The following is a 272,526-nucleotide window of genomic DNA, read 5'->3' as shown; positions in this document are numbered from 1 at the left end:
TTAAGCTACAGCACCACTTCTGACTTTTTGGTAGTTAATTGAAGATACCAGTCTCACAGACTGAACCTTGTTCCTTAGACTCACTAGGATTTCCTGAGTCACTAGGATTCCAGGCATGAGCCACTAGCAACCAGCTACAAAGAGATATTTTCTTACTTTCTTTTTTATTTTTTGTTGGTTGAGGAACTTGAACACAGGTCCTGAGAACTGTCTCTGTGATCTTTTGCTCAAGGCTATTGCTCTACCACCCTGAACCATGGTACTACTTCTGGTTTTCTTGCAGATAATTGGGGATAAGAATCTAACAGACTTTCCTGCCTGGCTGGCTTTGAACCTCTATCCTCAGATTGAAGCCAATTGGTGGGTAATGCCACCAGAACTGGCTAATTAGACATTTTAAACATAATTAATCGACAGCTACAAAGTGCTACTCTTGATAGCATTTACCTTTTGAGTGAGTCTCCCAGTCTCCAAAGCATAAAAGCAGAGAGTAGAGTCAGTATAACATATGCACAGAAGCCCACATTGTAAAGAGTATAAAGATTTGAAGCAGAGTGAGAAGAAGACTATGGTTCCTTTACACTGCATACAAATGGTTTGAATTCAGTGGGGTATCTCTGTGTCCACTGTCTGGCTATCCTGTCATATTCTGCTCTGTTGCTCAAATACTGAGTGGCTGTGCTTCCAACCACATGATCTGCAAGGTTGTAGTGTGTCAGAAGGGAACAAGACGCAGCTAACCCTGTATATGTTTGTAAGGATGTTGGGTCTGAGCGCTCCCTGGCTCTTGACTGCTGTTGCAGTGGTAGATTCTGGTGTGGAAAGTAACCTTTGGTGGTTTAAGCAGATAATCTGATGGGGGGAAAATCACCTTCTCATGCAGAACCTGGTGGATCAATATAGCTGATTCATTCACAAATGTCATCTCCTTTTGGGTCAGCAATGCAGTTAGCATGAGGAGCAAGGGTCATTTGGGCTAGCTCCTTCTCACCTCTTTGAGCACTAGTGGATTCCTAAGCAGGGATTTTGCTAGACTTTGGATTTGCCTCTGCTGGGTGGTGCAAGTTTTCTTTCTTCCTGTTCTTCAGGCTGTGGAGCGGTTGGGTCTCGCTGGGGTCTGCATCAGAACTGTCACTGATGGTTGTAGGTTCTGATCATTGGACGTTGGCCCAACACTAAATATTTTGGTGAAGTGATGGCTTTTTAAATTTCTGGACGAGGGCCACACACCGGTTGGTGCCATGCTTGTTTGTGCTCTGCGCCTGCTTTCAGCCAGGGGATGCACACATCCACCCTTTCCTGCTGGACGAGCAGATGGTTCCAGTAGGCTGGCCCTGTGCTCTAGGCTGCAGGTGCTCTTGGCAGGGAGGACATGCAGGTGCCATCTTTTCCATAGTGTTTCTTCTAACAAACTTTCCTCTGACATTTATGATGTTCCTGTCTTGCTGGAATTCTCTTGCCAGACACAAGGACCAAGGCCAACTTATCTATCCTATGCATTGGACTGGAGTAGGGATGAAGTATGTCTTTTTCTGATTTGGATGACCTGAAAGGAAACAGATATTGGTACCAGGAGCACGGCAAGGAGACGCTGCAGCGCACAGGTACCAGGGCCCGGGGGACTCCTCCATCTCCTGTGGAAGTCCCCCTCCACTCCCACAGCTAGAGAGGAAAAGGGACCCAGCCCACCACACCCCTTCCCCTGCCCAGAGGACCATGAGCCCCTGCCTTTCACATGCTGTGTCAGAGAGCAGCTCTGGGCTCCACCTTGACCGCAGGACAGTGAAAGACACACACTTTCTCTCTGTTTCTGTCTCTCTGTCTCTGTTTCTGTCTCTATCTCCCTCTCTCTCCTTCCCACCCTTCCTCCCTCCCTCCACATGGAGGGGAAGACTGTCCCTGAAACAAGTGTGCAGCTGGCCCCTTCCACTCTGGCAGTGGCCCTGGGCAGCACCAGGAAGCTCTCAGCATTTGTCCTCAACCAGGGCCCCGTGTGGCTAGAAGTCTCTTCCAGGTTTTTGGAGAAAGTCTCTCTTTTTTGGGGGGTGAGGGGGTCCGGTCATGGGGCCTGAACTCTGGGCCAGGGCGCTGTCCCTCAGCTCTTCAGCTCAAGGCTAGCGCTCTACCACTTGAGCCACAGCACCACTTCTGGCTTTTTTCTTTTTGCTTATGTGGTGCTGAGGAGTCGAACCCAGGGCCTCTGGCATGCAAGGCATGCGCTCTACCACTGAGTCACCTTCCCAGCCCTGGAGAAAGTCTCCACTCAGGACAGAGTAAAGTGACGCTTCAGGGATGGGGAGCTTCTGGTCATGGTGATCTCAACTGAGTCTAGCACTCTGCAAGGTTTAGGAGATGATTCCAGAAGCCTAGTTCCTGACCGGATCAACTGTCTCTGCCAGCACTGGCTGTGTTGTCCATCCTCAGCATGGTCAAGTGACCTGCACGGTGGTCCATGGGAGGCAAGGAGATGCATCTGAATTTCTGGGTTCTTCTCAGATCCCCCAAAGGCACACACCCTCCACGCCACCTCTGAACATAAGATGACCCTGAGGTGCTGGGCGCTGGGCTTCTACCCTGCGGAGATCACCCTGACCTGGCTGCGGGATGGAGAGGAGCAGACCCAGGAAATGGAGCTGGTGGAGACCAGGCCTGCAGGAGATGGAAGCTTCCAGAAGTGGGCAGCCGTGGTGGTGCCTTCTGGGGAGGAGCAGAGATACACATGCCATGTGCAGCATGAGGGGCTGCCTGAGCCCCTCAGCCTGACATGGGGTAAGCAGGGCTGAGGGCACAGAGCACAGCTGTGCTCAGAGACAGCAGGAGGCATGTGCAGCTCTCAGCAGGTAAGGACTGAGAGCTGGGTTCACAGTGCTCATCCTCCTTTCCCTTCTCTTCCCAGAGCCGCCTGCTCAGCCCACCATTCCCACCACTGGAATTGTCATTGGCGTGGGCATCTTTGCAGTTCTGGTTATTGTAGCTGTGGTGCTTTTTGTGCTGTGGAGGAAGAGGACTGGAGGTAGGAAGGTGGAGGTCTGAGTTCCTGGGCCACTTGTGGGTTTCAGGCCCCAGGCAGAAGTGTGAGCTGCACTCCTAATGGGAAGTTGCAGCACACTCAGGGCCTTCCCCAGCCTGACAGCTCCTCTTCTGTAATTCCCTGCAAAACGAAGGACACAAAATTCCCCCTCCTGAGGGTGGTGATGGGAACTGATTGCAGCACTCAGGCCCACAGGGACTCAGCTGCCCACTGAGCTCACACTCCAGGAGGTCCTGGGGTCTCTCTTCCCAACTGTCGCACTCCTCTCTCCTGTGCTTCCCTGGTTCTAGTCACACTTCTGGAAACTTCTCATATGTTCAAGGCTAGGGATTCTTCCATGACCTCATGGCACTGCTTGTGTCCTGCCTCTAACCTGGTGTTTCTCCCTACAGGTGAGGAGAGAGAAGGCTATAAGGCTACATGGGGGGAGGAGGTGACCTTTGTTGTGGTGCAGACAGGACCTGTGGGAGCTCATGCACCCCGGAATTCCTCCAGTGATGCCTGTGTTCTCTAACCAGTTCCTCTCTTCCACCACAGATGACAGTGACCAGGGTTCTGATGCTTCCCTCAGAGCTGAAAAAGGTGACAACCTGGTGACCCAAAGTGGGGGGCAGGGCTGAGGCACAGGGAAGACTGTTATGGTTGTAGGTCCTATGAATTGGGGTGTTAGGTGGCCTGCTCAGGGTGTGTCCTGATGTGACTGATCTGAATTTCTCCTACAGTGAGAAACAGCTGCTTTGTGCGGCACTGAGAGACACATTTGTTCCTGGAGAAGCCCAGGATGCTGCAACACAGTAATTCTGAGGCTTGAACTCAGACACTGGGCACTGTCCCTGAGCTTCTTTCACTCAAGGCTAGCATTCTACCACTTGAGCCACTGCGCCACTTCTGGCCTTTTCTGTTTATGTGGTACTGAGGAATCAAACCCAGGGCTTCATGCATGCTAGGCAAGCACTCTACCACTCTAAGTGAGAGGCAAGGCTGAGGCACAGGGAAGGCTGTGTCATGGTTGCAGGGTGTAAGGACTGGGGCGTTAGGTGGCCTGCTCAGAATGTGTCCCGGTGACTGATCTCTCCTTCAGTGAGAAATGACTGCTTTGCATGGGACTGAGAGGTATGCTTGTTCCTGCCTCTCCTCCTCCTTTCTGGGACATCAGGTGCTCCTGACTTCTCTTCCTGCACCTGATCTGTTTTCTCAGCCATGGATTGATTCTTCCAACATGAACTTCTTGAGACTCTTTTTTTTTTTTGGTCGGTCGTGGGGCTTGAACTCTGGGCCTGAGCACTGTCCATCAGCTCTTCAGCTCAAGGTGAACGCTCTACCACTTGAGCTACAGCGCCACTTCCCAACATGAACTTCTTGAACAAGCCCAGGAGCAGCTAGATAAAGGGTGACTGGGGACTAACCATCTTTTCCAGCCCCGTGCTTGCCCTCTAGTGGACATTTGGAGAATCATGAATGCATTTGTTCCCACACATTTCCAAGAAATCCTTCCTCCTTCAAGTTTGTTACCCATTTTACAATCTTGATCTTTCCAAGTCACACCTCCCAGGGTGATGTGTTGATCTTCCAATGCCTTGCACCTCCTTCCAAGCCATCACTGTTGATAACTTGGATGTTTTCCATGCTGGGCCCTGCCTGCCATGCTGTAGATTACCAGTGACCCCTATCAACTTCATAGTGATACTACCTGGCTCCTCCTCTCAAGTATGTTTCAGTAACCTAATCCAATGAGGATCTGGTCCAAAATACTGTACCTGTCAAGGTATCAGCAGTAGTCAAATGGCACATCCAGTAGGAAATCCAAGGATAATCCAATAGAATGACTTCTTTTTTTTGTCAGTTGTGGGGCTTGAACTCAGGGCCTGGGCACTGTCCCGAAGCTCTTTTGCTCAAGGCTAGTGATTTACCACTTTGAGTTACAGTGCCACTTCTGGTTTTATGGTGGTTAACTGGAGATAAGACTCACCAAGGACTTTCCTACCAGAGCTGGCTTTTACACAATTCTCAGATCTCAGCCTCCTGAGTAGCTAGGATTACATGTGTGAGCCACCAGCACCTAGCAAATGGAATGATTATTTTACAATTATATGAGCAAAGCTAGAAAAAAGAAAAGATCCTAAGGTACCTTGGGAAAAGCAAAATGTTACCCTCTCAGTAACTGTGGTCTCTGATAATGAATCGGATAGTCTCCACTGGAGACAGCTGAGGGATGCATACTCTTACTCTCCCCCCAAGGATTTTTTTTTTTGGTGGGGCAAGTCCTGGAGTTTAACTCAGCCCTGACGTCTACCCCCAACCCCCATTCCTTTCCCACCAGTATCCCAAACTCTCTCCATATGGAACTACCACTTATGAGGTCTCCACCACTCTCCTCATGGCACTCTGATAATTACCAACTCGTTTTCATTCTCCAATAATGAGCTCCACAAAGGACCCATTCTATCCTTGCCATTTAGCAGTGATTGGCAACAAATGCTCAATGCCCAACATGTTCAATGGGTAAACGAATACTTGATTATAGTATATCCATCTACCTTGGTTACAATAGCGCAATCAGTACATGTACGACAATGTGTAACTTACCTAGGGCTACAGAATCTTTCTCTGTTGCATTTGTAGTATCTGGCTGTTCCAGTCCTTGAGAGTAGGAACTTTGTTCAATTTCTATTGTCCTAGAATTTAACATTTGACATATACTGTTTCCAACAAACTTCTGTTGACCATACTGATTTTAAGAAGAAAACAAAAACAACCACCAGCTGGGTGCTGGCTTCCATCTGTAATCCCAGCTACTCAGGAGGCTGAGATCTGAGGATTACTGTTTGAAGCCAGCCTGGGCAGAAAAATTCCCATGAGGTGCTTATCTATAATTAACCACTCAAAAATCTGGAAGCCCCACAACTGACAAAAAAAAAAAAATCCAGAAGCTTAGATAATTAAACTGCCCTGGAACATTCATAACTACCAGCTCCAGAACCAAGATTGGAACCTAGTCTGCAAAAGGGAATGGGATGGTTTCAATGAAGTTCTAGCATAGGAAGAGAAGCCCTGTCTTCTCTGGGCTGGAGTTCTCCAGACCTCACTGGCTAAGTATCCACATAGTAGACATGACTGACCCAGGCAAGGAAGCTCAGCTGAACCCTGCTTTCTCTTGTCCTTTCAGTTTCAACACAAGCTTCTGGCACTTGTTGCATCATGTCTCCCACCCCTTCCTGATTGTCTCTTCACATGGTCCATTTTCCTCTTTCTCCAGGAATTCAACCTAAATGTCTAGCTTGGGTTGCTTCACAAGGGAGATCTTTGCTGAAATACAGATGCCCCTCTAAGGTGGTGCTACCTGCCAACTTCTGGCTCAGGTTCTACAGTGGGTCATCTTTACTCTAACTCCAGACCAGACTAAATAGGTCATAGGAAGTTGGTTCTGTGCTGTCCACTAGCTCCAAGACCTGTAAATAATGAAACTTAACAGAGCCCTTAAAGGGCTGTTCTGTGCAAATCATAAATGTTCACACAAGTTGTGTGCTATTAAGTCTCTACTCATGCACATTTAACATTCTTACAAGCAGGTGGGTCGTAACTAAAAATTTATATAAATAAGAAGTCCTAGAATTATATTGTATGAGACTCTGGACATAGAAAACATTATACCTCACCTTGGGTGCCCTATGGGGTCTTGACTATAAGCTTTGGCCAAGCCTTGCTTGTGCATCTTTACACATTCAGTGTTTATCACCTTCTAGGCACATAGTAAGAAGACTCTCAATGAATATTCATTGAATTTGAAAATTTCCTACAGAAACTTCATTTGAGCCGGGTACTGGTGGCTCATGCCTGTAATCCTAGCTATTCAGGAGGCTGAGATCTGAGGATCGCGGTTCAAAGCCAGCCTGGACAGGAAAGTCCTGCAGATTCTTATCTCCATTAAACCACTTGAAAACTGGAAGTGGTGCTGTGGCTTAAGCAGTAGAGTGCTCGCCTTCAGCTGAAGAGCGCAGGGACAGCACCCAAGCCCAGAGTTCAAGCCCCACGACCGACCCCCCCCAAAAAAACCAAAAAACTTCATTTGGACACCTCAGCTCTGAAGACTCCTTCCAGAAGATCCTGGTATATCCCAGGTGTGCCAACAGGGGGCACAAAGGGCTACTCTTCAAATCAGAGTGGAGGACACAAACTACACAGGAGGTATGGATTGAGGCCTCCTGTCCTCATGTATGGGGTGCGCAGCAGAGAGTGGCTAAAAACCCAATGAGTTAAGAACTTGCCTTGAAAAGAGAAGGCACGAGAAAAGAAGGGAGAAGAGGAGAGAAACCTCCCATAGCTATCAGCCCAAAACAGCCGCTGTCAAGCTCACGTCACCTTGGGAAGGGGCTACAAAGCAGACAATCTTTATTCACAATCGGGGTGGCAGACGGGAGATGCCTCCAGATCAGTCCAAAAGCAAAGATATTGGGAGGAAAGATGGCTCTAGATGGGGACTCAGCACTCATCCTCACCCAGCAGGGCATAAGGGTTTCGGGCAGCCAGGCAGGACCCTGGAGCTGAGGTTGGGGTGTCTTCATCCCCTTCTCCCTCCTCATCAGCATCTCGGTCCTCCTCTCCTTCCTCCTCACAGGAGCTGCTCAGCTCTTCCTCCTCCTCCTCTTCCTCGTCACCAGCTGGCCCCACCCTGCCCTGTAAAACCACCAGCTCCGTGGTCTCTGGATGAGACTCCCAGGTGCCTGGGGAACATAAAGAAGAGAGAAAATGGAGGAGATTTTTGAGCAAGGGATTAAAACCAGAGAAAGATGAGGAAAAGGCAAAGACTGCAAAAAACAATGATTCTAGTAGCTGGCATTCATTCATTCAATTCATTCATTCATCTAACCTTACATGAAGAGCACTGAGTGGAAGCTTGTTCATACTAAACCTCACAACCACCTTTAGGTAGGAGTGTAAATCTGGAAAACATCTTAGTGATGTTAATAAACACAACTGGCCAGCAGGTACAGACCCACATTTAACCCTCACTTGTCTGGTCACCAAAGCCCACATTCTTTTGCCTATCCTGTAGCAGGGGCTGGGAAGAATATCTGGGTTCTGACCTTTCTGTTCGCTGTAGCCCGGGGGATAGAAACATAAGCTGAGGCGGCCATCCACTGCCAGCCTCAGGAGGCTGTTAGCCGCTCTGTATACATCGTTGCGAGCTGCTTTGGCTGTCTTGTACCCACGTTTCTCTGCCCAGGCTGCAAGGAGAAAGGAGAGAAACATGTGCATCAGGCTCCAGTTACTCCCATAAAAGTCCTACCAGTTTTCCTCAAAACATTCCAGGCCAGTGGCCAGACGCCAGTGGCTCACACCTGTAATCCTAACTACTCAGGAAGCTGAAACCTGAAGATTAAGGTTCAAAACCCACCCAACCAGACAAACTTTGAGACTCAGTTATCTCTAATGAAAACTAGCAAAACAAAAACAAAAACCTGAAAGGAGCAGGGTGCTGGAGGCTCATGCTTATAATCTTAGCTTCTCAGGAAGCTGAGATCTGAGGATCACAGTTCAAAGCCAGACCAGGCAGCAAAGTCCATGAGACTCTTATTTCCAATTAGCTACCAAAAAAGTCAAAAGTAGAGCTGTGGCTCAAGTGGTAGAGCACCAGCTTTGAACGAAAATGCTAAGGGATAGCATCCAGGCCCTGAGTTCAAACCCCAGTACTGGCACACCCCCCAAAAAAACCAAAAATCTAGAAGTGAGTGAACAAAGGCTTCATTAAGTGCAGAATCTGGAGGAGGACACGAGAAAGGGACAGGGAAGCAAGGTCACAGCAGCCAGGCCAGGTGGGGAACTCACCTTCACAGATGTCCCAGGCACACCAGGGGTGCTCAGCGGAGGGATCCTCAGCCTCTGGGTGGCGTAGGTGGAGGATTGCCTGCACAGGGATCCTGGAGGCCAGATAGCCTACAGCAGTGTAGGGCTCTTGAATCTGGGCGATGGGGTAAATCCCAGCAAGAACCTGCGGGAACAGCACTCAGTGCCTTCTATAGTGGACCACCTTCTCAGCCTCCTCCCATCCTTCTGCCACATACCTGCAGCTGCCTAGGCAGCAGAGAGGGGAAGATGAGGCCGGGACAGTCACAGAGCTTCACAGAAGGGGTAAGGAAGTAGGTCTGAAAATATCGGGTATGGCCGGGGGTTCTGGAGACGCTCACGACCTTCCACCCCACCAGTCCATTGATCAGCGAGGACTTCCCAACATTGGGGAAACCTGAGAAAGGAATGGAAAACCAGTGTCTGTCAGGCCCTTGCTCTGGCAAGTAGCGCTGTAGCAAGGCTGGAGATCAGAAGACTGTCCTGACAACTGTGTAAGGCCTGTAAAATCATTTGGTACATGATAGCACAGACACATGCTCTGTTCCTTTTTTTTTGGTTGATTGTGGGGCTTCAACTCTGGGCCTGGGCGCTGTCCCTGAGCTCTTCAGCTCAAGACAAGCGTTCTACCACTTAAGTCACAGCTCCACTTCTGGTTTTCTGGTGGCTAATTGAAGATAAGAGTCTCATGGACTTTCCTGCCCAGGCTGGCTCTGAACTGTGATCCTCAGATCCTCAGATCTCAGCCTCCTGAGTAGCTAGGATTACAGATGTGAGCCACCGGTGCCTGGCAGCTCTGTTCCTTTGTTGCCCAGTCCTATCTGCCTCCAGGTAATTTTGTATCACCTGAAAATCATGTCATAAATGTCTAAATGGTCCTTGGCAGAAAAAAAAAAAGCCCATCCCGGGCTAGGAAGGTGGCTCAGTGGTACAAAGCTTGACTGGCATGCATGAGGCCCTGGGTTCAATTCCTCAGTACCATATAAGCAGAAAAAACTGGAAGTGGCACTGTGGCTCAAGTGGTAGACCACTAGCCTTGAGCTGAAGAGTTGAGAGACAGTGCCCAAGCTCAGAGTTCAGGCCTCACGACCAAAAAAAAAAAAAAAATCCCATCCCTGCTGTAGATGAAGAGGAACCAAGGCTTAGAAAATAAGGAAGTGATGTAACACTGCAAACTATGAATAAGGATTTGGCCGCCAACAATGAATCTCAGCCTTTCACTTACAGCTCTGTGATCTCAAGGCACTATACTGAACTTTTCAAGCCTGTTTCTTCATTTCACAGAACAGATACTTCCTACCTCAGTCCTAGCATCTCATAATAATATCATGACCTGTATAATGAGAAACCTAGCACCCCTTGAGACTCACTACTCCTCTCTCCATCTTTCTAGCCAAGTCCGGGGCCTACCCAGATCTCTAGTCCAGCACTTTGGTCCTCACTGCTTATACTTCACTCTCAAAGATTATTCCCTTCCCTAGTCCTCCCAGTTCAGTTTTGTGGGGTTTTTTTTTGTTTGAACTCGGGACTTGAGCTCAGGACCTAGGCACTGTCCTTGAACTTTTTTGCTCAAGTCTAGTTTTCTACCATTTGAGCCACAGTTCCATTTTCAGCTTTTGTGATGAGTAACTGGAACTAAAAGTCTCATGGACTTTCCTGACCCCACTGGGCTTCAAACCAAAATCCTCGATCTTTAGTCTCCTGAGTAGTCAGGATTACAGATTTGAGCCACCAGTGCCAGGCTGGAAGTTCTTTATTCCTTGCTTTCTCTTATGTATGAAATATAAGCCATCAACAATCTTTTTCTCTCCACCTTCAAAATATGTTTTTGACCTTGTCTACCCATTACCACCTGCTATGAGCAGCTCTCATTTCTGCTCTAGACTAATGAGGAAGTCTCTGACTGCTCTCTCAGCTTCCTTTCTTGCTCATCTTCTACCATTCACACTCCATTTAGTAGGCAAAATGAACTTCTGAAAAAGGAAATCAAATACTGTCACTCCTTGTGCTAAATCTACCATGGGCTTCTCATGATACTGAGACTAAAGTCCACAACCATGAGACCCAAAATGATGTGGCCCCTTGTGACCATCTTCCCTCATTTTCCTGTCTCCATCCTCCATCCTTCACATCCCTCAAGTCTTGCTAACCAGAATCACTAAACTTACTCCCACCTCAAGACCCTGTCACTCACTGGTCTTCTGGCTCTCAAGACCCTTTGCCCAGAACTTCATCTCCTTACCAGGTGTCTACCCTGGGGACCCCTCTTCTCTAAGTACTCTTTCCTTCTTCAGGGCTTTACTTCATTGCTCCTAGTCTGCCTTCAGTTCACACATCTACTTACTCACAAAGAAACATGCTCCATAAGTGTAGGGACCTTTTTGCCATCTTCACAGAGGCATTTTCCATCCCTAGCATGGCATCTGGCACCTGTAGGTGCTTAATAAAGTATTTACTCAATGAATAAATGAATGAGAATTGAGAGAAATCCCAACTCAGGGCTGCCTGTACCATAGCAAACACTCTTCCTTTCACAACACCAAGTTAGCACAGAGGCCACTGAGAGGGACAGCAGAGGCCCCTGGGAAAGACGGTGTATGTCAGAAATGGGAAGATGGAAATCCAGGGTGAAATGGCTGGGAAGAGAAGCAACTGCCCACCAGGCAGGGAGGTTTTCAACAAAACAAAAAAGACAGTGAAAAGGAGGCGTCTACTTGGCATCCCTACTATTTTTCTGGGATGGGCTCTTCTTGGTTCCAAAAGCATCTGATACCACAACTTTGCCAAGGTCTTGTCACCTCTCCCATCCACAATGTAAAGGGACCCTGGAACTAAATCAAACAGCCTCTGCCCACAATGGGAGCTGAGACAAAGCCCTTAGTCAAGGGGAGATTGTCTCTGACCACAGAGTGAAAGGGCTCAGATCCAGAAGGGAACTAATACTTGCTGCGCTCCTGCTATGACTTAGCGATCCCTGCACTAGGAAATAAGAACCACAATGGGACAATGAATATTCACATATCACCTCAGAACAAGGTTGGCATGTGGTTATGTACCACATAAATGGTAAAAATTTAACAATCAGTTAAATTAATAACCATTATTACTGTTATCACTATGTGCCAATCATTGTCACACTCTTTCAATACCATGCCCTTCATTCCTCACATCCATTTTCTTGAACTGGGTATAAACATGTTTGTTTTTGGTTTTGCTTTTTTGCTCAAGGCTAGTGTTCTACCACTTTGAGCCATAGCTCCATTTCTAGCTTTTTTTTTTTTTTTATAGTTAATTGGACATAAGAATCTCACAAACTTTCCTGTCGGGGCTGGCTTTGAACCTTGATCCTCAGATCTCAGCCTCTTGAATAGCTAGGATTACAGCCATGAGCCACTGACACTCAGTATGGCATGTTTGTTTTCATGTATTTATTTCTGGCGGTATTGGGGTCTGAACTCAGGGCCTGGTGCTTGCCAGGCAGGTACTCTATCACTTGAGTTACACCTTCAGCCCAACCTTTTCATTTTTATAATCACAATAACTAGGACTCAGTAGTTAAAGGACTTGTTCACAATCATCCAACTGAGAAAAGGTGGAATTTAACTACATATCACCCCGTAAGCCTTGCGAGGACTACTAGTAGAGGCTACTCTCAAGAGACCAGAAGGCCTTCTTTGTACTCAAACACAGTGCCTCCTGGAGTGGAGACCACTGGACACAGGTTATCCTGTCCTTACCCACACAGCCGATGGTCACCACACCATCCTTGTAGCGTTCCCGAGTTGGGCCAGTGGGCTCCATTGCTGAGTCAGTCTGCTGTTCCACCAGGACTGCAGGCCCATCTTCTTCCTCCTCCTCCTCCCCAGAGCCATTGCCCCAGGTTGCCCCAGCCACATCCCGAGCAATCTTCTCCCGCCAGCTGCTCAAGTCCACTGCTCAGACAAAGAAATAAAAGAGGTCCCACTAAAGTCACTGCGGAGGGTGGGACAAACTGTGTCCTGCACAGCTGACGTCACTAGCATCCTCTGGAATCATAGAGTGCCAACCTGTACAACTTCAAGCCAGAGAATTCCAGCCTTCATTTGACCCCACTCTGGAATCATGTGCATTTTGGTCTGAGTTTCTAAAGAGTTCATGGAAGATGTAAGGTAACAAAGCCAATGTGGCTCCTGCTTACCTTGTGCCTGTCTGCTCCTTATTTCATCCCTCTGCATATCTATAATAGAGACTGACTTCCAGAAAGATGAGCAAAATGACTCCAAGCCTCAGGTCTCGCCTGTGAGCTCCCACCTCTCCCCCTCCCCACTCCAACAAGCACATACCTTTTCCCACAGTGATGGCTTCACAGGCTCTCAGCAATTGCTCTGGCCCCAAGGCTCGAGTCCATCCTCTTCCCCGCCTCCGACTCTTCTTCAAGACTGAGATGAGATGGCACCAGAGGATTAGGAAATGGGCTTCTACAGCCCATCTCTCCCACCACCTTTGGGCCCAAGATCAAGTTACCCCTCGCCAGTAAGCTTCTCTGCTCTTCCCTTTGTCCCCTGCCACCCGTTTCTTCCATGATATATTCCTCCTTGCCCACTCACCACTACTAGGCTCTTGTGGAGTTCGAGGGTCCCGAGGGAAAGAAGTGAAAAGGACGATGTGGAGCTGGGGATAGTGTTGGTGGAAATAATGCTTCCAGGCAACCACGAGAGCTGGTGGGGCCAATCCACCTTGTTCAAGACCAGCACCAAGGCCAACCCAAGTTCTCCAGTCACATACTCATAAAGTGCTGGTGGGAAATTCACAACCTAGGACAAAGTAGTTAAGGGAATGGTGTGAAGAGAGGTCCACTCAGAGATCTCTGCCTCCAGCTCCCCACTCACAAGGCACAGCTCCCAGACAAGACCCTGGCAGTAGCAGATTCTGGAGTAAAAACAGTAAACCAGCCAAACTGAACAAAAAAGACAAAGCAGGGGTTAGTAATACCTGTGCAAGTCTCATGGAGCTTCCTAGAGGTCATGATTAAATATAAAAATCAATGAGAGATATGAAAAGAAAATAGCAACACCTAGCATATTGAGATAAGGGCTAGGATCAAAACAGGAATGGAGGTTGAGGTAGAAAGTAATACCTGTTTTTGTGTGCAAAAATCTGTACAAGTGGGTAGACATGCATAAAAGCATGCATGCAGGTATGTGCACGTGTGATGTGCTCAGTATGAATGACTGTGAACATGAGTGTGTGAATGTGCTTGTGTATATGGATGTACACATGCACATGTGTATTTGTATGTGCGTGTAGGTTCATTTAGAAACTCTAACCTAAAATGTCCTCCACAGACCTTCCTCTTTCTACTGAAGGACAACAGTGAAGTGGCAGAGTCAGGATTCACAGCAGCAGTCTATGGCCTTAACCACTACCCTACATTCCAGGTGGATTCTGTTGCAATTGATGTGGCCGCACTAGAGAAATGAGATAAGGAAGAAAGGGCATCTTTGGGATGGGCAGGGGAAGTCCCCAGCTGCCTCCACAGAATCCCTGGAATTTTCTGTTGGTCTAGGTCTGGTAGGATAGAAGACAGGACATGCAGTTTTTCATCAAGGGAAGTACAAAAGAAAGTCATCGGGACAGGGGAGAAGTGAAAGAATATGACAAGAGATGAATAAAAAACTGAATTCCGGGCTGGGAAGGTGGCTCAGTGGTAGAGCGCTTGCCTTGCATGCATGAGGCCCTGGGTTCGATTCCTCAGCACCACATAAGCAAAAAGAAAAAAGCCGGAAGTGGCGCTGTGGCTCAAGTGGTAGAGCGCTAGCCTTGAGCTGAAGAGCTGAGGGACAGCGCCCAGGCCCAGAGTTCAGGCTCCCCAACCGGACCCAAAAAAACAAACAAAAAAAAGTTAAGGATAGCACCCAGGCCAATTTCAAGCTCCAGTACTGGGACAAAAACAAAAACAAAACAACAAAAACAAAATGAGCACTTTGGAAGTAGAGTTGTGGCTTAAGTGGTAGAATGCCAGCCTTGAGTGGAAAAAGGTAACTGAAAGCATGAATTTAAACCCTGGTACCAGCACAAAACACCTGGGGTTGAGTGGGACTAAATTCCCGATTGTAGACATTAGAGGGAGCTGCAAAAACAAAGGAGGCCCCAGTTTTGCAGGAAGCAGAGATAAGAAGATCACGGACTGAGGCCAGCCTGGACAAAAACAGTGAGACCATATCTCAAAAAACAAGCTGGGGCTAATAATGAGAGAGGTATATGTAGAAGGATCTCAGTCTAAGGCTGACCCAAGACAAAAAATACAAAATCTTATCCGAAACTAAAGCAGAAAGGCTTAGGATGTGGCTTATGTGGTAAAGCACTTGCCTAGCAAGCACCAAGCTGAGTACAAATCCCAGTACTGAAAGAAAACACAAAAATGAATAGGAAAAGGTACCTCTCCATGTTCTGATTCCAGCCGCTCACCTTCCCCTACAAGAACTTTCCTCCCTCTTCCCCTTTGCCCACTCCCAAACCAAGTACTCACTGGATGCCGGATATCAGTGATGAGCAGGACAATGTCAGACATCTCTAACACCAGCCACAGCTGCCTCCATGTCTAAAAAGACAAGACCAATGGAAGAGAATCTAACCCAGAGTCCTGTCCAAACTGACCCCAGACCAATTTTTCCAGGGTCATAATGCCCCAACTGCTGGACCCCACTCCACTGTCACCTCCAGGTTGTGTTCAAAGTAGCTGAGCTTCTCAGAAGTGTAAGCTCCATGTATCTTCCCAAGATATTCCTGGAAGCTCCGTTCCTCTTGGCTCATTAGTTGGTCCTTGGACATCTCATAGTTCCAAGGAGGACGTCGGGGAAAGTCCAAGACTAGGAAATCAGGAAAAAGTCCAAGCAGATATGAGACAGCTCTTACCCTTCCCCAAGAGCACTGCTGATGAGAAACATCCAGATGCCTTGCTCTCACTTACCTGAGCCTGGCTGATAGACTTCTCGGATATCCAGCTCCAGCACTTCCGCACTGACAGGAGTTAGTACTTGTTCTCTGGCTGCTCTCTTTCTTCTCTCCACCTCTTCCCGACTGTCCCGTTCAAAATGCAGCCGGTACCTAAAAGAACAGGGACCACACATCCAGACACACACTCCCAGTTTTCTCCCTTGTCGGGCAACTTCATAAACCTTCCAATCTCAACCTGTTCAAGTCTCTTTCAGTAGGCCTAACACACCGCCTCCCCCCCACTACCCACTACTCTGTCTGTCAAGAAAGATCCTTTCAACTACTTTTAAAAGCAAAACTCTGCAGCCCCTCTAGAAGGGAGGATTATAGGCTGCTCCAGAAAGAACCCCACTGTCTCCTCTTTCGAGTCTCCAGTAGAAGCAGTAGCAGTAGTAGTAGCAGTAACAGCAGCAGTAGCAGAAGCAGCTACCTTTACTGCCCACACTCCGATCTCCAGGTGGGCGCCCCATTCCCTCCCTCACCGATTTGGATCGTAGCCTCTCGACCCCAGGCCCTGGGAAGGCTGCTGGTTGAGCCTACGGATGTGATGGGTCACAGATTCCCCGTCCGAGGTGTCGAGGTGTCGGTCTGCTCCTCCTGCCGCTCCCGGCTCCCGCTGCGGCTGTTGGAACTGGAGCTTAGCCCATCTTGAAGCCCTGCGGGGAGGGGCCGGTGACGCCAGTGCTGGCCCACTCTTCAGGGACTGAAGGACCCCCAACCCGGCCAGCCAGGTCTCCAGCCTACCCAACTTCTCTTGGGCCTCAGACCTCCCAGCTCCCTTCCCGGGCGGACACTCCCGGGATGCTGGGGAGGGGGGGTAGTCACTCCGCCGGGGAACTTGGAGGATGGCGCCCCATTGGAGCTAGGAGGGACCCCCTTCCCCCAACTCCTTCCCCACTCCTTCCCGAGGTGCAGGGGACTGGAGTCGGGGAATCCCCTCTGCGGTCTCCCACGCAGATCCTCTCGGGCCTACCACCCATCCCCCCCCCCTTCCAGAGGTGCGGCGGGCACACCCCTCCTTCCAGAGGTGCGGGAGCCCGGGCCCCGCCCCCTCCTCCCGCACTGACCTTGCTTCTGCTCCCGCTTATCCTGCAACTGCTTCTTCTTCTGCTTCACGCTGAAGAGCTTCTTCCTCGGCATGGCCTGGACCAGTCAACCTGGCCCGCCCTCCGCCGAGCTCCCGCCGCCTGGAATTGTCATTGGCGTGGGCATCTTTGCAGTTCTGGTTGTTGTAGCTGTGCTGGTTTTTGTGCTGTGCAGGAAGAGGACTGGAGATAGGAAGGTGGGGGGGTCTCAGTTCCTGGGCCACTTGTGGGTTTCAGGCCCCAGGCAGAAGTGTGAGCTGCACTCCTAATGGAAGTTGCAGCACACTCAGAGCCTTCCCCAGCCTGACAGCTCCTCTTCTGTAAATCACCTGGAACACGAAGGTCACAAAATTCCCCCTCCTGAGGTGGTGATGGGAACTGATTGCAGCACTCAGGCCCACAGGGACTCAGCTGCCCACTGAGGTCACACTCCAGGAGGTCCTGGGGTCTCTCTTCCCAACTGTTGCACTCCTCTCTCCTGATGCTTCCTTGGTTCTATGGTCACATTTCTAGAAACTTCCCATGAGGTCACGGCTAGGGGTTCATCCAGGCCCTCATGGCACTGCTTGTGACCTGCCTCTCACATGGTGTTTCTCCTACAGGTGACAAGAGAGAAGGCTATGATAAGGCTGCAAGTGAGTGCCATGGGGGAGGAGGTGACCTTTGTTGTGGTGCAGACAGGACCTGTGGGAGCTCATGCACCCCGGAATTCCTCCAGTGACCCCTGTGTTCTCTAACCAGCTCCTCTCTTCCACCACAGGAGACGACAGTGACCAGGGTTCTGATGCTTCCCTCAGAGCTGAAAAAGGTGACAACCTTGAGACCCTAAATGGGGGGCAGGGCTGAGGCCCAGGGAAGGCTGTGTTGTAGTTGAAGGGTCTGTGCATTGGGTGTTAGTGGCCTGCTCAGAGTGTGTCGCTAACAGTGACTGATCTGCATTGTTGTGCTTGTTCTTTTCTCCTGCAGTGTGACATAGCTGCTTTGTGTGGCTCTGAGAGGCACAGCATTTGTTCCTGCCTCTCCTCCTCCCTCCTGGGACATCATGAGCTCCTGACTTCTCTTCCTGTACCTGGGTTCTGACCGTGTGCAGGCTTCTGTGTGCTGTCAGCCTCCTGTGAGGAACTGAGGAGCCAGTCCAGCCCTGAGCACCAGGACCCTCCCCACACTGACCTGGGTCTCTTTCCCCTCCAGCTGCTGCTCCAGCAGAGGCGGGGCCAGGGCTTCCCCAACCCTGACTTCACTTTCCCTTGCTCTGAGCTGCAGCTGCTGCTTCCCCACTGATAAAGAGAATACGGATGTGGGTCTGTGTTTCAAATTGTTGCCATGGAAAAATGTTGAATAAATCAATGAATGATTCCCAAAATTGAATTAGAAAATCAAACATGATTAAATTCCAGAATTGTCATGTTTGCTGAGCTGTGTTGTGGGCGGGGCCAGGGTTAGCCTGAGAACAGGCAGGTGTGGATAGGAGCTCAGTGCATTCTGGACTGTCATGTATTCAGTCCTCACCTGGGTTGTCTTCCCTGCTCCTCAGTTGTGTTGTTTGCCTAGAACCTTCTCCATGAGCACCTATGACCAGAGGGGCTTTTCCTTTGTCTAGGACACAGCACAGACTGTGCAGGTGAGACTAGGCTCAGGCCTGAGTCCTCTACTAAGGCACCATCAGTTCTTCTCCATACTTATGTCCCTTCTTGTCATCCTGCATGAGCTGGTGTCTTGTTGGCCTTCTGGGTGTCCCTGTGACAGCAGCACGGGGTGTGTTCCTGTCACTGCCTCCCAAAGCACCAGGCAGCCTTGCACAGGGTGTGTGTGGTGAGGAGAAAGGCAATGTGAGGCAGCTTGCTTTCCTTCTAGCACTGCTGCCTCCAGTGTGGTTCTGTGCTGTCCCCAGTGCCCTCAAGGGAGCCACCTGTGGGAAGAGCAGAGAGGAGGGATGTCAGGTTTCTCCTGTGAGCTCCCTTCCTGATCCTCTGCATCTTCTCTGCCCACCTTCCCTCCACCTGCCCTCAGCTCTGGTTAATCCCAGCTCTGCTCCCACCCAAATTCCTGGATTGAAGAGCAGAGTCAAGAAGGAATTTTGGTCCCCATCTTGATTGGCTGAGAGGATCTGCAAGTTAGTGGAGTTCATGTCCACATGTGTGTGTCAGGGCATTTCAAGGAGAATGGGTCATGAGAGCTCTGACTTAGGGAGAGTGTCATCAGGTGGAAAATTGAAAACCTGAAGACAGTTCTGGAAGCTGGTGGACTGTGGTAGTTGGGACTCCACTGTGTGTGGGTTCCTTGGGGATTGTGTTTCTCTGCACCCTGTTACTGCCCTGCTCTGCCTCCTGCTGCCACGAGAGGCGCTGTGCTTCCTGCTGTGCCCTGCCTTCCCTCTAAGGCTGACTTGGTCCTTTCAACCCTGACCAAAACACTCCCTTCTGCTCAGCTTCAATCTCAAAAACAAATTAACACAGGAATCTCCTGCCAGACAGCAGGGCCTGTGCTCTGACTACTTAACAATGTGGTTCTTAGGCCTTTGGCTTGGTCTGCAGATTGAATTTGTAATCGCTCAGAAAGTCAAAGGAGGTCAGAACTGTCATGGTTGTGGAGCATGTGTGCTAGCAGAAGAGAAAGGTGGCAGGGTGTGTAAGAGAGCAAGGAAGGACCATGACATGCAGGAGGAAGGCAGTGCTACAGGTCAGGTGACATGGTGTGGGCGTGGGGACAGAGCTGACTGTGGTACTAGGTGTTCATCATGACCTGGGAGGGAACTTTTCTGAGTTGTGAAATTCGCCAGAAGATATCTAGAGAAAGTGTTGGTAAACTGGAAGATCTCCTTGTACAAAGTCCTTATCTCAGGCTGGGAAGGTGGCTCAGTGGTAGAGCGCTTGCCTCGCATGCCTGAGGCCCTGGGTTCGATTCCTCAGCACCACATAAGCAGAAAAAAAATGCTGGAAGTGGCGCTGTGGCTCAAGTGATAGAGCGCTAGCATTGAGCTGAAGAGCTGAGGGACAGCGCCCAGGCCCAGAGTTCAGGCCCCACGACTAGACCCAAAAACAAAACAAAAAAACAAAGTCCTTACCTCTTCTGTGGACTGCCCAGATCTGTTGCTGAGTTGAGCCTTTGAGAAGAGACCTGAAGACAAGATTCTCACTTGAGGGATTTTCCTTTGTGTGTATGTGCTAGTCTTGGGGCTTGAACTCATGGCTTGTGTGCTGTCTCTCAGCGTGTTCTTGGTCAAGGTTACTGTGCTGTTTGAGTCACAGATTCCCTTCCTGCTTTGGGAAATAAGAATTCCCCAGACTTTCCTATCAGTGCTGGTTTCAAGCCATGAATGGGAGAAGTCGGCCTCCTGAGTAGGTAGGAGTATAGCAGGATCCACACTACATGTCTTTAATAGTGATTTTCTTTTTGTGTCATTCCTTGGGGCTTGAACTCAGGGCTTGGGCACTCAAAGCTATTATCACTCAAAGTTAATACTATACCAATTTGAGCCACAACAGCACTTCTGGCATGAGCCACTTGCTCTCAGTTGAGATATATTTATTTATGTTCAGTTCTGGGGCTTGAACTAAGGGCCTGGGCACTGTCCCTGAGCTTCCTTTGTTCAAGACTAGAATTCCACCCGTTTAACCATACTGCCACTTCCAGCCTTTTCCATGTGGTTGGAGGAATCAAAGCCAGGGCTTCATGCATGTTGACAAGCATTCTACCACTAAGCCACATTTTCAATCTCTGATATATATATATATATATATATATACATATATATATATATATATATATATTTAAGTCAAAGAAGATGTTTAATGAAGAAGAAAAAATGGTAGACATATAAATGTCCCAGAGTATAGGTTTAATCTATCTGGACCTGTAGTTTCCAAATGTGACCACACGAGGGCGATATAAGTCCGGCCTTTTTTTTTTTTCTTTCTTTTTTTGTTTGGTCCTGGGGCCTGATTGCTGGGCCTGGGCACTGTCCCTCAGCTCTTCAGCTCAAGGCTAGCGCTCTACCTCTTCAGCCACAGCGCAACTTCCGTCTTTTTTTCTTTTTGCTTATGTGGTGCTGAGGATTCAAAACCAGGGCCTCATGCATACAAAGCAAGCGCTCTACCACTGAGCCAAGTCCAAGTCTTCCCAAACCCAAGTCCAGCTTTTTCATTGTTGGTTTTGTTTTTTTTTTTTAAGCAATGTAGCAACATATAAATAAGTGCTGAAACCTGGCTCTGGTGGATTATGGCCAGTATACTACACACTCAGGAGGCTGAGATCTAAGAATTGCTATTCAAAGCCAACCCAGGCAGAGAAGTCCATGAGACACATCTCCAATGGGCCATAAGAAAACCCAAGGAACTGCTGTGGCTCAAAGTTGTACAACACTAGCCTTGAGCAAAAGAGCTCTGAGTTCAAGACTCAGAATAGATGTAAAAAACACCCCAAAACCAAACAAACACAACCCCTCCCCCATAGTACTGAGTAGGCATGAAGATGTCAACTTTGGTACTTGGAAAACTTTGGGTAAATACAGCCCTTTGGAGGCACAGGCCTCTGTTGCTTTGTACATGGCTGGTATTACACTCAGTTTATCTCATGCATTAAAATCTGTGTTAAGTCTTTGGGTCTGTTGGCCTTATCCCAATTTGGAAGTATAAGGCTGCATTGTGCTTCCCAGAATATTCACACAGCAAGTAACAAATTCATGACCCCTCTTCACTTTTTCTCAGTAAGTGGTTTGGATGCCATTGTGGTCGATTCCAATTTATACTCTCAACAGGTGCAGTGGCACCGTGGGTAGTAAAATCATTATTTATAGCCTTTCTTGACATCTAATTTATGGATAGAACTAAAACATTCATGTCTGAGCTAAGTGCTGGTGGCTCACAGCACTAATTCTAGTTACCTAGGAGGCTGAGATTTGAAGATTGTGGTTTGGCATCAGCCTACATAGGGAAGTCCTGAAGACTTCCATCCCCAGTTAACCCCCCAAAAGCTGAAAGTGATCTTGTGAGTCAAGTGGTAGAGGACTAACCTAGAGTAAAAAGGCTCAGGGACAGGCCCTGAGTTCAAGTCTCAGGATCAGCACACACACACACACACAAACACACACACACACACATGGAGAATGTAATAAATCTCAAGCAGTTCAGAATGTACAAGAGTTCTCAGGGATGCTGAGAAGTGCAAGGAAAGGCAAGAGAAGAATCTGAGCAACTGGAAGGAGAGCTAGAAGCGCTTGGGGTTGTCATTTTCTCCACTTTGCAATGCAGACAACAGGGCTCCTTCCTTCCAGCAACTAACATTCATTAAATGTCCTCTGCCTGCCAACCCCTGGGCTGTACTGCACAGAACACGGGGAACCTCTTCCCTCAAGGAAACCTCTCTGTCCACATCTAGCTGGGCCAGTGTCCAGGGACAGGCCTACCACCTGCAGACTGCTCCCTGCTGTGCTGCAGCCCTGTGCAGGTCAGCTTGTGGTTCATTCTCCCCTGGGAACCCATGAGCAGCTGTGGTCTCTTGGGCTCAGTGCACTCTCCTGCTGTCTGCCTAGTTCTCACTATCCTGGCCACCTGACCCCATCAGCCCCACTTTCTCTGGCTTTGCAAAGTCCTCTGTGATAGGTTGGAACTTCTGCTCTAGAAACATATTTGCAGTGTCACACACAAACTCGGGTAGCTACCCAGGAAAGGAATTTCCAAATGCTTCCCAGCTCTGGGTGAGTGATAAGTCTCAGCATTCCCAGAGTCAACCCGGAACTTGCACTTTTAGCATCATCAAACTCACAACACATTAGCATCATCCATTTCAGCAAAACACATTCTTCTGGAGCCAATATGGTGGAGCCTGCCTATAATACCAGGTGGGAGAAGTATGATCAGAGGCCAGCATGAGCTGCACAGCAAGTTCAAGGCCAGTCTGAGCCACAATGCTGAGTAATTTAAAAACAAACGAACAAACAAATAACTATTTGTGGTTGAGTTGGGTCTTCACCTCAGGGCCTGGGTACCCTCCCTGATTGTTTATTCTCTCTCTCTCTCTCTCTCTCTCTCTCTCTCTCTCTCTCTCTCTCTCTCTCTCTCAAGGCTAACACTCTACCACTAGAGTCACAGTTGAACTTCTGGATTTGTTGGTAGGTAATTGGAGGTAATAGTCACAGACTTTCTTGTTCATGTTAGCCTCAAACTTTACTCCTCAAATCTCAGCCTCCTGAGTAGGTAGGATTACATGTATGAGGCACCAGTGCCTCGGTGAATATCCAACGGCTGTGGATGCAGCACAGTGGAAGAAGACTTGTGCTAGGCTCTGGGCACAAATCCCAGCCCTAGAAAAATGAAAGTAGAAGAAAATCCCCTCTGGAAGTGTATGTTATGAACCCATCAGTCTCTAGGGTTTGGCTCACCTAATGCAATTATTTACACTCAGCCCTGATCTGAAGGAGATTTCCGGTGCTCTAGGGAAATGCTTCCCCATCCTTAAGCAATGAGACAGGAAGAAAGAGCAGAACCTGAGTGCAGCAGCTGAGACAGGAAATCTAATGATGTTCTGTGCTTAACATGCAGATAGAACAAGAAAAGTGCCAGAATGCGTAAACAACAACAACAACAAAGAAACAAAAATCCCCAGCAATGACAGGATACATAATTTTTTGCAAAAGAAAACAGTACTCTGAGAACAGCTTCAGCGCTGCTTTAAGAGGCAGCAAGCAGGACTACCCCAGCAAGGCAGGTGGATGATGATGATCTGCTTCCTTAACAATCCATGCCTGACACCAGCTCATCCTCACATGGGCCCTATGGACACATGACCCTCACCCATGTTCTAGCAGACCCCAAAATGCCATCCCCACTACCATCCCCACCAACACCAACAGCGCCAGCTCCAGAAGCAGAAGCAGGGACCCCGCGCCCAGGAGCACAGGCAGAGTGGAGCTTTGTTGGAGCACTGTTAAGTTCTGTTGGAGCATGGTTCCTGCTAGGCCTTAGCAAGCCCCAACCTGAAAGTTTCCTTCCTCTAAACGTGCTGTGGTGTTGGTAGAGATTTTACTTCCCTGCTGGAGTGCGTCCCCGCCCCATGTCCAGCTTCCTGGAGTGAAGGCCGCCAGCCAGGCAGCTTGGAACCCACAAGGAGCAGCATTGGCTTGGGGTGGTGGACCACAGCTGCGGGCCGGGCAGGAGGCAGAGGGGAAGGCACAGCACAACGCAGCCACAGGAGCGGGCTTGCTCGGTAGGGAGGCGAGGGCGGGTCGTGGGCGGCTGGAGTCAGCGGGAACCGACCTGCAGGCCTGGAGGAGGAGGAAGGCGGCAGTGGCTATAGTGAAAGTGAAGCTGGCATCTGCCCCTCAACAGCACTGCGAAGCTGGCAACCAGAGCTGTGCGGGAGCCGCGACGCTAGAAGGCGCCACCCGCCGTCTTTAGGCCGGGCCGGGGAGGGGCGCTGTTTCTGGAGCTGGAACTCAGGTGTCCAGCTTGCTAGGCTGGTGCTCTCCCCCTTGACACTCAGGTGGATTGCTATTATATATTCGTGTAAGGTTTTACATTTTTTGGGGGGGAGGGAATCCTCTCGTGGGGGCTGAACTCTGGGCCTGGCGCTGTCCCTCAGCTCTGCAGCTCAAGGCTAGCACTCTACCACTTGAGTCACAGCACCACTTCCAGATGTTTTCTTTTTGCTTATTTGGTGCTGAAGAATTGAACCCAGGGCCTCATGCATGCAAGGCAAGCGCTGAGCCACCTTCCCAGCTCCTCATGTAATTTCTGAGAAAAAGTCTCTTCAACTTTTCTGGTCAGGCTGGTCTCAAACCTTGATACTTATGCACTCAGCCTCCTGAGTAGTTAGCTTTATAATCATGACAATCAGCCAGGCACTGGTGGCTCACAGCTGTCATCCTAGGCACTCAGTAGGTTTAGATCTGAGGTTTGTGATTCAAAGTCAGCCCTGAAAAGAAAGGCTATGAGACTCTTATCTCCAATAAAGTACTAGAAAATGTTGAGGTGGACTGTGGTGTAAGTGTAGACTGCTAACTTAGCCTGGAGCCAAAGAAGCTCAGGGACAGTGCCAAGGCCCTCAGTTCAAGACTCAGGAAGGAGAAAATATATAGTAATGTAAATTAAGTAGTACAATTTACATTATATTAATACCTTTTAAATGAAATATAATATGATATATTTTATAATACTCTGAATTAGTTAATGCTGAGAGATTAAAATGGTTGTTTTCTGTGAAGTATATCTTACTGACTTTACTAAGAAAACTATGCACTGGGCATTGCTGGCTCACACTTGTAATCCTAGCTACTGAGGAGGCTGAGATGTGAGGATCATAGTTCAAAGCCAGCCTGGGCAGTAAAATCTGAGAGATTTCATCTTCAGGTAACCAGTAAAAAGGTTGGGCTCAACTTGTGGCTCTAGTGATAAAGTACTAGCTAGGCAAGCAAGCTCAGTTTGTAAAAAGCCGTAGGTTCCAGACAGATGGAGAGAGGAGAGAGGAGGGAGAGAAACTGAGAAAGAGAAAGAGACAGTGACAGAGTGATAGAGAGAGATAAGTAAAACATCTCCTGCTCACCTCCTGTTTTAGTGAAATGTGTCAGCCTTTGCAGCCTTGAGTAGACATCATGCTGTGAGATGTCAGCATGGAAGCAGGGGCAGCATTACTGAGCTGGCTCTGGGCCTGGCAGAACTTTCACCCAGACTCAGGGCAGATCCTGAAGCAGTGTGGGCCAGCAGGTGTGATGGCACATGCCTGTAATCCCAGTACTGGGGAGGTGGAGGCAGGAGGAATGACTTCTAAGCCAGCCTGGGTTTCATACTGACACATTCCTGGCTGGAGGTGGGAGGGGGGAAGTGTAATATAAGCAATGTGGAACAAGGAAGTGCAGGGACTAGACTCCTGCCCTCCCAGAGGCCTGGCCTGCACCAAGCTAACCTTGAAATGTTTGGGTTAGAGTGCTTTAACTGCACTGATACTTTGACTTCAGAACCTAACAAACTAGGCAAGAAATATTCTTCCCAAGGTTAGCAACTAAAAGAACAGCCGGGCACCAGTGGCTCATGGCTGTAATCCTAGCTACTCCTGAGGCTGAGATCTGAGGTTCACGGTTCAAAGCTAGCCTGGGCAAGAAAGTTGGAGAAACTCTTATCTCAAAAAATACACTAGTAAACCCTAAGTGGTGTTGTAGCTCAAGTGGTAGAACCCTGGCCTTGAGCTGAAGAGCTGAGGGACAGCGCCCAAGCCCAGAGTTCAAGCCCTACAAGGACTAAAAGAAAAAAGAAAAAAAGAAAGTAATACAATCTCCAGTGAGCACCTTTGGCATGCAAATTATCCAACCCACCGGATTCAATTGCTGAGACCCTACTTGCCTCAGGGTCAAAGAGCAGCCAACTAAAGGCTCCTTAACCCTGACAGCTACAGAGGATTCACACAGGCTGATTCCAACCGGTTCCTTTCCCTTCTCTTCCTTTTTTTTTCCCTTTCTTTTCTTTCCTTTCTTTCATTCTTTTTTTTCCCCCCATTTTGATGGCTGGAGGTTGTCCTGGACTTGAACTGAGGGCCTGGACGCTGTCTCTGAGCTTTTGTACCGAAGGCTAGCGCTCTATAATTTTGTGTCACAGCGCCCATTCCTGCCCTTCTCTTCCTAAAAACCCACACATTCCATGCAGCTCAACAGTTTTAACTCTGCCCATTCATGAGCATGGGAAGTCTGTCCTATGAATTTCTTTGGTGTTGTGTAAGTTTCATGGTAAAGGTCTTTATTCTTCTTGGTTAGGTTTATTGGTAGGTATTTTAATATTTAAAAAAGTTTGGAAAAAAAATGTTTGGGGCTGTGCATGTTGCTTAGTAGTAGAGTGCTTGCATGAAGCCTTGTCAATACAGTACCACATAAACAGAAAAAGCCAGAAATGCCACTATGGCTGAAGTGGTAGAGTGCTAGCCTTGAATAAAAAAACAGGCTCAGGGACAGAGCCCAAGCCCTGAATTCAAGCCTCAGGTCTAGCAAAGAAAAAAATAATTGGGGGCCAGTGGCTCACATCTATAATCCTAGGTACTCAGGAGGCAAGGTCGGAGCATGACGGTTCAAGGCCAGCTTGGGCAGGAAAGTCCCTGAGACTCTTTTCTCCAATTAACCACCAGAAAACCGAAAATGAAACTATGGCTCAAGTCATAGAGTGCTTGCCTTGAGCTGAAGAGCTCAGAGACAGCACTCAGGCACACATTCAAGCACCACAACCAAACAAAACAGAAAACAAAACAAAACCAGTACTCCCTATTCAACACCAACGCCACAATCTCTATAATCCTGAAGATGGTGCAGTATGGCTGAGATGGGCTGGATTCTGTCCCTGAACTTCTTTTTGCTCAAGGTTAGCATTCTACTACTTGATCCATAGTGCCACTTCTGGCTTTTCCTTTTTATGTAGTACTGAGGAATTGAACCCAGGGCTTCATGCATGCACTCTCCCCCTAATCCACAATCCCCGCCCAAAGTCAAGTACTGTGAAGGCCTCTTGTTGTTTTGGTCAAGGGGGATTGAGCGCAGACCTGGATGCTCTCCCTGAGCTTTTATACTCAAAGCTAGTACTCCAGCACTTAGAACCCAGCACCACTTCTGGGTTTCTGGTAGTTAATTGGAGATAAGAGTCTCAGGGACTTTCCTGTCCTGGCTGGCTTTGAACCTCTATCCTCATATCTTTGATTCCCAAGTAGCTAGGATACAGGACATGAGCCATTACGTTTAAAGACTGTTTCATATCTAGAAGTTATTATTATTATTTTTTGGCTAGTTCTGGGCCTTGAATTCAGGTCCTGGGCAATGTCCCTGAGCTTCTTTTGCTCAGGTAGTTAGCAGTCTACCACTTGAGCCACAGCACCACTTCTGGCATTCTTGTATATGTGGTGCTGAGGAATGGATCCCCAGTTTCAAACATGGGAGGCAAGCACTCTACTACTAAGCACATTCCCAGTCCTAACAGTGAATAGTGACAGAACCCATGTTACTAATACCTTTGGGGTCGACATGAATATGTTCAGAGATCATAGAAGCAAACTCTCTCAGAATCTCTGATTTGGCCCTCAGGCAAAAGCCAGAAGTAGCTGGGACAGAGTGCTGGTGCGGGGGGACAGGGACCAGGTCAAAGTCCCAGGTGTCCAGGCCTAGATCTCAGCGTGTCAGAGCCAGAGCTGCTCTGGGTGGGGAAGCTCAGCACTGCGGATTCCCAGTCTCCCCAGTTTCACTTCTTCTCCAACCTGTGTCGGCCGCTTTTGCCCGGACACTGGTGACGCGGCACCAGCTCTTGCTGCTACTGGCTGTCGGGTTCTAGAGAAGCCAATCAGTGTCACTGGGGTTCCGGGTTCTAAAGTCCGCCCGGGAGCTACTGGCACTCAGAGTCTCCCCGGATTCTGGGGCTGGGCTCATGGCGCCCGGATCCGTCCTGCGGCTGCTGTCGTGGGTGCTGGCGCTGACCGGGACCTGGGCGGGTGAGTCTGGGACCCGTGGAAAACACGAGTCCGCAGGGTAGAGCGAGGGGTGGCGGTGGGGTGAGGCGCCGTCGGGGGGCAGGGCCCGGGCAGCCGCGTCCCCGTCCCCTCCGCCTGACCCGTCCTCGGTGCCCTCGCTGGGCGCCGCCGGGGTCATTCGCACCCCCTTTGCGTCTCCCGCGTGCCGAACCCCTTCTCCGCTCCCGCCGCGCTCCCGGCTCTCACCCGCGCCCGCCCGCAGGCCCCCACTCCCTGCGGTATTTCGAAACCGCCATGTCCCGGCCCGGCCTCGGGGAGCCCCGCTACATCGCCGTCGGCTACGTGGACGACGCGCAGTTCGTGCGCTTCGACAGCGACGCCGCGAACCCCAGGATGGAGCCGCTGGCGCCGTGGGTGGAGCGGGAGCCGCCCGAGTACTGGGAGCGGGAGACGCGGATCCAAAAGGACAACGCACAGACGAACCGAGTGGACCTGCAGACGCTGCTCGGCTACTACAACCAGAGCGCGGACGGTGAGCGACGCCGCCGGGTCGGAGGTCACGACCCCTCCCCGCCTCCCGCTGACCAGCCCGAGCCCCCGGGGTCTCAGGACTGAGGTTCAGCCCAGGCTGCGGGCGCTGCGGGGGGACCGGCACCCCGGGAAAGAGCCGCGGGGTGGGCCCGGTGTCCTCTCCGTGTAGGCCAAAGTCCCCGCGGGGCGCGGGCTGACCGTGGGGGCGGGGCAGCTTCTCACACCATCCAGAGCATGTATGGCTGCGACGTGAGCGCAGATGGCCGTCTCCTCCGCGGGTACTGTCAGCTCGCCTACGATGGCCAGGACTACATCGCCCTGAACGAGGACTTGAGCTCCTGGACCGCGGCCGACATGGCGGCTCAGATCACCAGGCGCAAGTGGGAGGAGGCCGGTGATGCGGAGCACTGGAGGGCCTACCTGGAGCACAGGTGCGTGGAGGGGCTGCGCAGATACCTGGAGCGCGGCAAGGAGACGCTGCAGCGCACAGGTACCAGGGCCCGGGGACTCCTCCATCTCCTGTGAAAGTCCCCCTCCACTCTCACAGCCAGAGAGGAAAAGGGACTCAGCCCACCACACCCCTTCCCCTGCCCAGAGAACCATGAACCCCTCCTGCCTTTCACATGCTGTGTCACACAGTGGCTCTGGAATCCACCTTGACCTCACCACAGTGAAAGACACTCTTTCTCTCTCTCTCTCTCTCTCTCTCTCTCTCTCTCTCTCTCTCTTCCCATCTTCCTCTCTTCCCCTCCCTCCCTCCCTCCACATGGAGGTGAAGACTGTCCTGAAACAAGTGTGGCCCCTTCCACTCTGGCAGTGGCCCTGGGCAGCACCAGGAGGCTCTCAGCATTTGTCCTCAACCAGGACCCCCTGTGGCTAGAAGTCTCATCCACGTTTCTGGAGAAAGTCTCTCTTCTCTCCACCCAGGACAGAGCAAAGTAACTCTTGAGAGATCAGGGGCTTCTGGCCATGGTGGTGTCAACTGAGTCTAGGACTCTGTAAGGTTTAGGAGATGATTCCAGAAGTTTACTTCCAGCCTGGATCATCCACCCCTGCCCCCACTCACTGTGCTGTGTATCCTCAGCATGCTCAAGTGACCTGCACGGTGGTCCATGGGAGGCAAGGAGATGCATCTGAATTTCTGGGTTCTTCTCAGATCCCCCAAAGGCACACATCACCCTCCACCCCACCTCTGAACATAAGATGACCCTGAGGTGCTGGGCGCTGGGCTTCTACCCTGCGGAGATCACCCTGACCTGGCTGCGGGATGGAGAGGAGCAGACCCAGGAAATGGAGCTGGTGGAGACCAGGCCTGCAGGAGATGGAAGCTTCCAGAAGTGGGCAGCCGTGGTGGTGCCTTCTGGGGAGGAGCAGAGATACACATGCCATGTGCAGCATGAGGGGCTGCCTGAGCCCCTCAGCCTGACATGGGGTAAGCAGGGCTGAGGGCACAGAGCACAGCTGTGCTCAGAGACAGCAGGAGGCATGTGCAGCTCTCAGCAGGTAAGGACTGAGAGCTGGGCTCACAGTGCTCATCCTCCTTTCCCTTCTCTTCCCAGAGCCGCCTGCTTGGCCCACCATTCCCCAGACTGGCATTATCATTGGCATGGTCATCTTTGCAGTTCTGGTTATTGTAGCTGTGGTGTTTTTTGTGCTGTGGAGGAAGAGGACTGGAGGTAGGAAGGTGGAGGTCTGAGTTCCTGGACCATTTGTGGGTTTCAGGCCCCAGGCAGAAGTGTGAGCTGCACTCCTAATGGGAAGTTGCAGCACACTCAGGGCCTTCCCCAGCCTGACAGCTCCTCTTCTGTAAATCACCTGCAAAACGAAGGACACAAAATTCCCCCTCCTGAGGGTGGTGATGGGAACTGATTGCAGCACTCAGGCCCACAGGGACTCAGCTGCCCACTGAGCTCACACTCCAGGACGTCCTGGGGTCTCTCTTCCCAAGGGTTGGACTCCTCTGTCCTGATGCTTCCTTGGTTCTATGTTTACATTTCTGGAAACTTCCCACGAGTTCAAGGCTGGGGGTTCATCCAGGTCCTCATGGCACTGCTTGTGTGCTGCCTCTCACATGGTGTTTCTCCCTACAGGTGACAAGAGAGAAGGCTATGATAAGGCTGCAAGTGAGTGCCATGGGGGAGGAGGTGACCTTTGTTGTGGTGCAGACAGGACCTGTGGGAGCTCATGCACCCCGGAATTCCTCCAGTGACCCCTGTGTTCTCTAACCAGCTCCTCTCTTCTACCACAGGAGACGACAGTGACCAGGGTTCTGATGCTTCCCTCAGAGCTGAAAAAGGTGACAAACTGGAGACCCTAGATGGGGGCAGGGCTGAGGCCCAGGGAAGGCTGTGTTGTAGTTGCAGGGTCTATGCATTGGGTGTTAGTGGCCTGCTCAGAGTGTGTCGCTAACAGTGACTGATCTGCATTGTTGTGCTTGTTCTTTTCTCCTGCAGCGTGACACAGCTGCTTTGTGTGGCTCTGAGAGGCACAGCATTTGTTCCTGCCTCTCCTCCTCCCTCCTGGGACATCATGAGCTCCTGACTTCTCTTCCTGTACCTGGGTTCTGACCGTGTGCAGGCTTCTGTGTGCTGTCAGCATCCTGTGAGGAACTGAGGAGCCAGCCCAGCCCTGAGCACCAGGACCCTCCCCACACTGACCTGGGTCTCTTTCCCCTCCAGCTGCTGCTCCAGCAGAGGCGGGGCCAGGGCTTCCCCATCCCTGACTTCACTTTCCCTTGCTCTGAGCTGCAGCTGCTGCTTCCCCACTGATAAAGAGAATGTGGATGTGGGTCTGTGTTTCAAATTGTTGTCATGAAATAAGTTTGAGGGCTGGGAAGGTAGCTCAGTGGTAGAGCACTTGCCTTGCATGCATGAAGCCCTGGGTTCCATTGCTCAACACCACATTAGCAGAAAAAAAAAGTGGAAGTGGCACTGTGGCTCAAGTGGTAGAGCGCTAGCCTTGAGCTGAAGAGCTGAGGGACACAGCCCAGGCCCAGAGTTCAGGCCCCACGACTGGATCAAGAAAAAAGGTTGAATAAATCAATGAATGATTTCCAAAACGAGAAATAGAAAATAAAACATGATTATATTCCAGAATCATGTTTGCTGAGCTGAGTGTGGTGGGCCAAGTCATGGGTAGGCTGTGAGCAGCCAAGTGTGGACAGGGTTGCCTGTTTAGTAGAGCTCAGTCCATCCTGGACAGTTATGTATTCAGTCCTCACCTGGGTTGTCTTCCCTGCTCCTCAGTTGTGTTATTTTCCTAGAATCTTCTCCATGAGAACCTATGATCAGAGACTTTACAGTTTCAAAGGGCTTTTTTTTTGCCCAGGACACAGCACAGACTGTGCAGGTGAGACTAGGCTCAGGCCTGAGTCCTCTACTAAGGCACCATCAGTTCTTCTCCATACTTATGTCCCTTCTTGTCATCCTGCATGAGCTGGTGTCTTGTTGGCCCTCTGGGTGTCCCTGTGACAGCAGCACGGGGTGTGTTGCTGTCACTGCCTCCCAAAGCACCAGGCAGCCTTGCACAGGGTGTGTGTGGTGAGGAGAAAGGCAATGTGAGGCAGCTTGCTTTCCTTCTAGCACTGCTGCCTCCAGTGTGGCTCTGTGCTGTCCCCAGTGCCCTCAAGGGAGCCCCCTGTGGGAGGAGCAGAGAGGAGGGATGTCAGGTTTCTCCTGTGAGCTCCCTTCCTGATCCTCTGCCTCTTCTCTGCCCACCTTCCCTCCACCTGCCCTCAGCTCTGGTTAGCCCCAGCTCTGCTCCCACCCAAATTCCTGGATTGAAGAGCAGAGTCAGGAAGGGATTATGATCGCCATCTTGATTGGCTAAGAGGACCTGGAAGTGGAGTTCATATCCATGTGTGTGTCAGGGCTTTTCAAGGAGAATGGGTCACGAGGGCTCTGACCTAGAGAGTGGTGTCATCCACTGATGGATTCAAAACCTGCAGAGAGTTCTGGAAGTAGGTGGACTGTGGAAGATGGGACCCCACTGTGGGGTTCCTTGAGGGCTGTGTTTTTCTCTGGGCCCTGACTGTTACTGCCCTGCTCTGCTTCCTGTTGCCAGGAGAGGCGCTGTGCTTCTGCTCTGCCCCGCCCTTCCTGCCAGGTGGACTCAGTCCTTTCAAACCCTGACCAAAACACTTCCTTCTTCTCAACTTCATTCTCAGAAACAAATTAAGACGGGAATCTCCTGCCAGACAATAGGGCTGTTGCTCTGATTACTTAACAGTGTGGTTCTTAAGACTTTGGAGTTGGTTTGCAGATTGAATTTGGAATCCCTCAGAAAGTCAAAGGAGGTCAGAACTGGCATCCTGTGGAGCATGTGTGCTATTAGAAGGGGCAGGTGGCAGGGTCTCTAACAGAGCAAGGAAGGGCCGTTTCATGCAGGAGGAGGCAGTGCTAATGGAGAGATGATATGGTGTGCTTCTGGGTGTGGGTGTGGGGACAGATCTACCTGTGGGACTGGTGTTCATCATGACCTGGGAGGGAATTTTTGAGACTTGTGACAAAATTTCCCAAGAGGATATCTAGAGAAAGTGTTGGTAACGTAAAGATCCTCTTGTGCAAAGTCCCTGGGGTTTGATCTTACCTGTGTTCTGTGGACTGCCAGATATCTGGGATTTGCTGAGTTGCATCTTTGAGAAGAGGTCTGAAGAAAAGATTCTCACTTGAGGGATTTCTGTATGCTTCCAGTCCTGGATCTTGAACTCATGGCTGTGTGCTTCCCCTAAGCTTGTTCTAGGTAAGGGCTAGTGTGCCACTTGAGCCACGGTTCAATTCCTACTTTTGGAAAAGGAGAATCCCAGAGAATTTTCTGTCAGTGCTGGTTTCAAACCATGATTCTGAGACTTCAGCCTCCTGAGTAGGTAGGAGTATAGGCAGGATCTACACTACTGACGTTGATAGTGATTTTCTTTGTCACTTGTTGGGCTGGAACTCCGGGCTTTTTCACCCAAAGCTAGTGCTAGAGCACTTTGAGCCACAATTGCACTTTTGGCATAACTCACCAACCCTCAACTGACATTTTCTTTGCGAGTTCTGGGACTTGAACTCAGGGCCTGTCCCTGAGCTTCTTTGTCCAAGGCTAGTACTCCACTCCTTGAGCCACAGGGCAACTTCCAGCTTTTTCTGTGTGGTAGGAGGAATCAAATCCAGGGCTGCATGCATGTTAGCAAGCATTCTACAATTAAGCCAGATTTCAAATCTCTGACATTTTTCTAAGTGGAAGGAGATGTTTAATGAAAATGAACACAGAAGATAAACAGAAATGTCCCAGAGCATAGTTTTAATCTATTCAGGCCTGTAGTTTCCAAATATGACCACATGATGGCGATATAACTCCAGCTTTTTGTTGTAGGTGTTTGTTATCAATTTAGAACTATGTATTTAGAACTATGTAAGTGCTGAAGCCTGGCTCCGGTGGATCATGCCCAGTATCCTAGCTACTCAGCAGGCTGAGATCTGAGAATCACCATTCAAAACCAGTCCAAGAAGAAAAGTCCACGAGACACATCTCGAAGGAACTATAAGAAAATCCAAGTACTGCTGTGGCTCAAAGTGGTAGAACATTAACCTAAGCAAAAGAGCTCAGGGTTGGTCCCCAGACCATGAGTCCAAGCTTCAGACCAGATGGGGAAAAAAAACCCAAAGCAAACAAAAACCTACAATAGTTCTGAGGCAGAAAGATGTCAGCTTTGGTACTTGAAAACCTTTGGATAAATACAGCCCTTTCAAGGCATAGGTATCCATTGCTTTGTATATGGCTGGCATTATGCTCAGTTTTTCTCATCAATTGAAATTTGTGCAATTTTGGGCAGTCTGTGGGCCTTATACCAATTTGGAGGTATAAGGTTGTATTGTGCTTCCCCAGAAAATTCCCACAGGAAATAACAAATAGATGAGACCCCTTTTCAGTAAGTGGGTTTGGATCCCAGTCTGGTCGACTCCAGTTCATACTCTCAATAGGTGCAGTAGCCCCGTGGGTGGTAAAATCATTATTTAAAGCCTTTTATTTGGGGGGTAGTCCAGTCGTGGGCCTGAACTCTGGGCCTGGGCGCTGTCCCTCAGCTCTTCAGCTCAAGGCTAGCACTCTACCACTTGAGCCACAGCGCCACTTCTGGCTTTTTTTTCCTGCTTATGTGGTGCTAAGGAATCGAACGAACCCAGGGCATCATGCATTCAAGGCAAGCTCTCTACCACTAGCCACCTTCCCAGCCCTCAAAGCTTTTCTTGACATCTAATTTATTGATAAGGACTAAAACATTCAGGTCTGAGCTAAGTGCTGGTGGCTCACATCACTAATTCTAGTTACCTAGGAGGCTGAGATCTGAAGATTGTGGTTTGGAATTAGCCCAGTAAGGAAGTCCTGAAGACCTCTATCCCCAGTTAACTCCCAAAAAGCTGGAAGTGTTGGGGAGGCGAGAGCGGGGGCCATGGGCGTCTAAAGTCAGCGGGAACCGACCTGCCAGCTCAGTGGAGAAAGCAGTGGCCATAGTGAAAATGAAGCTGGCATCTGCCCAGCAACTGCACTGCAAAGCTGGCAACCAGGGCTGTGCGGGAGCCGCGACGCTAGAGGGCGTCACCAGCCCTCTGAAGGCCGGGCCGTGGAGGGGCGGTGTTTCTGGAGCTGGAACTCAGGTGTCCAGCTTGCTAGGCTGTTGCTCTCCCCGTTGACACTCACATGGAGTCCTATTATATCTTCGTGTAATTGCTGAGAAAGAGTCTCTTCAACTTTTCTGGTCAGGCTGGTCTCAAACCTTGATACCTCTGCACTCAGCCTCCTGAGTGGTTAGCTTTATAATCATGACAATCAGCCAGGGGCTCACAGCTGTCATCCTAGGCACTCAGGAGGTTCAGATCTGAGGTTTGTGATTCAAAGCCAGCTCTGAAAAGAAAAGCTATGAGACTCTGATCTCCAATAAAGTACTAGAAAAGGCTGAAGTGGACGGTGGTGTAAGTGTAGACTGCTAGCCTAGCCTTGGGCCAAAGAAGCTCAGGGACAGTGCCAAGGCCCTCAGTTCAAGCCCCAGAAAGGAGAAAATATATAGTAATGCAAATAAAATAGTACAATTTATGCTATATTAATACAATTTAAGTGAAATATAATATGATTTATTTTTATAATACTGTGAATTAGTTAATGCTGATGGATTAAAAAGATTTTTTTTTAATTTAATTTAATTTTATTTGTGAACATACTGTACAGAGGAGTTACAGTTACATGGGCAGGATAATGTGTACATTTCTTACCAAGCATTGCAGCCTCCTCCTTTGTTTATCCTTCACATCCCTTCCCAGCCTCCCCCCTCCCCCCCTAATCCCAATCCTTCTCCTTCCTCCCTCCCCCCAGCCCCCCCCCCCCCACCAACATTGTAAAGTTCGTTTTGGACATGACAACTTGTACTTCTCATTGTTGCAACAGGTCCACCTGTATCCTTAAACAACTGGTTTTTCCCCATCTCCTCCACAAGTTATACTGACATCAAATATAGTGAAAGCAAGGGTTATACTGTGGGGGAGGGACATACAAAGCAACAAAGAGATAATCTTATAAATGTGTTAGAAACACATGCATGAAAGAAAAAAACATTAAAATACACATCTAAGGGTTCATTTTCCTGACATCACATTATCTGACCTTTTCCGCTTGACTCATACATATACTAGATATTACAAATAAGGGAAACCATGGGACCTACGTTTCTTTGGGCCTGGCTTACTTCACTTAATATAATTTTTTCCAAGTGGATTAAAAAGATTTTATGTGAAGCATATCTTACTGAGATTACTAAGAAAAATATGCACCAGCTAGGCACTGCTGGCTCACACTTGGAATCCTAGCTACTGAGGAGGCTGAGATGTGAGGATCATAGTTCAAAGCCAGCCTGGGCAGTAAAATCTGAGAGATTTCATCTTCAAGTAACCAGTAAAAAGGCTGGGGTCGACTTGTGGCTCTAGTAGTAGAGTGCCAGTTAGGCAAGCAAGCTCAGTTTGTAAGAAGCCCTAGGTTCAAGACAGATGGAGAGAGAGAGAGGAGGGAGAGATAAAGACACTGACAGAGTCACAGAGAAAGATAAGTAAAAGATCTCCTCTTACCTCCTGTTTTAGGGAAATGTGTCAGCCTTTGCTGCCTGGAGTAGACATCATGCTGTGAGATGTCAGCATGGAAGCAGGGGCAGCATTACTGAGCTGGCTCTGGGCCTGGCAGAACTTTCACCCAGACTCAGGGCAGATCCTGAAGCAGTGTGGGCCAGCAGGTGTGATGGCACATGCCTGTAATCCCAGCACTGGGGATATGCAAATTATCCAAACCACCAGATTCAATTGCTGAGACTCTAATCCTTAACCCTACTCGCCTCATGGCCAAAGAGCACCCAATTGAGAGCTACAGAGGATTCACACAGGCTCATTCAAACCGGTTCCTTGCCCTTCTCTTCCTTTTTTTTTTTTTTTTTTTTTGATGGCTGGAGGTTGTCCTGGAATTGAACTGAGGGTCTGGACGCTGTCTCTGAGTTTTTGTACTCAAGGCTAGCGCTCTATTGTTTTGAGCCACAGCACCACTTCTCTTCCTAAAAACCCACCCATTCCAAGCAGCTCAACAGCTTTAACTCTGCCCATTCATGAACATGGGAGGTCTTTCTCATCAACTCCTTTTGTTTCATGGTAGAGGTCTTTATTCTTCTTGGTTAGGTTTATTGGTAGGTATTTTAATATAAAAAAGAGTTGGGGGCTGTGAATGTTGCTTAGTGGTAGAGTACTTTGCTTAGTGGTAGAGTACTTGCCTAGCATGCATGAAGCTTTGGTACAACACAGTACCACATACACAGAAAAAGCCAGAAGTGTCACTGTGGCTGAAGTAGTAGAGTGCTAGCCTTGAGAAAAAGAAGAAGAAGAAAGAAGGAGAGGAGGAGGAGGAAGAGGAGGAGGAGGAGGAGGACGAGTAGGACGAGGAGGAGGAGGAAGCAGGAGCAGTAGCTCAACGACAGAGCCCAAGCCCTGAATTCAAACCTCAGGTATGAAAAAAAAAAGTCAGGGGCCAGTGACTCACTCCTGTATTCTAGGTACTCAGGAGGCAAGGTCTGAGGATCATGGTTTAAGGCCAGCCAGGGCAGGAAAGTCCCTGAGTCTCTATTCTCCAATTAAGCACCAGAAAACCAGAAATGAACTGTGGCTCAAGTCTTAGAGTGCTTGCCTTGAGCTGAAGAGCTCAGAGACAGTGATCAGGCCCACAGTTCAAGCACCACAACTAACCAAGAAAAAAACAAAAAGACTTCAGTTCTCCAGACTCAACACCAAGGCCACAATCTCTGTAATCCTGAAGGTGGTGCAGGATGGCTGAGATGGGCTGAGCTGCTGTCTGTCTTCACATCTACAACTTGTGTTTCATCAGCAATCATCTCTCTCAAGACTGCAGGAAACGTTAGGACAGGACACTGTGCCTTCAGGAGCAAAGTCATTGTGTTTGACATGATACATCAGTGTTCTCCGAGCTACAAAAAATAAAAGGAAAAAGAAAACAAAAAATAAATAAAAGGAAATTCTCCCATTACAAACTGACAAACGTTAAACACTGTCACTGGCATGAACCAAGGAGTGGAGAAAGAGATCCCGGCTTAATACAAATGCCTTCATTCCCAGTCATCCACAGCTACTTTTGTGACTGCATACAGAGAATGAATTAGCTAAGATACAGCATAATACTTAGTAGGGCCTTTGCTCTGCCTCTGCGTCCCCTCCACTGTGGACAGGGGATTCAGCAGCTGCTGCAGGCTGAGATGCATGCCATGGAGAAGGTGTCCAAGATCCACAAACTAAAGAACCAAAGGGTGAGGCAGGCCAGAGGGAAGCCCAGGCTGAAATGGCACAGCACGGCCTGCAGAGGGAGATAGAGTTCAAGGCCAAGGAAGCTGGGCACTGGGATCCCATGGCAGCTGCAGCAGTGAGGAGGAGACCAAGGAGAAGATGAGCATCCTCTAGAATGACTTCCGGCAGAACAGGGAGGAAGTTCTAGAAACCCTCTTGGCCTTTGTGTGTGACATCCAATCAGAAATCTACAAGCACTGTCACATCCATGGATAGGACAGGAGAAGCTCCTTCTATGGGTGGTGTGTAGACGCCCTCCCCTCTGTTCTGGGAGACATTCCATCATTTCTGGACACTGTTGTAGGTCCCTGAACTTTTTGCAGAGTATTCAGTCTAGGTCCTTTGAATAAATTTGGTATTTGTTCAAAGGGCCATCTATTTACCTCTAATTTTCAGGAATTTAATGAGTGTATATTGTCTGTTTTCAGCTCAAGGAATGTATTAGTGTCACCTTTTTCTTTTCTTTTTTTTTATGTTTATTGTGAAAATACTTTACAGAGGGGTTACAATTACTTGGGGTAGATTTTCTTAGATTTTAATAGGATCAAACAAAAAAGTATAATCCTATGAAGAAAGAAGGGATCAAGCAATGTTTTCCCTCACACTTTCTAAATGGTCAGGGGCTTTTTCTATACAAAAGTAGTAAGTGGTGATTTGTAACTGGTACAAAGCAGCAGCCAGCCTTAAAGAGTCTATTCTGGGTAAGTGTTAGAGCAATGAATACTAATGTACTTGTTTGGCCTACTATTAGTTTACCTTAATCAAAATGACTAGATGGGGCTGGGAAAGTGGCTCAGTGGTAGAGTGCTTGCCTGGCATGCATGAGGCCCTGGGTTCGATTCCTCAGCACCACATAAGCAGAAAAAGCTGGAAGTGGTACTGTGGCTCAAGTGGTAGAGCACTAGCCTTGAGCTAAAGAGCTGAGGGACAGTGCCCAGGCCCAGAGTTCAGGCACCATGACCGGCAAAAAAAAAAAAAAAAAAGACTAGATGCTAGGACTTAAGAACTTATTATATATTACTAAATCATTTAAGAGTAAAACCTATGTCATATGTTTAAAAAAATACTTGATAGGGCTGAGAATGTGGCTTAGTGGTAGAGTGCTTGCCTAGCTAGCATGGGTGAAGCCCTGGATTTAATTCCTCAGTACCATCTAGGCAGAAAAAGCTAGACATGCTGCTGTGGCTCAATTGGTAGAGTGCTACCCTTGAGCAAAACACACTCAGGGACAGTGCTCAGGCGCTGAGTTCCAGCCCCCAATACTGGCTACACCACACACACACACACACACACACACACACACACACACACACACACACACACACATTTTGTAGACTTTAGGACAAGTGTCCTTAGTACATCACAAAATATATATTGAAACCGAGTCCCAATGGGTCATGCAGGAATTCTAGTTACTCAGGAGGTTGAGATCTGAGGATTGTGGCTCCAAGTCAACTAGGGCAGTAAAACCCATGAGATTCTTATCTCTAATTAACCACAAAAAGCTCCAAGTGTAGCTGTGATTCAAGTGGTAGGGTGCTAGCCCTAAAATAAAAAATAAGGCCGGGTGCTGGTGGCTCATGCCTGTAATCCTAGCCACTCTGGAGGCGGAGATCTGAGGATCACGGTTTAAAGCCAGCTCAGGCTGAAAAGACAGTGAGACCCTTATCTCCATTAAAGCACTAGAAAATGGAAAGTGGCACTGTGGCTCAAGTGGTAGAGCTCTTGCCTTGAGCTGAAGAGCACAGGGACAGCCCCCAAGCCCAGAATTCAAGCCCCATGACTGACAAAAATATAAAAATAAAAATAAAGCTCTGAGACAGCACACAAAATCTTAGTTCAAGCACTAGGATCAATGCCAAGATAGATAGATAGCTCCTCAAAAGCAAGACTTGTCAGTAGAATATGGGCCTGGTCTTGAACTTAAACTCAGGGCCTGGGATCTGTCCCTGAGGTTTTTTTCTCTTAAAGCTTGTGAAGTTAGGAGGTTGGGGCTAAGCAATATGCTTGAAGCAATAGGCCTTGTCCTTACAGCCATCTTGGTGCCTTGCTGGGCACAGGGGCTTCCCACACAGCCCTGAAACACTCTAGAGGTGATAGAGGACATTCTTGGGATTACACAGGTGTCCTGAGTTGCTAAGCTCCAGGAAAGTCTTCCTTCCCTTAGATAATTGTCTTTGATTCTTTTTAACACCTTTATTGGGTTTCAGTGTCTTCATCTGGTTATCTTTGCTTCTGTACACTACTTTTGTTAGGATAAATTCCTCACAACTTATGTGGATTTGTTCTACATAAGCTTTGTGGTAGCTGTATTTGCAGCTGCTGGTCTTTGAGAAAGAGTCTATCAGCAGTCTACCTGCTCTCCAAGAAAGACTCCTAATTGGGCCTCTTAAGTGGTGGCTTCTGTGTTTCTTGACCTGAGTTCCCGTACACTAGTACTCTACTACTTAAGCTACAGCACCACTTCTGACTTTTTGGTAGTTTATTGAAGATACCAGTCTCACAGACTGGTAGTCCTTAGACTCACTGGGATTTCCTGAGTCACTAATAATTCCAGGCATGAGCCATTAGCAACAAGTACAAAGAGATATTTTCTTTCTATTTTTTATTTTTTGTTGGTCGAGGGGCTTGAACACAGGGCCTGAGAACTGTCCCTGAGATCTTTTGCTCAAGGCTAATGCTCTACCACTCTGAGCCATAGTACTACTTCCGGTTTTCTGGCAGAGAAATGGGGATAGGAATCTAACAGACTTTCTTGCATGGCTGGCTTTGAACCTTTAGCCTCAGATTTAAGTCAGTTGGTGGATAAAACTACCCGAACCGGCTAATTAGACATTTTAAACATAATTAGTCTACAGCTACAAATTGATACTCTTGATAGCATTTACCTTTTGAGAGAGTCTCCCAGTCTCCAAAGGATAAAAGCAAAGAATAGAGTCAGATAACACATGCACAGAAGCCCACATTGTAAAGGGTATAAAGATTTGCAGCACAGTGAGAAGACGACTTTGGTTCCTTTACACTGCACACAAATGGTTTGAAATCAGTGGGGTATCTCTGTGTCCACTGTCTGGCTATCCTGTCATATTCTGCTCTGTTGCTCAAATACTGAGTGGCTGTGCTTCCAACCACATGATCTGCAAGGTTGTAGTGTGTCAGAAGGGAACAAGACGCAGCTAACCCTGTATATGTGTGTAAGGATGTTGGGTCTGAGCGCTCCCTGGCTCTTGACTGCTGTTGCAGTGGTAGATTCTGGTGTGGAAAGTAACCTTTGGTGGTTTAAGCAGATAATCTGATGAAAAAACAAACAAACATCAGCTTCTAATGCAGAACCTGGTGGATCAATATAGCTGATTCACTCATAAATGTCATCTCCTTTTGGGTCAGCAATGCAGTTAGCATGAGGAGCAAGGGACATTTGGGCTAGATCCTTCTCACTTCTCTGTGCTGTCTTTTCTTCTAACAAGCTTTCCTCTGACCCTTATGATTTTCCTGTCTTGCTGGAATTCTCTTGCCAGACACAAGGACCAAGGCCAACTCATCTACTCTATGCATTGGACTGGAGTAGGGATGAAGTATGTCTTTTCCTGATTTGAATGCCCTGAAAGGTAAAAGATATTGGTACTGTGGTGTACACATTGCTATTTTGTCGGGAGCCAAAGGTTGAGTCTCTCAACATGATAGGCTTGACTATCTCACTGGAACATCTTGAGGCTGAGTTTACAGAATCTGACCCTCATCCTACCCTAAGCAAACATCCTGCAACTGCTAAAGACCACCCTTTCCCCCTGCCCTAAGCAAACATCCTGCAGCTGCTACGGCCCATGAAAAAGCTTCCTTAACGGCCAATGAAAAAGCTTCCTTATTCCAAGCATATAAATACACCTGTGTGAAAAATAAAAATTGGCAGCTTGATCAGAATCCCTGTCTTGCTGTCATTCTTCATGTCTCTTGCTCCTTCATTCCTTCTCGCTTAGGTTCACCGCCCTCGTTGACATCCTGCGGGTCGGGACAAACTGGCACCCAACGTGGGGCACGAGCCTCTGACTAAGGAAGGAACACTGTCCTCCGGGAAAACTTGGCCAAGTACAGTCCGAGATCGCCTCGACAGACCCCGCCGAGAGACAGATCCAGGAGGAGAGTGGGGACGGCCCATGGTGAGTGACCCACCATGGGACAAGCAATGTCGTCACATGATCTATTTCTGTCAGACCTCAAGGAGGCCTTCAAGACACGGGGAACGCGGGTTAAGAAAAGGGATTTACAATTATTTTTCTCATCTTACAGGACTTGTGTCCTTGGCTCCCCTTTGAAGGAATCATAGATGCAAAAAGATGGCAAAGAGTATGAGATTGTTTAAAAGATTATTATGAAACCTTTGGTCCGGAAAAGGTTCCTGCTACCACCTTTTCCTATTGGAATTTGATTAATGACATTTTAAAATGTTCTCTATTTGATAGTGGAATTTTAAAACTTGTAAAAACGGGAGAGGAGGTTCTCCAACATGCCTCTCGGCCCCCCGCGGCTTGCCCATCGGTTGTATTAAATATGCCTTCTGGTCAATTTACTGAAAATCCTGTTCAAAAATCTAAAACCTCCCTAAAATAGCTTGAAACTCCCTCTCAAAAGGTAGATGAACATTTTTATCCTGTACTCCAGGCTGCCCGTTCCCCTCAGGATAATTTAAGTCCTGAGGAGGAGGCCACCCTGGAAGAGGAGGCGGCCCAATATCGCCAGCCTGATTGGCCCCCCTTACTCAGTCACCCTCTACCTCAGACTAAACCCTCTACCCCAAATATTCCGCATCCCTCCTATGCGCCCCCTTCCTTTTGTGGCCCGGCCCTTCAAGGGCCCACTGCCCCTCCAGATGTTTTTTCTCTCCCCCCTTTACCTAACCTGGCCCCTTTACGCGAGACCCTTCAACATAGGCGAGAACACCTTCAACTTTTAAAAGAACTGCGGTCCCTTGATTATGAACTCCACACACTGGCCTTGGCAGATACGCCAAAACCGCCTAATAAAATTAAGGTTAGATCACACCATCAATCAGTTCTCGCCTTTCCAGTAACTCAGAACCAGACAGATAGGACCTCAGAGGGTGAGGAGGACGAATCAGAAGAGGAGGAAAAGGAGGATGAGGAACAGGATACAGGGGATGAAGAGGAACAACCCACCCAGGGAAAAGGCCAACAAGAGTATAAGAGGCTTAGCCTCCGGTTTGTTGAAAAGCTTAAAAAATGCATGTGCCCAATATGGCCCGACTGCCCCTTATACGTTAGCCTTGTTAGAGAACCAAAGTGTGCGCTGGCTCACCCCTAATGTTTGGAAGTTCCTGGCCCGCACCACTCTTAGTGGGGGTGATTTTGTTTTATGGAATGCAGACTTTAAGGAACAATGTAGAGCGACCGCGCAAAAAAATTTGGCTAAAACATCTTCAAAAACCTGGACCTATACTAAACTTTTGGGTAATGCGCCCTTTGATACCAATGCTAAACAGGCGCACTTTCCTACCGGACTTTTGGCACAAATTCAAAATGCTGGCCTTTATGCTTGGAAGCTTCTCCCTCAAAAGGGATCAGCTACTACTTCCCTGGCAAAAGTTAGACAGGGGCCAGATGAACCCTACAGTGACTTTGTCTCACGGCTTAACTTGGCTGTAGAAAGGCCTCTTGGGCCGAGTGAAAGTGAAAGTGCCTTTGTTAAACATCTTGCCTTTGAAAATGCTAACCCGACATGTCAAGATGTCCTCCGGCTACATAAAAACAAGGGTGACCTCTCTGAATTCGTCAGGCTTTGTGCTGGAGTAGGGACCGCTCATGCCATGGGGCTCGCCATAGGTGCTGCCTTTACCAAGGCATTTTAAAGTTCAGTCCCCGGCTCTTGTACTTGTTTTAATTGTAAACAACCTGGCCATTCTGCACGCGAATGTCCCATCGGCAAACAAAGTGAAGGGGCAGTGCCCTCCAAAGCTACAGGTAGACCACTCCCTGCCACTGTTTGTCCCAAATGTGGTAAGAGCTGTCATTGGGCCAACAAATGTAGATCCAAAACAAATGCCCTTGGACAACCCATTCTCTCTCGTTTTTTGGGCTGGCCCCGACTATCCCCAAGACAAGCCCAGGGGCAATAGGGTTTGTCCCCTCCCAAACTCCCGGTCCTACACAAGCCCCCCACCTCTCTCCACGATTGCCTCCCTCCAGCGGGCAACCCCAGGCAGTGCAGGACTGGACCTCTGTGCCGCCACCGACACAGTACTAGACTCTGTGCAAGGACCTCAAATAATACCCACTGGGACCCTGGGACCCCCTCCGCCTCATATGTGTGCCCTTATTCTTGGAAGAGCCTCTGCTACCTTATAAGGTGTCCAAGTTTTTCCTGGTATTATTGATAATGATTATACAGGTGAAATAAAAATTTTGGCCACGGCCATTAATGGGATTGCAGCTATTCCAGCTGGAACTAGGCTTGCACAATTGGTACTGCTCCCATTAAATTCAGGGGGTTCTTCCACTGCTCAGACCACACCATGAGGAACTGCTTCTTTGGGGTCTTCTGATGCGTATTGGGTTCAGCCTATCACTCAAAAAAGACCCACCCTCACCCTGCGAATTGAAGGAAAGGAGTTTCAGGGAATTTTGGACACTGGTGCGGATGCCACAGTTATTTCCCAAAAATATTGACCGCCAAGATGGCCCCTTACCTCATTCCTAACTGACCTTAAAGGCATAGGGCAGTCAAAAAACCCTTTGGTCAGCTCCAGGGATCTTAATTGGACTGACAAAGAGGGCAATAGGGGAACTGTTACTCCTTTTGTTGTTCCTGACCTGTTAACCTATGGGGCCGGGATATCTTGACCCAGATGGAAGTTATTCTTGCTAGTCCCAATTCTGTGGTTATGCATCAAATGCTCCGTATGGATCTTGTCCCTGGTATGGGTCTTAGAAAATCAGGACAAGGAACCGTTGAGCCCATCCAAGCTACCCAAAAAACAGATAAACATGGGCTTGGGTATTCGGATTTTTAGTATTGGCCCCCAGGTGGCTGCCAGAACGCTTGATAAAACAGGTTAATGGCTTACCACAACCCAGGGGAAACCTTCCCCCTGAGGATGATTCCTTTTCTCTTACAGATGCAGCTAGAACTCCAGACGTGGACCCTCCTGTTTGAAGTGTTTCTTTTAAAGGGGTTTTGTATACGGTGGCCTTGGCCCTCCAGCTACAAAAAATCTCATGACCACTCATTTTGGTGTCCCCTGTGAATGCAAAGGGGGATTATATTCGCCCCTCCCCCCCCCCCCCCGTACCTGGAGCCAAACGGTTGACTGTGGAAACAAAGTGGCTTACCTTCATGCAACAGTACAGACCAACATTGGAGGATTGCTTTAAATAGGCTTGTAACTTTTATTAAACAACAGATTGATCTCTTGGCTTCTAAGCCCATACAGGTTCATCACCATCGTCTTGATATGGCAGACCAAAGCATTGAGATCTAGGATTTACCCCAGGCTTTAATTAGTGTTTTGCCATGAGCTTGTTCCAGTGGGAACCCCCCCTTTTTTTTCTTATTTAGAAAACCCTTCTCCTTATTCATAACTCCTGACCATTCAACAGTCAAGACCTATTGCCATAAGGGATAGGTTCGCCCCTCCTCCTATAGGCCCCTCCGCTTGGGGGAGGATGCACCTATGGGAGGAAGAAAAAATGCTCAAATCAAGGGTGCACGTAAGACTGCAGGGGGATGGATCCGCGAGATCCCAAAACCCAAGACCCCTGAGTGGCAAGCTCTGGTGCATGACGGTTGGCATGCATACCCACTAGCCATCTCCTCAAAAAACATGCCAAGGCCTGTAAAACTCCCCTCCCTGAGTGAGGACGCTCGCTCGGGAGCGGAGAAAAACCCTGGGCCCTTAGAAGAACAGAACCTCTGTCACCCCCTTAAAAAGAGCAGCCAACAATTAATAGTCAATTTTCTAAATAAGAAAGGGGGAGATGTCGGGAGCCAAAGGTTGAGTCTCTCAACATGATAGGCTTGACTATCTCACTGGAACATCTTGAGGCTGAGTTTACAGAATCCGACCCTCATCCTGCCCTAAGCAAACATCCTGCAACTGCTAAAGACCACGCTTCCCCCTGCCCTAAGCAAACATCCTGCAGCTGCTACGGCCCATGAAAAAGCTTCCTTAACGGCCAATGAAAAAGCTTCCTTATTCCAAGCATATAAATACCCCTGTGTGAAAAATAAAAATTGGCAGCTTGATCAGAATCCCTGTCTTGCTGTCATTCTTCATGTCTCTTGTCCCTTCATTCCTTCTCGCTTAGGTTCACCGCCCTCGTTGACATCCTGCGGGTCGGGACACTATTTCTGAGATCTCTTCTTTTTTTTTGGGTGGGGGGGGAAGGAAATCTGGTGGTGGGGCCTGAGCTCTGGGCCTGGGCGCTGTCCCTCAGCTCTTCAGCTCAAGGCTAGTGCTCTACCACTTGAGCCACAGCATCACTTCTGGCTTTTTTCTTTTTGCGTATGTGGTGCTGAGGAATCGAACCCAGGGCCTCAGGCATGCAAAGCAAGAGCTCTACCATTGAGCCACCTTCCTAGCCCCTGAGATCTCTTCTTGTGTGTTACTTGCCTTGCATCCAACAAGTTTGTCAGAAAAGGGCTTAAGGTTTGAATGAGCAATGACATTGAGAAACAACAGGTTTAATTAAAAGCAAACCTCAGAGGAACTTAGCCCTGGCTAAGTGACTTGCAGCTGCTAGCTGCAAGTTTTCATGGAGATAAGCAGGTTTGTGTGTGTGTGTATGTGTGTGTGTGTGTGTGTGTGTGTGTGTGTGTGTGTGTGTGTGTGTGCATGCAGCTGATGAAGAGATGGGGCTGTTGCTTGGCTGTGTATGTGTCTGTAAACAGACAGGAAACTGGAATCAATTGGTGACAAGTGACAATTGCTTAGTGGGTTTAGGACAGTGAGGCCTGGTGGCAAAGCTGTTCCTTGTTCCCATCACTGAAGAAGCCTACTCACCGAGAAGCACTCTTCCATGCCATGGACCCAACTTACTTTTTCACACTCCATATTAGATGGCAGAAGTTTTGGAAACAACCCAGATGCCCCACTCCTGAGGAGTGGATCCAAAAATTGGGGTACCTATATACAATGGTATATTATGAAGCCATTTCAAAGGACAAAATAATGGAATTTTCAAGGACATGGATGGAACAAGAGCAAATTATTTTCAGTGAGGGAAGCCAAGAACAAGAGACAAAGGCCACTGGTCTAGTGGAGGGCTTCAACTTCGCATCCCTCAACAGCTGTCTTTTTCTTTCCGTTCTGAGAAAATAACATGGAATCAGCTGAGTGATGGTGGCTCACACCTGTAATCCTCAGGAGGCTGAAATCTGAGGATTGTGGTTTGAAGCCATCCTGGGCAGACAAATCTGAGAGACTTGTCTCCAATTTCCCATTAAAGTCAGAAGCAAGGCTGTACTACTTGTAGCTCCTCAAGAGGCCAAGATCTGAGGATTGAAGCTGTGGTAACTCAGTTTTCCCTTTCTTGTTGACCCCCACTTGTAGCCCCAACTCTAGCCTCCATTACAGATTGCTGCTGTCTGCTTGGCCCTGACCACAGCTGAACAATATCCCAGCCCCTAATGCTCTTGGATTTCTGTAAACCACACCTGCGTGGGGTTCTGACCTACAAAGCCCTGTTCCACTAGAGGGCGATGCTGCTCTTAATCCTCCCAAGACAAGGCATGTGGGTCCGGCCAAAAAAACTCCTTCATCAGCTTCAACCATGCAAAGGAGGAGAAGAAAGATAGTTGGAAACAGTGACTTTGAAAATCTTTCCAAAGCAGTGTGGACAGATAATAAAGACCAAATTGCAGGGCTGAAATTTCTTCAGTAATTGGGAAGTATACACTGAATAAAACTTGGCATGGAAAATACTGTTAAGAAAGGCTAATATTTGTTATTCAGTAAACATTTTTGAACATCAATGATGGGCCAGGTATTATTATAAGTACTTAGATTATCACAAGTGAACAAAACAGACAAAAAATTTCTTCCCAGCTGGGTGCCAATGGCTCAGGTCTGTAATCCTAGCTACTCAGGATGCTGAGATCTGAGGATCACGGTTCAAAGCCAGCCTGAACAGGAAAGTCCGTGAGACTCTTATCTCCACTTCCAGAAAACTACAAGTGGCACTATTGCTTAAGTGGTACAGCACTGGCCTTGTGCTGAAGAGCTGAGGGACAGCACCCAGGCCCAGAGTTCAGGCCCCACGACTAACCCCCCCCCCCCCCCACACACACACTCAAAAAAAAAAATTATACTTCTTTGTAGATCAAACAGTTTTATGGAAAAGCAGAAGACAAACATGAAAACATTATTGAGAGGTTTTTGGTTCTGAGTACTAGAAACTGAATCAAGCTAGCTTAAGGGAAAGGGATTCTCAACACAAAGGGTGAGTGGCTGTGTTGGGGATACCTCCCAGAGATGGTTGCAGGAACAGTTTGGTGTATAAGCAGCCTCCTAGAACCCAGCCCTGGCGAAGATGAGGCAGTGTGAGCTGTGGAATCTCCTGTCTATTACAGAACTTACATCTTTCCAGTTCTACTTTTTTCCTTATGAAGAAGAGATTTTCTTTGCACGTAAGCTCTTCAGATTTTAGAGTGGTATATCTCAAAATATCACAGTACCAACTAGACACTGTGGGCTCACACCGATAATCAGACTGAAGTCTGAGGATCAAGATTTGAAGCTAGTGGGCTGGGAAGTTGTCTCAGTGGTAGAGCGCTTGCCTTGCATGCATGAGGCCCTGGGTTCGATTCCTCAGCACCACATAAGCAAAAAGAAAAAAGCCGGAAGTGGCCCTGTGACTCAAATGGTAGAGCGCTAGCCTTGAGCTGAAGAGCTGAGGGACAGCGCCCAGGCCCAGAGTTCAGGCCCCACGACCGGACCACAAAAAAAAAAAAAAAAAAAGATTTGAAGCTAGGTACTGGGAAGGTGGCTCACTGGTAGAGCAATTGCCTTGCATGCTTGAGTCCCTGGGTTCGATTCCTCAGCAACATATAAGCAGGAGAAAAAAAGCTGGAAGTGGTGCTGGGGCTCAAGTGGTAGAGTGCTAGCCTTGAGCTGAAGAGCTGAAGGACAGCGCCCAGGCTCAGAGTTCGGGCCCCATGACAGGACCCAAAAAATAATTTTTTTAATTAAAAAAAATATTTGAAGCCAGCCCTGGCAGACAAATCTGAGAGACTCTTATCTACAATTAACCAACAAAAATGTGGAACTGGATGTTTGGCTCAAGTGGTAGAGTACCAGCTGTGAGTGAAAAAGCCAAGTGGATTTTGCCCACGTTGGCACCATTACAAAATTCAGAGCCAATCAGAATAGGAAAACCATGATATTCTAGACTGCAAATTAATCAGCAAAATAGTCAAAAGTGCAGCTCTGTCTCAATTGGCAGAGTGGTAGCCTTCAGCAAATAGCTAAGAGACAGCACCCAGGGCCTGAAACTAGCAGCAACACACAAAACCACACAAGACTAATAAAAAATTCTTTCTGTTAACTTGAAAAAACTTATTAGAATTATAAACAATTGAAGATTATATTGTTATGTTAAAGGTGAGCGCACAGCGGTTACAGTTTCAGAAGTCAGGTGAAGAGAACATTTCTTTTTGGACAATGTCAGCCCTTCTCTTACTTTCCCAGTTTTTCCCTTCTGGCCTCACCCACTAGTTGTATAGTTTATTTTTCACATGCACATCTAGTGCATAGCACTGCTGCATTTGTTCACCCTCTGTCCTCCATTTCTGTCAAGTCATGTATTTATTTATCTTTGTTGGTCATTGGACCAGGCATGGTCCATGACCTTCTTTTGCTCAAGGCTAGTGCTCTCTCTAACATTTGAGCCACAGCATCACTTCTGGTTTTTTGAGTAGTTCATTGGAGATAAGAGGGCTGGGAATGTGGCTTACTGGTATGCTTGCCTAGCATGCATGAAGCCCTGGGTTGGATTTGGATTCCTCAGTACCACATACACAGAAAAAGCAAGAGTGCTGCTGTGGCTCAAGTGGTAGAATGCTAGCCTAGAGCAAAAGACACTCAGGTTCAGTGCCCAGGCCCTGAGTCTAAGCCCCAGGACTGGCAAAAAAAAAAAAAAAAAAAAGGAAAAAGAAAAGTATCTCCCAGTTTCCTGACCCAACTGACTGCCAATTGGGATTCTGAGATCTCTGACCCCTGAGTAACTAGGATTAAAATCATGTGCCACTAGGAGCAGGAAAAGTCAAGCTTTTTGTTTGTTTGTTCCAGTCTTGGGGCTTGATGAACTCAGGGTCTGGGCTCTGTCCCTGAACATCTTTTTGTTCAAGGTTAGCATTGTACTTCTTGAGCCATAGTGCTACTTCTGGCTTTTTCTTTTTATGTGGAATGAAGGAATTGAACCCAGGGCTTCATGCATGCTAGGCAAGCACTCTCCCACTAAGCCACATTCCTAGCCCCAAGTCAAGTACTTTGAAGGCCTGTTGTTGTTTTGGTCAAAGGGGATTGAGTTCAGACCTGGGTGCTGTCCCTGAGCATTTATACTCAAAACTAGCAATTCATCATCTAGAATCCCAGTACCACTTCCCAGTTTCTGGTAGTTAATTGGAGATAAGAGTCTCAAGGACCTTGCTGCCCTGGCTGGCTTTGAACCTCTATCCTCGTATCTTTGCTTCAAAAGTAGAGAGGCTTACAGGGCATGAGCCATCAGCTTTAAAGACTGTTTTATGGGCTGGGAGGTGGCTCAGTGGTAGATCGTTTGCCTTGCATGCAGGAGGTCCTGGGTTTGATTCCTCAGCACCACATATGAAGAAAAAGCTGGAAGTGGTGCTGTGGCTCAAGTGGTAGAGTGATAACTTGACTTGAGCTAAAGAAGCTCAGGGGACAGTGCCCAGGCCCAGAGTTCAGGCCTACGACCGGACCCACCCCCCCACCCCCGCAAAAAAAAAAAGAAAAAAATAAAGACTCTCATATCTAGAAGTGATTTTTTTTTTTTTTAGCCAGTCTTGGGCCTAGAATGCTAGGCAAGCATTCTACCACTACACCATATTCCCAGCCCTAACAGTGAATAGTAACAGAACCCATATGATACAAATACCTTTGGGGTCGACATGAATGTGTGAGTGTGCATAGATCATAGAAGCAAAGTCTCTGAGGACCTCTGACTTCGCCCTCAGGCCAAACCCAGAAGAGGCTAGCATAGAGTGCTGGTGCAGGAGGACAGGGATCAGGACAAAGCTCAGGTGTCCTGGCCTAGATCTCAGCTTCTCAGAAACAGAGCTGCTCTGGGTGGGGAAGCTCAGCCGATTCTGCCCGGACACTGGTGACGCGACCACAGTACTCGCGACTATTGGCTGTCGGGTTCTAGAGAAGCCAATCAGTGTCACTGGGGTTCCCGGTTCTAAAGTCCCCCGCGAAGCTATGAGCACTCAGATTCTCCCCAGATTCTGGGGCTGGGCTGATGGCGCCCGGATCCGTCCTGCGGCTGCTGTCGTGGGTGCTGGCGCTGACCGGGACCTGGGCGGGTGAGTCTGGGACCCGTGGGCAACACGAGTCCGCAGGGTAGAGCGAGGGGTGGCGGTGGGGTGAGGCGCCGTCGGGGGGCAGGGCCCGGGCAGCCGCGTCCCCGTCGCCTCCGCCTGACCCGTCCTCGGTGCCCTCGCTGGGCGCCGCCGGGATCATTCGCACCCCCTTTGCGTCTCCCGCGTGCCGAACCCCTTCTCCGCTCCCGCCGCGCTCCCGGCTCTCACCCGCGCCCGCCCGCAGGCCCCCACTCCCTGCGGTATTTCCACACCGCCGTGTCCCGGCCCGGCCTCGGGGAGCCCCGCTTCATCGCCGTCGGCTACGTGGACGACGCGCAGTTCGTGCGCTTCGACAGCGACGCCGCGAACCCCAGGATGGAGCCGCGGGCGCCGTGGGTGGAGCGGGAGCCGCCCGAGTACTGGGAGCGGGAGACGCGGATCAGCAAGGACAGCGCACAGATTGACCGAGTGAACCTGCAGACGCTGCTCCGCTACTACAACCAGAGCGCGGACGGTGAGCGACGCCGCCGGGTCGGAGGTCACGACCCCTCCCCGCCTCCCGCTGACCAGCCCGAGCCCCCGGGGTCTCAGGACTGAGGTTCAGCCCAGGCTGCGGGCGCTGCGGGGGGACCGGCACCCCGGGAAAGAGCCGCGGGGTGGGGCCGGTGTCCTCTCCGTGTAGGACAAAGTCCCCGCGGGGCACAAAATTCCCCCTCCTGAGGGTGGTGATGGGAACTGATTGCAGCACTCAGGCCCACAGGGACTCAGCTGCCCACTGAGGTCACACTCCAGGAGGTCCTGGGTCTCTCTTCCCAACTGTCGCACTCCTCTCTCCTGATGCTTCCTTGGTTCTATGGTCACATTTCTAGAAACTTCCCATGAGGTCAAGGCTAGGGATTCATCCAGGCCCTCATGGCACTGCTTGTGTGCTGCCTCTCACATGGTGTTTCTCCTACAGGTGACAAGAGAGAAGGCTATGATAAGGCTGCAAGTGAGTGTCATGGGGGAGGAGGTGACCTTTGTTGTGGTGCAGACAGGACCTGTGGGAGCTCATGCACCCCGGAATTCCTCCAGTGACGCCTGTGTTCTCTAACCAGTTCCTCTCTTCCACCACAGGAGACGACAGTGACCAGGGTTCTGATGCTTCCCTCAGAGCTGAAAAAGGTGACAACTGGAGACCCTAAATGGGGGCAGGGCTGAGGCCCAGGGAAGGCTGTGTTGTAGTTGCAGGGTCTATGCATTGGGTGTTAGTGGCCTGCTCAGAGTGTGTGGCTAACAGTGACTGATCTGCATTGTTGTGCGTGTTCTTTTCTCCTGCAGTGTGACACAGCTGCTTTGTGTGGTCTGAGAGGCACAGCATTTGTTCCTGCCTCTCCTCCTCACTCCTGGGACATCATGAGCTCCTGACTTCGCTTCCTGTACCTGGGTTCTGAGCGTGTGCAGGCTTCTGTGTGCTGTCAGCCTCCTGTGAGGAACTGAGGAGCCAGCCCAGCCCTGAGCACCAGGACCCTCCCCACACTGACCTGGGTCTCTTTCCCCTCCAGCTGCTGCTCCAGCAGAGGCAGGGCCAGGGCTTCCCCAACCCTGACTTCACTTTCCCTTGCTCTGAGCTGCAGCTGCTGCTTCCCCACTGATAAAGAGAATGTGGATGTGGGTCTGTGTTTCAAATTGTTGCCATGGAAAAATGTTGAATAAATCAATGAATGATTCCCAAAATTAAGATAGAAAATAAAACCTGATTAACTTCCAAAATCATCCTGTTTGCTGAGCTGTGTTGTGGGCGGGGCCAGGGTTAGGCTGAGAACAGGCAGGTGTGGATAGGAGCTCAGTGCATTCTGGACTGTCATGTATTCAGTCCTCACCTGGGTTGTCTTCCCTGCTCCTCAGTTGTGTTGTTTTCCTAGAACCTTCTCCATGAGCACCTATGATCAGAGGAGCTTTTCATTTGTCTAGGACACAGCACAGACTGTGCAGGTGAGACTAGGCTCAGGCCTGAGTCCTCTACTAAGACACCATCAGTTCTTCTCCATACTTGTGTCCCTTCTTGTCATCCTGCATGAGCTGGTGTCTTGTTGGCCTTCTGGGTGTCCCTGTGACAGCAGCAGGGGGTGTGTTGCTGTCACTGCCTCCCAAAGCACCAGGCAGCCTTGCACAGGGTGTGTGTGGTGAGGAGAAAGGCAATGTGAGGCAGCTTGCTTTCCTTCTAGCACTGCTGCCTCCAGTGTGGTTCTGTGCTGTCCCCAGTGCCCTCAAGGGAGCCACCTGTGGGAAGAGCAGAGAGGAGGGATGTCAGGTTTCTCCTGCTAGCTCCCTTCCTGATCCTCTGCATCTTCTCTGCCCACCTTCCCTCCACCTGCCCTCAGCTCTGGTTAGCCCCAGCTCTGCTCCCACCCAAATGCCTGGATTGAAGAGCAGAGTCAGGAAGGGATTATGATACCCAGCTTGATTTTCTGAGAGATTCTGGAAGTTAGTGGACTTCATGTCCACATGTGAGTGTCAGGGCATTTCAAGGAGAATGGGTCATGAGGGCTCTGACCTAGACAGCATGTCATTAGGTGGTAGATTGTAAACCTGAAGAGAGTTCTGGAAGCTGGTGGACTGTGGTAGTGGGACTCCACTGTGTGTGGGTTCCTTGGGGATTGTGTTTTCTCTGCACCCTGTTACTGCCCTGCTCTGCCTCCTGCTGCCACGAGAGGCGCTGTGCTTCCTGCTGTGCCCTGCCTTCCCTCTAAGGCTGACTTGGTCCTTTCAACCCTGACCAAAACACTCCCTTCTGCTCAGCTTCAATCTCAAAAACAAATTAACACAGGAATCTCCTGGCAGACAGCAGGGCCTGTGCTCTGACTACTTAACAATGTGGTTCTTAGGCCTTTGGTTTGGTCTGCAGATTGAATTTGGAATCCCTCAGAAAGTCAAAGGAGGTCAGAACTGTCATGCTTGTGGAGCATGTGTGCTAGCAGAAGAGACAGGTGGCAGGGTGTGTAAGAGAGCAAGGAAGGACCATGACATGCAGGAGGAAGGCAGTGCTACAGGTCAGGTGACATGGTGTGGGTGTGGGGACAGAGCGGACTGTGGTACTAGGTGTTCATCATGACCTGGAGGGAAATTTTCTGAGTTGTGAAATTCGCCAAAAGATATCTAGAGAAAGTGTTGGTAAACTGGAGGATCTCTTGTACAAAGTCTTTACCTCTTCTGTGGACTGCCCAGATCTGTTGCTGAGTTGAGCCTTTGAGAAGAGACCTGAAGACAAGATTCTCACTTGAGGGATTTTTCTTTGTGTGTATGTGCTAGTCCAGGGCTTGAACTCATGGCTTGTGTGCTGTCCCTCAGCTTGTTCTTGGTCAAGGTTACTGTGCTGTTTGAGTCACAGATTCCCTTCCTGCTTTTGGGAAATAAGAATTCCCCAGACTTTCCTATCAGTGCTGGTTTCAAGCCATGAATGGGAGAAGTCTGCCTCCTGAGTAGGCAGGAGTATAGCAGGATCCAAACTACCTGACTTTGATAGTGATTTTCTTTTTGTGTCATTCCTTGGGGCTTGAACTCAGGGCTTGGGCACTCAAAGCTTTTATCACTCTAAGTTAATACTCTACCAATTTGAGCCACAACATCACTTCTGGCATGAGCCACTTGCTTTCAGTTGAAATATATTTATTTATTTTCAGTTCTGGGGCTTGAACTCAGGGCCTGGGCACTGTCCCTGAGCTTCCTTTGTTCAAGACTAGAATTCCACCCGTTTAACCTTACTGCCACTTCCAGCCTTTTCCATGTGGTTGAAGGAATCAAAGCCAGGGCTTCATGCATGTTGACAAGCATTCTACCACTAAGCCACATTTTCAATCTCTGATGTATATATATTTTTTAAGTCGAAGAAGATGTTTAATGAAGAAGAAAAAATAATGGTAGACATACAAATGTCCCAGAGTATAGGTTTAATCTATCCGGGCCTGTAGTTTCCAAATGTGACCACACGATGGCGATATAAGTCCGGCCTTTTTCTTTCTTTCTTTCTTTTTTTTGTCTGGTCCTGGGGCCTGATCTCTGAGCCTGGGCACTGTCCCTCAGCTCTTCAGCTCAAGGCTAGCACTCTACCTCTTCAGCCACAGCGCAACTTCCGGCTTTTTTTCATTTTGCTTATGTGGTGCTGAGGATTCAAAACCAGGGCCTCATGCATACAAAGCAAGCGCTCTACCACTGAGCCAAGTCCAAGTCTTCCCAGACCCAAGTCCAGCTTTTTCGTTGTTGGTTTGTTTTGCTTTTTTTTTTTTTTTTAATCAATGTAGAACCAGATAAATAAGTGCTGAAACCTGGCTCTGGTGGATTATGCCCAGTATCCTAAACACTCAGGAGGCTGAGGTCTAAGAATTGCTATTCAAATCCAACGTAGGCAGAGAAGTCCATGAGACACATCTCCAATGAGCCATAAGAAAACCCAAGGAACTGCTATGGCTCAAAGTAGTGCAACACTAGCCTTGAGCAAAAGAGCTCTGAGTTCAAGACTCAGAACAGATGTAAAAACACCCCAAAAACAAACAAACACAACCCCTCCCCCATAGTACTGAGTAGGCATGAAGATGTCAACTTTGGTACTTGGAAACCTTTGGGTAAATACAGCCCTTTGGAGGCACAGGCCTCTGTTGCTTTGTACATGGCTGGTATTACACTCAGTTTATCTCATGCATTAAAATCTGTGTTAAGTCTTTGGGTCTGTTCCCTTATCCCAATTTGGAGGTATAAGGCTGCATTGTGCTTCCCAGAATACTCACACAGCAAGTAACAAATTCATGACCCCTGTTCACTTTTTCTCAGTAAGTGGTTTGGATGCCATTGTGGTCAATTCCAATTTATACTCTCAACAGGTGCAGTGGCACCGTGGGTGGTAAAATCATTATTTAAAGCCTTTCTTGACATCTAATTTATGGATAGAACTAAAACATTCATGTCTGAGCTAAGTGCTGGTGGCTCACATCACTAATTCTAGTCACCTAGGAGGCTGAGATTTAAAGATTGTGCTTTGGCATCAGCCTAGGTAGGGAAGTCCTGACAACTTCCATCCACAGTTAACCCCCCAAATCCTGAAAGTGATCTTGTGAGTCAAGTGGTAGAGGACTAGCCTAGAGTAAAAAGGCTCAGGGACAGGCCCTGAGTTCAAGTCTCAGCATCAGCACACACACACACACACACACACACACACAGACACACACACACACACACACACAGAATGTAATAAATCTCAAGCAGTTCAGAATGTACAAGAGTTCTCAGGGATGCTGAGAAGTGCAAGGAAAGGCAAGAGAAGAATCTGAGCAACTGGAAGGAGAGCTAGAAGCGCTTGGGGTTGTCATTTTCTCCACTTTGCAATGCAGACAACAGGGCTCCTTCCTTCCAGCAACTAATATTCATTAAATGTCCTCTGCCTGCCAACCCCTGGGCTGTACTGCACAGAACACGGGGAACCTCTTCCCTCAAGGAGACCTCTCTGTCCACATCTAGCTGGGCCAGTGTCCAGGGACAGGCCTGCCACCTGCAGGCTGCTCCCTGCTGTGCTGCAGCCCTGTGCAGGTCAGCTTGTGGTTCATTCTCCCCTGGGAACCCATGAGCAGCTGTGGTCTCTTGGGCTCAGTGCACTCTCCTGCTGTCTCCCTAGTTCTCACTATCCTGGCCACCTGACCCCATCAGCCCCAGTTTCTCTGGCTTTGCAAAGTCCTCTGTGATAGATTGGAACTTCTGTTCTAGAAACATATTTGCAGTGTCACACACAAACTCGGGTAGCTACCCAGGAAAGGAATTTCCAAATGCTTGCCAGCTCTGGGTGAGTAATAAGTCTCAGCGTTCCCAGACTCAACCCAGAATTTGCACTGGTAGCATTATCAAACTCACAACACATTAGCATCATTCATTTCAGCAAAACACATTCTTCTGGGGCCTGCCTGTAATACCAGGTGAGACAAGTATGGTCAGAGGCCAGCATGAGCTGCATAGCAAGTTCAAGCCCAGTCGGTGCCACAAGGCTGAGTCATTTAAAACCAAATGAACAAACAAAACACTTTTTTGTGGCTGACCTGGGTCTTTACCTCAGGGCCTGGGCACTGTCCCTGATTCTTTTTCTCTCTCTCTCTCTCTCAAGGCTAGCACTCTATAACTAGAGTCACAGTTGCACTTCTGGATTTGTTGGTAGGTAATTGAAGGTAATAGTCACAGATTTCTTGTTCAGGTAAGCCTCAAACTTCAATCCTCAAATCTCAGCCTCCTGAGTAGCTAGGAATACAACTATGAGGCACCAGGGCCGCGGTGAATAACCAAGGGCTGTGGATGCAGCTTAGTGGAAGAAGACTTGTGCTAGGCTCTGGGGACAAATCCCAGCCCTATAAAAATGAAAGTAGAAGAAAATCCCCTCTGGAAGTGTATGTTATAACCCCATCAGTCTCTAGGGTTTGGCTCACCTAATGCAGTCATTTACACTCAGCCCAGATCTGAAGGAGATTCCCTGTGCTCTAGGGAAATGCTTCCCAATCCTTAAGCAATGAGACAGGAAGGAAGAGCAGAACCTGAGTGCAGCAGCTGAGACAGGAAATCTAATGATGTTCTGTGCTTAACATGCAGATAGAACAAGAAAAGTGCCAGAATGCGTAAACAACAACAACAACAAAGAAAAAAAAATCCCCAGCAATGACAGGATACATAATTTTTTGCAAAAGAAGACAGAACTCTGAGAACAACTTCAGCGCTGCTTTAAGAGGCAGCAAGCAGGACTACCCCAGCAAGGCAGGTGGATGATGATGATCTGCTTCCTTAACAATCCATGCCTGACACCTGCTCATCCTCACATGGGCCCTATGGACACATGACCCTCACACATGTTCTAGCCAGACCCCAAAATGCCACCCCACTACCATCCCCACCGACACCAGCAGCGCCAGCTCCAGAAGCAGAAGCAGGGACCCCGCGCCCGGGAGCACAGGCAGAGTGGAGCTTTGTTGGAGCACTGTTAAGTTCTGTTGGAGCATGGTTCCTGCTAGGCCTTGGCAAGCACCCCGGTGAAAGTTTCCTTCCTCTAAACGTGCTGTGGTGTTGGTAGAGATTTTCCTTCCCTGCTGGAGTCCGTCCCCGCCCCATGTCCAGCTGCCTGGAGTGAAGGCCGCCAGCCAGGCAGCTTGGAACCCACAAGGAGCAGCATTGGCTTGGGGTGTGGACAGCAGCTGCGGGCGGGGCAGGAGGCAGCGGGGAGGGCACAGCGCATCGCAGCCACAGGAGCGGGCTTGCTCGGCGAGGAAGCTAGGACGGGCCATGGGCGGCTGGAGTCAGCGGGAACCGACCTGCAGGCCTGGAGGAGGAGGAAGGCATCAGAGGCCATAGTGAAAGTGAAGCTGGCATCTGCCCCACAACAGCTCTGCAAAGCTGGCAACCAGGGCTGTGCGCAAGCCGGATCGCTAGAGGGCGCCACACGCCCTTTGAAGGCCGGGCCACGGAGGGGCGCTGTTTCTGGAGCTGGAACTCAGGTGTCCAGCTTGCTAGGCTGGTGCTCTCCCCCTTGACACTCACGTGGAGTCCTATTAAATCTTCGTGTAAGTTTTTACATTTGGGGTGGGGGGGAATCCTGTCGTGGGGGCTGAACTCTGGGCCTGAGTGCTGTCCCTGAGCTCTTCAGCTCAAGGCTAGCACTCTAGCACTTGAGCCACAGCACCACTTCCAGATTTTTTCTTTTTGCTAATTTGGTGCTGAGGAATTGAAACCAGGGCCTCATGCATGCAAGGCAAGCGCTCTACCACTGAGCCACCTTCCCAGCCCCTTCAGGTACTTTCTGAGAAAGAGTCTCTTCAACTTTTCTGGTCAGGCTGGTCTCAAACCTTGATACTTCTGCACTCAGCCTCCTGAGTAGTTAGCTTTATAATCATGACAATCAGCCAGGGGCTGGTGGCTCACATCTGTCATCCTAGGCACTCAGGAGGTTCAGATCTGAGGTTTGTGATTCAAAGCCAGCCCTGAAAAGAAACTCTATGAGACTCTTATCTCCAATAAAGTACTAGAAAAAGCTGAAGTGGACTGTGGTGTAAGTGTAGACTGCTAACCTAGCCTTGAGCCAAAGAAGCTGAGTGACAGTGCCAAGGCCCTCAGTTCAAGACTCAGGAAGGAGAAAATATACAGTAATGTAAATGAAATAGTACAATTTACATTATATTAATACCTTTTAAATAAAATATAATATGATTTATTTTATAATACTGTGAATTAGTTAATGCTGAGGGATTAAAATGGTTGTTTTATGTGAAGTATATCTTACTGAGCTTACTAAGAAAACTATGCACTGGCTAGGCACTGCTGGCTCACTCTTGTAATCCTAGCTACTGAGGAGGCTGAGATGTGAGGATCATAGTTCAAAGCCAGCCAGGGCAGTAAAACCTTAGAGATTTCATCTTCAAGTAACCAGTAAAAAGGCTGGGCTCCACTTGTGGCTCTAGTGCTAGAGTGCCAGCTAGGCAAGCAAGCTCAGTTTGTAAGAAGCCCTAGGTTCCAGACAGATGGAGAGAGGAGGGAGAGAGAGACTGAGAAAGAGAAAGACACAGTGACAGAGTGATAGAGATAAGTAAAAGATCTCCTGCTTACCTCCTGTTTTAGTGAAATGTGTCAGCCTTTGCAGCCTTGAGTAGACATCATGCTGTGAGATGTCAGCATGGAAGCAGGGTCAGCATTACTGAGCTGGCTCTGGGCCTGGCAGAACTTTCACCCAGACTCAGGGCAGATCCTGAAGCAGTGTGGGCCAGCAGGTGTGATGGCACATGCCTGTAATCCCAGCACTGGGGAGGTGGAGGCAGGAGGAATGACTTCTAAGCCAGCCTGGGTTTCATACTGACACATTCCTGGCTGGGGGGTGGGAGGGGAGGAGTGTAATATAAGCAATGTGGAACAAGGAAGTGCAGGGACTAGACCCCTGCCCTCCCAGAGGCCTGGCCTGCACCAAGCTAACCTTGAAATGTTTGGGTCAGAGTGCTTTAACTGCACTGATAGTTTGACTTCAGAACCTAGCAAACTAGGCAAGAAATATTCCTCCCATGTTTAGCAACCAAAGGAATAGCCGGGCACCTGTGGCTCATGGCTGGAATCCTAGCTGCTCCTGAGGTTGAGATCTGAGGTTCATGGTTCAAAGCCATCCTGGGCAAGGAAGTTGGAGAAACTCTTATCGCGAAAAAAACCACTAGTAAACCCTAAGTGGCGTTGTAGCTCAAGTGGTAGAGCCCTAGCCTTGAGCTGAAGAGCTGAGGGACAGCGCCCAAGCCCAGAGTTCAAGCCCCACAAGGACAAAAAAAAAGAAAAAAGAAAAAAAGAAAGTAATACAATCTCCAGTGAGCACATTTGCTATGCAAATTATCCAACCCACCTGATTCAATTGCTGAGACCCTACTTGCCTCAGGGCCAAAGAGCAGCCAACTAAAGGCTCCTTAACCCTGACAGCTACAGAGGATTCACACAGGCTGATTCCAACCGGCTCCTTTCCCTTCTCTTCCTTTTTTTTTTCCTTTCTTTGCTTTTCTTTCATTCATTTTTCCCCCCATTTTGATGGCTGGAGGTTGTCCTGGACTTGAACTGAGGGCCTAGACGCTGTCTCTGAGCTTTTGTACTCAAGGCTAGCTCTCTATCATTTTGAGCCACAGCGCCACTTCCGCCCATTTCTTCCTAAAAACCCACACATTCCAAGCAGCTCAACAGTTTTAACTCTGCCCATTCATGAACATGGGAGGTCTGTCCTATCAATTTCTTTAGTGTTGTGTAAGTTTCATGATAGAGGTCTTTATTCTTCTTGGTTACATTTATTGTTAGGTATTTTAATATTAAAAAAAGTTTGGAAAAAAAAGTTTGGGGCTGTGAATGTTGCTTAGTGGTAGAGTGCTTGCATGAAGCCTTGGTTCAATACAGTACCACATAAACAGAAAAAGCCAGAAGTGGCACTGTGGCTGAAGTGGTAGAACGCTAGCCTTGAGTAAAAAAAGAGGTTCAGGGACAGAGCCCAAGCCCTGAATTCAAGCCTCAGGTCTAGCAAAGAAAAAAAAAAAAATGGCGGCCAGTGGCTCACATCTATAATCCTAGGTACTCAGGAGGCAAGGTCGGAGGATCGTGGTTCAAGGCCAGCCTGGGCAGGAAAGTCCCTGAGACTCTTTTCTCCAATTAACCACCAGAAAACCGGAAATGAAACTATGGCTAAAGTCTTAGCGTGCTTGCCTTGAGCTGAAGAGCTCAGAGACAGCACTCGGGCCCACAGTTGAAGCACCACAGTCAAACAAAACAGAAAACAAAACAAAACAAGACCAGTACTCCCTATTCAACACCAAGGCCACAATCTCTATAATCCTGAAGATGGTGCAGTATGGCAGAGATGGGCTGGATTCTGTCCCTGAACTTCTTTTTGCTCAAGGTTAGCATTCTACTACTTGATCCATAGTGCCACTTCTGGCTTTTCCTTTTTATGTAGTACTGAGGAATTGAACCCAGGGCTTCATGCATGCTAGGCAAGCACTCTCCCCCTAATCCACATTCCCAGCCTCAAGGCTGGGAATAAAGGCCTCTTGTTGTTTTGGTCAAGGGGGATTGAGCGCAGACCTGGATGCTCTCCCTGAGCTTGTATACTCAAAGCTAGTACTCCAGCAGTTAGAACCCAGCACCACTTCTGAGTTTCTGGTAGTTAATTGGAGATATGAGTCTCAGGGACTTTCCTGTCCTGGCTGGCTTTGAACCTCTATCCTCATATCTTTGATTCCCAAGTAGCTAGGATACAGGACATGAGCCATTAGGTTTCATATCTAGAAATTATTATTATTATTTGGCCGGTTCTGGACCTTCAACTCAGGTCCTGGGCAATGTCCCTGAGCTTCTTTTGCTCAAGGTAGTTAGCATTCTACCACTTGAGCCACAGCACCACTTCTGGCATTCTTGTATATGTGGTGCTGAGGAATGGATCCCCAGTTTCAAACATGTGAGGCAAGCACTCTACTACTAAGCACATTCCCAGCCCTAACAGTGAATAGTGACAGAACCCATATGATACAAATACCTTTGGGGTCGAAATGAATGTGTGCAGAGATCATAGAAGCAAACTCTCTCAGAATCTCTGATTTGGCCCTCAGGCAAAAGCTAGAAGTAGCTGGGACAGAGTGCTGGTGCCTGGAGATAGGGACTAGGACAAAGTCCCAAGTGTCCTGGCCCAGATCTCATCATCTCAGAGCCAGAGCTGCTCTGGGTGGGGAAGCTCAGCACTGGGGATTCCCAGTCTCCCCAGTTTCACTTCTTCTCCAACCTGTGTCGGCCGCTTTTGCCCGGACACTGGTGACGCGGCAACAGCTCTCGCTGCTACTGGGTGTCGGGTTCTAGAGAAGCCAATCAGTGTCACTGGGGTTCCGGGTTCTAAAGTCCCCCGCGGAGCTACCGGCACTCAGAGTCTCCCCGGATTCTGGGGCTGGGCTCATGGCGCCCGGATCCGTCCTGCGGCTGCTGTCGTGGGTGCTGGCGCTGGCCGGGACCTGGGCGGGTGAGTCTGGGAGCCGTGGAAAACACGAGTCCGCAGGGTAGAGCGAGGGGTGGCGGTGGGGTGAGGCGCCGTCGGGGGGCAGGGCCCGGGCAGCCGCGTCCCCGTCCCCTCCGCATGACCCGTCCTCGGTGCCCTCGCTGGGCGCCGCCGGGGTCATTCGGACCCCCTTTGCGTCTCCCGCGTGCCGAACCCCTTCTCCGCTCCCGCCGCGCTCCCGGCTCTCACCCGCGCCCGCCCGCAGGCCCCCACTCCCTGCGGTATTTCCACACCGCCGTGTCCCGGCCCGGCCTCGCGGAGCCCCGCTACATCGCCGTCGGCTACGTGGACGACGCGCAGTTCGTGCGCTTCGACAGCGACGCCGCGAACCCCAGGATGGAGCCGCGGGCGCCGTGGGTGGAGCGGGAGCCGCCCGAGTACTGGGAGCGGGAGACGCGGATCCAAAAGGACAACGCACAGACGAACCGAGTGGACCTGCAGACGCTGCTCGGCTACTACAACCAGAGCGCGGACGGTGAGCGACGCCGCCGGGTCGGAGGTCACGACCCCTCCCCGCCTCCCGCTGACCAGCCCGAGCCCCCGGGGTCTCAGGACTGAGGTTCAGCCCAGGCTGCGGGCGCTGCGGGGGACCGGCACCCCGGGAAAGAGCCGCGGGGTGGGGCCGGTGTCCTCTCCGTGTAGGCCAAAGTCCCCGCGGGGCGCGGGCTGACCGTGGGGGCGGGGCAGCTTCTCACACCGTCCAGAGAATGTATGGCTGCGACGTGAGCGCAGACGGCCGTCTCCTCCGCGGGTACGAACAGCACGCCTACGATGGCCAGGACTACATCGCCCTGAACGAGGACTTGAGCTCCTGGACCGCGGCCGACATGGCGGCTCAGATCACCAGGCGCAAGTGGGAGGAGGCCGGTGTGGCAGAGAGTGACAGGGCCTACCTGGAGCACACGTGCGTGGAGTGGCTGCGCAGATACCTGGAGCACGGCAAGGAGACGCTGCAGCGCACAGGTACCAGGGCCCGGGGACTCCTCCATCTCCTGTGGAAGTCCCCCTCCACTCCCACAGCCAGAGAGGAAAAGGGACCCAGCCCACCACACCCCTTCCCCTGCCCAGAGAACCATGAGCCCCTGCCTTTCACATGCTGTGTCACACAGTGGCTCTGGAATCCACCTTCACCTCACCACAGTGAAACACACACACTATCTCTCTCTCTCTCTCTCTCTCTCTCTCTCTCTGTCTTCCCATCTTCCTCTCTTCCCTCTCCCCATCTCTCCACGCATGGAGGGGAAGACTGTCCTGAAACAAGTGTGCAGCTGGCCCCTTCCACTCTGGCAGTGGCCCTGGGCAGCACCAGTATGGCTAGAAGTCTCTTCCAGTACTTTGGAGAAAGTGTCTCTTATCTCCACTCAGGACAGAGCCCAGTGACTCTTGAGAGATCCAGGGATTCTTCGGTGATCTCAACTAAGTCTAGGACTCTGCAAGATTTAGGAGATGATTCCAGAAGCCGAGTTCCAGCCTGGATCATCCATCCCTGATCCCTCTCTGTGTTATGTATCCTCAACACGGTCAACTGACCTGCACAGTGGCCCATGGTAGGCAAGGAGATGCATCTGAATTTCTGGGTTCTTCTCAGATCCCCCAAAGGCACACATCACCCTCCACCCCACCTCTGAACATAAGATGACCCTGAGGTGCTGGGCACTGGGCTTCTACCCTGCGGAGATCACCCTGACCTGGCTGCGGGATGGAGAGGAGCAGACTCAGGAAATGGAGCTGGTGGAGACCAGGCCTGCAGGAGATGGAAGCTTCCAGAAGTGGGCAGCTGTGGTGGTGCTTTCTGGGGAGGAGCAGAGATACACATGCCATGTGCAGCATGAGGGGCTGCCTGAGCCCCTCAGCCTGACATGGGGTAAGCAGGGCTGAGGGCACAGAGCACAGCTGTGCTCAGAGACAGCAGGAGGCATGTGCAGCTCTCAGCAGGTAAGGACTGAGAGCTGGGTTCACAGCCCTCATTCTCCTTTCTCTTCCCTTCCAGAGCCGCCTGCTTGGCCCACCATTCCCAACACTAGAATTTTCATTGGTGTGGGCATCTTTGCAGTTCTGGTTATTGTAGCTGTGGTGGTTTTTGTGCTGTGGAGGAAGAGGACTGGAGGTAGGAAGGTGGAGGTCTGAGTTCCTGGGCCACTTGTGGGTTTCAGGCCCCAGGCAGAAGTGTGAGCTGCACTCCTAATGGGAAGTTGCAGCACACTCAGGGCCTTCCCCAGCCTGACAGCTCCTCTTCTGTAAATCACCTGCAAAACGAAGGACACAAAATTCCCCCTCCTGAGGGTGGTGATGGGAACTGATTGCAGCACTCAGGCCCACAGGGACTCAGCTGCCCACTGAGCTCACACTCCAGGACGTCCTGGGGTCTCTCTTCCCAACTGTTGCACTCCTGTCTCCTGATGCTTCCTTGGTTCTATGGTCACATTTCTAGAAACTTCCCATGAGGTCAAGGCCAGGGATTCATCCAGGCCCTCATGGCACTGCTTGTGTCCTGCCTCTCACATGGTGTTTCTCCCTACAGGTGACAAGAGAGAAGGCTATGATAAGGCTGCAAGTGAGTGCCATGGGGGAGGAGGTGACCTTTGTTGTGGTGCAGACAGGACCTGTGGGAGCTCATGCACCCCGGAATTCCTCCAGTGATGCCTCTGTTCTCTAACCAGTTCCTCTCTTCCACCACAGGAGACGACAGTGACCAGGGTTCTGATGCTTCCCTCAGAGCTGAAAAAGGTGACAACCTGCAGACCCTAAATGGGGGGCAGGGCTGAGGCCCAGGGAAGGCTGTGTTGTAGTTGCAGGGTCTAGGCATTGGGTGTTAGTGGCCTGCTCAGAGCGTGTGGCTAACAGTGACTGATCTGCATTGTTGTGCGTGTTCTTTTCTCCTGCAGTGTGACACAGCTGCTTTGTGTGGTCTGAGAGGCACAGCATTTGTTCCTGCCTCTCCTCCTCCCTCCTGGGACATCATGAGCTCCTGACTTCTATCCTGTACTGGGTTCTGACCATGTGCAGGCTTCTGTGTGCTGTCAGCCTCCTGTGAGGAACTGAGGAGCCAGCCCAGCCCTGAGCACCAGGACCCTCCCCACACTGACCTGGGCCTCTTTCCCCTCCAGCTGCTGCTCCAGCAGAGGCGGGGCCAGGGCTTCCCCATCCCTGACTTCACTTTCCCTTGCTCTGAGCTGCAGCTGCTGCTTCCCCACTGATAAAGAGAATGTGGATGTGGGTCTGTGTTTCAAATTGTTGTCGTGGAAAAAGGTTCAATAAATCAACGAATGATTCCCAAAATTGAGATAGAAAATAAAACATGATTAAATTCCAGAATCATCATGTTTGCTGAGCTGTGTTGTGGGCGGGGCCAGGGTTAGGCTGAGAACAGGCAGGTGTGGATAGGAGCTCAGTGCATTCTGGACTGTCATGTATTCAGTCCTCACCTGGGTTGTCTTCCCTGCTCCTCAGTTTTGTTGTTTTTCTAGAACCTTCTCCATGAGCACCTATGATCAGAGGGGCTTTTCCTTTGTCTAGGACACACTGCACAGACTGTGCAGGTGAGACTAGGCTCAGGCCTGAGTCCTCTACTAAGACACCATCAGTTCTTCTCCATACTTGTGTCCCTTCTTGTCATCCTGCATGAGCTGGTTTCTTGTTGGCCTTCTGGGTGTCTGTGACAGCAGCAGGGGGTGTGTTCCTGTCACTGCCTCCCAAAGCACCAGGCAGCCTTGCACAGGGTGTGTGTGGTGAGGAGAAAGGCAATGTGAGGCAGCTTGCTTTCCTTCTAGCACTGCTGCCTCCAGTGTGGTTCTGTGCTGTCCCCAGTGCCCTCAAGGGAGCCACCTGTGGGAACAGCAGAGAGGAGGGATGTCAGGTTTCTCCTGCGAGCTCCCTTCCTGATCCTCTGCATCTTCTCTGCCCACCTTCCCTCCACCTGCCCTCAGCACTGGTTAGTCCCAGCTCTGCTCCCACCCAAATGCCTGGATTGAAGAGCAGAGTCAGGAAGGGATTATGGTGCCATCTTGATTGGCTGAGAGGATCTGCAAGTTAGTGGAGTTCATGTCCACATGTGTGTGTCAGGGCATTTCAAGGAGAATGGGTCATGAGAGCTCTGACCTAGGGAGAGTGTCATCAGGTGGTAGATTGAAAACCTGAAGAGAGTTCTGGAAGCTGGTGGACTGTGGTAGTTGGGACTCCACTGTGTGTGGGTTCTTGGGGATTGTGTTTCTCTGCACCCTGTTACTGCCCTGCTCTGCCTCCTGCTGCCACGAGAGGCGCTGTGCTTCCTGCTGTGCCCTGCTTTCCCTCTAAGGCTGACTTGGTCCTTTCAACCCTGACCAAAACACTCCCTTCTGCTCAGCTTCATTCTCAGAAACAAATTAACACAGGAATCTCCTGCCAGACAGCAGGGCCTTTGCTCTGACTACTTAACGATGTGGTTCTGAGGCGTTTGACATTGGTCTGCAGATTGAATTTGGAATCGCTCAGAAAGTCAAAGGAGGTCAGAACTGTCATGCTTGTGGAGCATGTGTGCTAGCAGAAGAGACAGGTGGCAGGGTGTTCATCATGACCTGGAGGGAAATTTTCTGAGTTGTGGTGAAATTCTCCAAGAAGATATCTAGGAAAGTATCGGTAAACTGGAAGATCTCCTTGTGCAAAGTCCTTACCTGTGTTCTGTGGACTGCCTGGAATCTGGGATTTCCTGTGTTGAGCCTTTGAGAAGAGACCTGAAGAAAAGATTCTCACTTGAGGGTTTTATTTTTTTGTATATGTGCTAGTCCTGAGGCTTGAACTCATGGCTTGTGTGCTGGCCCTAAGGTTGTTCTAGGTCAAGGTTACTGTATCGTTTGATCCACAGCTTCCCTTCGTGCTTTTGGGAAATAAGAAGCGCCAGACTTTCCTATCAGTGCTTGTTGAAGCCATGAATGGGAGACCTCTGCCTCCTGAGTAGGTAGGAGTGTAGCAGTATCCACACTACCTGACTTTGATAGTGATTTTCTTTTTGTGTCATTTCTAGGGGATTGAACTCAGGGCTTGGGCACTGTCCCAGAGTTTTATCACTCAAAGCTTGTATTCTACCAATTTGAGCCACAACATCACTTCTGGCATGAGCTACTTGCTCTCAGTTGATATATATATATATATATACATATATATATATATATATATATATAGTGAGGTCTGGGGCTTGAACTCAGGGCCTGGGCACTGTCCCTGAGCTTCCTTTATTCAAAGCTAGAACTCTACCCTTTTAATCCATACTGCCACTTTCAGCCTTTTCCATGTGGTTGGGGGAATCAAAGCCAGGGCTTCATCCATGTTGGCAAGCATTCTACTACTAAGCCACATTTTCAATCTCTGATATATATATATATATTTTAAGTCGAAGAAGGTGTTTAATGAAGAAGAAAAAAAGGATAGACATACAAATGTCCCAGAGTATAGGTTTAATCTATCCGGCCTGTAGTTTTCAAATGTGACCACACGATGGCGATATAAGTACAGCCTTTTTTTGTGGGGGGGGGCAGGGGGGGGGAGGGAGGGTGTCTGTTCCAGGGGCCTGAACTCTGGGCCTGGACAGTGTCTCTCAGATCTTCAGCTCAAGGCTAGCACTCTACCAATTGAGCCACAGTGCCACTTCGGGCTTTTTTTCTTTTTGCTTATGTGGTGCTGAGGAATCCAACCCAGGGCCTCATGCATACAAAGCAAGCGCTCTACCACTGAGCCAAGTACAAGTCTTCACAACCCCAAGTCCTGCTTTATTGTTGTCGGGTTTTGTTTTTAATCAATGTAGAACCATATAAATAAGTGCTGAAGCCTGGCTCTGGTGGATCATGCCCAGTATCTTACACACTCAGGAGGCTGAGATCTAAGAATTGCCATTCAAAGCCAACCTAGGCAGAGAAGTCCATGAGACACATCTCCAATGAACCATATGAAAACCCAAGGAACTGCTGTGGCTCAAACTAGTGCAACACTAGCCTTGAGCAAAAGAGCTCTGAGTTCAAGACTCAAGACAGATGAAAAAAACACCCCAAAACCAAACAAACACAACCCCTCCCTAATTGCAGAGTAGGCAGGAAGATGTCAACTTTGGTACTTGGAAACCTTTGGGTAAATACAGCCCTTTGGAGGCACAGGCCTCTATTGCTTTGTACATGGCTGGTAATACACTCAGTTTATCTCATCCATTCAAATTTGTGTTAAGTTTTTGGGTCTGTTGGCCTTATCCCAATTTGGAGGTATAAGGCTGAATTGTGCTTCCCAGAATATTCACACAGCAAGTAACAAATTCCTGATCCCTCTTCACTTATTCTCAGGTAAGTGGTTTGGATGCCATTGTGGTTGATTCCAATTTATACTCTCAATAGGTATAGTGGCCCCATGGGTGGTAAAATCATTATTTAAAGCCTTTCTTGACATCTAATTTATGGATAGGACTAAAACTTTCAGGACTGAGCTAAATGCTGGTGGCTCACATCACTCATTCTAGTTACCTACATGGTTGAGTTCTGAAGATTGTGGTTTGGCATCAGCCCCGATAGGGAAGTCCTGAAGACCTCTATCTGCAGTTAACCCTCAAAAAGCTAGAAGTGAACTTGTGAATCAAGTGGTAGAGGAGTAGCCTAGAGTAAAAAGGTTCAGGGACAGGCCCTGAGTTCAAGTCTCAGGATCAGCATACAAACACACACACACACACACACACACACACATACACACAGAGACTGTTATAAATCTGAAGCAGTTCAGAATGTACAAGAGTTCTCAGGGATGCTGAGAAGTGCAAGGAAAGGCAAGAGAAGAATCTGAGCAACTGGAAGGAGAGCTAGAAGCGCTTGGGGTTGTCATTTTCTCCACTTTGCAATGCAGAGAACAAGGCTCCTTCCTTCCAGCAACTAACATTGATTAAGTGTCCTCTGCCTGCCAACCCCTGGGCTGCACTGCACAGAACACAGAAAACCCCTTCCGTCAAGGAGACCTCTCTGTCCACATCTAGCTGGGCCAGTGTCCAGGGACAGGCCTGCCACCTGCAGGCTGCTCCCTGCTGTGCTGCAGCCCTGTGCAGGTCAGCTTGTGGTTAATTCTCCCCTGGGAACCATGAGCAGCTGTGCTCTCTTGGGCTCAGTGCACTCTCCTGCTGTGTCCCTAGTTCTCACTATCCTGGCCACCTGACCCCATCAGCCCCACTCTCTCTGGCTTTACAATGTCCTCTGTGATAGGTTGGAACTTCTGTTCTAGAAACATATTTGCAGTGTCCATACAAACTTGGGTAGCTACTCTGGAAAGGAATTTCCACATGCTTGCCAGCTCTGGGTGAGTAATAAGTCTCAGCATTCCCAGAGTCAACCCGGAATTTGCACTTGTAGCATCATCAAACTCACAACACATTAGCATCATTCATTTCAGCAAAACACATTCTTCTGGTGCCAGTGTGATGGGAGAAATATGATCAGAGGCCAGCATGTGCTGCATAGCAAGTTCAAGGCCAGCCGGTTCCACTTCAGTGAGTAATTTTAAAAGAAACAAACAAAAAAAACTATTTTGTACCTGTTCTGTGTCTTGACCTCAGGCCCTGGGCACTATCCTTGTTTTTTTTCTCTCCCTCTCTCAAGGCTAGCACTCTACCACTAGAGGCACAGTTGCACTTCTGGATTTGTTGGCAGGTAATTGGAGGTAATAGTCACAGACTTTCTTGTTCAGATTAGCCTCAAACTTTAATCCTCAAATCTCACCTTCCTGAGTAGCTAGGAATACAGGTATTAGGCAGCAATGCCTTGGTGATTAACGAAAGGCTGTGGATGTAGCTCAGTGGAAGAGGACTTGTGCTAGGCTCTGGGCACAAATCCCATCCCCTCTGCAAGTGTATGTTATGACCCCATCAGTCTCTAGGGTTTGGCTCACCTAATGCAGTCATTTACACTCAGCTCTGATCTGAAGGAGATTCCCTTTCTGTGCCCTAGGGAAATGCGTCCCCATCCTTAAGCAATGAGACAGGAAGAAAGGGCACAACCTGAGTGCAGCAGCTGAGACAGGAAATCTAATGATCAGTTCTGTGCTTAACATGCAGATAGAACAAGAAAAGTGCCAGAATGTGTAAACAACAACAACAACAAAACTCCAGCAATGACAGGATACATTATTTTTTGCAAAAGAAGGCAGAACTCTGAGAACAGCTTCAGCGCTGCCTGTGTGGACAACTGCTTTAAGAGGCAGCAAGCAGGACTACCCCAGCAAGGCAGGTGGATGATGATGATCTGCTTCCTTAACAATCCATGCCTGACACCTGCTCATCCTCACATGGGCCCTATGGACACATGACCCTCACCCATGTTCTAGCCAGACCCTGGAATTCCACCCCCACCACCATCCCCACCAACACCAGCAGCGCCAGCTCCAGAAGCAGAAGCAGGGACCCCGCACCCCGGAGCACAGGCAGAGTGGAGCTTTGTTGGAGCACTGTTAAGTTCTGTTGGAGCATGGTTCCTGCTATGCCTTGGCAAGCACCGCGCTGAAAGTTTCCTTTCTCTACACGTGCTGTGGTGTTGGCAGAGATTTTACTTCCCTGCTGGAGTCCGTCCCTGCCCCATGTCCAGCTGCCTGGAGTGAAGGCCGCCAGCCAGGCAGCTTGGAACCCACAAGGAGCAGCATTGGCTTGGGGTGTGGACAGCAGCTGTGGGCGGGGCGGGAGGCAGAGGGGACAGCACAGCGCATAGCAGCCACAGGAGCGGGCTTGCTCTGCGGGGAGGCGAGGGCGGGTCGTGGGCGGCTGAAGTCAGCAGGAACCGACCTGCAGGCCTGGAGGAGGAGGAAGGCAGCAGAGGCCATAGTGAAGGTGAAGCTGGCATCTGCCCCACAACAGCGCTGCAAAGCTGGCAACCAGGGCTGTGCGGGAGCCGCGACGCTAGAGGGCGCCAACCGCCCTTTGAAGGCCGGGCAGGGGAGGGGCGCTGTTTCTGGAGCTGGAACTCAGGTGTCCAGCTTGCTAGGCTGGTGCTCTCCCCCTTGACACTCACGTGGAGTCCTATTATATCTTCGTGTAATTGCTGAGAAAGAGTCTCTTCAACTTTATTGGTCAGGCTGGTCTCAAACCTTGATACCTCTGCACTCAGCCTCCTGAGTAGTTAGCTTTATAATCATGAAAATCAGCCAGGGGCTGGTGGCTCACAGCTGTCATCCTAGGCACTCAGGAGGCTCAGATCTGAGGTTTGTGATTCAAAGCCAGCCCTGAAAAGAAAGGCTATGAGACTTTGACCTCCAATAAAATACTCAGAAAAAGCTGGTGTGTTTTCAATGTAAAAGAATCATCTCTCTCCATCTCTCTTTCCTGATTTGATATCTCATTCTATACACCTTATTTAATAAGACTGCTTGGAATAATTAAAAAAAAAAAAAAGAAAAAGCTGAGTTGGACTGTGGTGCAAGTGTAGACTGCTAGCCTAGCCTTGAGCCAAAGAAGATCAGGGAGTGCCAAGGCCCTCAGTTCAAGCCCCAGGAACGAGAAAATATATAGTAATGTAAATGAAATAGTACAATTTATGCCATATTAATACAATTTGAGTGAAATATGATATGATTTATTTTATAATACTGTGAATTAGTTAATGCTGAGGGATTAAAATGGTTGTTTTATGTGAAGTATATCTTATTGAGATTACTAAGAAAACTATGCACTGGCTAGGCACTGCTGGCTCACACTTGGAATCCTAACTACTGAGGATGCTCAGATGTGAGTTCATAGTTCAAAGCAGCCTGGGCAGTAAAATCTGAAGTGGTGCTGTGGCTCAAGTGGTAGAGTACTAGCCTTGAGCTGAAGAGCTGAGGGACAGTGCCCAGGCCCAGAATTCAGGTACCATGACTGGCAAAAAAAAAAAAAAAAAAAAGAATAAAACCTCTGTCATGTGTAAAAAAAATTTTTTTTTGATAGGGCTGAGGATGTGGCTTAGTGGTAGAGTGCTTGCAGAGCTAGCATGCATGAAGCCCTGGATTTAATTCCTCCGTACCACCTACACAGAAAAAGCTAGATGTGGTGCTGTGGCTCAAGTGGTAGAGTGCTAGCCTTGAGCAAAAGACACTCAGGGACAGTGCTCAGGCCCTGAGTTCCAGTCCCCCGGACTGGCTACACACACACACACACACACACACACACACACACACATTTTGTAGACTTGAGGACAAGTGTCCTTAGTACATCACAAAAAATACATTGAGACCAAGCCCCAGTGGCTCATGCCAGTAATCCTAGCTATTCAGGAGGTTGAGATCTGAGGATTGTGGCTCAAAGTCAACTAGGGCAATAAAGCCCAGGAGATTCTTATCTCTAATTAACCACTAAAAGCTCCAAGTGTAGCTGTGGGTCAAGTTGTAGGGTGCTACCCTTAAAATAAAAAATAAGGCCGAGCACCAGTGGCTCATACATAAAATCCCAGCTACTCAGGAGGCTGAGATAGGAGGATCATGATTCAAAGCCAGCCTGGGGGGGGCTGGAAATGTGACTTAGTGGTAGAGTGCTTGCCTAGCATGCATGAAGCCCTGGGTTCCATTTCTCAGTACCACAGAAACAGAAAAAGCTGGAAGTGGCACTGTGGATCAAGTGGTGGAGTGCTAGCCTTAAGCAAAAGAAGCTGAGGGACAGTGCCCAGGCTCTAAATTCAATCCCCAGGACTGGCAATAAAAGGAACTCATGTATAGGGGATGGGCCGATGGGAGGGCAGGGATGGTAAGGGGAAACAAAGGAGGAAGTAACAATGCTTGATAAGAAATGTACTCATTACACTGCTTATGTAATTGTAACCCCCCTGCATAGTTTTTTCACACAAAAAAAAAACTTAAAAAAAAAGCCAGCTTGGGAAGGAAAGTCCATGAGACTCTTATGTCCAATAAACCACTAGAGAACCAGAAGTGGCTCTATGGGCTCAAGCAGCAGAGTGCTCACCTTGAGCTGAAGAGCTCAGGGACAGCACCCAAGCCCAGAGTTTAAGCCCCATGACTGACAAAAAAAAAAAAAAAACTCTAGACAGCACTCGAAATCTTAGTTTAAGCACCAGGATCAGCATCTAGATAGATAGATAGATAGATAGATAGCTCCTCCAAAACAAGACTTGTCAGTAGAATACGGACCTGGTCTTGAACTTAAACTCAGGGCCTGGGAGCTGTCCCTGAGGTGTTTTTTCTCTTAAAGCCAGTGAAGTTAGGAGGTTGGGAACAAGCAATATGCTTGAAGCAATAGGCCTTGTCCTTACAGCCATCTTGGTGCCTTGCTGGGCACAGGGGCTTTCCACACAGCTCTGAAAATCTCTAGAGGTGATAGAGGACATTCTTTGGATTACACAGGTGTCCTGAGTTGCTAAGCTCCAGGAAAGTCTTCCTTCCCTTAAATAATTGTCTTTTCTTCTTTTCCACAGCTTTATTAGGTTTAAGTGTCTTCATCTGGTTATCTTTGCTTCTGTACACTACTTTTGTTAGGATAAATTCCTCACAACTCATGTGGATTTGGTCATATAAGCTTTTTTTTTTTTTTTAGTCCGGTCGTGGGGCCCGAACTCTGGGCCTGGGTGCTGTCCCTCAGCTCTTCAGCTCAAGGCTAGCGCTCTACCACTTGAGCCACAGTGCCACTTCCAGCTTTTTTCTTATGTGGTGCTGAGGAATCGAACCCAGGGCCTCAGGCATGCAAGGCAAGTACTCTACCACTGAGCCACCTTCCCAGCCCCTGGTCATATAAGCTTTGTGCTAGCTGCATTTGTAGCTGCTGGTCTTTGAGAAAGAGTCTATCAGCAGTCTAACTGCTCTCCAATAAAGACTCCTAATTGGGCCTCTTAAGTGGTGGCTTCTGTGTTTCTTGACCTGAGTTCCCTTACAACACTAGTACTCTACTACTTAAGCTACAGCACCACTTCTGACTTTTTGGTAGTTAATTGAAGATACCAGTCTCACAGACTGAACCTTGTTCCTTAGACTCACTAGGATTTCCTGAGTCACTAGGATTCCAGGCATGAGCCACTAGCAACCAGCTACAAAGAGGTATTTTCTTACTTTCTTTTTTATTTTTTGTTGGTTGAGGAACTTGAACACAGGTCCTGAGAACTGTCTCTGTGATCTTTTGCTCAAGGCTATTGCTCTACCACCCTGAACCATGGTACTACTTCTGGTTTTCTGGCAGATAATTGGGGATAAGAATCTAACAGACTTTCCTGCCTGGCTGGCTTTGAACCTCTATCCTCAGATTGAAGCCAATTGGTGGGAAATGCCACCAGAACTGGCTAATTAGACATTTTAAACATAATTAATCGACAGCTACAAAGTGCTACTCTTGATAGCATTTACCTTTTGAGTGAGTCTCCCAGTCTCCAAAGCATAAAAGCAGAGTGTAGAGTCAGTATAACATATGCACAGAAGCCCACATTGTAAAGAGTATAAAGATTTGAAGCAGAGTGAGAAGAAGACTATCGTTCCTTTACACTGCATTCAAATGGCTTGAATTCAGTGGGGTATCTCTGTGTCCACTGTCTGGCTATCCTGTCATATTCTGCTCTGTTGGTCAAATACTGAGTGGCTGTGCTTCCAACCACATGATCTGCAAGGTTGTAGTGTGTCAGAAGGGAACAAGACGCAGCTAACCCTGTATATGTGTGTAAGGATGTTGGGTCTGAGCGCTCCCTGGCTCTTGACTGCTGTTGCAGTGGTAGATTCTGGTGTGGAAAGTAACCTTTGGTGGTTTAAGCAGATAATCTGATGGGGAAAAAATCACCTTCTCATGCAGAACCTGGTGGATCAATATAGCTGATTCATTCACAAATGTCATCTCCTTTTGGGTCAGCAATGCAGTTAGCATGAGGAGCAAGGGTCATTTGGGCTAGCTCCTTCTCACCTCTTTGAGCACTAGTGGATTCCTAAGCAGGGATTTTGCTAGACTTTGGATTTGCCTCTGCTGGGTGGTGCAAGTTTTCTTTCTTCCTGTTCTTCAGGCTGTGGAGCTGTTGGGTCTCGCTGGGGTCTGCATCAGAACTGTCACTGATGGTTGTGGCTTCTGATCATTGAACGTTGGCCCAACACTAGATATTTTGGTGAAGTGATGGCTTGTTAAATTTCTGGACGAGGGGCACACACCGGTTGGTGCCATGCTTGTTTGTTCTCTGTGCCTGCTTTCAGCCAGGGGATGCACACATCCACCCTTTCCTGCTGGACGAGCAGATGGTTCCAGTAGGCTGGCCCTGTGCTCTAGGCTGCAGGTGCTCTTGGCAGGGAGGACATGCAGGTGCCATCTTTTCCATAGTGTTTCTTCTAACAAACTTTCCTCTGACATTTATGATGTTCCTGTCTTGCTGGAATTCTCTTGCCAGACACAAGGACCAAGGCCAACTTATCTATCCTATGCATTGGACTGGAGTAGGGATGAAGTATGTCTTTTTCTGATTTGGATGACCTGAAAGGAAACAGATATTGGTACCAGGAGCACGGCAAGGAGATGCTGCAGCGCACAGGTACCAGGGCCCGGGGGACTCCTCCATCTCCTGTGGAAGTCCCCCTCGACTCCCACAGCAAGAGAGGAAAAGGGACCCAGCCCACCACACCCCTTCCCCTGCCCAGAGGACCATGAGCCCCTGCCTTTCACATGCTGTGTCAGAGAGCAGCTCTGGGCTCCACCTTGACCGCAGGACAGTGAAACACACACACTTTCTCTCTGTTTCTGTCTCTCTGTCTCTGTTTCTGTCTCTGTCTCTATCTCCCTCTCTCTCCTTCCTACCCTCCCTCCCTCCCTCCACATGGAGGGGAAGACTGTCCTGAAACAAGTGTGCAGCTGGCCCCTTCCACTCTGGCAGTGGCCCTGGGCAGCACCAGGAGGCTCTCAGCATTTGTCCTCAACCAGGACCCATTGTGGCTAGAAGTCTCTTCCAGGTTTTTGGAGAAAGTCTCTCTTTTTTGGGGGGGGGTCCGGTCATGGGGCCTGAACTCTGGGCCTGGGCGCTGTCCCTCAGCTCTTCAGCTCAAGGCTAGCGCTCTACCACTTGAGCCACAGTACCACTTCTGGCTTTTTTCTTTTTGCTTATGTGGTGCTGAGGAATCAAACCCAGGGCCTCTGGCATGCAAGGCAAGCGCTCTACCACTGAACCACCTTCCCAGCCCTGGAGAAAGTCTCTCTTATCTCTACCCAGGACAGAGTAAAGTGACGCTTCAGGGATGGGGAGCTTCTGGTCATGGTGATCTCAACTGAGTCTAGCACTCTGCAAGGTTTAGGAGATGATTCCAGAAGCCTAGTTCCTGACCGGATCCACTGTCTCTGCCAGCACTGGCTGTGTTGTCCATCCTCAGCATGGTCAACTGACCTGCACGGTGGTCCATGGGAGGCAAGGAGATGCATCTGAATTTCTGGGTTCTTCTCAGATCCCCCAAAGGCACACATCACCCTCCACCCCACCTCTGAACATAAGATGACCTTGAGGTGCTGGGCGCTGGGCTTCTACCCTGCGGAGATCACCCTGACCTGGCTGCGGGATGGAGAGGAACAGACCCAGGAAATGGAGCTGGTGGAGACCAGGCCTGCAGGAGATGGAAGCTTCCAGAAGTGGGCAGCTGTGGTGGTGCCATCTGGGGAGGAGCAGAGATACACATGCCATGTGCAGCATGAGGGGCTGCCTGAGCAGTAAGTAGGGTAAGCAGGGCTGAGGGCACAGAGCACAGCTGTGCTCAGAGACAGCAGGAGGCATGTGCAGCTCTCAGCAGGTAAGGACTGAGAGCTGGGTTCACAGCCCTCATCCTCCTTTCCCTTCCCTTCCCAGAGCCGCCTGCTCAGCCCACCATTCCCAACACTGGAATTGTCATTGGCGTGGGCATCTTTGCAGTTCTGGTTATTGTAGCTGTGGTGGTTTATGTGCTGAGGGGGAAGAGGACTGGAGGTAGGAAGGTGGAGGTCTGAGTTCCTGGGCCACTTGTGGGTTTCAGGCCCCAGGCAGAAGTGTGAGCTGCACTCCTAATGGGAAGTTGCAGCACACTCAGGGCCTTCCCCAGCCTGACAGCTCCTCTTCTGTAAATCACCTGCAAAACGAAGGTCACAAAATTCCCCCTCCTGAGGGTGCTGATGGGAACTGATTGCAGCACTCAGGCCCACAGGGACTCAGCTGCCCACTGAGCTCACACTCCAGGAGGTCCTGGGGTCTCTCTTCCCAACTGTTGCACTCCTCTCTCCTGATGCTTCCTTGGTTCTAGTCACACTTCTGGAAACTTCTCATATGTTCAAGGCAAGGGATTCTTCCATGACCTCATGGCACTGCTTGTGTCCTGCCTCTCACCTGGTGTTTCTCCCTACAGGTGACGAGAGAAGGCTATAAGGCTGCATGGGGGGAGGAGGTGACCTTTGTTGTGGTGCAGACAGGACCTGTGGGAGCTCATGCACCCCGGAATTCCTCCAGTGCCGCCTGTGTTCTCTAACCAGTTCCTCTCTTCCACCACAGATGACAGTGACCAGGGTTCTGATGCTTCCCTCAGAGCTGAAAAAGGTGACAACCTGGTGACCCAAAGTGGGGGGCAGGGCTGAGGCCCAGGGAAGACTGTTATGGTTGTAGGTCCTATGAATTGGGGTGTTAGGTGGCCTGCTCTGGGTGTGTCTTTAATTTTTTTTTTTTTTTTTTTCCGGTCATGGGCCTGAACTCAGGGCCTGGGCACTGTCCCGAAGCTCTTTTGCTCAAGGCTAGTGATTTACCACTTTGAGTTACAGTGCCACTTCTGGTTTTATGGTGGTTAACTGGAGATAAGACTCACCAAGGACTTTCCTACCAGAGCTGGCTTTTACACAGTTCTCAGGTCTCAGCCTCCTGAGTAGCTAGGATTACATGTGTGAGCCACCAGCACCTAGCAAATGGAATGATTATTTTACAATTATATGAGCAAAGTTAGAAAAAAGAAAAGATCCTAAGGTACCTTGGGAAAAGCAAAATGTTACCCTCTCAGTAACTGTGGTCTCTGATAAGGAATCGGATAGTCTCCACTGGAGACAGCTGAGGGATGCATACTCTTACTCTCCCCCCAAGGATTTTTTTTTTTGGTGGGGCAAGTCCTGGAGTTTAACTCAGCCCTGACGTCTACCCCCAACCCCCATTCCTTTCCCACCAGTATCCCAAACTCTCTCCATATGGAACTACCACTTATGAGGTCTCCACCACTCTCCTCATGACATTCTGATAATTACCAACTCGTTTTCATTCTCCAATAATGAGCTCCACAAAGGACCCATTCTAAACTTGCCATTTAGCAGTGATTGGCAACAAATGCTCAATGCCCAACATATTCAATGGGTGAACGAATACTTGATTATAGTATATCCATCTACCTTGGTTACAATAGCGCAATCAGTACATGTACGACAATGTGTAACTTACCTAGGGCTACAGAATCTTTCTCTATTGTATTTGTAGTATCTGGCTGTTCCAGTCCTTGAGAGTAGGGACTTTGTTCAATTTCTATTGTCCCAGAATTTAACATTTGACATATACTGTTTCCAACAAACTTGTGTTGACCATACTGATTTTAAAAGGAAAACAAAAACAACCACCAGCTGGGTGCTGGCTCCCATCTGTAATCCCAGCTACTCAGGAGGCTGAGATCTGAGGATTACTGTTCGAAGCCAGCCTGGGCAGAAAAAGTTCCCATGAGGTGCTTATCTATAATTAACCACTCAAAAATCTGGAAGCCCCACAACTGACAAAAAAAAATCCAGAAGCTTAGATAATTAAACTGCCCTGGAACATACCTAACTACCAGCTCCAGAACCAAGACTGGAACCTAATCTGCAAAAGGGAATGGGATGGTTCAAATGAAGTTCTAGCATAGGAAGAGAAGCCCTGTCTTCTCTGGGCTGGAGTTCTCCAGACCTCACTGGCTAAGTATCCACATAGTAGACATGACTGACCCAGGCAAGGAAGCTCAGCTGGCATGGGCAGCTGAACCCTGCTTTCTCTTGTCCTTTCAGTTTCAACACAAGCTTCTGGCACTTGTTGCATCATGTCTCCCACCCCTTCCTGATTGTCTCTTCACATGGTGCTTTTCCTCACATTACTTTCCTATCAAGTCCGAGTCACGGACAGCGCCTGGAAGTACATATGGTGGGACTACCTCTTGTCCTGTCTCTAGCTCCCCATGCCCATCCAGCCCCTGGTCTCTTCATCCTCAGCCTCAGCCCCTCCCATGTCCTCCCCTGACAAAACAACAGCAGAAGATAATAGACAAGTGAGGAGCAGCTGAGGAGGAAGCAGGAGAACCAACAATCCTGCTTTGCCTTTCTTCCCTTGAAGACGTGAACCTAATGTCCATGCCTGCAACAGAGAAATCCCTGAGCACCTCTGAACATCATGAACTCTCAAGGGAAGCTCAGCTGGCCTTCATCTGGGAGGCTAGAGTCCCAATGCAACTCAACTTTTTCCAACTAGAGCTTTTTTTCTAGCACATTCTGAGTAACCTTCAAGCACATTCACAGGCTAGGAGTATTTAAACTTTCCACTAGAGTGTAAATTCCAGTACTTAAGTCCTCACCGGCACTAACAGGATAGGAAGGTGCACGAAGGAATGGCTCAAATCCCTCAGCCTGTCTTTAATGTAGTTTCCTTTGTTCCTTGGTTGGCAAGGTTTCTGCGGCATTAGAGAAACTTCCCAGTGATACAGGTGAAGTGAAAACGGAATCTAGTAGTCCTCCCTCTCCATCTTGCCTCTCCTCAACAGTCAACATGTCAAGCTATGCTTTTGCTACCAGCCAACCTAGACAATGCCGTGGCAGTCAATACTACAAAGTCCATTTTCCTCTTTCTCCAGGAATTCAACCTAAATGTCTAGCTTGGGTTGCTTCACAAGGGAGATCTTTGCTGAAATACAGATGCCCCTCTAAGGTGGTGCTACCTGCCAACTTCTGGCTCAGCTTCTACAGTGGGTCATCTTTACTCTAATTCCAGACCAGACTAAATAGGTCATAGGAAGTTGGTTCTGTGCTGTCCACTAGCTGCAAGACCTGTAAATAATGAAACTTAACAGAGCCCTGAAAGGGCTGTTCTGTGCAAATCATAAATGTTCACACAAGTTGTGTGCTATTAAGTCTCTACTCATGCACATTTAATATTCTTACAAGCAGGTGGGTCGTAACTAAAAATTTATATAAATAAGAAGTCCTAGAATTATATTGTATGAGACTCTGGACATAGAAAACATTATACCTCACCTTGGGTGCCCTATGGGGTCTTGACTATAAGCTTTGGCCAAGCCTTGCTTGTGCATCTTTACACATTCAGTGTTTATCACCTTCTAGGCACATAGTAAGACTCTCAATGAATATTCGTTGAATTTGAAAATTTCCTACAGAAACTTCATTTGAGCCGGGTGCTGGTGGCTCACGCCTGTAATCCTAGCTATTCAGGAGGCTGAGATCTGAGGACCGCGGTTCAAAGCCAGCCTGGACAGGAAAGTCCTGGAGATTCTTATCTCCATTAAACCACTTGAAAACTGGAAGTGGTGCTGTGGCTTAAGCAGTAGAGTGCTCGCCTTCAGCTGAAGAGCGCAGGGACAGCACCCAAGCCCAGAGTTCAAGCCCCACGACCGACCCCCCCCCAAAAAAACAAAAAACTTCATTTGGATACCTCAGCTCTGAAGACTCCTTCCAGAAGATCCTGGTATATCCCAGGTGTGCCAGCAGGGGGCACAAAGGGCTACTCTTCAAATCACAGTGGAGGACACAAACTACACAGGAGGTTTGGATTGAGGCCTCCTGTCCTCATGTATGGGGTGCGCAGCAGAGAGTGGCTAAAAACCCAATGAGTTAAGAACTTGCCTTGAAAAGAGAAGGCACGAGAAAAGAAGGGAGAAGAGGAGAGAAACCTCCCATAGCTGTCAGCCCAAAACAGCCGCTGTCAAGCTCACGTCACCTTGGGAAGGGGCTACAAAGCAGACAATCTTTATTCACAATCGGGGTGGCAGACGGGAGATGCCTCCAGATCAGTCCAAAAGCAAAGATATTGGGAGGAAAGATGGCTCTAGATGGGGACTCAGCACTCATCCTCACCCAGCAGGGCATAAGGGTTTCGGGCAGCCAGGCAGGACCCTGGAGCTGAGGTTGGGGTGTCTTCATCCCCTTCTCCCTCCTCATCAGCATCTCGGTCCTCCTCTCCTTCCTCCTCACAGGAGCTGCTCAGCTCTTCCTCCTCCTCCTCTTCCTCGTCACCAGCTGGCCCCACCCTGCCCTGTAAAACCACCAGCTCTGTGGTCTCTGGATGAGACTCCCAGGTGCCTGGGGAACATAAAGAAGAGAGAAAATGGAGGAGATTTTTGAGCAAGGGATTAAAACCAGAGAAAGATGAGGAAAAGGCAAAGACTGCAAAAAACAATGATTCTAGTAGCTGGCATTCATTCATTCAATTCATTCATTCATCTAACCTTACATGAAGAGCACTGAGTGGAAGCTTGTTCATACTAAACCTCACAACCACCTTTAGGTAGGAGTGTAAATCTGGAAAACATCTTAGCGATGTTAATAAACACAACTGGCCAGCAGGTACAGACCCACATTTAACCCTCACTTGTCTGGTCACCAAAGCCCACATTCTTTTGCCTATCCTGTAGCAGGGGCTGGGAAGAATATCTGGGTTCTGACCTTTCTGTTCGCTGTAGCCCGGGGGATAGAAACATAAGCTGAGGCGGCCATCCACTGCCAGCCTCAGGAGGCTGTTAGCCGCTCTGTATACATCATTGCGAGCTGCTTTGGCTGTCTTGTACCCACGTTTCTCTGCCCAGGCTGCAAGGAGAAAGGAGAGAAACATGTGCATCAGGCTCCAGTTACTCCCATAAAAGTCCTACCAGTTTTCCTCAAAACATTCCAGGCCAGTGGCCAGGCGTCAGTGGCTCACACCTGTAGTCCTAACTACTCAGGAAGCTGAAACCTGAAGATTAAGGTTCAAAACCCACCCAACCAGACAAACTTTGAGACTCAGTTATCTCTAATGAAAACTAGCAAAACAAAACAAAAACCTGAAAGGAGCAGGGTGCTGGAGGCTCATGCTTATAATCTTAGCATGAGATCTGAGGATCACAGTTCAAAGCCAGACCAGGCAGCAAAGTCCATGAGACTCTTATTTCCAATTAGCTACCAAAAAAGTCAAAACTAGAGCTGTGGCTCAAGTGGTAGAGCACCAGCTTTGAACGAAAATGCTAAGGGATAGCATCCAGGCCCTGAGTTCAAACCCCAGTACTGGCACACCCCCCAAAAAAACCAAAAATCTAGAAGTGAGTGAACAAAGGCTTCATTAAGTGCAGAATCTGGAAGAGGACACGAGAAAGGGACAGGGAAGCAAGGTCACAGCAGCCAGGCCAGGTGGGGAACTCACCTTCACAGATGTCCCAGGCACACCAGGGGTGCTCAGCGGAGGGATCCTCAGCCTCTGGGTGGCGTAGGTGGAGGATTGCCTGCACAGGGATCCTGGAGGCCAGATAGCCTACAGCAGTGTAGGGCTCTTGAATCTGGGCGATGGGGTAAATCCCAGCAAGAACCTGCGGGAACAGCACTCAGTACCTTCTATAGTGGACCACCTTCTCAGCCTCCTCCCATCCTTCTGCCACATACCTGCAGCTGCCTAGGCAGCAGAGAGGGGAAGATGAGGCCGGGACAGTCACAGAGCTTCACAGAAGGGGTAAGGAAGTAGGTCTGAAAATATCGGGTATGGCCGGGGGTTCTGGAGACGCTCACGACCTTCCGCCCCACCAGTCCATTGATCAGCGAGGACTTCCCAACATTGGGGAAACCTGAGAAAGGAATGGAAAACCAGTGTCTGTCAGGCCCTTGCTCTGGCAAGTAGCGCTGTAGCAAGGCTGGAGATCAGAAGACTGTCCTGACAACTGTGTAAGGCCTGTAAAATCATTTGGTACATGATAGCACAGACACATGCTCTGTTCCTTTTTTTTTGGTTGATTGTGGGGCTTGAACTCTGGGCCTGGGCGCTGTCCCTGAGCTCTTCAGCTCAAGACAAGCGTTCTACCACTTAAGCCACAGCTCCACTTCTGGTTTTCTGGTGGCTAATTGAAGATAAGAGTCTCATGGACTTTCCTGCCCAGGCTGGCTCTGAACTGTGATCCTCAGATCCTCAGATCTCAGCCTCCTGAGTAGCTAGGATTACAGATGTGAGCCACCGGTGCCTGGCAGCTCTGTTCCTTTGTTGCCCAGTCCTATCTGCCTCCAGGTAATTTTGTATCACCTGAAAATCATGTCATAAATGTCTAAATGGTCCTTGGCAGAAAAAAAAAAAAAGCCCATCCCGGGCTACGAAGGTGGCTCACGCTTGACTGGCATGCATGAGGCCCTGGGTTCAATTCCTCAGTACCATATAAGCAGAAAACACTGGAAGTGGCACTGTGGCTCAAGTGGTAGACCACTAGCCTTGAGCTGAAGAGTTGAGAGACAGTGCCCAAGCTCAGAGTTCAGGCCTCACGACCAAAAAAAAAAAAAAAAATCCCATCCCTGCTGTAGATGAAGAGGAACCAAGGCTTAGAAAATAAGGAAGTGATGTAACACTGCAAACTATGAATAAGGATTTGGCCGCCAACAATGAATCTCAGCCTTTCACTTACAGCTCTGTGATCTCAAGGCAATATACTGAACTTTTCAAGCCTGTTTCTTCATTTCACAGAACAGATCCTTCCTACCTCAGTCCTAGCATCTCATAATAATATCATGACCTGTATAATGAGAAACCTAGCACCCCTTGAGACTCACTACTCCTCTCTCCATCTTTCTAGCCAAGTCCGGGGCCTACCCAGATCTCTAGTCCAGCACTTTGGTCCTCACTGCTTATACTTCACTCTCAAAGATTATTCCCTTCCTTAGTCCTCCCAGTTCAGTTTTGTGGGGGTTTTTTTGTTTGAACTCAGGACTTGAGCTCAGGACCTAGGCACTGTCCCTGAACTTTTTTGCTCAAGTCTAGTTTTCTACCATTTGAGCCACAGTTCCATTTTCAGCTTTTGTGATGAGTAACTGGAACTAAAAGTCTCATGGACTTTCCTGACCCCACTGGGCTTCAAACCAAAATCCTCGATCTTTAGTCTCCTGAGTAGTCAGGATTACAGATTTGAGCCACCAGTGCCAGGCTGGAAGTTCTTTATTCCTTGCTTTCTCTTATGTATGAAATATAAGCCATCAACAATCTTTTTCTCTCCACCTTCAAAATATGTTTTTGACCTTGTCTACCCATTACCACCTGCTATGAGCAGCTCTCATTTCTGCTCTAGACCAATGAGGAGGTCTCTGACTGCTCTCTCAGCTTCCTTTCTTGCTCATCTTCTACCATTCACACTCCATTTAGTAGGCAAAATGAACTTCTGAAAAAGGAAATCAAATACTGTCACTCCTTGTGCTAAATCTACCATGGGCTTCTCATGATACTGAGACTAAAGTCCACAACCATGAGACCCAAAATGATGTGGCCCCTTGTGACCATCTTCCCTCATTTTTCTGTCTCCATCCTCCATCCTCCACATCCCTCAAGTCTTGCAAACCAGAATCACTAAACTTACTCCCACCTCAAGACCCTGTCACTCACTGGCCTTCTGGCTCTCAAGACACTTTTCCCAGAACTTCATCTCCTTACCAGGTGTCTACCCTGGGGAACCCTCCTCTCTAAGTACTCTTTCCTTCTTCAGGGCTTTACTTCATTGCTCCTAGTCTGCCTTCAGTTCACACATCTACTTACTCACAAAGAAACATGCTCCATAAGTGTAGGGACCTTTTTGCCATCTTCACAGAGGCATTTTCCATCCCTAGAATGGCATCTGGCACCTGTAGGTGCTTAATAAAGTGTTTACTCAATGAATAAATGAATGAGAATTGAGAGAAATCCCAACTCAGGACTGCCTGTACCACAGCAAACACTCTTCCTTTCACAACAACAAGTTAGCACAGAGGCCACTGAGAGGGACAGCAGAGGCCCCTGGGAAAGACTGTGTATGTCAGAAATGGGAAGATGGAAAGCCAGGGTGAAATGGCTGGGAAGAGAAGCAACTGCCCACCAGGCAGGGAGGTTTTCAACAAAACAAAAAAGACAGTGAAAAAGAGGCGTCTACTTGGCATCCCTACTATTTTTCTGGGATGGGCTCTTCTTGGTTCCAAAAGCATCTGATACCACAACTTTGCCAAGGTCTTGTCACCTCTCCCATCCACAATGTAAAGGGACCCTGGAACTAAATCAAACAGCCTCTGCCCACAATGGGAGCTGAGACAAAGCCCTTAGTCAAGGGGAGATTGTCTCTGACCACAGAGTGAAAGGGCTCAGATCCAGAAGGGAACTAATACTTGCTGCGCTCCTGCTATGACTTAGCGATCCCTGCACTAGGAAATAAGAACCACAATGGGACAATGAATATTCACATATCACCTCAGAACAAGGTTGGCATGTGGTTATGTACCACATAAATGGTAAAAATTTAACAATCAGTTAAATTAATAACCATTATTACTGTTATCACTATGTGCCAATCATTGTCACACTCTTTCAATACCATGCCCTTCATTCCTCACATCCATTTTCTTGAACTGGGTATAAACATGTTTGTTTTTGGTTTTGCTTTTTTGCTCAAGGCTAGTGTTCTACCATTTTGAGCCATAGCTCCATTTCTAGCTTTTTTTTTTTTTTTATAGTTAATTGGACATAAGAATCTCACAAACTTTCCTGTCTGGGCTGGCTTTGAACCTTGATCCTCAGATCTCAGCCTCTTGAATAGCTAGGATTACAGGCATGAGCCACTGACACTCAGTATGGCATGTTTGTTTTCATGTATTTATTTCTGGCAGTATTGGGGTCTGAACTCAGGGCCTGGTGCTTGCCAGGCAGGTACTCTATCACTTGAGTTACACCTTCAGCCCAACCTTTTCATTTTTATAATCAAAATAACTAGGACTCCGTAGTTAAAGGACTTGTTCACAATCATCCAGCTGAGAAAAGGTGGAATTTAACTCCAACATATCACCCCGTCAGCCTTGCGAGGACTCCTAGTAGAGGCTACTCTCAAGAGACCAGAAGGCCTTCTTTGTACTCAAACACAGTGCCTCCTGGAGGCCACTGGACACAGGTTATCCTGTCCTTACCCACACAGCCGATGGTCACCACACCATCCTTGTAGCGTTCCCGAGTTGGGCCAGTGGGCTCCATTGCTGAGTCAGTCTGCTGTTCCACCAGGACTGCAGGCCCATCTTCTTCCTCCTCCTCCTCCCCAGAGCCATTGCCCCAGGTGGCCCCAGCCACATCCCGAGCAATCTTCTCCCGCCAGCTGCTCAAGTCCACTGCTCAGACAAAGAAATAAAACAGGTCCCACTAAAGTCACTGCGTAGGGTGGGACGAACTGTGCCCTGCACAGCTGATGTCACTAGCATCCTCTGGAATCATAGAGTGCCAACCTGTACAACTTCAAGCCAGAGAATTCCAGCCTTCATTTGACCCCACTCTGGAATCATGTGCATTTTGGTCTGAGTTTCTAAAGAGTTCATGGAAGATGTAAGGTAACAAAGCCAATGTGTCTCCTGCTTACCTTGTGCCTGTCTGCTCCTTATTTCATCCCTCTGCATATCTATAATAGACACTGACTTCCAGAAAGATGAGCAAAATGACTTCAAGCCTCAGGTCTTGCCTGTGAGCTCCCACCTCCCCCCACTCCCCACTCCAACAAGCACATACCTTTTCCCACAGTGATGGCTTCACAGGCTCTCAGCAATTGCTCTGGCCCCAAGGCTCGAGTCCATCCTCTTCCCCGCCTCCGACTCTTCTTCAAGACTGAGATGAGATGGCACCAGAGGATTAGGAAATGGGCTTCTACAGCCCATCTCTCCCACCACCTTTGGGCCCAAGATCAAGTTACCCCTCGCCAGTAAGCTTCTCTGCTCTTCCCTTTGTCCCCTGCCACCCGTTTCTTCCATGATATATTCCTCCTTGCCCACTCACCACTACTAGGCTCTTGCGGAGTTCGAGGGTCCCGAGGGAAAGAAGTGAAAAGGACGATGTGGAGCTGGGGATAGTGTTGGTGGAAATAATGCTTCCAGGCAACCACGAGAGCTGGTGGGGCCAGATCCACCTTGTTCAAGACCAGCACCAAGGCCAACCCAAGTTCTCCAGTCACATACTCATAAAGTGCTGGTGGGAAATTCACAACCTAGGACAAAGTAGTTAAGGGAATAGGGTGAAGAGAGGTCCACCCAGAGATCTCTGCCTCCAGCTCCCCACTCACAAGGCACAGCTCCCAGACAAGACCCTGGCAGTAGCAGATTCTGGAGTAAAAACAGTAAACCAGCCAAACTGAACAAAAAAGACAAAGCAGGGGTTAGTAATACCTGTGCAAGTCTCATGGAGCTTCCTAGAGGTCATGATTAAATATAAAAATCAATGAGAGATATGAAAAGAAAATAGCAACACCTAGCATATTGAGATAAGGGCTAGGATCAAAACAGGAATGGAGGTTGAGGTAGAAAGTAATACCTGATTTTGTGTGCAAAAATCTGTACAAGTGGGTAGACATGCATACAGGCATGCATGCAGGTATGTGCACGTGTGATGTGCTCAGTATGAATGACTGTGAACATGAGTGTGTGAATGTGCTTGTGTATATGGATGTACACATGCACATGTGTATTTGTATGTGCGTGTAGGTTCATTTAGAAACTCCAACCTAAAATGTCCTCCACAGACCTTCCTCTTTCTACTGAAGGACAACAGTGAAGTGGCAGAGTCAGGATTCACAGCAGCAGTCTATGGCCTTAACCACTACCCTACATTCCAGGTGGATTCTGTTGCAATTGATGTGGCCGCACTAGAGAAATGAGATAAGGAAGAAAGGGCATCTTTGGGATGGGCAGGGGAAGTCCCCAGCTGCCTCCACAGAATCCCTGGAATTTTCTGTTGGTCTAGTTCTGGTAGGATAGAAGACAGGACATGCAGTTTTTCATCAAGGGAAGTACAAAAGAAAGTCATCGGGACAGGGGAGAAGTGAAAGGATATGACAAGAGATGAATAAAAAACTGAATTCCGGGCTGGGAAGGTGGCTCAGTGGTAGAGTGCTTGCCTTGCATGGATGAGGCCCTGGGTTCGATTCCTCAGCACCACATAAGCAAAAAGAAAAAACCTGGAAGTGGCACTGTGGCTCAAGTGGTAGAGCGCTAGCCTTGAGCTGAAGAGCTGAGGGACAGCGCCCAGGTCCAGAGTTCAGGCTCCACAACCGGACCCAAAAAAACAAACAAAAAAAAAAAAGTTAAGGATAGCACCCAGGCCAATTTCAAGCTCCAGTACTGGGACAAAAACAAAAACAAAACAACAAAAACAAAATGAGCACTTTGGAAGTAGAGTTGTGGCTTAAGTGGTAGAATGCCAGCCTTGAGTGGAAAAAGGTAACTGAAAGCATGAATTTAAACCCTGGTACCAGCACAAAACACCTGGGGTTGAGTGGGACTAAATTCCCGATTGTAGACATTAGAGGGAGCTGGAAAAACAAAGGAGGCCCCAGTTTTGCAGGAAGCAGAGATAAGAAGATCACGGACTGAGGCCAGCCTGGGCAAAAACAGTGAGACCATATCTCAAAAAACAAGCTGGGGCTAATAATGAGAGAGGTATATGTAGAAGGATCTCAGTCTAAGGCTGACCCAAGACAAAAAATATAAAACCTTATATTATGGATTATGTGGTAAAGCACTTGCCTAGCAAGCACCTAGCTGAGTACAAATCCCAGTACTGAAAGAAAAAACAAAAATGAATAGGAAAAGGTACCTCTCCATGTTCTGATTCCAGCCGCTCACCTTCCCCTACAAGAACTTTCCTCCCTCTTCCCCTTTGCCCACTCTCAAACCAAGTACTCACTGGATGCCGGATATCAGTGATGAGCAGGACAATGTCAGACATCTCTAACACCCGCCACAGCTGCCTCCATGTCTAAAAAGACAAGATCAACGGAAGAGAATCTAACCCAGAGTCCTGTCCAAACTGACCCCAGACCAATTTTTCCAGGGTCATAATGCCCCAACTGCTGGACCCCACTCCACTGTCACCTCCAGGTTGTGTTCAAAGTAGCTGAGCTTCTCAGAAGTGTAAGCTCCATGTATCTTCCCAAGATATTCCTGGAAGCTCCGTTCCTCTTGGCTCATTAGTTGGTCCTTGGACATCTCATAGTTCCAAGGAGGACGTCGGGGAAAGTCCAAGACTAGGAAATCAGGAAAAAGTCCAAGCAAGTATAAGACAGCTCTTACCCTTCCCCAAGAGCACTGCTGATGAGAAACATCCAGATGCCTTGCTCTCACTTACCTGAGCCTGGCTGATAGACTTCTCGGATATCCAGCTCCAGCACTTCCGCACTGACAGGAGTTAGTACTTGTTCTCTGGCTGCTCTCTTTCTTCTCTCCACCTCTTCCCGACTGTCCCGTTCAAAATGCAGCCGGTACCTAAAAGAACAGGGACCACACATCCAGCCACACACTCCCAGTTTTCTCCCTTGTCTGGCAACTTTATAAACCTTCCAATCTCAACCTGTTCAAGTCTCTTTCAGTAGGCCTAACACACCGCCTCCCCCCACTACCCACTACTCTGTCTGTCAAGAAAGATCCTTTCAACCACTTTTAAAAGCAAAACTCTGCAGCCCCTCTAGAAGGGAGGATTATAGGCTGCTCCAGAAAGAACCCCACTGTCTCCTCTTTCGAGCCTCCAGTAGAAGCAGTAGCAGTAGTAGTAGCAGTAACAGCAGCAGTAGCAGAAGCAGCTACCTTTACTGCCCACACTCCGATTTCCAGGTGGGCGCCCCATTCCCTCCCTCACCGATTTGGATCGTAGCCTCTCGACCCCAGGCCCTGGGAAGGCTGCTGGTTGAGCCTACGGATGTGATGGGTCACAGATTCCCCGTCCGAGGTGTCGGTCTGCTCCTCCCGCCGCTCCCGGCTCCCGCTGCGGCTGTTGGAACTGGAGCGTAGCCCATCTTGAAGCCCTGCGGGGAGGGGCCGGTGACGCCAGTGCTGGCCCACTCTTCAGGGACTGAAGGACCCCCAACCCGGCCAGCCAGGTCTCCAGCCTACCCAACTTCTCTTGGGCCTCAGACCTCCCAGCACCCTTCCCGGGCGGACCCTCCCAGGATGCTGGGGGTGGGGGTAGTTACTCCGCCGGGGAACTTGGAGGATGGCGCCCCGTTGGAGCTAGGAGGGACCCCCCTCCCCCAACTCCTTCCCCACTCCTTCCCGAGGTGCAGGGGACTGGAGTCGGGGAATCCCCTCTGCGGTCTCCCACGCAGATCCTCACGGGCCTACCACCCCTCCCACGCCCCCCCTTTCCAGAGGTGCGGCGGGCACACCCCTCCTTCCAGAGGTGCGGGAGCCCGGGCCCCGCCCCCTCCTCCCGCACTGACCTCGCTTCCGCTCCCGCTTATCCTGCAACTGCTTCTTCTTCTGCTTCACGCTGAAGGGCTTCTTCCTCGGCATGGCCCGGACCAGTCAACCTGGCCCGCCCTCCGCCGAGCTCCCGCCGCCTCAACTGACTCCCCCCCGGGGCAGCCCCCGCCGCAAGGGCCCGGGACCCTGGAGGAGGCGGGGCTAGGTGACGTCAGCGGGCGGGCCCGACCGAGGTGCCGCGGCTGCCTGAAAGGAAAAGGCGGACAGGGGTGGGGGTGGGAGGGGAACGGAGTCACTTCCCTCTAGGAACCGGGCGAGGGGGTGATGCGGGGGTGAGCTACCGGCACGGGAGAGCCAGTGGGACCGACAAGCGCGGCGGCTGAGGGGAAGGAGGCGCGCGTGGGAGGAGCGGGCTAACTCCGTCACGGGCGCTACCAACTGGCGCCTGGAGGAGGGGGTTTGCGTGTCATCACTACCTTGCGCTCCCGGGGGAAGCTACCACTCACCTGGAGGGGGCGGTGCGGCGGAGGGCGGGTCCTACCACCTGGACCAGAGCGGGGCGTGGGCCCGCTGTCCAAGCTCAGTGCCAAGCCCCAGCTGCCAGGCCCCGGGGGATGAAGCCGCTCTGCCTGGCTAGGCGGGGGGCACGATCACAGGTCGGAAGAGTCCTGCGTGCCAACCTGCTGTGACCCGATTCCCTCGTGGGAACGACGAGAAGAACCGGGCTTACAGTAGCTCCTAAGTGCAGGCCCGCACGAGAAGAAAAACCCAGGCGGGACAAGGACTTTGGAGAGAGGTCAGGGGGCACCAAGTTGTGCCTGCAGCTGTTACCATAGTAACCAGGGGACCGGATGTGGCGATTTTAGGATGCGACAAGCCTTCTGGTCTCAGGCCTTCAGGCCCCTCGAAAAGCCCGTCGACTCTATGGCACGCCGTAAGTTGCGGGTTGTGGTGCTTTTCCGCATGAGGAGAAAAGCGGAGAAAAAATTAGCCACTTTTAGAAACGCAGCCAAGGGACGGCCCGAGGTTGCCGCCACGCCTGGCAGAGACCGGCGAAGGCAGTTTACATGAGAACGCGGCCGAAGCCAAGATTCCCCGCAGTCTTCCGGAAGTGGGACGGTGGGAGCCTCGGTCTCACGGACCCCCGCCCCCGGAAACGGAAACAGAATCCCAGTGTGCCCCTTCCCCACTGCCCTCCAAATCCCTCTGCAGCCATTGCCGCAGCCACGATGCCGAAACGAAAGAAGCAGAATCAGCAGCAGCAGCAGCCGCCGCCGCCCCAACAGCCTCCACTGTCTGAGCGGGATGAGACTGGAGATGAGGAAGATGAGAGTCCCATCGGTGAGGGGCTGGAGAAGGGTGGGCACACGCTTGTCAGCCTGGTCAGGGCGAGGAGCGAGAAGCTGGTAGTGCGGGGAGAGGGGCTCAGGCGGAAGGAAGAGGGGCCCAGGCGCTGGGGCGAAGGTGGGAGAGGTCTGCTCCGGACGGAACCTTTCAACGAGGAGTTCTCTGACTTAACCCTTCCACCTTATTCTAACCCCCAAAAACCTTTCTAGAGAAGGCGGAGGAGGTGAGGATAAAGAGCTCTTGTGCGCAGCCGCAGAATGGCAGGGGAGAGAGACTGTAAGGGATTTGACAGATTGTGATGGCTGGGATGACAGTTTGTGACCATACTTCACTGCGAAGGTGGACGTGTAGACTTTTCAGAAGTAAGGAGAAAGGGGTGGGAGAGAGAGAGAGAAAGGCCAGCAGTTAAGGTATGGGATTGTGTTAATGGCATCATGAGGGGAAAAAAAGTTGTCAGTATCTTATATCGCCCCTTTGATGGAGTCTCCACTTTCTGTCAAGCCTGAAACAGCTTTGCAGTGGAAAGGGCGGAAAGAGGAAACGAAGACTTATAATAACGCTGAAAATATACTTGACTTCTGGTTGCATCTTAAAAATGAGTAACAGAACAAAATAGCCTGAGAACAGGATTGTCACCCCTTAGTCTATCCTAATGACCATACTTTTGTATCTGTTCTTAGGACCACCCAGCCTTCTGGGCCCTCCCCCCATGGCCAATGGAAAGCCTGGTGAACCCAAGTCAGGTGAGGAGTAAGGACTCTGAATTCTTGGGTTTTTTTTGTCCTAAAGGAGAGAGTAAAACCAATGGAGATTTAAAAATCAGAAGGTTCGGGCTGGGAATGTGGCTTAGCTGTAGAGTGCGTGCCTAGCGTGTATGAAGCCCTGGGTTCTATTCCTCAGTACCACATAAACAGAAAAAGCCGGAAGTGGTACTGTGGCTTAAGTGGTAGAATGCTAGCCTTGAGCAAAAAAGTTCAGGGACAGTGTCCAGGCCCCGAGTTCAAGCCTCAGAACTGGCCAAAAAACAAACAAAAATCAAAAGGTTAGGCATTTGTACCTAAGTAAATGGAGAGAAATTGTATGTTGATAAGTTTGAAAACACAGTGTTACAAAATATTTCCCAAATTGTCCCATATGTTCAATGCATTCCCAATCAATCCCTGTAATGCTTGTGTGAAGAAAGTAAGCATTTTACCTCATTATATAGAAATGCAGAGGCTCTGGGTAGAGACTGGCAAGACATTCTTAAAAAGGGGAGGCTTTATTCTGAACATCAAGACGCTACAACACCACAGTAGTTATGACACTAGTTTGGACACAGATAGAAGTATAAGTCAGCTTAAAGAGTCTAGTAAAAGGCCCACAGATGTAGTGACACTTGAATGTGGAAACAGAACTGAAGAAGTGGTCTTCTTTTCAATGACATTTTTGGGAAAAAAATGAAATTTGACCTCTTATTCTCATTGATAACATCAATTTCACACATGTAAAAAGCAGAAGAATCATTCTCTAAAAAGTATATAAAGAAACACACATGCTTACTCTAAAGTTAAAAGGAAGATTGATATATTGAACTGCATCAGATAGTATAAATTTATGTTAGTCAGATAACACTAGAAAGTTTAACAGGAGCTGAGTGCCAGTGGCTCACACCTCACTCAAAAGAGGATCATGGTTCAAATCCAGCTGGGGCAGGAAAGTCTGTAAAACTCTTGTTTCCTATTAACTACCAAAAAGCTAGAACTAGTGCTGTGGCTCAGGTGGTAGAGTGCTAGTCTTGAGCATAAAAGCACAGAAACAGCTCCTAGGCCCTGAGTTCAAACCCCAGGGCCAACACACATACAATCATAAAGAAATGAACAGGAAACATAGCATAGAAGATATTTACAACAACAATAAACAAGTTCATATCTAGAATTTTTTTTTTTTTTTTGGTCAGTCATGGGGCTTGAACTCGTGGCCTTAGCATTGCCCCTCAGCTTAGGCATGAGCCCCTGGCGCCCGGTGTCATATCTAGAATTATATAAGGAGTTTCTTCAGGGTCAGGTTCCAGTGGCTCAAACTTATAATCCTAGCTACTCGGGAGACTGAGATCTGCCTATCAAGGTATAAAAACATACATATATGAGAGACTCATTTCCAGTTAACCAGCAAAAAGATGGAAGTGGAGGTGTACCAGCCTTGAGCAAAGAAAGCTAAAGGACCCTGAGTTCAAATCTCAGTACCAGCACCCAAATTTAGAAAATGAATAAAATAATTTCTCCAGACAACCCATTAAAAAGACTATGTAACCACTATGTTAAACAGTTTGAAAATTTATCAAAAAAAAAAAAGTGCTATGTGATTCAACAGACCCCAGCTAGGTATATATCCAGAAGAAAACAAGATTTGCACACTCATTCATAGATAGCAGCACATTCACAATATTTAAGAGTTAGATAGAAGGAATCCAATGTCCATTGACAGAAGAATAGTTAAACAAAATGTGTATACATTCAGCAGACTTGCTTGACCTTGTAAAGGAAGAAAAGTGCCCTTAGATTCTATATAACATAGATGAACCTTGAGTACATTATGCTAAGTGACATAAACTGAAATAATTGCTGTAAGTTCCCTTCACATGAACTGTCTAAAATCAAATACATAGCCAACCTCTGGTGGCTCACACCTATAGTCCTTAGCTACTCAGGAGGCTGAGATCTGAGGATTACAGTTCAGAGCTAGCTTGGGCAGGAAAGTCTGTGAGACTGTTACTGCCAATTAACCACCAGAACCTTAGAAGTGGTGCTATGGCTAGACATGGTAGAACTCTAGCCTTGAGTGAAAGAGCTCAGGGACAGCACTCAGGCCCTGAGTTCAAGCCCCATGACTGACCACCCCCTCCCCCCAAAAATAGAGAGAAATAATAGAATGATGATTACTAGTGAAGAAAAGGAAGAAAGAGAGTTTAATGGTTACAGTGTTTCAGTTTTATAAAGTAAAGTTCAGGGGATATATTTCACAGCATGAATATACTTAACGCTCTGTGGACTTAAAACTGATTAAGTGAGGAGGAGGGGGAAGCAGTGGCTTTTGCCTATAATTCTAGCTACTCAGGAGGCTGATACTTGAGACTCACAGTTTGAAGCCACTTCAGGCAAGAAAGTCCATGAGATTGAGGGGTTTTTTTGGTCAGTTGTGGGGCCTGAACTCTTGGCCTAGACACTGTCTCTGAGCATTTCAGCTCAAGGCTAGCACTCTACCATTTGAGCCACAGCACCACTTCCGGCTTTTTCTGCTTATGTGGTGTTGAGGAATTAAACCCATGGCCTCATGTATGCAAGGCAAACACTATACCACTGAGCCACCTTCTAGCCCTCCATGAGATTCTTATCTCCATTTAACCACCAAAAAGCCAGAACTGGAAGCTCTAGCTCAAGTTTTGGAGTTCTAGACTTGAGCTCAAAGAGAGTGCCTAGGCCCTAAGTTCAAGATCCAGAACAAAAGAAACAAGACCCCCAAAAAAAGAAACAAAAGAAAAAATCTGGCTAAATAACAATTTTTTTTGGGGGGGGGGTCCAGTTGTGGGGCCTGAACTCTGGGCCTGGGCACTGTCCCTCAGCCCTTCAGCTCAAGGCTAGTGCTCTACCACTTGAGCCACAGCACCACTTCCGGCTTTTTTCTTTTTGCTTATGTGGTGCTGAGGAATCAAACCCAGGGCCTCATGCATGCAAGGCAAGTGCTCTACCACTGAGTCACCTTCCCAGCCCTAAATGACAAATTTTTCTATGTTTGTTTGTTTTTTTTTTTAACCACAAAAACAAAACCCACCACTCAAAATAATGACAAAGAAAAAGACGGGATAGCAAGTGTTGTTTAGCCAGGGAACAGCTGGCTAGGAGTATAAATTGGTTACAACTTTGAAACAAAACTTAACATTATTAAACTTGAACATACATGGACTCTTTTACCAAGGATCCCTAGACTACATATATACTCAAGAGAAATGCATTCATAAGTGTACTAAAAACATGTATAAAAATGTTCATAGCAGCATTTTTCCTTATAGCCCCAAACTGGAAACCACCCACATGTTCATCATCAGTAGAGTGGATAAATCAGTTATTGCGTGTGCATGCAATGGGATACCACGCTGCAATGAAAATGAACGAACACTGCTACAGGCAACCTGAATGAATCTCGCAAACACGTTGAGCGAAAGGAGGCAAAGTTCAAAAACAGGCAAAGATTAATAATCTATGATGTTAGAAGACAGGCTGATGGTTCTCTTTGGGGAGGAAGGAGGGGCAACTGGAAGGGTCTTTTGAAGTGCGGATAGGCTCTCTCTCTTCACCTAGGTGGTGGAAACACAAATGGTTATTTTGTGGTAATTAAGCACTTAAAATTGATGTGTCTTTATATGTTCTACTTCAATAAAGATGGGGGCAAATAAGGGCTTCTGTTTCAAGACTAGGTTGTCATACTCATTTGGTGACTCTTCTGTGTCTTTCTCCAGCTCTTCACAGAGGCCCTCCAGGATCAAGGGGACCAATGATTCCACCACTGCTGAGCCTCCCTCCTCCTCCCCGGGGCAGAGGCCCAATTCGGGGAGGCCTAGGCCCCAGGTCTGGTCCATATGGTCGTGGATGGTGGGGAATTAATGCTGAACCTCCTTTTCCGGGGCCGGGCCATGGGGGTCCCTCCAGGGAAAGCTTTCACAAAGAGCAGAGAAACCCTCGAAGGCTCAAAAGCTGGTCTCTTATCAAGAATACCTGCCCACCTAAGGATGGCCCCCAGGTTATGGAAGGTGAGGTCCATGTTGTGATGCCTATACACATTTCATACCCATCACTCCCATAGTGGCCTAATTCCCAGGATACCTGTGACCCTGAGCTGCAGTGCAAGGGATTGAACCTAAGGCTAATCTCCCAGCTATCTTATGAAGTAAGACAGCCCTGATTGTTTTTTCCCCCAGAAGAAAGAGTACTATTCCATAATACCTGGAGGTGTTAAAAATAAAGGTCAGTGTGCATTGTATTTAGTATGCCTGAAGCCAGAATACCTGGAAGTGGTAGGGGGTAGGAAATTGGATTTTTATTTCTGCTTTCCACTCCATTTCTGTTTTTTTTTGTTACTCGGATTTTTAAACCACTCAATTATCACTTGTCCACAGACAAATCCAGCCGCCCTGTCTGCCGACACTTTTCCAAAAAGGGTCACTGTCGATATGAAGACCTCTGTGCCTTCTACCATCCAGGCGTCAATGGACCTCCTCTGTGAGACTGTGCCTTCCCATCCAGACTGGAAAGAGTCCTCTAACCTAGTGGCCATGTATTTCCCCGTGGCCTAGTGACAGCTACTCCGAGGCTCTTCCACCCAGCACCCTCAGTCAAGTGACCCATTCATCACCAGCGCACAGTGCGCACTGGCTCTGATACAGGCTCCAGAGACTCACCTTCAGGACCCCATCTTGTTCCCTTCACTCGGATCTTCTCCTTCGCCAAGTGACTGCTTAACAGGAAACCTTTGGTGCTCTTTCTTGTGCATCTGTCCACCTGTTCCCCAGTATTGCCCTCGATTCCTGAGAGCCCTGGAGCAGTTCGCTATCCTCTCTAGCTGGTTGTCCTCTTTACGTGACACCCCAGTGTTTTCAGCTGCTTGGGAAACTTGCCAGGTTATCTGGCCGACACACAGTTACTTCCTGAACAGCCATCCCCCTACTTTTGGATTTTGTAGTTTCTCTGTCAGTAGCATGATCCCCACCACTATGGTCTGTGATCACTGTGCTTTGTGAAACTGTGCATCCCCCTGTAGCCTTTCTCAGTGTCCGTGGCATTTTTGTGACTTCTCAACACTAGAATAAGTTTTTTCTTAGTACCCTCTAGCCTTTCCCTATCTCCCAACATGGAGGAATTGTGAAACTTCCCCCAGCCTGGTCCTCCCCATTTTGGTGTTGGTTGTTCTGAGTCTGACATGGGCCAGTAATGTCTTGTAAGGCCTCAGACAACAAGCCTTCTCCCCAGCCTATTTTAGTTAGGCTCTGTCATTGTGAGGCCACCAGCCTTTTCATTTGAATTCTGTGAATCTCTACCTGGCCTGTCTTTGGGTGGAACCTGTCCCCCTCTTCCCTCACATCCCTGGCACTGGTTGTTTTCTGTGAAAACGGCAGTGAACAGGTTCAGTTCTGAACTGGCCCTGAGGAAATGGGTCAGGAGTTGTGTAGGCAAGAGGGAAGGATGAGTGCTGTTGGAGAACTGAGAATGATTTTTTTTTTCTTTTTAACATTTTTTATATTAGTAATAAACACAGTGGAAACAAGCATTTTCTTTCATCTCTGTATTCCAGCCCTCTGAAAGTGCAGATGTTTTTAGTTCATGCACAATACTGATGTAAAATGTGATGCTTAAGTCCATTCTCATCTTGAGAGAATGAGTCAGGTCTCATTTGTCAATAGAGAAATGTGCTTAAGGCAGGCAGCAGTGGCTCATGCCTGTAATGTTAGCTACTCAGGAGGCTTAGATCTGAGGATCACAGTTCAAAGCCAGCATGGGCAGGAAAGGCCAAGAGACATCTCCAGTGAGCCACCAGAAAAAGCTGGAAGTGGAGCTGTGAGTTGGATATGCAAGCTTTGATATTCATGGACATTTATTTATCTTCATATTAAGTACCTCTCATCCCAGATTGTCAATTTTAAGTAGTCATAACAAAACCAGCTTGTTTTTTATTTTTAAGTAAAAAAGCCTGGGGTTTCAACTTGGGCTGGGCAGTGTCCCTGAACCTCTCTTTGCTCAAGGTTAGCACTACCACTTGAGCCACAGCACCACTTCTGGCTTTTTCTAAGGAGAATATTGGAGATAAAGAGTCACAAGGTTTCCTGCTGGGGCTGGCTTTGAACCTGATCCTCAGATCTCAGCCTCCTGAGTAGCTAGGATTACAAGTGTGAGCCCCTGACACCCTGCTCCCAGCTTTTTGTTGTTGGTTGTGGGGCTTGAACTCGGAGCTTGGGTGCTATCCTTGAGCCTGTTTGTACTCAAGGCTAGTGCTCTACCACTAGAGATACATTTTTTGTGTGTGGTTGTTTTGTTTTTTAACAAGGATTTGTTTTTAGTATATCATACTGTTATAATAAGAAATGAAGAAGAGAAACATTTTCCCACACCAGAAATGAGAGCAAAAGACTTCCCAAAGGTGGGCGCTGGTGGCTCACACCTGTAATCCTAGCTACTCAGGGGGCTGAGATCGGAGGATCTCGGTTCAAAGCCAGCCTGGGCAGGAAAGTCTGTGAGACTTTTTTTTTGGGGGTGGGGGGGCTCCGGTCGTGGGGCCTGCACTCTGGGCCTGGGCGCTGTCCCTCAGCTCTTCAGCTCAAGGCTAGCGCTCTACCACTTGAGCCACAGCACCACTTCCGGCTTTTTTCTTTTTGCTTATGTGGTGCTGAGGAATCAAACCCAGGGCCTCGAGCATGCAAGGCAAGCGCTCTACCACTGAGCCACCTTCCCAGCCCCCATCTGTGATACTTATCTCCAATAAACCACTAGAAAACCAGAAGTGGCACTGTGGCTCAAGCAGTAGAGTGCTGGCCTTGAGCTGAAGAGCACAGGGACAGCGCCCAAGCCCAGAGTTCAAGCCTCACAACCAACCGAAAACAAAAAAAAGACTTCCCAAAATTTTTTTCTTTTCCCAGTCCTGTGCCTTGAACTCGCCTGGGCTCTGTCCCTGAGTTTCTATTGGCTCAAGGCTAGCACTATACCAATTGAGCCACAACACCACTTCTGGCTTTTTCTGCATGGTTTATTGGAGATAAGAGTCTCAGACTTTACTGTCCAGGCTGGCTTCAAACCATAATCCTCAAATTTCAGCCTTTTGAGTAGCTACAATTACAGGCATAGACTACCATTGCCTGGCTCTTAAGACTTTGAAGAAACTGGATGCCAATGGCTCACACCTGTAATCCTAGCTACTCAGGAGGCTGAGATCTGAAAATCACAGTTCGAAGCCAGCCTGGGCAGGAAAGTCCATGAGACTCATCTCCAATTAACCACTAGAACACCGGAAGTAGTGCTGTGACTCAAGCAGTAGAGTGCTAGTCTTGAGTTGAAGAGCTGAGGGACAGAGTTCAAGCCCCATAACCGACAGAAAAAGAAAAAAAAAGAGCCTGGGGAAGCTGGGTGCTGGTGGCTCACACCTGTAATCCTAGCTACTCAGAAGGCTGAGATCTGAAGATCATGGTTTGAAGCTGGCCTGGACAAGAAAGCCTGTGAGACTTAATCTCTAAATAATCACCAGAAGACCAGAAATAGAGCTGTGGCTCAGACTGGTAAGAGTGCCAGCCTTGAGTATAAAAGCTAAGGGAGGGCTGGGAAGGTGGCTCAGTGGTAGAGTGCTTGCCTTGCATGCCTGAGGCCCTGGATTCGATTCCTCAGCACCACATAAGCAAAAAGAAAAAAGCCGTAAGTGGCACTGTGGCTCAAGTGGTAGAGCGCTTGCCTTGAGCTGAAGAGCTGAGGGACAGCGCTCAGGCCCAGAGTTCGGGACCCAAAAAAAAAAAAGCTAAGGGACAATGACTAAGCCCTAAGACCTGTAGGGTACCAGAATTGGTACCCAAAAAAAAAAAGTCTTAACATAGTTACAAGTTAAAAAGTAGGCAGCTGGGCACCGGTGGCTCACTTCTGTAATCCTAGCTACTCATGAGGCTGACATCTGAGGATCATGGTTCAAAGCCAGCCTGGGCAGGAAACTCTGTAAGACTCTTATTTCCAATAAGCCACTAGAAACCGGAAGTGGTGCTGTGGCTCAAGTGGTAGAATGCTCGCCTTGCGCTGAAGAGCACAAGGACAGCGCCCAGGCCTAGAGTTCAAGCCCTGCAACCAACAACAATAAAAAGAAGTAGACAGTCAAGTCCTGTGATAGTCATTACAAGGTCCTCAGGCATTCTAAACACTAACCCCAGCTTTGTGTTTTGTAGTCTATAACCCAGACCATAAACTTATTCATGGTCCAAAGTAAAGCTCTAGTTCCCTCATCTATTTCAAAGACTGGATAAAGGGCAGAAAACAAGTCATCTTTGAGGAACTTTCCTCAAAAGAGCCTATGGCTCTTCTGACTTGTATTTTACTATGGCTAATAACTAGTTCTTTGGGAACCATGTGATTTCAAAAAGCATGCCGTCAAGCATGAGCAACCAGGCATGGTGGAGCATGCTTTAATCCTAGCACTTGGGAGACAAGCAGGATAGTGAGTTCAAGGCCAAATTAGGCTATATAGTGAGATCCTGTCCCAAATAAAATTTAAAAGGCAGAATGATTCTATGATTACCCTTCTTGATCTTATGGAGGAGGAAAGAATATAATAAGGTGAAAGTTACAGGGCTAGGAATGTGGCTTACTGATAGAGTGCTTGCCTAGCATGCATACTGATTCCTCAGTACCACATAAACAGAAAAAGCCAGAAGTGGCACTGTGGCTCAAGGAGAGTGCTAGCCTTGAGCAAAAGAAATTCAAGGACAGGCCCTGAGTTCAAGCCCCAGGGGAAAAAAGTCATCATTCCAAGAGAATTCATTTGCTTTTTTTTTTCTTTTTCTTTTTTGGTCAGTCGTGGGGCTTGAACTCTGGGCCTGGCGCTGTCCCTCAGCTCTTCAGCTCAAGGCAAGTATTCTACCACTTGAGCTGCCATGCCTCTTCCAGTTTTCAGGTGGTTAATTGGAATGAGAGTCTCATGGACTTTCCTGCCTGGGCTGGCTTTGAATCTCAAACCTCAGATCTCAGCCTCCTGAATAGCTAGGATTACAAGGGTGAGCCACCGGCACCCAGCATTCATTTGCTTTTCAAATTGTTTTAATTTTTGCAATAATGGGTTTTGAACTCAAGGGCTCGCACTTACTACACAGGTTTATAACTTGAAACACAATCTGAGTCCTTTATGCCTTAGTTATTGTGTGGTGAAGATCTCAAATTATTTCTAGATTATCACAGACCAAAATCACTGCAGTTACACATCCACTTAGCTGGGACGATTGGCATGTACCACCACCATACCTTGCCCAGCTTTGAATGCTTGCGATGGAATTTGGCAAACTTTTGTCTAGGCTGGTCTCAGACCTTGCTCTTCCCAATCTCTGCCTCACTTATAGTATAGCTAAGATTACATTTGTACTTTTGTAGTTTGCATGGTAACCATTTTTTGTGCTTAGAAAAGATTATAAAAGCTGGGTATTGATGTCTAATGCCTGTAATCTGGTCTACTCAGGAGGCTGAAATCTGAAGGTCAAAGTTCAAAGCCAGCTTGGGCAGGAGTTCATGAGACTTATTTCCAATTAACTATCATTAAACCAGGAGTAGTGCTGTGCTGAAAGTGGTAGTGCGCTAGACTTGAGCAAAAGAGCTCAGGGACAGTGCCCAGGTTCTGAGTTCAATCCCCACAACAAAAAAAAGTTACAAGCTTTGTCTAAACTTCACCATCATAGAATGACTTTATATGACACTTAGTCTTCTATGAGATTATGTTCAACAAGAGTACCATAGACTATCCATATCAGACCAGCTCTTGGCAACACAAAAGCTGTTAATGTAAGACTATGTCCTAGTTGTCAGGAACTGTTTTTCTCAAAAATAAAATGGATTGGGCTGGGAAGGTGGCTCAGTGGTAGAGTCCTTGCCCTATGCATGAGGCTCTGGGTTCGATTCTTCAGCACCACATAAACAGAAAAGGCCAGAAGTAGAACTGTGGCTCAATGTAGCCAGGCACCAGTGGCTCATGCCTGTAATCCTAGCTACACAGGAGGCTGAGATCTGAGGATCATGGTTCAAAGCCAGCCCAGGCAGGAAAGTCAGTGAGACTCTTATCTCCAATAAACCACTAGTGCTATGCCTCAAGCAGTAGAGTGCTCACCTTGAGCTGAAGAGCGCAGGGACAGTGCTCAAGCCCAGAGTTCAAGCCCCACCACCGACAAAAAAAAGAAAAAAGAATTGTGGCTCAAATGGTAAAGCACTAGCCTTGAGCTGAAAGAGCTGAGGGACACCGCCCAGGCCCAAAGTTCAGGCCCCACGATCAACAAAAAATAAAATAAGGGCTGGGAAGGTGGCTCAGTGGCAGAGTGCTTGCTTTACATGCATGAGGCCCTGGGTTCCATTCCTCAGCACCACATAAGCAGAAAAAACCCAGAAGTGGTGCTGTGGCTCAAGTGGTAGAACTAGCCTTGAGCTGAAGAGCTGAGGGACAGAGCCTGGGCCCAGAGTTCAGGCCCCACAACCAGCCAAAAAAATAAATAAATAAAATGAACAAATAAAATGGACAAATACAAGTTGTGATGAGTGATGTGAAAGACATAAATGGCCCAAGGGGCTCCCTAAAACACACTGGCTATAATAGACTTCTCCCAGAAGTCTAACTGGGAATCCTGGGCAGAAAAGCCCAGAACTTGGCCTTGAGGAACTCTGACATTTAGTGGCTTGGTTAAATCAAATGCAATACTGCCACCAACAACAACAAACATTAAAGAGAGACAGCGAGAGATCTCTGAATGGAACTGTCTGCCTGCTCTTTGTGAGTTCCATGCTGACCTCTATAAGCATTGTCTTACTTAAGCCTTGCATTCATTCACTGTGCTTATTACTGCATATTTTACTGCCAACTCAAGGGCAAGCACTGTTTTAGGGACTGGAAATCTATCTGTGAAAGGACAAAAACCTACCATGTGGAGTTTACATTGTTTTCAGCATAAGAGATAAAAGTGTAGTAAAATTTTAAGTAATAAGTATGTGGAAGAAAATGTGAAGGAAGTATGTTTAATTGTAACCCCCTTGTAAAACCTATTGAAGTTCAGAAAATAAAGAGAAGAAAATAGCCAAAAGCTACAGAGTGACAGGTAGAAAAGATAAAACTGACATTAAAATAGGTAACGTCGACAGAGACTTAAATGAAGTAAATTCATTCCATGCATAGGGAATACTTAAGGGCAAAGGTCTTTTGAGGCAGGGATGAGTTTTGAAATAAAAATAGAGAGCCAGTGTGACTAGATTGTAGGAAATGAGATCATGAAGTTCAGCAAATTGGGCCTGGTGGTACATTCCTGTAATACCAGTACTTGAAAAACTGAATCAGGAGGCTATATAGTTCAAAGCAGCCTAACCTGTAATCACCAGTTACTAAGAAGGCAGAAATAGGAGCACACCACTGTCCATGGGCAAAAGAACTGAGATAGGCAGATAAAGCATGGTCATGGTTGTTTTAGCCTCTGGTAAGATTGACCCACTGATCTGCCCTGTCTGAGGACTTCTCCAAGACTACTACTTTCTCACCTAATGACCATCAAAAAGTACCAACACATGTCCCACACAGACCAGCAAAAGAAAATTTCCCTTAATAGCACATGTGCAGTACTGCACTTAGCTGTCCTTAAGTAAACTTGCAGTAGAGACTCCTAATATGCCTATGTTTGTGCCTGGAATAAAATTAATATCATTATGACAGAATGCACTGTGGGAATGGTCATACATAATTTAAAACGGTTATGTAACCACCTTCTGCCACTCCAAACTGTCAATTATGAAGAACCTCAGTTTTGCTCAATTATTTGAGATGCTGAGAACGTGGGATGACACTTAACTGCGCCACCATCCTGTAACAGCACATGATACTGCCTAAAAAATTGAAAACTGTAGGCATGACTCAAGTGGTAGAATAGATGTCTATCAAATACAAGGCTCTAGCCGGGCACCGGTGGCTCATGCCTATAATCCTAGCTACTCAGGAGACTGAGATCTGAGGATCACGGTTCAAAGCCAGCCCAGGTAGGAAACTCCGTGAGACTCATCTCCAATAAATCACTGGAAAACTGGAAGTGGTACCATGGCTCAAGGGGTAGAGCGCTCGCCTTGAGCTAAACAGCTGAGGGATAGCACCCAAGCCCAGAGTTCAAGACCGATGACGAACAAAAAATAAAAATAAATACAAGGTTCTAAGTTCAAATCCCACTGTCAAACAAACCCTGGTACTAACAAAATTAAAATAGGAATCATTTCATTCAGAGCCCTATTTGCTCTGGTAAATGTTTGGGCTTTATTCTGAATATTTTGAGCAAATGATTTTTATTTTGTTGATTTAGGCAAGGTTTTGTGGTGTTTTTTTTTTTTAATATGGCTCAGAGTTAGAGCACCTTCCTAACAGACCACGGGGTCTCAGCACCACCAAAAATAAATCTAATTGGTATTGGGTATTACTTGCTCACATCTGTAATCCTAGTCACTCCGGAGGCTGAGCTCTGAGGATCATGGTTCAAAGCCAGCCCAAGCAAGGAAGTTCAACTCTGATCTTCAATTAACCACCAGAAAACCTGAAGTAGCAGGGCTTCATGCATGCAAGGCAAGCACTCTACCACTGAGACACCTTCCTAGCCCCATGTCCCTGAGCTTTTTTGCTTTGCCTTGAGCAAAACTCTACCACTTTGGCCACAGAGTCACTTCTGGTTTTCTAGTGATTAACTGGAGCTAAGACTGGAGCTAAGAGTCTCACAAACTTTCCTCCCCAACTGGCTTTGAACTGTGATCCTCAGAGCTAAGCTTCCTGAGTAGCTAGAATTACAGGTGTATGCCACCAGTACCCAGAGGCAGCTGCTTCTTCCTCCTCCTCCTCTCCTTTTTCTTCTTCCTCTTCCTCTCCTTTTTCTTCTTCTTCTTCCTCTTCTTTACTACTATCATACTGGTGCCACTATCACCTCCTAATAGGTTTCTACTCTGCCCCTCTTGTGTAATCTCCAGCTCCTATCTACTCTTAGCGCTTCCCCCAAAATCATCCTTTGAATGTGTAGGTTATGTGATGTCACTGCATTTTAGTTCAGAGAAGAAGCTGACCTAAAAGACATGTGAGCACAGACTCTGCTTAACTTCCCTTCTCACCTTTCCAAGAAACTCTTGCTTACTCATACCATTTTCACCACACTGACCCCCTTGCTGTTTGGTCCTTAAAATACACTAGGTAGTCCTTGTTATAGGGCATCACTGTGCTAGGAAGTCTCTTTCCAAGAAATGATTGTGGCCAGAATGCTTCCTGTCTTCAAGGGTTTGCTTAGATTTCACATCACTAAAGCCTATAAGCAGTCTAGTATTACAAGCTACTACTATGATCAGTATAGTATTATACTTTTCAATCATTCTTTATATATATATTTTGTTGGTTTTGGGACCTGATCTCTGGGCCTGGGCACTGTCCCTCAGCTCCTCAGCTCAAGGCTAACACTCTACCACTTGAGCCACAGAGCCACTTCTGGCTTTTTCTGCTTATGTGGTACTGAAGAATCAAACCCCAGACCTTATGCATGCAAGGCAAGCACTTTACCACTGAGCCACCTTCCAAGCCCTCTCTATACTTTAATTTTGGCCAGTCCTGGGGCTTGAACTCAGGGCCTGGGCACTGTCCCTGAGCTGCTTTTGTTCAAGGCTAGTACTCTGCCACTTAAGCCACTGTACCACTTCTGGGTTTTTCTGATTATGTGGTACTAATGAATTGAACCCAAGTGCATGCTAGGCAAGCACTCTACTACTAAGCCACATTCCCAGCCTTTGCTATACTTTTTTTGGGTGAAAGTATCTACGAAGCATTGTACTCACCATCTGATTTAAGAAATTGTAACCCCTTAATAACAATTTAATTAATTAGTTAATTTAAAAATTGAGTATGTAGCCTAGGCTGGCCTTGAACTCATGATCCTTTCCTCTATGCCATCACACCCAGATTGATCTATAGTCTCTAGCGTTAACCAGAAATGTAGGAATCTTTATTTTATTCAATGGTATTCCAAGAGCCTAGAACAATGCCTAAACATACTCAATAAATACATGTTTTGAGTGGATGGGTGAATAAATGAGGCACATATGGATTGCTGATGGATTGTTTAGAGGAGAAAGAACGGAGAAAGGATAACCTTGCATTGTGGGCAGAAGGAACTAGTAATTTCTTGACATGGAAAGAGCTCTATTTTGCATGTGCTATTTAGAGATCTCAGAAATGCTGTCCAGGAAACATTTGGAGTCATTAGCCTGGAGGACAGACATGACAGTTGAGGCTCATAAGGAAAATTTAGAAATCCTCATCAGTTATAGAATGATAGCTAAAGCCATGGGATGTAGGTGATAAGTCTAGAAAAAAGGTCAGACCAGCTGGTAGCTCATGCCTGTAATCCTAGTTACTAGCTGAGATCTGAAGCCAGCCTAGGCAGGAAAGACTGTAAGACTCTGATCTCCATTAACCATTCAAAAGCCAGAAGTGGGGTTGTAGCTCAAGTGGTAGAGCACCAATCGTCCTAGGTCCTTCAAGCCCTGGAGGAGGAGGAGGAGGAAGGAGATGGAGGAGGGGGAGGGGGAGGAGGGGGAGGAGGTGGTGAAGGAGAAAGTTATTCAAAGATTGAGCTTTCAAGCATATAAAGGAGCAGAAACCAGTAAGAGTGGAAAAGGACCAGCCTTTGAAGAAAACATAAAAGAAGTGATCAAATGTATATCAAATATTGGGAAAGTAAAATAAAGTCAAGAGACTTGGTTCCTGATCTGTTGACTTTGGAATGGCTGAAGCAATGGTAGGGACAGAAACAAAAGCATGATTGTGGGCTAAACAGGAATAGGAGATGGCAGGACTATGGGAAAGCCTTGCTTAAGTTTCTACATCTATTGTTAAGTCGTAGAGTTTAAATTGCACCCATGTCTCTAATGAGGCCAACAGGTTTCAACACTTATCAGTTTACATCTTGCAGTTCATTGCCTGTCATTTTATTTTGTGAGTTTATTTGTAAGCCAAACTGCCCACATACACACACCCCAAATAAAGGTTTTAGGCATGGCGGAAGAAGCAGAGCATCTGCTTAACAAGGGTGTGTTCAAATTCTAGTATCGCCAGAAAGAAAGATAAAAGTATGCCTCAATTTACTTCGTACTATCCAAAACTTATTTTCATTCCCTGAGTCCCACGGTACCGTCTTGGAGTCACCGGGTCACGCTTCCCAGACAATAATAAAAGCTACACCAACGCCAAGGGAAAAGTCAGGCCACGCCCCTTCGCTTCAGGCCCCGCCCTCCGGTGGGAACCCACGCCCCCTCCATGATTTGCGAAACGCGCGCACGTGGGAGCCTAGGAGCAAAGACAGTGGCAGAAGCGCCTGCGCCTGCTTGGTGAGCCCGCCCCTTTCAGGACTGCACGCCGCCGGAAGCGGAAATAGCGCCGGGGCGCCGCCAAAGTATCCCTAACTGCCAGCGCGATGCCGAAAGGGCCCAAGCAGCAGCCGCCGGAACCGGAGTGGATTGGGGACGGAGAGAGCACGAGTCCCACGGGTGAGGATGATGGGCAGAGGGGAAACGGGAGAGGAGGAAGAAAGAACAGTGAGAAGCCCTTGAGAGAAGGGCGTGGGGCGCCTGACCGGCCAGGCCCTTACGGGGGTCACTGCGCATGTGTGCTATGGGTGAAGAGTTTGCCCCGGCCGGAGAGAGGTTTAGAGTCAGGAGAGGAAGTGTCCGGGTGTTGCACCCGAGCCTCACTGGTGTGGAAGGAGCGCCTACGAAAGCATATGGTAGCGAGGAGAGCTGGGATGACAGGAGAGTCCTCTTTTCTGTCATTTCGTACGGCGTTCCGGCCACAGTGTCTCACAAGAAGGTTAGCAAAAGTGATATCACTTGTGTCTCAAGAGAAGCTAGCTCTGTATTACATCCCATTCACTCATCTGCAAGTGTAAATGCTGAGGGTTTGAATGAGGGTTTATTTTTATTTTTTTTTGTGGTTCTGGGCGTTGAACTCATGCAAGTCAGACCCCCCCCCCCCCCCCCCCCCCGCCTCCAGTCAAAGTTTATTTGAATGTTTATTGAGCACCCTTTTTAAAATAGATATTGTATTATACTGGGCTTTTGAGAGTGGGAAGAAAAAAAAAGTATGAAGATACCTTCGCAGGCTTGAAGTCACTTGTCATTTCAAGAAGGGGACAAAATAGACACGGAAAACTACCTGTGACATGACTAATTTTACAAGCATTTATTGGATGTCTCCTGTAAGTATTGTGCAAGAGAAACTGGCAGCCTATATTTTCTTTGGCTTTTTTGTTGCGGGAAGCTTAAAAGATGTCCTACAGAGGAGGATCTTAGAAGTACAGAAGAGACTTGAAGAATGTGTGGGCCTGTGCTAGTCCTTGGTGAGAAATCAGTGTATGGAATTAGTCTCAGGGTTGTCAGAGTAAGCTGAACTTTCATTCATCCAAATTTATTTCACCATTAATCTTGTGCATCTTTCCAGTCCCATTACTGGTAGTCACCCAAAAAATACTAGAATCAGATTTTGAAAAGAATTCAGGGTGGACACAGAAAGCATGCCTAGGATTTAATCAGACTCAATCAGAGAGAAGTCAGTGCCTTGAATGTAGTAGGTACGATAGTGCTCTTTTAGACTGAAATCCTAAATTATAGACATTGTTTTTTTTTGTTGTTGTTGTTGGTTGTGGGGCTTGAACTCTGGGCCTGGGCACTATCCCTTCTGCTCTTCAGCTCAAGGCCAGAACTCTTATCATTTGAGCCACAGTGCCATTTCTGGTTTTCTGAGTGGTTTATTGGAGATAAGAGTCTCACGGACTTTCCTGCCCGGACTGGCTTTGTACTGTCATCCTCAGCTCTCAACCTCCTGAGTAGCTAGGATTATAGGCATGAGCCAACAGCATTTGGCTTTTTTTTTTTGGCGTTGGGGCTTGAACTCTGGGCTTCAGCACTGTCCCTCAGCTCTCCAGCTCAAGGCTAGTGCTCTATTCTACCACTTGAGCCACAGCGCCACTTCCAGTTAAGAGTCTCACTGACTTTCCTTCCGAGGCTGCCTTTGAACTGTGATCCTCAGATTTCAGCCTCCTGAGTAGCTAGGATTACAGACATGAGCCACCAACGCCAGGCTAGAGATTGTCTCTTACTATCTCACGCTTTGGCATGATCAATGCTCAGAAAAACTTTTCTAAGTCAATAGTTACTGTGGAATATGTCGATTTCTGGTCTAAGAGTACTTAATATTTTGTTTTTTTGTTTTGTTTTGTTTTTGTCATGGGACTTGAACTCTGTGCCTGAGCGCTGTTCCTCAGCTCTTCAGCTCAAGGCGAGTGCTCTACCACTTGTGCTACAGCACCACTTCCAGTTTTCTGGTGGTTTATTGGAGATAAGAGTCTTATGGACTTTCCTGCCCGTGCTGGCTTTGACCAGCGATCCTCAGATCTCAGGCTCCTGAGTAGCTAGGATTACAGGCATGAGCCACCGGCACACGGCTTCTTTTATGGTTTTTTTTTTTTTTTTTTTTGGGTCTAGTCGTGGGGCCTGAACTCTGGGCCTGGGCGCTGTCCCTCAGCTCTTCAGCTCAAGGCTAGCGCTCTACCACTTGAGCCACAGCGCCACTTCTGGCTTTTTTCTTTTTGTTTATGTGGTGCTGAGGAATCGAACCCAGGGCCTTGAGCATGCAAGGCAAGTGCTCTACCACTAAGCCAACTTCCCAGCCCCTTCTTTTATGTTTTTAAAGTTAAATGCTTATAGGGATCTTTTGTATAGACGTGATGGTTTATATAACACTGGAAAGACTGGATATGAAGAGATAATGAGGTTGCTTCTTCCCACTTTGATGAGTGGAAGGGGAGGGATGGTTTTTGTTGGTTGGTTGGTTGGTCATTGGGCTTGAACTCAGATCCTAGGTGCTGTCCCTGAGATCTTTTGTTTAAGGCTAGTGCTTTATGGAGCTGGGAAGGTGGCTCAGTGGTAGAGCGCTTGCCTTACATACATGAGGCCCTGGGTTCCATTCCTCAATACCACATAAGCAAAAAAGAAAAAAGCCGGAAGTGGCGCTGTGGCTCAAGTGGTAGAGCGCTAGCCTTGAGCTGAAGAGCTGAGGGACAGCGCCCAGGCCCAGAGTTCAGACCCCATGACCGGACCCCCCCCCAAAAAAAAAAAAGAAAAAGAAAAAGGCTAGTGATCTACCACTTTGAGCCACACTACCACTTATGGTTTTCTTGTGGTTGATTGGAGATAAGAGTCTCACTGGGACTTTTTTGCCCAGCCTGTCTTTGAACTGAGATCCTTAGATCTAAGCTTCTTGAGTAGCCAGGATTACAGGCATGCGCCACTGGCATAAGATGTGGAGAGGGGGGCTGGGAAGGTGGCTCAGTGGTAAAGCGCTTGCCTTGTGTGCATGAGGCCCTGGGTTCGATTCCCCAGCACCACATAAGGAAAAAGAAAAAAAGCCGGAAGTGGTGCTGTGGCTCAACTGATAGAGCGCTAGCCTTGAGCTGAAGTGCTGAGGGACAGCTCCCAGACCCAGAGTTCAGGCCCATGACCGGACCCAAAAAAAAAAAAAAAAAGATGTGGAGAGGGATGTTAGACCTGATCCTCTACTTTCAGATAAATGGACAGAAGGAAGAGTTAGAATTAGTTGAGTCAGCAAACTTACTTCTCCCTCTGATCCCCAGAACACAGATGAAATTGTCAAGGTTCTGAGGATGACAGACTGACACACAGATAAAAACAACATATTTTGCTGTAATGTGCTGGTAAGGTAGACCCAGATATCCATGTACTTACAAGCCAACTATGCAGCTTGTAAGTTTCACATACAACATATCCGTAACTGGACTCATGGAAGACAGGGTGACCTTCTCTGCCATTAGTTCCTGAAATAATGAGCGGAATCACTAGCCAACTTAATTTTATTAGCTAAAAAGAAGTGGTCTGTGAGTACCCTCCTTTTTTTTTTTTTTTTTTTTGCCAGTCCTAGGCTTGAATTCAGGGCCTGGGCACTGTCCCTGAGCTTCTTTTTGCTCAAGACTTGCACTCTACCAATTGAGCCACAGTGCCACTTCCTCCTTTTTCTGTTTATGTGGTACTGAGGAGTGGAACCCAGGGCTTCATGCATGCTAGGCAAGCACTCTACCACTAAGCCCCAGTCTCAGTCCTTTGAGTACCCTCTTTTATTTCCTACTTCTTTTCCATCACAAAATTCTGCTTTTCTCACTTTCCTCACCACCACCCTAGAATACTATCATGGTCTCTCAACAGATTTTGCATTATTGTTTCCTTGCCCTTGTTCTATAATGAAGCCAAAAAGTGCAAAAAGTGGTCATACCAATAAAGTCCCCATTCCTTAACCTGAATTGTTTGTGTTTGTGTGTGTGTGTGTGTGTGTGTGTGTGTGTGTGTGTGTGTCTGTCTGTCTGTCTGTTTCTGTGTCTCTATGTCTCTATGTATGCATGTGCCTGCATGCTCCAGTACTAGGCTTGAACTCAGGGCCTGGGGTTCTGTTCCTTAGCTTTTTTTTAAACTCAAGACTGGTACTCTACCACGTGAGCCACAGCTCCACTTCTGGCATTTTGGTGATTAATTACTGAAGGTAAGAGTCTCATGGACTTTACTGCTTCAGTGGGCCTTGAGTTATCCTCAGATCTCAGCCTCCTGTGTATTAAGATTACAGGCGTGAGCCACTGGTATCTACTTCCCTAACCTGATTATACGGTCCTAACTGCAGCCTTCCCTTGTTCCCTTCTACCCTCCAAGATTTGAATTTTAGTCTTTCTCTTTCCTGGTACATACGGCTTCTCATTGCTGGACCTGTGTCAGCACTGGATCCTCACCCTGTGCCTAACAACTCATACTTCAGGTGTTAGCTAAATACCATCTCCACAGGGAGGACAGCATGAGATAAGTTCAGCCCCTTTCCACCAAGTTGCCTTTACCTTCCCTTTTGGAAAGTTCAGCACTTGTGACTACTCTTTAAAGTTGTCTTCAAGCCTGCAAGATAAAGAGAAAAGTAGAGTAATCTTATTTGCTGCTCCACTTGTCTCTGATAGCTGGTAGCCATTTAGTAACTAGATATTTATGGGATGAATGAATGAGGATTGAAATGATTACTTCTGCAGAACTTGTAGAATAGGATAAAGTATGGGCAGTGACAAGTGAGCCAACAAAATAGTACTGTTGTGCCAAAGCCACTGTTAATTCTGCAGGGAAGCTTAGCTTGCCTTGGAATTTGTGAATAAGCACTCATGATGTCTGCTTCACCTTCCAGAAAAGGTGGTAAAGAAAGGGAAGAAGGATAAGAAGACCAAAAAGACGGTGAGAAAATGAGGGAAGAGGAGAAATGACTATGGGTGTTTCCATACAAAATAAATGGCCATGTGAAGGTGGTGGGAAGTGCAGGGAAGGGAGAATGGTCTTGCCATGAGGGGATAGCCAGGCATGGTGGATGTGGCTGTTGTCCCAGTACTTGGAAAATGAAAGCAGGAGGATTGCTTGAGTCTAGAAGTTTGAGGCCAACCTAAGCAACAGACCAAGACCTTGTTCCAAAAAATTAAAACTAAGATACCAACTGATACTAAAAAGAGGGAGAGAGAGGAAACAAGGGGAGAATTGGTTGGAGAACCTGTGTGTACAGAGAGATTGACCTTAGACCCATGCTTGTCCATATCTTAACCCCTTAATAGTTCTTTGAGGAGCTGGCAGTAGAAGATAAACAGGCTGGGGAAGAAGAGAAAGTGCTCAAGGAGAAGGAACAGCACCAGCAGCAACAGGTATAAGTGATAGAGGCCCCAATCCTGGGAACACCTTGAGTCCTTCAGCCTTTCTTCAGCTAACATTGGTTTGCTCAGTTTATGGGGAATCCTCTGAGGCAAAAGTAGAGCAGGAGTCTGGCTTCATCCTTCCACTTTCTTTTGCTTTCAGCAGCAAAAGAAAAAGCGAGACCCCCGAAAAGGCCGGCGGAAGAAAGATGCAGATGATGATGGAGAGGAAAAAGAACTCATGGAGCGTCTCAAGAAGCTCTCCGTGCCAGGCAGTGATGAGGAGGATGATGGTAAGTGACCTGAGAAATGAGTACCTGGGATCCTGAATGAGGAGGAATGATACCTCCTACTTTGGTCTTTGAATTGGAGGAGCCAGATACTGACATTTTCTTGCCTATCTCATCTTTGCCCTTTGTCATTTCAGTACCTGCAACGATACCCCGAGGAGGAAAGAAAACCAAGGTGAATTGTGTATTGGTAAGCAGAGACCCCCAAGGGTATAAACATGGCCACGACCATCTCTGTTGACTTTTGTGGTTCTTTCCTCTAGGGTGGTAATGTTTTTGCAGCTCTGATTCAAGATGAGAGTGAGGAGGAGGAGGAAGAAGAAGAAGAAAAACACTTTTCTAAACCTGCCAAACTAGAGAAGAATCGGATCAACAAGGTGAGAGTGGTTGCTCCTACTCTCTATAGTGCCTTTGGCGAGGGTGTGGCACTTTTAAACTAGCTCTTCTGTCAGGTTCTCCCCAGCTGCACTCATAAGTTAATCAGAATATTTTTCTAAAAATGCTTTTAAGCAATTAAGTGAAAATTAATGTGTGTCTCATGCAGGCTGTATCTGAAGACCAACAGCCTGGCCTTAAGGGCAAAAAGGGAAAGGAAGATAAGTCCAAAGGGAAGGCAAAGGTGAGAGAGTGACTGGCAGGACAAAGAACTAGATTTTTTTTTTTTTTTTTAATTTTTTTTGGGGGGTCTGGTTGTGGGGCCTGAAGTCTGGGCCTGGGCGCTGTCCCTCAGCTCTTCATCTCAAGGCTAGCGCTCTACCACTTGAGCTACAGCGCCACTTCCAGCTTTTTTCTTTTTGCTTATGTGGTGCTGAGGAATCAAACCCAGGGCCTCAAGCATGCAAGGCATGCCTCTACCACTGAGCCACCTTCCCAGCCCAAGAACTAGATCTTGAGAAGTAGAACATTTCATCAGATCTTTCTCTTGTCTGTTAGCCTCAGAATAAATTTGCTGCTTTGGACAATGAAGAGGATGATGAAGAGGAAGAAGAAGTAACTAAAGAAAAGGAGCCTCCTAAACAAGGGAAGGAGAAGGAGAAGGAAAAGGTCAAGAAGACAGAACAGGTGTGTGTATGTGTGAGATAGAGACAGAGAGGGATTTAGGCTCTGCAGCTTTTAGGGGAAATTGAGATTCTAGGGGTTGTTGCTATTCAAAGCAGGAGTCTAAATATTTTTCATAAAGAGCCATATTGTGTTTTCAGCTTTGAAATTTTTTGTTTGTTTTTGTCGGGTGTGGGGCTTGAACTCTAGGCCTGGGCGCTGTCCCTCAGCTCTTCAGCACAAGACTAGCACTCTACCAGTTGAGCCATAACACCACTTCCAGTTTTCTGGTAGTTAATTGGAGATAAGATTTTTTTGACTTTCTTGCCTGGGCTGGCTTTGAACCGTGATCCTCAGATCTCAGCCTCATGAGTAGTTAGGTTTACAGGCTTGAGCCATCTGGTTTGTTTTTGTTGTTGGTTTTTTGTTTTTGTTTTTTTGGTGGGCGTGGGGTCTTGAACTCTGGGCCTGTTGCACTGTTTCTGAACTTTATTGCTTAAGGCTTGTGCTCTGCCACTTGAGCCACAGGCTACTTAGCTTTTCCTGGTTAATTGGAGATAAGAGTCTCACAGACTTCTGCTCAGGCTGGTTTCAAACTAGGATCCTCAGCTCTCAGCCTCCTGAATAGCTAGGATTAGCTATTGTCATTGGTGCCTGGCTTATTTGTTTTATTTAAAAATCATTTTATAGGGCTCAGGGGGAGAAGGAGAAGAGAACGAGGAGGGAGATTCTACTAAGGCAGATGATCCCTATGCCAATCTCAGCAAAAAGGAGAAGAAAAAGCTTAAAAAACAGGTAAGTTACTGGTTCTTTGTAGTCAATGTAAGAGAATTTGATTTTTTTTTTTTTTATGCTCCAGCTAAAAGGGCATGTAAAATTGGGGTGTTTTACTGGAAGTAAAACTTTTGGAATAAGGAACAAAGCATGTTCTCTGAATCTTATCTCAGCATGTGAATACAGTCTTGTTATACAGTGATAGGAGACTGGCATGATGTAGATGGCCTCATACAGTTTTTCTTTCCTTCTCAGATGGATTATGAACGCCAGGTGGCTTCATTAAAAGCAGCTAATGCTGCCGAAAATGACTTCTCTGTATCCCAGGCAGAGGTGTCCTCCCGCCAGGCCATGTTAGAAAATGCATCTGACATAAAGGTGAGGTTGGATGGTGCCCTTGCTTAAACTGTTCACCTAGGGAGGAGCCTGTTGGATTTTCCCTGAGTGGTTGTGGCAACCCAGGCAGCAGGATGTGAAGGAGCTAGTTTATCAGAAAAGCAGGGCAGGGGCATTTGAACAAGGATCTAGAAAGATTGGCTACTATTGGAGGGATATAAGTGAGACAATCTAGCTTGAGGATGGTGAGACTCCCATGAGAGGCAGTGGACCACAGAGGTGTCCACGTGAAGGGTGCGGGATTCTGCTAGAGCTATGGGTCAGAAGCTCCCAAAAGTTACAGCTCCTGTCTCAAAGGTCTCATGTGCTGATCTCTTCTCCCTTTCCTCTCCCCTGCTGGTCACAGTTGGAGAAGTTCAGCATCTCAGCCCATGGCAAGGAGTTATTTGTCAATGCTGACCTGTACATTGTAGCTGGCCGCCGTTATGGGCTCGTGGGACCCAACGGGTGAGGAGATGGGTCTGGAGGGCAGAGAGGGGATTTATCTATGGTGGGCAAGTCCTCATAACTCTTATTCTTCAGCAAAGGCAAGACCACACTCCTCAAGCACATTGCCAATCGTGCCCTGAGCATCCCTCCCAACATTGACGTGTTGCTGTGCGAGCAGGGTGAGGCCAGTAGGGTGGAGGGCCTGGGGCTGAGCAGTTGAGGTAGAAGAACAAGCCCAAACCAGAAGTTGTGGTTGTGGAGTTGGGAGGATAGTGGGAAAGCTGGGAACTGAGAGGGAGACTAAAGAAAGGAGGGGAAGGTAAATAACAGACTTAACAGTTTAATTTTTTTGAGTAGTAGTGGGGCTTTTACTTAAGGCTTTATACTTGCTAGGCAGGTGCTTGAAAATGTCTTATTGAAAAATTCTGGGCAGGGTCAAGCAGAGCAGAGATGGAACTAAGGGAAGAGGAAATAGGTACCTTTGGCTCCTGGGTGCTCTGACTGTTCTTCTCCATTCTGCAGAGGTGGTAGCAGATGAAACACCAGCAGTACAGGCTGTTCTGCGTGCTGACACTAAGCGATTGAAGCTGTTGGAGGAAGAGCGACGGCTTCAGGGACAGCTGGAGCAGGGGGATGACACGGCTGCTGAAAAGCTAGAGAAGGTAGAGGAGATGGCGCAGGGGACACGAGCTAAGACTCAGGGGTCCCCGGGTCCTCAAACATGTGTCCTCTTCTCCCTCCTCCCAGGTATATGAAGAGTTGCGGGCCACCGGGGCAGCAGCTGCAGAAGCCAAAGCACGGAGGATCCTGGCTGGTCTGGGCTTTGACCCTGAGATGCAGAACCGCCCCACACAGAAGTTCTCAGGGGGCTGGCGCATGCGTGTCTCTCTAGCCAGGTGGGCAGTACACCTTACCGCCCTCTTCTGTCCTCAAACTACCAGGACTTTCCCTTCTTCCCACTCTTAAGGCCAGTAGGGAAGTTTGAAGCCACCTTCTCCCTGCCATACTGTGTACATTGTGAGAGATTAGGATCTTTTTTCTACCTTGCCGATAGTATGTGCTCTACCTGTGACCTTCTCTGAGGAGAGATTGAGAAGCTTGTTTATGATGCTAGACTCTGCCTCTCAGAGGCTTCGGGAGCTATTGAGCAAAGGTCTTCCTTCCTTCACCCTACCAATGTGCCATTGTTCTTCCCTCCAGGGCATTGTTCATGGAGCCCACGCTGCTGATGTTGGATGAACCTACTAATCACCTAGATCTCAATGCTGTCATCTGGCTCAATAAGTGCGTTACCCTTGATTATGGCCTTTACATCGGTTCCCATAATGGGCTTCTTTCCCTCCCTTCCTGCCCCATCATCTGCCTCTCCGCAAACCATTGTAACACTTGCACACTCTTCTCTAAATCACAGCTACCTTCAGGGCTGGCGGAAGACATTACTGATTGTCTCCCATGACCAGGGCTTTCTGGATGACGTCTGCACAGATATCATCCATCTTGATGCCCAGCGGCTCCATTACTACAGGGGCAATTATAGTAAGTGGGACATTTTAGGGTGGAAGAAAGAGATGGATCCTGGCAGCAGGGCTATGGTGATAAACTAAATCTCTGCAGACTTCCAGACAGTTGTGCCTTCTCACATCCTCGCTTGTTCTTAATTATTCCTCTTTTGCACCGCAGTGACCTTTAAGAAGATGTACCAACAGAAGCAGAAAGAATTGCTGAAGCAGTATGAAAAGCAGGAGAAAAAGCTGAAGGAGCTGAAGGCTGGTGGCAAGTCCACCAAGCAGGCGGTAAGCCCTGCTCTTTTAACAGCAGGAAACAGGACACACTGCAGCGACTACTGGGCAGTCTTCAGATTCCTCCCTTTTTTCTTTCCCAGGAAAAGCAAACAAAAGAAGCCTTGACTCGAAAGCAGCAGAAATGCCGGCGGAAAAACCAGGATGAGGAATCCCAGGAGGCCCCTGAGCTCCTGAAGCGCCCCAAGGAATACACAGTGCGCTTCACCTTCCCAGACCCACCACCGCTCAGCCCTCCGGTGCTGGGCCTGCATGGTGAGTGACGGGGCACTGCCAGCGGGAAGGCAGGGCATGGGCACTCCATGAGACTGCTCCTCTTCCTTTCTTCCAAGGCCAAGACTTTCGAGGGGCCTGTGGATGACTGAGAATTTAAGTTTGCTTCTTTTCCTGTCTCGCAGGCGTGACATTTGGCTATGAGGGGCAGAAACCACTCTTTAAGAACCTGGATTTTGGCATCGACATGGACTCAAGGAGTAAGTTGGTATTGAGTGGCTTGGTATATGGAGCAAGAACCACAGGGAGAATTTTGGGCACCTCCTTTTTTGACCACCTTTCTTTCTTCTTGCAGTCTGCATTGTGGGCCCTAATGGTGTGGGAAAGAGCACACTGCTTCTGCTGCTGACTGGCAAGCTCACACCGGTGAGTCGGAGGCAAGAATCGAGAGTGTGAGCAGTATGTGGGCCCTGCCACTCACCAGTGGCTGGAGTTAGGGAACATCTCTGCAGGCAGAGTTAATACAGACCTCATCTTAGATGATTGATAAGAGAGGCTGTGGAGAAAGAGTTCAGCTTAATTTTCAGAGGAGAGGTCAAAGGGCAGGGTAGGGATTTGGAGCCACCCTTTCCTGTATATTTTGCTTATACAGAAAATACAAGGATTGGACACTGGTGGCTCACACCTGTAATCCTAGCTACTCTGGAGGCTGAGATGTGAGGATCATAATTCAAATCCAACCTATTCAGGGAAGTCAGACTCTTAACTCCAGTTAACCACCAAAAAACCAGAAGTGGAGCTGTGGCTCAAATGGTAGAACACTAGCTTTGAGGGGAGGAAAAAAAGCCATGAGCTGGTGGCTCACACCTGTAAATCTTCACTACTCAGGAAGCTGAGATCTCTGGATCACAGTTCAAAGCCAGCTGAAACAGGAAAGTCTGTGAGACTTTTTTTTTTTTTGGTCCGGTGGTGGGGCCTGAACTCTGGGCCTGGGTACTGTTCCTCAGCTCTTCAGCTCAAGGCTAGCACGCTACCATTTGAGCCACAGTGCCACTTCCAGCTTTTTTTTTTCCTTTTTGCTTATGTGGTGCTGAGGAATCGAACCCAGAGCCTCATGCATGCAAGGCAAGCGTTCTACCACTGAGCCACCGTCCCAGCCCCTGTGAGACTCTTATCTCCAGCAAACTACTCATAAAAAGCCAGAAGTGGTGTTGTGGCTCCAGTGTTAGAGCACTAGCCTTGAGCACAAAGAGGCTCAGGATGGGGCTGGGAATGTGGCTCAGTGGTAGAGTGTTTGTCTAGCATGCATGAAGCCCTGGGTTCGATTCCTCAGTACCACATAAACAGAGAAAGCCAGAAGTGGTGCTATGGCTCAAGTGATAGAGTGCTAACCCTGAGCAAAAGAAGCTCAGGGACAGTGCCTAGGCCCTGAGTTCAAGCCCTAGGACTGGCCAAAAAAAAAAAAACAAAGAGGCTCAGGAACAGCACCCAGGCTCTGAGTTCAAGTTCCAGGATAGGCGCACACGCACGCACACACACACAAAAGAAAAGAAAAAAAAAAGAAAAGAAAAAGAAAATACTTCACCATTGTAGAATGGCTAGAAATTGTGTAAGCCAGAAGGAAATTACAAAGGTAACTGGTATGAATGTTTTGGGTTTGGTGGATAGCTTTTTCCGTCTATCTTTTGCAGATGTGTATTGTGTTTCTTATGAATGAGATGTCACATGAATTCTTTTTTTTTTTTTTTGTCGGTTGTAAGGCTTGAACTTGGTTTGGGCACTGTCCCTGCGTTCTTCAGCTCCAGGCAGGCGAGTGCTCTACCACTTGAGCCACAGCGCTACTTCCAGTTTTCTGGTGGTTTATTGGAGATAAGAGTCTCACAGACTTTCCTGCCCGGGCTGGCTTTGAACCATGATCCTCAGATCTCAGCCTCCTGAATAGCTAGGATTACAAGCCTGAGCCACCAATGCCTGGCTTACACATGAATTCTTTTATAATCCGCCTTCCCCATATAATGTACATCAAATATTTTTTTTATGTTTTATATGCATACCATATGTTTTATATGGTCTATCATAATGTATTTGATGGCAGTAGTCATTTAGAATTGCTTTTAGGACTTTGCAGTGGGATAAGAAAAGTTGTAGCCATTTTCCCTTACTCCAGCAGAGGTCTATATCCTCATACCTGCAGAGTAGGTCTTTATAAGGTGTTATTTTTTATTTTATTATTTATTTATTTATTTATTTTTGCCAGTTTTGGGGCTTGAACTCTGGGCCGAGGCACTGCCCCTAAGCTTCTTTTGCTCAAGGCTAGCACTCTACCACTTGAGCCACAGTGTTGTTTGGCTTTTTCTGTGTATATGGTACTAAGGAATTGAACCCAGGGCTTCATGTGTGTGAGGCAAGCACTCTACCACTAAGCCACATTCCCAGCCCTATATGGTGTTATTAGGTCCCTGAACCTCATCTGAGGTAGAGAATAGCACTGCTGTTTATGAGTCTCATTGTATGTGGAAGTTCCTTCTTTGTACTTTTTGTCTCCTCTTCTTTATTTTCCTTCTTAAGCTTAAAATTTCCTGGGTATGCCCTTGTGCTATTAGGAAGAATGTCCATAGTCCCTTTCCTGTACTTGGTCCCAGTAGAAATCTGGTATTTGTTTCCCTTCAGAAAAGTTGGGATAGAGTGATGCAGCCCTTTTCTCTTACCAGTTGCTTTTTGCTTTGCAGACCCATGGAGAAATGAGAAAGAACCACCGGCTGGTAAGTTGGCTTTGGAAATTAAGTAATGAAAATCTGGCAAAAGAAACATGACTTTGATCACTTCCATCTCTTGGGCAGAAAATTGGCTTCTTCAATCAGCAGTATGCAGAGCAGCTGCACATGGAGGAGACACCCACTGAGTACCTGCAGCGGAGCTTCAACCTGCCCTATCAGGATGCCCGCAAGTGCCTGGGTCGCTTTGGCCTTGAGAGCCATGCCCATACCATCCAGATCTGCAAACTCTCTGGTATCACTGCAGGGGACTAGGAAGGGTGCCCTCCTCATTTTTTGTACAGATTGTTATTAGAGGCTGAAAGGAGGAGGACCTAGGAACTGGGGGGCTTCAGCAAAGATAAGCACATCTCCGTGGTTTACCTTCAGTAGTGCAAGGTGATAGAAAACCTATTTTCCCTTTTCTTCTGCTTCAGGTGGGCAGAAAGCCCGAGTAGTGTTTGCAGAGCTGGCCTGTCGGGAGCCTGATGTCCTCATCTTGGTGAGTGATCTGGACAGTTGGGGGAGGTAAAGAGGGGAGTGAGGTATATGGGTCACAGCAATGGAAATCAGGCATTATAATGTTCATCTGTGGGTTTGTTGTTTTTTAGCAATAAAAGTTGCTCTTTATATATAGCAGTAAAGTAAGCAGAAATCCTTTTAACAGCTTGTTCCCTAGGAGAAACATTATACATTATTCACAGATAAACGGGGAGAATTTTTTTTTTTCTTTCTGCTTATGTGGTGCTGAGGAATCAAACCCAGGGCCTCATGCATGCAAGGCAAGCGCTCTACCACTGAGCCACTTTCCCAGCCCAACAGGGAGAATTTTTAAAATTTACTTTTTTTCCCTCATAGGATGAACCAACCAATAACTTGGACATAGAGTCTATCGATGCTCTGGGCGAGGCCATCAATGAGTACAAGGGTGGTAAGTGAGCTCTAAGCATGTCCTCCTCCCCCCAAGAGAGCAGGCATTCTTTTGTTTCTAAGTCTCTTCTTTCTCCTCCTAAGCTGTTATTGTTGTCAGCCATGACGCCCGACTCATAACAGAAACCAACTGCCAGCTGTGGGTGGTGGAAGAGCAGAGTGTTAGCCAAATTGATGGTGACTTTGAGGACTACAAGCGGGAGGTGTTGGAGGCTCTGGGTGAAGTCATGGTCAACCGACCACGGGAGTGAGCTTTTCCTCCTGGATGTATCCTGAGAGACAAGTTCGCATGCCCAAGTTATCTGTTGTCACCCTTTCTCCACCTGGAAGCCTGCCTCTGGTCCACAGCTGACTGACTCTTGCAGCCAGCTCAGGCACATGAAAATGGAGTATAGCATTGACGTGACCAGGACACCACTTAGATTGCTTCCTGCCCTCTGAAAGACCTGGATGTTTGGCTTTTCTGCAGATAGCTCCACTGTCTCATCCTTGACATCCCTCTGTACAAGCAGAGGTCACATCAGCTTTGTCGTTTTTGGGTTTGCTCCAGCCAAGCTTGAGTGGCCTCTAGTTTCAAGACTTCTCAGAAGCCTGCCTCTAAAGTTTGAGGCCTAACTACTCCCTGGGTCTTTGAGTGGTGCTGCTCTTTTCTGGTGGGTTTAGTGCTGATTTACTGACTCAAACGACTACTGCACCTCAGAGGTGGAGGTGCATATCTGAGGCCCATGTTCTTCTCTAGCCCAGATCAGATGCCTGTGGTCTCTCGTTGGGGACTTGTGGGCAGGAAAGGAAAGCTGCTGAACTTGAATCTCCTTTTACAAAAGGAAGAAATAAAAAAGCAATTTTTAACTGTCCTGTTACTGTTTGAAGATTCATGGAAGTTGAAACTTTTCTGTATTGATTTGCTGACTTTAGTGTTCTCAGATTTTAATAATCTTCCCCTCCAGTACAGGTAGATCTAGCTCACCATGTCATTGCACTTTAACCAGTGCTTCCTCTTTCAGGAGCCTTTCTCCCTCCCCCAACCCTAGGGCAAGACACGCCTGAGTCTCTAACTGCCCAGGCAAACCTCACAAGTGAATAAGGTGCCCTATAGCTAGGGACCAGGTTGCGGATACTCTTTTAAAAATAATAACTTTAACCAGATGTTGGTAGCTCAAATCTGAAATCCTAGGTACTTAGGCTGAGACCTGGAGGATTGCAATTCAGAGTTAGTCCAAGAAGAAAAGTCTGAAGAGATTCCATCTCTATATAACAGACAAAATGCCAGACTGGAGACTTGGCTCAAGTGATAAGTGCCAGCAGTGAGCAAGAAAGCCATGTAAAATCCAAAGACCAGAGTTAAAACCTTAGTACTAGTGTTTAAAAAAAAAAAAGTATTGCCCAGCACCGATGGCTCACGCCTGTAATCCTAGCTACTCAGGAGGCTGAGATCTGAGGATCGAGGTGCAAAGCCAGCCTGGGCAGGAAAGTCCGTGAGACTCTTATCTCCAATAAACCAAGAGAAAAGCAGAAGTGGCGCTGTGGCTCAAGCAGTAGAGCGCTCACCTTGAGTTGAAGAGCTCAGGGACAGCTCCCAGATCCAGAGTTCAAGCCCCACGACCTACCCAAAAAAAAAAAAGTATTCAGCTACTAACCAGCAAAAAGCTGGGCTTCAGACATGGCTTAAGTATAGAGTGCCAGCTGAGCGAGTGTGAGACCTTTATTCAAATACCTACAACATATCCTAGTTCAAACATCCACAAACAACAAAATAGCCTGCCAACATGTGCAGTACAGGAATATATAAGAAGGTAAAAGAAGCTGGGCGCTGGTGGCTCACAGCTGTAATCCTAGCTACTCAGGAGGCTGAGATCCAAGGATCACAGTTCAAAGCCAGCCAGGAAAGGCCCTGAAATTCTTTTTTTTTTCTTTCCACCCTCTGCACCCCAACATACCCCAAATTCATGGCCTGACCCATGTGAAATTCTTATCTCCAATAAACCACCAGAAAACGAAATGGTGTTATGGCTCAAGCAGTCGAGCGCTAGCCTTGTGCTGAAGAGTTGAAGGACAGCAACGACTGACCAAAAAAAATAAAACAAGGGACAAATGAGTGACAGCCAGATGACATATAATTTCCACAATTTTGTGAAGTAGATCCATTATATATAGACTGGTGAGAAAGAGGCTTCAAGGCCACCATTAAGTGTTGTGACTTTAGAGAAGTTACTTGGACTTGGAACCAGTCTATAAAATGAAGTTGATAATTACTTCATAGGGAAATATGTAATAATTATATGATGCTTTAAGATTTATTTGGGCTATCTGTAGTTCATGTTAGACTTTATACTGAATTTTCAATTCATTAGTCCAAATGAGATAAAAACAATGTAGAGGAATGTTATTTGTAAAGTGAATAACAAATCCTTCCCCCCCCCCCCCCCCCCCTTCCCCCCAGCCCCGTATGAGAGCTCCAACTCGGGTAAGGGGATTTGAACTCAGCTGACATGCTGGCTCACCTTTCTTACTCTTGGCTAGCTTTTTTTTTTTTTTGGTCAGTTGGGGGCTTGAACTCGAACTGGGTGCTATCCCTAAGCTCTTTAGTTCAAGGCAAGAGATCTACCATCTGAGCCACAGCGCCACTTCTGATTTTCTGGTGCTTTATTGGAGATAAGAATCTCATGGAGCTGGGCGCCGGTGGCTCACACCTGTAATCCTAGCTATTCAGGAGGCTGAGATCTGAGGATCCAGGTTCAAAGCCAGCCCTGCAGGAGAGCCCGTGAGACTCCTATCTCCAATAAACCACTAGAAAACTGTAAGTGGTGCTGTGGCTCAAGCAGTAGAGTGCTGGCCTTGAGCTGAAGAGTGCAGGAACAGTGCCCAAGCCCAGAGTTCAAGCCTCACAACCGACCAAAAAAAAAAATCTCTCGGACTTTCCTGCCCAGGCTGGCTTTGAACTGTGATCCTCAGATCTCAGCCTCCTGAGTACCTAGGATTATAGGCCACCAGATTATAAACCACCAGAACCAGCTAGCTTTCTACTTGAGCCACACCTGCAGTCCTGAATATGCTGGTTAATTGGACATGTGGTGTTACAAACTTTTCTGCTTTTGGGCTGACTTCTAATTGCAATCCTGGTCTTAGCCTCCTGAGTGCTAAGATTACAGATATGAGCCACTGGCACCTGATTCATACATGGTATTACCTACAGGTTATGTACAGTATCTTTTTTTTTTTTTTTTCCTGGTTGTGGGGCTTGAACTCAGGGTCTGGGCGCTGTCCTTGAGCTCTTTTGCTCAGGCCTACCACTCTACCACTTTTGAGCCACAACTCTACTTCCAGTTTTCAAGTAAATTGGAGATAAAAGTCAGGGATTTTTCTGCCCTGGCTGGCTTTGAAATGCAATTGTCAGATCTTAGCCTCCTGAGTAGTTAGAATTACAGGTGAGCCACCAGTGCTCCACTCTCTACCATATCTTTTTTTTTTTTGAGTCCAGTCGTGGGGCCTGAACTCTGGGCCTGGGCACTGTCCCTGCACTCTTCAGCTCAAGGCTAGCGCTCTACCACTTGAGCTATAGCGCCATTTCTGGCTTTTTTCTTATGTGGTGCTGGGGAATCGAACCCAGGGCCTCATGCATGGAAGGCAAGTGCTTTACCACTGAGCCATCTTCCCAGCCCCACTATCATATCTTTTAAAAGTAATGATTTTCCACACTTAGAAAACGGAACCCGGGTGCCAGTGGCTTACACCTGTTGAGATCTGAGGATCATGGTTCAAAGTCAGCCCAGGCAGTGGTGCTGTGGCTCAAGTGGTAGTGTGCTTGCCTTGATCTGAAAAGCTCAGGGACAGGGCCCAGGCCCAGAGTTTAAGCCCCACAACTGACAAAAAAGAAAAAAAACCCCAAAAAACACAAGTTTTCCCTATATCCCTCAGCCTAGAAAGAGGTAGTGCTGGGACAGTAGCCCTTGTTTACCTGGATGAGGTTTCCCTCCCTGATCTATAGGTCTTGTGTAGACAGGATGCCGAAAGCACCCCAGTGGGCCATGAAAGCCAGATTAGGAACACAGCATTTTAGAGGAGACTACCAGGGTGAAAGGTGTGAACCAGGAGAGATAATGCCCTAGAGAGATGAAAGGGGGCTGGAAATATAAGGCTGCCCTCTGTAGCCTCTGCTGAATGCAACCATAGGACATATGAGGTGGTTCTCAAGTCTCAGCACAGCAGCATGAGGACCTGATCTTGAGCTTTGTGAGTGCAAAGACTGCCATTAGTGTGTCAAAAGATTGAAGCAAGTATGAGCTGGGTGCCAATGGCTACGCTACTCAAAAGGCTAAGATCTGAGGATTTCAGTTCAAGGCCAGCCAGAAGGGAAAATTCATGAAACTCTTATCTCCAATAAACTACCTCCCTCCCCCCCAAAAAAAGCCACTGGTGGTGCTGTGGCTCAAGTCGTGGAGTGCTAAACCTTGAACACAAACACAGAGGTTCAGGGACAGCAGTCAGGCCGAGCTCAAGCCCTAGTATAGGTAAAAAAAAGTAGAGTGCTCTCTTTGGCAGCACATATACTAAAATTGGAACAATACAACGATTAGCATGGCCCCTGCGCAAGGATGACATGCAAATTCATGAAGCGTTCTATATTTTTTACAACTCTGGCCGGGGTGGGGGAGGGGGGGAAATGGGAAAGGGAAACAAAGGAGGAGGCAACAATGTTTGATAAGAAATGTACTCATTACCTTGCCCATGTAATTGTAACCCCTCTGTATGGTATTTTCACAATTAAAATTATAAATCAAAGTAAAATAAAAAAAAAAAAAGTGGAGCTATGGCTCAAGTGGTAGCCTCAAGCAAGAAAAACTCAGGGCTGGGGCTGGGAAGGTGGCTCAGTGGTAGAGCGCTTGCCTTGCATGCATGAGGCCCTGGGTTCGATTCCTTAGCACCACATAAGCAAAAAGAAAAAAGCCGGAAGTGGTGCTGTGGCTCAAGTTGTAGAGTGCTAGCCTTGAGCTGAAGAGCTGAGGGACAGTGCCCAGGCCCAGAGTTCAAGCCCCACAACCGGGCGAAAAAAAGAAAAACTCAGGACTGCACCCAGGCCCTAAATTCATTCCCCAGGAAAAGTGCTGGAGCTGGGCACTGGTAGCTCAAACCTGTAATCCTAGCTGCTTAGGAGGCTGCCATCTGAGGATAATTCAAAGCTAGCTGGGCAGAAAAGTCCACAAGACTCATCTCCAATTAACCAACAAAAAGTTGGGAGTGGAGTTGTGGCTCAAGTGTCAGCCAGTCTTGAGCAAAAAACTAAAGGGTGACATTGTCCAAAAAGAAATGTACCTGACTCATGGATCAGTAACCCCTCTATAGATACATACATACATATATTTTTTTTTTCTAAAATTTTTTGTTGGCCATGGGACCTGAACTCGGCTTGGGCATTGTCCCTGAGCTCTTCAGCTCAAGGCTAGTGCCCTACCACTTGAGCCACAGCGCCACTTCCGGCTTTTTCTGCTTATGTGGTGCTTAGGAATCAAACCCAGGCCCTCATGCATATAAGGCAGGCATTCTACCACTGAGTCACCTTTCCAGCCCTGTACATCATCTTTATAATAGCAATAAGGAAAAAATAAAATCCAGAATGTGATGCTGTGGTTCAAGTGGTAGAGTGTTCACCTTGACCTGATGAGCTGAGGGACAGCACCAAGGCCCAAAGTTCAAGCCTCACGACTAACAACAAAAAAAACCAGAAAGCCCAAGAGGGCAATGGCTCACACCTATTTTTTTTTTTTTAAGGGAAAGGGGGTGGCAGGGCAGGGGGGGGGGGGGGGGGGAAAGGGGGTAAGGAGGGAAGAGTACTGGGCACCAGTGGCTTATACCTGTAATCCTAGCTACTCAGGAGGCTAAGATCTGAGAATCACAGTTCAAAGCCAGCCTGAGCAGGAGTCTGAGACTCTTATCTCTAGCCACTAGAAAACCAGAAGTGGTGCTGTGGCTCAAAGTAGTAGAACTCTAGCCTTGAGTCAAAAAGCTGAGATAGCACCCAGGCCTTGAGTTCAATCACAAGTACTGGTACACAAAAAAATCCTGGCTGGAGCTACTACTCAAGTGTTAGAGCATGAATTGAGCTAGCAAAAGCTAAGTAAGTTTTGGGCTGGGAAGATGGCTCAGTGGTAGAGCACTTGCCTTGCATGCCTGAGGCCCTGGGTTCGATTCCTCAGCACCACATAAGCAAAAAGAGCAAAAGCCGGAAGTGGCCCTGTGGCTCAAGTGGTAGAACGCTAGCCTTGAGCTGAAGAGCTGAGGGACAGCGCCCCAGCCCAGAGTTTAGGCCCCACGACCAGACCCCCCCCCCCCCAAAAAAAAAAAAAAAAAAAAGTTCAAATCTGCATAGCATCAGCAAAAAAAATTAATGAATGATGGAAGGAGTTGTACTTATACAAAAACCAAATTAAAATGCGTTATACTTCATATAAAGATTTGGAGGATATGTGTAAATTATGCGTCATTTGTAAGAGGGACGTAAGCATCATTGGATTTTGGTACATGTGGGAGGTACAACTGTCTTTAAATCTACTAGCTCTGCGACTAGAAGGGAGAACAAGTGTTTAGTTCCAAAGGACTCAAAAAGATCCCATTCTACTAATGTACCTTAAAAGCAGCTGTTTCTGTTACAGCAAGAGGCCAAACATACCAATGGTTAAATAAGCTGTTTCTCTTTACTGTTTATTATTAATGTACAAAATATACAAAACCAAAAGAAAAAAATACTCATCCCAAATCCATTGTGGTTCTAACCCAAGACCCTGCACAAACCCAACCAATTCACTGTTTTCATAGAAAACAACTGATGCCAAGACAGGTGAAGAGGACTGGGAAGGGGCAAAATCATCTTAAACCCACCCAGGGAGCAACTGGTGGGGATTCAGAGGTGGCTGGCAGGGTGAGGTTGTTGAAAACCTCACACTGACAAGGTTCCAAATGAGGGCAAGGAGCAAGTGAACTCCCAAAGGCAGTGCATGTAGTGTGACTCGTCAGGCCCAGCATGCCAGGCTTAAATAGATGAAAAGCTGGTCTCGAGTGTTTTAGGAAGTCTCTAGAATGGTTGTAAGCAAGGGTAGACCAACACCACTGGCTTTCTGCCAGCATTTTAAAACCTTCACTGGACACAGACATGAATTTGCCATCATTGAACCTAGCAGATCCATAATGCAGATTTGGGTGTTGACAGGTTGCAGTCTTGTACTTGAAAAAGGACTCAAAAGAGCCTGTTGTCATAACAGGAGTGGGGATGATGTATGTTCCAGAACTCAATTCCAGCCCGCTTGAGCCCTCTCAGTGCAGTGGGATGTACAATACCCCTTACCATCTCCCTACCCCATGAGAAATAATGAACTTGGCTGGATGGTTCCTTAAGTGCAGCTGACCCCATGTCTGAATTGTGTGTGCATGTGGAGGACCACAACAGGAGAGCAGAGGTTCTCCAGTATAACCAGCTTTAGGTTCTCAGGCATTAGGGCTAATACTGGAAAGAGGTTGGGGACACAGGGTAAATCTCCTCATAAAGTGAAGCCAACTGGGTCTCCTCTTCAGCAGTCCAGGGTACAGAATGTGTCCAGTCTCTCTCCTCCTCAGACTGGAGGAAAATATGTACACATCGATGCGCACCAGTGATCAAAACCCCCCACGGAACCCAAACAGGTGGGAACTGGGGGCCGGCTCCTCATCAGCTGGGGGAAAGGGGAAATGGGCCTCACAGAAGCCATAACAAGTGGTAGGAGCAAGGCTGTAGTCCACACAAGGGTGTGGGTGGGGGCGGGGAGGCGGTCCCTAGGGCAAGGGGGGCCCGTTGACACCCGGATGGTAGAAGGCACAGTTGTTCTCATAGCGGCAGTTGCCCTTCATCATGAAATGTCGGCAGACAGGGCGGTTTGACATGTCTGTGGGAGTGATGGCAGAATGGTTAGATAGGAAATGGCCAAGAGGCCCGCACTACCCTCACCACCCTGGTGTAGGCCATCCTGACAGCGGCCTCCAGTGATGGATTATCTCGTGTGTAGGATGTAGGAACTGCCATGCACACAGGAGGAGTCAAGGAGACCAGGAAAGCTCAGGTGTTCTGCCTCCCAACTCCCCAGAAACTTCTACAGTACCAAATGTCATCCTCACCTCCTCCATGACTGTGGCCTCCATCATGCCCTCGGTGGCCCCCTCCCCCGTGGCCAGGGCCATCATGGCCACGGTGCTCATGAGGGGGCCCTCGATGATCATGGCCTCGGTGACCAGGGCCATCATGTGGCCTATGGCCATGAGGTCCCCCGTGTCCAGGGCCTTCATGGGGGCGATGTCCACTGCCACCCATGCTCCCACCAGGGCCTTCATGAGAACGATGTCCACTGCCCATTCCCCCGCCAGGGCCTTCATGGGGGCGATGTCCACTGCCCATTCCTCCTCCGGGGCCTTCGTGAGAACGATGTCCACTGCTACCACCCATGCCACCACCAGGGCCTTCATGGGGACGATGTCCACTGCCACCGCTCATGCCACCACCGGGGCCTTCATGGGGGCGATGCCCACCACCTCCAACCATGCCTCCACCAGGGCCTCCTCGTCCGTTTGGGGGTCCTCCTCCAGAGCGACCTCCTCTGGCTCCTCGGAACGGAGGAGGGGGAGGCGGCTCGTTCCCTCCTCGGCCACCTCGGCCTCTATGGTATGGTCCAGGACCAGGTCCTGGACCCCCTCGCATTGGACCACCCCGCATGGGATCACCTGGGCCATCCCAGAAGGGATCACCCCCACGGGGAGGGGGTGGCGGACCCAGGAGACGGGGACCCACTGGTCCACCAGGGCCTCCATGGGGACCTGTTAGGGAGAAAAAGAAAAGACAATCAGTTCTCTTTTACAGTCGTGAGTGCCAGCTTAAACTACCTCTTATCTTTTGCTTCTCCTATACTATTACAGGCTGAAACTGCAGCTAAGCCCGCTCTAAGTGCCCATTCACCACCTACCTGGCATAGGTCCTCCAGGCCCAGGGGGGAAGTGTTGCATGCCTTTGGGGCCCCCAGGGCCTCCTGGTGGAAAGCCATTGGCAATTGGACCGGGACCCAGGAGTCCATGTGGCACTGTTAATGAAAAAAGGAGGTCAGTGAGAGGATTCTACAAGACTGGTATGGCTTCCCATACAGTGTACACAACTGACCCTCTCAGACCAACCTGGCAAAATTAGGTTCCCTCTGTCCAGTCTTCCCTCCCATTTGTTGCCTATGCTGTTCAGCAGCTGTGAAACCCGGCTTCCCCCAACCTCTCAGCTGGCTTCCTCCCCGGGGCCCCTGGGGCCAGCCCTGAAGATTACCCAGCATCTGCTTGATCTTGTCTGAATAGTCTGGTTGTTTCAGCAGTTCCTCCGAAGGGTGGCTGTTTGGGCTGCCCTGTGGAGATAGGAGGACAGAGTGAATAGAGAGTGAGGGTAACAATCAGGAACGAAAGAAAACCAAAATGAGGCAATGGGAAGACTCAAAAGAACTGGGTTAAGCCAAGTGTGGGGCGCACACCTGTAATCCCAGTACTCAGGAGGCTGAGATAGGAGGATTACAAGTTCCAGGCCAGCTCGGTAACACGGCAAGATTCTGTCACGAACAAAACATAGCAACGAAAAACTAAGGTAAAACAAAACATACAAACAAAAAAACTTGGGTAAAACAACAAAACATGCAAATAATAAACTTGAGTAAAACAAGATATACAAACAAATCAAAAGAGAACTCTTAAGGAGATTCCACAGAAAGCAGAAAAGGGAAAGGAAGGAGAGAGCGTACCATGATGGAGGTGAGGATTTCCTGGACATTGATGCCTCCTCCTCCAGGGCCTTGGGGACTCTTCCCAGCACCCATGCTTCCCATAAGATTGGCCAGAACTGGAGGCAGCTTCGAACCCCCTGCCCCATCAGGTGAGCCACCCGACCCGCCAGGCTCCAGGGTCTCAACATATGGAGTCTCATCCATAGAACACTCCTAGGAACAGAAGAAACATCAAGACCAATGAAAAGACTGCAGATATCCTCACATGAAAAATGCACAAAACTTGGCCCATTGGCACCCATCATCACTACACACATTGACTTACCTCATCTAGGGGGATGAGTTTAGGGGGGATGGGCTCATAGGGTTCAGGATCAGGCTCATGAGGACTATCAGGAATATTGCAGGTGACGAGAAAGAGAAAAAGAAAAAAAAAAAGATTTACTCAGGTGGCCCTTAAAGTTCTCTCTTAATTCCCAGTGTCAGGTTCCCCTAGGAGTACAAGGACACAAACGCCTCTGGCTCACCTCTCCTTGTTCAGGAAGAGCTCCTGAAGGATTCCCTTCTCCCGCTCAGCCTGGATGTATCGCTCCTGGCTGTTGCTACCAGGAGTGACGAGAGGGGAGGGGAGAACCAAAGGCCGAGGGCACACCCACGGCACCTTCTCCTCCATGTTGTCATGGCTCAGACGCCGGGCTGTCTCAAATGCATGGCGGTCTGACAGTATCTCTCGTTTAGCTGCCTCACCAAAGTCCTTGATCTTGTTCACATTAACTTGACAGAGGGAAAAAGAGCAAAGGAGGGAAAGTAAGCCTAACCAAGTCCTTCTGGAACTCTTAATACATACCTATTGTGCAGGAAACTTGGCCTCTTACCTCGTTCAGTTTCATCCAGTTCAAAATAGAAATACTCTCTCAGCTTGCCTTCCTCAGGCCATGTCACAGTTTTCCTCTTCCTGCCCTTTCGGGTCAGCTGGCTAGGATCCCCAGGGCTCTCCACTGGCTTTGCATCCAAAGCTCCAGTCTCTGAAGAGGCTGGAAAACAAGAGAGTTTTTAGACCCAGCTCCTGCCTTCCAGAAAAGCTACACAGTCCCTCAGGCTTCAGGTTACCTGTATCCATGAGCTCCGGGACTTCCACAGGCGGCACTGGAGTGCCAGGGCGGTCTGTGTCCATTGACTCAGAAGGTGGTGCTGGCTCTGGGGAAGAAGGTTTGGCTGCGCTTGGTTCAGTGCTTGCTTTCCCTTCAAAAGGGCTGGGCTGTTATGAAAGAGAAAAAAATGAATGAACTATAAGGAAGCCAAGGTCAAGGAAGAGCAATTCAATTCAATGATTGTTAGAAAGGGATGCCTGATTCTAACAGTTGCACCCCCTAGTTTAAACAAAAGACCAAACTCTGCTGTGATGCCCAACAATTCCTTGCCACTTTGCCCTTATTTTTCTTATTCTAAGACCCCATACCTTGGCAGCAGTAGGTGACAGAACTTTCTTCTTCTTCTTAATTTTGATGCCTGGGACAGGGGCTGAATTGAGAGCATCCAGAAAGCCCAGACCTTCCATAGCTACAAAAGCAAAACACACAGAAAGGAATCTCAGAGGTCCTTCTAATCACATTCCTACAAAGTCTAGGTAGAAACTAAACAGTGGACATTGCCTAAACTTAGGACACAGAAAGCCCAAGATGAAAAAAGAGCTCACACAAGATATTCCTATTGATTTTCTATATATATATACACATATATATATATTTTTTTTTTTTGGGGGGGGGGGGGTCCGGTCATGGGGCTTGAACTCTAGGCCTGGGTGCTGTCCCTCAGCTCTTCAGCTCAAGGTGAGCACTCCACCACTTGAGCCACAGCACCACTTCCAGTTTATTGGTAGTTAATTGGAAATAAAGAGTCTCAGGGACTTTCCTGCCTGGGCTGGCTTTGAAACACAATCCTCAGATCTCAGCCTCCTGAGGAGCTGGGATTACAGGCTTGAGCCACTAGTGGCTGGCTATCACTATTTCACTTCTCTTTTAGCAGGCAAACCAACGATTTAGACAGGAATTAAGATGGGGCCATTAAGGCAAAAAACTAAAAGGATGCCAAGAAATCAAGTGAAGGAAAATAATAATAAAAGAAGGAAAACCAATTTTCTCCTCCCAGAAGAGCTTGCTACCAACTTGAAGTACAACCCCATTTTAGACTCACGCTGAGGTGGGATGATCTTCACTTTGATCTCTTTGGTGGCATTGGGTGTTGTGTTGAGGGGCTTATATTTCTTCTCTGCAGGGGGAGCAGTATCTCCTGGAGCAGCCACGGTGCTGAGAAAATAGGAACAGTCAATACCACCTCTGGGTTTGCCCCCTTTTTTCTCCCATGTGCTCACACATCAACAACTTCAGAAACCGACAATGATGTTTATACCTTTGGCGCTTGAGGGGGATGGGCTTAAGATTGTATTTGTCAGACACCATGACTGGAGTGGCATTCTTCTTAACAGGCACCAAAGATGGTGTCTCCAGCTCTAGTCCTAGGAAGAAAATACAGTTTTGTAGTTCAACTCACCCCTAATCATGACTATTCCTCCCTGTTCAGCCCCCCTCCCCCAATACACAGATACAGCTTCTCCATTAGACTCCCTTCCTTTTTTTTTTTTTTGGTCAGTCGTGGGGCCTGAACTCTGGGCCTGGGCGCTATCCCTCAGTTCTTTAGCTCAAGGCTAGTGTTCTACCACTTGAGCCATAGCGACACTTCTGGCTTTTTCTGCTTATGTGGTGTTGAGGAATCAAACCCAAGGCCTCATACATGCAAGGCAAGCACTCTACCACTGAGCTACTTTCCCAGCCCCTAGACTTCTTTCTTTCCCATGGAAATTTGATACTGCAAATCAAAATATTCAGAGCTTGAGGCACTGGCTGCCCATGTGCCTGCCCCCCTTCAAGGCCAGCCAGCAGCCTTACCAGTGGAACGGAATTTGGCATGACTGGGTGCTGTGGTTCGAAGAGACTTGGGCTTCTCTTTCTTTTTCTCTGGAGCTTCCTCAGCCCGGGTCTCAGTTTTCACCTCAATTAAAGGTCGCTCAGGAGGAGTGGTTCGACCCTTACTCTCTTCTTTCCGTTTCTTCTTATCTTTCTCTGTCATAGAAATTCAGAATGGAAAAGGACTTCATTTAGTTGAACTACAGCTAACTAGGGACACCCAAAGAACTAAATACCAGGGATAAAGGACTAAGGAGCTTACCAGCAGGCTGGGTGCTACTCTGGGAGCGGATGACAGCCATCCAATCACTGACAAGGACTGAGGCCAATTTCCGGAGCTCTATAAGTGAGAAAACCAAAGAATAAATAATTTAGTAATAATTTCACAATCTTTCAGGAAACAAAATGGGATGCTTGAAAAATATACTGGGAAATCTGTGTAATAAAAAAAAAAAAAAACACAAAAAGTTTTAAGAACCTGAGACATACTTAAAATCAGACTCTTAGCTGAAAGTGCTGGGTACCAGTGGCTCACACCTGAAATCCTAGCTCCTCATGGGGCTTAGATGAGGCTTGAAGCTCAAACCCAGCATGAGCAGAAAAGTCTGTGAGACTGTTATCTCCAATTAACCACCAAAAAGCCAAAATGGAACTGTGGCTCAAGTGGTAAGAGCACTAGTCTTGAGCAAAAAGGCTCAGGGATAGTCCCTAGGTCTCGAGTTCAAGCTCCAGAATGAGAAGCAGCGCGCGCGCACACGCACACACACGCATGTGCACACACACACACACACACATACACACACACACACACTATGGAGATAAGCCCATAACAGGGAGAAGGACTCCTACCTTCATCCTCACTTGACTTGCTCAGCTGCTTCACCAGTTTGGCTGTGTTGTTCTACGAGAGATGGGAATAACAGAAAGATAAATGCAAGGAGAAAAATAAACCCACTTAGGTTAAGTATACCCACAAACTTACAACCTCTCAGTAATCCCCCATAATGGTGACTAAAACGGACAAAATCTTTGTAGATACATGAGACTTTTTTTTTTGTAGTACTAGGGTTTGAATGGAAGCATCTTGCTAGGCAGGTGTTCTACCACTTGAGCCATGCTTCTAATTCTTACTTAATCCTTAGAATGATCCAGTTAGGTACACATAATTGCTCCCATTTTATAAATGAAAAAAACTGAGGCTCTGTTATAAAAAGTGACCCAAGTCACAAATTTATTAGAGGAGATAAATTCAAACCAAGTCTTCTAAATCTAAATTCTTGTTTGCTTGGGTTTTTTTCCCTAAACATTCTACCTTACAGAGGTAGGCAGACTGCCCCACATTAGAGTTGGTGTGCGTTTTTCATACCAACTAACTCAAAAAAAGAATTAAGGTTGTGCAGGATGCCAAAGGCTCTGGCCTGTAATCCTATCTATCAGAAGGCTGAGATCTGAGGATCATGGTTTGAAGCCAGCCCAGCAAGAAAGTCTGTGAGACTTGTATCTCCGATTAACCACCAAAACAGCTGGGAACAGAACTGTGGTTCAAGTTGTAGAGCAGTAGGCCTTAGGCACTAGAGACAGTATCCAGGCCTTTACAGTTCAAGTTCCAGAACCAGCGCATGCATGCACACAAGCCCGCACACACACAGAATGAAGGTACCTGCTTGAGATGGTCCACAGTGAGGGGTAGGTGTTGCAGGGTCAGTAGAATTTGCTGAAGGAGAGGAATGTTGTTGGTTGTCTTTGAATATGTCAGCCAATTGTTCAAAAGCTTATAGCCACCAACATCAATAAATCTGAAAGAAGATAGGAGCAGAATCTTGGGTTTTGGAAATACTATTTTCTACATGCGTGGTCCCCTACTGACCACCCAGAACCTTGTGCCTTGCCTCCCTCAACTTCTAACTACACTCTCCCATTCCAGCCAATCAGATTCCCACTTACTTGACCAGTATTTCTGATGACTGGGTCTGCAGGAGAATGTTCAAGTATGTACACCGACTCACCATCTTTCGTGCTTCCTTCATCAGACTACAAAAGAGGAGATGGAATTAGAAATATAGCAGTCTCATTCGTTCTTCATTCAAGCAGAGTCTTACTTATGTAGCCCAGACAGGCTTGCGTTCACAATTCTCCTTCCTCAGCCAATCAAGTGTGGGATTACAAAGTATGCACCACCACACTCAGCAAGTTTCCTCCTATAGAGTACCTACATGACAGGGTCTTTACTCCAGAGAGGGGAAGTCACCAGACCTCCAGAAGGGTGACATGGTTCCCTAGGGACATGAAAATCCATGTAGGGAGAAAGGTTACCAATGAGGCAATCGAGTCTTTGATCTGGAAGGGGAGCACTACCCCTTCTCTAAGCGCACTTGACACACCTGATTTGCCCCTTCTCTAATGCACTTGACACACCTGATTTGATTCTGGATAGAGTCCACTTAAGACTAAACTAGCCTCATTTGCTTTTTCTTGGGAAATCTGACAACATTTTGGATAGGTGAGCATGACCCACAAGAACCAAGAATTCAGGCTCTCTTGTTCTCTTTGCAAAGTGTGACTTCTTTGGTATGGTTGCGTGTTCAAATCTGTAGCTTTCATGTGGCTAGAAACCAAGGAATCATCTTTTTCTATTGCTTATTCTAGTATCAATGCATTCTCCTCTATTACTGTATCTCTCCTTCCTCTCCAGAAGAGTCAGTTCTGCTGCCTCGATTGTAGCCGTATCACAACAAAGTATGCTCTACTCACAGTGAATAAATACAAAGTGTATTGGACTCACCTGAAGATCTTAGCAATCCCATCCACACTCTTCACTTCCCCATCTCGGTTAAGGAAGCTATCCAAGCCCTTGAGAAGTTCTTTAGGGTCTATGGGACCCGAACCCATGATTATGATTTCTGAAAGACAAAACAAACCCACAGAATAAATGGGCAGCAAAGGCAGTCCTTTAATAAATCCCATCAGTTTTTGACAAAAATTAGTAACTAATCCACATTAATTGACATTATTTTCTAGATAAGTGAATAGATGATGATCACTGAGGAAACCAGACAAGACTGGGAAGACAATTAGGAGTAAAGGACCAAGCAGCCCAACCTGGCTCTCACTCCCAGCTACATCCTCCTAGGGAAGCTGAACTTCTTATTTATGTCCATTATATCTGTACACTATGACAGTTAAGATCCCAGTACCCATAACAAGATGTTCAGTGCTACTAGATATTTATTTTTGCTTGTTAAGCTCTTCTCCCTTAGTTGCTAACAGATTTACTCTGAAAAAGATCCTGTAGCTTGGATAAGAACTGGGCCAATCTTGGATGTTTGGACTAATGTCTTATAAAAATTCCTTTCCATTGTAGCCTTTAAGAGCCACCATCACTGTTAAGTGGCAGGCTAAGTATAAGCTGAGGCAGAAGCTGATAAAATGCAAACAAGGTCCTCCTCAACCCTGATGTTACTCTTTGACCAAACACTGCATTGTGGTTTTATTTCAGAGTTAAAGAGAAAGTTTGTGTTCTCAGAAGCGGAGAGAGGAGTCTGGCCCCTTCCTTCAAAAAACACACTTGCCCAAGATTCCCAAGAGAAGCCTATACCTAAATATTATAGAACAAAGCTAAAGACCAGAAAAAAAAAAAAAATGCCATGATTTTTTTTTTTTTGGACTGGGTTGGCAAAAGGGGTTAATTAAAAGTTAAAACTCCATTTATAGACAGGATAAAATGAAGCAAATTATTCAGGATCAAGATGGTTGTCACAGGGATTTTTATTCACACAGGCTTCTGGGGACAAAAGCCCCATCAGCAGTATTTGCATTAGGGTGACAGCTAATGCTGAGTAGGAAAGAAGACAACTTTCTGAATCCTAGCACAAGATGACAGATACAACCCTAGCAGAAAGATTAAAAGTATTTTACTAAGATGACTATTTTAGAGTAGAAAAAATTTTTGTAGGATGAAAATTTTGTTTTCTGACAAACCAAAGAGAAAAAAAAAAGTAAAACAATATCAATCTTTCAGGTCTCCCGACGAAAAGGTTAATTTCTAAAACCTAGGCAAGCAGCAGCAGCCAGGAGCCAGCACCCAGCAAGGCAGGGGTTGTCAGACAATCAATCTTGGTTCTTGAAAGTATCAGGTTCCTGCAGGCTGAATATGGAGAGGCAATTCAGTGAGAAATGCTAAGAGATGAGCAAAAATGACTTGACTAAACATGAAGATGTGGTCAGAAATACTAGGAGACTGCTAGGTACACATGGCTCATGCCTATAATCCTAGCTACTCAAGAGGCTTTGATCTGAAGATCCTGATTCAAAGCCAGGCTGGGCAGAAAGTCCATGAGACTCTTAGCTCCAATTAACTATCAAAAAAATCTAGAACTAGAGCTGGTGGTACAGTGGTACAGTTCAAGCCTGGAGTAAAAAAGCTCAGGGACAGCACCCAGGCCCTGAGTTCAGGCCCCAGGATTAGCAACAAAAGTGAAAAAGTAAAAAAAGAAATGTTAAAAAGTGAGCAAAAACGACTTTCTAAACTGTGTTGTCACTGCTGCCCTGGAACTCCCAGAAGTGGAACCTGAGGTCAGAGGGGAAAAAATATTCAAGGAGATTAGAGTTCATGGCTAAATCCACTGAAATAGAATCATTTTTAAAGAGACAAACAGGAATAAAGGAACTTTTTCCTTGTAAAAAGACCCTAGAGAGTGATAATATGGAAACTATAAAGATAGGTAAACAGATTCCCATATGTCGGAAACTGAAAAAGCAATGAATGGGCCGAGTAATAAATCTCATAAGCAATCAAGAAACTAAAAGGAATTAAAAAACTATGTATATGCACATATACCTAGCAGTAGATCCCAAACCAAAATATATCTAATTTTAGACAAAAAGCCTTAATTATTTCAAACTCTGAACACTGTTGACTCCATTGATTCAAACACAGAGGTAAATAAATGACTTGAACTGCCCTTATCACATCCAATTAAGAATGAATAGGCCTTTTACCCTCTGCCAGGAATTCAGATCATCCTTCATTTAAGAGGAAGAAGAGAGAGAAAAGCCATTCTTAGGGAGGAAAACACAAAGACTAGGAAGCTACATTGTGTCCAGTGCCCTCTACTGGAAGTGGGACCCAGGTGCTTTTGAATTCCCATTTGTATAAACAAGCAAGCTACTTAAGCAAGCTAGGAGAGAAAACAGAAGAAATGTTAAGAGTATTTGTTTTCCACTATTATATTTTGGAAAGGCAATTAAATTCCTGTCTTATGAGTACCAATTATGATAAAAATGTCAGGTGGGATTTCTTAGTGGCTTTCTCTCAGGCAGCTTTTTAATCATTTGAAATTAAGAACTCCTAGTCCTCTTTGTAGTAAGTACATATTGAAAGTTCTAAGGTATTTTGAGTAGAAAGAAAGAAACAGCCTAACATTCCTGAACAGGTCGGCAGCAAAGGCAAATGTGTTGACCAGGGAAGCAGAGACCAAATGTCAAAACATCACTAGGTACTCATGATCTGGATCCTGAAATAAAGCGTGGAGAAGCTTCCTAGAACCACAAATAGTCCAAGGCATGGCTATTTTTTCTTTTAATGAGCTGCTAATTTCCTTAAAGACAGCACATCTACAAAAGGGGGTCATAAACAGGCCCTCAGTCTACCACTTTGTTATAAACTAAGCCTCTTGATAGAGGACGTTAAGGTTAGAGCAATGCACTACTGACCCAAGGTACCCGGAAACTTCCTATTGTCCTTACAAAGAGTATTTTTACTCCTGACTCCAAAATGAATTTTACATGAGGGTTATTTGGTTTAAAAATATGAAAAAAATCCATTTTGGCTAGTTATTGTCTACATTTCAAGGAAAATGAACTGGCTCAGAAAAAGAAAAACCCACACAAGCCAGTTTTAATATCTTCAAAGGGGAAAAAAAAACCCACCACATTTATCTTAGCTAAAAAGTCCTTAGCACTTCTGGAAATGAAAATGCTTTGCTTCCTTTCCTCCGTGCTTTTACACATAATAACCCAAGAGTGGGCTTAACTATATTTCTCTGGTGTTATCTTTCTTCTAGATTGTTTTAAGCCCTTGTCAGTTTTGTACATGACATCTCCAAAAGCTTATCTGGATTTCAATAAGGATGTAAAAATCACTTATATCATCCTTATCCATAGGAAAAGAACCCAGAACTTTGTTCAGATTACAAAGATGAAGTTCTCCAAGGTTCTCTGGACGGCTCTGGTTCCCCTAGAAAACCTTCCTTGTAATCTCCCATTACAAAGGAAGATCTTTATTAGGGCCCTTGCTCACTAGCAACCAGGTAGCCCAGTAGGTGGGATGCTCAACTTCCCAGGTATGTTTAAGAATGCTGCAGAGGCTCATGGAAAACCGCTTAAAAAACATTTCCCAAAAGAAAAAAAAAAAAAAAAAGGAAAAAGAATTGTGGTCAATAGAAATGAAGAGGCTTTCCCATCCAATCTAGATATTTGAGAACCTGTACAGAGCAGAACACTAGCCCTGTTGTACCCATAGGAAAGTTGCAGAGAAAGGCTTTCAAATTCTGCCTGGTAACCCGTCTCCCAGCTTTGATGCATGATTTAAAAAAAAGTCTGCTAAAGATCTGATTGAGGAAGCTGGAGGGGAGGAAGGGAAGGGAAGGAAAAGAACCAGACACCCAATACCACCCTCAGGGCATGGCTTTCAACATGCACCAATAGCCACAGCACTAAACAAGTAGAAAAAAAAATGAGGAGGGCATTATTTCTTTCATCAGTACTTTCAAGGAATTTCTTTTAGAGAGGAAAAAGAAATTCAAAAAAGGTGGCTCCTTAGAAAAAAAGAAATGAAGATTGTGAAATGTAATACCAGAAATGTTTTGCTTACCAGAAACCGTAGCTTGATTCCCCCTGCCTCGAGTTTACAACTGCCGCCTCCTTTCCTAAAAGATTCACTTCTCATCCTAGTACCAGTGTACAGGAACTAAGCAATTGGAGAACTTAATATGGCATTGAATAAAAAGTTTATCCCCCAATTCTGAAGTGGGAACATAGGTGACTTAGGCAGTCCTAAAAGTACCCACCCTTCCCCCAGCTTACAAAGCAATTCCCTGAAGGAGGCCCAAGGACTAGATTCTTAGCAGCAATGGTACATTTCAGCCTCATTAGGCCAACTGTCTATTCAAGTTTCAGCCCTCTTTCCTATCTCCCCCAACACACCCACACATACACCTCTCATTCTCAAAGTACAGTTGAGGTTTGACTGTTTTTTCACTGAAGAGGGATAAACTTCCAAGCAGTTGTGGTGAGTGCAGGGTGAAAATAAAACTAGAGCTACCCAAGGAGACGGGCAGCGTTTATATCTAATTCCTATAGGCTTTTTATCCCTGTAAGGTAAATACCTTAAGATAGTAAACTAAAGAATACAGGAACATAAGAAAAATGTCTTCTCCCTAGCAACACCGGGCACAGGGAGTTCAGGATGATTCTGCTAGGGGGTGGAGTTTCCAGAGGGTGGAGAGAGGAAGAAGCAAGCTGATTACATCACCTTCCAGTGCTGCTGCTCCTCCCCCTAAGCCAAGTTTCTAGGGCGGCCCTAAGCGCTGGATGGCAAAAGGGAGAGAAAAACAACAAAGGCGGAGGGAGACGCCATTTTGTAATGCAGAAGAGGACTCAATTAAAAAAGCTACTCCGTCTTTGCCGATAGCTTTGCTTACATTGTTAAACACGTTTTAAAAGGAAAAAAAAAATAAAGCAAAAAAAAAAAAAACCAAAACAGAAGCCAATCCCGATCCTGAATCTTTAACCTAATTTGAATCAGTAAGAACGTAGTGAAAATTAAAAGCAATTAAAATATTTAAAAGAACAATTTCTGCGGGTAAGAATGGAATTTGCAACTGAAGTCCAATTTGTTACCATCGACCACCCCCATCCTCCCTATAAAGGGAAAAGGGGGAGGACTTGGACCCCTCTCAACGAATAGGGTTGAGGTGGGAGGACAGGAGAAAAATGGGTCAAGACACAACCTGCAACGCCGCTTGGAAGACAAAAGGACAAGGAAAGTCGCCATATTGAAGCAGGGAAGAAAAAAATTGCTTTAACGACACAAATCTTTTAGAAAGCTAGCATTCAATTGCACTAAATGGCTTTTAACTTTATACTCCTGAACCCCACACCCCCCAACCTCCCCATTATAACTGTATCCCCCCCACCATAAAGTACCAAGTTAAATTGTTAAATCATTTTTGCTTTTAAATAACCTATGCAATCTGCAACAATTACAAGACATTCTTTACCTCCCCAACTATTTTGTATGTACTGATACTAAGATTATATTGTCCTAAATTTAAGTGTCTTGCAATCTTTATTTCTAGATTGCCACGTATTTTAACCATACAATATACCCCCCAAGCAAATTACTTTAACATAGAGAGGATTTAACAATCAATTCATAGCCAGCTAACACTTCTGCCCATCTCCTTACCCTGCAATCTTTATGTACAGATTGCTTATTAAACTGGCAAATTGAAAGGCACCCTACTTGTCTCACACACAAAGAAGTGGGACTTATGGGCCACAAGATCCACCATCTTTTGTATGTGAGCTCATTAACCCTTTTGTAGACTGCTAACCAGAGGAAGGTAAACTTTCCTCCTTATAAAAAGCAAAACACTTATGCTTTGGCAGTCTGAAAATTTTCTGGATTACCAAGGGTTAACCATCAAAATCCTCACTTACTGGCCCTCCCACCACCCTCTCCTTGCCACCAGCAGGGCAGGGAAGAAGGTGGTAAGGGAGAACTATACTGTTGAGACCCAAAGGCCCTTTTTTAATGGAGATTAAGCGACCTGATTGGTCCTTCTCCAGTTCTATATTTGTTCTATGGTCTCATTTCTTCCTCTCATTAGTTTGGTTTCACAACGGGAAACGTTGATTTCTTGTTGCAAGGCTGGTTTTTGAAAATTCGACACTTACTATCCAATTTTTTTGCGACGTCAGCACCTCGGGCTCAGGGGGGGAGGGGGTAAAATTTTGGAGGAAAAAAAATAAAACAACCAACCAGGACCCAAAACTCAATTATTTGGGGGGTCTCATTGGATCAAAAAGTCTCTTAAAAAGTAAAGACCAACTCAGTATTCATTTTCCCCCCCACCCAACTCCGCATTTAGGGAGGGGGGTCGTAGAAAAAAATGCTGAGTGGATTAAAAAAAAAGGAAACGCTGGATGAGTGAAATTGAGTGGGTTTAGGAAGGGAGGGTGGTTGATTATTTTTGAAGTTATGTGGTGACGGTCCTTCGGCCACAGATTTCAAGTCCCAAGCAGCGTGGGCTGGTGGGGTGGGCAAGATAGGAGGAGGGAAGGGGCAGAAGACACAGTGGTTGGGCTGGTGGCGGCTGTTTTCCCTTTCCCCCCTCTCTCAGGATCCTTTGAAGGGCTTAGATGTTGCTGCGGCTTGTTTCTGTTTTCCTCGTGGCCAACCTCGTGGTCTTTCTCCGAGAAAATTCAACCTGGGATAAAAGGAACACAAGGGAGAAAGATGTGATCAGTACGGGACGCTTTAAAACACCCTCAAATGCCACCTTTGTGGTCCAAAAAGACATCTCTAAGCCCCAAACAGGTCATAGCCGCTTAAGATAAGCTGTGGCCCCCTCCCAGATCCTTCCTAACCCGTTTCCCAGTCCAACACGATCCGCGAAATCTTACGCCCTAAACGGCAAGATGGCAAACTTACCTCTAAACGAACACCAGAATGGCGGCTGCCCTCTCGGGCGGAGTCTTTTATATCCGGACTCCACCCAACGCACTCAAACGTGCTATTGAAACGCCCTTGTCGCGAGACATTGTGCGCGAGGCGTGAACTTATTGGCTAATGTGAAATACACCTCGGCCGCTGATTGGCTATTCTTCCTTTCGCTAAGGGCAACTCCTCGGCACTAACTTCCTCCTTCTTCCCGGCCGCCGCCCGGTTGCGAGCGCATGATCAGAAAATCTAACTCCGCCTTTTCCTCTGTGTCCTCCACTTCCGCCCAGGCAAACATTTCTCACCCTGGATTGGTAGAAATCCGAGGGCGCATGCGCACTGGAAGGATCGTGCTCAAAATCGCTTTCAAAATTTCTTCCAAGGCATACTATATGTATAGACTCTATGACTCGTGGTGACTGGTCCCAAAAAAAGTAATTTTGAAGCCTAATTCGATTGTGACGCAGTTGAAATTAGCTCCCCACCCCCTCTTACGGCTTCCCTTTTACGCTTCCGTACTGACGCAAACACGCAGCCCTCTTCCGCATTGCGGGATTATTCTTGGCCCTCCCCTTGTCATTTTCTTGGCGCATGCGCAATCGCTCTCCCGGGCATTTCTATTCTGGGCGTACGTCAAGATGGCAGCCTCCGTATTGAACACGCTATGGGGGCGGTTTCCTAGGCTTTTACGGTTCCAAAGTGCTTACGGAGTTCAGGTAACTCCTCGGAAGATCTTATTTTCAGAATCCCAATTTAGTGATGCTTTCTCTGTGTCTCTCCACTTCCCTGAATCCACGGGCAGAGACTTTTCCCCCCGAGCTTAGGTTTTAGCTGGACATTTCCTGACCACCACCCCTTGTCCCGTACGGCCCGCGTAATCTCATTCTCTACGCCTGAGAATCAAGGTTATGACTTCCCAAAATGCCACCTCGATAAAATAATTAACAAGGTGGGATTATTAACCCCTTGGATTAAGCAGCTGTAAACCATAATACTATGCAAAATTATGATGCCTGCTCTTGAGTGTTCTTGAATTTAAAGGATCTTAATTTTTACCACCTCTTGCTATCCTCGAGGAATTGTAGCCAAGATATATGTCGCCAGAATATAGGACTTGGGGATCTGTTTCTTATAAGAGCATGCAGGGGGCGATTAATTCTGTCCTTAGGGTTGAGGTTTCCCTCCAGCCTCAGGTACTCACCACCCTGGAGGTTCTTGGCAGTGCTGGGCGAGATAGGAAGGCTTGCTTAGCTGCCATTCCCTAAAGTAGATTTGAAAAGTAATGATCGAAGTCACCACAGAATTAATAACAGGCTTGGTAGCTTTAAAACGAGCGTTAGGACTCAATTTTGTTTTGTTCTATGGAATGTCGACCTTCAACTTTATATAAAACTGAACAACTCAGTGATTAGGGATTGCCCTGTGCCACCATACATCTTAGTTCCAAGAGGATAAATGCCCTATTTTTCCCCTTCCACCAGATTCAGTTCATTCCCCTAAAGCACAATATATTTTTTGTGCCAGGTTTTTTAATTGTCTTCTCTAATAAGATTGTTTTCCAGCCACTTATTCCTGGTTATCCCTTTACCTGTAGCTTATTGCTACTCATTGGAGAATGAGTGTTGATTTGTCAGTTTAACACCCACAAAGTAATACCTTCTATATTTCTGCTAAGTTACATTAATAAACTGGACACACATTCCTCTTCTCCCCAAAGTGCAAACAAAACAATTAAATCCTTTTCTTGAACTCATCCTCTCCTTTCTTCCCCCTTCCTTTGTAGGTTCCCTTCCAGACTCTTTGCACCAAAGCCTCCACTGAAAAAGATTCTTTGCCTTCACTTCCTATTTCTCCCTATGAAAATGAACCCTGGAAATATCTGGAATCAAAAGGTACACCTAATTGGGGAAGGGAGAGGATCAGATGAGGTCTGAAGTAAATGGATAGACACCTCCTTTACTCCCACCCTGATATAACTTGTCTGATTTTTTTTTTTTTTCAGAATATGAGAATCGTTATGGTTCTCACCCTGTCTGGGCTGATTATCGCCGCAATCACAAAGGTGGTGTACCCCCACAGTGGACTCGAAAAACATGTATTGTGAGTTTTTGAGGGTAACACCTGGGTGGGATGTGGAGTAGGGCATAAAGCCCTAGTGACAGTAGCAACAGCACTTTATTTTGGACAAAGTTTTTTGATATCTTTAACTGGTAATTTCTTCTCTACAGCGTAAGAATAAAGTTGCTGGGAATCCTTGCCCCATCTGCCGGGATCACAAATTACACATTGACTTTAGGGTAAGGAGAACCATTTTATCCAGAGAATGGATTTGGACTTAGAGTGTCTTCATAATGTTAAAGATATTATTGTAGGTGCCCCACATGTTTTTATATTCGGGTACCCTAATGGTATTATTATTTTCTTTTTGCTAGTATTGGGGCTTGAACTCTGGGCTTGGGCACTGTCCTTGAACTCCTTTTGCACAAAGTTAGCACTCTACCATTTGAGGCATAACACTACTTCTGGCTTTCCTATGGTTAATTAGAGATAAGAGTCTCATGGACTTTTCTGCCCCTACTGTCTTCAAACTGAGACCCTCAGTCTCCTAAGTAGCTAAGATTACAGGTGTGAGCCACTGGTGCCCCTTTTTCTTTGTGTGTGTGTGTGTGTGTGTGTGTGAGAGAGAGAGAGAGAGAGAGAGAGAGAGAGAGAGAGAATTGGAGCTTGAACTCAGGGCCTAGGCTCTGTCTGAGAGCCATTTTGCCCAAGGCTAGCACTCAATCACTTTGAGTCACAGCTCCACTTCCAGTTTTCTGGTAGTTAATTGAAGATGAGTCACATCCTTTTCCTGCCTGGGCTGGCTTTGAACCATAATCCTTGGTCTACTGAATAGCTAAAATGACAGTTATAAGCCACTAGCACCCAGCTTTTTTTTTTGTCAGTCATGGGGCTTGAACTCTGGGCCTGGGTGCTGTCCATGAACTCTTCAGCTCAAGGCTCGCGCTCTACTACTTGAGTCACAGTGCCACTTCTGGTTTTCTGGTGATTTATTGGAGATAAGAATGTGACAGGCTTTCCTGTCTGGGCTGGCTGTGAACTGCTGGCCTGAGTAATTGGTGTGAGCCACCAGCACCCAGCTTTTATGTCATTTACTATAGTTAAAACTGTAAGGTTTTTAATCATGTATTTATGTATAATATCCATTATGCTGTTATATACCTTGGCTGTTTGTACATATTAGAACATCATTCCTTTGTTGTTGTTGTTTTTTGTTTTTGTGGGTCGGTCCTGGGGCTTGAACTCTGGGCCTGGGCACTGTCCCTCAGCTCTTCAGCTCAAGGCTAGCACTCTACCACTTGAGCCACAGCACTACTTCTGGCCTTTTCTAAAGTTTATGTGGTGCTGAGGAATCAAACCCAGGGCCTTATGCATGCAAGGCAAGTACTCTACCACTGAGCCACCTTCCCAGCCCTAGAACATTATTTTTGGACAGTGCCCAGGCTCAGAGTTCAAGCCTCATGACAGACAAAAAAAGGGGGGGGGAGGGGCTGGGAATGTGGCTTAGCAGTAGAGTGCTTTCCTTTCATGCATGAAGCCCTGGGTTTGATTCCTCAGTAGCGCATAAACAGGAAAAGCCAGAGTAGCGCTGTGGCTCAAGTGATAGAGTACTGCCCTTGAGGAAAAGAAGCTAGGCCTAGGCCCTGAGTTCAAGCCCCAGGACTGGTAAAAACAAAAACAGTGAATTTATGGAATTAAAACTGGGAAATGAAGGAGGGTAGCATCCAGAGGACATAAGGATATCTTTCTGGATGAGTTGGGATTGTGTACTTTTAATCTCCAAAGGTCTTGCTACTTCTCCCTCTGCTTATGTTTTTTCTCCTCCACAGAATGTGAAGCTCTTGGAGCAGTTTGTCTGCGCTCACACGGGTATTATCTTCCATGCCCCATACACAGGTTAGCCTAATAGCACTGTCTGTACCAGAATAGTTTTTCCTTGGAACACTCCTTGCTTATGCAGTTGGACACAGGTATTTGGGAGAAGTCTTTTCTTTTTTCTTTTCTGTTTATGTGGTGCTGAGGAATCGAACCCAGTGTCTCATGCATGCAAGGCAAGCACTCTACCACTGAGCCACCTTTCCAGCCCATGGGGGAAGTCTTAATGGAGATACTTATGTTGAAACATTTATATATAGACAAAAGATGAAGTATCAGCCAGGTGCCAGTGGCTCATGCCTGTAATCCTAGCTACTCAAGAGGCTGAGATCTGAGGATCATGGTTCAAAGCCAGCCTGGGCAGGAAAGTCCATGAGAATCTTTTTTTTTTTTTTTGTCGGTCATGGGGCTTGAACTCTGGGCCTGGGCGCTGTCCCTCAGCTCTTCAGCTCAAGGCGAGCGCTCTACAGCGCCAGTTCCGGTTTTGTGGTGGTTTATTGGAGATAGGAGTCTCACGGTCTCTCCTGCCCGGGCTGGCTTTGAACCGCGATCCTCACATCTCAGCCTCCTGAGTAGCTAGGATTACAGGCGTGAGCCACCAGCGCCCAGCTGTCCATGAGAATCTTATCTCCAATAAAAACCATTAGAAAACTGGAAGTGGCACTGTGGCTCAAGTGGTAGAGCACTTGCCTTGAGATGAATTGTGCAGGGACAGCGCCCAAGCCCAGAGTTCAAGTCCCACAACCAACCAAAAAAGAAAAAAAAAAAAAAAAAAGATCAAGTATCTCTGTAAGAAGACTATCTAAATAGTTCTTCCAAGATAAATGGCAATTACTTTTTATAAGGTCTGTTCACTTTTTTTTTTTTTTTTGGGGGGGGGGGTCTGGTCGGTCATGGGGCCTGAACTCTGGGCCTGGGCGCTGTCCCTCAGCTCTTCAGCTCAAGGCTAGCGTTCTACCACTTGAGCCACAGCGCCACTTCTGGCTTTTTTATTTTATTTTTTATTTTATTTTATTTGTGAACATACTGTACAGAGGGGTTACAATTACATGGGCAGGATAATGCATACATTTCTTACCAAGCATTGCAGCCTCCTCCTTTGTTTACCCTTCACATCCCTTCCCAGCCTCCCCCCTCCCCCCCACCCAACCCTCCCCCCCTGGCTTTTTTCTTTTTGCTTATGTGGTGCTGAGGAATTGAACCCAGGGCCTCAGGCATGCAAGGCAAGCGCTCTACCACTGAGCCACCTTCCCAGCCCCCAGGTCTCTTCACTTTTATAAAAGGCTTTTCTCATAAACTCCTGGGGCTTAAATTTAGGGTCTGGGCACTTGTGGCCTTTTCTGTTTATGTGGAATGGAACCCAGGGCTCTGTGCACGCTAGGCAAGTACTCTACCACTAAGCCACATTCCCAGCCTGTAGGGCTTTTTATTGTTTGGCTTCAAAAGTTAGAAGGAATTGCTTGTAATCCTAGCTACTCAGAAGGCTGACATCTGGTGATCGTAGTTCAAAGTTAGTCTAGGCAAGAAAGTTCATAGGAAAATTTAAGGACAGCACCTAGGCTCTGAGTTCAAGCCCCAGGACCAGCACACACATATAAAAAAGTCAGAAGGTCCAGTTACTGCTATGCTCTCAGATTACTTTTTGTTTACCATTAAATAGCTTCTCTATAGTGATAAGACATAAAATGTTCTCACTCTAACTTTCAGAGGAAGGGGAGGTTACTTTGTCTTTGATGAGGAAACTAAAGCCCACAGAAGGTTTAGGGACATGGGTCTAAGTAATAGCACATGTTTAAATCCAGCCCTCTGTCAGCATATGGGAACAGCTATGTTCTTTTACTTACTATCCCTTATAGAATGAGCACCAAGTTAATTTTTCTTTCCACAGGAGTCTGTATGAAGCAGCACAAGAAGCTGACCCAGGCAATCCACAAAGCCAGGGAGCACGGTGAGCATGAAATAGGAATCCCAGTTTCCCTAGCTCTAGGGAAGGTGATTTAGGCCTTGAAGATATGCTCCTACCTCTCTGAAAAAATGGCAACCTGTTCTAAGAGTCTTTTTGTTTTGTTTTTGTCCCGGTTCTGAGATTTGAACTCTTTTTTGGAGTTCTGTCTCTTTTTTTTGCTCAAGGTTTAGGGCTCTACCACTGGAGCCATAACTCAATTTCCAGCTTGGAAGTTGGTTAATAGGCAATGAGTCTCCTTTTCCTGCACAGCTGGCTTCTGTGATTTCAGTTCTCACCATTTGGAGTAGCTAGGATTCCAGATGTAAGTCACTAGTGCCTATCTTTAAGAATCTATTTCCTGGGGCTGGGAAGGTGGCTCAGTGGTAGAGTGCTTGCCTTGCATGCCTGAGGCCCTGGGTTCGATTCCTCAGCACCACATAAGCAAAATGAAAAAAGCCGGAAGTGGCGCTGTGGCTCAAGTGGTAGAATGCTAGCCTTGAGCTGAAGAGCTGAGGGACAGCGCCCAGGCCCAGACTTCAGGCCCCACAACCGGACCCCCCCCAAAAAAAAAAAACAAGAATCTATTTCCTTTCTCTTTTCCTTTCCCTTTTTTGTTGTTGCTCGTGGGGCTTGAACTCACAGCCTAGTGCTGTTCCTGAGCTCTTTTTTTTTTTTTGTCAGTCGTGGGGCTTGAACTCTGGGCCTAGGCGCTGTCCCTCAGCTCTTCAGCTCAAGGCGAGCGCTCTACCACTTGAGCTACAGCACCAGTTCTGGTTTTGTGGTGGTTTATTGGAGATAGGAGTCTCACGGTCTCTCCTGCCCGGGCTGGCTTTGAACCGCGATCCTCAGATCTCAGCCTCCTGAGTAGCTAGGATTATAGGCGTGAGCCACCAGCGCCCGGCCTGAGCTCTTTTGCTCAAGGCTATCACCATACCTCTTTGAACCATAGCTCCACTTCTGGTTTTTAAGTGGTTAATTGGAGATGAGTTTCAAGGGGACTTTTTGTGACTCACCATTCTACTGTCCCTGTTTCTTCTCTTTATTTATTTACTTTATTTTTATTGTGAAAATACTGTACAGAGGGGTTACAATTACATGGGCAAGATAATAAGTACATTTCTTTTTTTTTTTTTTTTTTTGTCGGTCATGGGGCTTGAACTCTGGGCCTGGGCGCTGTCCCTCAGCTCTTCAGCTCAAGGCGAGCGCTCTACCACTTGAGCTACAGCGCCACTTCCGGTTTTCTGGTGGTTTATTGGAGATAGGAGTCTCACAGTCTCTCCTGCCCGTGCTGGCTTTGAACCGCGATCCTCAGATCTCAGCCTCCTGAGTAGCTAGGATTACAGGCGTGAGCCACCAGCGCCCGGCAATAAGTACATTTCTTATCAAGCATTGTAGCCTCCTCTTTTGTTTCCCCTTCCTATCCCTTCCATTCCTCCCCCCTGACCCCTCAACTAGACTTTTTTTGGGTCCGGTCGTGGGGCCTGAACTGTGGGCCTGGGCGCTGTCCCTCAGCTCTTCAGCTCAAGGCTAGTGCTCTACCACTTGAGCCACAGCGCCACTTCCAGCATTTTTCTTTTTGTTTATGTGGTGCTGAGGAATCGGGGCCTCATGCATGCAAGGCAAGCACTCTACCACTGAGCCACTTTCCCAGCCCCCCTGTTTCTTCTCTTGAATCTTTTTTTTTTTTCCTCCTCATCCTTGAACTCAGGGCCTAGGCACTGTCCCTGAGCTTTTTTGCTCAACGCTAGCTAGTATTCTACCACTGAGCCACAGCTCTACTTCCAGCTTTTTTTGTTGTTGGTTGTGGGCCTGCAGCCCTGTCCCTGAACTCTTCAGCTCAAGGCTAGCACTCTACCACTTGAGCCACAGTGCCACTTCCACTTTTCTGGTGGTTAATTTGGAGATAAGCCTCATATGGACTTTACTGCCTGAACTGGCTCTGAACAGTGATCCTCAGATCTCAGCCTTCTGAGTAGCTAGGGACTGGGCACTGTCCCTGACCTCCATTTTGCTCAAGGCTAGTGCTCTACCACTTGGGCCACAGCGCCACTTCGGCTTCTTCTGTGTATGTGTTGCTGAGGAATTGAACCCAGGACTTCATGGGTGCTAGGTGAGCACTCTACCGCTGAGCCACCTTCCCAGCCCTCTAGCCCTCTTTTTTGTTTTTTATTAATATGTTAATATAGAGGTGATGAACAGAGAGGTTACCATTTCCTCCTCATTCTTCATTTCTCTCTTTTTTGTTGTTGTTGATGGTCATGACACCTGAACCTCAGGGCTTGAACCCTGAGCCCTTTTGCTAAAGACTAATGCTGTGAGCTACAGCGTTACTTCTGGTTTTCTGGTGGTTAATTGGAGATAAGTATCTAATGAACTTTCTTGCCTGAGCTGGCTTTGAACTGCGATCCTCAAATCTCAGCTTGCTGAGTAGCTAGGATTATAGGCATGAGCCACCAGCATCCAACTCATTTCTTTCTCTTTTTTTTTTTTAATTTAGTTTTTTGTTTTGTTTTGTTTTGATTTTTTGGTCTGTACAAAGAGCAGTACTCAGACCCAGTATTCCCCTAGCTTTTTTTTTGCACCTCTGGTAGGTTTTTTTCCTTTTTTTTGCCAGTCCTGGGCCTTGACCACAGGGCCTGGGCGCTGTCACTGAGCTTCTTTTGCTCAAGGCTAAGACTCTACCACTTGAGCCACAGCACCACATCCAGCTTTTTCTGTTTATGTGGTACTAAGGAATCAAACCCAGGGCTTCATGCATGCTGGCAAGCACTCTACCACTGAGTCACCTCCCTAGCCCTGTACCTCTGGTTTTTTATTTTTGTTTTTGTTTTTTTTTGGTCGGTTGTGGGGCTTGAACTCTGGGCCTGAGTGCTGTCCCTCAGCTCTTCAGCTCAAGGCGAGCGCTCTACCACTTGAGCTACAGCGCCACTTCCTGTTTTCTGGTTTCTATTGGAGATAGGAGTCTCACGGACTCTCCTGCCCGGGCTGGCTTTGAACCGAGATCCGCAGATCTCAGCCTCCTGAGTAGCTAGGATTACAGGCGTGGGCCACCAGCGCCCGGCTGTACCTCTGGTTTTTAGCTAGTTAATTCCAGAAGAGTCTCATGTATTTGTCTACTTAGCTGGCTTTAAACCATGATCCTTAGGACAGGATTACAAAGTGTGAGCCACCAGTGCTTAGCTCATTTCTCCTTTTAAATCTCTAGGTCTCCTCAGATATCACATTCCCCAGGTTGAACCCCGGGACCTTGACTTCAGTACATCTCATGGAGCTGTGAGTGCCACGCCACCAGCTCCCACCCTGGTTTCAGGAGAGCCTTGGTATCCATGGTACAACTGGAAGCAGCCACCAGAGAGAGAACTGTCACGCCTTCGCAGGCTCTATCAGGGAAATCTCAAAGAAGAAAGTGGCCCCCCACCTGAATCAATGCCTGAATTGCCTCTCAAACCACAAGCTGAAGCCTCCAAAGAGGACCCTCAGAATGTACCATAGGATTTGTGCACAGGGGAGGTCTGAAGAATTAGGAGATAGCTTCTAGTTTTTTGTTTTGTTTTGTTTTGTTTAGTCAGTCATGGGCCCTGAACTCTGGGCCTGGAGGCTGTTCCTCAGCTCTTCAGCTCAAGGCTAGCACTCTACCACTTGAGCCACAGCGCCACTTCTGGCTTTTTCTGCTTATGTGGTGCTGAGGAATCAAACCGAGGGCCTTGTGCATGCAAGTCAAGCACTCTACCACTGAGCCACCTTCCCAGCCCCCAGTTTCTAGTATTATGCTGTGAGATTTACCTGGAAAATCATGTCGTTTTTGCCAGTGACAGACGGAGAAAGAAAATAATTGTTAAAGAGAACAAATCCGTTTGAAGTTGGGGGAGGGCAGTGTAGATGTGTATGGGAACCCAGATCTCTATGTGTGCTTTCAACTGTCACTTTCAGACTTGCTTAGCATTTCCACAATAAAACTGTTTCTCTGGTCTCTGGCTTTGCTTTGGGTCTTTTCATATTGAATAGTAGCTGGGGCAGGGTTGCTCAATGATGCTAACTTTTCATATAAGAAATCCACTGCCGCAATGGGGAGGGGGAGGGGTCTAACTTAAACTAGCGCTCCTTGTGGCTCTGGATCACACCTGGCAGAGACAGGTGAACCAACCTAGCAGGATGGCTTCTGTGACCCCTCCCTCTACCCCCCCACCCCCTAGCTCTGTTCGTGTTCCCAGCTGCTCACTGGGGACCTAAAGGAGCCTTAGGATTGAAATACTAGTCCCAGGAAACAAGCGTTGCGATGGCATCACTGGAGCAGAATGCAGGGGTAGGGAGCTGCTTGGCGAAGGTACAGCTTGTTTGGAGACACGGCGATCCCTGCCCAGCTGGGCTTGGGGGCGGGGGGCGGAGGGCGGCCCGCCCGGGGGCGGTCCCAGAGCCCCCCCCCACGCGCCTGGAAATAAAGGCGCGTGGGGCGGGGCCTCAGGGCGGAAGTGACATCTCGTGCGGGCGGGTCCGGTCTCGCACAATGGGCCATGGAGTTCCCGTTTGATGTGGACGCGCTGCTCCCGGAGCGGATCACGGTGCTGGACCAGCACCTGCGGCCCCCGGCCCGCCGACCCGGAACCACAACGCCGGCCCGGTGACACCTCAAGCCCGCCCCATGGCCCTTCCCTCCCGGTTTCCCTCTTGAGCCGGGTCCAGGCACCACGCCCCCTTCTCACAGATTACTAGCCTTTCCTTTTGAGGTCCCGGCTCCGCCCTTTTGATGACTTTTGACCTTAAACCTAATGGACTAGATCCGTTCTTAGATCTGCGACCTTTTTTACCCTTTGTGTCCAATCTGGTCGTTAACAGTCTGTGATTGACCTCACTGCTTCATAGTAATCTTAACTAGGGAGGAGGGAGGGGACCATCTTGAAAGCTCTAGCAAATGTTTGGGTTCCAGAGGGTGGGATTGCATTTGGAAGACTCTCAAGCTAAGGCAGAAGGGCCTTAAACGTTGAACCTGTGTTGAAGCTGTAGCCCAGTCCCAGGAATGATTGACCAGGGACCACTAATTCAGTGAATGTCTGACTCTTTGTCTCTACAGTGTTGATCTGCAGCAGCAAATAATGACCATCGTAGATGAATTGGGCAAAGCCTCTGCTAAGGTATTGGGGCATAAAGTAAAGGAGGATTTGGGGGGATGGGCACATAAGGGAGGCCTAGGTCCATTGGTACCTAAGAACTTGCAAAAAATCTCCCTTCTGGGCTGGGAATGTGCTAGCCTAGCGTGCATGAAGTCCTGGGTTTGATTTCTCAGTACCGCATAAACAGAGTGCTAGCCTTGAACAAAAGAAGCTTAGGGGGCTGGGAAGGTGGCTCAGTGGTAGAGTGCTTGCCTTGCATGCATGAGGCCCTGGGTTTGATTCCTCAGCACCACATAAGCAGAAAAAGCCGGAAGTGGCACTGTGGTTCAAGTGGTAGAGCACTAGCCTTGAGCTGAAGAGCTGAGGGACAGCGCCCAGGCTCAGAGTTCAAGCCCCACAACCAGCAAAAAGAAGCTTAGGGACAGTGCTCATGCCCTGAGTTCAAGCCAGGACTGGAAAAATTAAAAAAATCTCCCTGACAGGCCCAGCATCTTCCTGCTCCTATCACCAGTGCATCAAGAATGCAAAGTAACCGCCATGTTATTTATGTGCTCAAAGACACTTCAGCCAGACCGTGAGTGCATAATGCTTTTCCATACCCTCATTCCTTCCTCCCACAGCCCTTCTCCCTTCTTTGACTTTTTTGTCTTTTCTAGACAGCTGCCACTAGCTTGTTCATTATTTTCTCCATCCTACAGGGCTGGGAAGGGAGCCATTATTGGTTTCCTTAAAGTTGGATACAAGAAACTCTTTGTACTGGTGAGTGTTACTGGAGGCTGGGAGTCTATATTGGATTGAGAGAATAAAAATATTAAAGATTGGAAGGCAGCAAAGATGCCTGGATGCTAAAAGATATTTATTGTTCTTTGTGTTTTAGGATGATCGTGAGGCTCACAATGAGGTAGAACCACTTTGTATCCTGGATTTTTACATCCATGAGTCTCTGCAGCGTCATGGCCATGGGCAAGAGCTCTTTCAATATATGTTACAGGTATCATTATCTCTTCACTAGTTCATCTAAGAAGAGAAAAAGCTCTTTTGTCCCTTGTCCTTCCAAGGGCCTTGCTATTCTCCCTTCCCCCAATTTTCCCATTTCCTCCTATTCCCTCCTCAATTCCTGAATTCCTGTTGGCATGCTCTTCTGATACTTCTTCCTACCCTGAATCTCTTATTCTCTGCAGAAGGAGCGAGTGGAACCACACCAACTGGCCATTGACCGACCCTCGCAGAAGCTGCTGAAGTTCCTGAATAAGCACTACAACCTGGAGACTACTGTCCCACAGGTTAGAGGCTCAAAGGATAGAACCTCACTGGACATTTTCATTGAATTCATTTACTTGGGGCAACAAAGTGATGCTTTCCACGAGTTCTTTATTCCCTTCACGTAGAATTTATTTTATACAACTCTTTTTCTTCTGGTACTATTGTGCATCCCACAGCTATTTCACCCTCATATGTTTTGGTTCTTTATCATGGGTTGTTTTGCATACCTCATTTTCATGTCCAGCACACATAGCTCATTTCTACCACCTTGTTTTTATACAAGCCATTACTTAATAAGTCAATATTTATTGAAGGGCTACAATAATATACATTCCTTATCCTCAGGAAACTTTGGTCCATCACGGGAAAGGTGATCTTGTTTGTAAGTAGCTGCAGTAATGTATTACTGATGCTGTCCATTCATTCAGCAAATATTTTTAGTGTCTGTTGTGGGCACGAAGAATACTTCAGTCAGTTAAATAGACAAATATGTCTGCTTTTGTGGAGCTCATATTCTGTTTGGAGAGACACATATAGACAAGAAAAGTATAATATGGTTAATGAGAAGTGCTCTGGAAAAATGAGAACAAGTAAGCAGATTAGGAGTGCCAATGTGGGTAATCCAATGTGGGTGTATATGAATGCAGGTTAATATATTATTAGAAAGTTCTCACTGAACATATCATTTGGGCAGTATCTTAGAGTGTCTGGGATGGACAGCATCCCTAGATAGAAAGAATGGCTAGGGCAAAATCCACAGTGTGGGAATGTGTCTAGAAAAGTGATATGAATCAGGATGAATGTAGTAGATGAGCTGTAGGAGATAATGGGGAGAAAGATCAATCTTGTTTTTGTTGCATTTATTTATTTGTGGTACTGGGGTTTGAACCCAGAACCTCACACTGGCTTTGCTTACTTGTGCTGCTGATGTACTTTACTCTAGCTCTACCACTTGAGCCATACTTCTAGGTCTGCTTTTTGCTTTTTTTGTGCTAGTACTGGGGCTTGAACTCAGGGCCAGGATGCTGTCCCTTAGTTTTTTCCCTCAAGGTTAGTAATCTACCACTTCAGCCATAGATACCCTTCTGGCTTCTTGGAGGCTAAATTGGAGATAATAAATAGTCTCAATGACTTTCCTGCCCAGGCTAACTTTGAATGGTGATGCTCAGATCTAAGCTTCCTGAGTAGCCAGGATTACAGGTGTGAACCACTAGTGCCTAACTTGCCTGGCTTTTTACGAATTACTTTTGGTGATAGAGGTTCCCAGTCTTTTCTGAACATGCTGGTTTCAAACAATGATCTTTTGGATCTTACCCTCCTAAGTATAGGAGTATGGATATGAGCTACCAGCACCTGGAAATTTTTAAATATTTTGAAGGTAAATCAAATGAGAATTCCTGAGAAAAAGTGAGGAGTTAAAGTTGACTCCAAAGCCTCAACAGTTGGAAGGATGAAGATGCACTAAGTAAGACAGTAGTTAGGTTAGCTTTGGGGATAAATATTGAGATAATGGATTTTTGTTTGTTTTGTTTGTCAGCTTGGGTCCTGGGAGCTGTCCCCCAGCTCTTTTTGCTCAAGGCTAGCACTCTACCATTGAGCCTTAGTGCTACTTCCTGTTTTCTGGTGCTTAACTGGAGATAAGAGTCTCCCATGCTGGGGCTGGGATGGTGGCTTAGTGGTAGAATACTTGTCTACATGCATAAAGCCCTGGGTTTGATTCCTCAGTACCACATACACAGAAAAGGCCAGAAGTGGCACTGTGGTAGAGTGTTAGCCTTGAGCAAAAGAAGCTCAAGGCTAGTGCCCAGGCCCTGAGTTTAAGCCCCAGGACTGGAAAAAACAAAAAAAAAGTTTCCCATGAGACTTTTTCCTGCCTGGGCTGGTTTTGAACTGCATTCCTCAGATCTCAACCACCTGAGTGGCTAGTATTAACAGGCATGAGACACTGGCACCTGGCTTTTTTTGTATTATTATTTAAAATTTTTAATAGTATAATAGTAATTGTACAATGTGAGGGGTTTCATTGTGACATTTCCATACAGGCATATGATGTACTTTGATTATTCCCCTGCTCAATTATTCTTATCCCTTTCCCTTGATTCTTCCCTCCTCCTCTCCCCCCCCCCCATTTAACGTGGCAAAATTTTTATTTTATTTACTTTTTAATTTTTTTTTATTTTATTGTATTTAAGTAGGTGTACAAAGAGTTTTTAATTCAACATGTCAGTGTAAGAATACAATGCATGGCTGGGAATGTAGCTTAATGGTAGATTGCTTGCTTGGCATGCATGAAGCCCTGAGTTCGATTCCTTAGTACCACATAACAGAAAAAGCCAGAGGTGGTGCTGTGGCTCAAGTGGTAAAGTGCTAGTCTTGAACAAAAGAAGCTCAGGGACAGCACCCAGGCCCTGAGTTCAAGCCCCAGGACTGTCAAAAAAAGGAATACAATGCATCTTGATTAATGTCACATTTTCATCATTCTCCCCTATCTGGCCCAACCCCACCTATGTCCTCTAGTTACCTGGTTCTGTTTTTAAGTATGTACTACAGATATTATAACTGTATTCACCCACCTTTCTTCTTTCCATCTTTCCCCACCCCTTCTCCATCTCCCCCTCTGACAAAACATGGGTCAGTCTCCTCATATTCATTTTGGTAAAGTATGCTAGTTGTTCAAAGGAATTAATTATACCATTGAAATCCTTCCCTGCATATGCCATACTTTGTTTATATATGCATACGGCCCTGTAGATGTTTTCGTATATGTCTGTGATTTAGATCTGACTTCCTTGGGAAAGAACATGTGCCCTCAGAATTTATATTATTTATTTGCTCTGTGTGTGTGTGTGTGTGTTTGGTGTGTTGCTAGAGAGTGAATCAAATGCTAGACAAGCACTCTGCCATGGAGCTGCACACTCAGCCAAGGAGTCTGTTGGAGAAGACTGTGATAGATAGGTCTAGTTGAGTAGACAATGGGGTATTTCCCCTGGAGATCCCCTGGGGAATAGATTTGAAGTGGAAAGTTTTCAGCATGTACATGGTATTTAAAGCAATCAGATAGGATATTGCCAAAGAAAAAGTATTTGCTTGTGCCCTTGAGCACTCTTAAGAAGTTAGGGAAGAACACTAGATTTGAACTGGCACAGATTGTTCACCCCTATAATCCTAGCTACTCTAGAGGCTGAGATCTGAGGATTGAGGTTTGAAGCCAGCCAGAGTTTAGGAAAGTCCATGAGACTCTTATCTCCAATTAACCAGAAAACTAGAAACAGTGCTGTAGCTCAAAGTGGTAGCACTAGCTCTGGGATAGCATTCAGGGGCAGAGGATCAAGAGTTTGAGGCCCGGCTTGGCTACATAGTGAGGCCCTGTCTCAAAACTATCTCCTTCAAAACAACTAGACCATGGGTTGGGGGTGGGGGGAAAGACCAGAAAGAAGGCCTAGTAAACACAACCAAGGACAGACTTCTGAAGTAAATGGAAGTTTAAAAGTTAGTGACATAGAAGGTTAAAGAAAGTGTTTCCAGGGGGAACAAATGGTTTGCTGAGCCAAATGTTGCTGATCAAGTGAGTTAAGAGCTAAGAACGCCAGGTTCTGGTAGCTCACGCCTGTCATCCTAGCTGCTCAGGAAGCTGAGATCTGAGATTGTGTTTTGAAGCCAGCCTAGGCAGAAAAGTCTCAGCGAGACTCTTTTTTTTTTTCTTCTTTTCTTTTCTTTCTTTTTTTTTTTTTTTTTTGGTCGGTTGTGGGGCTTGAACTCGGGGCCTGGGCGCTGTCCCTCAACTCTTCAGCTCAAGGCTAGCGCTCTACCACTTGAGCAACAGTGCCACTTCCGGGTTTCTGAGTGGTTTATTGGACATAAGAGTCTCATGGACTTTTCCTGACCAAGATATCTTTGAAGAGTGATCCTCAGATCTCAGCCTCCTGAGTAGTTAGGATTACAGGCATGAGCCACCAGCACTCGGCCCAGTGAGACTCTTATCGCCAATTAACCACCAAAAACTGGAAGTGGCACTGTGGCTCAAGTGGTAAAGTGCTAGCCATGAGCACAGAGAACTCAGGAACAGAGCCCAGGCCCTGGGTTCAAGCCAAAGAACCAGCCAAAAAAAAAAGGAGTCTTAGAGTTATTGGAAAGGGCCAGTATGATGGTGTACACCCATAATCTAGCCATTTGGGAGATGGAGGTAAGAGGATTGGGAGTTCAAGGGCTGTCCAGGCAAAGATAGCAAGATCCGGCTGGGAAGGTGGCTCAGTGGTAGAATGCTTGCTTTGCATGCATGAGGCCCTAGGTCCTCAGCACCACATAAGCAGAAAAAGCCGGAAGTGGTGCTGTGGCTCAAGTGTTAGCCTTGAGCTGAAGAGCTGAGGGACAGAGCCCAGGCCCAGAGTTCAAGCCCCGTAACCAAAAAAAAAAAAAAAAGATCCTGTCTCAAAAACAAAATAAAGCTGAGTGCTGGGCCCAACCTACAATCCTAACTACACAGGATGCTGAGATCTGAGTATCACCATTTGGCACCAGCCAGGGCACAGAAAATCAAGAGATTTCTCTCCAGTTAACCAGAAAAGGCTTGATGTGGAGACTTGCTGCAAGTGGCAGAGTGTCAACTTTGAGGGAGAAAAGCCAAGTGAGAAAAAGGGCCCTGAATTCAAGCTCTAGTACTGTCACAATGAGGCAGTATATATATCTAAGTAAATCTAAATAGATGAGCTATCTGTAAACAAATCCAAATACATGTATACATACATACTAAATCTGAGTAGATGAGCCATCTGTAATCCTAGTGTGTTCTATATTTTTAAAACTAAACTAAATAAAAACAAAGATAAGCAGGCACAAGCTAGCAAAAAGAGCTCAGGGACAGCACTCAGGCCTCAAGTTCAACATTAAAAAAAAAAGATGGGCTGGGAATAGGCTGGTAGAGTGCTTGCCTAGCATACATGAAGCCCTGGGTTCGATTCCTCAGTACCACATAAACAGAAAAAGCAGGGAGTAGTCCTGTGGCTCAACTGATAAGAGTGCCTTGGGCAAAAGAAGCTCAGGGACAGTGCCCAGGCCCTGAGTTCAAGCCCCAGGACTGGCACACAAACACAAAAAAGATGGTTAAGGGCATGGCTCAAGTTGTAGAGCACTTGCCTAAGTAGGCCTTGAGTTCAAACTCTAGTACCCCCAAAACAAAGGTGAATTCTTGTTAGGTGGTCAAAGTATGCAGATTAAGGTGTTTTCCACATAGAAAAACCAACAGAAGAAGCTGGGTGCTGGTGGCTCACATCTGTAATCCTAGCTACTCTACCATGAGATATGAGGATCACAGTTCAAAGCTATCCCTGGCCGGAATTAAACCACCTTTCCAAGGCACTCCTAGCTATTCTGGTGACCTGAGTGGTAGGCCAAGATGAGGGTAGACTGGTAGACATGACAGCAAAGTCTAGGCAGGGTATACTGAGAAAGTCCTTCCACAGTGCATTTCTCCATTAGGAGGCAGCAGAGAGCAGGAGAGCAGTATTTGTCACCTATCACGTAGCCACCTTGCAGGAAAGCCAGAGCAGTGAAGATTGTGGATAGTAGATAGCTTTCTGTGAGCTCTGAGTAGCATCTTCCTGCATCATTTTAGTCGATTCTTACACATCTCTTTGAAGTAGGTGTTATTATTAACCTTGCTTTGGGTTTATACATTTGGGAACTTGACCAAATTCACACAGCTAATAAGTGGTAGATTTGATCTACTTTTTTTTTTTTTTTAAGGAGGAAGAGAAGGAAAGGCAGTCCTGGGGCTTGAACTAAGCACTTGGATGCTGTCTCTGAGCTTTTGTGCTCAAGGATAGTGCTCTACCAGTTTGAGCCACAGCTTTATTTTGGATTTTTGGTAGTTAATTGGAGATAAAGAATCTCAGGGGCTTTCCTGCCAGAGCTGTCTTTGAACTGTGTTCCTTAGCTCTTAACCTCCTGAGTAGCCATCAGTACCCATCTACTGACTTTTTGAGACACAGTCTCACTATGTTGTGCAAGCTACCCCTGACCTCCTAGGCTCAATGGATCATCTTACCTTAGCCTCTAGAGCAGCTGGGACTGCAGATGCACAGTGCTAGGGATTGAACCTATGTCCTACTTCATGGAAGGCAAGTGTTCTACCATTCAGCCTACACTCTTTTTTTTTTTTTTTTTTGGCTAGTCCTGGGACTTGAACTCAGGGCCTAGGCACTATCCCCGAGCTTCTTTTACTCACATCTAGCACTCTACCAACTTGAGCCACAGTGCAACTTCCGGCTTTTTGTTTATGTGGTATTAAGGAATTGAACCCAGGGCTTCATGCATGCTAAGCAAGTACTCTACCGATAAGTCACATTCCCAGCTCACTCTTTAATTTCTACACTGTATTCTTAGCTGAAACTTTACAACTTAAAGCAAAAGTCTAGTGGTTGATGCCCAACTCTACCCATCATAGCTACTTGGTTTTGGGTTAGCCATGTCTTCAAGAGTTTCTGCTTTAATTTTTTTTCTTTCTTTTCTTTTTTTTTGCACTGGTCTCAGGTCTTTGGGCTGTCCTAAAGCCTTTTTACTTAAGGCTGGCAGTCTACCACTTGAGCCATATAGCTGTTTTTGGCCTTTTTGCTTATTAATTGGAGATGAGTATCACAGACTTTCCTGCTTGGGCTGGCTTTTATTCCTGATCCTCAGATCTGAGTCTCCTGAGTAGCTAGGATGAAGGTATGAACCACTGACGCCCAGTCCCTTGCTTTTCTTAATTTTGTAGGCTATACATTGAATTCTTGACTGCATTCTCTGTAAAAGTTCTTTACGTGTTCTAGATATAACACCCTTCTATATTCTAGATATGACACACTTACAAATTTCCCCCCACTCTATGGGTTGCCTTTTCACTTCCTTTTTTTCCCCCTTGTCTCTTTTTAGACAGGGTCTTGCTGTGTGGTACAGGCTAACCTTGAACTCAGTATCCTTCTGCCTCAACCAACCAAGTACTGGGATTACATGGAAGAGCCACCATGCCTCACTTTTCTTTTCACTTTGTTGACATTATGGGAGCTTTTTTTTTTTTTTTTTGCCAGTCCTGGAGCTTAGACTCAGGGCCTGGGCACTGTCCTTGAGCATCTCTGTGCTCAAGGCTAGCACCCTACCACTTGAGCCACAGTGCCACTTCTGAATTTTTCTGTGTATATGGTACTGAGGAATTGAACCCAGGGCTTCATGCATGCTAGGCAGGCACTCTACTGCTAAGCCACATTCCCAGGCCCTCCCCCCCCTTTTTTTTTCCGGTCATGGGGCCTGAACTTGGCCTGGTTGCTGTCCCTAAGCTCTTCAGCTCAAGGCTAGCGCTCTACCACTTGAGCCACAGCACCACTTCTGGCTTTTTCTGCTTATGTGGTGCTGAGGAATCAAACCCAGGGCCTCATGCATGCGAGGCAAGCACTCTACCACTGAGCCACCTTCTCAACTGTATCCTAACCCCTTTTGATAGTATGTTTGAGGCATACAAATTTTATTTATTTACTTGATTTTCAGCACTGATGTTGAGCTTGGGTACTTTTACACTTGCTCTGATCTACTCATACTTAACTACTCTCTGGTATTCTGCTTTATATTCAAGGGGGCCTTACCCCTTCGTAGATAGGCAGTCTATTACTTGATTTATCATGCCTCCAGCCTATTTTATCCTTTTAATAAACTGTTTGGGGCCAGGTACGGGTGTCTTATGCCTATGATCCTAGTTATACAGGAGGCTAAGACCTGAGGATCAAGGTTTCAAGCAGACAGATCCTTGAGACTCCAATTAACCAGTAAGTGTGGGTCAACTGGGAGAGTGCCAGCTTTGAGCTAAAAGCCAAGTGAGAGCAAAAGTCCCTGAGTTCAAGCCCCAGTACTAGTGCACACACAAACATGCACGCACTCACCCTATACACAATTTGCTTAAGTACTATTTGAGGTTTTTGGGTTTTTTTTGCTGGACATGAAATTTAGGTTCTGTTTGCTGGGGTCTGGGATTCTGACTGATCTGTTACTAAGGACAATAACTGGCTTTTGTTCCTTGTTTTTCTGGAACAAGTTCTGAAACAAAGTAAGTGCTGAGTGGTTGAATGGGCAATTATATTTATTTGCTTCATCTTCTAGGTGAACAACTTTGTGATCTTTGAAGGGTTCTTTGCCCATCAACACCGTAAGTCTTCTCACCTTTCATTGGTTCCATAATTGGGAAGAGGGGAAGGAAAAAAGTGGGTTCTTGGTACCACTGGCCCCCACTGAGGGCCACCGCCGCTTCCTTCCTCACAGGGCCCCCTGCTCCCTCTCTGAGGGCAACTCGACACTCTCGTGCTGCTGCGCTCGACCCCACACCTGCTGGTAAAGCCTGCATTGAATGGGTAGAACTGTAGTACAGTGATGGCAGATTTCGCTAGAGGCTCCAGCAGTACTATTTGTGGGCAATTTCAGAAAAGCTCAGAGCAACCGAGGTTGCCAGCAGTCATCCTGGTTTGGCTTTGCCCTCATAGGAACACTGTGTATTTTATCCTGGTCAAGAACCTAGGGGCCTCTCACATGCTAAAGAATGAGCTGCACCAATAGATCACACCCTCAGCTCCATATAAGGAGGCCAGGTTTTTAATGAAGCAAGCTCTTCAGAACCTGTTTAAGGCTTGATGGAAATGGAATCCCTTGCTTTGGTCCTCAAAGTAGGCCACAGTCGCTTTCCTTTGTAAATGGCTCAGGTTTCTCTCAGCCAGGCAGGGACTGGCCAATCAAACAGTCCTTCCATTTCCAGACTTGGCATAGGGACATGAATGGTCCACAGTTGAAATATTAGTTTGAGAAGATAACACTCAATATTTGTAACTTTTTTTGTGTGTGACAGTATTTAGGCTTGAATTTAAGGGCTTTCACTTGGCTCTTTTGCTTAAGGCTGGCACTGTACCACTTGGGCCATATCTCCACTTCTGGCTTTTTCTGGTTGGTCGGAGATAAGACTGTCATAGATTTTTCTGCCTAGGTTGGCTTTGAACAATGATTTTCAGATCTCAGCTTCCTGAGTAGGATTACAAGCATGAGCCACCAGTGTTTGCCTTATAACATTTTAAACTATGTAATGAAAATTGACCTGGAGAAATCAAAACTGCAGCACTGTATAGGTTCTCCATCCCATTTCCACACTCACATGTCCATCTACCAGCCTGAGCTGCCCTCCTCTTCCCCTCAATACAGCCTCCAGGAGAGTGGTGCAGCCTTCACTGGCTGTGCAATGCTTGCTGGCAGAGTAGAGGCCCTGCCTGGGCTGGCCTTGCAGCCGGCCCTCACCTTCCTCTGTCCCCAAGGAAGGGAGTAATATTTAACCTAGAGAGAGAACAGTGCGTGGCCTGTGGTTAGCATCTACCGGTATCAGACACTGAAAGGCTCTTTATATCCCTGCCCCAGCTGGTTTCCAGAGTGACACCTGTGTGCTCCTGCGCAGGCAGGGAGGACAGTGAGGCTGCGGGGATGCGGGGAGCGCACTGGTGAAGGCTTCAGCCAATCAGCCCACAGGGCTGTTCCATCTCACGTGGTAGAGAACCTAAGAGGAAGCGGGAGGCTGAGCCTTGGCCAGCACATCAGTCAGCTCCCACATACAGAGAGCAACTTTGCAGATGCCTCTAATTTTCCCTCACCCTTCTTTTTTTCTTAGCTTGATAAAATTTTAGTCTCTCCACATCTTTTTTTGCCCAGGAAGGAGAGGTTTTCCCTGCCCCACCCCCCTCTGACCTCTCCAGAGCATTTCCCAATTAACCAAGGACTTTGTCCATCTCATCTAGAGGAATTCAGGGTCCTCGCTGGCCTAGCTGGGACCATTCCACTGCCCCAGAACCCCAGGGGGGCCTGACAGCACCCACGGACAGTAAGAGCTCACCTCCCCTCGGCCGCCTTTCCCCGCATTTCCCAGGCCCCCAGTCTCCCCTTGGGTTTTTCTCCTGTAACTGTGTTTGGCCTACTCCTTCTGGCTCTCCCCAAAAGTGCTCCAGCATTCCCCTCCCCCAATTCCTTTGGTGTGCTGGCTTTGCCACAGCACGGCTTCTGTGATGGCATTCCCAGAAGGAACTGTGGTGTCAGGGAGCAGAGGTTTGGGGTTGTGTGGGGCGTGGTGGGGAGGAGGGGTGCAAAGAATATTTTCTAATGCTTCCCTTTGTCTGCTCCCCACTCCCCCCAGCTCCAGCAAGGAAGCTGCCACCCAAGAGGGCAGAAGGAGAGATTAAGCCATACTCCTCCAGTGACCGAGAATGTAAGAGGGGCTGGGGTAGGGTAAACAGGCTTGGGATCTTTTTTTTTTTTCTCTTCCCAGTCCTGCAGCTTGAACTAAGGTCCCGACACTGTCCCTGAACTTCTTTTGCTCAAGGTTAGCACTCTACCACTTGAGCTACAATTCCACTTCTGGCCTATTCTGTTTATGTGGTACTGAGGAATCGAACCCAGGACTTCATGCATGCTAGACAAGCACTCTACCACTGAACCACATTCCCAGCCCAGGCTTGGGATCTTTTTTTTTTCCCCCAGTCCGGGGGCTTGAACTCAGTCCTGGGCACTGTCCCTGAGCTGCTTTTGCTTAAGGCTAGCACTCTTAACACTTCAGCCACAGTGCCATTTTTTTCTGGCTTTTTCTGTGTATGTGGTACTGAGGAATGGAACTCAAGGCTTCATGCATGCTAGGCAAGCACTCTACCACTAAGCACATTCCCAGCCCAGGCTTGGGATCTTAACACTGTGAAAGAGGGTGCTTAGAGAAGGATGATGCCTTTTTTGTTTGTTTTTGCTTTTTTTGGTCGTGGGGCCTGAACTCTGGGCCTGGGCGCTGTCCCTCAGCTCTTCAGCTGTAGACTAGTGCTCTACCACTTGAGCCTCAGCCCCACTTCCGGCTTTTTCTGCTTATGTGGTGCTGAGGAATCGAACCCTAGGGCCTCATGCATGCAAAGCAAGCACTCTACCACTGAGCCACCTTCCCAGCCCAGGATGATGCCTTTTAAAAGAACCTATTTGTGAGCTGGGAAGGTGGTTCAGTGGTAGAGTGCTTGCCTCACATGCATGAGGCCCTGGGTTCAATTCCTCAGCACCACATAAGCAGAAAAAGCTGGAAGTGGTGTGGTGGCTCAAGTAGTAGAGTGCTAGCCTTGAACTGAAGAGCTGAGGGACAGGGCCCAAGTCGAATTCACGCCTCAAAACCGAAAAAAAAAAACTGATTTGTTTTCTTCCTAATCCTTACCGTCATGACTTTTCTTTGTTCTTTTTCTTTTGTCCTGCCTTTTATTCCTCTCCTCAGTTCTGAAGGTAGCTGTGGAGCCCCCTTGGCCCCTAAACAGGGCCCCTCGCCGTGCCACACCTCCAACGCACCCACCCCCACGTTCCAGCAGCCTGGGGAACTCACCAGATCGGGGTCCCCTCCGCCCCTTTGTGCCAGAGCAAGAGCTGCTGCGTTCTCTGCGCCTCTGTCCTCCCCACCCTACTGCCCGCCTGCTGCTGGCCACCGACCCTGGGGGCAGCCCAGCTCAGCGTCGCCGCACCAGGTAACAGGAGTTGGAGGGTTCAGTTGGCCAGCCTCAAGCCTGTCAGAGGAGGTTCATTGAAATCTATCAGAAATGTGAAGTATGAAGCAATGATTGGTGGATGGGAAGAGTTTTACAATCTTTTCAAGAAAAATACATTTACATAGATTTGTGGAATTGCTCTGGGGAAAAGAACAAAGGAGATATTGGTGTTGGTGAGAGGGTTGTATGGCGGAATGGGAAGACTTGAGTTCCACTGGGTGCCCCCGCCCCCAGCCTTCAAGGACAAGGGATGTGGGTTTAGCACTTGTGGGGATGGGGACTGTGTCGCACAGATTGGGAGTCCTTGGGTTCCAAGGCCAATGCCTTGTGCCAAGAGCCCTTCCCAGCAAGCAAGAGGTGGGCTTCTTCTTTATTTCTCTGTACTTCTTCAACTCTGACTTCTCTGTTTTTCTCTCTCCCCCATCTTCCCTCTCCCTTCCTCCTGTCCATAACATCCTTCCATAGCTCCCTTCCCCGTTCTGATGAGAGCCGATACTGACCCTCCTCCCCCCTTTTTCCCTCTGTGTCCATGGGAGACCTGGGGTTGGGCAGAGTCCCTTCTCCCTGAGAACCTGACCCACTCTTCTACTGCATCCTTCAGGACCCAGTGGAACCTGACAGAACCCGTCAGAGTCCTTTCCCTTCCTTGGACAACTGGGTTGTCAGGGTCCCAAATAGCCTAATACTTTGTAGCTTTTCTTATCATAGAAGGAACGAACCCTTGTTCTCTCAACCTGGGCTCTGAACACTCCCCCACAGCCCAATCTGTTGCCAGACCCCTACGCCCCGCCTCGGTGGCTCCTACTTAGTTTCTAGAGAAGCACACTTGCTTGCCAGCAGACTCCAGACCACTATGGAAGGTCTAAGCGCCTTCTTTTTCCAGGGAAACCTTTTAAGGAGTTCTGTCCATGTAATAATCCCAATTTCCTCTACAGTGGCCACTGGTGGCTCTAATACTGCTTTATGCCACCTACTGTACTTATTACTCTCTCAGCCTGCTGGTGCCAGCCAATGAGCGAGCTCTTCTTCAGAGCCGCCCAGTCAGGTAGGACAAATAGGACAAGTGGGACTCCCCAAAGGAGTCCACTCAACATTGCCAAACTCCTCATTTCCACGTATTGTGTGTATATGCCAGGGAACCACTAAGCTGATGTTGCTTTGAGGTCTCTAAAGGAGACACCACTGCTTCCCCCAGATCCAGATTCTCTGAAGGACTTTGTTTTTGACAGGAGATCCCAGCAAAAACTCTGGGGTTACTTTTGCCTGGTGGTGGTCGTGAGGCTTGAACTCTGGGCCTGAGCGCTGTCCCTGAGCTCTTCTGCTCAAGGTGAGTGCTCTACCGTTTGAGCCACAGCACAACTTCCAGTTTTCTGGTGGTTAATTGGAGATAAGAGTCTCACGGACTTTCCTGCCCAGGCTGGCAGCCTCCTGAGTAGCTAGGATTACAGGTGTGAGTCACCAGCACTTGGCTCCTTGGGGTTACTTTTAGTTGTGTTTCTGTAGATAGGCCTGGGTCTCAAGGATCTGTTAAATCCTGAAATCCCCTTCATGCCCACCCCTCCCTGGTAGATATACTAATACATTCCTGTGTTGTGAGATTGTCTTGAGATGAGACAGGGGCCACTCTTCACTGGCCTTCCTCTCTTCTTTCCTTCATAGCCAGACTTCCTTCCCTGCTCCATGCCCTGCATATAGACAGATCCTTCCTTCCCCACCCTTGAATGTATGGTAGACCAGGTACCCCAATGTGCCCCTTTAATCCTTGGGAGCAGGATCTCCCTCTCCCTACTCTTCCCTTTTCTTCTCCCTTTTCTGTGTGTTGTCTGAATAAAGTGTGAATTCTTTCATGTTTTCTAAATTGACATTTTCAACGAGGAAAAAAAAAAAAGTACCATAAAGGAAAAGAAAAAAGAATTTAAGGTGTCAGCCTCATTTGTGCCCCACTCCTTGTTTTCCTGGGGTCTCAAGACCTCTGTCCTTCTCATTATGTTTCTTTCTGACCTCTTCAGATCTTCCTCCGTGAAGCCTCAGCACTCCTCTTCCAGGATCTGCTGTCTGCCTCACTCTATTGTCACTCGCTGGTTGTCTCTTGCAGGTTGGGTCTCCTCTCAAGAGAGCGATCAGATAACTCTAGGTAGGCTTCTGTATCCACTCCTCCAGTTATCCCAGTAGCTTCTCCTTTATCCTGGCCAGTCTTTATCCTGAGATGTCAAGAGTTACCAGTATCTTGGGATCCACTAATGTTCTCCGGATTCCTCTTCCTACTCTTTGACTCTCTGATGTCTTGGCTGTCTCTCTCAAGCCAAACCCTTATTTCCACTGATAGTCCATTTGTCATTCTGCAAAAGCTCCTTTTCCTCCTATATTTGGTTTTGTTAGTCGCTACTTCCCTCTACTCTGAGGTATCCTACACTTATGGTAATCATGTTTACCAAACCAAACATCAAGGCAGCAAGTCCCAACAGATTCTCTTTTTGTGTGTATGCTAGTCCTGAAGTCCTGGAGACAGGGCCTGGGCACTGTCCCCAAGCTTTTTGGCTCAAGCTAGTACTCTACCACTTGAGCTACAGATCCGCTTCTTGCTTTTGTGTGTGTGTGGTGTGTGTGGGGGATAACTAATTGGAGATAAGAGCCTCATGGGCTTTCCTGCCCAGGCTGGCTTTGAACTATGATTTTTTTTTTTTTTTTTTTTTTTTTTGCCAGTCCTGGGCTTGAACTCTGGGCTTGGATGCTGTCCCTAAGCTCTTCAGCTCAAGGAAAGCGCTCTACCACTTGAGCCAAAGCGCCACTTCCAGCTTTTTCTGCTTATGTGGTGTTGAGGAATCAAACCAGGGCCTCATGCATGCAAGGCAAGCACTCTACCACTGAGCCACCTTCCCAGCCCTGAACTATGATTCTTAAATCTCAGCCTCCTGAGTAGCTAAGATCACAGACATGAGCCACTAGTGCCTGGCTTCTTTTTTTCTTTTTAAATGACATGGCTTAGATCACATTATGCATTACCTCAGAACAGAGAAACCAGACTACTTCATGAAATCTTGGGATACCTTTCCCCTTTTCTGGGGCAAAGCTTAGATTAGAGCCCCTTAGGAATGATAATTACTCTCCTCTTTATTCCTGTGCTAGTTCTCTTATTCTTTTCCTTCATACCCACCCATCTTTCATCCTGTAGCCTCTTTCCCATCATCTCCCATTTCTTCTACAGGGGGACTTCCCCAGGGCTGGTAGCCCAAAGCTGCTGCTACAGCCGCCATGGGGGACTGAATTCCACATCCCTCAATAAAGGTAAGTATTCATCCCTCCTTATCCTCAAATCAAGTAAGCCAGACACAGTCCACTCCAATCTCCCCATGCACATGCCTGGTATTTCCACAGGCAACCAGGGATCGAAGCAGGGGGAACGGGAAACAGAGAATAGGTGAGGTCTAAAGCCCTCCTGAAACAACTCCCAACACTTTCTGACTAACATTACTCTCAGCTATTTGCATCTCCTAAATCTTACTGTTTAGACAGCAGCTTCTCCCACAGTCCTAACTAACATGGTCCAAGCCTCTCTCTCCATAGGTGGAAGTCTGGTGCTTCGCTTTGCCCTTCTCAAGGGTTAAGTTGGGACACAGTAGTAATTCTTTGGTTGCATATCCACCATGTGTCTTCTACATTAAGATTTGGTACCTAATCTGAATTTCCACATCAGTGCCTCCATAACTCACTCTTCTCCCCGCCCACTAGGTCTGCCAATCAGAAGCAGGTCTTGTCACAGGATGGGTCTGCGGAGGAACCCACGCACACAGTTCCTCCACAGGCCCAGGCTCCACAGGCCCCACAGGCCCCACAAGCCCAGTCTCCTCCAGCCCCGTCCTGGACAGTGGGTAGGGGCATGTTCAACGCCAGGTTCATTCGACACTTGCAGGAATTTCGCGGCACCAGGCCCTGGTGAGCACAGGCGCCCCACTCCCCACACTTTGAAAGTCAGTGTAATTTTTCCTTCACTAAAGGATACAGACAAGCCGAAATCTTCATTATGGATTTATTCGTTCACTCCTTTCACCACTTTCTTATGCACTTTGAACCATGTGTATCTTATTTTTAACCAGAGCAATAAAGAATTTATTTTTTCAATCATGAGTTGTTAAAAAAGGAGATTGTCATTAATTCCGTCACACCCACTTTTCATTCTCACTTCACCGCGTTCAGCCACAGCTTGCGGAAAAAAGCAGGGCGTATTGCGCAAGCGCCCTAGGACAACCTCCGGTCCGACTAGCGCAAGCGCAGTCAGGGCGGACTGAGCGCTCAGCTGCCTGCCTGGAGTCCGCAGTACGCAAGCGCGCAACATCTCCGTTTCCCTCCTCAGGCCCTTGCCCCCCCTCCCACTTTTCCCCTTCACGAAGCCGGGTCCCGGGCGCGCTCACCCCTGTGAGGAGGCCGGAGGCCGGACTCGGGAGGCGCCCACTCCACTCCCGGAAGATCATGTACCATCCCAGTCGGGGGGCGGCCCGGCGTCTTGGCCCCTGCCTCCGCGCCTACCAGGCTCGACCCCAGGTGAGAGCCGAGCAGCGGGAGCGGAGACGAGGGGGCGGGGAGAGACCCTCCACGGAGCCGGTGCGTGGGGCGGAGCGTGCCGGGTCCCGCGCAGGCGCAGTGGCACCCCGCCGCCCCTTCCCACCTGCTCGGGGAGGCGCGTGGACTGGCCCGGGGTCGTGCGGGCGGAGAAGGCGGCGCTGCCCGGCCCGCGCAGAGGCAGGGCTGGCGGCTCTGCCGAGCTGAAGACGGGCAGGCGGGGTAGGGCAGCGGGGCGTGTCCGCCGGCGCCGCGGCTCCGCGGTTACCTGTGCCTGGAGGTGATTTGAAGGGCAGGGGTGGAGAGGTTAACCGCTGGGCCGCCGCGCCGCTCGCAATGGCCCATCTCGGACCAGGACCGCGGGCCTTGGCGTGCAGCCCGCGCAGCCCGCGCCCCATGCACCTAGAGAGCCCGCCTCGGTGGACCCGGTTGGGACCCCGGTCCCCGGCTGTCAAGATTGCCACGCCCCCGGCCGAGAAAGGGCCTCTAGGACGCGGTGTAGTACCCAGGCACCCGCAGGACCCGCCCCCACGGCTTCCTTGGGAGCCGGGTCCCGATTGACTTTGGTTGACCTCCGGTGCTCGCAGTTTGAACGTTGATAAACCAAAGATAAAGTTCACCTTTAACAGTCCTCTCAACGTTTTATATACAGTCATTATCTCTTATAGCCCTTATAATAACCCAGTGAGTCTTTATTGTTCTCCATTATACGAGGACATTTATAGGAAACAGGCATTGCGAATGAGTGTCGAAGGTTACACAAGAGAACTGGAACTCTACCTTCTATACTTGCCTCACAGTTCATGGACTCCGTGTTGTACACGACATCATTTCATCCACAGTGTAATGAAACAGGCATTCTTAGGATTCTTGCTATCAAGAGAGGTGGAACTGGCCCCAAACGGTTGAGAGTTTAGGTGTAAGGGTGCGCCTTAACACTTGGGGGAGATATTTGTGCTTGTGTTTTATGAAACTTATTTCCTCTTGTTTGCAGTAGAGGTAATTAGTCCATCTTTTTCCCCTTTAGTAATTCCATCTTTTATGTCAAGTTATAGATGGAGCCAGACACTAGAGGCTCAGGACTGTAATCCTAGCCACTCAGAAGGCTGAGATCTGAGAATGACTGTTCAAAGCCAGCTGGGGAAGTAAAGTCTGGGAGACTACTATCTACAGTTTAGCAAAATGCCAAAACTGGAGCTGAGGCTCAAGTGGTTGAGCACTAGCTATGAGCAAAAACAGCTAAGGGACAGTGCTGAGGCCCTCAGTTCAAGCCAGAGTACACACACACACACACACACACACACAGAGTAGTAGGTTTAGAGGGGGAAGAATGATGGAAGGGGTGACACTGGTCAAGATACATATGAGGGGCTGGGAATGTGGCTCAGTGATAGAGTGCTTGCCTAACATGCATGAAGCCCTGGTTTCAATTTCAGTACCTCATAAACTAAAAAAGCTGGAAGTGGCACTGTGGCTCAAGTGGCAGAGCACTATCCTTGAGCAAAAGAAGCTCAGGGACAGTGCCCAGGCCCTGATTCAAGCCCCAGGAATGGAAAAACAACAAAAAAGATACACATGATTGCATACATAAGTGGACATTGAAGCTCCCCCCCCCCCCCATTTTTTGGTGGTGGTGGTGGTTGTGGAGCTTGAACTCTGGGCTTGGGTTCTGCCTTTATGCTCTTTGGCTCAAGGTGAGTGCTCTACCACTTGAGTCACAGCACCACTTCTAGTTTTCTACTGGTTTATTGGAGATAAGAGTCTAACAGGCTTTCATGCCCGGGCTGGCTTTGAACCACAATCCTCAAATCTCAGCCTCCCGAGTAGCTAGGACTACAGGCATGACCTACCGACACCCGGCTTGAAGCCCCTTTTTACAATTATTTATGTCAGTTGTGGGGCTTGAACTCAGGGTCTGGGTGCTGTCTCTGAGCTTTTTTTTTTTTTGGGGGGGGGGGGTCTGGTCATGGGGCCTGAACTCTGGGCCTGGGTGCTGTCCTTCAGCTCTTCAGCTCAAGGCTAGCGCTCTACAACTTGAGTCACAGCACCACTTCCGGCTTTTTTCTTTTTTGCTTATGTGGTGCTGAGGAATCGAACCCAGGGCCTCAAGCATGCAAGGCAAGCACTCTACCACTGAGCCACCTTCCCAGCCCCGTCTCTGAGCTTTTTTCACTCAAGGTTAAGCGCTCTATCACTGAGCCACAGCTCCACTTCCAGTTTTAGCTGGTGGCTAATTGGAGATGAGTCACACAGATTTTCTTGCTGGCTTTAAAACGTGATCCTTAGATATCAGTAGCTAGGATTATAGGCATAAACCACCAATGTCTAGCATTGTACAACTATTTAGACATAATAATACTAACGATACTAGTAATGTACATTAAATTGGAAACCTGTTAAGCATAGCTTGAAGAAAGAAGCTTTAAGCATCTGAATTCTCCTTTCCCTTCTGTTTTCTTAGGATCAGCTTTCTCCACGGACTCTACCATTCCCACCCCTTTGGTCCCACTCTACAACAGTCACTTCTCCATCTTCTCCTCTTTTCTGGTCCCCTCCACCCCCACATCCTCCAACCCGGTCTCCTTCCCAGGTTTTCCCTCTTCCTCTCTCTCAGGTCCTGACCCTCAACTCATCATGGATGGTTCTCCCTCCAGAAAAGGGGGAGGAGGGACCAGGACCTGAACTGCACAATGGATGCCTTGATGGGCTTAGGAGCCTTTTTGAGGGACCTCCTGGGGCTTTGATACCTTTCCAAGCCCCTGGAGCTGCCCACCCTTCCCCTGCCACCCCTTCAGGAGATCCTAGCATGGAGGAGCACCTGGCTGTGATGTATGAGAAACTAAGACAAGAGGTAAGTCTGTTCAAAGGTGAGAAAGAATGTAGGCAATCAATCATTGGAGATGGGCTAGGGAAGTGAATTCTTTCTTAGAACCATGAGGCAGATACAACAGTCCCGTAAATTTAGTCCTGAGGAAAAAGATGCTTTTCCATGTGGACTCAGGGAGGTTAAGCATAGGATCAGATGACACTTCAGAAGAAGTTGAGGCCTAAAAATAGAAAACTAAAAAGCCAAACTTGGTAGCACAGGCCATACCACCACTCCAGTGGCTGAGACTGTAGGATCAGGAGTTCAAAGCCAGACTGAGCTACGTAGTGAGGCCCTATCTCAAAAAAACAACCAAAAAACAATAAGCGTAAAACCTAATAGCATGTTTTCTTTCCCACTGAGTTGACACCATCTTCTTCCACCTAGCTTCCCAACCTCTTCCTTCACTCCCACGACTATTCTCTCTATTCATCAGATGTGGAATTCATCAATGGGATCCTCAACATTCGAACCAAGTGAGAATTGGGGCAGGGGTGAGGGAGGAAAGGGTGAAGTGCTATACACTAGACCCTTTTCCCAGAGAAGGTTCTAGGCTGTTTCTCACAAGTTCTCCCCATTCTTTGGACAGAAGCCAGTGTGGTGTTTTGATCCTGCCATTAACAAAATTTTTCTTACTCCTCTTCACAGAGGCCGGGCATGGTATATTCTGTCTCTAACCCTTTGTCGCTTCCTGGCCTGGAACTACTTTGCACAACTTCGGTTGGAGATTCTACAACTAACCCGCCACCCTGAGAATTGGACACTGCAAGCCCGCTGGCGGCTTGTAGGATTACCCATCCACATGCTCTTCCTGCGTTTCTACAAGCGGGATAAAGAGGAGCTTTATAGGTAAAAGAGTAATCTTACCCTTTTGGGAGTTTGGTCTCAGCAGTGCTTCACCTGGACTGTGTGCAGAGGGATAGTTTGACTCCAATTTAATGTAACAAAAGTAATGACCTTGTGTATTAAAACCTTTTAACTTCTTTCTTCACTTACATATATTGTTCTCATATAATTACCGAACAAACGAAAATTCCTAAGTTGAGCTTCACAGTCTTAAAGTACTTAGTAAATTTCTGGCTGGTAGAAGCCCAAGAAGTTACTAGGCTTAGCCTTTAACATTGTATGTAAGCACCTAAACCTGATGTACAGGCTAGAAATGTGGCCTAGTGGTAGAATGCTTGCTTAGCATGCATGAGGCCCAGGGTTCAATTTCCTGGTACCACATAAAGAAAAAAATAACAAAAAAAAAGCTGCTGTACAGTCAACTGATGATCTTTTAAATCTATAAAATTGGGGCCCTTCTGATTTGTTAGAGGCGTCTGAGTGTTGGGATGTTTAAGTTTCCCAGGTGGTCAGACCTGGCAGTACAGGACTGTAACTCAAACTCAGGAGGTTGAGTTAGGAGGATTACAAGTTCAAGGGTAAGCCTTGCTACATTAGTGGGATCTGCCTCAAAAACCATTCTCCAGGTGATCTATTATGTAGAGAAGTTTTCATTTAAAAAATACTTGAAGCCAGGGCACTGGTGGCTCATGCCTGTAATCCTAGCTGTTTAGGAGGCTAGGATCTGAGGGTCCTAGCCCAGGCAGAAAAGTCCCCAAAAGACTCATCTCCAATTAACCACTCAAAAGTGGTTATGTGGCTCAAGTGGTAGAACGCCGGCCTTGAACACCACGAGGCTCAGGAACAGTGCCCAGGCTCAGAGTTCAAGTGCCAGGAAAAAAAAAAAAGTTGAATTAAAGCTCTGGGCCAGGGCTGGGAAGGTGCCTCAGTGGTAGAGTGCTTGCCTTGCATGCATGAGGCCCTGGGTTCGATTCCTCAGCACCATATATGCAGAAAAAGCTGCAAGTGGCGCTGTGACTCAAGTGGTAGAGCGCTAGCCTTGAGCTGAAGAGCTGAGGGACAGTGCCCAGGCCCAGAGTTTAGGTCCCACAACCGGCAAAAAAAAAAAAAAAAAAAAGCTCTGGGCCAGTAGCTTCTTCCTCAGAAAAGTCTCTCCCGTTGCCAGGACCTACGATGCCTATTCCACCTTCTACCTGAATTCCAGTGGCCTCATTTGCCGTCATCACTTAGACAAAGTGAGTTCTGGGGCTGGGTGGGGGTGATCTGAAGGGTAGACAGCTGTGTGCACTTCCTCATCTTCTATTAACTATTTTCTCTGCAGATGATGCCTTCGCATTCACCTCCATCGCCTGTGAAGAAGCTGCTAGTGGGAGCTCTGGTGACTCTAGGGCTGTCAGAGCCAGAGCCCAACCTAAATGTATGTCCCAAGGCCTGAGCCAGAAGTCAGGTGGGGCAGCACTGAAAACGTCGCTACGCACAAGAGGAGGTGGAGGCAGCCAAAGATCTCCAGACCAGTTGCCTCCCCTCTTTCTCTGTCCTTCCTTTCCATCTCATGCTGTTTAAAGCTGCTGTGTAACTTGACTTGTAAATAATAGTGTAAGTGACTGATATGAGATGGAATTTCATGTCACTTTCTGTGCATCCCACAAGTTCCCACAAACTTTATTCAAAAATAATTTTATTTAATAGATATTAAACAGTGTACAGAAAGAAAAGGTGCTGGTATCAAGTTCTTTCCATTTGTCCTTTTCTCTACCCCAGCTCTTCTCGTGTCTTGCCTATTTTTTTGGGCATTTTCTTTGTATGGGGATCTTCTACCTCCTTGGCCTTATAGTAGTGGGGAGCCACTTCCAAAAGCCAACTGCTCTCAATCTCCAACACCTAGAAGAGAGAAAAAAGATCAGTCAGGGCTCCCTTGTTTTTAATCTAGCATCTCAAGTGTATAGGTCAAAAAATATATATATATTTTGCATTGACTGCAGGGCTGGGGGAAAAAAGTACTGGCTGTATTACATACCTAAAGTACAGATATAGTTCTATATTCAAAATATCAAGTTATCCCTAAGAAGGAGCTATGAAAAGACTAAAGTACACTCTAATGATAGACTCCATCTGTTTTACTTACCACTGTAATCCAAGCACCTTAAACACTTGTGTTTAAACACATTTAAGTGTTATTGAATATAAGTTACAGTTCTCAGATCCTGGAAGACACCAAGCCAGCTGTTAGAAATTATGTCTTTTGGAGTTCCCTAGGGCAGCTGAGCCTGAAAACTCAAGTAGTTGAAGAACTGGTAATAGATGGAAAGTGGGTTTGTATGGCCTCTACACAGGGAATGAAGGAATGGCAGGTATGGAGAGAAATGAGCTTTTTGGTTGGTTGTGAGGCTTCAACTCTGGGCCTGGGTGCTGTCCCTGAGTGTTTTGTGCTCAAAGCTTAGGAACTACCAATTGAACCACGGCTATACTTCTGGGTTTTTTTTTTTTTTTTTTTTTTGAGTGGTTAATTGGCGATAAGTCTCATGGGACTTTTCTATCCAGGCCAGCTTTGAAATACCATCCTCAGATCTCAGTCTCCTAAGTAGCTAGGATTACAGGTGTGAGCCATCAGTGCCCAGCTGAGAAGCCAGCTTCAGGGGGCTACTAAATAAAATTAATGGTCGTGCTTGCTTTTCCAGCACATATACTACAATTGGAATGATACAGAGAAGATTACCATAGCCTCTGTGCAAGGATGACAGGCAAATTCATCAAGTGTTCCATATTTTTGGGAAAAAAAAAAAGAGTTAATGGTCTGGGGGAACGAGGAAGACAAGGAAATGAGGAGGGAAAGAGGGAAAGAGGTACCCCTCAGAGTCTTTAGGGTGTTTCCAATGAACAGTGGGTTCACTCTTCCTTACCATAGGCATCAGACCTCACTTCAGGTGTTGCTATGGTTGAATTAATGGTTTTAATGAATACATCAAATACATGTGTTAGAAGATGCAGAAAAAATTTTCTAAAAATCAAGAAAACTTGGGCTGGAGGCCAGAGGTTCAAACTCCAAGTGAAGAAAACAACTGAATCAGATCTTGTTAGGAGACAGTTATTACTCTCTAGTAAAATATCTCCAGCTAGAAAGGATCAATGAAGTAAATTAATCGTATATAAGCTGGAGGCTGGTAGACTCATACCTGTTATACTAGCTACTCAAAAAGTTAAGATCTGAGCATCAAGTTTGAATTGCGCCCAGCAGAAAAGTCTGTGAACCTTACCTCCAATTAACCACCACCAAAAAAAAAAAGCTTGAAATGTTGTGGCTCAAGTGGTATAACACTAGTCTTGAGCAAAAAAATTCAGTACCTAAGCCCTGAGTTCAAGCCCCAGGAATAATATTAAAAAAAAAAAAAAAAAAAAAGTTCTACACTCAGAAGGCTGAGATCTGCAAATCTCAGTTTGAAGGGGCTGGGAAGGTGGCTCAGTGGTAAGAGTGCATGCCTTGCATGCCAGAGGCCCTGGGTTCGATTCCTCAGCACCACATAAGCAAAGAGAAAAAAGCCGGAAGTGGCGCTGTGGCTCAAGTGGTAGAGCGCTAGCCTTGAGCTGAAGAGCTGAGGGACAGCGCCCAGGCCTAGAGTTCAGGTCCCATGACCGGACCCAAAAAAAAAAAAAAAAAAAAAAAAAAAAAAAAAAAATCTCAGTTTGAAGCCAGCCCAAGCAGACAAGTCAGAGAGACTCTAAATCCAGAAGTGGAGGTGTAGCTCAAGTGGTAGAATGAAAAGCCGGGCACTAGTGGCTCATGCCTGTAATCCTAGATACTCAGGAGGCTGAGATCTGAGAATTGAAATTCAAAGCCAGCCCAGGCAGAAAACTTCCAGTGAGACTCTTATCTCCAATTAACCACTCAAAAAAGGAAAATGGCACTGTGGGTCAAGCTGTAGAGCACTAGCCCTGAGCACAAAGAGATTTAGAGACAGCACCCAGGCTCTTGAGTTCAAGCCCCACAACCAACGATAAAAAAAGCAAGAGACCCTGAGGTTAAGCCCCAATAATAGCGTGCGCGCGCGCACGCACACACACACACAAAGTGAAAAAGAAAAGGAAGTCTTTCCATCTAATCCTACATAAAAATAATGTATTTTTCTGTACTAGTCCCAGAAACAAGAAACTTGGTTCTTAGTTTGTCATCATTCTATCTATGCCACACACATTACCTGGGCAGATAATGATCCCTTACCTGTCTCATAAACTCCTTGGTGGTCAAGACCAGTTCATGGTAGAGCAACCAGCGTGGCTGCTGCTCAAAGAGTGAGGAGTTGGGATGGATGAACACTGTCTGCTGCTGTTTCACTGTGCGGTAACCACTACGTGTCAGCCGTGCTATGTGGTAAAAGTAACCAGCAGTGATAGCCTAGGGAGCAGGCAAAAGAAAGTCATTGGGGTCAGACAGACGGGGGAACCCTTGTTTAGGCTTCAGAAAACTAGAAAGGAAAAGAATGTGTGAAAACCCCACTAGATAAGCTTCAGTGGTCTGGGAAAGAGCAAACTCCAGAGAACACATGGTCCACCAGGGGAAGAGCACTGCTGTGTGGCCTCAGGGGAAGAGCTTGCTCCTCAGGGGTTCTGGGCAGACAGCAGCAGACTGAAGAACATTGACTGACCTTGCGGACCCGGATGTAGTCCCCCTGGCAGGAGCTCAGACCAACTTCCACCCGCTCCAGGAGCCCTTCCAGCTGTTCCCGCACATCCCGGGCTCGGCGCATGGATCTGAACTGTACAAAGTTCTCATAGCACCATTGGGAAGAGTAGCCACTCTCAGCCCACTAGATGAAGACAGTTCAAAAGAAAGGTGGAGGGACTTTCAGGATACAACAGGACCATAGTCTCCCACATTTCCCACTTTCCCACTCACTCAAGCCCTGACCTGTGTATACACGTTCAGCAGAACCAGGTGGTCCCCACCAGGGAGGAAGAAGTTGACTCGGGCATTGTCAGCATGGACAACCTTGTCCTTAGGCCGGTAGAAGATGGAGTTGTTGACAGAGAGCATGGCAGCCACTGTCAGGATCTCCTCTGAACAGCTGTACCTGAACAGGAAGACAGTGAGAGTTCACAGCAAGGCACCTAACTATAGGCATACAATCAGAGGAGACTGATCACTGTGGTGGATGTGTCTCACGTGGGAAGAGCTGGTTGGGACAGTGGTGACAAAAGACAGCAAATCTGTTCTGGTGGTGGCAGTACCTTTGTAGGGATGGCGATGGGGGAGGCATATGTAATCATCCTATTACACAGCATAATGGCCACTGAGGCAGGGGTAGGAAGGGAAGTCTGGGGGTGCTTTGTAGAAAGGTGTGTCTGTGTGCCTTGGGGAGAGTTCTAACAGCCACAGCAGAGGAATGGTTTTCAAGGTGGAGTCACACAGCTACATCTATGTGGTCCAGTCTGAAATCTCAGGAATGAGAAAGCATCAAGAGCAGCCCTGTCTCCCACTCTCATAGAAGGAAATCTCCTACCTCCATTCACAGCCCTGGATTTTCTATGTCTGTCAACCTTATCCACTTAATAGTGATCCAGAGCACAGCATGTTTTTTTTGTTTTGTTTTTTTTGTTGGTCGTGGGGCTTGAACTCTGGGCCTGGGCGCTGTCCCTCAGCTCTTCAGCTCAAGGCGAGCGCTCTACTACTTGAGCTACAGCGCCACTTCCGGTTTTCTGGTGGTTTATTAGAGATAGGAGTCTCACAGTCTTTCCTGCCCGGGCTGGCTTTGAACTGTGATCCTCAGATCTCAGCCTCCTGAGTAGCTAGGATTACAGGCGTGAGCCACCGGCACCCCACAGCATGTTTTTGTTTTGTGTTTTTTTGTTTTGCACTGTGGCTTCCACTTGGCCTTGCTCTCTTGACTGGCATGCTTTCTCCTAGCCCACTACCACTTAAGCCACATCTCCAGTCAAGCTTTTTTGCTGGTTAGTTGGAGAAAAAGTATTGCTGACTTTTCTGTCCAGGGATGGCTTGAAACCACAATCCTCAGCCTTCTGAGAAGTTAGGATTACAGGTGCAAGCCACTGGCATGTATCTATGACAGCATTTTACACAATGGGCCTTGAATGGGACAATAAGAGTTCTTAAACACCTTGTTATTTGCTAAAGGACAATATGATCAAGAAAAGGAGGAAGAGATGGCCCCTGCAGCCACAAGTGGAAGACTTACTTCTCAGAGGCCAAAATCATTTTAGACAGCATGGGGTCTACGGGCAGCTCTGCCATCTTTCGACCAGTCTAAGGAGAACAAAGACAGAGTTGAGTCTTCCCTCAGGTTCCCCTCCACAACAGGGGTCTCTTGCTTCATCCAGTCCCAGCCTGTGCCACCCAGCCATCTCACCGTGGTGAGCTCCCCAAGGTGATTAAGGGCTCCTAGAGCATACAGTTGTTCCAAAGCCAGCAGCAGGGTCTCATATGGTGGCGGGTCCAGGAAGTCAAAGTGCACCAGGTCATGGATCCCTGGAGAAAGATATAAAGGATAGAGACGCCACATATGGACCAGTGACCATTCACCTGCCTCTAGGGAGCACTTGTGCAGCCTACTCACCTAAGCTCTTGAGCAGTAACACAACATTGCCCAGGCTGGTCCTCTGGATCTCAGGCACTGTGGTCTCTTCCAGCTCATGCTGATAGGCCCAGGCTGTGTACAGACGGAAGCACTTCCCTGCAGCCACTCGACCCGCTCGCCCAGCCCGCTGATTGGCTGAAGCCTGGAAAGGCAAGCTGGCTGATGATAGGGTCAGGGAACACAGAGGACAAGGCAATATTTATGCAAAAAATCTGGGAGGATGCAAACTGCTCTTCTCCTGTCTAAGTGGGGCCACCCTATAGCTGAATTGTGCTGTTCCTAGAGGCTATTTCTGCCTTTCCCTACCCCATGGTGACCCAGGCTGACCTTGCTGCAGGGTGTGACAGTGAGCGACTCCATGCCTGTGCGGGGATTGTAGCTCTTCTGCTTACAGAACCCTGGATCAAGTACATAAATGATGCCCTCGATGGTGAGTGATGTCTCTGCAATGTTTGTTGCCACAACTACCTGGGGAAAAGCACATGAGACAAATTCAGAACCCGCCCCCCCCAACCTCCATACTCAGGAAGAGTAATCGTGGAAAGCTAGGAATGGACAATCAAGTGGCGGGAGGGGGGGGGGAGGGGGAGAGGGGAGACGGGATGGAGGCTGGGGAAAGGGAGTAAGAGGAATTCACATTTAAGGCTAGGAGATGACAAGACCAGCAAACAGGTAAAAGAAACAGGGGTGATAGTCAGCAGGGACATGATGCAGAAAGAAAACGGAGAGGCAGAGGGTACTTAGGGCTTTTCTTTCAGAGATGGGAGATGGGGGTGTGCAAGTTCTTGCCCCCATCTTCCTTACCTCCATTTCCATATTCATCTTCACACACCTCTTCCTGTAACAGTCTCCCTAGAGCCATCTCCTGGCTTCTATTCCGAGAGTATCACCCAGCATCCAGAATGGTCCCTTTTTCCCTCCCAGTGATGACACTGGGATTTGAACTCAGAACCTTATACTTGCTTGACCAGCACTCTACCACTTGAGCCACACCTCTAACCCTGCTTTTGCTGACTATGGAGAAGGGGTCTAGTGGACTTTTCCGCATGTGCTGGCTTTGGATCTTAGCCCCCTGAGTAGCTAAGATTAGAGGTATGAATTACCAGTGCCTGGCCAGAATAGTCATTTTTAGCATAGAAACATCGCATCATTCCCAGCTCCCTCACTACAGAGCATGATCCAAGTACCTTAAAGCCTAAGGCCCTAGGCCCCAGATGTCTTTCCAACCTCCTCTAGCACCATCTGTACTTCCTTTCTGACCCATCTAGGTGCATGCTTTCCTCACTTTTTCTGTTTTGGTCAGTTGTGGGGCTTGAACTCTGGGCCTGGGTGCTGTCCCTCAGCTCTTCAGCTCAAGGCAAGTGCTCTACCACTTTAAGCCACAGCACCACTTCTGGTTTTCTGGTGGTTAACAGGAAATAGTCTCATGGCCTTTCCTGCCTGGGCTGGCTTTGAACCTCAATCCTCAGATCTCAGCCTCCTGAGTAGCTAGGATTACAGGCGTGAGCCACTGGCACCCAGTTCACCCTTACTTCTATAGCGCTCTCTTCCTTCTTGCTCCCTCATTCCTCTACTTCACCTTCTCCTTATTGGAGAAGCCTTCCCTATATCCCTTCAACCAGCAAAGTCTATGTGCATCCTCCAATGCTGCCCTGCAGTTTTTCAGAGGACTCCTTAGAAACAGGTATTATTATTTGTCTGTCCAATGTCTCCTCCTATTAGGATACAAGTTCTGTGACTAGGCTAGACTTTGTGTTGCTCATCATTTTTTGTTGTTGCAGTGTTATGGATAGGACCCAGGCCCTGAAACATGCTACCCATGCCAGGCAAGTACTCTTCCACTGAGCTACAACCCAACCTCACCTAAAATCCTTTGGTTGTCATTCTGCCAAATGCCTCTACCTGCCATCAAAACCCCCTTTATCTCAGCCCACAATAGATGGCCTTGGTCCTCTGTCACACTACATGAGCCTATTAGGCCCACCTTCTCCACGCTAACCTCAGGCTTTCCTCTGGTATTTTCCCAGTGCTTTTCTCCAAGTTCCATTTCAAACTCCACCTCCCAGCACATCAATCTCTGTCCTACCTACTCCATGGGTTGTGTACTTGGCTTTTTCTCAGTGGACATCACATTCATCCACCTGCAGCCTGGAATGAGGACCTGGTAGCTCCTCAGCTACATCTATAATAGTGCTAACACAGTCCTTTGCTTCACCACCCACCATGTACACTGCAAGATCAAGAGGGGAGGCTTCTTGGAAGTGGCACTGTGGCTCAAAGTGGTAGAGAGCTAGCCTTGAGCAGACGATATCAGGGACAACTCTCAGGCCCTGGGTTTAAGCCCCATGATACAAAAAAAAAAAAAAAAAAGTGGAGGTTTCTCCAACTGACCTTTCGGGCTCCAGGAGGCGTAGGTTGGAAGATGCGAGCCTGCATGTCAGAGGGCAGGTTGGCATAAATGGGCAGCACCAGGAGCTCCCGGATTTTGGAGCCCAGCCGACGGCAGCGATCCTGGAGCATCTCACAAGCAGCCTCGATCTCCTCCTAGGTGTGGGGCAGGAGAGCATCAGTGATCCTGAAGTCATGGAAACCTATACCCCCACCCCTGCCGTGTTTTCCTTAGGGATACACTAGCCCCTTTCCCACTAGAGCACATGCCTGTCCAGTCAGGAACACCAGGATGTCCCCAGGGGGCTGTGTCACGTGGATTTGCAGCACAGACACAACACAGGCTTCCAGGTAGTCAGCCTCTGGAGCCTGGGGAGGAAGAAGACAGAGTTGGGGAGTCACCTGTAGAAACAAGCTTCTCTTCCTCTCCCAGCTCAACGTACACTTTACCGCACTCCCCTGCCCCAAAGGCCCCAGCTTCATTGCATCCCACTTAAATCCACCCTCCCTGAGGGTGCACCTTGGTATAGAAGATGTCAACTGGAAACCTCCGGCCAGGGATTCGAAACACAGGGGCATCATCAAAGAAGGTAGAAAACCGGGCAGTGTCCAATGTGGCAGAAGCTACCAGGACCTTGAGCTCAGGCCGGAAGCGAGCCACATCCTTGATCAGCCCAAAGAGAATGTCTGTGTGCAGGGTCCGTTCATGAGCTTCATCCACCATCACCACACTGGGAAAAGAATGGGAGGAACAGTGAGGGAGGAGATCTGGACCTGGATGCTAGGTCTTCTATAACAAAAGGGAGGGTTAGAAGCAAAGGACAAAAAAAAAAAAAAAAAAAGCCGCCAGGAGGTAGAGGTTGGAAGCTAGAGTTGGGATAACTCTGACATCTCTGGGTCAGAGTCAAGAGTCTGCCTGTGGTGTAGAGTTGATGTGCCACCCTTTAACCTCTCAAGTTCCAGAGCCTTCTGAGTCACATGGCACAAAACCTGGTGCTTCTTCCCATGTGATAGCCCCTGTTAAGATTCTCCTCTGTAAGAAGAACAACTGTGTTCAAATGGTCTCATAGCACTTCCAGTCCTCATAGTACTACTCTGCCATTTTGGTCTTCTAAATTCTGCTGCTCTGCTCTCTAGCCTAGAGACATATAGACCAGTTCGAGGACCATTTCAACAATAGAGTCAAGAACTGGTGGGTTGATCAGAAGACAATGGCAGAATTGGCTGGGTGGGAAGGGGAGAGAAGATTAAAGGATACAGGAGGAGAGGGCAGTTGAGTAGGAGAAGTCCAGATTGGGCCTCTGTGTGTACCTGTAGCTGGCTAGGTCAGGTTCAGAGAGGAACTCCCGGAGAAGCATCCCATCTGTCATGTAGCGGAGGACTGTTCGCTCTGATGTGCAGTCCTCAAAGCGGATGCTGTAGCCAACCTGGTCAAAGGGGGCATTGGCAATTGAGAGTGGACTTATGGCCCCTGAGGGGAACTTGAGGACAGGGGACAAGGGATCAATGCAGTCCCCAGGGCAATGTGGACTGAGTCTCAGATCCTAGCAGATCCCTCCACCCCCGAGTTCCTATAGCTCACCTCATTCCCAAGCTTTACACCCATCTCCCGGGCCACTCTGGCAGCCACACTCATGGCTGCCACTCTGCGGGGCTGGGTGCAGGCAATCTTCATACCCTTCTTCGTGTAGCCCTGAATGACAAAGAAAGAAGTAAATGCAAAATATACCTCCCGGATCCAACCACAGTTCAGAGGAAGTTACAAAACCCAGGAAGGTTAGGGGAAAGGAGAGAACAGAGAAAAGCCGAAAAGGAGAAAGACAGGCAAACAGAACAACAGACTGAGAACTCAAGAAGTGCTCAGCCAGCCCTGCAGTCCTTTGGGTCTGCAGCTAACCATCTGGGTCATCATCAAGGTCTGGGCTTTGCTAACCTTGAGCTAGAAAGGAACAGATCAGCTAAGGCAGTAGGAGACAACAGGTAAAACCCACAGGAAACAAGACCTTTAACTCCTTATTCTCTGGCTGGCAGTGAGAGACAGAGGTCATGCTGGGCTGAAGTATGGGAGGGCAACACTGACCTGCAGCCCATTGCATCTGTCTCCTAGGCCTTTGCACCTGAGTGTACTGAATGCCTACCGGGCATGGACACCATGAGAAGAGATACAAAAATGGTATAGTCTTTCTTCTCAAGAGCCACAAGATTTAGTGAAAAAGACAGGTAAACAACTCCTCAGGCTATGGAAAGGAGTTTGGACAGGACAAGGCTGTGATGACTAACCTCCTCAAACAGGTACTGTGGGATCTGGGTGGTCTTCCCTGAGCCAGTCTCCCCTTCGATGATGAGAACTTGGTGATTAGCGATGGCAGCCAGGAGCTCTTCCCGGAATGGGAACACAGGGAGGCTGCGACGGACGGCCTGGATGGACTCCTTCTGCTGGGCCTGTGCTGATGGAGGGGGAGCTGACGGCTCCTAAGGAAGGAAGGGAGGGCTATGAGCTACATGCCAGCTTGGGAGGGGGAGAGGATTCGCCTCATATTGTCCTGGTTTCCCTCTTACCTCATCACCCTGGAGCTGAGTGGCGCAGACAAACTCGATGGTCTCCTCCTCTTCCAGCACTAGCTGATACTTGGGCTCCTGGGAGGCAGCATCTCGAGCCCCAAATTTCAAGGATGCTGCCCCAAGTCGGGCCTCCTCCCATCGCCTCTGTTCTTCCCCAGGAGCACTTGATTCCTCTTCTACTACCTCTACAGCTCGAGCTGGCTATGGAAAGAGGGACCGGTAAAGATCAGAAGACAGGGGGGGGGTGCCCCCCCCCACGCCGCTTTTTTGTCAGCCATGGGGCTTGAACTCAAGAGCTCTTCAGCTCAAGGCTAGTGCTCCACCACTTTGAGCCACAGCGCCACTCGGGTTTTCTGGTGGTTAATTGCAGATAAGAGTCTCACGGCCTTTCCTGCCTGGGCTGGCTTTGAACCACAATCCTCAGATCTTACCTTCCTGAGTAGCTAGGATTACAGGTGTGAGCCACCAGTGCCTGGCTTAGGGGTGGCTTTTGTGCACAGTTCCCTCCTCTCATCGCTACCTCTACCCCTGGGGGAGTCAAGGCATACTCCATCCCGTGAAGTGATGCCATTTCAGCTCACCTGTCCCCGGGTCTCCTTGGGCATGTGGTAGCGGTTGGTGGCCTCCAGCTTCTCCTGCTCACCGGCTGCCCGGTATTCCCGGGCCAGATCCCGCACTCGCCGCTTGTATTTGAGCTCCCGCCGTTCATGCCGGCTGAGTTCCACATCTCCAAAAAGAAATTCCTCATCAGCCAGCTCTGCCTCCAGGTCCTCCAGCTTCTCTCGCTCCCGTTTGGCCAGGTATTCTCGGCGGGATTTCTTCCTCAGCTCAGGGACCTGAGGCAGAAAGGGACAGGCCATCCCTAGTTAAAAGCAGCAACATCTTTCCCTACCCACCCCAAATGTGCAAGCCTCTGCCCTGCTCCGCACCTTGCATTCTAACGCCCAGCCAAAGCTGGGCCTCGTTGCCCTGACTCTGCACAGTGCCTTCCAGCACAGTAGTGACTGAGCTGGAAGCCATCTTCCACTGGATAGCATCTCTTGTAATCTCAGTAATCTCTTGTCAGAGTAGATACATCAGGGCAATTGTTTGACTACTTCACTCTTACTATTTCATTCAAATTAATGGGAAGGGGAAAACAGAATTATCAAGCATTCAAAAGCACAGGTCACAAATTATAAACCACTGAGATAAGAATGCAAACCTTGGGGCTGGGAAGTTGGCTCAGTGGTAGAGCGCTTGCCTTGCATGCCTGAGGCCCTGGGTTCGATTCCTCAGCACCACATAAGAAAAAAGCCGGAAGTGGCACTGTAGCTCAAGTGGTAGAGCACTAGCCTTGAGCTGAAGAGCTGAGGGACAGTGCCCAGGCCCAGAGTTCAGGCCCCACGACCGGACCCCCCCTCCCAAAAAAAAAAGAATGGAAACCTTTGGGGGTGGTACAGTAGTATTCATCACCAGTTACTGCCTTAAACTCTATGGCTGCAGCTTGGATAGCAGGAATTATAAACATATATGATGTATAGGGTTTTTTTTTTGGGGGGGGAGGGTCCAGTTGTGGGGCCTGAATTCTGGGCCTAGGCGCTGTCCCTCACTCTTCAGCTCAAGGCTAGCACTCTACCACTTGAGCTACAGCTCCACTTCCGGCTTTTTCTTTTTGCTTATGTGGTACTGAGGAATCAAACCCAGGGCCTCATGCATGTAAAGCAAATGCTCTACCACTGAGCCACCTTCCCAGCCCTGATGTATAGGTTTATAAAGAAAAAAATATATGTGGGGCTGGGAAGGTGGCTTAGTGGTAGAGTCCTTGCCCAGCATGCATGAAGCCCTGGGTTGGATTCCTCAATACCACATACACAGAAAAAGCTGGAAGTGGAGCTGTGGCTCAAGTGGTAGAGTGCTAGCCTTGAGCAAAAGAAGCTCAGGGACAGTGCCAGGACTGGCAAAAAAAAAAAAAGTGTGCATATACATTTATATATATGTAAATATATATTCATATGCATATACATGCTTCACATATATATTCATATATATGTATACTCATAAATGGACTAGAGTGGGGAGAGGATTTTTGTGTTTTTTTTTTTTTTTTTGCCAGTCATGGGGCCTGAACTCGGTCTGGGCGCTGTCCCTCATCTCTTCAGCTCAAGGCTAGCGCTCTACCACTGGAGCCACAGCGCCACTTCCAGCTTTTTCTGTTTATGTGGTGCTGAGGAATCGAACTCAGGGTCTCATGCATGCAAGGCAAGCACCCTTCCCAGCCCCTTTTGTGGGTTTTTTTGGTTGATCCTGGAGCTTGAAGTCAGGGTCTGGGCACTGTCCCTGAGACTCTTTATACTCAAGGCTAGCATTCTACTACTTGAGTCACAGTGCCTTTTCCACATTTCTGGTAGTTAGTTAATTGGAGATAAGAATCTCACAGACTTTCCTGCCCAACCCTGCTTCAAACCATGATCCTCAAATGCCGACCTCCTGAGTGAGTAGAATTACAGGTGTGAGCCACTGGCACCTGGCTAGGAAGTTTTTATATGATGTACATGTGGCTTTGAGGACTAACCTCTCCCCATGCTATGATCACCTAGTTTCTTGTGGTTATCTTTGCCCCAGGTTTCCCAGGGCCTTGGTAGCTCCACCCATGATTCACACTGTGGTGTGAATTTGGAAAATCTCTCCTACCGCAGGGAAAAACCAACCAATGCTCCCACTCAAGAAAGCTCTAGTTCTGGGGCTGGGATGTAGCTCAGTGGCAAAGCGCTTGCCTAGCAAGTGCAATGTCCTGGGTTCGATCTCCAGTACCAAAAAAGAAAAGACAAAAAAAAAAAAAGAAAGCTCTAGTTCTGTTTTCTATTTAGTTACTCCATTGATTGTTCTATGAAACTTCAAATGGAGTTTATGTTTACAATCTAATCTGAGTACCACAATAAAACACCTTCAACCTGATAGGTGAGAGGTGAGACAATTTTATATTTTTATGTTTTGTTTTTTTTTGGTCAGTCATGGTTCCTGAACGCTGGGCATGGTCACTGTCCTTCAGCTCTTCAGTTCATGGCTAGAGCTCTACCACTTGAGCCATAGCACTACTTCCAGCTTTTTCTGCTTATGTGGTGCTGAGGCATCGAACCCAGAGCCTCATGCATGTAAGGCAAGCACTCTACCACTGCTGAGCCACCTTCCCAACCCCTATATATTTTTTTAATACACGATTCTTTTCTTTTTTAATCAAAATAATGTGAAACTGGACATGGTAGTGCATGTCTGTAATCCTAACACTCAGGGGGATTATGAGTTCCAGGCCAGCATGGGTTATATAGGAAGATCCTGTCTGAAAAACACTAAGGGGCTTAGAATGTGGCTTAGTGGTAGAGTGAGTGCCTAGCACTCTAGCATGAAGCCTCAGGTTTAATTTCTCAGTACCACATAAACAGAAAAAGCTGAAAGTGGCACTGTGGTTCAAGCAGTAGAGTGCTAGCGATCAGCAAAAGAAGCTCAAGGACAGCCCCCAGCCCTTAGTTCCAGCTCTGGGACTGGCAAAAAAACAAACAAACAACAACAACAAAAAACACCTAAGTTGGGTGCTGGTGGCTCATACCTGTAATCCTAGCTACTCAGGAACCTGAGATTTGAGGATTGAGGTTTGAAGCCAGCCTAGGCAGGAAACCCTGTGAGGCTCTTTTTTTTTTGTCAGTCGTGGGCGCTGTCCCTCAGCTCTTCAGCTCAAGGCTAGCGCTCTACCACTTGAGCTACAGTGCCACTTCCTGTTTTCTGGTGGTTTATTGGAGATGAGTTTCATGGACTTTCGTGCCCGGGCTGGCTTTGAACTGCAATCCTCAGATCTTAGCCTCCTGAATAGCTAGGATTACAGGTGTGACCCACTGGTGCCAGGCCCTGTGAGACTCTTTTTTTTTTTTTTTTGGTCCGGTCGTGGGGCCTGAACTCTGGGCCTGCGCGCTGTCCCTAAGCTCTTCAGCTCAAGGCTACCACTCTACCACTTGAGCCACAGCACCACTTCCGGCTTTTTTTGCTTATGTGATGCTGAGGAATCGAACCCAGGGCCTCAGGCATGCAAGGCAAGCGCTCTACCACTGAGCCACCTTCCCAGCCCCCCTGTGAGACTCTTATCTCTAATAAACTACTCAAAAAAGCCAGAGTGGAGCTATGGCTCAAGTGGTAGACTACTTGCCTTGAGCAAAAGAAGCTCTGGGCCAGGGCCGGGGCCCAGAGTTCAAGTTCCAGGACCAGTGAAAAAAAAAACAACAAAGGGGCTGGGAAGGTGGCTCAGTGGTAGAACACTAGCCTTGAGCTAAAGAGATGAGGGACAGTGCCCTGGCCCAGAGTTCAGACCCCACGACCAGCAAAAAAAAAAAAAAAAAACAACTAACTAAAAAATTTAGCAGGGACCAAAAGGTAACACCTGTAATCAATCCTAGCTACTCATATGTTGAGGGAGATGGAAGACTGGAAGGAAATGAGAAGACACCATTTCAACAGAAAAAGCTGGGCATGGTACTGCCCACCTCTTATCCCAGCAATGGTAGGAAGCATTAGAAGGAAGATAGCCATGCGCTGGTGGCTCACACCTGACTGAGATCTGAGGATCAAGGTTCAAAGCCAGCCAGGTCAGGAAAGTCTGTGAGACTCTTAACTCCAATAAACTCCAGAAATGGTGCTGTGGCTCAAATGGTAAGAGTGCTAGCCTTGAGCACAAAAGCACCTTGGCACCCAAGCCCAGTGCCCAGACCCTGAGTTAAAACCCCAGAGCTGGTGAGAAAAAACAAAAAAAAAAGCCAAGTTCATGAACTCAAAGGGCTCTGCCACCTTCCACGAGAAGACCAATTCAAGACGATCAGAAAGCCATAGGGGATACTGAGATTAAGTAGGAAGAAGGTATTTGGAAACAATATGTCTTAGCTGAATGGTCAGCACACTCTGGGCAATGGATAGACACCCTGATCTGGTCCTCTAGACACCCCTTGGAGAATATTCTAGCTGCCTGGATCTCACTAAGTCCAGGAGAAGGAAAAGCCACATTTCACTCACTGATATGCTAAGGAGGGTTTATGGTAGTTTTCTTCCCTCTAGTACTCAAGTCTTGTCTCAGCTAGGTCCTGTCAACCAAGAGGACTGCTCACTCATCAGCATCCTTACTACACTTCCTCTGTATCGCCTTCCCTATGGTCACCACTCCATCTTGTAATCCTTCATCTTCTGATCTTGGACTCCTCATCCCCAGGACTCACCATGGCTTTCCGGTCTTCCTCAGCCATCTTGAGGCGCTTCTGAGCCTCTTCATATGCCTGAGAAGAAACCAAGAGTAGAGGGGGGCATGAGACAAAACAGCCCCCACATCGGTGGCCATTTCCTCTTTGAATTCCAAAGATGGTTCAGATTGTACCCTCTGAATGGGCACCCCTCTCAGTGCAGTGAGGAATCTCTGTGTTGTACAGTCACCTTTGCCAGGAAACCCACAAGGATCCTCTTACTGCAGAGGAACACATTCCTGAATAAAGCCTCCTGACTTCCCAGAGTTACACTCTCTGAAATCATGGCCACCTCACAGTTCACCCAGGGACCTTGGAAATGGATAGAACAGATAAAGTTGCTCCCACCTTCTTGTCTGAGCGCTCTAGGACATTGCGAGTCCGATCCTTGTCCCGCTGCCGAACTCGCTCTGCGAAAGCATCACGTTCCTCCAGGTCCTGAAGACGCTCTCGCTCTGTCCGCTCCCACTCATCCTCTGATTCTGCTTTCTTTGTCTGCTCTTTATTCTCCCTGCAGACCAGAACATGGCATCAAATAGAGGCTTCCAAAAGGTCTATCATTCCATCCTCTTTCCCCATGCTTCTGACTTACTCTTTCTTCTTTTTTCCTGTCTCAGAAATGTCTTCCTCTTCTTCTTCCTCATCATCATAGTGTTTCTTCCTGAGGTGTTTCCGTTTTTTACGCTTTTTCTGGAGACTGCTCCCACTCCGACTCACAGTTTCCTCACTGCTTTCTTCACTATCTTCCAACAACTTGTAAGATCTGTTCTTCTCTAGCAGGGCTCGAGCCTCTCGCTCTGCTACCCTAGCTGGCTTTTCTACCACGGGTTTCCGTGGTACCTGCCAATAAAGGAGACAATATGGTGTAAGAGCAACTCCTGAACTTGGCCTCCTACTTAGCTCTGTTTCTAACATAAGCTAGTACTTGATATTAAGTTAGCCTCAGTCTCTGCTCCGTGGCTTTATCAGACTGGACAAGGACCCCTCAGCTTCTGAATGAGCTTCCTTTTTTAGTCATCTACTTAACAGGCATTTACTGAAGCCTGTCTCATGTGCCATGAATACAAGAATAAAGTTTTTGTTTTTATTTTTGGGTCTGGTTGTGGGCCTGAACTCTGGGCCTGGGCGCTATCCCTCAGCTCTTCAGCTCAAGGCTAGTGCTTTACCACTTGAGCCACAGCGCCACTTCCGGCTTTTTTTTGCTGCTTATGTGGTTCTGAGGAATCGAACCCAGGGCTTCATGCATGCAAGACAAGTGCTCTACCACTGAGCTACCTTCCCAGCCCGAATACAAGAATAAAGAAGGGACAAAAATCTATCCTCATGGAGTTTTCATAAGCTCTGTTTTTCCCAATGATTAAGTCATTCCTACACAAGAGACTGACAGTACTTTCACATGCATACCCTAGAACCAGACTCCTTGGACAAACTAGTTAACAGACATATAATGTCCTTTGGCTCATGATACTTTCTTTTTTTTTTTTGTTGGTCGTGGGGCTTAAACTTTGGGCCTGGGCGCTGTCCCTCAGCTCTTCAGATCAAGGAGAGCAACCTACTGCTTCAGCAACAGTGCTACTTCTGGTTTTCTAGTGGTTTATTGGAGATAAGAGTCTCACAGACTTTTCCTGCCCAGGCTGGTTTTGAACCATGATCTACAGATCTCAGCTTCCTGAATAGCTAGGATTACAGGCATGAGCCACAGGGGCCTGGCTTATGGTACTTTCTTTTGGTGCTGTTTTTATTTTTTGTCAGTTGTAGGGCTTGAACGCATGGCCTGGGAGCTTGTCCCTGAGCTCTTATGCTCAAGGATAGCAGTCTACCCCTTTGAGCCACAGCTCCACTTGGGGTTTTCTGGTGGCTAAGTGTAGACAAGAGTCCCACAGACTTTCTTGACCAGGATGGATTAGAACTGCGACCCTCAGATCTCAGTCACCTGAGTAGCTAGGATTACAGGTCCTGAGCCACCAGCAACCAGCTGTTTTTATTTATGTTGGTCTTCAGGATTCAACCCAGGGCCTCTACAGATGAGCTACAAGCTCCTCCCACAACATAGTTCTAACCCCATTTTCATTAAGCACCTTATAGAATCATTTATCATATGTAAACTTTCATTCACACAGAGTCTACACTTATTGAGCATTTCTTGGACAGAGGACTATGAAGACAAGAAAGCCCAGACCTGCCCACCAGGAACTTTTTTTTTTTTTTGCCAGTCATGGGCTTGAACTCAGGACCTGGGCACTGTCCCTGAGGTTTTTTTGTTAAAGACTAGAGCTCACTGGGTGCTAGTGGCTCATGCTGTAATCCTAGCTACCCAGGAGGCTGACCTCTGAGGATCGTGGTTCAAAGCCAGCCTGGGCAGGAAAGGCTGTGAGACTCTTATCTCCAATTAAGCAACAGAAAACTGGAAGTAGTGCTGTGGCTCAAGTGGTAGAGTGCTGGCCTTGAGCAAAGAAGCTCAGGGACAGTGCCCAGGCCCAGAGTTCAGGCCCCAGGATTGCAAAAAAAAAAAACCAAACCAAACAAAAACAAAGAAAAGAAACGTAGTTTGCAAGTATACTCCCTGCGTTAACTCTCAGTACCACCAAAAAGAAGAGGGAGGAGGGAAGGAGGAAGGGGAGGAGAAGGAGAAAAAACAGAGGAGGTGGAGGAGAAGAAGAGGGAGAAGTGGGGGGAGTTGGGGGTAGGAAAAGAAACAGAAGCAAACTACCCTATGAATTCGAAGCTGCAAGTTACTAAGGGCTTTGTGTGAAAGTTGGAAAAAGAAAAACTACTGAGTGAAGGGTTGCTTCCCGCCTTATTCCCCCAGGCGCACAAGACCAGGTCGCACACGGGTGCTTGTCCTCGGACAGGTCACTCCGACCCCAACCGGCTAAGCCGAAACCCCCCTCACCCAAGGCAGCGCATTCCACTCAGGGCCTGGCCAAGGACACGCCCCCTTCGGCCCCCCAAAGACCCGTGTACTTTTTTTTATTATTGATAAACCCAGCCCCAGATCGAGTCCCTCACACAACCTCCACACCTGTGGGAAGACACAGTCCTACCCTGCCGACCATCGAGTCCGGCCTATCCCTTTCCCGTCCTTCCTCCATTTCCCTAACACTTAATACAACGTTTAAGCCCGTTCTGTCCTCGTTGGGCGGAAGCACCTAGCACAGCTCTTCTAGACGGAAGGTGGATAAAAGACAAGCGCCGTGAGAACGGAGTTGGCTGGGCCCCCCCCCCCCGCCCCCGCCAGCAGCCCCGCCCCGCCCCCCGCCCGCCCGCCCCCCCCGCCCCCCGCCCTCCCCCGCCCGTCCCCCCGCCCGCCCCGCCGCCCCCCCCCGCCCCGCCCGTCCCCCCGCCCGCCCCCGCCCGTCCCCCCCCCGCCCCGCCCGTCCCCCCCCCGCCCCAGCCCGCCCGCCCCCCGCCCGTCCCCCCGCCCGCCGCGCCCCCCCGCCCCCCCCGCCCCGCCCCCGCCCGCCCCCCCCGTCCCGCCCCGCCCCAGCCCGGCCGCCGCGCCCCCCCCCCGCCCGCCCGCCCCCCCCCCCCGCTCCCCGCCCGCCCCCGCCCGTCCCCCCGCCCGCCCCGCCGCCCCCCCCCGCCCCGCCCCCGCCCGCCCCCCCCCCCCGTCCCGCCCCGCCCCAGCCCGCCCGCCGCGCCCCGCACACCTTGCTCCAGAGCCGGAGGGCGAAGTCGCGAGCGGGCCCGCTGAGGTCCAAGGTGTCGGTGTCTCGCAGGCGCTGCACGAACGCCTCGGCCGAGGCGCAGCGCTGCGCCGTGCCGATGAGGAACTGCGCGACGTGCCGCTCGCTCAGCCCCAGCACCGAGTGCAGCTCCTCCTGCACCCAGCGCTCCAGCTCCGCCGGCGTCGCCATGGCGACCTGCGCGCTCCGCTCCCGCCCGCGAAGCCTCCGGAGAGTCGGAAGCGCGGAGCCGGGTCGCAAGGCCGGAGCGCCGGGACGCAGCGATAGCTCCACAACGGAGCTGCCTCAGCGATGGTATTTAAACCGTCTGAAACTGTCTTCCGGTACCGCGGACTGCAGAAGGAACCGCTCCATCCTGGCCTAAAAGGCGACGGTGGCCGATGGAGTCCAAATCTCTTAGACTCTTCCCTCACGGTTGAGGCAGTATTTGTTCATTTCCGTTCCTAGCCGATCTCTCTGTCGCCCCGTGGTGGTCAGTTCGTAGATTTAGTTAAGAGGAGGAAGAAACCTAGTCTCTTAAAAAAATACAATTTATTTATATACTTCATATTACATAACATATATTCATGTTGAAATAAGGATGCTGGTTCTAAATAAAGCCATCTTGGCATCTTAATAAAAGTTAACAGGCTGGGCGCCGGTGGCTCACGCCTGTAATCCCAGCTACTCAATAGTCTGAGATCTGGGGATTGCTGTTCAAAGCCAGCTGGGGCAGAAAAGTCCACAAAACTCTTATCTCCAATTAACCACCAGAAAACTGGCAGTGGAGCTGGGGCTCAGAGGAAGAGTGCTAGCCTTGAGCAAAAAATCTCAGGGACAGCACCCAGGCCCTAAGTTCAAGCCCCCCTACAAAAAGAAAAAGAAAAAACTGCAAGACTTTGAAATAGGAAAACATTCCAATACCAACTGTACTTGAGCAGCAAAGCCATGACTTATTTTGGCAGTACTGGGGTTTGAACTGGCAAGGCAGGTGCTCTAGCACTTGGGCTACACCTCCAGCCTATGACTATTAACAGTTTCTGAACCTAGGCCAGGCGCCGGTGGCTCACGCCTGTAATCCTAGCTACTCAGGAGGCTGAGATCTGAGGATCGAGGTTCAAAGCCAGCCTTGGGCAGGAAAGTCTGTGAGGCTCTTATCTCCAATAAAGCACTCAAAAACCGGAAATGACACTGTGGCTCAAGCAGTAAAGCACTCTCCTTGAGCTGAAGAGCTGAGGGACAGCGCCCAAGCCCAGAGTTCAAGCCCCACGACTGACCAAAAAAAAAAAAAAAAGTTTCTGAACCTAAGACCCATTGTCTATCAGAAGAAAAGCTTTTCTAGGAATTTCACCGAGTGTTGCAGCAGTTTCTGATTAAGTATTATAGGTCTTATGCTTTGGTAAATGGCCCTGGATTAGCCACATGGGATGTGTTCTGTATTACCTGGTGGCTTGACTGGTAGCTGGCTTTGGAATACTGGAACTCTTCAACCAAAAGTGATCTCTGCCTTTTTGTTTGTTTGTTTTGCTGGTCCTAAGGCTTGACCTCACGGCTAAAGGCTAGCGCTCTACCACTTGAGCCACAGCACCACTTCTGGCTTTTTTGAGTAATTTATTAGAGATAAGAGTCTCATTGGGGGCTGGGAAGGTGGCTCAGTGGTAGAGCACTTGCCTTGCATGCTTGAGGCCCTGGGTTCGATTCCTTAGCACCACATAAGCAAAAAAGAAAAAAGCCGGAAGTGGTGCTGTGGCTCAAGTGGTAGAGCGCTAGCCTTGAGCTGAAGAGCTGAGGGACAGCGCCCAGGCCCAGAGTTGAGTTCAGGTCCCACGACCAACCCCCCCCCCCCCCCCACCAAAAAAAAGAGTCTCATGGGGACTTTTCTGCCTGGGCTGGCTTCGAACCTCTATCCTCAGAGTTTAGCCTCCTGAGTAGTAGGATTGTAGGCATGAGCCTCTGGCACCAGGCTGATCTCTGTTTCTGTTTAGCTTTTTTCACCTATTCATTCATTCTAGAAATAATTTTGTCTATTAGTTGGCAGGTATAGAGATTCTGCAGGGAACTCAACCAAGTCTATCCTTAGACACTGCATTTCCAGACTAGTGTGCACTGCAACTGACCTTCCTCAGACCTTTGCCATCCTTCATGAAACCTATGTATAGCTTCTCAGAACCTTTGTGTATGTGTGTCAGTTGTGGTCCTTGCACTCAGGGTCTGGGCACTGTCCCTGAGATTTTTCACCCAAGGCCAGCATTTTACTACTTTGTTCCATATCTCCGCTTCTGGTTTTCTGGTGGTTAATTGGAGGTAAGAGCCTCATGGCTTTTCCTGCGTGGGCTGGCTTTGAACTGTGTTCTTCAGAGCTCAGCCTCCTGAGTAGCCATGATTACTAGTGTGAGCCACCAGTGCCTGGTTTCCCACAGCCTTTTCTATAAATTAAAACTGAACTCCAGGGCTAGGAAGATGGCTTAGTGGTAGAGTGCTTGCTTTGCATGCATGAGGCCCTGGGTCCGATTCCTCAGCACCACATAAGCAGAAAAGGCCGGAAATGGAACTGTGGCTCAAGTGGTAGAGCACTAGTCTTGAGCTGAAGAGCTGAGGGACAGCACCCAGGCCAAGTTCAGGCCCATGACTGACCAAAAACAAACAAACAAACAAAACTGAACTCCATGGGGTTGGGAAAATGGCTTAGTGGTAGAGTGCTTGCCTAACATTCATGAAGCCCTGGTTTTGATTCGTCAGTACCACATACACAGAAAAAGCCAGAAGTGGCGCTGTGGCTCAAGTAGTAGCGTGCTAGCCTTGAGCAAAAGAAGCTCGGGGACAGTGCCCAGGCCCTGAGTTCCTGGCTTTTCCTCTCTCATTTTCCTCCCCTCAACCATCAGTCTTCCCTCACCCGCAGTTATTTCTAAAGAAGAAGCAGCAGGAGAGGTGGAACAAGCTCCAATTTATTATGGAAAGTTAAAAAACAACAGGCAAGAAGAACAATGGAGTGGCGGGGGGGGGGGGGGGGGGGGGGGGGGGCAGTGAGGTGCCTTCTTAGTCCTTCCACACAACCATTAAGAAGAGAATTAAATAACCCATGGGGATACAAAGTTAGCATTCCCAGCCTTCCCTCTTGGGGATAACTGAGACACCATAATACTGAACAAAGGTGGAGGAAGCCACATGTGACTCCCAGAGACAAATGGAAGGGAGAAGGGAGAGGATCCCACATGGATGACAAGTAGGCATGGCTTGGAAACCTGGGACTTTAGCAGGTGGGGCTGGGAGTTGGTGGGATTGTAAACCAGGCTGTGGTCAAGAGGCAGGATCTGTAAACAAAGGGCCATGATCTAGGGACGGGTGGTGAGGATAGGGAGATGTAATTGTAACTGCAGTAAGATTTAGGCCTTCCAGAGTGATGAGTATGTAAATCCTGGGGGTCCCCAGTGAATAGCATGGAGTCAAACAACGGTTTGGGGAGGAGTGCCCCCCATCTCCACCCCAACTGAGTTCTTGGTGCACACTCTTGGACCTCCTAGGGATATTCCAGCCTGTCTGACCCCACCAGGGACCTTGGGGTAAGTTGGAAATTGAACAATTGGCTCTGCTTCCAGAAATGGAATGGGAATAGCAAGCTGGAAGATGTTGGCTGCCTTTTTCTTGCCAGGCTCATTTTTAGGGTCTGTCTGCTCTGAATTGTCTGGGCTCCAGGATCCTCAGTTGGGGGAAAGGAGTGAGGTATGTCCCCATGGTTGGAGGATGGGTCACCGCCGGCAGGACTCATCTGCAAGAGAGGAAGTAATCAGGAGAATGAATGAGAGCCGCCTTCTTCCTACTGCCAGAATTAAAAGGCAGGTGGCACACAGGAAGTGCTATGCCATCTTCCAAGTCTTGGGTGCATGCTCAAGACTAGCACTCTACCACTTGAGCCACAACTCCACTTTTGATTTTTTGCTGTTAACTGGAGATAACAGTTCTTGCTTTGGCTGGCTTTGAACTGCAATCCTCAGATCTCAGGCTCCTAAGTAGCTAAGATTATAGGCATGAGCCACCAGCACCTGGTTAGGCCTTTTTTTTTTTTGGTCGGTTGTGGCGCTGTCCCTGAGCTCTTCAGCTCAAGGCTAGCGCTCTACCACTTGAGCCACAGCACCACTTCTCCTTTTCTGGTGGTTACTTGGAGATAAGAATCTCAAGGAGGGCTGGGAAGGTGGCTCAGTGGTAGAGTGCTTGCCTTGCATGCCTGAGGCCCTGGGTTCGATTCCCCAGCACCACATAAGCAAAAAGAAAAAAGCCGGAAGTGGTGCTATGGCTCAAGTGGTAGAGTGCTAGCCTTGAGCTGAAGAGCTCAGGGACAGTGCCCAGGCCCACAGTTCAGGCCCCATGACCGGACCCCCCCCCCAAAAAAAAAAAAAAGAATCTCAAGGATAGGGGCTGGGAAGGTAGCTCAGTGGTAGAGCGCTTGCCTTGCATGCCTGAGGCCCTGGGTTCAATTCCTCAGCACCACATAAGCAGAAAGAAAAATGCTGGAAGTTGTGCTGTGGCTCAAGTGGTAGAGCGGTAACCTTGAGCTGAAGAGCTGAGGGACAGCGCCCAGGCCCAGAGTTCAGGCACCACGACCGGACCCCCCCCCCAAAAAAAAAGAATCTCAAGGGCATTCCTGTCTGCCTGACTTTGAGCCCCAATCCTGAGATCTCAGCCTCTTGAGTAGCTAGGACTACAGGGGTGAGCAACCAGCACCTGGCTATGGCTAGGCATTCTTATAACTGTAACCTCACAGTAATCCTGGGACAGGCTGGGTAATACAATATCTAACTAGGATCCTATGTGCTTCACAATTCTCCCAAGCTGCAAAAGGTATTTATCATCATCATCATCATCATTATTGTGTTGCTGGGTATTGAACACAGGTCTCAAGCAAACAATCTATCAATGAGCTACCTCTCCAACCCTGAGGAGAGTTATTATTAAACTCACTTCATAAATGACAAATTCAGACCAAATTGGTTCTCTGTGCTTACACACAAGATACAAACTAAAATTTAAAGTCAAGCCTGCCTGATCCAACTCTTATATTTTTAATCACAATGATAAACATGAAGCACCAGGAAAGAGCCATGGTTTTGCAATCTGATGTGTATTTAATTTCCCAGAACCTCAGTTTCCCCATCTGTTAAAGGAGCAGCTGAGGTGTGAGGTCAAACACCATTGACAGTGCCAACACACACCTTTAATCCTTCCGGACCACCGTGCCTACAACACCAGGGGGCGCCCTCGAGTCAGCATTTCCCCACTTACCCACGATTAGGGCCTTGGTGCGCAGCCCGCCCTGGAGCTCCCGCTGCAGCAGCAGCAGTTCCTCCTCATCCTCTTCATCGTCAGGCTGGGCCTCTGGGGGGCTGGAGGAACTGGGGGGCTCAGGCTCTGGGCCCAGCTCCTCCAGTACCGAACTCTCTGAGGGGTATTGGTACGTGGTCTCCAAAGCTGTCTCACTGAAGGAGATCTTGAGCTGTGGGAGGGGAAGAGGGAACAGGTAGGAGTGGGGAGTTAGAGATGGATTTAGGCACCCTGCTGACTTCCCCTCTCTGTTCTGTTCAGCTTTCCTTCCAGTAAGATTCTCCAATCCGCTGGACGCTGGTGGCTCCTGCCTGTAATCCTAGCTACTTAGGAGGCTGAGATCTGAGGATCACAGTTCAAAGCCAGCCTAGGCAGGAAAGTCCATGAGACTCTTTGTCGTGAGTCTTGAACACTGGGCCTGGGCGCTATCCCAGAGCTCTTTAGCTCAAGGCGAGCCTCTACCATCTGAGCCACAGCGCCACTTCCAGTTTTCTGATGGTTTTCATTGGCAATAAGAGTCTCACAGACTTTGCTGCCTGGGCTGGCTTTGAACTTCGATCCTTAGATCTCAGCCTCCTGAGTTGCTAGAATTACAGGCGTGAGCCATCAGTTCCCGACTTCTCTGAGACTCTTATCTCCAATTAACCACAAGAACACCAGAAGTGGTGCTGTGGCTCAAGTAGTAGAGCGCCTGCCTTGAGCTGAAGAGCTCAGGGACAGTGCCCAGGCCCCCGAGTTCTCCAATCCTATTTTCCCTCTTCAATCACACGCTCAAAAAAAACTCCAATGACCTTGTTCACAATAGCCAGATAACGGAATCAGCTGAAGTGCCCAATAACTGATAAATGGATAAAGAAAATATGATACATACACAGTCTATAAATCAAGAAAACGTTGTCAGACACCTTGTGTTCATATATTGTTTTGTAGAATGGGAACTTTTTTGTACAACTACTTAAAGATAATAATATATATATATTTTTAAAGAAAATAGATATTGGAAGTGGCGCTGTAGCTCAAGTGGTAGAGCGCTCGCCTTGAGCTGAAGAGCTGAGGGACAGCGCCCAGGCCCAGAGTTCAAGCCCCACGACCAACAAAAAAAAAAAAAATAGATATTGTGGGGCTGGGAAGGTGGCTCAATGGTAGAGTGCTTGCCTTGCATGCATGAGGCCCTGGGTTCAATTCCTCAGCACCACATAAGCAGAAAAAGCCAGAAGTGGCATTGTAACTCCAATGGTAGAGTGATAGCCTTGAGCTGAAAAGCTAACAGACAGCTCCCAGGCCCAGAGTTCAGGCCCCATAACCAACAACAACAAAAAAAGATATTGCATCACTTGAAGGCAACTATGGAGCTAGAAATCATGTTGAGTTAGATAAGCCAAGCTCAAAAGGCAAAATCATCATGTTTTTGCTCGTTTATATAATCCAGACTTTTATAACATATACATAGGTATATATGTATATGCACATGCATATATGTATATGAAAAACTAGATTCTAATTATAGGATTGGGTTGGGGATGATCAGAAGGGGAAGAGTAAAAGAAAATGGTAGAAGCTGGGTATTATTGAAATACATTGCATCTATGTATGAAAATGGCATAAGGAGAAAGTGGAGGTGTGGCACAAGTGGTAGAGCACCAGCCTTGAGCAAAAAAGCCAAGCAAAGCCGGGAGTCTGGCTTTGCTCACACCTGTAATCCTAGCAACTCAGGAGGTTGAGATCTGGGGATTACTGTTCAAAGCCAGCCAGGGCAGGAAAGTTCATGAGACTCTTATCTCCAATTAACCACCAGAAAACCAGAAGTGATGCTGTGGCTCAAGTGGTAGAGTGCTAGCCTTGAGCTGAAGAGCTCAGGGACAGTGTCCAGGCCTAGAGTTCAAGCCCCACAACTGACCCCCCTCCCCCCCAAAAAAGTGTGTGTGTGTGTGTGTGTGTGTGTGTGTGTGTGTGTGTGTATAGCAAGGTACTAGTGGCTCATGTCCATAATCTTACTTAGGAGGCCGAGATCTGGTTTAAAGCCAGACCAGGCAGGAAAGGCTATGAGATTCTTATCTCCAATTAACCAGCAAAAAGCTGGAAGTGGAGTTGTGGCTCAAGTGGTAGAATGCTAAATAAACCATATACGAAAAAGCTAAAGGAAAATACCCAGGCCCGGAGTTAAAGCCTTTATACCAGCACAAAAAAAGAGAAAGAAAAAAAAAGTAAAACAGGCTTTGTTTGAGGGTGAAATAGATACTCAGCAGGAGGGAGTGGAGGAGAGTGGAGAGGGTGATTGAGGGTAAACGTTGTCTAAGTGCTTTATATGTATGTATAAAAATATAAGCCGGGCGCTGGTGGCTCATGCCTATAATCCTAGCTACTCAGGAGGCTGAGATCTGAAGATCAGGGTTCAAAGCCAGCCTGGACAGGAAAGTCTATGAGATTCTTATCTCCAATAAACCACCAGAAAACTGAAAGTAGCACTATGGCTCAAGTGTTAGAGAGCTTGCCTTGAGCTGAAGAGCTCAGGGACTGCACCCAGGCCCCAAGTTCAAGCCCCGTGACTGACGAAAGAAAGAAAGAATGAAAGAAAGAAAGAGTACAATAAATCTGTTAAAACTGTTTCAAGAAGCATGGGGGGGGGGGGGTAAGGAAGAGAGATGAGGTGTTGATGGGATACATAGTATATATGTATAGAAATGTCACCATGAAACAACCTTTTGTAACTCATATATGCTAATAAAAGTATCTTAGAAATAAAAGGGCCCGGGGCTGGTGGCTCACACCTGTAATCCTAGCTACTCAGGAGGCGGAGGGCAGGAAAGTCCATGAGTCTCTAATCTTCAGTTAACCACTCAGAAAACAGGAAGTAGTGTTGTGGTAGAGCACTCGCCTGGAGCTGAAGGACAGCGTTCAGGCTCAGAGTTCAAGCCCCATGACCAACCAAAAAAAAAAGAAAATAGTTGGTTCATTACTGTAATCATAGCTACTCAAGAAGCTGAGACTTGGGCTGGGAAGGTGGCTCAGTGGGAGAGTGCTTGCCTCCCATGCATGAGGCCCTGGGTTCAATTCCTCAGCACCACATAAGCAGAAAAAAGCCGGAAATGGTGCTCAAGTGGTAGAGCACTAGCCTTGAGCTGAAGAGCTGAGGGACAGCGCCCAGGTCCAGAGTTCAAACTCCACAACGGACAAAAAAAAAGCTGGGCTAGAGGTGTGGCTCAAGTGGTAGAGTGCTATCTCAGATGAAGCAAGCCCAGAGAGAGTTTAAGGCTCTGAATTCAAACTCTGGCTAAAAACAAAGAAACAAAAGAAAACAAATAAAAAACAGACTTTGGGCCCAATGTCCTCACTAGGGACTAGGGGCTGAGTAAGTAATCTGAGACCAAGGGTCTTTGCCTTCAGAGTATGACAGGCAAAGGTGTAGAAAATTAAAATATACAAATCAGAATTAGGCTTTTGGGTACTCTGGCAGCAATGAAGTAGGCATCTGGAGAAGGTGAGATCTGTGCTGACCAAGCCAGGAAAGAGCTGGCTGGTACAAGGGTCTTAGGCAAAAAGTATAAACAAGTCCCTTTGCCCTTTTGTTCTCCCCAGGGAAACCCCCAGCTCCTACAGCTCCCCTCCCTCCAGCCCTATCTCTCGCTCCTAACTGGCTAGGCCCAAAGCAAAGAGGTTTAGGGCTGGGAAGGAATGGGAGACAACCCCCAAAGGCCCAGAGGAACCTAGAGACTTTCTCCTAATACACAAGGCTGAAAATGAGCACCTGAGAGATACAACTAAGAGAGGTGACAGGTGGAAAGGAAAAACTAGGGCCTAGGTGGAAAGGTTGGCAGCACAGAGGGGCAGAGACAGGCAAGAGATGAGAGGGGGTGCATGCGCAAAAACTCCTGCCTAGGGGCTGGGAAGGTAGCTCAGCGGTAGAGTGCATGCCTTGCAAGCATGAGGCACTGGGTTCGATTCCTCAGCACCACATACACAGGAAAAGCCGGAAGTGGCGCTGTGGCTCCAGTGGTAGAACGCTAGCCTTGAGCTGAAGAGCTGAGGGACAGCGCCCAGACCCAGAGTTCAAGCCCCATGACCGGCAAAAAAACCCCAAAAAACTCCTGCCTAAAAAGGCTGTTCTAAGAGCAGGGGAGCCCAGCTGTTCCCAATGCCTTCTACCCCTTCTATCCCTCCCCTCTGCCCTCTGAAAACTCTCAGGGGGAAGGACACAGCAGGATTAACTCTGGGATTAGTGATAGACAAATGCGAGGATTACCTGTGAACTATTTGGAAAAGTCCAGAGGATCTACTGGGCATCTGGTGAGGAAGACTTCGGGGCTAGGGTGTGAGGACTATGGTTGCCCAGTGGTTGCTGGGGTCTGTCTGGGATATTACACCTCAGTCCCCTTGTAAAGCAGGGACTGGGGGGCTGGGAAGGTGGCTCAGTGGTAGAGCGCTTGCCTTGCATGCTCAAGGCCCTGGGTTCAATTCCTCAGCACCACATAAGCAAAAAGAAAAAAAGCTGGAAGTGGTGCTGTGGCTCAAGTGGTAGAGCACTACCCTTGAGCTGAAGAGCTGAGGGACAGTGCCCAGGCCCAGAGTTCAGGCCCCATGACCGGACCCAAAAAAACCAAAAATACAAAAAGCAGGGAGTGGATGTGTAACCCCTACACTCTGAATCTTACAGTGGCTCTTCATTTCTCTTGGAGCAAAAGCCAGAGCCTGGCTAAAGCCTAAAGGGCACTTCTATGCCACTCTAGCTGCTCTCTCTGAGTCTTTACCAGTTCTGGCCATACCAGGTCACAGTGCCTGCCAGCCTAGAGGTGCACTTCCACCTCAGGGCTATTACCCTGACTGTTCCCTCTGCCTGTGATATTTCTCTCAGATATCCTTATTGCTATCCCCTCCCAGTCACCCTATTCAGAAATTGCCCAATTCACACTTCCCACTAACCAAGCCTCTAAATTACTTACTCTTTTCTAACTTTCTATAGGATATACAGTTCCTTGTTACTTTTTGGGGATTGATTCTGGAACCTCTGTGGATACCAAAAGCTTTTGTCTTCAAGTGCTTACGTATGTGTGTATGTGTGTGGGGTGTATGTGTGTGTGTGTGTGTGCTGGTGCTGGACCTTAAACTCAGAGCATCTCACTTTCACTTGGCTTTTTCCCCCTTCAGGCTGACACTCTACCACTTGAGCCATACTTCTGCTTCTGGAGTTTTGCTGGTTGACTAGAAATAAGTCTCATGGACCAGGTGCCAGTGGCTCACACTTGTAATCCTAGCTACTCAGGAGGCTGAGATATGAGGTTCCCGTTCAAAGTCAGTCCGGAAAAGTTCATGAGACTCTTATCTCTAATAAACTATTCAAAAAAAGCAGGAAGTGGCGCTGTGGCTCAAGTGGTAGAGTGCTAGCCTTGAGCACAGAGGCTCAGGAACAGCACCCAGGCCCTGAGGTTCAAGCCCCAGGACACCCCCCCCCCCCACACACACACAAAGTCATGAACTTTTCCGTTTGAGCTGGCTTTGAACAGTGATTCTGAGTCAGATCTCAGTTTCCTCAGTAGCTAGGATTATAGGCATGAGCCACTGGTGGCCCAATGTACCTCCATAGACTCTCATTGCTTATAATACCTGATACAATGTAAATGCTATGTTATAGTGTACTGCTTAGAGAATAATGACAACAACAAAGTCCCTACTTGTCACAACAGGCATGCTTGTTCTTGGATGTGCAACTGATTGAGCCTAGGGATATGGAGTCATGCGCACAGAGCTGACAGTACTCACTACTCTTATGTCTGCTGTTGACAGGAAATTGGAAGGAGCTACAGTGGATAAAGTAAGAGTTTGGTCCAGACATCAGATGATGTCTCAACAGAGTATCAAGCCTGGGGAGAGAGTTGGGAGATAGCCCAGAATGTACACAGTTCACTCCCCCCAGTCCACGTCTATGGACATGGAGATAGAATCAAGTGACAGCAAGCAGTCTGCTTAACACCCCAACTTCTCCAAAGGAAACTTTCTTGTCTGTTACTGGTAGATTTACCCACATTTCTGGGGACTCACTTCTGTTTTCTTTTTTCAATATCCCCCTTTGGGATCCCAAGCGCTGTCTGTAGTTGAGGATCCGATCATTCTGGAATGGATTCACTTTATTTGCTCAGTTGGTGTCCCCCCCCTACCATTTGCCACTTGCCTCTTTCCTCACCGCCCCCCTCCATCTCCTGACTGGGCTTTCAGGAATGCACAGCTCGCGTGGGGGATGGGACTGAGGAGGGAGGTGACTCACCCGCTCCTCTCCCATCAGCTATATAAGGGCACAAGGGGGCCCAAGAGGGAGGGACAAATCTCTAAGCCAGAGGGGCCTCGAGGGAAGGGCACAGCCCATCTCATGGCTCTGTGGCAGGGCTGGGGTTTCTCACTAGATAGTAGGGATAAGTTTGATGGGAGCAGCCTTAAATAGCTCCTTTGAAAGAGTTATTTAGGGAAAGTGAGGCACAGGGGAGAGGGGTCCACCTATCATTAAGAGACAGCACTAGGACAAGGCACACTAGTCCCTTCCCAGCAGGGCGCTGAGATAGGGAAAGGCCTGAGAAGGGCAGAGAGGGAGGTGGCTGGATCTGGGGAACTCTGTGTTGCCTGGGCCCTGTCCCTACCCCCAACCCCAGAGTGGCTGCTTCCTTATTCTCTCACCACATCCTGAGCTCAGTTCTGGCAGGCCCATGGCCTAGCGTCCCCCACAGAGCCCCATCAGCCTTCCGGCCCCCACCCCAGGCTTCCTGTTTGGAAGATCTGCTTCCGGCCCCTCTAGTCTCTGACTTAGGTATGGTCACCATCACAGGTCCTGCTCAGTCCTGGGCTCCTGACTCCCGGAAGATAGTCCTAGAGCTTTTGCCCCAAAGCTTCACACCTCCTTTGTTCACTGCCCAAGAGGGCAAGCCTCCTCCCCAAAGTACAGACCAACCTCAGTAGGAAATGACTTTTCTTAACACCTCAGCCTGTGAGAATTTCCGGTCCTTCCCTGCCCAGCCCTCAGGGGAACATGCTGATGGCTGTTAGAAGTCTGGGATAGATTCCCAAGTTAGGAGGCTAGGGATGGATCCTCCAGGAAGAATTGAGGGAATCAAATCACACGCTCAAGTTTAACTCTGATCTTTGGTCTTCAAGGTTTCCCAGGGCTGGGGGTAAGAGACTGGTGGTTGTGTGTGTTAGGAAGGAATTGGGCCAGGGCTGGGGTCGGGGGTGGAGGGGAAAGCTAGTCTGGCTGCTCCCATTTCCCTTCACATCCTGGTTCAAGTCTAACCTCTGACCTCCTTCTAGCCTCAACCCCACCCCGTCTAGTGGACCAGGCCAATCCTGGCTTTCAGGTCAGGCGCCTCCAAATGTACTTCTGTCTTTTTTCTACCCCCAGGGGAGGAAAAGTCCCCAAGTAACTGGAACAGAGGGGAAAACCAAGGACTGAGCCAGTTCTAGAGAGGGGAGGGGGAAACCCAAGGAGGAAGGACAGGGAGGCTGGGGGTGGGGATATTTTGGAAGAGGAGAAGGCTTTTCTTGTCCCCAGAGAGAAGGAAGTACTGTCTGTAGCAGTGGCCCAGCTGGGGGTGTGCAACCCCGAGGTCACCCACTTCAAATGGCCTCTGTGTGAGCCTCTCCCATGGGGCAGGCTTGGGGTTCAAAAGCCTTCTCTCTGCTCTTTGGCCAGTGTTGTTCTACCTCTCTCTTTCCTTTATTCTGGGATGTCCCCTCTCTCCTCTGCCCCAGCCCCCCCCTTCTCCTTCCTTGGTGCTGTAAGACCAAGCTGCTTCCTGTCTTTTCTCTCCCCAGAACCCCAACTTCTCCCTTTCTTTTTTCCTGCTTCCACATACTCTCCTCTCCAAAGCTGTGATCCCACCCCATGACCCATGCTCAGGGCTCTAAGGCTGTCTCCAAATCACCGTCAGATGGATTCAGGGTGATCACAGACTCAAAGGAAAGAAAAGAAAGGAAGGGAGGACTTAGAGCCTGAGGGAAGAGAGAGGCAACAGCAGCCTGGGCACACCCAGAAAATCACACACCCAGACACAAGCAACTTGATTGCTGGGCAGGATCCTTGGGGCTCCAACATGAATGGCAAAGGAGGGCAACTAGAAGGGTGTGTGTGCTGAGGGAGGAAGGGAGGTGGCACAGAATTAACCAGAAAGAATAGAAGAAGACCAGAATACAGGGGTATAAATATCAGTCAAGACTGGAGTCCAGACCACTGGAAAGTGGGTTTGTAAGAAGTCAGGCTTGGCAGCAACCCTACCTGTTTATGATGTCTTTCAGGGGACCCCTTGACAAGGCAGCTGCGGCTGAGACGGAGATAACCCCCAAGAACCAAGATCTCTTCAGCAGTCGGGTACCGCTTTTTCCCAGCTCCGGGGGCTGCAGCATCAGCTGGGGCTGGGGTGGCTGGGCTTGCAGGGGGCACAGACCTCCGGGGGTTGACTGTGAAGGTGTGTCCACTGCGGCGGGGGGCCCCTACCCCTGGCCCTGCCTTCACTCCATAGAACAGTCGACTCATGAGGGGATCCCCAGAGGGCTGGGGGGTAGTTGGGGCTGGGGGTGGGGGAGAGAAAGGGGCTGGTGGTGGGGGCTGGAGGAGTTCTGCTGCTTCCTCTTCCTGTTGCCTAGAGCCTCCAGTCCCAGCATCCTCTTCTGGGAGGGCGGAGGGTTCTACAGGGCATTGGTTCTGCTGGGTTCTCAGAGGCCTGCTCTGAGTCCCAGCCTCCTCCTTTTTAGCCTCCCTTTCTCCAGCTTCCATACCAGGAGGCCCCAGAAGCTTGTCTGCAGACTCTGGAGTCACTGGTTTCTGAGGCTGAATCTCTATGTCCCTGGGTGTCCATTCTCGAGCCTTCCCTGAGTTCAGCGTCCATTTCCGCCCTTCTGTTGTCCTAGATCCCCTCTCACCGTCCTCCACAGGGCTGGGCCTCTGTTCTGTGGTCTCCACTCCCCTGGAGATGTCTTGAGTCTCTTGAGTGAAGGTCCCTGACAGCCCTGTAGTCTCTTCTGGGGCCATCTCTGGACTTGGCCTCTCTTCTTTTCTCCCACATTCCTCCAAACAGCCTTTTCTTTCTTCCTTTAAGCTCAGCCTCCACTCGGAGGATTCCAGTTGTACTGAGTTCTGTTCCTGAGACTCTCTGGAGTCAGGCCTCCATTGATGGGCCTCAGTCAAGGCCAACTTGGTGTTACCAGATTCCCCTGGGCTCAGTCTATTTTCTGTGGTCTCTTTTCTCTTGGGACTTTGATCTCTAGGCTCTGCTAGTCTTAGACTCTGCTCTGGGGTTTCTCCAGGGCTTAGCCTCCATTTCTGACTTTCTGACAATCTTGAGTTCCGGTCTCCCATCTCTCCTGGCCTCCAGTCTCGATTCTCCAAAGGTCTAGGGCTTGACTCTTGGGCTCCCCCTATGCCCAGCCTCTTCTCTCTGGCCTCCTTTAGACTTAGCTTCTCTTCCCTTGACTCTCTTCCTTTGGGGCTCTGATCTCTTGAATCCCCAGGGCTAGATCTCCATTCTCGAGCCTCCAGAGGCCCAGTCTTTCTCTCAGCCAGCAGCTCTTCATTCCGTTGCTGTTGCTGCTGACGTTCTTGCCGGATGAATCGGTTCTGGTGCACTGGTCCAATGGCCTCCAGAAGAACAGCAGACTCATCTGGGTCTGGAGGTCCAGCCTCCGCAGTTCCAGGTACAGGGCTAGGCTCCCCAGGCGACAAACCAAGCTTAGCCCTGCGGCGCTCCAGGAGTCCCCGCTTCCAGGCTGGCATCTGGGACAGGCGGTCCCGCTCTGCCTTTTCTCGGCCACGAACCACTGCCTCCTCCTGCCGGCGCCGGGCTAACAGCTGTAGCTTCCAATCTGGGATGGTGGTCATGGTCAACTAGGTGTGAAGGTAGGGGGTACTGGGGACAGAGAACAGAGAGAGAGGGTTCAGAGAGGCTCAGGGAGTGAGACTCAAGGGGGGTGTAAGGAAGTGATAGGGAGAAGGGGGGCAGAGAGATCAGTGGAGTTGAGGATAAAGACAGAGGAAACGGGGAGATGAGAGAGGACAGAAAGAGGGAAATGAAAAAGGGCTGTGAACCCTGTCGGGGGAGGGGGAGGGGAGTGATGCGAGAGGAAAAGTGGAGATTCAGGGCAGAGCAGGAGCCAGATTGAGTGGTATGTGTGAGTGGGTTTGAAAGTTCCAAGGCTGTGGGCAGGAGCGAGAAGAGCTGGAGTGAGGAAGCAGGCAGGGAGGGAAAGGCCAGGGTAGAGAGAAGACCGTGTTCAGGCGAGGCGGGACTCAGGGATGAGAGTGGGAAGGACGGGGCAGGGAAAAAGCCACCGCGGGGATGCCGGGGAGGAGAGGAGGGGCGTGAAGGGGTCAGGGGGAGAAGGGGAAACCGGGGAGCGGCGGGAAGGGGAGCGTCTCCGGAGCAGCCCGGCGCGTCTCGGCGCGGGCCGCAAAGGTCCAGGCGGGCTCCCCAGCGCCGCTCGGCCCCGCCCCCGAGGCCCCCCGCCCCCCAAAGGCGGGCCCGGGGAAATACCCTCCCCCGGGACTGTGGGAAGCCGGTGGCGGTGCTGCCAGCGCGTTCCCAGGACCCCGGTGTCCACCTCCACCCCCCCCCCCGTCAGTCCTGTCCCCCCTACCCGACGCACCTCCCGACCCAGATGTCCCCAAGACGGGCTTCCGCGCCCTCCCCGTCTAGACCTGGCTCCTAAGGAAGCTTGACAGAGCCGGCCATGCCCACCCCGCTCAGACGGACCGGACAATCTCTGCACAAAGAATAGACAAGCCCAAGGTCTGGGCCAGGGACAGGAGAGGGGGGCGGAAGCGAGGAGACGACCTCCCCCCCAGGTCTGAGCCGCTCAGTCAACTCACACGCCTCGGGTCCCGGGGAGGGTGTGCAGAGGAACCCGGCGTCCGGAGGGAGGAAGAGGAGGAGAGAGCGAAGGGGAGAGAGGAGGAGATCCGGAGTCGTGGGGAGGGGAGGAGAGGGAGGGGAGGGGAGGGGGAAAAGGGGGAGATGAGGTGGAGGCCCGAGACACGGACTGAGGGGCCGGTCGGGGGCGGCGATCGCTTTGTCTAAGGACAATGGGGAGCGGGAAGGGGGCGCCGGACGGAGGGGCCGGGGGCGGGGCCTCTGCGGGGCGGGGCCCGATGAGGGGCGGAGCCACGGTGGGGCGGGGCCTCGATCTGCTCCACGCCGCGCGGGAGTCTAGCGCCGAGGACCTCCCCACCCCCACTTCTGGCGGTACCCCCACTTCTGGCGGTACCCCCCAGCACTCTGCTGTCCTCCTCCCCCAGGGTCCCTCACCGGCTTTCTGCCCTGTGGCACCAGCGAATCTAAGTGTCCCGATCTCACCCCCTGCTTCCCGCTCCCCCCCGCCCCCCATCGCCCAGCTGGCCTACCCCGGGCCCTGGGCGTCGGCCCGTGACTCAGGCCCCCCGAGGGACTCGGAGAGGAAGCGGCAGCTGCTGCCAGCCCGGCCCGCCCTTCCCATCTCGGGCCGCTCCTCCCCAAGCTTTGCCTTCCCGGGCCTCTTTGTTACAGCGGAATAGAGAAGGGGTGGGGGGACCAATCAGGAAGCGAGTAGCGGGAGAGGCTCTCAGAAGCAGCAAGGGGCTTTTGGGACCTCGCTCCTCTATCCCAGAGAAGCGTGTTTCCTGGGCTACAGCGGGAGAATTGAGGGACAAGGAGGAAGGTGGACACAGGCGTCGCTCCAAAGCAGGGGCGGACCCTCGGGGCGTGGCAGCTGCCACTGGGCGAGGTGGCTACCCACACTGGGAGCTTGGCGCTTCCAGCTTCTCGTTCGCCATTCTTCCCAAACTCTGCCCTCATTCAGGGACACATTGAGAACACTGAATGCCATGTGTAGGGGGAAAAAAGGCTGAATTTTATTTTCCTGCAGCGAATGTTCTTCGGGAGATCAGGAAGCCCAGAGGTTACCAGAGTTGAGTGGGAGAATCCCTTCCACTAGGCTTGGGGCTGGAGCCCTGGGGCGGGCCTGAGGCTGTGGAGAAAGTCGGGCAGGGGTGGGGAGACATCGCTGAAGTGAAGATGGGCAGCCACTACCCACATATGACTTTGATAGATTCTGACCCAGATTCTTGGAGTGGAGACTGGAGATGGAGAAGGGGATCCCTGAGGGACAGAGATGAGGGGCAATGCCAGAGAAGTAGTCAGGGAAGACCCTTTTCCTTGTAAGGGCAATAGGGGGTCAGATCCTAAACAGTGAGGAGGTAGATGAGCTGCACATCCCTTCTTGGCTGGTGAGAAATGGACCTTAAAGTCTAGTGGCTGTCATTTTAAATTTAGGGTATGGAGGTGGATCTGGGGAAGGAAGTCTTAGCAGTGACAGGGACAGCCTCTAAAGTTCCTAGAGTTTAACCTCTGTCTGATGTTAATGAATTTGAATTTGAGGGGGGAGAATTGACAGGGCTTGGAAATAGAGTTAGCGCTTCACTCTGCCTCCCCATCCTGGGGCCGGGAGAGCAGGTGGAGTTTTCTTTGTAGCTGAACCCTCAAGTATCCGAGGTCTTGCTGGTCAAGTCCGTGAGCCAGACCTAGGTAGAGGGTAAGGAGGAAAGCAAGGAGGAGGCGGTCTATGCTCAAGGTGGGGACCACCCACAGCACCATCAGCAGTTCCACACACACTGGGTGACGCAGATGGGAAAAGAGCCTCAGAGCCCTGGGAGACTTCAATGCCAGAGGCTCACCCAGCCCCAGCACATGGTAGTACACCTAGGAGAGAGAGCAGCATAGAAATCGAGTTAAGGGGCTGGGAAGGGGGCTCAGTGGTAGAATGCTTGCCTTGCATGCATGAAGCCCTGGGTTCGGTTCCTCAGCACCACATAAGCAGAAAAAGCCAAAAGTGGCACTGTGGCTCAAGTGGTAGAGTGCTAGCCTTGAGCTGAAGAGCTGAGGGACAGCGCCCAGGCCCCCACAACCAACAAAATAAACAAACAAAAAAAAATTAAGCTTAGTGCTTTATCCTCTCCATACTCCCCCTACCTCCCCCCTCAAGCCTCTGATTTCTAGCCTTTGCATCTTCCCCAAGCCTAGGAGATTGATTAAAAATTGCTGATCTTTGAGGGCAGACTAGAAGGGACAGTGGTGGGCGGGGGGTAGGGGAGTAGGTAACAAAGAAAGAGCAGGGAGAAGGTAGAATAACTCAGGGGAAGGGAAACCCAAGGAGAAAGGAGAAAGCAAATTCCAGATAGGGTTAGAGGTCTTAGGGATCTGGGAACTTCACCTGTTTGAGGCCCATGAGCTCAGCGTAGTCAAAGACAAGAAGGATGCTGAAGATGAGGAGCCAGGAAATGATGTGGAGCACAAAGCAGAGGAGGGGCACCCAGGTGACCCAGGGCTCAGCCCGAGCCTCCCACAACACAGGGCCTCTGGGTATGGACTCCCAGTACCGCATCACCATCTGGGGAAGAACAAAGTTGCTGGGTATCCCAGCAACTGCCCACTCTAGAGAGACCCAGACTGCCCCTACCCCAAGAGAGCCCATAGTTTATTCCCCAGCTAATATTCTACCATGTAAATGGTTTTAGATGGGATTCCAAGGACTTGAGGATGACCTAACTCTAAACAGAATTTACAGAAGGCCTTAGAAAGTAGCCTATGCTAAGGACCCTATGAGAAGACAGACAGATAAAGTAACTAGAAAGCAAGTCTCCTGAGACCTAGGGAGGTATTTTGTAAGACAGGGTAAGACTAAGGAGTTAGTCTGGTGCCAGTGGCTCACCCTGTAATCCTAGCTACTAGGTAGGCTGGGATCTGAGGACTGTAATCCCAAACCAGCCTGGGCAGGAAAGCTTGTGAGACTCTGATCCCCAATTAACTGCCTCAAAAAGCCAGAAGTAGAGCTGTGGCTAACGTGGTAGAGCACTAGCCTTGAGCAAAAGAGCTCAGGGACAGCACCCAGGTCCTGAGTTCAAGCCCCAAGACTGGCACCAAAGAGAGAAAGACTAGGAGTTAAGGAGGGAACATGACAACATGAACAAAGTTGCAAGGATGAGAATGTACACATTGTGCTTGGAGAACGACAAGGACATTCTTCTCGATAACAAGGAGGATATCTGCCCTTGTAGAATGGAAGCTGAGATTAACATCCTCACTTGTCTTTTAAATCCATATTTTGCCCCTTCGTTCCAGGGTTTCCCTCCTTGGTTTCGGTCTCCCTTGAGGATTCAGCTGCTAGGATCTCATACCTGTAAGGCCAGGGCAGTGCATGCCACATACACAGACCTCTGAAGGACTCCAAAGTACCGGGAAATCCATGCCTTCATTGTCTCAGTTGCCATGAAGCTGTGCTGCCCAACAAATAGGAGCAGGAGTGCCAGATCCCAAGCCAGGGAGGTAAGGACACGCTGGTCCTGCAGGGCTGCCAGCCATCCCTGACGGGCATCTGTGGGGGAGTCAAGGAAGAAAGGGACAAAGGATGGAGAAAACAGCTAAACTATTTATTACTCTCCTCTCCCTTTGGGGCTCCAGTTCATGTCCCTTAATTGCTTTTAAGAATTTTCATGCTGGGGCTGGGAAGGTGGCTCAGTGGTAGAGCGCTTTCCTTGCATGCATGAGGCCCTGAGTTCAATTCCTCAGCACCACATAAGCAAAAAGAAAAAAGCTGGAAGTGGTGCACTAGCCTTGAGCTGAAGAGCTGAGGGACAGTGCCCAGGCCCAGAGTTCAGGCCCCACAACCGGATCCCCCTCCGAAAAAAAAAAAGAATTTTCATGCTTTCCCTCCAGGCTATGTCCAGTTCACATTCCCAATCCCATTTTTTCCTCTTCCCAGGGCCTCCTTCAGACCTGGGGAAGAAGATTCCTGGAAAAATGCACGTTGGGCAGTCACAAATGGCATGGCTAGGGATGCCATCTCTGAATCTCCCTTCAATAGTGGTTCTCCAGGTTCTCCCTCCTTTTAACACCTCCTTCTTCATTATTCTATCCCTAGTTTTTACCCTGCCTTCTGCATAGCCCTTTCAGTCCTCACTTTTCGACTTCTCCAAACAGCTCATCTTATTTAGCTTCACAGCAGCTTTTGTGGTTCAAGTTCCCGGGCTAGGACTTCCCTGTCATTTGTCTCCAAGTCCCGCCCCCGCCCCCTGGGCTCCAGCTCCACCTCCCTGCTCCAGAGCTCATTCTTGATCTTTCCCGCTCACCCGGATCACCAAACTCCTCGATCCCTCCAAGAAGTGGCCGAAGGGAGGTAAAGCGCACGAATTCCACTCCGGTGCCAAAGGCCAGAATGAAAGAGGCGAGGGCAGCCGGGACGAGGAACAGTGCATGGGTCATGGCGAGAAACAGAGGGGTGGGGAAAGGGGCGGGCTTAGGATTCCCGCGGCTGCAAGCCCCGCCTCTCACCCGGGGCACTGCCCATCAGGGCGGGGCTCTTGCCAGCTAACACCCCAGTTTCGAGGGTGCGGGGATATTCGTTTCCCCAGCCTGCAATCTGTGCGTCACTAAAGGGAATGTTAGAACCCCAAGGGGATTGTTAAGGGCAGCTGCTCTGGGGCCACCTACGTGGGGCGAGTCCCAGCTCAGCTAGTTTCCTCATTTAAAATAAAGGCAATTCTTATTGTTGGGTTCTTGTGGAAACAGAACATTAGAAGCCCCGTTTTCTGGAACTTGGCCATGGTTAGAAAACCATCAGTGGGAGGTCACAAATTCTCAGTTGACACTTCTATTATGACACTTCTATAATGAATCGTAAGAGAATACACTCTGACCCAAACTGAGAACCCCAAATCACCTATTAAATATTTAGCTTTTTAGGTTTGTATCCCAGACTGTCCTAGAGCTTGCCATCCCATCACAGATGTGTGTGTGTGTGTGTGTGTGTGTGTGTGTGTGTGCCAGTCCCGGGGCTTGAACTCAGATCCTGGGAGCTGTCACCTGAGCTTTGGTGCTCAAAGTTAGCACTCTACCACTTGAGCCACAATACCAGTTCTGGCTTTTTCTATGTGGTACTGAAGAATCGAACCCAGGTCTTCATGCATGCTAGGCAAGCACTCTACCACTAAGCCACATTCTCAGCCCAAAGTCACAGTTTTTAGTGAGACCTCTCCACGTAACTGTTCTGTCTTCATCTTTTTGTGCTCAGAGGTGGGTACTGAGGCTTTGTATTTTTGTGTGTGATTTCTCAATCTTCCTTTTTTTTTTTTTTTTTTGTCTGTCGTGGGCCTGAGCTCTGGGCCTGGGTGCTGTCTCTCAGCTCTACCACTTGAGCCACAGCACCACCACTTCTGGCTTCTTCTGCTTATGTGGTGCTGAGGAATTGAACCCAGGGCCTCATGCATGCAAGGCAAACACTCTACCACTGAGCCACCTTCCCATCCCTCTTTTTTTTTTTTTTTTCTTCAGTTGTAGGGCTTGAACTCAGTGCCTGGGCACTGACCCTGAACTTTTCTTTTTTTTTTTTTTGTCGGTCGTGGGGCTTGAACTCTGGGCCCAGGCGCTGTCCCTCAGCTCTTCAGCTCAAGGCGAGCGCTCTACCACTTGAGCTACAGCGCCACTTCCGGTTTTCTGGTGGTTTATTGGAGATAGGAGTCTCACGGTCTCTCCTGCCCGGGCTGGCTTTGAACCGTGATCCTCAGATCTCAGCCTCCTGAGTAGCTAGGATTATAGGCGTGAGCCACCAGCGCGCAGCTGGCCCTGAACTTTTCTATTTTTATTTCCTGTGGGCCTAGGTGTTGCCCTAGGTTACTTTTTTGTTCAAGGCTAGCATTCTATCACTGATAGAATGGCAATTTTTTTCTGTAATTGGAATTAGAGGTCTCATGGACTTTCCTGTCTGAGCTGGCTTCAAACTCTGATCCTCAGATCTCACCCTCCTGAGGAGCTATGATTATAGTGTCCAGCTTCTTCCCTATGTCTTTGTAATAACTCTTGCACAAATTATAAGCTGACAGTGCCAAGTTTGACTATGCTAGAAACTTGACTAAGAGAATTATTACACAAAGCCATGTACTGCAAGCTGTAGGATTCATTGAAGTCGAAGATCCCTGTTCTTTTTTTTTTTTTTTTGGGTCCGGTCGTGGGGCCTGAACTCTGGGCCTGGGCGCTGTCCCTTAGCTCTTCAGCTCAAGGCAAGCGCTCTACCACTTGAGCCACAGCGCCACTTACGGCTTTTTTTCTTTTTGCTTATGTGGTGCTGAGGAATCAAACCCAGGGCCTCAGGCATGCAAGGCAAGCGCTCTACCACTGAGCCACCTTCCCAGCCCAAGATCCCTGTTCTTGAGTTCAATTTGGGGCATTCAAAAACAATCCAGGACTGGGAATGTGGCTTAGTGGTGGAGTGCTTGCCTAGCGTGCATGAAGCCCTGAGTTTGGTTCCTCAGTACTACATAAACAGAAAAGGCTGAAAGTAGCACTATGGCTCAAGTGGTAGAGCACTAGCCTTGAGCACAGAGAGGCTCAGGGACAGTGCTCAGGCCCTGAGTTCTAGTCCCAGGACTAGTGCAAACAACAAAAAACTCAACATGAAGAGAAATGCACCAACTAGACATGGAAGTTACTATAAGAAAACCCGTAAGTTCAGGGATAGGGACAATTTCATGTGGTAAGACTTTGAGGCTGGGAATGTGGCTTAGTGGTAGAGTGCTTGCCTAATATGCATGAAGCCTTGGGTTCCTCAGTATCACACAGAAGAAGCTGGAAGTGGCACTGGCTCAAGTGGTAGAAGTGCTAGCCTTGAGCAAAAAAAGCTCAGGGACAGTGCCCAAGCTGAGTTCAAGCCCCTAGCTGGCAAAAAAAAAAACAAAAAAACAAAAACAAACAAAAAAAAAATGACTTTGCATTGTACAAAGGAATTGATATTTGCGTCTTAGTGTGCCAGTCATGATAGCTAATGTATGATGAGTAGGTATGTGTGAAATGCAGCTAGGATGTAGCTCAGTGGTAGAGCAGTTGCCTGGCAATGTACAAGGTCCTGGATTTCATCCCCACAAGCAAGAAAATGAATAAAAAATAAAAGGGGCTGGGATGGTGGCTCAGTGGTAGAGTGCTTGCCTTGCATGCATGAGGCCCTGGGTTCAATTCCTCAGCACCACATAAGCAGAAAAAGCCAGAAGCGGCACTGTGGCTAAAGTGATAGGGCACTTGCCTTGAGCTGAAAAGCTGAGGGGCAGTGCCCAGGCTGAGTTCAGGCCCCATGACTGACAGTAATAATAATAAATATAAATATAAAAATAAAAGAAAGCACAGTACTTGGCAAACCTCACACTAACTGTACTACATCAATTTTTCAAAGTTTAATAGTAATTTACATGCATAAAAATATATTGAACAACTATTTCTCATTGATGTGAAATTCACACAGTATAAACTATTTGTCCAACATGTTAATACAGTGGCATTAAGTGTATCTGTAGAGGTACAACCACCTCCTCTGTCTAGTTCCAAAACATTTTATCACCTTACAATAAAACTCCAGACCCATTAATCAATTACCAAATCCTCCTACTCCCCAGCCTCTGATATCCAGCAATCTGTTCTTGATCTTCGTGGATTCACCCATCCTGGATATTTCATGTAAGTTAAATTGTGTCTGGCTGTTTTTTTCATTTAGTAAAATGTTTTTGAGGCTTATCCTCTAAGTACTATACTACTATTTTATTCCTTTTTATGGTTGAATATTCCCTTGTATAGAATATATTTATCTTGCTGAACATTTGTACTGTTTTTCTTTTTTCTCTACTGTGAATAGTAATGGTATGGACATTCATGTATAAGTACTTGTTTTCAATTCTTTCAGGTACAGAACTAAGCAGAATTGCTAGGCAATATGTTAATCCTTTTATTTATTTTTTGAGACAGGATTAGCACTCAGCCTCCAGCCTGAGTGCTGGGGATTAGAAGTCCATGACAATGTGCCTAGCTCTACATTTGTTTTTTTTTCTCTTTTGTGCTCTTGAACTCTGGGCCTGACCAATGTCCCTTAGCATTTTTGCTCCAGGCTGGCACAATTCCACTTCCAGCTTTTTGGTGGCTAATTGGAGATAAGAATCTCTTGGATTTTCCTTCCTGGGCTAACTTCAAGCCATGATCCTCAGATCTCATCCTTCTGAGTAGCTAGGATTACAGGCAAAAGCCACCAGCACCTGGTTTGTATCTGTTTACCACACAGGCCAAACTATTTTACATTTTCACCAGCAATATATAATGGTTCGTTTCTCCAAAGCCTTATAACTTAAAAAAATTCAAACTTAAAAAAAAGTTAAATACGTGTTTATAACTATTTAAAAACCTTGTCTCAACACCAGACATTTAAAAACAAACCATAAGGCACAGAGTAAGTGTTTTATTGTCCTAGAACCAAGTCAAAATGCTTATTTTAGAAATACTGGCCATAAAAGTACAGTCTCAAAGTTAATGAACGCTTCTAACCAGCCAGGTGGGAGAGAGGAAAATATTTTAGTATTATTCCATAACTCCAACTTCATATTTTACTTTAAGTATCCTTTGATTGCCTGATACCAAAATTATTTTTGCTATCTACTGAAGATGAGCAAGAATCCTAGTAAGAAAAGGAGAGATGGCCTCCAAATAGGAGGTAGGCTACTTTTTGTTATGAGTGTTTGGAGAATGACTATATGTCTGGCTAAAGACAGGCAGACACTTAAGATAGCTGCATATATGATTAGCCAATTTCCTTTCTTTAGTGGTGCTGGGGATTGAATCCAGAGACTCATGTGTGCTAAGCAAGCATTCTACCACTGAGCCACACTCCCCGGCCAGGGATTAGCCAACTGTGTGTGTGTGGTACTGGGGATTGAACCCAGGATTTCTCAAGTGCTAGGCAAGCACTCTATCACTTGAGCCATCCCCCAACTTTTTTTTTTCTTCAGATAGGGTTTCACTAGCTTCGGTTGAGCTGGCCTCAAACTCAAACTCTGGTTCCTCCTGCCTTGCTTCTCGAGTAGCCAAGATTACAGATGTACACCATCATTATCTGGCTACAAATTTAGGCAGAATGGCCATTGTACATTTGATTCCAAATTTCCCTATCTTTCTGTTTTCCCATAAACTTTCTGGTTTCATCTATATTCTAGGACAAGACATAACAATTTACCCAAGTCCTTGCTAAAGCCCTTGGTTCTTTTTTAACATATGTCTTCTAGAACTTTATTTACTGGGCTGGGAAGGAAAAGATACTAGGTACTAGGGTTTTCAGGTAAATGACATTTCTGCATTGGAGAAGACAAAATCTTCTGGCTTTGCTTCTTGCTTCAGAACTCCAGTCAGCAGGAACTCAGAAGAGAGAAGGGGCAGCCCCACCCGACATGGGATGGAGCAACGAGGGAAATCCTCGGGGCATGTGATCACAACTCTCTGAGGCTGTGAAAGACAGAGCAGACAAAGTAAAGAGTGGAAAATAAATTCAAGACATTACTCAAGTAGTAACTCCTAAATAGGACACCATAAGAATGAAACATGTTGTCTGGGAATATGGTTCAGTGGTAGAGTGGGTGCCTTGTATGCATGAAGCCCTGGGTTCAAGTCCTTAGTACCACATTCACAGAAAAAGCTAGAAGTGGCTCTGTGGCTCAAGTGGTAGAGTACTAGCCTTGAGCAAAAGAAGTTCAGGGGGGTGGGAAGTTGGCTCAGTGGTAGAGTGCTTGCCTCGAATGCATGAGGCCCTGGGTTCGATTCCTTAGCACCACATATTCAGAAAAAGCTGGAAGTGGCAGGGTGCTAGCCTTGAGCTGAAGAGCTGAGGGACAGCGCCCAGGCCCAGAGTTCAGGCCCCACAACCGACCAAAAAAAAAAAAAAAAAAAGTTCAGGGACAGTGCCTAGGGCCTGAGTTCAAGCCCCAGGACTGGCAAAAGAAAAAAAAAAGAAAAGAATGAAGCATGTTGCAGTCTGTGAAGTACCCTTGTTTGAAAGCTGAATTTAGCCAAGCTTTTTTTTTTGGCAGTACTTGGGACTGAGTTTAGAGCCGTGTTCTTGCTAGGCAGGTGCTCTACATTTATGCCACAACTTCAGCCCCTTTTTGCAATGGTTATTCTCAAGGTAGGGTCTCCCTTTATGCCAGGTCAGCCTGAGCTGTCATCCATCTACTTGTGCTTCCCTGTGTTGATGAGGACGACAGACTCACAGCCCTGTGCCCAGCCCCTGTGCTTCCCCCATAGCTAGGATGACAGGTGCATACCACCACACCCAGCCACTGTTTGAGATGGGAATCTTGTGAACTTTTGCCTGGGCTTGCCTTAAACTCTGATCTCCTAATTTCTGCCTCCCAAGTGGCTAGGACTGCAGGCTTGAGGTACAGTACCTGACCGTATCCAATATTTTTCTTTTTTTTTGAACCTGGCCTTGTGCTTGCTGAGCAGGCACTTTTACCATTGAGCCATGACATTAGCCCTAAATTTTGCTTGTTATTTTTGAGATTTCTTACTTCCTGTTAGGTCATGCCTATCTACCTATGTTAGATTTCTGGTAACTAGGATAAACAGTTCCCTACTACCTTGATCAGCTTTTTGAGAAGGGGGTCTCCTAAACTTTCTTCTGTTTTTTTTTTTTTTGGTTTTTTTTTTTTTGTCGGTCGTGGGGCTTGAACTCTGGGTCTGGGCGCTGTCCCTCAGCTCTTCAGCTCAAGGCGAGCGCTCTACCACTTGAGCTACAGTGCCACTTCCGGTTTTCTGGTGGTTTATTGGAGATAGGAGTCTCACAGTCTCTCCTGCCCGGGCTGGCTTTGAACCGTGATCCTCAGATCTCAGCCTCCTGAGTAGCTAGGATTACAGGCGTGAGCCACCAGTGCCCGGCCTAAACTTTCTTCTGTGAACACTGGCTTGAAGCAGTATTCTAACAATCTCAGTCTCCTCAATAGGTAAGATTAAAGGTGTGAGTCACGGGTGCTGTTTTCCCAAGAAATATGGAAGAAGGTAATAGATACAAAATAATTTAGGGGCTGGGAATGTGGCTCAGAGGTTGAGGGCTTGCCTAGCATACATGAAGCTCTGGGTTTGATTCTTCAGTACCACTAAACAGAAGAATGACCGAAGTGGCACTGTGGCTCAAATGTAGCAAAAGAAGTTCAGGGACATGGGAGGGAGGGGGGAGGCTGGGAAGGGAGGTGAAGGGTAAACAAAGGAGGAGGCTGCAATGCTTGGTAAGAAATGTATGCATTTTTCTGCCCATGTAATTGTAACCCCTCTGTACAGTATGTTCTCAAATAAAATAAAATAAAATTTAAAAAAAAAAAAAAAAAAAAAAAAGAAGTTCAGGGACAGTGCCCGGGCCCTGAGTTCAAGCCCCAGGACTTTCAAAACAAAAAACAAACAAACAAACAAAAAAAACAATATAAACAAGGAAAACAGAAGAATGCTTGGTCTTGAGAATATTCTGCAGGAAACTAAAAAAGGTAGGGTGAGTTGGAGATGTTACAGTGAGAGAATTACAACAAATGTATCAATTCATGGCCTCTTGTGAATTTTTGCCTTTTCTGTTTCTGTGGTATTAAACTCAGGGCTTCACACTTGCTGGGCAAGAATTTCCATGGGATTTTGATTTTAAGGAATAACAGTGTGTGTGCCTTGCTGTGTTCCCTAGTCTAGTATTGCAGTTCATGGTGCAAATGTTACTCTTGCCTCTGTCTCCAAGTACCTTTGACTGGATACTTTTGCCTAGCTAAATCCTGTTTTGGATACTGTACAAAGACCTCTTTCATGAAACTGAAAAATTTGATTAATAGAGTGAGGAAACAACCAAGAAACTATTGTTAATTTGTTATGATACTAATAGTGATACTACCATACTACATATTGCTTTTTTTTTTTTTGTCAGTCGTGGGGCTTGAACTCTGGGCCTGGGCGCTGTCCCTCAGCTCTTCAGCTCAAGGCAAGCGCTCTACCACTTGAGCTACAGCGCCACTTTTGGTTTTCTGGTGGTTTATTGGAGATAGGAGTCTCACGGTCTTTCCTGCCCGGGCTGGCTTTGAACCGCGATCCTCAGATCTCAGCCTCCTGAGTAGCTAGGATTACAGGCGTGAGCCACCAGTGCCCGGCTATACTACATATTTCTTAAGAGGACAAATATGTAGGAGAATATAATGTTTGTCATGTCCTTTAAAATCATTAGCAGTCAGGCACTGATGGCTCACACCTTTAATTCTAGCTACTCAGGAGGCTGAGATCTGGGGGTTATGATTCAAACTAGCCTGGGCAGGAAAGTTTGTAAGATTCTTATTTCCAATTAATCATCAAAAAGCTGGAGCTGGGAATGTGGCTTAGTAGTAGAATGCTTGCCTAGCATGCATGAAGCCCTGGGCTTAATTTCTCAGTACCACATAAACAGAAAAATCCAGAAGTGGCATTGTGACTCAAGTGGTAGGGTACTAGCCTTGAACAAAAGAAGTTCAGGGACAGTGCCCAGGCCCTGAGTTCAAGCCCCAGGACTGGCAAAAAAAAAAAAAAAAAAAGCTAGAAATGGAGCCATTTTGTCTTTTGTGTGTGCATTTTATTTTGTTCAGGGGAGTTACAATTTAACAGGCTTATTTCAGTGTTCAGGTCTTCTTTTTTTTTTTTTTTTTTTTTGTCGGTCGTGGGGCTTGAACTCTGGGCCTGGGCGCTGTCCCTCAGCTCTTCAGCTCAAGGCGAGCGCTCTACCACTTGAGCTACAGCGCCAGTTCTGGTTTTGTGGTGGTTTATTGGAGATAGGAGTCTCACGGTCTCTCCTGCCCGGGCTGGCTTTGAACCGTGATCCTCAGATCTCAGCCTCCTGAGTAGCTAGGATTACAGGCGTGAGCCACCAGCGCCCGGCTGTTCAGGTCTTCTTGAGCAGAGTTACCCCTTCCATCATTCTCCTTTTGTGTGTATTTGAAAATGTTTAAACACAAAATAAAACTAAGTCCGTTTGGTGTCAACACATCTTTTCCCTCATTTTTTTTTTTTTTTTTTTGGGGGGGTGTCAGTCGTGGGGCTGGAACTCATGGTGCAGTCCCTCAGCTCAAGGCAAGTGCTTTACCACTTGAGCCACAGTGCTACTTCTGGCTTTTTCTGTTTATGTGGGGCTGAGGAATTGGACCCAGGGCATCATGCATGTGAGGCAAGCACTACCACTGAGCCACCTTCCCAGCCCCTATTTCCTCATTCTTATACCTTTCCCACTTGTACCTCTGTATTTTCTTTGTTGGTTGTGGGGCTTGAACTCAGGGCCTGGGCACTGTCCCTGAGCCTCTTTGTACTCAAGGCTAGCACTCTATCACTTCAGACACAGCATCACTTCCAGGTTTTTTTTTTTTTTTTGGGGGGGGGGTCATGGGCCTTGAACTCTGGGCCTGGGCACTGTCCCTCAGCTCTTCAGCTCAAGGCTAGTGTTCTACCACTTAAGTGTCATTTCTGGTTTTCTGGTGGTTAATTGGAGATTCATCTCACAGTTGTTCCTGCCCAGCCTGGTTTTGAACTGCAATCCTCAGATCTCAGCCTCCTGAGTAGCTAGGATTACAGGCGTGAGCCACTGTCAGTTGGCCCTCTGTATTTTCTTCTAACCTTTTTCCCTTCCTGCTGTCTTTTGCTGTTCCCTCACTAGACCAGAACACACCAGACATACCTTATAGAGCCGGGGCATGTTGGACAGGATCGTGCCTCCACAACAGCTGATGATCTCTCCCATCTGAGGTGGTGGTGGCTGGACTCCAGGGGTCACATGAATCTCATAGCCCTGACAGAGGGAAATGGAATGGATGTTTATACTGACAGCTGATGGGAAATGGGGGTGGTGTAGCTGAAGAACTGGGTGAAAGACAGTTGCTCACCTCCAGCAGCCTTCGCTCCCGAGCCCGGCTCAGTGCATCTCGAAGGCTGAAGCCAAAATTCTTTTCCTGCTCAGGGTCAGTCACCAGATACTCATCTGGGGGCAAGAAGTGACCAGCCTTGCGAGACTAAGGGAAGCAGCAATCAGCATCAGGATTCATCCCACTCCCTGCCTAGAGAACCTACTTAGTATCTATAAAGAATTCTTGAGGACTGGGAATGTGGCTTAGTGGTAGAGTGCTTGCCTAGCAAGCATAAAGCTCTGGGTTCAATTCCTCAGTACCACATAGATAGAAAAAGCCGGAAATGGTGCTGTGGCTCAAGTGGTAGGGTGCTAACCTTGAGCAAAGGAAGTTCAGGTACATTGCCCAGGCCCCAAGTTAAAGCCCCATGACTACCCCTCCCCCCAAAAAATTCTTGAAATAACCCAGGCATCAGTGCCTCAAATCTATACTTCAGGAGGCTGAGACTTTCTGATTGAGATTTGATGCCAGACTGGGCAGAAAAGTCTGAAGACTATCTCCAATTAACCAGGAAAATGCTAGTCTATAGGCATGACTCAAGTGATAGAGCACCAGCTTTAAGCAAGAAAGACAACTAAGACTGTGAAGACTTAGTTTTCTTGAATGAAACAAGCCTTCTGCCTTATTAACCCCTTGTCATCCTATGTCCCCTTTCATCTTGACACTTCCTTCAATGTTAGGTGAGCTGTCTTCTGGCCTCTCACCTGATATAGCCAGTCCAGAGAGAGGATAGGGATTCCCCTTCCCAGAGCACACAAGAACTTGACAGTCCTGCGGATTCGGTCAGTGACCAGGTGGGAAGCATCTGTCACTGAGTTGGCCAGAGTCCCCCCAAGTGCCAGCACTGCCCGCTCCCCACGAGCATCCACGACTCCTGTGAAGAGTACCTGGCGGGGAGGGGATTGGTCTGAGCTGGTCACAGCTACCCCTGCCAACAATGCCCACCTTTCAAATCCCTGGTCAGGTCCCATGAAGCCCCAGGCTCCTCCTTACTTTAGGGGCTGATCCTTGACTAGGTTTGGCCCGTCTGAGGCTGCGGCTTGGTATTCCTTTGGGCCCCTCCTCTGCCTGGTCTCTCTTCCTCTTGCCTGGTCCTGGGATCACTGTATCCTGGGATTGAGAAACATCTTGGTGGGAGGTTCTGAGCCAGGTTTTGTTCATAGTGTGGTGGTCCCAGCCCTCTCCTCACCTCTTCCTTCCCTGGCTCCTCCACAGTATCTTCCTCTTCCTTGAGGAACACTGTCTTCTGGGGCCGTTTTTGGAGTGGTGGTGAGCCCTCAGTAGCAGAAGGCCTCTTGCGGATTTGAGAAAACTTAGGTAGAGGCTCTGGGGTGAACCCAGATGTACTTTCTTTTTTTATCTTTTGGTTCCGGGGAGCATGAGTAGGTGCCTGAGGAAGCTGGTGAGAGGCAGGCTCAGGAATGGTCCCAAAGGATTCAATTGCTCTTGCAGCACCTGGTCTTTGGTTATTTGAGGACTTGGGCTTCGATTCAGGGGGTGCAGGGCAAGGCTTGAGGTTAACAGGTGTGAAAGAACCATGTTTTTCAGCATCCTGTTTCCTGTTACAATTGGCTTGAGGCATGGGCTCTAGGGGAACAGGCTGGGCTATAGTGGCAGGAGGGACTTCAGAGGTGGCAACAACTGGGGTAGCACTTACGGATGAAAAATTTAGAGTCCTGCTATGAGTTATAGTCTCAGGGATGACAGGTTGGTCTATGGAGGCGAAGGGCTCAGGATCAGAAGTCAAAATGGAGGACTTACACGCCCTGCTCCTAGTAGTCCGAGATGTAGGCTTGGGAGTGACAGTCTGGACAACAGAGGTGGAAGGCTGGAGGTCAGGGTCTGTGGGGATAACTGATTCAGGGGTTTTGATGGAGGACCTATTTTTCCGACCCCGAGTGGCTCGAGATGTGGGCCCTGAGGGGACAGGATGCTGCTCCGTGGAGGGAGAAGGCAGGAGTTTGGAGCCTATGGAGGCAACTGTTTCAGGGGTCTCATCAAAGGACCCATGTGTCCTATCTTGAGTGGCTTCAGATGCAGTCTTAGGGGTGACAAGCTGGACTGTGGAAGTGGAAGGCTGGAGTTCAGGACCTGTGGGAGCAACTGGTCCAGGGGTCTGGACAGAGGACCTGCGTGTCTTGCCTCGAGTGGTATGAGATGTAGTCTTGGGGGTGACAGGCTGAACAGTGGAGGTGGAAGGCTGGAGTTCAGGGCCCGTGGGGACAACTGGTCTAGAGGTCTGGATGGACGACCTGCGTGTCTTGCCTCGAGTGGCATGAGATGTAGGCTCGGGGGTGACAAGCTGGACTGTGGAGGTACAAGACTGGAGTTCAAGGCCTGAGGGAATAACTGGTCCAGGGGTCTTGGCAGAGGATCTAAGGGCCCTACCCCGAGTGGCATGAGACACAGGCTCAGTGGAGGTGGAAGACTGCAGTTCAGAAGCTCTGGGGACAACTGGTTCAGGGGTCTTGACAGAGGTTCTACGTGTCCTAGTACGGGTTGCCTGATATGTTGGCTCAGGGGGGATGGGCTGGTCTATGGGAGTGGTAGGAGCAGTAGAGAGTGGAGAGGGTGTGGTCCTAGAGGACCAACGAGGTCTAACAATATGCTTTGGGTGAAAAGACTCTGAGGACAAGGGAGTTTCTGGAGCTTCCTGACTCCCACTGTGCCTTTTGCTAAGAGTGGGTGCCTCAGAAGAAGAGGGAGAAGGAGGAAGAAAAGGCTGAGGTGCAAGATATCCTGGACTGTGAGGTGGGGCTGAAACCTCAGACAGAGGCAGACAAGCATCTGGGGGTTCTGGTTCGCCCTGTGGAGAAACAGAAGCAAATGAAGAGGGAGAAAGAGGACACTAGGACACTGTTCTTCCTGTTCACTCAAGGCTATTGCTCTACCACTTTGAGGGGCTGGGAAGGTGGCTCAGTGGTAGAGCGCTTGCCTTGCCTGCATGAGGCCCTGGGTTTGATTCCTCAGCACCACATAAGCAGAGAAAGCCGGAAGTGGGGCCGAGGCTCAAGTGGTAGAGCGCTAGTCTACAGCTGAAGAGCTGAGGAACAGTGCCCAGGCCCAGAGTTCTGGCCCCACGACCGACAAAAAAAATAAAAAATCTACCACTTTGAACCACAACTCCACTTCTGGTTTTCTGGTAGTTAGAGTCTCAAGGAATTTTCTGCCTGGGCTGGCTTTGAACTGTGATGATCCTTAGATCTCAGCCTCCTAAGCAGCTAGGATTACAGGCATGAGCCACCAGCCTGAGGCTAACAGTACCATTTTTTTAGTAGTTAATTGGAGGTAGGAGTCTCATGGACTTTTCCTGCTCAGGCTGGCTTTGAACAGATATCCTCAGATCTCAGCTTCCTGAGTAGGATTACAGGCTCAAGCCATCAACACCCAGCAGGGACTCTGTTCTTGATCCTTGTTTCTGGTTAAAGTATGATGACTGGAATTTCTTGTTCTTTGACCTGTCTTTCATTATACTGTGAAGGAAGCATCATCCCCTTTCCCGCAGGCCTCTCTATGCCAGTATGGTATTCTCCACATACACATGACAGTGGCAACAAAGAGCAAAACAAGAGGAGATTTGTTCCTGAGTCAGGTAGAGGGAGTTACGATTAGGGAAACAGATAAGGAAAACAATGGGTACTTAAGGGCAAAACAACAGAAGCTAACTAAGGAGTGGTAAGGATAGAAGAAAACAGACCAGGGGCTGGGAAGGTGGCTCAGGGTAGAGTGCTTGCCTTGCATGCATGAGGCCCTGGGTTCGATTCCTCAGCACCACATAAGCAAAAAGAAAAAAGCCGGAAGTGGCGCTGTGGCTCAAGTGGTAGAGCGCTAGCCTTGAGCTGAAGAGCTGAGGGACAGCGCCCAGGCCCAGAATTCAGGCCCCACAACCGGACCAAAAAAAAAAAGAAGAAAACAGATCATGGTGGAAAGAATTGGAAAGGCCAGGGAAAAGGTTGCTGGAAAGGATTGAGGGCTGACCTAGGGCATAGGGAAAGTCAAGAAAACAGCTCCTGAGCTGGGCACTAGTGGCTCAGGCTTGTAATTCAGGCTACTTAAAAGGCTGAGATCTAAGGAAAGCAGATCAAAGCCAGCCTAGGTGGGAGAGGCTGTGAGACTCCTATCTCTAATGAACTATTTAGAAAAATTGGAAGTGGTGCTGTGGCTCAAGTGGTAGAGCGCTAGCTTTGAGTAAAAGCAGCTCAGAGACAGTGCCCAGGCCTCTAGTTCAGGCCTACAACTGACAAAAATAAAACATCTCTTACCCTGGAAGCCTTCTTAGCAGCTGGCATCTTGCGCTTGGAGTGGCCTAGAGAGTAAACAGAAGGGTAGCTTAGCCAGCCTGTTTGCCTGGAAAGTGATGATCATGGGGTTCACATACCACATTGGGTTCTTCTCTTTTACTTACCTCTTTGTTGCCTCCTGGGATTCACTAGGGCTCTCCTTCTGCCACCTGGCTGGCTCTCAGAAACTATGGGGCCTGAAGTAAGTCCCTGAAGGTGCCCTGCTTCCACTCTAAACTCCGGTGTTGGACTGGTGGCTTGCCCTTTCTGGTTCTGGCTCCCCGTGTCTGCCTCCCCTCTATCTAGATTCACTTCTAACTCAGCTGGCTTGCATTTTTTCTTTGGCACTGGTTTATCTTCCTGTCTCTCAAGTACTTCTCTTGTAAGGGCCTCCTTCTTCTCGTTTTCTTGTATTTCCTTGGATGTCTCCATTTCTAATGCCAAACTTTCCCTATCCCTTTTAGGACTTACACTTTTCACTTTTGTGTCAAACTCTTGTGTTTGGACAGCTCCAGCTAACATTTGGTTTTGCTCTTTATCCTCTATCTCTCTAGTTAATTCTTTTTCCCCTGTCACATCTTCTTTCTCACTGTTTGATGGCCATCCTTTGATTTCCCTCTCTGACAGCCATTTCTCAGGTTGCACCCTCTCTGCTGTTCCTTTTGGTGTGTCCATTTCTTTCTCTACAGTCTGCATCCCTTTGCCTTCAATGGCTCTCTCCAATGGCTCTGTGTGAACTGGGTTCTCTGGATGCTGGTCTCTTGATACTGCCCTAGATGGAGATTGGCAAGATCTGTGAACCTCAAAGTGGGCAGCAGTGGGCTGGGGTTCAGAGACCTCAACCTCTCTCAGACAGAATGGCTGAGTAGCCAAGACTTCCCAAGGCTCATCTGGGGCACCTGCACATAAAGAGACAGTGTCAGAGAAAAAAGAAACACAGAGGTTAAAAGATAAAAAAGGTTGCAGGCTGAAAAAGGATTAAGATAAACTGATGAATATCTAAATGTGTTATTAAAGGAAAGCTGGGAATAATGTAGTAGTTTTAACATTTAATAATAATAAAAGATCAAGCTGCTAGTGACTCATGTCTATAATCCTAGCTACTCAGGAGGCTGAGAGCTGAGGTTTGTGGTCTGAAGCCAGCAGAAAAGTCCCTGTTTGATCTTATCTCCAATACACTACTCAAAAAAGCCAGAAGTGATGGTGTGGCTCAAGTGCACAAAGAGGCTCAGGGGCAGTGTCCAGGCCCTGAGTCCAAGCCCCAGGACTGTCCAAATAAAAAAAAAGAAGAAATGATCATACCCTTACATGAAAATATGAAAACTCACTCAATAGGCTAGATCTAGACTATGGATCTGAGTTATATCATTTTTATTTTTATTTATTTATTTAGGGTCCGGTTGTGAGGCCTGAACTCTGGGCCTGGGCTTTGTCCCTCAGCTCTTCAGCTCAAGGCTAGCACTCTACCACTTGGGCCACAGCGCCACTTGTGGCTTTTTTTCTTTTTGCTTATGTGGTGCTAGGGAATCAAACCCAGGGCCTCATGCATGCACGGCAAGCGCTCTACCACTGAGCCACCTTTCCAGCCCATGTCATTTTTATTATGTTTAAAAAGTTATTGGCAAATACTGGAGTTTGAATTCAGGGCCTTCATGCACTCTATCACTTGAGCTAGTCTCTAATCCTGTTTATTGTTGTTTTGAGACAAGGTTTCACTATGTAGTCCAGACTGATCTCAAAATGCCACCCTCCTGCCTCTACCTCCATGTATTCTAAATAGCACCATACCCAGCACTTTTTTTTCCCTCCTAAGATGAAGAAACATCAACAAAATTGCAAAAGAATAAGAAAGAACCATGAGAAAGGACCATGCAGAGGCAGAAGGTAAGAAAAGATGCAAAGGTGATGGATACAGTAGTTTCTTGTACCTGGGGTCTGAGAAGGGCTGGGCTCCTGGGGTAGGGTACATGTGAAGGCCTGAGTGGGTTCATCCTCCATCCTCTGGACTACTGTACAAGAAAAGAAGCCTTGAATACAGCTCCTCTGTAGAACCCTACTTCAGGTCTACTGCCCTGCCCACACCAGCCTTCACAACCTTTAACGTCCACCAGTCTCCCAGGTTCCTGCTGGCACCAGGTGCCTCACCTTCCACGCTCTGATTCTCTCTCTCCACAAAGCACTGAGTAGCCTGAAGGTCCAGATCTTCAGGATCTGGTAGGGATGAGTACAGGAGAGATCATCAAAGAAAAAATCATGTCTGACCCTAACTCCTTACTTTATCTCTACTATTCTCTTCCTAGCCCTTACAACCAGTTTATATGAATAATCAAAGAAGGAAGGAAGGGCAGCACTCACCATCATAGTTGTCTTTGGAGTGCTTGGTCCTGCCCTTATGTGCTTTTTCCCCTCTTCCTGTTGGGGTCTGGGCTCCCTCTCTCTGTGATTGGGTGGGCTTAACTGGGTGCAATAATATCTGCTCCACTTGTGTCATAGGAGATCCACTTTGGGTGACTATCTCAAGACCTTGCTCCTGCTCAAAGACATCTGCAGGTCTAGGATTTTCTTTTTCCAGATGCTGATTCTTTTTCACATCTGCTACTACTAAGGACCGGTCCTCTATCACATTTGTATCCCAGTTTTCATCAGGAAGTCCATCTTCCTCTAGAGGTACAACAGGCATCTTTGCTAGGCTCCCTCCTGCTTCCACATCTATTTGATTTGTACCCTCACTAGGCTCCTGATTTGTAACAACTGGCCCTGATGGGACTTCTTCCTCCATTTCTGTATTGTTGCCCATTATAGTAGAGGAGGAGTTCTGGCTTCTCTGAGGGTGAATCCTAGATGAGCTCAGATCTGTTTTCTCACCTACATCGCTGTCCCTAAAAGAAAGTTGGTCTTTTTCTGAATCTGCTATAACAAGAGCCCCACCCTTGTCTGTGTGACCACTAGGGACAGTTTCCTTCTTTCCCACTGGGAGCCATTCTTCTTCCATGTCTGTGTCACTGTCTTTCCCAGAGTCAATGTGGCTTTGCTCTTGAAGGACTACAGGTTGTTCTCCCATGCCTGTGCCTCTGTCCCATAGAACAGATCCATTCTCTTTCAGACATGCCAATGTGAGTGCTGCTGAGACTTCTTCTTCATCATCTGTATCGCTGTTGATCACAACGGAAGCTTGGTTTCTCTCTGCAGGGACAACCAGTGGAACTTTGCCCTCCTCCACATCTGTATCACTACCAGTTGGGCTCTCTTGCACATGTGCCACACCAGGTGTCCCAGGATCCTTTGTACCAACTCCATGGAAGATCTGCCTCTTCTTCATAGGAACAACTGGGGTGGCAGGAATTCCCTCTTCTTCCATATCAGTATCACTATCCACAAAGCCAGTAGTCTGAGCCCTTTCCAAATGGACATCAGCTGCCCTGCCAGGAGATCTGTCTTCTTCATCCACATCTGTGTCACTGTCCTCAGGAGGCTGGCTCTTCTCCAGAATCTCTCCATTTCCCACATTCTTAATTTTTGTGCCCTGGTCATTCTCCACTGAAGATTGAGCCTTTACTAGTCTGACAGTAGTCAGAACTCCACTGGCTTCAGGCTGCTCTGCCTCTGCAGTGGTATCTTTCCTTGAAGTTAAAGCAGTCTCCCCTGTTGCTGGTTGTTGGTCTTTTTCCTCATCTGTGTCACTGTCCAAGTTGAAGGGAAAAGATGTCCCAGAACCACCAGGGGCTGGAGAAGGCCCTTCTTCATCACTGTGAAGAGAAGAGAAAAGAATCTATAGAATTTACTTCCTAAGAAGGAGTACCCCAGTTTGGTGCCAGTGGCTACATCTATAATTCTAGCTACCTAGGAGGCTGAGATCTGAGGTTCAGAGTCAGCATGGGCAGACAAATTTGAGTGTCTCCTATTAGATATTAACTTGCTAAAATGCCAAAACTAGAGGCAAGTGCCAGCCATGAGTGAAAAAGCCAAGGCCCTGAGTCAAATCCCAGTACAAGCACCAAAAAAAAAAAAAAAAAAAAAAGAGAGAGAAAAGGGTATCCTATTCAACTGTGAGCTAAAGGGCAGACATAGGTAATTAGTATTTTTAGCAATTAGTTTTCCTTTGATATACATCAGAGATATTCCATTAAAATTCAATGGAGTGGCTGGGAATGTGGCTTAGTGCTAAGAGTGCTTGCTTAGCATGCATGAATCCCTGGGTTCGATTCCTCAGTACCACATAAATAGAAAAAGCCGGAAGTGGTGCTGGGGTTCAAGTGGTAGAGTACGAGCTTGAGCAAGAGAAGCTCAGGAAGAAGTGGTGCTGAGGCTCATGTGGTAGAGCACGCACCTTGAGCTCAAGAGCTCAGGACAGCGCCCAGGCCCTGAGTTCAAGCCACATGACCAAAAACAAAAAAACAAAACAAATTATAAAAAAGCGGGTGCCGGTTGCTCACACCTGTAATCCTAGCTACTCAGGAGGCTGAGGGCTGAGGATCACGGTTCAAAGCCAGTCTGGGCAGGAAAGGCCCTGAGGCTTATCTCCAATAAACCACTCAGAAAAACAGAAGTGGCACTGTGGCTCAAGTGGTAGAGTGCTAGCCTTGAGCTGAAGAACTGAGGGACAGCGCCCAGGCCCAGAGTTCAAGCCCCAGGACTGGAAAAAAAAATTCAGTGGAGTAAATGAATATATGTATAGTCCCTAAGCTCCACTTTTCAGGATAATCATCTCTTAGAGACGGATCCTCCAGCTCCTGCTTATTCCTCTTGTTGAAAATGCAGGGATTTGACCCTTTGATTCTCACCTTTCTGGAACCACTGTTGGCAAAGGGGAGGATGTGGTCGCTGATTCTTTCGTAACACACCTTTCAGAAACAAAATCTGGCAAGGAAGAGCAAAGATGAACAATTTTACAATCATTATTCTTGCCTCTTCATCCAGGCTCCCAATAAACAAACTTACCTACTTCCTCCTCTGAGTCCTCAACCAAAAGCCGAGAGGGCTGAGTTCCTCCCTGTACCCGGGGGGTCTCTTCTACTGTTAGAGGGCCCTGGGAAACAATGGGTTGAGGGACATCCAGGCGATGGTACTGGCAGGGAAAGTCAGCAAACAGAATCAATTCCTTGTCCCTCAGACGATGACTCACTCCAGGGCTCAAGGCTTTAGGTGGCCTCAGGATTTGAGTACCATTGAGGCTTCCACAATCCTGAAGGATGGGTGCTTTGTTCCAGGCCAAAATTTCAATCACTGCATGTTGTTTGGAGATGGATGGAAAGGGCAGAGTCACTGCACACTCAGGGCTTCGGCCTACCATATTCTTCCCAAGATATAGTGGAAAATCTAAGGATTTGAGAGTAGATGAAGTCCAAGGTTAGGCAAATGTTCTGGTTAGTTACCCTGCTATTCACTCAAGCCTGCCACAAATATTAGAAAAATAAAAAGCCTTAGAACATCTAGGCATTGAGGGCTGGGAAGATGGCTCAGTGGTGGAGCGCTTGCCTTGCATGCATGAGGCCCTGGGTTCGATTCCTCAGCACCACATAAGAAGAAAAATCTGGAAGTGGCGCTGTGGCTCAAGTGGTAGAGCACTAGCCTTGAGCTGAAGAGCTCAGGGACAGCACCCAGGCCTAGAGTTCAGGCTCCACAACCGACAAAAAAAAAAAAAAAAAAAAAGAACATCTAGGCATTGAAAAATTATATAAAGCATTATTCATATATAAAACCCTGTCCATTCCCATTGGACTTTTTGTTTACTCTTTTTTTTTTGCGGGGGGGGGGGGGGGGGGGGGGGAGTCTGGTCGTGGGGCCTGAACTCTGGGCCTCAGCTCTTCAGCTCAAGGCTAGCGCTCTACCACTTGAGCTACAGCACCACTTCCAGCTTTTTCCTTTTTGCTTATGTGGTGCTGAGGAATAGAACCCAGGGCCTCAGGCATGCAAGGCAAGCCTCTACCAATGGGCCACCTTCCCAGCCCTTGTTTACTATAGAGCCTACCTGGCTTCAATTCAACCATCTTACCCTTGCCTCCTAAGTGTTAGGATTAGAAGCATGTGCTATCATGCCTAGTGGACTATTTTATTGCAACAAAATATACATAAACTTATCATCTTAATCATTTTAAGTATACCATTCAGTTGTGTTAAATACGCATTGTGCAACAATCACCATCACCCATCTCCAGACTGTGGTGGGTTGTTAGATTCTCTTCATCTTTTCCTATTAAAGTAAAATCACTGCACTAGTCTAGAACAAATCAACTCAGTTGGTTCCTCTTCCTGGTAAAACAATTTTTTGGATTTCTTCTGAAACATATATAAGCTTCTACCTCCCCTACCTTCCCTAAAAATAAGACCAGTTGGGCTAAGTCCCAGTGGCTCATGCCTGTAATCCTAGCTACTCAGGAGGCTGAGATCTGAGGATCAAGGTTCAAAGCCAGCCCAGGCAGGAAAGTCCATGAGATTCTTTATTTTTTTTTTGTCGGTCGTGGGGCTTGAACTCTGGGCCTGGGCGCTGTCCCTCAGCTCTTCAGCTCAAGGCGAGCGCTCTACCACTTGAGCTACAGCGCCACTTCCGGTTTTCTGGTGGTTTTATTGGAGATAGGAGTCTCACGGTCTTTCCTGCCCGGGCTGGCTTTGAACCGCGATCCTCAGATCTCAGCCTCCTGAGTAGCTAGGATTACAGGCGTGAGCCACCAGCGCCCGGCTTAGTCCATGAGATTCTTATCTCCATTTAACCACCAAAACTGGAAATGGTGCAGGGGCTCAAGTGGTAGAGTTGCCTTGAGCTGAAGAGCTGAGGGACAGCACCCAGGCCTGGAGTTCAAGCCCCATGACTGACCAAGAAAAAAAAAAAAAAAGGACCAGTTGTACATGGTGGAGAATGCCTGTAATCTCAGCAGTTGGGAGGCTTAGGCAGGAGGATCAAGAGTTTGAGGCCAGGATGGGTTCAGGTGGCTCACACATGTATTCCTAGCTACCCAGGAGGCAGAGATCTTCGGAGCAAGATTTGAAGCCAGGTTGGGCAGGAAAGCCCATGAGATTCTGATCTCCAATTAACCACCAAAAAAACACAAGTGGAGCTATGCTCAACTGGTAGAGTGGCAGCCTTGAGCAAAAACACCTGGGGACAATGCCCACACCTTGAATTCAAACCTCAGGACTGGTGCACACATGTGTGTGTGCACGGGCGCGCACACACACACACACCCACACCCCCACCCCCACCCACACATGATGTACACATAAATGGACTTGCTAAAATGAAACCTCATTGTACAACTAATTGATGCATAAATACATTCATACATACATAAGCCAGTCACTGGTAGCTCACACCTGTAATCCTAGCTACTGAGGAGGCTAAGATCTGAGGACTTAGGTTCAAAGCTAGCCTGGGAAGAAAAGGTCAAGAGATTCTTACCTCCAATCAATCAGCAAAAACAAAAAAACAACAAACCCTAGAAGTGAAGATGTAGCTTAAACGGCAGAGTGCCAGTTTTGTGTGAAAGTGCCAAGCCAGAATACAAAGTTCTGAGTTCAAGCCCCAGTACTGTCACAAAGAAAAAAAAAGTATAACTAATGTAAGCTAATGTTAGTATAACTGATGTAAGCTAATTAAAAAAAGTAAAATAAACCTGGATTGATTGACTGATTGATTGATTGATTTCCAGTCCTGGGGCTTGAGTCAGGGCCTGAGCACTATACCTGAGCTTCTATTGCTCAAGGTTAGCACTCTTACCACTTGAGCCAAAGTGCCACTTCTGGCCTTTTCTGTGTATGTGGTACTGAGCAATTGAACCCAGGGCTTCAAGCATGCTAGGCAAGCACTCTACCACTAAGCCACATTCCCAGTCCGTTGGTTTTTTTCCCCAGTTGTGAGGCTTGAACTCTGGGGCCTGGGAGCTGTCCCTGAGCTCTTCAGCTCAAAGGAAGACTGTACCACTTGAGAGACAGTACCACTTCTGGTTTCCTGGTAGTTAATTTGAGATAAGAGTCTCCAGGACATTCCTGCCAGGGCTGGCTTTGAACAGTGATCCTCAGATCTCAGCTTCCTGAGTAGCTGCTGGGAGTCACCAGTTCCCAGCCCCCTTGGTATTTTTTAATAAGAAAAATAATAGAGAAAAAAAAAAGAAGTCAGGCCCTAGTGGCTCACATCTATAACCTTAACTACTCAGGAGGTTGAGATATGAGGATTACAGTTTAAAGCCAGCCCAGGCAGGAAATTCTGTGAGACTTATCTCCAATGAATCACCAGAAAACCAGAAGCGGCACTATGGCTCAAGTGGCAGAGTACCAGCTTTGTGTGAGACTCTCAGGGAAAGAGCCCAGGCCCTGAGTTCAAGCTCATGACCACCACCACCACCACCACCAACAACAACAGCAACAAGCTATGCACTGATGGCTGTTGGTTCAAAGACAGTCTGGCAAAAAAAAAAAAAAAACTTTGCTAAACTCTAATCTCCAAAATAGTGAACTAAGTAGGATGTAGAGTTATTACTCAATTGATAAGAGAACCAACCTAGCAAGCACAGGCCCTGAATTTAATCCCCAGTACCTCCAAAAGAAAAAAAACAAAGAAAAAAATCTATAACCATCCTTTAGCACGTAATACCCCTGACCTTTTTCTGGTCCATGCGTGCCACTGAAAATTCTCAGTTGCCCCACAGGTTCCGAGCTATGCCCCAAGGATCCTCTGGATTGCTCTGTCTCCTCCTCTTCTTCAGCATCCCAGTTAATAGTCTGGGTGTCTTCCATGCTCTGTTAAGGAAAGACATTATCATTATCCCATCACTGGTTTGCATATGCAGCATGTGGAGAATGATAACTGGAAGTAAACCTTGATAGTTGTGGATGCTTCCCTTCCTACCAATCATTTTGTTATCCTTCTGAAGCATTTAAAAATACTTTTTGGAGGCAGGCACTGGTAGCTCAAGCCTGTAATCCTAGCTAGTAGGAAGGCTGAGATCTGAGGATCATAGTTCAAAGCCAGCCTGGACAGGAAAGTCTGCAATACTCATCTCAAATGAACCACCAAAAATCCAGTAGAGGAGCTATAGCTCAAGTAGTGAAGCTCTATTCTTGAGCAGAAAAGGGGGGAGGGGAAGAAACTAAGGGACAGCACCCAGGCTGTGAGTTCAAGCCCCAGTATTGGCATGAGCATGCGCGTGTATGCGTGTGCGTGTATGCGTGGGGGAGGCTAGAGGGAGAGTAGCTTAGAGGAGCATTCACCCAGCATATGTGAGATTCTGGGTTCAATAACCAATTAAAAACAGAATGGGGCTCCCATAGCTCACACCTGTAACCCCAAACTACTCAGGAAGCTGAGATATGAGTACCGTGGTTTGAAGCCAGCCCAAGCAGGGAAGTCTCTGAGACTCTTATCTCCAATTAACCACCGGAAAACCAGAAATAGTACTGTGGTTCAAGAGCCACCGGGTGCCGGTGGTTCACGCCTGCAATCCTAGCTACCCAGGAGGCTGAGATCTGAGGATCGAGGTTCAAAGTCAGCACGGACAGGAAAGTCTGTGAGACTCTTATCTCCAATAAATCATCAGAAAACAGGAAGTGGTGCTGTGGCTCAAGTGCTCGCCTGGAGCTGAAGAGTGCAAGAGCACAGGGACAGCACCCAAGATCAGAGTTCAAGCCCCATGACCCTCCCCCCCAAAAAAAAGTGATAGAGCGCTAGCGATGAGCAAAAAGAACTCAGGGCCAACACCCAGGCCCTTAGTTCAAGCCTCATGGCCAACAAATACTTTTTTTTTTAATGGGGCTGGGAAGGTGGCTCAGTGGTAGAGTGCTTGCCTTGAATGCATGAGGCCCTGGGTTCGATTCCTCAGCACCACATAAGCAAAAAAAAAAAAAAAAAGCCGGAAGTGGCACTGTGGCTCAAGTGGTAGAGCACCAGCCTTGAGCTGAAGAACTGAGGGACAGCGCCCAGGCCCAGAGTTCAAGCCCCACGACCGGACCCCCCCCCTCCAAAAAAAAAGGTGGGGGGCTGAGAAGGTTCAGTGTAGAGCACTTGCCTTGCATGCATGAGGCCCTGGGTTCGATTCCTCAGCACCACATAAGCAAAAAGAAAAAAGCCAGAAGTGGCGCTGTGGATCAAGTGGTAGAGCGCTAGCCCTGAGCTGAAGAGCTTAGGGACAGCGCCCAGGCCCAGAGTTCAGGCCCCAAGACTGGACCCCTCCCCAAAAAAAAAACTAAAAAAAAGTGGGGTGCTAATGGCTCACACCTATAATCCTGGTCAGGAAGGTAAGATCTGAGGATCAAGGTTCAAAGCCAGCCTGGAGAGAAAAGTCAGACTTTTTTAACCAGTCCTATGGCTTGAACTCAGGGCCTGGGTGCTATCCCTGAGCCTCTTTGTGCTCAATGTTAACACTCTACCACTTGAGCCATAACACTACTTCCAGCTTTTTTTGAGTAGTGTATTGGAGATAAAAGTCTCACAGGGGACTTTTCTGCCTTGACTGGCTTTGAACTGTAATCTTCAGATCTTAGCATCCTGAGTAGCTAGAATTACAGGTGTGATTCACCTGTGCTCTGCTTGTCAAAGACTCATCCCTACTTTACCATCAGAAAACCGGAAGTGAGGAAGTGGTGCTGTGGCTCAAGCGGTAGAGTGCTCACCTTGAGCTGTAAGAGCTGAGAGATAGCGCCTAGGCCCAGAGTTCAGAGTTCAAGCCCCATGACCAACAACAAAAAATTAATTTGCCGGGCGCCAGTGGCTGTAATCCTAGCCACTGAGGAGGCTGAGATCATGGTTCAAAGCCAGCCCGGGCAGAAAAGTCCGGGAGACACTTCTCTCCAATTAACCACTAGAAAACCGGAAGTGGTGCTGTGGCTCAAACGGTAGAGTGCTCACTTTGAGCTTAAGAATGCAGGGATATAGTGCCCAAGCCCAGAGTTCAAGCCCCAGACTGACCAAAAGAAAAGAAAACGGGAAGTGATGCTGCGGCAAGGTTTTAGCCTTGAGCAAAAAAAGCACAGGGACAGCACCCAGGCCCTGAGTTCAAGCCCCATGAGTTACAAATAAAATAAAAATAAAACAAGGGGCTGGGAATGTGGCTTAGTGTTAAGAGCATACCTAGCATGCATGAAGCCCTGGGTTTGATTCCTCAGTAACACATAAACAAAAAAGTCAGATGCCAGGTGCCAGTGGCTCATGCCTGTAATCCTAGCTACTCAGGAGGCTGAGATCTGAGGATCGTGGTTCAAAGCCAGCCTGGGCAGGAAAGTCGTGAGACTCTTATCTCCAGTAAACTAAAAAACCAGAAGGTCTGCTGTGGCTCAAGTGGTAGAGCACTCACCTTGAGCTGAAGAGTACAGGGACAGTGCCCAGGCCCAGAGTTCAAGCCCCATGACCGACCAAAAAAAAAAAAAAAGCCAGAAGTGGTGCTGTGACCCACTAGCCTTGAGCAAAAGAAGCTCAGGGGTAGTACCCAGGCCCTGAGTTCAAGACTCAGGACTGGCCAAAAAAAAAAAAAAAAGTTTGAGTGCAGTGTGATATTGCATGTCCGTAATCCTAGCCTTATTGAGCTGAGGTAGGAAAATCATGTGTTTGAGGCCAGCTTGATTTTTTTTTTTTTAAATGTTGGAACTCAGGGCCTCATGTTCTTGTTCTGGTTATTTAAAGATAAGAGTCTCGAATTTGTCTGCCTCTGCTGGCTTCAAACATAGATCTTCAGATCTCAGCCTCCTGAAAAATTAGAATAATAGTCATGAAAGACTCTTATCTCCAATTGACCAGGACTTAAGGTTTTTTTTTTTCCCCCCATGACATAAGTAAAAAACACTACAAGGTCCCAACTACATAATTATAAAAAGGTGCTTTAAATAAGTTTGAAAGCGAAGTAGCTCCAGCTAGTCAGGAAGCTGAAGCAGTAAGATATTGAGCCTAGCTTTTTCCTGCTTGGAAGACATATTGAAAAAGTTTGGAGTATGTTAAATGTATATTTGCCTTTTTTCTTAACAGTGCCAAGGCTGGCACTCTATCAACCACACTTCTACTTCTGGCTTTAAATATAGATATATACACACATTTTTTTTTTCTAGTTAATTGGAAGGGTCTCACAAATTTTTCTTCCTGGGCTGGCTTCAAATGGACATCTTCAGAACTCAGCCTCCTGATTAGCAGGTGTGAGTCACCAGCCACTAGCGCTCAGCAAAGCCGAGCTTTTTACTTCACTTACCATCTAAGCATGATCAGACTAAAGTGCAAAGAACCAGAACAGCTGACAGACAGTGGCTTCTATGCAACAAATACTATTTTATACTAACCAAATGTACTCCTGAACCATGGAAAGTAGGAGTTATTCTCCAATTTTCCAGATTCACAAACTGGAACACAGGTGAGCTGAGGAACTTGGCCAGTATCATCCAGATAATCTCTCTTCCTCCCAATATTCTCTTCTGCTTTCTATTGCCCACAGCATACAATCTAAACAATCTAAACTCTTTAGCTAGCTCTATGATCAGAACCTTATGTCTGTCCATACCTGCTTCCAGTCTGTAGTAATAGAAGTGTGTCGTTCCCATGCATTCTATGGTCTCCCCCTATGCATTCTATGGTGATTATGCACACCTGGTACCATCGGACCTATTTCAGATACACCTTCAATTAAGTAGAAAAGAATCCTGCTCTCATGTTGGCTATGGCACTGAGGCTACTAATGAAAAAACAAATGACGGAAATTCAAAGTAGCATGGATGTAATTTTACCTCGAAAGATGCCACCCTGACGGGAAACTGTTGACAAGGAAAGTAAGAACGCCCCCGCCCCCCGGGGGGTTATTTCTGACCCTAAGCGCGCCAACCTCAACGGGCGCCCACGCCGATTGGCTCCAATTTGAAGGGCCACCATCTTTGATCTTCACACCCCTGTAAGTCCCCTCGAGGCCCAAAGTCTCCCTTGGGTCCTCATACCTAAACTGGAGTCCGGGCACCAGGCAAAGGGGTGAGTATTACAATGAGAAAACAAACTTTCAAATTACCTCGGCCAGGACGCACCAAAGGCACGCCCCTCCAGCCTTCCGGAGGGACCAAGATGGTACCTGATAGCTGTGGGCGAGGTCCCCAGAACTCACTTACTTTGAGTCGCTGCGCGCGCGCGGGAGCGCGCGCCGCCAGTAACGGCCGCGGCGTGGGCGGAGCAAATGCGTATGCCGGAAGGAAATCAACTCGCTGATTGGCTCCCGTCTCCTATCTTTCAAAGTCCGCAGCAGGCCGAAGAAGCTTCGGGCACATTTGAAGCCCCACCCCCACCTCGCCGCTTAAAAGAGTCGGCTGGTGGCGGGAGACTGAGAGATCAGTTAAAGTAAATGATAAATTCGATGCAGCCGTCGGGAGGGAGAGAATAGCACACAGCCATTGGTCCGCGCCAAAGGCCAACCCCGGCTGCCGAAAGCCACCCACTTCCCGCGCAGATTTCCAAGGCGCGACCAGAGAGTCTGGCGCCAGCTGCTGGCAGTGGATAGAAGGGCCGTACCATAGAGATTACCCAACGCGGCCGGTGCGTTACAGAGCGGCCTTCCGCGGTCCTCCCAGATATGGTGTAAGCTGACTCAGGAAAAATGAAAACTGGCTGCGGGTTGCAGTCGTGGCTGGAGACTGCAGTTTGGATAGCAGCCCATAGGCGTGGCCCTGGGGAGACTCCTCATTGCGGTGGAATTTCATTTCCTTTTTGATTTGGTCTGCTTAGTAAAATGTCATGTCATTTCTTCTGGGGAATTTATCTCTGACGGACATTTTGAGGTCGTTTTCCTAAATGAAAAATCCAAAGGCAAAACTGGTTTGCTAACAAGTCTGTAATCACCGTTCAAGGGACGAGAAAAATATGCCAAAATAATGTATTGTCTACTAGTATGGCATAGAAAATAGGTAGACTTCGACGTGGAATTCTTTCCCCTTTGATCTTTGTTATGTCCATAGCCAATAGTCTGAAGTAGATTTTCTAAGTCAGACATAGGAAGCTCTGTTAAACGACTAGCCTAGGTTCCTACAGGTTATATAACGTAGAAATTTTAGCTCTTTCTGCGAACAGCACAATTACATTTCATGGTGAAGGTGTGGTTGGGTGTGGTTCGTGTGATGGAGTACTTCTCTGATAAACCTGAGGCACTGAGTTCAATACACTGAACTGCCAAAAAACAAAACAAAAAACCCACAACACCCTAAAACATTTTTTTTCTGGCAGCACTGGGGATTGAACCTTATGGGCCTCGTACTTCTTAAAACAGATGTTCTACACGTGGAGCCACACCTCCAGTCTGTTCTAGTTGATGTTAATTTAATTAGAGGACTTAAAAAATGTGTGTTGATCTGTGTATTACTCAATGCTAATTAACAATGACCTTGATATCATGGCTTCATTACAGTGCTCACCTGACTCATATACGCTTAACAAACTGCAAGATTCTGGAGGCTAGGGGACTAATTTTTAATCATTTATGCATTCCTGGTTCTTGATTTGGTTACTACTACCTGGGAGATAACATGGATTTTAACTTGCGACCATACAGTTCTCCCTCTTTTCTTTTGCAACCCTAGGACTCTGCAATGGCTATACCTGGTCAGTGACATCAGTAAGCTAAAAAAAATCACTAGTTTCATCGAAGTATGTAAAAAGGACAGGCCGGAAAGATATTTAAGTTCGATCATCTCACTCCATATTTACCTTTTGACATACTTCCCTTTAGACAAGATGACCAAGATATCTTCAAATTCTGCCTTAAGGCCTAGATATCCTATGTACACAGCTATTTCCGACTTCCGAAATCCGGGATCTGTTCTCAGAACTATTCAACTTACTCTTCAAAGGATACGTACCACACAACCACTCTATTCTAAGAAGCTTTTCCTGCAGTTTTGTTTCTCTTTTGAAACATTATCATTCGAAGGAAATAGGGCAATCCCTTCCTTCTTCCTGAGGTACGTTGGGGAGCAGAGGTTTCCTGAAGTTCAGGCCTCGGGTCAACAAAGCATCGGATGCAGAATGCCACACTTTTCCAGAGTTTTCGCTGAACTAAGCAGTCCTGCCCTCCCGAGAGCTACCGCAGTGGGGAGCTTTCAGGGCGTGCCGGTCCCACCTCTCAATTCACGGCACTTCAGACTCTTCAATTCCTGTGTCCCTGAAAACTGCTTAATTTCGGTGCAAAAGTAGTCTGGCACAAAGGGAAAAGAATCTTGTGCAAGGGCATTTTTTTTTTTCATTCAAAAAGATAAAGGAAACTACAAAAGGCAAAAATCCAAGTACCCACCCATTTGTAAGTTCATTTTGCAGCGTGGACAATAGAGGACTTCAACTCCCAGAGAACACTGCGCTCGTCCGCTGGGCCAGGGACCAATGGGAGTCTTGGACGTGACCGGCCTCGTCTAATCAGGGCCAAGCTCCTGGAGGCTTTGTCTCCTGACCGCTGCGCGGGCGCCGTTCTCCCGCCTCCAGCCCTGCGCACGCGCGCCCCACCCAGCCCGCCTTCCCTCCTTCGCCGTCCAGTATCTTCTGCCTCTCAGAATCTTCCTGCCGTCGCGTGCGGATCTCACTGCTCCGGCCTCCGGGGCACGTTCCATCCTTTCAGCCCACGACCTGCACTGAGGAAAAAAAAAACCATTTTCTTGCCCCGCACATAACTTGAGGCGAGCAAAAAGAAAATTAAAATTAATTTTTAACCATGAGGGAAATCGTGCACATCCAGGCCGGTCAGTGTGGCAACCAGATCGGTGCCAAGGTAAGAATTTTAAACCTTTCCTTTTAACTGTAATCTTTCTTAAAATGGAAGACCTGGGTCGGTTGTGAAGAATGGCTGGGGCCATTCGCGTTCTCCATCCTTAAGCTTTGTGCCTCCCCGAAGAAAGTTTTTCCACAGATAGGTGGGATGCACATTTGTAGGTAGCATTTGACTCTGAAAATCGGGTGTTTGGGGGGAAACTATTGAAAGGATCTTTCGGGCGTGGCACGCGGAAAGACTTGAGGTTCTAGAAGATCTTAAAAAGGATCTTCTAACGGTTCAGGAACTGGAGAGATGGGGAAATGGTCAGAAAGCGGTGCCAGACAAAGCCGGGCGAGGTTTTCCCAATGTAGATCCCGCCTCCCCCCCCCCCCCTCCGCCAGGGGCTTCCTAGGGAAAAACGGGAAGGGGCGAGAGCGGGCGGGCAACTGCGGGACCTCCCATGCAAAACCTCACTTGCTAAGGTGGCGGACGCGAGCCGCGCGGTGGGCTGCACTGCGCTTTTGCATTCACAAAGGGATCGGGATCCCAGCACGCCCGAGAACCCCGAGGGGTATTCCCATAGTCTTTCCGTGGGTGCAACGATCATTTACAATTTACCTCTTTTTCGTTGCCCCTAAAATCGCACGGATTGAGCCCAGTAGAAGGGAATTGAGAAAAAAAAAATGAAAGGCGTGCTTTTCTGTAAAAAAGATCCTTCAGGGCTGAAATGGGGGCGAAAGTAGTAATAAGCGAAGAGGAAGCTGGCAAAGGAATACATTTCCGAGGCTGGGGAGATTTTTTTTTTTTTTTTTGCGCGCGGTTACAGTGTAGCGGGGGAGGGGCGGGAGGAAGTGCGGCTGCAACGTTGTAGCCCAAGGGCGCGGGCCTCCGGGGGCGGGGCCGCGGCGCCCCTGGCGCGCCGCGACAATGCGGCCCTGCCCGCCGGTGGGGGCGCGCGGAGCGGAAGCCCCGCCCCGCCCCTCGCCCGCCGAATTTGTGCCTCTGGCCCCGCCCACGCGCGGCGCCTCCCTTGGTCGGCTTTTGTGCGCGTGCGCCGCAGTCACGTGGCGCGCGTGGGGTGGTCTACTGCGGCAGCGTTTTTTTTTTTTCCGACCCCCGCCTTTTGTGCACTGGGTGGAGAGGCGGTGGCTAAAGTCTTGCAGACCTTACGCGCCCACACACAGTTTGCGGGCTCCAATCCGATCCACAGCAAATCCTCACACCTCAAGGAGAGCAGATGAAGCTTTCCTTGTTGGGCTTGTGTCTTAGAGAAAGGGCGTGGCGGGTAGAAAACCGTCGCAGGCTCTGGAGGTGTTTTGGAATAGAAATGGAAGATGAGGGGGAGGCGGGGGGACACCTTGAGATTGGAACTGTTTGCTCTTCCCTGGCAGTTCTGGGAAGTTATCAGCGATGAACACGGCATTGACCCTACCGGTACTTACCACGGAGACAGCGACCTGCAATTGGACCGCATCTCTGTGTACTACAATGAAGCCACAGGTGAGGGAGAGCAACAACAGGGGAGAGGGCCGAATATCATTTCCTTTCCCTACTAGTGCCGTAAGTGCTGCTCTTAGGAGCCCTTTGGTATAACCCACCATTTTACTTTGAGGTGGGCCTTACTTTGAGGTGCTGCCACCTGGTGTCAAGACCCGGGATGACAGGTTTGGGTCTGCAGCAGTCTCAACCCGATTTTACCAACCAACACTCTAGGGGGCGCTTATGCATCTATTTGGTTCCTTTTTTTTTTCCACTGATTTTTTATTTGGTTCCTTATAGGTGGCAAATATGTTCCTCGGGCTATCTTGGTGGATCTAGAACCTGGGACCATGGACTCTGTTCGCTCAGGTCCCTTTGGCCAGATCTTCAGACCAGACAACTTTGTTTTTGGTGAGTTACACAAATTGTATTACTAGATGCCATCATCTCAACTTAATTTGGGGTGCAAAGAGGCAGAAGATACTACTGGGGAGTAGAGTCAGCATGTCCTTGTTTGGTAGATTATGGGGAGGCTATCAAAGGAAGGAGATACATCGAAGAGAACAGTTGCAACATTGAGAGGTATAAACACCATTTGCATTTCACACCTTACCAATGAAGCTATTTTCTGGACTTCATTCTAGGTCAGTCTGGGGCAGGCAACAACTGGGCCAAGGGCCATTATACAGAGGGGGCTGAGCTGGTTGACTCAGTCCTCGATGTGGTGCGGAAGGAGGCCGAGAGCTGTGACTGCCTGCAAGGATTCCAGCTGACCCACTCCCTGGGTGGGGGCACAGGCTCCGGAATGGGCACCCTGCTCATCAGCAAGATCCGTGAAGAGTATCCTGACCGCATCATGAACACCTTCAGTGTAGTGCCCTCGCCCAAAGTGTCTGACACTGTGGTTGAGCCCTACAATGCCACCCTCTCTGTCCATCAGTTGGTAGAGAATACTGATGAGACCTACTGCATTGACAACGAGGCCCTTTATGACATCTGCTTCCGTACCCTTAAGCTGACCACACCAACCTACGGGGACCTTAACCACCTCGTCTCTGCCACCATGAGCGGTGTCACCACCTGCCTCCGCTTCCCTGGCCAGCTCAATGCTGACCTCCGCAAGCTGGCAGTTAACATGGTGCCCTTCCCACGTCTCCACTTCTTTATGCCTGGCTTTGCCCCTCTCACCAGCCGTGGAAGCCAGCAATATCGGGCCCTTACTGTGCCTGAACTCACCCAGCAAGTCTTTGATGCCAAGAACATGATGGCTGCCTGTGACCCCCGCCATGGCCGGTACCTCACTGTGGCTGCTGTGTTCCGTGGCCGCATGTCCATGAAGGAGGTAGATGAGCAGATGCTCAATGTGCAGAACAAGAATAGCAGCTACTTCGTGGAATGGATCCCCAACAACGTCAAGACGGCTGTCTGTGACATCCCACCTCGTGGCCTCAAGATGGCAGTCACCTTCATCGGCAACAGCACAGCCATCCAGGAGCTCTTCAAGCGCATCTCTGAGCAGTTTACTGCCATGTTCCGCAGGAAGGCTTTCCTCCACTGGTACACAGGTGAGGGCATGGACGAGATGGAGTTCACCGAGGCAGAGAGCAACATGAATGACCTCGTCTCTGAGTATCAGCAGTACCAGGATGCCACCGCAGAAGAGGAAGAGGATTTCGGTGAGGAGGCTGAAGAGGAGGCCTAAGGAAGAGAACCCCTCCCCCATTACCTCAGGCTTCTCAATTCCCTGAGCTGCCCCTTTCCCTCCTTTCAGAATTTGTTTCTGCTGCCTCTGTCTTTTTTTTCTGGGGGTAGGGTATAGAACAGTGCCTGGCACATAGTAGGCGCTCAATAAATATTTGTTTGTTGAATGTCTCCTCTCTATCCACTCTGGAAAACCTGAATTTCTGCCATTCTGGGTTACTTTTAAATTTCCTTTCAACACCCACTTATCAACGTCTGTCCAATTATTTCTTTTCCTCAAAGTTTCAAGAAGCTTTTCTCATCCAGGTCTATTTAGTAGGGACCAGGGGCTGAAATCATGGGCGGTAGCCAACATCCTAACCCCAAGTAAGTAGAGGCGGAAGGGGTAGGTTACCTTCATTACAAGGAGGGTGGTGTAGGATTATCCTAGGACAGTTTAAGAGGGAAATCAAATCATTGAGGGGCATTGTCAGCTTTAGAAGTATCTCTATCTGCAGTCTTGAGCTTATCTGTTTTGGTTATGCCTACTGTTAAGAGTGGATTCCCCTCCAACTTTGCCTTGTGGAATGCATTCCTTCCCTCTGATCTATGAAAGGGAGGAACCAGTTCTGGTCTCTAGAAACTTCCCATCCTACTTACCTTTTTTAAAAGAAAATAATCCCTCACGGCCATCTTTGGTCACTGCACTGGAGGCAACCAGACACCATCTTTTTGTAACATCTCTTAATTGCTTTTTTCCTCCTACCCTTGGTTTTGTCCTATCTTACACTTCAGGTTTCCATTTTGTGTTGAACTTGCTGCTTTTTTTCATATTGAAAAATGACATTGCCCCAAGAGCCAAAAAAAAAAATAAATGGGAATTGAAAAAGTTGGTGAGATGTGTGCTCATTTAGAGAAGATTGCTGGTATAGGCATGGGGCCTGAGTTCCATCACACTCATTTCTACTTAACCTGATGCTTATTGATCCTCCTGTCATAAACTACTATCTGAAGCAAGGTGCTGGCTGGTGGCTTATGCCTGTAATCCTAGCCACTCAGGAGACTTAAGGGTAGAGGTTCTAAGCCTGTCCCAGGCAGGGAAGTCAGACTAAATCTCCAATAAACTCAGAAAAAGCTAGCACTGGCACTGTGACTCAAATGGTAGCTCTCTAGCATTAAGCACCAAGGCTCAAGGATCCCTCAGGTCCCCTTAAAGCCCTGTTACTGATAAAAATTTAAGATTTCAGTATCTAGTAATTAGTTTAGTTCTCAACATTCTAACAGCACTCCTCTGGTTTTTGATTGATCGTGGGGCTTGAGCTCTGGGCTCTGTTACTCTAGGCTTACTTAGATCATTACTACAGAGACTTATTTGTGGTTTTCTGATGGTTATTTGGAGATAGGCGTCAGCTATGATTCTCATTGGCTCCTGTGTTAGCTAGGATTACAAGTGTGAGCCACTAGTGCACAGCTTAGAATTATTAGAGCTTTAGAGAAATGCAGTTCTCAAATAGTTTCCCCATTGTAGATATCCATGCCATACTGGGGGCTTGAACTCAAGCTACCCTTTGAGCTCTGCCTCCAGCCCTAGCAAGTATTGAATGTAAGAGATGACCAAGCTCAATTCCGTTCATTTTTGAATTGGTGCTGGTTGTCAGTGCTTATTCCCAATATCCATGCCTTGGTCAAGAATTCTGGATACCAAGTTCAGAGCATCTAGTTTTTAATTAAATAAGTTGGGGTGGGATCTTCAAAGGCTGGCATGGGACCCCCTAGGGCACTGGCATCTTGGCAGTGTGGGACTAGGAAGGGGACAGCCCCCTCCTCAGCAAGGCACAAGCTATTTGGCAAGGAGAGATGGGACCCCAGTGTCCAAGGACATGCTCATGGAGGCCAGTTGGGGTGCATGCAGCAGGAACCATTCAGGTAACTTGGGCCACAAGACGATACTGGCAAGGCTGAGGACTCAGGCTGTTCGCAAAGGCTTGTGGTTCACCTGGCAAAAACAAGAGAAAATGGTGCTTGGGAAACAGGTACTCCTAGACCTGCATTCAAATGAAGAGGTTGTAGGAGGTCATGGAAGTCTTAAGTTGAAGTTGTTTTGGAGCCCTCCCTTAACCCCTTTCCTTTAAGAAGTCACTAGGATCCCTGCATTTAAAAAAACAAAACGAGCTGGGTGCTGGTGGTACTCATTTATAATCCTAGCTTGCTCAGGAGGCTGAGATCTAAAGATCACTGTTCAAAGCCAGCCTGGGCAGGGAAGTCTTGAGACTACTAAGAAGTGGGGCTGTGGCTTGAGTGGACACTGCCAAGGCCTTGAGTTTTAAGCCCAGAACTGGCACCAAAAAATAAAAATAATCACTGAAGAGGGCAGAGGGATCAGAACTTTGCATTGATTTGACCGAGAATCTTTGGCTGTGGGCTGCATTTTAACATATATAGCTTACTCTGCACCAAGACAACAGACAACGTTTTAAACACAGGTATTATGTGTGTGTGTGTGTGTGTGTGTCTTGGGCTGGCACTGGGGCTTGAACTCAGGGCCTGAGCCCTGTCACTGAGCTTTTGTACTCAAGGCTAGTGCTCTACCTACCACTTGAGCCCCAGCTTCACTTACAGCTTTTTAGTGTATCTTAATTAAAAAGTGTCTCTGACTTTGCTGCCCAGGCTGGCTTTAAATGAACCATAATCCTCAGATCTCAGCCTCTTGAATATAGGATTACAGGTATGAACCATGGCTTCATTAACTTTCAAGGTGAAGCAATAGGTAGAGATTGACAACCTGGTGATACCAAGTCCAAGATTCACACCACGTTAGCAGAGCTCACACTGACCTTTACCATAATTTACAGGTGAATAATCGGAGGTAGAAGGAAGTGGTGATTTGCTTTGGAATTATCAATAGGTGCAACTAGTTTCCTGTCCTGGGGGTATGACTACAAGCACCAACTCCAGACAGCTGGCTTGAGATAAAGCCCAGTATGGCCAGCTGTATAGTAGGCTGTTATTTAACATGTTGGTAATAATGTCTTTCCTTTGTAAAATACTACACAAACTAAACTAATTTAAAACAAACACCACATCTGTGAAGAAAGCTCAGCATTGTATCTGGCACACAGAAGGCAATCTGAGTGATTTCCAGGTCCCTTGGGTGCTAGTCAAGTGATAGGTTTACTGAGTCATATGACACAGGAAAAAAAATCTTCATTCTCTTACCACCAGAGACTCTCACCTGGGAGATGCTGACACCCGTGAGTCTCTCCACACTCTCTGGCAGGCGGCTTAGGATGTCCAGGACTTCCCCAGTCACTTTGGATGCTCCCATGGTTCCATTTCCACTGGACACCAATGTGATCTTGTTGGCTGAGGTTAAGGGACCACTGATCTCTTCCGCCACCTAGTGGATGACAGTTGCATGCTGAGTGCCCAGTTCTGACCACACCCTTACACAATTCACCCTGCATTTTAAGCCCCGGCCTTCCTCACTCTGGTTGATTACTGGTTTATAATTGCCATCCCTAATTTATAGCCCCTCTAGGTTAGTTCTCTCCACAACACTTAATTTCATTCCACCCTTTAGGCCCTGCTCTTGATCCTTCTTTCCTGATGAATACTGTCATCCTCAGACCTGGGGCAATTTCTCCAGCAGCATGTCCAGTTGTGCAGCTTCTTGATACATCTGGAATGCTTCTGCCTTCTTGGCCATCTGCTCAGCCTCTGCGCGGGCTCGGGCCCCTATGGCAAAGGCTTCGGCTTCCCCCCGCATCTGAGGAGAGGGTAGGAGACTTTTGAAATACATAGGAATCATTAACTAGAAGAAACACCAACCCAAACCCAGTACTGGTAGCTCACACATGGAATGCTAGCTACTCAGGAGGCTGAGATCTGAGTATCTCAGCTAGAAGCCAGCTTGGGTTATCTCCAATTAACCAGCAAAAAGCTGGAAAAGGAACTATGGCTCAAATGCTAGAGTGTTAGCCTAGAGCAAAAAAGCCAAGGGAGCTGGGTGACTATGGCTCACGCCTGTAATCCTAGCTACCCAGGAGGCTAAGATCTGAGGATTGCGGTTCAAAGACAGCTCGAGACTCTTATCTCCAGTTGACTACCAGAAAACTGGAAGTGGTTGTGGCTTGAGTGGTAGAGTGCTCACCTTGAGCTGAAGAGCTGAGGGACAGCACCCAGGCCCAGAGTTCAAGCCCCACCCATGACTGCCCCCCCTCCCCCCCAAAAAAAGCCAAGGGTTGTTAAAAACCAGTCCCTAAGTTCAAATCCCAACACAGGCACGAAAACAAAACACTCAACCCAAAAAGCAAACTAGAAGCCACTTTCCACAAGCCAGCAAGGTGCCACCCCACACTCACCCGCACAGACTCAGCTTCTGCCTCGGCCTGCATAATCAACTGGGACCTGGGGACAGAGAGCAAGTAGAAGGGAGCTGAAGAGTGAGTGGGGTCCCAGCTCTCAGAAAAGAGGCTGGAGACAGAGGCTCCTGCACCCTGAGTTTCATAGGAATCTAAATGGGAAAGGAAATCCTTAGTTCCCCATCTGGGGGTTCCCAGGTGGCAAAAGAGCCAGGAGAGGCCCAGGGGCATTTACTTCTCAGCTTCTGCTAGGCGCTCCAGCTTGTAGCGCTCAGCCTCGGCCGGCTTGCGCACACGGGCCTCCAGCTCCTTCTCTCGGCGAGCAATCTCTTGCTCCTGTACTGCCACCTGCTGGGCTCGCTCCACCACCTGCACCTGCACCCGCTGCTCCTCGATCTGCTGCTTTGTCTTGGCAACCTGGAGAGCAAGGGGTGCTCAGAATCAGAATGGATGTGCAAGTGCCCAGTAGCACAGAGATGCCAAAAGGGGATACAAACATCTGTGAAGTCTGTTCCTGGTCAGCTCAACGTGCACATGAATCCATTTCAGGAACAGAGCCATGGCTGACCTTGAGTGACCTCAGAACCATTATCAAGGTCTAGGCATCTCCTAAAGGCAGAGTTCGAGTGGTGTGGCTGGAACCTGGTCCTGGTGTGCAATAAACTTCCCTACACTACTGTGTGTGTGTGTGTGTGTGTCTACCAGTCCTGAGGCTTGAACTAGGGCCTGGGTGCTGCCCGTGTGCTTTTTTGCTCAAAGCTAGTGCTCTACCACTAGAGCTTTTGGTGTTCCACTTCCAGCTTTTTGCTGGTTAATTGGAGATAAGATTTCTGGGCTGGGTTCTAGCTGTGATTCTCAGATCTCAGCCTCCTGAGTAGGTAGGATTACAGGTATGAGCCACCAGCACCAGGTGTGTTTCAATGTAGGTATTTTATTCTGTGTTGGGCAACTAGTAAACTGTCTCTCGTCAAATGTGTTTAAATAAGGAGAATTCTATATGTAAAAATCCCCTTCACTACAGATAAACAAGACTGAAGATCCTGGACTGGCCTCTAATATTATCTTTACAAATTTTTCAATTCTCCCCTCCCCCGCCAAGTAGTTTAGAATTTCTCTTCCAATCTGATTTTTAAATGTTTACTTATGCCATTTTGATAGTAACTAAGTGCTTGTTTGTTGTCTTTCTCTCCTATGTCCCCATTTCCTGAATATGAATGTGTCTTTTTTTTTTTTTGCCAGTCCTGGGGCTTGAACTCAGGGCCTGAGCGCCATCCCTGAGCTTCTTTTGCTCAAGGCTAGTGCTCTAACACTTGAGCCACAGTGCCACTTCCAGCATTTTCTGTGTATGTGGTGCTGAGGATTTGAACCCAGGGCTTCATGCATGCTAGGCAAGAACTCTACCACTGAGCCACCTTCTTGGCCCTTCTTTTCTTTTCCAGTACCAGGGCTTGAGCTCAGGGCCTGGAGCTCACTATGCTTGCTCATGGGCTGTTGCTCTATTACTTCAGACTAGTTTTTTCTTGGTTCTTTTTAGACAGTCTCGCAGACTTTTTTTGCCTGGGTGGGCTTTGCACACTGGTCCTCTGGATCTCAGCTTCCTGAGTAACTAGGATGATAGGCTTGAGCCACCAGCACCCAGCTCTTTAGTGAGATTTTAAAAGTAAATTAGGGGGCTTAGTCAATCCATTATCATTTAAACGATTCCAATTCTCCTGTCCCCATCATGGTCACCCAAACCCTTTGTGATCTGGTCCTACCTGCTCTTCCTTCTTCCTTTCAGTATACAGCCACTTGACACTGGAAACCTTTCTTTTTTTTGGGGGGGGGGGAGGTCCGGTTGTGGGGCCTGAGTGTTGTCCCTCAGCTCTTCAGCCTAAGGCTAGCACTCTAGCTCTACCACTTGAGCCACAGTGCCACTTCTGGCTTTTTTATTTTCTGCTTATGTGGTGCTGAGGAATTGAACCCAGGGCCTCATGCATGCAAGGCAAGTGCTCTACCACTGAGCCACCTTCCCAGCCCGACACCAGAAACCTTTCTATCTCTGGAATATGCTAAGCTCAACCACAGGACCCACTTGCTGTTCCCCTGCTTAATCATTAGCCACATATGACTTTTTTTTTTTGTACCAAGAATGGATGCTCTACCAATTGAGCCACACCTCCACTCCCCACATATGACTATTTAAATAGCACTAGCCTAGAATGCTCGTGGCCCACAATTCTTCAGGTTGCCAGCTCTTCAAGTTCTATCTCAAATATCACTTCCTCACAGCTTTCTCTGACCACCCCAACCTATACAGCTCCCCTACAAACACAGTTTTACACACTACTCTGATGACTTTCTCCCTAGCACTTAAATAATTACAGCTCAAGAAGACCACTTGGTTTGCTATTTATGACATTACAATGGAAGCTTCATGTCTCATTCATACTTACATCCTCACACCCAAAACAATCTCTGGAACATAGTGGTCCCTAAACAGAAATCTGCTAAACAAATCTCTATTTCAGAGGAGTACCTAGCACAGCACCCAGCACATTAATGAGAAGCCCAGTCAGTAGTTGTTTGATTTGCAGTCAAGGAAAGCAATGTCAAAGTTAGGATCTACAATGGATTAGATAAGTGTCCCCCAAACACCCACATGTTAAAGGCTTGATCTCCATGGTGGTGCTATCAGGAGGTGGTTGACCCTTCAAAAGATAGGGCCTGTGGGAAGTCTTTAGATTATACATTATTCTTATTGTTCCTTGCTTCTTGGCCAGAAGGTAATAAGCAGTTTTAGTCTACCATGTGCTGTGACTAGTATGTGCTAGTTTGCTACAGGCCCAATTAAGGATGGAGACCTCTAAAACTGAGTCAAAATAACCTCTCTAGCGGGACCAGAGCCCGTGCACGCGCACGCACATGTGCGCACGCACACAAACACACACTATAATCTCTCTCTCTCCTCTTTCTCCCCATCTCTCCCTCGCTACGTTGTTGCAACTTGAACCCATGGCCTCACACATACTAGGCAAGTGCTCTACCAATGAAGTACATTCCCAACCTCAAAACCTTTCTCTTTTGTTATAATGTTGGGAAAATGACTAACAAAAGAACTTTAACCACAGTCTTACTGCATTATGCTTTTCATTATGGTAATGATTTTCAAATCCAACATAAATAGAAACCACCTTGGAACCAGGTGCAACCAGCCCGGGCAGGAAAGTCTGCGAGATTCTTAGTTCCAATTAACCACCAGAAAACCACAAGTAGCCCTGTGGCTCAAGTGGTAGAGCACTTGCCTTGAGCTGAAGAGCTCAAGGATAGCACCCAGGCCCAGAGTTCAAGCCCCATAGGGGGAAAAAAAACCCAAAAACTTGGAATTTTGTTCAAATATAGGTTCTAGAAATAAGGTCTGGACTGGAGTTGGGAGATTGTGTGTGTGTGTGTGTGTATGCTGGAACTGGAGCATGGACTCAGGGCATCAAACTTCCTTTAGTTTTTCATTCAAGGCTGGCATTCTACACCTTGAGCCACAGCTTCACTTCCGACTTCTTAATTTTTTTATCTGGTTAATCTGGTCTCTAAGACTTGCATGTCTGGTCTGGTTTCAAACTCATTCCTCAGATCTCAGCCTCCTCAGTAGCTAAAATATAAGTGTGAAAGCTGGGTGCTGGTGGCTCATGCCTGTAATCCTACCTATTTAGGAGGCTGAGATCTGAGAATCATGGTTCAAAGCCAGCCTGAGCAAGAAAGTCTGTGAGCCTCTTGTCTCCAATAAACCAACAGAAAACTGGAAGTGGCGCTGTGGCTCAAGTGGTAGAGTGCTAGCCTTGAGTTGAAGAGCTGAGGGACAGAGCCCAGGCCCAGAGTTCAAGCCCCCAACCTACTAAAAATAAAAAAATTGTAGGTGTGAATCACCAGTGTTCAGCTTCATACTTTTGTGTGTATGTATATGCCAGTACTAAGACTTGAACTTAGGGCTGGGAAGGTGGCTCAGTGGTAGAGCACTTGCCTTGCATGCCTGAGGCCTTGGGTTCGATTCCTCAACACCACATAAGCAAAAAGAAAAAAGCCGGAAGTGGTGCTGTGGCTCAAGTGGTAGAGCGCTAGCCTTGAGCTGAAGAGCTGAGGGACAGCGCCCAGGACCAGAGTTCAGGCCCCATGACCTGACCAAAAAAAAAAAGACTTGAACTTAGGACCTTGTGTTCTCATTTGGCTTTTTCACTGATAGCTGGTGCTCTACCACTTGAGCCATACTTTGCTGCTATTTACTTGGAGATAAGAGTCTCTGGATTTGTCTGCTCAGGCTAGCTTTGAGCTACAATTCTCAGACCTCAGCCTCTTGAGTAGCTAGGATTATAAGCATGAACTACTGCTACTGGAGCCCAGCATGGTCATACTTTTTTTTTGGGGGGGTCCGGTCGTGGGGCCTGAACTCTGGGCCTGGGCGCTGTCCCTCAGCTCTTCAGCTCAAGGCTAGCGCTCTACCACTTGAGCCACAGTGCCACTTCTGGCTTTTTTTCTTTTTACTTACGTGGTGCTGAGGAATCAAACCCAGGGCCTCAGGCATGCAAGGCAAGCACTCTACCACTGAGCCACCTTCCCAGCCTACTTTTTTTTTTTTTTTTAGTCAACCAACCAACCAATCAGCACGTAACCTTGTTTACAGATACCTTACATATCATATGTAGCTGATGTACCAGCATATAATTATGGCTAACTGTCCTATAATTCACATCTGAATAAAGTTTACCTAACACATATTTGCTCTATAAAGCATATCACAGCCAAGAGACTCTGGATTGTACTCAGCATTATGCTTGCAGGCAAAGTTAGTGTGTATGCATGTGTGTGTTAGGGGATAGAACCAAAGCACTTCATGTGTGGTAGGCAAAAGCTGTATATCTCATCTACACTACACTCCCAGTTCTGGGGATCATTCTGAATGGCAAAATCACCAACAACAAAGCACAAAAATGATGAAGAAAATGTCACTGTAAATATACCATGCAACTGACATTGTGTCTCTATGATGGCTATTTATGATTTTCAACTTGATTGGATTACAAAATGTTTGAGAACTGGGAACTGATGGCACCTGTTAATCCCAGCTACTCAGGAGGCTGAAATATGAGGATCATGGTTCTTAGCTGGTGGCCCAGACGGAAAATTCCACAAAAGCCAGAATAAGATCAAAGTTGGAAGACGAAAAATAGAGATGGCCTGAGATGGGAAAGCCTGAGTGGAAGGTGAAGGGTCCATGATGGGCAACCTGGTCATCAGCCCAGTGTGGCAGCTCTTACCTGAAGCTGATAAGCCAGGTCAGCCTGTGCTCGGCGGGTGTTGACCTCGATGTCATATGCTGCCTTCTTCAGCTCATAGTCTCTCTGTGCCTTGGCCATCTCAATTTCACTCAGGTACTGAGCAGACACCTTTTCCTGTTTGGCCTTAGCCTCCTGTCCAGTCAGAAATCAGGTAGGAAAAGGCAGGTAGAAAGGAAAACATAGGGTAAGAGCTTGCTCCTCACCAGGCTTTTCAGTCTTTACTCAAGCTCCCTCTATCTCCCCTGCCAACCCAGTTCAACCAACCCCATTTAGCTGTGTTGCTTCTGTCCCCCCCAAAATCCTCTCTGCCACTGGGCAACAAGACCATCATCTCTCACCCGAATCCCAGCATCTCTCTTGGCCTCTGCTTCCCCAATTCGAGCGTCTTTTTGGACTTGTGCTGTGCGAGCCTTCCCCAAAGAATGCAAATAGTCCTGTGGGGAGAGGTATAGAAACGGGAGTCCTCAGGAGGGCTTGAGAGATGGGAGCAACAGAAGGACTGACTGTGTAGTTTTACCTGGTCATCATGAATGTCCTTCAGGGTATAGCTAACCACACTGATGCCCATGTTGACCAGGTCTGAGGAGGCCACCTTGAAAACTTGCTCTGAGAATTTCTGCCGGTCCTTATAGATCTCCTAGAACAACAGAATGGTGGGAAGAAGGTACTTAAGCTCTCTGAGTTTCACCACCACACACAGACCAGCTGAATCCTTTGGCTCTACTTCTTCTGCATCCCCACCAGATCCTTTCTGCCCACAAACCCACCTCCACAGTCATGTGGGCCATGATAGCCCTCTGGTGGCCCTCCAATGTCTCCAGTGCAATGTGAGCAATCTCAGCCTCTGTCTTCCCCAGGAACATTTGGCAGGCAGCTGCCAACATTTCCTTGTTCTGTCCCTGGATTTTCACCTGCAGCCAGAGAAGGGATAGAAAGGGTGTGATGGAAGTCTCAGGAAGCCAAGGAGAAAGCAGGGAGAGAAGGAAGAGCCCTTAGCATCTTTTCCTTCTCAGGGACAGAAATGCCCTGCTGGAGAATGCAGAACATGTTTCTTTGCAGGCAGAGGCACATAAGGCCATGGTCAGAAGCTTCTTAATGTCTGGGAGAAAAATGATGGGGTGGACTTTGTTGGGTGGGGGGAAGGCTCTGAAAGCCTCACCTGGGCAATGCCTGTGACTGAGATGGGGACCCCATGGCGAGTGTAAACCTTTTCACTCTTGACATTGAGGGTCAGTGTGTTAAGAGAGATCCTAGGGGAAAAAGAAGGGGCCGACAGTGAGAAAAAGAGCAGAGAGAGAACTCGGTTCACCACCCCCTGGTTCTCTTCCTACTTACCTCTGGATTTGTTGGATGCAGGGCAGGACAAAGACACGTCCTCCAGCCACCATGACTGGGGGGCTTCGGCAGAAACCTGCAAGGTGAAGGTATTGTGCAGCCATGGAATGAATTGGAAGCGAGGGGTGGCGGTAGCATGCACAGGACATAATCTTTAGCTGGAATGGGAGCAGTCTGGGGGGCTTTGAGGGTAGTGACTAGGAATCACAACTAAGTAGCTTGCAGGAAGTAGCTGATGGAAAGAGGAAGGGGCAAAAGCCAAACCTGCATGGGTTTGATTGGGGGTGGTGGTGGTGTCACTGCTGGGAAGAGAATACTTACCCGAGACAACCATGGCCTCATTGGGGCCACAAGTAAAAAACATGGCTCAAGCCTGGAAGAGAGGCAGAAAGAAGCCTTTGCAGATACAGAAGAGTCCCTTCCCTTATCCTTCAGGCTCGCCCGTTTTACATCTGCCACCGCCCAGTCCCTTCCACGCCCAGAGGTCCGTTATGGCTTTTCCCAGTAAAAATCCAGATCCCCAGGGATCCCTCTCCCGTCGGGTCGCCTCCCTCCTCTCACCGAGCCCCCTCCCCACTGTATCTAACAAAGCTCTGGCCCCCCCCCGGGGGCCCTCTGAGACCTTTCTGCAGGGCCAAGCTCCGCCTCCCCTCCCCCACTCACCTACCCACCCGCACGGCGGCCCGGCCTCGATTGTCCTTCCGAAGCGCGGGGCCGCGTAGGACCCGGGGGCCGAGCAGGGGCTGCCCGCGAACCCGCCTTCCAGGAAGCTGGGGGCCCGCGCCCCCGCGCCTGCGTGCCCCACCTGGCCGCACCCTGTTGCTGCGGCAGACGCGACCCCGCCCCCGAGCGCTCGGCCCGCCCCTTTCCCGGCAGGCCCCGCTTGGGTCCGCAGCCCTCCGGCGCCCAGGCCCTCCCGCCGCCCCGCAAGCTCGCGGTGGGGTGGGGTGGGGGGGGCCGTGGGAGGGCCCTCCCTCGCCACCCTCCGCCCGGACGCCGCGCCCGGAGCCCCGCCCAGGCCCCTCGCCACGCCCCCCGGGCGCGGGCGCCGCCTGCTGCGGAAGGAAGGTTGCCACATCCCGGGATTGCCACCGGCCGGGTGGGGAAGCCGCAGGTTGCAGCGTTGGATTACGTATCCGGCGGCCGGATATGGGCTCGCGACTCCCAGGAAAAGCAACTTTGGGGTTCAGGAGGGGAAGATCGGACTGTGGACATGGCTGTAGCTGCGACCCACCGTCGTGGGCGCCCGAAGGTGGGGGAAGGAACCGCAGTCAGCAAAGACACAGGGAAGACAACCGACATGAAATCAACTTTATTGTGTTCACAGAACATACTGGGGGACCCCGACAGCCACCCCCTGACAGCCCACCGACCCCTGACCTTGCAGCCACCCCTACCTAAGAGGTAACTTCGAGGAGATCGGCTATGGACCTTACTTATTCCCGGTAGGCTGTCGAAGCCTCCCGCGGTTGAACGTCGAGATGCTGGAGATCGGCCGGAGAACCGGGTGTTTACTCCCTAATCCCAAGACCCACCACCGCGCCGGACCCCTAAGCCGGGCGTCTTCCCCCAACTTCTGGCTCAGCTCTAGGCGCCCGGCCCTCCACCAAAAGCCCACAAAACTCAATAAATACCAAGATGTGCATCTACACAGCAAGGAAGCATAGCTCGCTCCCATGCATAAGTTAAAATAAATATTACATACTTCCCTCCATCGCCTAGGAGGACATACATAAATACATTTAAATATTAAGTAGGAGCACTGAGGAATAAATTAACGCCGCTCTCCTTTTCCACTGGGCCTGGCCCGGGCTTATCATCCATGCCTCGGTCTCGCTCGCCCCCTCAAGCACCAGCTGGCGTCTTTCTCCGCTGTAGTGTGTTCTGAGTTCGAGTTCCCTCTATGGGTCCCAGTTTGGGATACGATTTCAAGCACCAGGTGTGTAGGCCTGGTGTTAGGCCTGGTGTTCTTTGTTGTTTTTTTTTCCCCTCCCGATTGTTTGGTGGTGGTGTGGGATGTCCCGGCTAGAAGGCGGCTGGGTGTTGCTGGAGAAAGGTGCTGAGGTCCAGGGCGTAGTCTGCAGGCTCCAGGGTAAGATTAAAGGGTTCGAGGACCGGGGGCGCAGGGATGGACTCAGGGACCCCGGCGCTGGGGGCGTCCTCCAGGATAAGGGGCGCCGGCGCACTCTCTTCAGCCATCAGGATCTGGCAGAAGACGATGGTGAGCAGAACGAAGAGGAGCCTTTTGGCTGGGTTCGGTTCCTCGGTTGGCACCTGGCGCCGCACCTGAGAGGGAGACAAAACAGCGGAGAGGTGAGGTCAAGGGCCCGGCCGTGTGATCGTTACCCCTAAGGTACTAGGGTGCGGTGTCCCCCGGCTGCCCACTTGAGCGACACTCACCACTCGGGGGTAGAGGACCCGGCGATTGCGCTTCCGGTGCCCGCGAGAGGCGCTGGGGCGCGTGGCTGGGGCTGCCGCGGGTTCCGGCAGTGGATCGAAGGTGAAGATCTCCGGGCCCGAGCCCCGCCGGACTCCCGGACTAGTGGAGGGGCTAGAAGCCGGGGCCCGCAGGCCGGTCATGGTGGGAAGAGAGTTGCGAGAGTGACACATAGCGACGGCAGCAGACGCTCAGGGTGATTAAGGATGAGTGCGGACCAGCTGCCGGGCGGTGTCGTATATACTCCCTCGAGAGGGGCGGGCCCTGCTCACCCCTCCCCTCGCCGCCGGGGAGTGGTAGGCTGGAGCGGGTTGGAAATTCCGACGATTTAGCAAAGGGAGTGGGTGGAGACGAGCCCTGAGCGTCCCCAAGTGCTCCAGTGCACGTTGGTGAGTGAGTAGCCCTGATTGCTGAAGGGTGAGATCCCTGAGGGTGAGCACGTGTGGGGACGTGCTGGAGAGGGGCTCACGACAGTTTAAGAGAGCGCCACCATCCTGGGAAGGCTGAGTGTGTGTAGGGCAAGGGGGGGATTTACAGAAAGGAGATCTGGCCTTTCTGTGACCCAGCAAGTTCAAGGAACCACAAAATGCACATTCACATACTTGCAGTTATGCATGGAAAACACACAGACTAGAGGGAAAGTCATTGAAGTTATCCAAAAGACTAAGACACGAAAACACCAATACAGCCCTGCGTGCTTTAGCATGCATGAAACCGAACATATATACCATATGCACAAAACTCACGTTACATGAGCATAACACTTATGTCATGTGAACATAACACACACACACACACACACAAAGATGCAGACTGCATAAAGACAACTCAGCAAAGCTATTCAGGAATGCACAAAAATATTCAGACAAAAATTAGTGCAGAGAGGCACCAAGTACAAAGGCAAGAGGCTGGTGGCCCTACAAGTGTGCCCATGTATGGGTCAAAAAACAGTATGTAAAGAACTTTAAAATAGTGACATTGTACAAATGTTGTCGTAGTCACCAAACACAGATTTGACACATTTTCATAACTGCTTTAGAGACTGCAGCTCAATTGAACATTTTTGGAGCGTTTGTCTGTAGCAGGCACTCTGATGGTAGCATTGTTGGAGCCAGGCACAGCTACTGGGGTGGGGGTGGGGACCTGAGGTGGGAGAATTACTTGAGCCCAGGAGTTCCAGATCAGCCTGGGCAACACAGTGATATAATAAGACCCTGACTAACGCCGGGCACTGGTGGCTCACGCCTGTAATCCTAGCTACTCAGGAGGCTGAGATCTGAGGATCGAGGTTCAAAGCCAGCCCGGGCAGGAGAGACCGTGAGACTCCTATCTCCAATAAACCACCAGAAAACCGAAAGTGGCGCTGTAGCTCAAGTGGTAGAGCGCTCCCCTTGAGCTGAAGAGCTGAGGGACAGCGCCCAGGCCCAGAGTTCAAGCCCCACGACCAAAAAAAAAAAAAAAAAAAAAAGACCCTGACTCAAAAATAAAAGAAACTGGGTGCTGGTGGCTCATGCCTGTAATCCTAGCTACTCAGGAGAGTGAGATCTGAGGGTCACAATTCAAAGCCAGGCTGGGCAGGAAAGGCACTGAGACTCTTATCTCCAATTAACCACCAGAAAACTAGAAGTAGTGCTGTGGCTCAAGTGGTAGAGTGCTTGCCTTGAATATAAAGAGCTCAGGTATAGTGCCCAGGCCCTAAGTTCAAGCCCCACAACCCACAAAAATAAAATAAAGTAAAAGTAAAAGAAAAAAAGTTTACTCTCAAGAGTTCTGAGGTTAGTTTCAGTGTATGTGCTGCAGAGTAAGACATCCCAGATAAAACTGTCACTTTGGCTTTAGAGCTTTATCCTCTGGTTCAAGGAGATGATCTGAGAGTCCTAAGAAAAGTGTTAAAGAGGGCTGGGAATGTAGCTTAGTAGTAGAGTGCTCACATAGCATGCATGAAGCCCTGGGTTCGATTCCTCAGTACACATAAACAGAAAAGTCCAGAAGTGGGTCTGTGGCTCAAGTGGTAGAGTGCTAGCCTTTAGCAAAAGAAGCTCAGGGGCAGGGCCCAGCCCTGAGTTTAAGACCCAGGAATGGAAAAAAGAAAAGGTAAAAACTGTTAAAGAGAACCCCAAAGAGCTAGTGTATGACTAACTAGAGGAAGTTTCATGGAAAAGTGGCATCTGAGATGACCTTCACATTGAATGGGATATGACAAAATCAAATGTGAAAGATGACTTTGAAAATGAGGATGGTATCCACAAAGGCCTTGAGCTGGAAAAGTACAGGAAGCATTTGGGGGAATTTTAAGGAAAATCCTCGTAGAGTAAGTTTCCTGTAAAGGAGTCGTGGGAAATATCAATGGCTGGAAAGGTGTTTGGTAAAGTGAAGATAGCTTAGCTGGCAGACCAAGAGCCTGGGTTTGACTCTGAACCCTGGAGCTGGAGGATCTGGGGACAAGATAAAAAGAAGAGCAGTTGAAATTGGAAAGAAACTGGAGTGAGGACTGTGCCCTGGGTCAAGGGAAACTGAGGCAGGGGACAGGACACGACTTGAGGGACTCAAGTAGAAAGTGACAGTACCTGAAAACGTAGCCATAAGTGACATTTGTATCAAAGATCACTAGAATTTGGCCATGAGATGGGTGCCACATCAGGAAGGGAGCTGGGGGGGGGGGTACAGGAGCGGGGGGGGGGGGGGGGGAGTTGTTGACAGCAGCAAGGTGATTAAAAAAAAAAAAAGACCAAAGCGGACCTCAGGGGTTCAAGATGTATCTGGCTCTGATTTTTTTTTTTTTTTGCACTGGTCCTGGGGCTTGAACTCAGGGCCTAGGTACTGTCCTTGGGCTCAAGGCTAGTATCCTACCACTTGAGCCACAGTTCTACTTCTGGCTTTTTCTGAAGCTTAATGGAGATAAGTGTCTCATAGCTGTTACTTCCTGAGCTTGCTTCAGACCTTGATGCTTGGATCTCAGCCTCCAAAGTAGCTAGGATTACAGGTATAAGCCACCAGTGCATGGCCTGGCTCAGGTCTTTATACATCATATTAAGCCTGGTAAACAAACTGAGAAAACACAGAGGCTGGTGGCTGAGTTATACAGATCTTTGGGTCTGTGGTAAAACCCAGCATGGTATCTTGCTGGTAGTAGTTTCTCATGTTAAATGAAAGACAAAAATACAGAACTATAAATACCCATGCAAAAGTATAAATTCACACATTGACTAGGTTTCCCCGAGCTTCTGATACATGGGTGTACTCCTAAATCCTCTGTACACATTCACAATGTCTTAAGAAAAACTGGGACAATCTTATACAGACATCAAATAGGACATATGGGAAGGCATTTTTCAACCAAGGATGTATAGGAAGGTAAACAAACCCTAAAACTGAGCTACAAATAGATTATTACTGATGCTCTATGCAATTGCTTCCTGGGTCTATATATAGCTATGTATTACACTTATTGCTGCAATCCAAGCATATAAAACAGACCTCTTTTGTGGGGGGGCAGAATATGACTGATGGGGAGAGATGAACTGGAATGCAGTGAGAACAGATGTGGAGATGTAACAATGGCATTCCTCCCCCACAACTAATATAAGCTAACTGAAAAAAAACCCTCTTTTACAAAGACAGGTGTCTTTCCCACATTGCCTTTTACATACCATTATCCTTATCTCTACACCTGAGCAGACCCTGTATATCTGCCTGCTCTACATAGTGACCAACATAAAGCACAGGACTGCTCACACAGGTAGACGACCCTTGTGCATAGACACACATTGAGGGTGGGGAAGAGAGTATGATGATGGAAGAAAACTGTGGTGGGAGAAGGGGAGACGCTCAAAGTCAGGAATGCATAACTTGTTTATGATGGAAAATTTCTGCAGGGTATTATGCAGGGGAGGGAAAATGAAAAGGATGTCAGGATCTTGTTTCATTACTATCTCTCACATCTGCAATCTGGGCCACCAGCTGGGCCTGGCTATCCTCAATGTTCTTTTGGCACAGACATTTTTTTTTGGGGGGGGGAGGCAAGGGAGAAGGGAGGTGAGACCAGAATGGGAATAAGAGCAAAAGATCTCATTCCCATTCCTGCCAACTCCACAGAGCTAGGACTCTGCACCTTCTCTTTACCACCCAGGAAGCTAAAGAAAGGTTGAAAGTGAATCATTAAGCCAAAGAGGGGGTGAGTAGGTGAAAGTGGGGATGAGTTAAAGCCAGGAAGTGCCAGGGGCTGAGACCAGCTGCCAGACAGGTTCCTACTGCCCTCATCCTGGAGAACTAGCCCACAGCTTCTCCATTTCCAGACCTCCTATGTCCTTCCCATCCTGGAGATCATCATGTTCCTTCATTTCCTTCCTTTATCTGTTGTTTTCACACACACACACACACACACACACACACACACACACACACACACACACACACACACACACACACACACCTCTTTCTCATGGCCTTTGTTTTCTTCATAGCAATTAAGGAATTATTGTCTAAGTTATATCTAGTTTTTGTTTTTTTTCCAGATTGGGGCCTTGAACTCACGGCCTATGCACTGTCCCCGAGCTTCTTTTTGCTCAACCACTTGAGCCACAGCCCCACATCTGGCTTTTTCTGTTTACATGGTACTGAGGAATCAAATCCAGGGCTTCATGCATACTAGGCAAGCACTACCACTAAGCCATATTTCCAGTTCATAGGGATTTTTTGGTTGTTTTTTGTTTTGTTTTTGTGCCAGTACTGGTGCTTGAACTCAGGGCCTGAGTGTTGTCTCTTAGCTTTTTTGCTAAAGGCTGGCAACTCTACTACTTGAGCCATAGCTCCACTGTCAGCTTTTTTTTTTTTTTTTTTGGGGGGGGGTCTGGTCGTGGGGCCTGAACTCTGGGCCTGGGCGCTGTCCCTCAGCTCTTCAGCTCAAGGCGAGGGCTCTACCACTTGAGCCACAGTGCCACTTCCAGCTTTTTTCTTTTTGCTTATGTGGTGCTGAGGAATCGAACCCAGGGCCTCAGGCATGCAAGGCAAGCGCTCTACCACTGAGCCACCTTCCCAGCCCTCCACTGTCAGCTTTGTGCTGATTAATTGGAGATAAGAGTTTCCTGTGCTTTTCTTGTCCCCGGCTTTGAACAGTGACTCAGATTTCTGTCTCCCGAGTAGCAAAGATTACAAGTGTAGCCACCGGTGTCCAGCTCTATATATGCTTATTTTTATTATTGCTGTTTTTGGTGCTGAGGATTGAACCTGTTACAGAAGTACACTCTCTACCACTGAGCAATATCTCCAGTCTGCATTTACTTTTTTTTTGGTTGGTTGTGGGGCTTGAACTCGGCTTGGGCGCTGTCCCTGCACTCTTCAGCTCAAGGCGAGCGCTCTACCACTTAAGCACAGTGCCACTTCCGGTTTTCTAGTGGTTTATTGGAGATAAGAGTCTCACGGACTTTCCTGCTTGGGCTGGCTTTGAACCATGATCCTTAGATCTCAGCCTCCTGAGTAGCTAGGATTACAGGTGTGAGCCACCGGTGCCGGCTCTTGTTTACTTTTTACTGTTGTTTCTTCTCACTTGTAGATTATGAGCTCCAGGAGTATACAAGCCACTTCTGCCGTTTTCCTTCTTAGATCTCTGTGGTGCCCTCAGTACTTGGCCCAGCATCACTAGGGAGGAGATTAATAAATGCACAACAAATAGTCTTAAATCTGAGGAGCTAAGCCTCATCCCCAGAGATGTTTAGCTGTGTCCCTTTCTCTTCAAAAAGGAAATGGAAGCTGGGTGCCAGTGGCTCACATCTGTAATCCTAACCTCTCAGGAGACTGAGATTTGAGGACTGTGGTTTGAAGACAACCAGGGCAGAAAAGTCTGTGAAAACCTTATTTCCATTAACCATCAAAAGCTGGAAATGGAGCAGTGTGTGTGACTCCAGTTGTAGAGTGCTAGCCTTCAGCAAAAAAGCTCAAGGACTGAGCCCAGGCCCTGGATTCAAGCCCCAGAACTGGCCCCCACAAAAAAAGGAGAAATTGGACAGCGCTTAGCTGTGGCCCATGCTGATACCACATCAAATCAGGGACTGTCCTAGGGTTAACACTCTGCCTGCTGCTCCACCTGGAGTACTGATACATAACTTACCATGAGGGACTAGAAAGTGGCTGTGGTAGACTGGGCAGGAAAAAGGGAGACAGATTTGAAAGTGGGAGCCTCTAAGGAAGGGAAGCAGAAAGGAGGGATGGAGCCAGGTGGGTTTGGAGTCAGGAAATGATATCTGAATACTCCCAGCTGCACCTGGCACTCTGTAATTACCATTTGTTGCTTTGAAGTGGACTTGAGATTAGAAGGAAACACAGGGTAGCAAAAGGTGCGTATTATTAATCTAGTGGTGTTGGAGGAAATCTGGTTTATATTCCAGTTCTGCTACTTATTAACTGCGTCACCCCAGTCTCTGAAAATCTATTTCCTCAATTGACAAATGGGCCCATTGACCTTTAGCTTATTGTAAGGATTAAGAATGCAAATGTACTGCTCCTTTTTCCAGTGGTAACTCTTATAATTATTTAAGGGGAGGGGGCTGCAATGGAGCCAGGAAAGGCCAGTGGGCAGAACAGAGAAAACAGCCTCCTAGAGCTAAGAATACAGGAGATAAAATCCTCTTCTTCTTCCTCCTCTTCCTCCTCCTCTTCCTCCTCCTCTTCTTGTGTCAGTACTGGGGCTTGAACTCATGGTCTGGGACACTGTTTTTTAGCTTTTGTGCTCAAGGCTAGTGATCTACTACTTGAGCCACAGCTCCACTTCTGGCTTTCTTGATAGTTAATTGGAGATAAGAGTCTCATGGACTTTTTCCTGCCTGAACTGGCTTCAGGCTGTGATCCTTAGATCTCGGCTTCCTGAGTAGCTAGGAGTACAGGTATGAGCCACCAGCACATGGCTTTGTGTGTGTGTGCGTGCGCGTGCGCTGGTAGTGGGGCTTAAACTGAGACCCTGGGCACTGTCCCTAAGATTTCCCCCCCCCCACCTCAAATCTAGTGATCTACCAGTTGAGCCATGGCCCTACTTCTGGCTTTTTCAGTGGCTAATTAGAGGTAAGAGTCTCACAGACTTTCCTGCCTGATCAGGCTTTGAACCACGATCCTCAGATCTTACCCTCTTGAGTAGCTAGGATTACAGGTGTGAGCCACTGAAACCCAGCTCAATCTTTATTTTTTTAAAAATCTCTTCTTCCCTCTTTTGGGTCCCTGTCCATTTTTGTGGTTTTTGTTTACCCCAGAGAAACACACTTCT

General features: G+C 48.2%; 17 protein-coding genes, 1 long non-coding RNA gene, 2 other non-coding genes and 3 pseudogenes across 45 annotated transcripts in view; 13 read left to right on the top strand and 10 right to left on the bottom strand.

The window, feature by feature from the left end:
• LOC122111313 (class I histocompatibility antigen, Gogo-B*0101 alpha chain-like) overlaps positions 1-18,334 on the top strand; it is a 30,545-nt gene extending 12,211 nt beyond the window's left edge. Inside the window, exons 5-8 of one of the 4 annotated variants that reach the window (XM_042684080.1) lie at positions 2,897-3,013; positions 17,538-17,570; positions 17,696-17,743; positions 17,902-18,276. In XM_042684080.1, coding sequence (XP_042540014.1) covers positions 2,897-3,013; positions 17,538-17,570; positions 17,696-17,743; positions 17,902-17,906 — 203 coding nt within the window. In that variant the 3' untranslated portion in view covers positions 17,907-18,276. Of the gene's footprint in view, positions 1-2,896; positions 3,014-3,464; positions 3,614-3,753; positions 3,796-4,006; positions 4,069-17,537; positions 17,571-17,695; positions 17,744-17,901 lie in introns of those variants that run through there. The other 3 variants (XR_006147995.1, XM_042684077.1, XM_042684078.1) reach the window with 3 other exon arrangements.
• LOC122111132 lies at positions 567-1,631 on the bottom strand (annotated as a pseudogene).
• Positions 7,404-16,990, bottom strand: LOC122111131 (annotated as a pseudogene).
• Positions 18,335-28,268: 9,934 nt separating the features above from the next.
• Positions 28,269-31,681, top strand: LOC122111319 (saoe class I histocompatibility antigen, A alpha chain-like). Of its 2 annotated transcripts, XM_042684098.1 has the most exons (8): positions 28,270-28,383; positions 28,625-28,894; positions 29,108-29,383; positions 30,050-30,325; positions 30,453-30,569; positions 30,984-31,016; positions 31,142-31,189; positions 31,347-31,681. In XM_042684098.1, exons 1-8 carry the CDS (start codon positions 28,320-28,322, stop codon positions 31,349-31,351), a joined length of 1,089 nt encoding a protein of 362 aa, XP_042540032.1. In that variant the 5' UTR covers positions 28,270-28,319; the 3' UTR covers positions 31,352-31,681. The 2 variants fall into 2 exon arrangements, with proteins under 2 accessions (XP_042540033.1, XP_042540032.1); XM_042684099.1 differs by lacking the exon at positions 30,453-30,569 and having other exon boundaries at positions 28,269-28,383.
• A 5,321-nt stretch (positions 31,682-37,002) lies between these two features.
• Positions 37,003-39,029, top strand: LOC122111163 (annotated as a pseudogene).
• Positions 39,030-53,184: 14,155 nt separating this feature from the next.
• LOC122111342 lies at positions 53,185-54,056 on the top strand. The gene is made up of 3 exons (XR_006147999.1): positions 53,185-53,292; positions 53,418-53,465; positions 53,622-54,056. It is a non-coding gene; the product is annotated as an uncharacterized LOC122111342 (long non-coding RNA).
• A 9,627-nt stretch (positions 54,057-63,683) lies between these two features.
• LOC122111318 (saoe class I histocompatibility antigen, A alpha chain-like) lies at positions 63,684-79,032 on the top strand. 3 transcript variants are annotated; one of them, XM_042684095.1, is made up of 8 exons: positions 63,693-63,816; positions 64,058-64,327; positions 64,540-64,815; positions 65,441-65,716; positions 65,843-65,959; positions 66,374-66,406; positions 66,532-66,579; positions 66,738-67,069. In XM_042684095.1, exons 1-8 carry the CDS (start codon positions 63,753-63,755, stop codon positions 66,740-66,742), a joined length of 1,089 nt encoding a protein of 362 aa, XP_042540029.1. In that variant the 5' UTR covers positions 63,693-63,752; the 3' UTR covers positions 66,743-67,069. The 3 variants fall into 3 exon arrangements, with proteins under 3 accessions (XP_042540030.1, XP_042540031.1, XP_042540029.1); XM_042684097.1 differs by lacking the exon at positions 65,843-65,959 and having other exon boundaries at positions 63,689-63,816; XM_042684096.1 differs by lacking the exons at positions 65,843-65,959; positions 66,374-66,406; positions 66,532-66,579; positions 66,738-67,069 and adding an exon at positions 78,609-79,032 and having other exon boundaries at positions 63,684-63,816.
• Positions 79,033-82,743: 3,711 nt separating this feature from the next.
• Positions 82,744-92,617, bottom strand: Gnl1 (G protein nucleolar 1 (putative)). Its single transcript, XM_042684053.1, has 12 exons — positions 92,212-92,617; positions 91,632-91,797; positions 91,125-91,261; positions 90,872-91,023; positions 90,684-90,755; positions 88,782-88,989; positions 88,518-88,613; positions 87,932-88,126; positions 84,422-84,600; positions 84,186-84,348; positions 83,456-83,596; positions 82,744-83,092 (listed from the first exon to the last, which is right to left on the bottom strand). The coding sequence occupies exons 1-12, from the start codon at positions 92,282-92,284 to the stop codon at positions 82,851-82,853; spliced, it is 1,824 nt and encodes a 607-aa protein (XP_042539987.1). The 5' UTR covers positions 92,285-92,617; the 3' UTR covers positions 82,744-82,850.
• A 103-nt stretch (positions 92,618-92,720) lies between these two features.
• Positions 92,721-99,839, top strand: Prr3 (proline rich 3). Of its 5 annotated transcripts, none has more exons than XM_042684131.1 (5): positions 92,722-93,535; positions 94,222-94,284; positions 98,037-98,327; positions 98,496-98,541; positions 98,694-98,778. In XM_042684131.1, the coding sequence occupies exons 1-4, from the start codon at positions 93,262-93,264 to the stop codon at positions 98,531-98,533; spliced, it is 666 nt and encodes a 221-aa protein (XP_042540065.1). In that variant the 5' UTR covers positions 92,722-93,261; the 3' UTR covers positions 98,534-98,541; positions 98,694-98,778. The 5 variants fall into 5 exon arrangements, 4 of the variants coding, with proteins under 4 accessions (XP_042540064.1, XP_042540065.1, XP_042540066.1 ...); XM_042684132.1 differs by lacking the exon at positions 98,496-98,541 and having other exon boundaries at positions 92,728-93,128; positions 93,407-93,535; positions 98,694-99,839; XM_042684130.1 differs by lacking the exon at positions 98,694-98,778 and having other exon boundaries at positions 92,721-93,535; positions 98,496-98,557.
• Positions 99,840-109,706: 9,867 nt separating this feature from the next.
• Abcf1 (ATP binding cassette subfamily F member 1) lies at positions 109,707-124,531 on the top strand. Of its 4 annotated transcripts, none has more exons than XM_042684040.1 (25): positions 109,707-109,833; positions 114,566-114,612; positions 114,981-115,067; positions 115,222-115,348; positions 115,483-115,520; positions 115,609-115,722; positions 115,890-115,964; positions 116,279-116,407; positions 117,074-117,178; positions 117,413-117,535; positions 117,900-118,000; positions 118,076-118,161; positions 118,505-118,644; positions 118,730-118,878; positions 119,183-119,266; positions 119,394-119,518; positions 119,663-119,775; positions 119,865-120,036; positions 120,180-120,254; positions 120,350-120,420; positions 122,724-122,756; positions 122,835-123,003; positions 123,185-123,249; positions 123,606-123,678; positions 123,762-124,531. In XM_042684040.1, exons 1-25 carry the CDS (start codon positions 109,761-109,763, stop codon positions 123,926-123,928), a joined length of 2,541 nt encoding a protein of 846 aa, XP_042539974.1. In that variant the 5' UTR covers positions 109,707-109,760; the 3' UTR covers positions 123,929-124,531. The 4 variants fall into 4 exon arrangements, with proteins under 4 accessions (XP_042539974.1, XP_042539977.1, XP_042539975.1 ...); XM_042684043.1 differs by having other exon boundaries at positions 115,219-115,348; positions 116,279-116,377; XM_042684041.1 differs by having other exon boundaries at positions 115,219-115,348; positions 116,279-116,389.
• Positions 124,532-128,200: 3,669 nt separating this feature from the next.
• Positions 128,201-128,304, top strand: LOC122111567. Its single transcript, XR_006148018.1, has one exon. It is a non-coding gene; the product is annotated as a U6 spliceosomal RNA (small nuclear RNA).
• A 2,043-nt stretch (positions 128,305-130,347) lies between these two features.
• On the bottom strand, positions 130,348-146,171 carry Ppp1r10 (protein phosphatase 1 regulatory subunit 10). 3 transcript variants are annotated; one of them, XM_042684032.1, is made up of 21 exons: positions 146,123-146,171; positions 145,366-145,898; positions 139,190-139,307; positions 138,352-138,438; positions 138,068-138,203; positions 137,257-137,308; positions 136,670-136,747; positions 136,390-136,563; positions 135,854-135,959; positions 135,638-135,750; positions 134,904-135,004; positions 134,555-134,702; positions 134,320-134,478; positions 133,972-134,218; positions 133,770-133,833; positions 133,463-133,657; positions 133,000-133,075; positions 132,656-132,769; positions 132,024-132,509; positions 131,817-131,978; positions 130,348-131,587 (listed from the first exon to the last, which is right to left on the bottom strand). In XM_042684032.1, exons 3-21 carry the CDS (start codon positions 139,294-139,296, stop codon positions 131,478-131,480), a joined length of 2,715 nt encoding a protein of 904 aa, XP_042539966.1. In that variant the 5' UTR covers positions 139,297-139,307; positions 145,366-145,898; positions 146,123-146,171; the 3' UTR covers positions 130,348-131,477. The 3 variants fall into 3 exon arrangements, with proteins under 3 accessions (XP_042539966.1, XP_042539967.1, XP_042539965.1); XM_042684033.1 differs by having other exon boundaries at positions 131,817-132,080; positions 132,171-132,509; XM_042684031.1 differs by having other exon boundaries at positions 131,817-132,509.
• Positions 146,172-146,747: 576 nt separating this feature from the next.
• Mrps18b (mitochondrial ribosomal protein S18B) lies at positions 146,748-155,979 on the top strand. The gene is made up of 8 exons (XM_042684128.1): positions 146,748-146,847; positions 147,915-148,023; positions 148,134-148,231; positions 148,360-148,428; positions 150,019-150,085; positions 151,953-152,012; positions 155,215-155,539; positions 155,766-155,979. The coding sequence occupies exons 1-7, from the start codon at positions 146,770-146,772 to the stop codon at positions 155,499-155,501; spliced, it is 768 nt and encodes a 255-aa protein (XP_042540062.1). The 5' UTR covers positions 146,748-146,769; the 3' UTR covers positions 155,502-155,539; positions 155,766-155,979.
• Positions 155,980-156,492: 513 nt separating this feature from the next.
• Positions 156,493-173,948, top strand: Atat1 (alpha tubulin acetyltransferase 1). 4 transcript variants are annotated; one of them, XM_042684069.1, is made up of 13 exons: positions 156,521-156,627; positions 157,078-157,138; positions 157,600-157,691; positions 157,816-157,876; positions 157,995-158,108; positions 158,299-158,400; positions 166,505-166,550; positions 166,664-166,732; positions 168,564-168,635; positions 169,668-169,911; positions 173,138-173,217; positions 173,308-173,350; positions 173,662-173,948. In XM_042684069.1, exons 1-13 carry the CDS (start codon positions 156,521-156,523, stop codon positions 173,867-173,869), a joined length of 1,299 nt encoding a protein of 432 aa, XP_042540003.1. In that variant the 3' UTR covers positions 173,870-173,948. The 4 variants fall into 4 exon arrangements, with proteins under 4 accessions (XP_042540005.1, XP_042540006.1, XP_042540003.1 ...); XM_042684070.1 differs by lacking the exon at positions 166,664-166,732; XM_042684071.1 differs by lacking the exons at positions 173,138-173,217; positions 173,308-173,350; positions 173,662-173,948 and adding an exon at positions 170,398-170,562 and having other exon boundaries at positions 156,493-156,627.
• Positions 173,949-174,086: 138 nt separating this feature from the next.
• Positions 174,087-179,916, top strand: CUNH6orf136 (chromosome unknown C6orf136 homolog). The gene is made up of 6 exons (XM_042684120.1): positions 174,087-174,471; positions 176,951-177,340; positions 177,743-177,831; positions 178,004-178,204; positions 179,367-179,436; positions 179,523-179,916. Exons 1-6 carry the CDS (start codon positions 174,400-174,402, stop codon positions 179,634-179,636), a joined length of 936 nt encoding a protein of 311 aa, XP_042540054.1. The 5' UTR covers positions 174,087-174,399; the 3' UTR covers positions 179,637-179,916.
• On the bottom strand, positions 179,863-199,041 carry Dhx16 (DEAH-box helicase 16). Its single transcript, XM_042684030.1, has 20 exons — positions 198,644-199,041; positions 195,586-195,833; positions 195,342-195,504; positions 194,973-195,029; positions 190,320-190,574; positions 189,736-189,939; positions 189,457-189,648; positions 188,759-188,869; positions 188,488-188,603; positions 187,697-187,907; positions 187,447-187,545; positions 187,180-187,332; positions 185,116-185,256; positions 184,768-184,930; positions 184,561-184,679; positions 184,390-184,457; positions 183,105-183,267; positions 182,842-183,003; positions 182,418-182,591; positions 179,863-180,082 (listed from the first exon to the last, which is right to left on the bottom strand). The coding sequence occupies exons 1-20, from the start codon at positions 198,848-198,850 to the stop codon at positions 179,954-179,956; spliced, it is 3,135 nt and encodes a 1,044-aa protein (XP_042539964.1). The 5' UTR covers positions 198,851-199,041; the 3' UTR covers positions 179,863-179,953.
• On the top strand, positions 180,864-180,970 carry LOC122111569. Its single transcript, XR_006148020.1, has one exon. It is a non-coding gene; the product is annotated as a U6 spliceosomal RNA (small nuclear RNA).
• A 2,540-nt stretch (positions 199,042-201,581) lies between the features above and the next one.
• On the bottom strand, positions 201,582-214,901 carry Ppp1r18 (protein phosphatase 1 regulatory subunit 18). Of its 2 annotated transcripts, none has more exons than XM_042684050.1 (4): positions 214,812-214,901; positions 212,226-213,852; positions 203,936-204,146; positions 201,582-202,424 (listed from the first exon to the last, which is right to left on the bottom strand). In XM_042684050.1, exons 2-4 carry the CDS (start codon positions 213,822-213,824, stop codon positions 202,405-202,407), a joined length of 1,830 nt encoding a protein of 609 aa, XP_042539984.1. In that variant the 5' UTR covers positions 213,825-213,852; positions 214,812-214,901; the 3' UTR covers positions 201,582-202,404. The 2 variants fall into 2 exon arrangements, with proteins under 2 accessions (XP_042539984.1, XP_042539985.1); XM_042684051.1 differs by lacking the exon at positions 214,812-214,901 and adding an exon at positions 214,589-214,796.
• Positions 214,902-215,815: 914 nt separating this feature from the next.
• On the bottom strand, positions 215,816-219,527 carry Nrm (nurim). Of its 2 annotated transcripts, XM_042684125.1 has the most exons (4): positions 219,102-219,527; positions 218,151-218,347; positions 217,187-217,363; positions 215,816-216,675 (listed from the first exon to the last, which is right to left on the bottom strand). In XM_042684125.1, exons 1-4 carry the CDS (start codon positions 219,232-219,234, stop codon positions 216,394-216,396), a joined length of 789 nt encoding a protein of 262 aa, XP_042540059.1. In that variant the 5' UTR covers positions 219,235-219,527; the 3' UTR covers positions 215,816-216,393. The 2 variants fall into 2 exon arrangements, with proteins under 2 accessions (XP_042540059.1, XP_042540060.1); XM_042684126.1 differs by lacking the exon at positions 217,187-217,363.
• Positions 219,528-223,792: 4,265 nt separating this feature from the next.
• On the bottom strand, positions 223,793-246,224 carry Mdc1 (mediator of DNA damage checkpoint 1). 4 transcript variants are annotated; one of them, XM_042684022.1, is made up of 15 exons: positions 245,959-246,224; positions 241,588-241,726; positions 237,935-238,312; positions 237,778-237,853; positions 235,352-236,742; positions 235,142-235,207; positions 234,925-235,005; positions 233,122-233,895; positions 232,979-233,022; positions 229,906-231,522; positions 229,710-229,826; positions 229,421-229,603; positions 228,696-228,821; positions 228,491-228,601; positions 223,793-224,277 (listed from the first exon to the last, which is right to left on the bottom strand). In XM_042684022.1, exons 2-15 carry the CDS (start codon positions 241,721-241,723, stop codon positions 224,110-224,112), a joined length of 5,268 nt encoding a protein of 1,755 aa, XP_042539956.1. In that variant the 5' UTR covers positions 241,724-241,726; positions 245,959-246,224; the 3' UTR covers positions 223,793-224,109. The 4 variants fall into 4 exon arrangements, with proteins under 4 accessions (XP_042539956.1, XP_042539959.1, XP_042539957.1 ...); XM_042684025.1 differs by having other exon boundaries at positions 234,925-235,002; XM_042684023.1 differs by having other exon boundaries at positions 246,056-246,224.
• Positions 243,140-263,691, bottom strand: Flot1 (flotillin 1). 3 transcript variants are annotated; one of them, XM_042684075.1, is made up of 14 exons: positions 263,501-263,691; positions 263,159-263,210; positions 262,838-262,913; positions 262,662-262,752; positions 262,270-262,413; positions 262,020-262,139; positions 261,841-261,936; positions 261,482-261,634; positions 256,429-256,610; positions 256,194-256,239; positions 255,461-255,598; positions 255,065-255,229; positions 253,783-253,828; positions 243,140-243,152 (listed from the first exon to the last, which is right to left on the bottom strand). In XM_042684075.1, exons 2-13 carry the CDS (start codon positions 263,199-263,201, stop codon positions 253,799-253,801), a joined length of 1,284 nt encoding a protein of 427 aa, XP_042540009.1. In that variant the 5' UTR covers positions 263,202-263,210; positions 263,501-263,691; the 3' UTR covers positions 243,140-243,152; positions 253,783-253,798. The 3 variants fall into 3 exon arrangements, with proteins under 3 accessions (XP_042540009.1, XP_042540007.1, XP_042540008.1); XM_042684073.1 differs by lacking the exon at positions 243,140-243,152 and having other exon boundaries at positions 253,539-253,828; XM_042684074.1 differs by lacking the exon at positions 243,140-243,152 and having other exon boundaries at positions 253,539-253,828; positions 263,505-263,691.
• Positions 248,450-252,724, top strand: Tubb (tubulin beta class I). The gene is made up of 4 exons (XM_042684068.1): positions 248,450-248,691; positions 250,065-250,173; positions 250,453-250,563; positions 250,797-252,724. Exons 1-4 carry the CDS (start codon positions 248,635-248,637, stop codon positions 251,852-251,854), a joined length of 1,335 nt encoding a protein of 444 aa, XP_042540002.1. The 5' UTR covers positions 248,450-248,634; the 3' UTR covers positions 251,855-252,724.
• Positions 263,692-264,134: 443 nt separating the features above from the next.
• On the bottom strand, positions 264,135-265,464 carry Ier3 (immediate early response 3). Its single transcript, XM_042684133.1, has 2 exons — positions 265,238-265,464; positions 264,135-265,123 (listed from the first exon to the last, which is right to left on the bottom strand). Exons 1-2 carry the CDS (start codon positions 265,445-265,447, stop codon positions 264,863-264,865), a joined length of 471 nt encoding a protein of 156 aa, XP_042540067.1. The 5' UTR covers positions 265,448-265,464; the 3' UTR covers positions 264,135-264,862.
• Positions 265,465-272,526: the final 7,062 nt, after the last annotated feature.

Source organism: Dipodomys spectabilis, unplaced genomic scaffold, assembly GCF_019054845.1.
Source record: "Dipodomys spectabilis isolate Male_0828 unplaced genomic scaffold, ASM1905484v1 ptg000085l, whole genome shotgun sequence".
Taxonomy (NCBI): Eukaryota; Metazoa; Chordata; class Mammalia; order Rodentia; family Heteromyidae; genus Dipodomys; species Dipodomys spectabilis.
The sequence above is the reverse complement of the archived record's forward strand: the minus strand, read 5'-3'. Positions and strand labels throughout refer to the sequence as shown.

What these genes read in the sequence shown, in the direction of transcription:
- Atat1 (XM_042684069.1), top strand. Translation starts at nt 156,521, where the DNA reads ATGGAGTTCCCGTTTGATGTGGACGCGCTGCTCCCGGAGCGGATCACG. An exon ending in TGGGCAAAGCCTCTGCTAAG is followed by an intron (nt 157,139 to 157,599) that starts GTATTGGGGCAT and finishes TCTCCCTGACAG; the next exon opens with GCCCAGCATCTTCCTGCTCC. An exon ending in TTCCACATCCCTCAATAAAG is followed by an intron (nt 173,218 to 173,307) that starts GTAAGTATTCAT and finishes GTATTTCCACAG; the next exon opens with GCAACCAGGGATCGAAGCAG.
- Gnl1 (XM_042684053.1), bottom strand. Translation starts at nt 92,284, where the DNA reads ATGCCGAGGAAGAAGCCCTTCAGCGTGAAGCAGAAGAAGAAGCAGTTG. An exon ending in AGAGGCTACGATCCAAATCG is followed by an intron (nt 91,262 to 91,631) that starts GTGAGGGAGGGA and finishes CTGTTCTTTTAG; the next exon opens with GTACCGGCTGCATTTTGAAC. An exon ending in AGCCATCACTGTGGGAAAAG is followed by an intron (nt 88,127 to 88,517) that starts GTATGTGCTTGT and finishes TTGTCTGAGCAG; the next exon opens with TGGACTTGAGCAGCTGGCGG.
- LOC122111318 (XM_042684095.1), top strand. Translation starts at nt 63,753, where the DNA reads ATGGCGCCCGGATCCGTCCTGCGGCTGCTGTCGTGGGTGCTGGCGCTG. An exon ending in GCTGGCCGGGACCTGGGCGG is followed by an intron (nt 63,817 to 64,057) that starts GTGAGTCTGGGA and finishes GCCCGCCCGCAG; the next exon opens with GCCCCCACTCCCTGCGGTAT. An exon ending in GCCCCTCAGCCTGACATGGG is followed by an intron (nt 65,717 to 65,842) that starts GTAAGCAGGGCT and finishes CTTCCCTTCCAG; the next exon opens with AGCCGCCTGCTTGGCCCACC.
- LOC122111319 (XM_042684098.1), top strand. Translation starts at nt 28,320, where the DNA reads ATGGCGCCCGGATCCGTCCTGCGGCTGCTGTCGTGGGTGCTGGCGCTG. An exon ending in CTACAACCAGAGCGCGGACG is followed by an intron (nt 28,895 to 29,107) that starts GTGAGCGACGCC and finishes GGGGCGGGGCAG; the next exon opens with CTTCTCACACCATCCAGAGC. An exon ending in AGGCTATGATAAGGCTGCAA is followed by an intron (nt 31,017 to 31,141) that starts GTGAGTGCCATG and finishes CTTCTACCACAG; the next exon opens with GAGACGACAGTGACCAGGGT.
- Ier3 (XM_042684133.1), bottom strand. Translation starts at nt 265,447, where the DNA reads ATGTGTCACTCTCGCAACTCTCTTCCCACCATGACCGGCCTGCGGGCC. An exon ending in GGGTCCTCTACCCCCGAGTG is followed by an intron (nt 265,124 to 265,237) that starts GTGAGTGTCGCT and finishes TCTCCCTCTCAG; the next exon opens with GTGCGGCGCCAGGTGCCAAC.
- Abcf1 (XM_042684039.1), top strand. Translation starts at nt 109,761, where the DNA reads ATGCCGAAAGGGCCCAAGCAGCAGCCGCCGGAACCGGAGTGGATTGGG. An exon ending in TGAGAAAGAACCACCGGCTG is followed by an intron (nt 122,757 to 122,834) that starts GTAAGTTGGCTT and finishes TCTCTTGGGCAG; the next exon opens with AAAATTGGCTTCTTCAATCA. An exon ending in AGCCTGATGTCCTCATCTTG is followed by an intron (nt 123,250 to 123,605) that starts GTGAGTGATCTG and finishes TTTCCCTCATAG; the next exon opens with GATGAACCAACCAATAACTT.
- Tubb (XM_042684068.1), top strand. Translation starts at nt 248,635, where the DNA reads ATGAGGGAAATCGTGCACATCCAGGCCGGTCAGTGTGGCAACCAGATC. An exon ending in GTACTACAATGAAGCCACAG is followed by an intron (nt 250,174 to 250,452) that starts GTGAGGGAGAGC and finishes GGTTCCTTATAG; the next exon opens with GTGGCAAATATGTTCCTCGG. An exon ending in ACCAGACAACTTTGTTTTTG is followed by an intron (nt 250,564 to 250,796) that starts GTGAGTTACACA and finishes ACTTCATTCTAG; the next exon opens with GTCAGTCTGGGGCAGGCAAC.
- Nrm (XM_042684125.1), bottom strand. Translation starts at nt 219,234, where the DNA reads ATGACCCATGCACTGTTCCTCGTCCCGGCTGCCCTCGCCTCTTTCATT. An exon ending in CGAGGAGTTTGGTGATCCGG is followed by an intron (nt 218,348 to 219,101) that starts GTGAGCGGGAAA and finishes ACTCCCCCACAG; the next exon opens with ATGCCCGTCAGGGATGGCTG. An exon ending in GCACTGCCCTGGCCTTACAG is followed by an intron (nt 217,364 to 218,150) that starts GTATGAGATCCT and finishes GTTCTTCCCCAG; the next exon opens with ATGGTGATGCGGTACTGGGA.
- Mdc1 (XM_042684022.1), bottom strand. Translation starts at nt 241,723, where the DNA reads ATGGAAGACACCCAGACTATTAACTGGGATGCTGAAGAAGAGGAGGAG. An exon ending in GGACTCAGAGGAGGAAGTAG is followed by an intron (nt 237,854 to 237,934) that starts GTAAGTTTGTTT and finishes CTTCCTTGCCAG; the next exon opens with ATTTTGTTTCTGAAAGGTGT. An exon ending in GGGAGCGAAGGCTGCTGGAG is followed by an intron (nt 228,602 to 228,695) that starts GTGAGCAACTGT and finishes TCCCTCTGTCAG; the next exon opens with GGCTATGAGATTCATGTGAC.
- CUNH6orf136 (XM_042684120.1), top strand. Translation starts at nt 174,400, where the DNA reads ATGTACCATCCCAGTCGGGGGGCGGCCCGGCGTCTTGGCCCCTGCCTC. An exon ending in CCTACCAGGCTCGACCCCAG is followed by an intron (nt 174,472 to 176,950) that starts GTGAGAGCCGAG and finishes CTGTTTTCTTAG; the next exon opens with GATCAGCTTTCTCCACGGAC. An exon ending in ATGAGAAACTAAGACAAGAG is followed by an intron (nt 177,341 to 177,742) that starts GTAAGTCTGTTC and finishes TCTTCCACCTAG; the next exon opens with CTTCCCAACCTCTTCCTTCA.
- Ppp1r10 (XM_042684031.1), bottom strand. Translation starts at nt 139,296, where the DNA reads ATGGGTTCGGGTCCCATAGACCCTAAAGAACTTCTCAAGGGCTTGGAT. An exon ending in TCATCAGAAATACTGGTCAA is followed by an intron (nt 138,204 to 138,351) that starts GTAAGTGGGAAT and finishes ATCTTCTTTCAG; the next exon opens with ATTTATTGATGTTGGTGGCT. An exon ending in CTCTTCCTGAACAAGGAGAG is followed by an intron (nt 133,834 to 133,971) that starts GTGAGCCAGAGG and finishes TATTCCTGATAG; the next exon opens with TCCTCATGAGCCTGATCCTG.
- Mrps18b (XM_042684128.1), top strand. Translation starts at nt 146,770, where the DNA reads ATGGCAGCCTCCGTATTGAACACGCTATGGGGGCGGTTTCCTAGGCTT. An exon ending in GGACTCGAAAAACATGTATT is followed by an intron (nt 148,232 to 148,359) that starts GTGAGTTTTTGA and finishes TCTTCTCTACAG; the next exon opens with CGTAAGAATAAAGTTGCTGG. An exon ending in CTTCCATGCCCCATACACAG is followed by an intron (nt 150,086 to 151,952) that starts GTTAGCCTAATA and finishes TTCTTTCCACAG; the next exon opens with GAGTCTGTATGAAGCAGCAC.
- Ppp1r18 (XM_042684050.1), bottom strand. Translation starts at nt 213,824, where the DNA reads ATGACCACCATCCCAGATTGGAAGCTACAGCTGTTAGCCCGGCGCCGG. An exon ending in CTGAAAGACATCATAAACAG is followed by an intron (nt 204,147 to 212,225) that starts GTAGGGTTGCTG and finishes CCCCTCCCACAG; the next exon opens with CTCAAGATCTCCTTCAGTGA. An exon ending in CACCAAGGCCCTAATCGTGG is followed by an intron (nt 202,425 to 203,935) that starts GTAAGTGGGGAA and finishes CCTCTCTTGCAG; the next exon opens with ATGAGTCCTGCCGGCGGTGA.
- Flot1 (XM_042684075.1), bottom strand. Translation starts at nt 263,201, where the DNA reads ATGTTTTTTACTTGTGGCCCCAATGAGGCCATGGTTGTCTCGG. An exon ending in TGCATCCAACAAATCCAGAG is followed by an intron (nt 262,753 to 262,837) that starts GTAAGTAGGAAG and finishes TTTTTCCCCTAG; the next exon opens with GATCTCTCTTAACACACTGA. An exon ending in CGGGTGTCAGCATCTCCCAG is followed by an intron (nt 253,829 to 255,064) that starts GTGAGAGTCTCT and finishes TGTTTTTGCCAG; the next exon opens with GTGAACCACAAGCCTTTGCG.
- Dhx16 (XM_042684030.1), bottom strand. Translation starts at nt 198,850, where the DNA reads ATGGCGACGCCGGCGGAGCTGGAGCGCTGGGTGCAGGAGGAGCTGCAC. An exon ending in ATGATTTTGGCCTCTGAGAA is followed by an intron (nt 183,268 to 184,389) that starts GTAAGTCTTCCA and finishes CTTCCTGTTCAG; the next exon opens with GTACAGCTGTTCAGAGGAGA. An exon ending in TGCTGAACGTGTATACACAG is followed by an intron (nt 183,004 to 183,104) that starts GTCAGGGCTTGA and finishes GTCTTCATCTAG; the next exon opens with TGGGCTGAGAGTGGCTACTC.
- Prr3 (XM_042684129.1), top strand. Translation starts at nt 93,262, where the DNA reads ATGAGAACGCGGCCGAAGCCAAGATTCCCCGCAGTCTTCCGGAAGTGG. An exon ending in GGAAGATGAGAGTCCCATCG is followed by an intron (nt 93,536 to 94,221) that starts GTGAGGGGCTGG and finishes ATCTGTTCTTAG; the next exon opens with GACCACCCAGCCTTCTGGGC. An exon ending in TGGCCCCCAGGTTATGGAAG is followed by an intron (nt 98,328 to 98,693) that starts GTGAGGTCCATG and finishes ACTTGTCCACAG; the next exon opens with ACAAATCCAGCCGCCCTGTC.